Source organism: Mobula hypostoma, chromosome 7 (genome assembly GCF_963921235.1).
Source record: "Mobula hypostoma chromosome 7, sMobHyp1.1, whole genome shotgun sequence".
NCBI lineage: Eukaryota > Metazoa > Chordata > Chondrichthyes > Myliobatiformes > Myliobatidae > Mobula > Mobula hypostoma.
In genome coordinates, this window is record NC_086103.1 from 182214140 (window position 1) to 182502497 (window position 288358).

At 43.7% G+C, this 288358-nt stretch overlaps 4 protein-coding genes across 10 annotated transcripts in view; 2 read left to right on the forward strand and 2 right to left on the reverse strand.

Annotated features, from left to right (window-relative positions):
• Positions 1-18673: 18673 nt before the first annotated feature.
• Positions 18674-85536, forward strand: dgat2 (diacylglycerol O-acyltransferase 2). The gene is made up of 8 exons (XM_063054671.1): positions 18674-18825; positions 42342-42470; positions 44681-44788; positions 46314-46384; positions 56876-57080; positions 62597-62771; positions 78269-78471; positions 83456-85536. Exons 1-8 carry the CDS (start codon positions 18786-18788, stop codon positions 83608-83610), a joined length of 1086 nt encoding a protein of 361 aa, XP_062910741.1. The 5' UTR covers positions 18674-18785; the 3' UTR covers positions 83611-85536.
• Positions 85537-86676: 1140 nt separating this feature from the next.
• LOC134349795 (P2Y purinoceptor 3) lies at positions 86677-159467 on the reverse strand. 7 transcript variants are annotated; one of them, XM_063054672.1, is made up of 4 exons: positions 158998-159467; positions 127551-127604; positions 97386-97443; positions 86677-88580 (listed from the first exon to the last, which is right to left on the reverse strand). In XM_063054672.1, exon 4 carries the CDS (start codon positions 88473-88475, stop codon positions 87495-87497), a length of 981 nt encoding a protein of 326 aa, XP_062910742.1. In that variant the 5' UTR covers positions 88476-88580; positions 97386-97443; positions 127551-127604; positions 158998-159467; the 3' UTR covers positions 86677-87494. The 7 variants fall into 7 exon arrangements, 3 of the variants coding, with proteins under 3 accessions (XP_062910742.1, XP_062910744.1, XP_062910743.1); XR_010018773.1 differs by lacking the exon at positions 86677-88580 and adding an exon at positions 91555-91861; XR_010018771.1 differs by lacking the exon at positions 86677-88580 and adding an exon at positions 91555-92192.
• A 4830-nt stretch (positions 159468-164297) lies between these two features.
• LOC134349964 (BTB/POZ domain-containing protein KCTD14-like) lies at positions 164298-176571 on the forward strand. The gene is made up of 2 exons (XM_063054916.1): positions 164298-164421; positions 174938-176571. The coding sequence occupies exons 1-2, from the start codon at positions 164298-164300 to the stop codon at positions 175696-175698; spliced, it is 885 nt and encodes a 294-aa protein (XP_062910986.1). The 3' UTR covers positions 175699-176571.
• Positions 176572-187291: 10720 nt separating this feature from the next.
• rsf1a (remodeling and spacing factor 1a) overlaps positions 187292-288358 on the reverse strand; it is a 109021-nt gene continuing 7954 nt past the window's right edge. Inside the window, 15 exon segments of the mRNA XM_063054675.1 lie at positions 187292-188610; positions 192220-192405; positions 195078-195277; positions 197061-197268; positions 209555-209622; positions 212319-212404; positions 218787-218841; positions 230416-230495; positions 232442-232546; positions 239249-239434; positions 242375-243690; positions 246432-246586; positions 249591-249796; positions 257997-258089; positions 258463-258554. Coding sequence (XP_062910745.1) covers positions 188141-188610; positions 192220-192405; positions 195078-195277; positions 197061-197268; positions 209555-209622; positions 212319-212404; positions 218787-218841; positions 230416-230495; positions 232442-232546; positions 239249-239434; positions 242375-243690; positions 246432-246586; positions 249591-249796; positions 257997-258089; positions 258463-258554 — 3506 coding nt within the window. The 3' untranslated portion in view covers positions 187292-188140.

The following is a 288358-nucleotide window of genomic DNA, read 5'->3' on the forward strand; positions in this document are numbered from 1 at the left end:
TTATAGATCGGATTGAGTTACAGGAATAAGAGGAGGAGGGGAAGGTTCTGAGGGGCAGAATTAATCCACAAGGATCGATCAGAGTGTGGGCTTGTGTGAAGGAGATCATTTCCGATCAACGTGATTGGATTCTTCAAGGGAATGACAAAATGTGTCAATCATGTCTGTGCAAATAATATAGTCTACACATGTAGACTGTGAAATGTATTCTGCCTGGAGGTTGGCGACCAGTGGTGTTCTGCAGGAACCTGTTCCGGGACCCCAGCTCTTTGTGATTTTTAAAAATGACTTGGATGAGGGGGTTCCTTAAGGTTGTCATAGCCAGGGGGTGGTAGTGCTGATAAGCTCTAAACTAGCTATTAAATGCTCCTAATAGTGTGAGTCTCAAATAGCCTCTGACAATCATGTCCAGCTCCTAGCTTTCACGTAACACACGCAAAATGCTGGAGGAACTCAGCAGGCCAGACAGCATCAATGGAAAAGAGTACAGTCAATGTTTTGGGCCGAGACCCTCCAACAGGATATCTGCTGAAAGGTCTCGGCCCGAAACATCGACTGTTCTGTTTTCCATCGATGCTGCCTGGCCTGCTGAGTTCCTCCAGCATTTTGTGTGTGTTGCTTGGATTTCCAGCATCGACAGATTCCCTCTTGTTTGTGCCTGGCCTTCACGTGTAGCTTAGCTACTAAACGCAGCAGAACCATTTCTACCGAAAGGAGAAGGGGCAAATGTGCGTTACTGGCGCCTTAAAACCAGTCATTTCAGGCAGATGGGGCTCATCAGCCGTGGTCGGCAGCTCATCTAGGAGAAGGAAAACTCTGATGTCAAACCTCCGCTGCCTTGTAGCTATACCCACTCACGGGGAAGGCTTCAGGAGTAAACCCTGAGGGAAACACTGGAGCTGGATGGCTGACCGGAAGTGCACTGAGAGCGGTAAGCGTAAAGGAGTTGGGGGCTTACTTTTCTGGTTAACAACGGATGGTGTAATCCTGGTCATATTACGATCGAGGAACGTGTTTGTAGACTGGATATTGAACTTTTTGCTGTTGGACTCCGGCCATATTCCACTGAGATACAACACTGGGCATCATGGGAGGTCGTTCCTGCCTGTGGCCATCGAACTTTGCAGCTCCTCCCATGGAGGGTCAGACACCCTCAGCCAATAGGCTGGTCCTGGACTTATTTCCATCTGACATAGTTTGCATATTGTTTGTGGTTTTGGTATTGCTGTATTTGTGCTCTGTTCTTGGTTGGTGCGGCTGTAACAAAACCCAATTTCCCTCGGGATCAATAACATATATCTATCTATCTAAGGCAGTCGTGCATTGAATACAATGCTGACTGGCAACTCCTGCGACACTGCTGGTGTCAAACTCTTTCAGTGTCTGCTGTTCCTTTTGGATGTATCAGCTGCGTGGAGCAGGGGAGCCTGCGGTATGGGTGACAGCTTGCTCTCCATACCATACTGCCCCGGCTTGCATACTGTTTTGTGTATCACGTAGGCAGCTTGAATGCAATATCTATAGTCCGCCCCATCCAGCTGAGGGTCTCAATCTGGTGGTCCTGCTCTCACTGCAGGAGTAGTACAATCCCAAACTCTTTCATAAACTTCCATGTCCACTGTCATCCGCCAAGGTGCTATCCATGAGTTTCCTTATATGGCACTGTGTCCGATTTAAATGTCTCAGTACTGTTGATTTATTAAACTGTGTATGTTTATACAGCCAGCCTCCCCTCCATGGACTCTATCTACACTTATAAAAGCGCCCAATGGAATCAAAGGCCTCTTCCACCCAGACATTCTGTCCTCACACATCCCCTCAGGCTTAGTTACCTTTTAAGCCCATTAGCCGACTGGTGTAGGTGGTGGGGGTGGAGATAAATCTTTGCCAAAGGAGGTGTAAGACACTCCTTCCCTCCGCTGGCTCGCAGGTCACCCTTGGGCAAGGTGTAGCACCTGCTTGGCCCCCCGGATCAGGGTCACATGAAGCCACGGGAGCAGGTGGTGGAATGTCGTACGAACAGCTAGTGCATATCACAAGTCCTGGTTATGTGACCACTGACGCCAGGCAGACAATCTCTGAAGGGTATTGATAATGGCTGGGGCCACCCGTCTTGTAAAGACTCTGCCCAGAAGATGGCAATGGCAAACCACTTCTGTAGTAAAATTTGCCAAGAACAATCGTGGTCAGAATGACCATGTTTACCCACGTCAGGCGTACAGCACATAATGGTGATGAACAGCAGCTCACCAAAGTTCCATGTCCTGGGCCAGTCTTTCAAGTTGTCCCCAAATATAATGCATTTAAATACATAGGATTACAAAAGAAACCAATTGTATTGAAATACAATATAATTGAATTTCTGTGTGGTAGAGAGCACTTGATAAATGAAGGAAATGCTGAATTTCAGTTCAAGGTTAGTGAAAATAAAGAGGTAATTTTTTTTCCTATACAAGTTCACGGACCCCCAGTTAAAAATCTCTGGCCTAGTCCCATTAGCCTGCACGCCGATCATAGCCCTCCACGCCCTTCTCATCCATGTACCTATCCAAGTTTCTCTCAAATCGTGAAATCAAACCTGCATCCACCACTTTCACTGGCAGCTCATTCCACACCCTCAGCACCCTCTGAGTGAAGAAGTTCCCCCTCATGTTCCTCTTAAATAGTTCACCTTTTACACTTAACCCATGACCTCTAGTACCAGTCCCGTCTAACCTCAGTGGAAAAAGCGTGCTTGCATTTACCCTATCTATGCCACTCCCCTCATAATTTGTACACCTCTGTCAAATCTCTCCTCATTCTCCTATGCTTTAGGGAATGAAGAACTCACCTATTCAATCTCTGCCTATAACTCGGGTCCTCAAGTCCTGGCAACATCCTTGTAATTTTTCCCCGCACTCTATCAAACTGCATGCAACTGCACTCCTTTGAATGCCGAGGGACGATGGGTAGGCGTGTGGAGGGGAATTAAAATAAGCAGTATAGAGCTCTTAGTAATTTCACATCTGTCACTGAGATGACCTCTCATTCTCCTAGAAGGCCGAGTTTGTTTTGCATCTTTCCTCCAAGGATGTTTTACTTTATTCATAAAATAAACTCACTGAAAATGACCTGTTCCATATACACTGCTCCTTAGAGAGCAGACCAGATTGTGACAAAACATATGCACAGCCAGTGAGCTCAGTGGGCCAAGAGGCGGGCAATGCTTGACATTTCAGGACTAGACCTTTATCTGAGTGTGGAGGGGAGATACCTGGTATAAAGAGGTGGTCGTGGGCGGGGAGGGGGGGAAGGTAGTCTTCAAAAGGTGCATTCCATCATTAAGGAACCCCATCACTCAGGCCATGCCCCCTTTTCACTGCTACCATCAGTAGAGGAACTGGAGACTCTGTTTCAGGAACAGCTTCTTCCCCTCTGCCATCCAATTTCTAACAGGACAATGAACCCATGGACACTAGCACACTGTTTTGCTCAGATTTACAGCATCTGCAGATTTGCCCTTGTTTGTGATTTAATCACTACTTAGTTAATTTTACTATATATATACACTGTAATTTAGTTTTTATTATGCATTGCATTGTACCGCTGCTGTAAAACAACAAATTTCACAAGATATGCCAGTGATATTAAACCTGATTCTGATTAACTGACCTCAATTCCAAACTGATTCTGTGACTACAGACTCACTCTCGAGCGCTCCTCAACTCGTCACTCAGCAATCTCTGTCTGTCTCTCTCTATTAAGTTCTATTTGCACATTTTGTCTTCTTTAGCACATTGGCTGTTTTTTCAGTCGTTGTTTGTGTGTAGTTTTTCATTGATTTGATTGTATTTCCTTGTTCTACTGTGAATGTCGCGGTAAGAATGAATCTCAAGGTAATATTTGGTGACATACACACACTTTGAAAATAAACTTTGATCTTGGTAAGCATGAATATGTAAGGCCAAAGGTTCCTGCTTCCGTCCTCTATGACTCCATAATCTGAGTTTTAACTTTGATTAATAACGGTTTGTGAGGGACTTTATCAATGTTCAATCATGCTGATTTTCAATACCCATTTTGCTTGCTACTGCCTCCAATCATCATCATTGCGTGCCGTGTCATATTGACGTGGGCGATCGCAGTCTTCCCAGGACCTTGTTTGTTCTCGGGCTAATTTTTCTAAGGAAGTGGTTTGCCATTGCCTTCCTCTGGGCAGTGACTGTACTCCTCGTCAATACTCTTCAGAGATTGTTTGCCTGGCATCAGTGGTCGCATAGTCAGGACTTGTGATATGCACCAGCTGCTCATATGACCATCCAGCACCCGGTCACATGGCTTCACATGACCCTGATCAGGTTGGGGGGGGGGTGCTAAGCAGGTGCTACACCTTGACCAAGGGCTAGCAGAGGGAAGGAGCACCTTGCAGTTCCTTTGGCAGAGACGTATCACCATCCCCCCAACCATAAGACCATAAGATATAGGAGCAGAATTAGGCCCTTGGGCTCATACAGTCTGATCCACCATCTCATCATGGCTAATCCATTTCCGTCTCAGCCCCAATCTCCTGCCTCTTCCCTGTGTCCGTTCATGCCCTGACCAATCAATAATTTATCAACCCTACTGACTCCAATATACGTCATTTATTTTACAGATCGACAATAATTTTTCCTAATCATATTATTATTTTCTAATTCCACTTGTATCCTTTCATTAGAACGTAGAACAGTACAGGCCCTTCAGCCCACGATGTCTATGCTGACCATGATACCAATCAAAGCTAATCCCATCTGCCTGCATAAGGCTTCTATCCTTCCATTCCCTGTCTCTTCATGCATCTGCCTTAGTGCCCCTTAAATGCTACCACTGTCCAATGTCCCCGATGACTGTGAGAAGTGCATCCATCTGCACCATCTAGCAATCTGTATGAGGGTCTCAGTGTCTGGGGTATCTTGGATTGTGACTTCAGCATTCTTAAGTGAGAGGGTAAACAGCCAGAAGTCGTGGTCCATGTAGGTACCAATGACACGAGTGACAAGGTTCTGCATTGGGGCTTCAGGGTGGTAGATGCCAAGTTAAGGGACAGATCCTCCAGGTTTGTGATCTCAGGATTGCTACCCGTACTGCACGCTAGGAAAGTTATACAGTTTAATACACAGCTGAAGAGATGGTACAGGAAGGAAGGTGTAAGATCATTGGGCTCTCTTCCAGGGAAGGTGAGGCCTACACAGAAGGGACAGTTAGCACCCAGACTGCAGGCAGACTAGCGGGAGGATTTGTTAATGCTGCACGGTGGGGTTCAAACTAGAGCTGCAGGGAGGATGGGAACCCGAGTGCCAGAACCGTTAGTGGAGAGGTCGTGGAGGCTGATGTTGGTAGGACCTCAGTTGAAGCTAGGAATCAAAAGGTTAAGCCTGATGAGACTAGTGTTCCGAGCTGCCAATATTTCAATGCAAGAAGTATCGTAGGAAAGGAGGATAATAGTACTGAAGATGAAGTAGCTGGTTTAGAAACAGAGGTAACGTGTAGTGAGGAGAGGCTGTTGACAGGACAAAATTGCAGTCTACAGGATGAGTTCCAATGTAAATGATAGATAAAATTGAGAAATGTGAATACAGACCTGAAGGTGCTATATTTGAATGTGTGCAGTATAGAGAATAAGATAGATGAACATAGCATACTTATAGATAAGCAGGTAAGATGTTGTAGGCATCACTGAATCATGGCTGAAAGAAAATTTTAGCTGGGAAGTTAATGTCCAAGGATACACATTGTATCAAAAGAACTGGTGCAGGAAAGCAGAGGAGACGGTGCTGCTCTGTTGTTAAAAAATGAAATCAAATCATTAGAAAGAGGTGATAAAGGGTCGGAAGGTGTTGAATCATTGTGGATAGAGCTAAGGGACTGCAAGAGTAAAAATACCCTGATGAGAGTTATATACAGACCCCAAAGAGTAGTATTGATGAGGCCTACAAATTACAAAGGGAGATAGAAAGTGCGTGCCAAAAGTGCAATAGTTACAATAGTTACAATAGTCATGGGGGATTTCAGTATGCAGGTAGATTGGGAAAAGCAAGCTGGTGCTGGATTCCTGGAGGGGGAATTTCTAGAAGATCTATGAGATGGCTTTTTAAGAGCAGCTCGAGGTTAACTGGGTCAGCTATTCTGGACTGGGTGTTGTGCAATGAACCAGAATTGATTAGCAAACTTAAGGTAAATGAACCCTCAGGGGAAACTCATCATAATATGATCAAATTCACCCTGAAGTTTGAGAAGGAGAAGCTAAAGTAAGATGTATCCATATTATAGTGAAGTAAAGGAAATTACAGAAGCATCACAGAAGAGCTGGCCGGAATTGATTGGAAAAGAATGACAGCAGAACAGCAATGGCAGAAATTTCTGGAAGCAATTTGGAAGGAACAGGATATATACATCCCAAAGAGGAAGAAGTATTCTGAAGGAAAGCTGACACCACCGTACCTAACAAGAGAAACCAAAGCCTACATAAAAGTCAAAGAGAGGCATTTAATAGAGCAAAATTATTGGGAATTTAGAGGATTGGGAGGCTTTTAAAAACCAACAGAAGGCAACTAAAAAAGCCAATAAGAAGCCAAAAGTGGAATATGAAAGTAAGCTAGTCAATAATATTAACAAGAATACTAAAAATTTCTTCAGACATATAAAGTGTAATAGAGAGGCAAGAGTGGATATCAAACTGCTGAAATACGATGCTGGAGAGGTAGTAATGGGGGACGATAAAATGGCGGACAAAATGAGTAAGTATTTTGCAACAATCTTCAGTGTGGAAGACACTAGAAGTAATTCCAGATGTCAGGTATCATGAAGTGTGTGAATTTACCATAACTAGAGAAAATGTTATTGGGAAATTGAAAGGTCTGAAGGTAGATAAATCACCTGGACCAGATGCTGCACACCCCAGGGTTCTGAAAGAGATGGCTGAAGAGATTGTGGAGGCATTGGTAATGATCTCTCAAGAATCAATAGACTCTGGAATGGTTCTAGAAGACTGGAATATTGCAAGTGTCACTCCACTCTTCAAGAATGGAAAGAGGCAGAAGAAAGGAGATTATAGATCAGTTAGTCTGACCTCAGTGGTTGGGAAGATGTTGGAGTCGATTGCTAAGGACGTGGTTTTGTGGTACTTGGGAACACATGGTAAAATAGGCCACAGTCAGCATGGTTTCCTCAAGGGAAAATCTTGCCTGACAAACCTGTTGGGATTCTTTGAGGAAATAACAAGTAGGATAGACAAACAAGTATCGGTGGATGTTGTGTACTTGGATTTTCAGAAGGCCTTTGACAAGGTGTCATACATGAGGCTGCCATTTCTTTGCCCATTCTCTTAATCTGTCTAAGTCCTTCTGTAGCCTTTCTACTTCCTCAAAGCTTCCTACCCCTCCACCTATTGTCATATCGTCTGCACACTTAGCAACAAAGCCATCAATTCCAGCTTGCAAATCGTTGATATATAGAACATAAAAGGAATTGGTCCCAACACAGACCCCTGTGGAACACCACTGGTCACTGGCAGCCAAACAGAAAAGGCTCTCTTTATAACAAGAGGACATGAGTATATAACAAGAGGCATCCGTTAGTCTTGCGAGACCATGGATCTGCACCTGGAAAGTCTTCACTCTCCAGGGCGCAGGCCTGGGCAAGGTTGTATGGAAGACCAGCGGTTGCCCATGCTGCAAGTCTCCCCTCTCCATGACACCGATGTTGTCCAAGGGAAGGGCATTAGGACCCATACAGCTTGGCACCGGTGTCGTTGCAGAGCACTGTGTGATTAAGTGTCTTACTCAAGGACACAACACGTTCCCTTGGCTGGGACTCGAACTCACGACCTTCAGGTCACTAGTCCAATGCCTTAACCACTTGGCCACATGCCCACACTATAATAAGAGAACATGAGTTGAGAGTTAAAGGGCAAAAGTTTAGGGGTAACATGAGGGGGAATTTCTTTACTCAGAGAGTGGTAGCTGTGTGGAACGAGCTTCCAGCAGAAGTGGTTGAGGCAGGTTCGATGTTGTTATTTAAAGTTTAATTGGACAGATATATGGACAGGAAAGGAATGGAGGGTTATGGGCTGAGTGCAGGTTGGTGGGACTAGGTGAGAGTAAGAGTTCAGCATGGACTAGAAGGGCCAAGATGGCCTGTTTCCGTGCTGTAATTGTTATATGGTTATTCCCACTCTCTGCCTCCTCCCAATTAACCACCGCTTTATCCATGCTACAAACAAGAGAAAATATGCAGATGCTGGAAATCTGGAGGAACTCAGCATGCCAAGCAACATCTATGGAAAAAGGTACAGTCGTGTTTCAGGCCAAAACCCTTCGGCAAGAAGAATCTTTCCTGGAATACCATGAGCTCATCGCTCATAAAGCAGCCTTGTGTGTGGCACCTTGTCAAAGGGCCTCTGAAAATCTGAGTACACAATATCAATCAATTCTCCTTTGTCTATTCTGCTTGTTGTTTCTTCAAAGAATTTGTACGTTCTCTCCGTGAATACCTGGGTTTCCTCCCACAGTCCAAAGACATACCAAACGGTAGGTTATTTGGACATTGTATAATGTCCCGTGATTAGGCGCAAATTAGATCAGTGGTGGCACAGCCCAAAGGGCCGGAAGGGTCTATTCCACGCTATATCTCAATAAATAAATAAAGTTTATTAAATGCCCTAATGTATCTAATGCTACTATTGCCCTTGCATGGAATTCCATGCACCCACCAAACTTTGTGTAAAAAATAAACTACCTCTGCCATCTCCCCTATACTTCCCCCAAATCATCTTAAAACTTTGCCCCCTGGCATTAGCCATGTCTGCCCTGGGAAAATGTCTCTAGCTGTCCCCTCAATTCTATGCCTCTCATCATCTTACACACCACTATCAAGTCACCTCTAATCTCCCTTTTGTCCAAAGCCTACCTCACTCAACCTTTCCTCATAAGACATGCTCTCTAATCCAGGCAGCATCCTGGTAAATCTCCTCTAAACCCTCTCTAAAGCTTCCACATCCTTCCCATAATGAGGTGACCAGAAATGAACACAATATTCCAATTGTGGTCCGACCGGAATTTTATAGAGTCAGGATCATGGAGAAGCACAGCACAGAAACAGGCCCTTTGGCCCATCTAGCCATGACATTTAAACTGCCTACTCCCATCAACCCACACTGGGACCATAGCCCTCCAAACCCCTACCATCAACGTACCTATCCAAACTTCTCTTAAATGTTGATATCCAGCTCCCGTGCACCACTCATTCTGGGAGCTCATTCCATACTATCTAAGTGAAGTCGTTTCCCCTCATAATCCCCTTAAACTTCTCAACTTTCACCGTTAACCCATGACCTCTGGTTGTAGTCCCACCCAACCTCAGTGGAAAAAGGCTGCTTGCATTTACCCTATCTATACCCCTCATAATTTTGTAAATCTCTATCAAATCTCCTCTCAATCTCCTATGTTCTAAAGATAAAGTTCTAACCTATTCAATCTTTCCTTATAATTCAGGTCCTCCAGACCCAGCAACATCTTTGTAAATTTTCTCTGCGCTTTTTCAATCTTGTTTACATCCTTCTTGTAGGTAGGTGACCAAGAATGCACACAATACTCCAAATTTGGCCTCACCAACATCTTATACAACTTCAACATAACATCCCATCTTCTGTACTCAATTCATTGATTTATGAAGGCCAATGAACCAAAGCTTTCTTTATGGCCCTATCTAGCTGTGACACCACTTTCAATGAATTATGCACCTGTATTCCCAGATTCCTTTGTTCTGCCACACTCCTCAGTAACCTACTGTTCATGGTGTAAGACCTACTCTGGCTGGTCCTACCAAAGTGCAACACCTCATACGTGTCTGCATTAAATCCTATCTGCCATTTTTCAGCCCATTTTTCCGGCTGGTCCAGATCGCACTGCAAGCCACTGCACCCCCAATCTTGTATCATCGGCAACTTTGCTGATCCAATTAACCACGTTATTATCTCTATCATTCAAAGACCCAGCACCAATCCCTGTGGCACACCTCTAATCACAGGCCTCCAGTCAAAGGCAACCCTGTAGTACCACTCTCTGGCTTCTGCCACATAGCCAATGTCTAATCCAATTTTTACCTCATCCTGAATGCCAAGCAATTGAACCTCCTTGACCAGCCTCCCATGTGGGACCTTGTCAAATGCCTTGCTAAAGTCCATGTAGACCATATCCACTGCCTTGCCTTCATCTACTTTTCTGGTAACTACCTCGAAAAACTCTGTAAGGTTGATTAGACATGACCTACCACATATAAAGCCACGTTGACTATCCTTAATCAATCCATGTCTATCCAAATACTTATATATCCAGTCCCTTAGAATATCTTCCAATAAATTTCCCAAAACTAATAGCAGACTCAGCAGTCTATAATTTCCTGGTTTATGCTGAGAGCCGTTTTTAAACAGTGAAACAACATCGGCAATCCTCCAGTCCCCTGGTATTCTCCCGTCACTAAGTATGTTTTAAATATCTAGTGCCCTGACAATTTCTGCACTTGCCTCCTGGAGGGTCTGAGCGAATGCCTTGTCACACCCTGGGGATTTATCCACCCTGATTTGCCTCAGGGTAGCAAACACCTCCTCCTCTGTAATCTGTACAGGGACCATGAAGTTGATGCCACTTTGCCTCACTTCTATATATTCTGTATCTGTCTCCCAAGTAAATACAGGTGCAAAGAATCCATTTAAGATCTCCCCCATCTCTTTTGGCTCCACACATGGAGTACCATTCTGATCTTGCTGAGGACCAATCTTTATGCTCTTAACGTATCTGTAGAATCCCTTAGGATTCTGCATTGCCTTGTCTGCTGGAGCAACATCGTGCTGCTTTTTAACCTTCCTGATTTCTTTCTTAGAGCTGCAATATTACCTCATGGCTCATATACCATCAATAATACCTCATGGAATTCAGATACCCCACCACTGCCTGTACCTTCTCCCTGTGAGCATGTGAGTTTCCTCCGGGTGCTTTGGTTTCCCCCCACTATCCAAATAAGTACCAGTTGGTAGATTAATCAGTCATTGTAAATTGCCCTGTGATTGCTGGGCGGTTTGGCTCAAAGGGCCGGAGTAGCCTATTCTGTACTGTACCTCAATAGTCATAGTCATAGTCATACCTTATTGATCCCAGGGGAAACTGGTTCTCGTTACAGTTGCACCATAAATAATAAATAGTAATAACACCATAAATAGTTAAATAGTAATATGTAAATTATGCCAGTAAATTATGAAATAAGTCCAGGACCAGCCTATTGGCTCAGGGTGTCTGACCCTCCAAGGGAGGAGTTGTAAAGTTTGATGGCCACAGGCAGGAATGACTTCCTATGACGCTCTGTGCTGCATCTCGGTGGAATGAGTCTCTGGCTGAATGTACTCCTGTGCCCACCCAGTACATTATGTAGTGGATGAGAGACATTGTCCAAGATGGCATGCAACTTGGACAGCATCCTCTTTTCAGACACCACCATCAGAGAGTCCAGTTCCATCCCCACAATATCAGTGGCCTTACGAATGAATTTGTTGATTCTGTTGGTGTCTGCTACCCTCAGCCTGCTGCCCCAGCACACAACAGAAAACATGACAGATTGGCCACCACAGACTCGTAGAACATCCTCAGCATCGTCCGGCAGATGTTAAAGGACCTCAGTCTCCTCAGGAAATAGAGACGGCTCTGACCCTTCTTGTAGACAGCCTCAGTGTTCTTTGACCAGTCCAGTTTATTGTCAATTCGTATCCCCAGGTATTTGTAATCCTCCACCATGTCCACACTGACCCCCTGGATGGAAACAGGGGTCACCAGTACCTTAGCTCTCCTCAGGTCTACCACCAGCTCCTTAGTCTTTTTCACATTAAGCTGCAGATAATTCTGCTCACACCATGTGACAAAGTTTCCTACCGTAGCCCTGTACTCAGCCTCATCTCCCCTGCTGATGCATCCAACTATGGCAGAGTCATCCGAAAAATTCTGAAGATGACAAGACTCATTGAAGTCCAAGGTGTAAATGGAAGAGAAAGGGAGACAAGACAGTCCCCTGTGGAGCCCCAGTGCTGCTGACCAATCTGTCTGACACACAATGTTGCAAGCACACGTACTGTGGTCTGCCAGTCAGGTCATCAAGAATCCATGATACCAGAGAATCATCCGTGTGGTAGGTCATGTCTAATCAACCTTACAGAGTTTTTCAAGGCATCCACCCTTGTGTGTATGACAGTAAACTTGACTTGACATGACCCCTGCTCCCTTTATCTCCTCATTATTTACTTTGTGCACTCACTGTGGAAATCACAGCTTTTCATTTTTTACAACAATGTAAGAGATTCGGGGGATATCAGGCAAGTTCAAAGTAAATTTATTAACAAAGTACATAAATGTCACCATATACAACTCTGAGATTCACTTTCGTCTGGCCATACTCAATAAATCCAATAACCACAATAGGCTCAATGAAAGACCACACTGACAGGGTGGACAACTAGTGTGCAAATACAAAAAGAAAGAAAAAGATAATAATAATAAATATCAAGAACATGAGATGAAGAGTCCTTGAAAATGAGACCCTAGGTTGTGGGAACAGTTCAGTGATGGGGCAGTGGGGCGAGTGAAGTTATCTCCTCTGGTTCAAGAGCCTAATGGTTGAGGGGTAATAACTGTTCCTGAACCTGGTGCTGTGATTCATGAGGCTCCTGCACCTTCTTCCTAATGGCAGCAGTGAGAAGAGAGCATGAACTGGGAGATGGGGGTTCCCTGATGAAGGATACTGCTTTCCCGTGACAATGCTCGGTGTAGATGTTCTTAATGGTGAGGAGGGCTTTACCAGTGATGCACTGGGCATATCCACTGTTTGTGGGATTTTACGCCAAAGGTCATTGGTGTTTCCATAGTAGGCAGTGATGCAGCCAGTCAATATATTCTCCACGACACATCGATAGAAGTTTATTAAAGTTTTAGACGCCATGCTGAATCTTCATAAATTTCTAAGCAAGTAGAATTTGCTGGAATGTGCTGGAATTCTTTCTTTGTAATTGCACTTACATGCTGGGATGAGGACAGGTCCTCTGAAATGGTAACACCAATGAATTTAAAGGTTTGGCATAAAAGTTAATCTTACTTAATATAATGTACCACCGAGGTGTCATCACATAGGAAGCACCAATAGCGTTATACTGTTAGCTTTTTTTTGAATGCGTGTTGTAAATGTGCCACATTATTTATTACACACAAAATGCTGGAGGGACTCATTCTAAAGGCATCCGTTAGTCTCGTGAGACCATGGATTTGCGCCTTGGAAGGTTTCCAGGGCGCAGGCCTGGGCAAGGTTGTATGGAAGATCAGCAGTTGCCCGTGCTGCAAGTCTCCCCTCTCCACGACACCGATGTTGTCCAAGGGAAGGGCACCAGGACCCATCCAGCTTGGCACCAGTGTCATCGCAGAACAATGTGTGGTTAGTCATAGTCATAGTCATACTTTATTGATCCCGGGGGAAATTGGTTTTCGTTACAGTTGCACCATAAATAATTAAATAGTAATAAAACCATAAATAGTTAAATAGTAATATGTAAATTATGCCAGGAAATAAGTCCAGGACAAGCCTCAGGGTGTCTGACCCTCCAAGGGAGGAGTTGTAAAGTTTGATGGCCACAGGCAGGAATGACTTCCTATGACGCTCTGTGTTGCATCTCGGTGGAATGAGTCTCTGGTTGAATGTACTCCTTTGCCCAACCAGTACATTATGTAGTGGATGGGAGACATTGTCCAAGATGGCATGCAACTTGGACAGCATCCTCTTTTCAGACACCACCATGAGAGAGTCCAGTTCCATCCCCACAACATCACTAGCCGTACGAATGAGTTCAGTGCCTTGCTCAAGAACACAACACGCTGCCTCAGCTGAGGCTCGAACTAGCGACCTTCAGATCACTAGACCGACGCCTTAACCACTTGGCCACGCACTGGGACTCAGCGGGCCAGGCGATATCTATGGAGAGGAATAAACAGTCGATGTTTTGGGCTGGGATGCTTCATCAGGTCTCTGCTGGTTCCACATGTGTGTGTGAGATCGATAGATATTGATTGATTGATTCAGGATTTCCAGCATCTCGTGTTTATGAATATTACTAACATCCCAAGGAGGTGAAGGAGGACAAGCTTGAAGGTGACACATGAATCGAGGTGGGTGGGAAAGGTAAACGACTGGAGAGGAAGGAATCTAGTAGGAGAGGAGAGTGGACCGTGGGAGAAAGGGAAGAAGGAAGGCATCAGGGGAAGGTGATAGGCAGGTGAGGAGAAGAGGCAAGAGTCTAGAGTGAAGATTAGAAGAAGAGAGAAGGGGAAGGGAAAAAGAAAAGAAATACAGGGGGAGAAATCAGTGTTGATGCCAGCAGGTTGGAGGCTACTGAGACAGAGTATGAGGTGTTGTACCTCTGCCCTGAGATTGGCCTCAATGTGATTGAAGAGGCGGCCATGGACTGGCATGTTGGAACAGGAATGGGGATAAGAACTAAAATGTTGGCCACCAGTAAATTCCTCTTTTGGCAGATGAAGCAGAAGTGCGTGACAAAGCAGCCCCCCAATTTATGTCAGATCTCACCAACGTAGAGGAGGTTAATTCATAGTCAGTAATATCACTTTATGTGTTATGTGTGAGTTATATGTACTGCATTGTGCGCTTGGATCTGGAGCAATGTTGTTTCATTTGGTGGTATACATGTGTACAGTTGAATGACAATAAACTGAACTTGAACTTGAGCAAGCCAGCAAGCCTTCACAATAAAGAGTACTGCATGGATATCATAGAATCACAGAACACTATAGTACCGAAACAGGCATTTTGGCCGATCTAATCCATGCTGAACCATTAACCTGTCCAGTGCATTCCACCTGCACCTGTTGGTCATGTCAGATGGTTTTGGAAAAAAGTGGACCCTGGTTTTCCACACCTTGTAGCCTATTTTGAACAGGGCCACAAAAAGTGAATGAATCATGTCACTTTAACATCATGAACTGCAAACAGCAACATCAACGAACTGCACTTCGGCAGACAAGCGAGCTCTGCAACAGGTAGTCAAAAATGCCCAATGCATCACTGGCACCAGCTGACCCGCCAAACAGAAAGATGTTGGTAAAGGGCCAGCAACATCATAAAGGATCCCACAGACTTTGTCCCACTCCCATCGGGGAGGAGGCTACGTAGCATCCACACCAGGATCACCAGGTTTTAAAAACAGTTACTTCCCCCAAGCAAACACGAGGAATTCTGCAGATGCTGGAAATTCAAGCAACACACATCAAAGTTGCTGGTGAACGCAGCAGGCCAGGCAGCATCTCTAGGAAGAGGTACAGTCGACATTTCAGGTCGAGACCCTTCGTCAGGACTAACTGAAGGAAGAGCTAGTAAGAGATTTGAAAGTGGGAGAGGGAGGGGGAGAACCGAAATGATAGGAGAAGACAGGAGGGGGAGGGATGGAGCCAAGAGCTGGACAGGTGATTGGCAAAAGGGATATGAGAGGATCATGGGACAGGAGGCCCAGGGAGAAGGAAAAGGGGGAGGGGGGAAAACCAGAGGATGGGCAAGGGGTATAGTCCGAGGGACAGAGGGAGAAAAAGGAGAGAAAGAATGTGTGTATATAAATAAATAACAGATGGGGTACGAGGGGGAGGTGGGGCATTAACGGAAGTTAGAGAAGTCAATGTTCATGCCATCAGGTTGGAGGCTACCCAGACGGAATATAAGGTGTTGTTCCTCCAACCTGAGTGTGGTTTCATCTTTACAGTAGAGGAGGCCGTGGATAGACATGTCAGAATGGGAATGGGATGTGGAATTAAAATGTGTGGCCACTGGGAGATCCTGCTAAGCAGTAAGGCTGATCAACACCTCCACTCACTAACCCACCCCTCCACACCCCCAACCACCACTTTATCATTACCTGTCAGAGTCACCTGGTGTAGACACTCCTGTCCCCAGTGTTACTTTATGGACATACATTCAATGTATACAAGCTATCTTACGTATTTATATTTATTGTGTTTTTTTTATTATTGTGTTCATTCTTATTGTTTTCTTTTGTGCTGCATCAAATCCAGAACTAGAATTATTTTGTTCTCCTTTACACTTCTGTATTGGAAATTACACCTGGTACGGGAGCAATCGAGCATCAGACCAGAAGACCATAAGACCATAAGACCATAAGACAAAGGAGCAGAAGTAGGCCATTCGGTCCATCGAGTCTGCTCTGCCATTTTATCATGAGCTGATCCATTTTATCCTATTTAGTCCCACTGCCCCGCCTTCTCACCATAACCTTTGATGCCCTGGCTACTCAGACACCTATCAATCTCTGCCTTAAAGACACCCAGTGACTTGGCCTCCACTGCTGCCCGTGGCAACAAATTCCATAGATTCACCACCCTCTGACTAAAAAAATTTTTTCGCATTTCTGTTCTGAAAGGGCGCCCTTCAATCCTGAAGTCATGCCCTCTCGTACTAGACTCCCCCATCATGGGAAACAACTTTGCCACATCCACTCTGTCCATGCCTTTTAACATTCGAAATGTTTCTGGTCTCCCCTCATTCTTCTAAACTCCAAGGAATACAGTCCAAGAGCGGACAAACGTTCCTCATATGTTAACCCTCTCATTCCTGGAATCATTCTAGTGAATCTTCTCTGTACCCTCTCCAACGTCAGCACATCCTTTCTTAAATAAGGAGACCAAAACTGCCCACAGTACTCCAAGTGAGGTCTCACCAGCGCCTTATAGAGCCTCAACATCACATCCCTGCTCCTATACTCTATTCCTCTAGAAATGAATGCCAACATTGCATTCGCCTTCTTCACTACCGACTCAACCTGGAGGTTAACTTTAAGGGAATCCTGTACGAGGACTCCCAAGTCCTGTTGCATCTCAGAACTTTGAATTCTTTCCCCATTTAGATAATAGTCTGCCCGTTTATTTTTTCTGCCAAAGTACATAACCATACACTTTCCAACATTGTACTTCATTTGCCACTTCTCTGCCCATTCTTCTAATCTATCCAAGTCTCTCTGCAGACTCTCCATTTCCTCAGCACTACCGGCCCCTCCACCTATCTTCATATCGTCAGCAAACTTAGCCACAAAGCCCTCTATTCCATAATCCAAATCGTTGATGTACAATGTAAAAAGAAGCGGCCCCAACACTGATCCCTGTGGAACACCACTGGTAACCGGCAGCCAACCAGAATAGGATCCCTTTATTCCCACTCTCTGTTTCCTGCCAATCAGGCAACGCTCTATCCACGTATGTAACTTTCCTGTAATTCCATGGGCTCTTATCTTGTTAAGCAGCTTGTTAAGTGTGGCACCTTGTCAAAGGCCTTCTGAAAATCCAAATATACAACATCCATTACATCTCCCTTGTCTAGCCTACTGGTAATTTCCTCAAAAAATTTCCTACAAAGGGCTGTGAGAACAGCTGAGAGGATTACTGTATAGGGGTCTCCCCACCATCCATCAGGGACATTTATCAGGAGCGCCGCATATGCAGAGCCCCTTAGTACTATCAAGGATCCCAGCCATTCATCCAGCATAATAACAACGACTCTCACTTCTGCCCCCTGACACTCACGTATTTTTGCCTTCTGCTAGCGTCTGCTACAGTGAAACTGATGCAAAACGCTTATTAAACTCACCCCCCCCATACTACCTCTAGCGTCATTTTGTCATTTTCCAGCGGCCCGATATTATGTCTTTTACTCTTTATACAGGTGAAAAATATGTTTGGATTCTCTTTTGTATTATCGGCTAGCTTACCGCCACTATAAAGCCTCAGCAACATAACCTTGCCGTTATATTCTAGTACTCCTGAAATGAATGCTAACATTGTCTTTGTCTTCCTTACCACTGACTCAACCCGCAAGTTAACCTGAAGGGAACCCTGCACAAGGACGCCCAAGTCTTGAAACGTCGACTGTACTCTTTCCCATGGATGCTGCCTGGCCTGCTGAGTTCCTCCAGCATTTTGTGTGTGCGGCGCTTGGATTTCCAGCATCTGCAGTTTGTGATTGGATTACCTTCATATTTAATCTTTTCTACGGCTTTTTTAGTTGCATTCTGCTGGATTTTAAACCCTCTACCTTCCCACTAATGTTTGCTCTATTATTATATGCTTTTATTCTGCCTTTGATCTCCTTATTAGCCACAATTGCTCCAGCCGCTCTTTAGAATACTTTATTTGCGGGATGTGTCTTTCCCAGGAATTCCACCTTGCTATTTCACTCTGACCATCGGGCACCATCAACGCAACGAGCCACCTATTCCCACCTTGCCCACCCACGTGCTCTCCGCTCCGCAGTGACCAATAGCAGGGCGAGTAGGCGGGGCTTCAGGGTTGTGCCATTAGGACCTCGTAGGGGAAATGCAAAGTTGCGGCAGTTAGGGCAACTTTTTAACTGCACTAATCCTCCAAGACAGTCGCAAAAAAAAAAGCAGTCGCAGTTATTACACACTGAAAATAAAACAAGCTGAATGTGTAACATGCTTGGTATAAAGTTGAAAGCGTCACTGATTGAACTTGGCAGTGGGGTGACCCCCTGTCCTGCAAGCGAATGGAATTCCCGACTATTAAAGAACAGATTGAGTTCCCCCCCCCGCTCGCTCTTCTTCTTTCCCTGAACTGTTGTAAATTAGGGTACATAATTTGTAAGATTTAAATAAGGGAGCACCCTAACTGATCCTTGCTTAAATCCCGAGGACAGACGTACCAGAGGATATGCGGGCTCTTCTTGCTGCCCAGTCGGGTGTCCTGAGAGGTAAGGGGACGATTCGTACAATGGGCTTTATTCGCTGCTCTTCCCCCCTCATCTCTGCATCTCCCATTGCTAATTACTGCAATCTCCTGAGCGCATATACTTAATTAGTTTTGAGACTGTATTCGTATTTTTATAGATCGCGGCTGTGATTTATTTCTCCAGGAGAGTGCCGCGGTGTCCGTTGAGTTTTTCCACAGAGTGGGCTTTGTTACGGTGGAAACACTGTTGTCTGTTTTTGGGGATGTGATAGAGAGAGCGGGCGATTTGTTTTTTCAGTCGCCTCAAGCTGAAAGTGGTTGAGCTGTTCGCCCCTTCCCTTCTACCCCCCACCCCATAGTGGGGTGACATTTCCACCTAATTTGGGGCGGGGGGGGGTCTTTCCAGAGCAATTTGGGATTGCCTTGCCTCTCGTATGCCCACTTTCTTCGTAGGCGCCTCTGTCATCTCCGCGTTATCCAGGTCATTGGGTCCTAGGGGTTTACCGGCTGACAAGCCATTTAGCTACTTTTGCACTTTCATTCGCTAATGCGAATTTCTTTCATTCGAGGATTTCTTTGTCTTTCATGAAGGCAGACACAAAATAACTGTTTTAATTCGTTTAATTTCTCTCTCCCCCCCCCCCACACCCCGCCACCTGGCTCTACTATCACCTTCGAGCTGGTCCTCCTCTCTCCCCCCCCCCATCTTTTTATCCCGGTGTTTCCCCCCTTCCTTTCCCGTCCCGATGAAGGGCCTCAGCCCCAGACGTCAACTATTGATCATTTCCATGGATGCTGCCTGACCTGCTGAGGTCCCCCGGCATTTTGTGTCTGTTGCTCCGTTTGATTCGTTTCCTCGGTCCCTAATCCCTGTAATAATTACTTCTGGCTTGGTCTGTAAGAAACCTGCATTAATTTTTTTCTAATCCTTAACCCTCTTCCATATTTTTATAACATTAACACAAAAACCTTCAGCCCATTAAGATTGTACTGACTTTCTAAGAAATTCCAATCCCCCTTTAATTAAACCTAAACCTTATTCCCATTCTCCCAATTCCTCCCCCGCCCCAGATGCTACCACTAGCCTGCAATTGCTTACCTAAGCCCATCCCCCTACAGGGCATAGGCTGCCAACAGCAGCTCTCCAGAGTCCGCTGTCCCGGGCCATTCTTTCAAGCTGTCCCCAGGTGTAGGCCATCTTCTTGGTGCTGAAGATCCTTCCTCTCCCAGGGGCGAAGTTTGTTGCTGCCCCATACCCAACCCTCCTCCTCACAGCTTGGCTTGCCAGTGGTCACCCACACACTAGCGCAATTAACCTTCCAACCCAACGTTCAAACACTTTAACAATGGCTTTTTCCCTTCTGCCCTCAGATTTCCGAGCAGTCCGCTAGCCCACTATCTTCTTATTCCTCTTTTGCATAATTTATTTGGTTATTTCTCATTGCAACTCTTGTGGTGGGCACTAGGGTAGCGTAGAAGTTAGCCTGACGCTATTACAGAGTTCAGTTCCGATGTCGTCTGTAAGGAGTCTGTACATCCTACTCCTGGAATATGTGGGTTTCCTCCGGGTGCTCCGGTTTCCTCCCACAGTCCAAAGATGTACCAGCTAGTAGGTTAATTGGTCACTGTAAACTGCCCTGTGATGAGGCTCGGGTTAAGTCAGGGGTTGCTGGGTGGCTTGGCTCGGCAGTCCGGAAGGGCCTGTTCTACACTGTATCTCGATAAGTAACTAGTACAATTAAGTACTATATTACCGGGGATCCTGAAGACACACACTCAGTAACTCAGGAACTTTCTCTCTATCATCCGATTTCTGAATGGACATTGAAATCATGAACTACCTCACTACTTTATTAATTTGTGTTTTTGCAATAATTTAATTGAACTATTTGATCTACAGTTTGTAATTCAGTCTTTCCTATATTATCATGTATTACATTGTACTGCTGCCGCAAAGTTTACAAGTTTCACAACATATGCCGGTGATAGTAAACAGGAGGAATTCTGCAGATGTTGGAAATTCAAGCAACACACATCAAAGTTGCTGGTGAACGCAGCAGGCCAGGCAGCATCTCTAGGAAGAGGGACAGTCGACGTTTCGGGCCGAGACCTTTCGAGATCCAAGACAGTCCTGACGAAGGGTCTCGGCCCGAAGCGTCGACTGTACCTTTTCCTAGAGATGTTGCCTGGCCTGCTGCGTTCACCAGCAACTTTGATGTGTGTTGCTCTGGTGATAGTAAACCTGATTCTGATTAGGGGAAATGTCTTCACTCAGATGGTGCTGTGAGTGTGGAAAGAGCTGCCGGTGTATTTGGTGGACGTGGGTTCAACTTAAACGTTCAAAAGAAGTTTGGGTAGGTACATGGATGGGAGGGGTATGGAGGGTTCTGGTCTGGGTGCAGGTCAGTGGGACTAGACAGCATAATAGTTGGCATGGATTAGATGGGCTGAAAGGCCTGATTGGTTCTGTAGTGTTCGCTAACTCTATATTCATGTCTTCATCAGTTAGCCATCTACACTAATCCCATTTACTAGCTTATCATAGCCTTCTGTACCTTTGCTTGTATTGAATATTGTAAGAGTCTCTGTTCCCACCGCACCCATCAGGCAAGATTCCAACTACCCTCGGGGTGATGCAGACAAGTGTATGGTGTTGCACTTTACGAGGGCAAACCAGCAACTGGTAGGGCACCGAGGAGTACAGTAGAACAGAGAGATCTAGGACTACAAGTATATAATTCCTTGAAAGTGGTGTCATGGGTAGAGAGCTTTGCCAGATTGGCAGAGAAGTCCACTAGAGGTCATGGTGTAAGGGTGAAAGGTGAACTGTGAGGGTAATACGAGCTGGAGTTTATTCACTCAGAAATTTGGATAGGTACATGGATGGGATTATGGATCTTCAATGAATCCTTAGAGCAGACTGGTTTTAATGCAAACAATGCATTTCTCTGAATGTTTCTATCTTCGTATGATAAATATAGTGTACGTCTCGTACTGTACTGCTACTTAACAAATTTCGGCACATATGTCAGTGATCATAAACCTGATTCTGTCGTCTATACATAGAAACTTGTTCATTCTGTTCACTTTTTCTGCCTGTTGCTTGGTTTCAAGTTTAAGTTTATTGACATCTGACTGTACATGTATACAACCAAACAAAACAACACTCCTCTGGGCAATGGTGCACCCACAAGAACCTATATCACACACAGCACATAAACCAAAATATTACTTTAAATAAGCTAATAAAATATAATTCAAAATGTGTGTAGTACAGGTAAGCAGTAAAGTCCAAGTGATGAGATCTCGATGGTGGCAGGGTATTCACTAATCTCCCAGCCTGAGGGAAGAAGCTGTTGCCCAGTCTGGCAGTCCTAGTCCTGATGCTCCTGTACCTCCTTCCTGACAATGATTTGAGCCCTTCGTCTGCTACGCTTCCAGTAAATGTCACAAATAGGGGGTAGGGAGACCCCAGTGATCCCCTTGACGGTTTTTACAGTCCTCTGTACGTTCTTGTGATCCGATGCCTTGTAGCTTCCATCCCACGCTTTAATGCAGCCAGACAAGGCACTCTCAACGGTACTCCTGGAAAAAGTTGATATAACGGGGGGATGGGGAGCCTCGGACTGATTAGCACAGACTTCGAGTCAAAGGGCATGCACTGTACTGTTCTATGTTGTAATTTCCTCGTTTCAATGTTTGATCCTACTTGCAGAACTCTGAAAATGTCCCAGCACCCAGCCTTGTAACTTTCCATGACATTACAGCCTAACCCTTTGATCTGCTTTCTCAATGGCCACAGTTAGACTCATTTCCCTCTTCGAGGATCCCTCAACCAGGGATGAGGTCATCGGAGCTTCTGTTGGCATTCCTGTGGCTCTGGGTTTTTAACAGGATGGCGTTGCTAGTCCCAAGCCCAACCCCCTTCCTTTTGCGGCCAGGTTTTTCGGACTTGCTCTAATGCTTGTATAGATACTTAATTGTTTGCTGTGGCCAGTTGAGAGATAATCTTTAGCAGCATCGTATGTGGCACCTTGTCAAAGGCCTTCCCAAAAAATCCAAGTAAACAGCATCCACTGACTCTCCTTTGCCTACCCCACCTGTTATTTCCTCAAATAATTCCAAAACATTTGTCAGGCAAGATTTCCTGTTGAGGAAATCTCAGGTTGGATGAGGCTAGAAATAAAGGTCATGGGTTAAGGGTGAAAGGTAATATATTTAAGAGGAAGCCCTGAGGGTAACTTCACTCTGTTGTGCAACTGTGGAACGAGCTGCCAGTGGAAGAGAAGTTTTGTATAAGTACATGGAAGGGAAGAGTATAGAGGGCTGTGGTCCAGGTACAGGGTCAATGGAACTAGGCAGAGTAACAGTTCATCATGGTCTAGACAGCCTGTTTCTGTGCTGTAATTGTCAATGCTGACTTCGGCCTTTTTTTTTATCATGTGCCTTTCAAGTTACTCAGGAACCTTATCCTTAATAATGGATTCCAACATCTTCCCAACCACTGAATTCAGGTTAATTGGCCTACAATTTCCTTCCTTCTGTCTCTCTCCCTTCTTGAAGACTGGTGAGACATTTGCAATCTTCCAGTCCTCCAGAACCATTCCAGAAGCTAGGGATTCTTGAAAGATCATTACTAATGCCTGCACAGTCTCTTCCGAAATCTTTCAGAACCATGGGGTGTAGTCCATCTGGTCCAGGTGACTTGTCCACCTTCAGTCCTTTCAGCTTCTAAAGCACCACTTCCTTAGAAATAGCAATTATACTCACTTTTGGCCCCCCGCATGCTGGAATTTCTGGTATGCTGTTACCATCTTTCATGCTGAATACTGATGCAAACTGCCTGTTCAGTTTGTCGGCCATTTCTTTATCTTTCATTGCCACCTCTCCAGTGTCACTTTCCAGCATTTCGATATCCACTCTTTCCCCTCTTTTACTCTTTATGTATCTGAAAATGCTTGATAATATCTTTTATATTATTGTGGACAGCACAGTAACAGCGCAAATAATGTAAATCTTTACAGTGCCAGTTGAACGATTGGGGTTAATTTCCAGCTGCTTTCTGTAAGCAGTTTGTACATTCTCCCTGGGGGGTGAGCTTCCTTTTCTCCCATATTCCAAAGATATACGGGTCAGTAAGGGTCGGAGAGTTGTGGGCACGCCATGTTAACATCGGAGCCATGATGACAATTGTGAGCTGTTCCCAGCAGGTGCTCGGATCGCGATGGTCATTGACAAAAGCAATGCATTTCACTATACGTTTGATTGCTTTATTTCAGTTGTACAATCTTTACGGACCTTTAATCTTGATTGTCTAGCTAGCCATCATATTACCTCTTCTCTCCTTGTTGCTTTTCTTAAGTTGCCTTCTGTTGTTTTTATAAAATTCCCAATCCTCTAGCTTCTCACCAGTTATTGCTAGGTCAGCAGGGTTCATGAAGGCAGTCGACTCCCAGCTAAAGGCCTATTATGAATGTTACTGAAAACTGACCTTGTCAGTGATGCCCAGAGTTGCTTAAGTCACTGATTTCTGCAACTCTTCAATGACTAATTGATATCCAAATACTAAAGGTTACTCTGTGTTAGGCAACTAATGTCCCCTGGCAGCTTTGAACAGAGCTCACTTTCAAAGTGCTAATGTCCAATTTAGAAACTTGCTATTGGACGACTCCAGTCCAGTCAATCTATGTATATAAGCTATCCTGTGTATTTATATTTACTCTTTGTTTATTCTTGTGTTCTTTGTTATTGATAGTGTGGGTTTTTTTGCTGCATTGGATCAAAAGTAACAATTATTTCATTCTCCTTTACACTTGTGTACCGAATATGACATTAACCAACCTTGAAACTTGAATATCCATTGCCCTAATATTCAGGTTGCTGTTTTAGATGATACTTCAAGGACTCGTAGAGCTCTAAACATATCTCTATACCCAAGTAGCGTAGCACAATGCTTTACAACGCCAGTGATCTTGGTTCAACTCCGCCGCTGTCTGTAAGGAGATTCTGTTTTTCCTGAGATCACATGGGTTTCCTCTGGGTGTTCCAGTTTTCTCGCACGTTCCAAAGACATGCGGGTTAGTGAGTTATGGGTGTGCTACTTTGGCAATGGAAGTGTGGTGACACTTGTGGGCCGCCCCCGGCACAAACTGTGTTGATCGTTAATGCAAAATTTCACATTTCACTGTTTTGAAGAGCATTTGACAAATAAAAGTAATCCTCAACTTTACAACCGCCCATTTTAACAACATTTCATCACTTACCAATGTTTGGTGGGTTGGGGGAGGAAGGTTAGGAGTTTGGTTCTGCAGTGGGACAAGCAGTGTGAGGGACTGGTGTGGGAGATGAGATAATTGACCGTATTTTGTGCCCAGTGCCCATCAAATCCAGGCTGTGACCATTGACACAAACAACGCATTTCACCGTATGTTTTGATGTATATGCCCTCGATCAGAAAATACTACAATTAGTGGTGGATACGGCCCAGTCCATCACAGGTAAAACCCTCCCCACCCTGTGAGCGCATCTGCATGAAAAGTTGTCAATCATCACCCACATCGTCCTCTCCTCTCACAGCTGCCATCAGGAAGAAGGTACAGAAGCATCAGGATTCATTCACACCATCAGGTTCAGGAACATTTATTACCCGTCAACCATCAGCCTCTTGAACCAGAGGGGATACCTTCACTCACCCCATTACTGAAATGTTCCCACAACCTATGGACTCACTCTCAAGGACACTTCATCTCATGTTCTCAAGTTATTGCTTATTTATTATTATTATTTCTTATTCACACAGTTTGTTTTTTGCACACTGGTTGAATGCCTAGTTGGTGCGGTCTTCCCTTGATTTTATTATGGATTTACTAAATATGCCTGCAAGAAAATAAATCTCAGGGTTATATCTGGTCATACTTGTATGTACTTTGATTTTGCTCTTCCTCCTTTGAAGAAGACCAAGGCTGGATCTCCTATTTCAACATGTCAGTGCATGACCACCTCTACTGTCACTATGAGGCCAAACTCTGGTTGGAGGGGCAACACCTCGTACTCCATCTGTGTATCCTCCAACCTGATGGTTTGAGCATTGATTTCTCTAACTTCCCGTAATTTCTCATCCCTTCCCTTCTCTTTTTTTTCCCCATTCACTATTCTGGTTCCCCTCTCAGCCTTTCTCTTCTCCTCGCCTTTCCATCACCTTCCTCTTGTGCCTCTCCTCCTTCCCTTTCTCCACTGTCCTCTCCTATCAGCTTCCTCCTTCAGCCCTCTACCTCTTCCACCTGTCAGCTCCCAGCCTCTTGCTCAATTTTCTCTCCCACCTGCTCACCTTTCTCCTCGCCTGGTTTCACCTATCACCTGCCAGCTTGGACCCCTTAACAAACAACATCCCTAAAGAAGTGCTGTGGGGTGGGGGGGGGAGAGGAGGTTGGGGAGACAGCCTGCAACGTTCACCACACATTCCTACACCAACATAGGATGCCCACAGTTCAGCGGAACAGCATAAGCAACAGCAACTGAATGAGTATTTTGCATCAGTTTTCACTGTGGAAGACACTAGCAGAATGCCAGAAAGTCAAGCATGTCGGGGCAGAAGTAAGTGTACGTGCTATTACCAGGGAGAAGCTGAAATATCTGAAGATGGATAACTCACCTGGACCAGATGGACTATACTCCAGGCTTCTGAAGGAGGTAGCTGAAGAGCTTATGGAGGCGTTAGTAGTAATCTTTCACGAATCACTAGATTCTGGAGTGTTTCCAAAGGATTGGATTGGCCTCTCTGTACCAGATGGTGATTCAACCTGTCAGAATGCTCTCCATGGTGGAAATTTGTTAGTCTTTGACATCCCATATCTCAAACTGCTAATGAAATATGATGAGGCCTCCGTCGGTCAGGGTCGACCACAGATCTTGCATCCTAGTTGTCTAGATATGCAAGCCAGAGCAGTACAATACGGAGAGCAAGCTGTTGCTCATGTAGCAAGCTCCCCTTCTCCATGCATCTTATGAGCCCAAAGGAACAGCAGAAACTGATACAGTTTGGCACCAGCAACATCTCAGGAGTTGCCAGTCAGTGTTGAACTCAACATAGGTCTGTCTTAGGGACTTCAGCTCTGGATTTTTACCCTGGGATTCACTCTCGAAGCCTTCCCCATGAGTGGGTATAGCCGCAAGGCAATGGAGATTTGAGATCAGAGTTTTCCTTCTAGATGAGCTGACAATCCCCATGTGCCCAAAGTGACTGGTTTTAAGGTGCCAGTGGTACACCTTTGCCCCGCTGGGTTCTGCCGAGCTTGGTAGCTAAGCCGCACATGAAGGCCAGGAGCTGGACTTGGTTGTCAGAGGCTATTTGAAATGTAATCTCTGGTTGTTTTCATACCTTTCTAGTGATGCCTCCTCTTATTCTTTCACCATGAGTGTTATCACTAAATTACGAGAGGCTTGGATAGGGTAGGCAGTCATTTTCGCAGAGTGCCACGAGCAAATGCTAGAAGGCAAGGCATACATTTAATGTGGTGGGGAGGAGGGGGGTGGTGTTTAATGGTGATGTGCACGGCAAGTTTTTTTTTTGCGCAGTTGTTGAGGGCGACGGACAAACTGGTGCAGTGCTGAACTGGCTCCATGGCCGTAACTCTGCGCTTCGTGTTCTGTGTGTCACTTGTATATTTCATTATTTGCATGATTTGTTCTTTTTTTGCACATTGGATGTTTTGATGGTTTTTGTGTAGGGTTTTAAGCGGATTCTATTGTTTTTGTAGCTGCCTCAAAGAAGATGAATTTCAAGGTTGTATATGCTATACAATGCTGTTGAAAAGTCTTGGATTGAAAAGAGATGACATGAGATCGGAAGGAGTAGAGTCTCTGGGGTTGAGTTAAGAAATGGCAAGGGTAAAAGGACCCTAATGGCAGTTGTATAGCAGCCGGGATGTAGATTACAAATTACAGCAGGAGATAGAAGGGCAATGTCATGATAATCGGTGGGGATTTTAACATCAAAGTGGATTGGGAAAAACCAGGTCAGCACTGGACCTTGAGAGAGAATTTGTAGAATGTCTAAGGGATGGCTTTTTAGAACAGCTTGTTGTTGAGCCCACTAGGGGATCAGTTGTGCTGGACTGGGTGTTGTGCAATGATCCAGAGGTGATGAGAGATCTTAAGGTTAAGGAACCCTTAGGAACAGTGATCATAATATGATCAAGCTCATATTGAAATCTGAAAGGGAAAAAAAATAAAACCAATGTGTTGGTATTTCAGTGGAATAGAGGAGATGACAATGGCATGAGAGGGGAACTGGCTGAAGGTGACTGGAAAGGGACATTTGCAGGAAAGACAAGCAGAGCAGCAATAGCTGGAGTTTCTGTGAAAAATGAGGAAAGTGCAAAACAGATATATTCCAAATAAGAGATTTTCAAATGGAAGAAGGATGCTGCCATGGCTGACAAGTGAAGTCAGAGTAAAAGCAAAAGAGCGGGCATACAAGGAAGCCAAAGCTAGTGGGAAGACAGGATTGGGGAAGCTTTTAAAAACTTGCAGAAGCAAACTAAGAAGGTCATTGGGAAGGAAAAGATGAATTATGAAAGGAAGCTAGTGACTAATATCAAAGAAGATACTAAAAGCTTTTTTAAGTATATAAGGGGAAAAAGAGAGTTGAGGGTAGATATAGGACCAATAGAAAATAATGCTAAAGATATTGGAATGAGAGATGGCAGAGGAACTGAATGTGTATTTCACAAAGGTCTTCACAGTGGAAGACGTCTGCAGTATACCGGACATTCAAGAGTTTCAAGGAAGTGAAATTTGTGTAGTGAAAATTATGACTGAAAAGGTGCTCAGGAAGCTTAATGGTCTGAGGGTGGATAAATCTCCTGGTCCTGATGGAATACACCCGTGGGTTCTGAAGGAAGTAGCTGGAGAGATTGTGGAGGCATTAATGATGATCTTTCAAGAATCTATAGATTCTGGCATTGTACCAGATGACTGGAAAATTGCAAATGTTACTCTGCTATTTAAGAAGGGTGGGAGGCAGCAGAAATGAAGCTATAGACTTGTTAGCCTGACATCAGTGGTTGGGAAGTTGTTGGAATCGATTGTTGGGGCTGAGATTATGGAGTACCTGGAGGCACATGACAAGACAGGCTAAAACCAGCATAGTTTCCTGAAAGGAAATCCCTGCTTGACTAACCTACTGCAATTCTTTGAAGAAATTACAAACAAGGTAGACAAAGGAGATGCAGTAGACGTGGCGTACTTGAATTTTCAGAAGGCCTTTGACAAGGTGCCGCACATGAGGCTGCTTAGCAAGATAAGAGCCCATGGACTTGCAGGGAAGTTACTAGCATGGGTGGAGCATTGGCTGGTTGGCAGAAAACAGAGAGTGGAAATAAAGGGATCCTACTCTGGCTAGCTGCCGGTTACTAGTGGAGTTCCACAGGGGTCGGTGTTGGGACCGCTGCATTTTACGATGTATGTCAATGATTTGGACTACGGTATTAATGGATTTGTGGCTAAATTTGCTGATGATACAAAGATAGGTGGAGGAGCAGGTAGTGTTGAGGAAATAGAGAACCTGCAGAGAGACTTAGATAGTTTAGGGGAATGGGCAAAGAAGTGACAAATGAAATACAATGTGGGAAAGTGTGTGGTCATGCACTTTGGCAGAAGAAATAAATGGGCAGACTATTATTTAGATGGGGAGAGAATTCAAAAATGCAGAGATGCAAAGGGACTTGGGAGTCCTTGTGCAAGATACCCTAAAGGTTAACCTCCCAGGTTGAGTCAGTTGTGAAGAAGGTGAATGCAATGTTGGCATTCATTTCTAGAGGTATAGAATATAAGAGCAGGGATGTGATGTGAGGCTGTATAAGGCACTTGTGAGACCACACTTGGAGTATTGTGTGCAGTTTTGGGCTCATTATTTTGGAAAGGATATACTGACATTGTAGAGGGTTCAGAGAAGATTCACGAGAATGATTCCAGGAATGAAAGGGTTACTGTATGAGGAACATCTGGCAGCTCTTGGGCTGTATTCCCTGGAGTTCAGGAGAATGAGGGGGGATCCCATAGAAACATTCCAAATGCTTAAAGGCCTGAACAGATTAGATATGGCAAAGTCGTTTCCCATGGTAGGGGAGTCTAGGACAAGAGCGCATGATTTCAGGATTGAAGGACACCCATTTATAACAGAGATGCAGAGAAATTACTTTAGTCAGAGGTGGTAAATCTGTGGAATTTGTTGCCACGAGTGGCTGTGGAGGCCAAGTCATTGGGTGCAGTTAGGGCAGAGATAGATATGTTCTTGATTAACCGGGGCATCAAAGGGTATGGGGGGAAGGCAAGGGAGTGGGGATGACTGGAAGAATTTGATCAGCCCATGATTGAATGGTGGAGCAGACTCAATGGGCCGAATGGCCTACTTCTCCTATATCTTATGGTCTTATAAATGTATAGCTTAGGCTTTTGAATAGTACTGTAATATTTTTATGCATAGCACCGTACTGCTGCAAAAAACAAATTTCATAACATATGTGAGTGATGATAAACCTGATTCTGATATGGGTCTCTATTGTGGACTGAGGGTGGGAAGGGGCAAGGAGAGGGGAGGGAATGAGAAGCACCAGAGAGACATTCTGTAACGAGCAATAAATCATTTATTTGGCGTCGAGTGATCTAGCCTGGTGATTCAGGGCTGGCTGTGTCTGCACCCGTGCCAACCCTTGCCCCTTGCACTCCTCTGCCAACTGTTGCCACCACTGCCACCACCACTACTACATATACATTCACAACAGGCTGAAGGAAATCAGCAGGTCAGCCAGCATCCATGGAAACGATCAGTCAACGTTTCGGGCTGGAACTCTTCATCAAGACTTTATGTCCCACCTGCAATAGAGCTTGTAGGTCCAGGATAGGACTGTATAGTTATCAAAGATCTCACTGTTAAAGGAGTAGACATTGTCATTGGACTTTGATGGACAACTGAAGAAGAAGACCCCTTCTCTCCTAAATTTCTTCCTCTTAGCTGCTCACCCCTACTGGAGCATAGGCTTCTGACAGTTCACTAGAGTCCTCTATCCTGGACTAGTTTTTCAAGTTGTCTCCAGGCGTAGTCTATCTTCGAAGATCTTTCTTCCCCCCCCCCCCCCCCCGGGATGAGGTCTTCGGAGCTTCTGTTGGTGTTTCTGTAGCTCTGGATTTTTATGTCAAGGGGTTACTACTAGCCCCATGCAGAGCAGCTGGGCTTGGGACTGTCCATGGTGGAGTTTTTCCTCCCACATAGCCCTCTATTTTCCTTTCATCCGTGTGCCAATCTGAGAGTTTCTTTAATGCCTGTAGCTCATGGCTCCATCACCACCCCCGGCAGCAGTTTCCATGCACCTATTGCTCTGTTTATATATTTTTGAAAAATTGCACCTGAATCCAGTCCGGTGTTCTGTGTTCTAACAAAGAAGACAGTGCATCACTATCAAGGCTCACAATATTGGGCCGATCTCCTGTAAGAACTACTTAACCCTTCCCTCCTATATAGCCCAGAGATTGAGTTTAACTTGGTGTCGTGCTCTGCGTGGACATTGTGAGATGAAGGAGCTAAACCCTGTGCTGTACTGTGTATAGAACTATCTAAACTACAGCCCAAAGCATCGAGCTTGAGGTGCAATAATATCCATTTGAGATGTTGGTTTAGGAACACGCCAAAGCATGAAAGCTCCTGCAGACCCCCTGACATCAGTTGGTTCTGGCAAAGATCTGCTATCTTGTAATCCGTGTCACTGTACCTGCTCCCTGTCCAATACAAGTTAATAATTCCACCACATATCAGATGTGGAAAGCAGGTTAAATAAATAGGTTTGAATTGGCCTGCAGTAAGCTCGTATCTCACTATCGAGATTTGGCGTTTCATGCAGGGGTTTGAGAGTTTCAGTTTTGAAGGCATCCGGAAAATTTCTAGTTTCTAGGAATATGATGATAATGGGTTAAATGAGGAGCAAAATTAGAAATTGGAGGTGCAAAGGGATTTGGGAATCCTTGTGCAGAATTCCCTAACTTGCGGGTTGAGTTGGTGGTGAGGAAGGCAATGTTAGCATTCATTTTGAGAGGACTAGAACGTAAAAGCAAGGGTACAATGCTCAGGCTTTATAAGGTACTGGTCAGACTGGACTTGGAGTACTGTGAGCAGTCTAGGGCTCCACATCTCCATATTGGGCAGACGTCATGTGAAGCCATGGGATCAGGTGGTGGATGGTCGTACGAGCAGCCGGTGCACATCACAAGTCCTGGTTGTGTGACCACTGACACCAGGCAGACGGTCTCTGGAGAGTGTTGGTAATGACTGGGGTCACCCGCCCAGAAGGCGGCAATGGCAAACACCCAAGTAGAAAAATTCGCCAAGAACATTCGTGGTCATGGGAATACAATCACCCACATCATACTACACGGCACATAATGATGACTATGATCTAAGAAAGGATGTGGGGGTGGGTGTCCAGAGGAGAGTCACGAGAATGATTCTGGGATCATTTCTAACGTAGAGATACAGCACAGTAACAGGGCCTTCTGGTCCAACAAGCCCGTGGCACTGAGTTATACCCTAGTGACCAATTAACTTACTAACCAGTGCGTCTTTAGGAGGGGACCAGAGCACTGAGAGGAAACTCCTGTGGTCATGGGGAGAACAGGGGAAGAAATTCCTGATAGACAGTTGCAGGAATCGAACCCTGATCAGTTATACAACAGTGCGGTCTGCTACAGTACCGTCGCCCCATGAGTGGGAGGGGTTAATGTCACAGTCTGGGGGCAGAAGCTGTTTCCCATCCTAGCAGACCTTGTCCTGATGCTATGGTACCTCTCCTGATGGTAGGAGAGTGAAAGAGATTGTGGGACAGATGGGAGGGATCATTGATAGCCCTGCTCCTGATAAATATCTCGGATGGGTGGAAGAGAGACACTGATGATCTTCTCAGCAGTCCTCGCAATCCTTTGCAGGGATTTGTGGTCAGGCGCCTTGCAGTTCCTGAACTAGATGGTGATGCAGCTGGTGCTCCTGTTTAATAAAAAAAATAAGTTGGTTAGAGTGGGGGATCTCTCACAGCTTGGTACGGAATCTGCTCTGCCGGTCCCCACAAGGAACTGCAGAGGGTTGTGGACGCAGCTCAGCACATCACAAACCAGCCTCCTGGCAGAAACAGCCCAGTCTCTCACGGAAGCCCCTCTCCCTCCATGGAGTATTTGTATAGTTCCTTCTGCCTTTGTACATGAACACCCCTCCCACCTCAGCCATTCTTTATCTCCACAGACAACTCCCCCCCTCCCCCACCCCAAATATCGGACAGAAGATTTATTATCCCCCTCAAACCAGTTCTCCTGTTTTTTCCTGGTAAACTGTGATGCCCTGACTAATCAAGGACCTATCGACCTCCACATTAAACCCCAAAGAAGTGCAGCTTGCAAAGTTCAAAGTACATTATACAACCTTGAGATTTGTCTGCTTATAGGCAGTGACAAAACAAACCCAAATGAATCCTTTTTTTAAAATCAAACACCCAACGTGCAGAGTAAAGAAAAAAACTAATTGTGCAAACAATAAAAGTAAGCAAATAGCATTCAGAGCGAAAATGAATCCTGGGGCACGAAGCCCGGAGCAGGCCCGCAGCCTGGGGCACGAAGCCCGGAGCAGGCCCGCAGCCTCTTGTGACCCTTTATCTTCCACATTTCATTTTTATCTTTGATCAAGCATTTAGTCAACTTCTGACTTAAAAGTTGGGAAATTCATAGAAAAATACTTGTATATATCCTTGGAAAGATTGTTTGTGCTTTAGGCACTCCACTCCATCTTGTACACCAGTACTTAATGATTAAAGATTAGTCATAGTCATACTTTATTGATCCTGGGAGAAATTGGTTTTCGTTACAGTTGCACCATAAATAAATATTAATAGAACCATAAATAGTTAAATAGTAATATGTAAATTATGCCAGGAAATAAGTCCAGGACCAGCCTATTGGCTCAGGGTGTCTGACCCTCCAAGGGAGGAGTTGTAAAGTTTGATGGCCACAGGCAGGAATGATTTCCTATGACGCTCTGTGTTGCATCTCGGTGGAATGAGTCTCTGGCTGAATGTACTCCTGTGCCCAACCAGTACATTATGTAGTGGATGGGAGACATTGTCCAAGATGGCATGCAACTTGGACAGCATCCTCTTTTCAGACACCACCGTCAGAGAGTCCAGTTCCCTCCCCACAACATCACTGGCCTTACGAATGAGTTTGTTGATTCTGTTGGTGTCTGCTACCCTCAGCCTGTTGTCCCAGCACACAACAGCAAACATGATAGTACTGGCCACCACAGACTCATAGAACATCCTCAGCATCATCCGGCAGATGTTAAAGGACCTCAGTCTCCTCAGGAAATAGAGACAGCTCTGACCCTTCTTGTAGACAGCCTCAGTGTTCTTTGACCAGTCCAGTTTATTGTCAATTCGTATCGCCAGGTATTTGTAATCCTCCACCATGTCCACACTGACCCCCTGGATGGAAACAGGGGTCACCGGTACCTTAGCTCTCCTCAGGTCTACCACCAGCTCCTTAGTCTTTTTCACATTAAGCTGCAGATAATTCTGCTTACACCATGTGACAAAGTTTCCTACCGTAGCCCTGTACTCAGCCTCATCTCCCTTGCTGATGCATCCAACTTTATTTGTCAAGTGTACATCAAAACTGTGGCCGTGGTCAAGTGGTCAGCGACTTGGGCCGGCTCCCCCACTGGACTTAGTCTTGTGAGGAGGGCGTGAGGACACCTAGCAGGACGAGAAAAAACAAGAACTAACAGAGGGCAGATGAGCTCCTTGTGAGCCAATGGCCATCTTCCGTGGAAGAGATTAAAGCCTCACCACGTATCTATGAATCGTATGCTATGCACCTAGTTAGAAGAGACATGATGAACTTGGGCGCTGCACCGTGTGCCTGGACCTGCCCAAGGAAGGGCCGAGCTCTGAGAAGCGGCCGCGGCTGGAGGTCGACATGGCCTCGGGCTTGAGTTCGGCGGGGTCGGCGGTGGGAAGTGCCAAGGCGGCCAGCGAGAACAAACTGGAGGAGAGGCTGAGCGGTGCTGCTGCAAGATCGAAGAAGATGGAGGTGCATAGCCGCCAACCCCGGATTCGGGACGGCGCCCACTGACTGACTGACTGACATCAACCCATCAGTGAAATGCGTGGTTTGCATCAGTGACCAACACAGGGATTTGCAGGGAGAAGGCTGCAAGTCCACTAGGCACGTCCACAGGTCACCAACACTAACCTTTACATCTTCGGAATGCGGGAGGAAACCGGGGGAAAGCCGAGCAGGTCATGGAGTGAATGGACAAACTCCTTACAGACAGCACCAGGAATCAGAATCGGGTTTAATATCACTGGCACATGTTGTGAAATTTGTTATGTGGCAGCAGTACGGTCCAACACATTGTAAATTGCAGTAAGCATATTTAAAAAGTCGTAGAGCAAAAAATAGTAGTGGGGTAGTGTTCATGTGTTCAATGTCCATCAGGAGTGGGATGGCAGAGGGGAAGCTGTTCCTGAATCGTTGAGTGTGTGCCTTCAGGTTCCTATACGTGCTTCCTGCTGACAGCAAAGAGCAGGGGGCATGCCCTGGGTGATGGGGGTCCTTCATGATGGACGATGACTGGTTTGAGTCATCGCTCTCTGAGGGTACCTGGATGCTGGGAAGGTTAGTGGCCATGATCGAGCTGACTGTTTCATAACTTTCTGCAGCTTTGTTTGATCCCGTGCACTCTCTCCCCACCTCCCGCCCCCCCCCCATACAAGATGGAGAATTCAGCCAGTTAGAACTTTCGACGGTATATCTGCAGAAGTCGAGCCCTGGTTGATGATCTCTGCTGTAGTACAATTGCGCTAACCGCTGTGTTACTGTGCTACTCACAATGCTACCATACTGTCCACAATACATTTAAAATACTGTAGGTTACCATCAGAAATTTAAAAAGCAGTGTTAACAGAGCAAAATAGCAAGGTTGTGCTCATGGGCTGTTCAGAAACTTGGTGGAGGGGAAGAAGAAGGGAGATGCGAGGGAGTCAAACAAACTAAGAGGCGGGTGGAGACAGTTTCTCTCCTGATAATTCCCATTTTCACTGAAGAGTCTTCCTGTTCTTCATTTCTAAGCTTCAGCAGTTGTTCCTCAAAGTTCAAAATGAATTAATGATCAAAGTGCGTATATGTCACCATATACAACCCTGAGATTCATTCTCTTGCAGGCATTCACAGGAAAAATAAAGAAATACAATAGATTTAGTGAGATACGTTAAAAACTGACAAACAACCAATGTGAAAAAGAAGACAAATCATGCAATAAAAAAAAGTAAGTAATACTGAGAATGAGTTGCGGAGTCCGTGAAAGTGAGTGTGTGGGTCGTGGAATCAGCTCAGTGTTGAGTTGAGTGAAGTTGCCCGTGCTGATGGTTGTTGGGTAACTACTGTTGTGTAGCAATTAGCATGATGCTGTTACAGTGTGGGTCTTTGGAGTTCGGAGTTCAAATCCGGCGTCCTCTGTAGGAAAGCTTGTACTTTCTTCCCATGGACATGTGGGCTGCCTCAGGTGCTCTAATCCAAAAATGTACCTGTTAGTAGGTTAATTCATCGTTGTAAATTGACCTCTGATCAGGCGAGGGTTAAATCGGTGGATTGCTGAGTGGCTGAACGAATCGGTTCTGCATTGTTGCTCTAAATAAAGTAACTGTTCCTGAACCTGGTGGTGTTGGACCTGAGGCTTCTCTTCCTCATGCCCAATGGCAGTATTGACCAGAGAGCATGATGTGGCCCTACATGCATGTGTAAGAGGGACAATGTTTTGAGACTGAGAGGCTCTAGCTGTTCTTTCTACAAGAAAAAAACATCTGTGGTACATGAGCACTATTTTTCTAATTGACAATAAACTGGACTGGTCAAAGAACACTGAGGCTGTCTACAAGAAGGGTCAGAGCAGTCTCTATTTCCTGAGGAGACTGAGGTCCTTTAACACCTGCCGGATGATGCTGAGGATGTTCTACGAGTCTGTGGTGGCCAGTGCTATCATGTTTGCTGTTGTGTGCTGGGGCAGCAGGCTGAGGGTAGCAGACACCAACAGAATCAACAAACTCATTCGTAAGGCCAGTGATGTTGTGGGGATGGAACTGGACTCTCTGATGGTGGTGTCTGAAAAGAGGATGCTGTCCAAGTTGCATGCCATCTTGGACAATGTCTCCCATCCACTACATAATGTACTGGTTGGGCACAGGAGTACATTCAGCCAGAGACTCATTCCACCGAGATGCAACACAAAGCGTCATAGGAAGTCATTCCTGCCTGTGGCCATCAAACTTTACAACTCCTCCCTTGGAGGGTCAGACATCCTGAGCCAATATGCTGGTCCTGGACTTATTTCCTGGCATAATTTACATATTACTATTCAACTATTTATGGTTTTATTAATATTTATTTATGGTGCAACTGTAACGAAAACCAATTTTCCCCCCGGGATCAATAAAGTATGACTATGACTAATGCTAGTTATAAGGTCCTGTGGTTGGGGTTGACCGTGAGTGTTGCATCCCAGCTGTTTGTGATACACAAGCCTGGGCAGGACGATATGGAGAGCAAGCTGCTGCCCATGTAACAGGCCTCCCCTCTCCACGCAGCTGATGAATCCAAAGGAACGGCAGAGACTGATACAGTTTGGCATCAGTTGCCAGTCAGCACTGAACTCAATGTCGGACTGCCTGAGGAATTCCAGCTCTGGATTTTTTTTTTCTCTGGGTTTACTCCGAAAGCCTTCCCAATAAGTGGGCATAGCTGCAAGGCAGCAGAAATTTCAGATCAGAATTTTCCTTCTGTCTGAGCCCCATCTACCGAAAGCAGCTGGTTTTAAGGCACCAGTAACACGCCTTTGCCCCTTCTGTCAGTAGAAAAGGTTCGCTGGCTTAGTAGCTAAGCCTAAAATGAAAGCCAGTAGCTGGACTTGGTTGTCAGAGGCTATTTGAAGTGCTTGCTACCAGGAGCATTTAACATGTAGTGGGAGCTTCCTTGGATTTATTCCATGCGATGCCTGATGCAATAATAATTGTTGACATGACTCTGGCTATTTCGTTCTGTGGGTTCCTCGGCTGTATTATTGATTTTTATGTTAAAGTTGACTATCCAAAAATATCTGCCTTCATTTTGAACACTGGGGTACATTTTAATTACTCACCTGTGCTCATAAACAAAAATTCATTCCTCGATATTATTAAATTATGAGGACACGCAGTCCTCTTTTATTGTCATTTAGTAATGCATGCATTAAGAAATGATACAATATTCCTCTGGTGTGATATCACAGAAACACAAGACCAACCAAGACTGTAAAACTAACAACAACCACATAATTATAATATACAGTTACAACAGTGCAACAATACCATAACTTGATGAAGAACGGGCCATGGGCACAGTTTTAAAAAAAAAAGTTCAAAGTCTCTCAAAAGTCCCACATCTCGCGCAGACAGGAGAAGGAAGAAAACTCTCCCTGCCATGCCCGACCACAGTCTGACTCTGAGTCGTCCGAAAACTTTGAGCCTCCGACTTTACATTATTTGAGACAGTGTAAAGTATTTTGTGCATTTATCATGAACACGAGATTCTGGACATGCTGGAAATCCAGAGTGACTCTCCTGCTCTGTAGAGAAGATCCTTTTGCCACGAGTTACTCTGTCAAGTTATTTCCTGTCAGTCACCCTATGTTCAGATACTCCTGCACCTAGCGCCACTTCACGTACAATCAGGCCGCGGTAATAAGCTTATCTACACTCAGTGCCACTTTATTGAGTACAAGAGTGGAACCCAGTATGATCTGCTGCTGTAGCCCATCCACTTCAAGGTTCGATGTGTGGTCTGTTCAGAGATGCTCTTCTGCACACCACTGTTGTAATACATGGTAACCCGAGTTACTGTCACCTTCCTGTCAGCTTGAACCAGTCTGGCCATCCTCCCCTGACCTCTCTCATTAACAAGGCGATTTTGCCCTCAGGACTGCACTTCACTAGATTTGTTTTCGTTTGTTTTTCACACCATTCTCTAAATTTTAGAAACTGTTGGACACAAAAATCCCAAGAGATCTGCAGTTTGAGGTACTCAAACTACTCCTGTCTGGTACCAACAATCACTCCACGATCAAAATCACTTGGATCACACTCTTTTCCCCATTCTGATGTTTGGTCTGAATGAAAACTGACCCTCACGATCATGTCTGCGTACCTTTTGTGTTGAGTTGCTGCCACATGATTGGCTGATTTGCATTAATATCACTAATTTTTATAGATGCCCCGTAGAAAGCATTCTTCTAGGGTGCATCACAACCTGGTATGGAAGTTGTCCTGTCCAAGACCGGAAGAAGCTGTAGAAGATCGTGAACACGGAGCAGCACATCACACAAACCAATCTTCCGTCTGTGGACTCACTTTACACCGCACGCTGTCGAAGCAGTGCTGCCAGGATAATCAAGGACACGACCCACCCAGCCAACAGACTTTTCGTCCCTCTTCCCTCCGGGAGAAGGTTCAGGAGCTTGAAGACTCGTACGGCCAGATTTGGGAACAGCTTCTTTCCAACTGTGATAAGACTGCTGAACAGATCCTGACCCCAATCTGGGCCGTACCCCCAAATATCCGGACCTGCTTCTCGGTTTTTTTGCACTACCTCACTTACCATTTTTTCTATTTTCTATTTATGATTTATAATTTAAATTTTTAATATTTACTAATTTTTACTATTTTTAATATCTTTAATATTTGTAATCCAGGGCATGTGAAGCGCAGAATCAAATATCGCTGTGATGATTGTATGTTCTAGTACCAATTGTTTTGGTCACAATAAAGGTGTACCTAATGAAGTGGCCACTTGGTGAATATACAGTCACACTCAACAGTTGTACATTGTGTTTTATAGATTGCTTTTGTTCTTGTGTTTTTATAATTATTGTTTTCTATGTTGCATTGGGTCTGGAGTAACAATTATTTCATTCTCCTTTACACTCATTTACTGAAGAATGACAATGGGCATTCTTGAATCCTGAAAATATTGGAGGAACTCAGCAGGTCGGACAGCATCTATGGAGGGGAATAAACAGTTAATGTTTAGGGTGGAGATCCTTCATCAGGATTGGAAAGGAAGGGGACAGAAGCCAGAGTAAGATGGTGGGGGGGGGTGGAGAATCATGAGATGAAGTCAGGAGGGTGGGGGAAAAGGGAGAAATTATCACAGAGCAACATACACACAAAATGCAGGAGGAACTCGGCACCTATGGAGGAGAATAAAAAGTTGGCATTTTGGGCCAAGATTCTTCATCGTGACTGAAAAGGAATGGGAGAGAAGCCAGGCTCCGCTTCTCACTGCTACTGCCAGGCAGGAGGTACAGAATCCTGAAGGCCCAATCTACCATGTTCAGGAATGGTAACTTGTCGGGTTCTTGAAGCAAGCTGCACAACCCTAACCCACCGAGATGTAGCACTGAGCGTCATAGGAAGTCATTCCTGCCTGTGGCCATCAAACTTTACAACTCCTCCCTTGGAGGGTCAGACACCCTGAGCCAATAGGCTGGTCCTGGACTTATTTCCTGGCATAATTTACATATTACTATTTAACTATTTATGGTTCTATTAATATTTATTTATGGTGCAGTCTTATCACAGTCGGAAAGAAGCTGTTCCCAAATCTGGCTGTATGAGTCTTCAAGCTCCTGAACCTTCTCCCGGAGGGAAGAGGGACGAAAAGTGTGTTGGCTGGGTGGGTCGTGTCCTTGATTATCCTGGCAGCACTGCTCCGACAGCGTGCGGTGTAAAGTGAGTCCAAGGACGGAAGATTGGTTTGTGTGATGTGCTGCGCCGTGTTCACGATCTTCAGCAGCTTCTTCCGGTCTTGGACAGGACAACTTCCATACCAGGTTGTGATGCACCCTAGAAGAATGCTTTCTACAGAGTATCTATAAAAATTGGTGAGGGTTTTAGGGGACAGGCCAAATTTCTTTAGCTCTCTCAGGAAGTAAAGGCGCTGTAAAGATTCAGCCATGATATTGAATGATACAACAAACTTGCTGGTTGAGTATTGTACTGTTACCTCTTTTATCTTGTATCTTTGTGTACCCGTCATCTGGGGTAGTTACTGTAGACTACGCTCAGTGGCCACTTTATTAAGTATTGCTACTTGGTAATGCAAATGTCTAATCAGCCAATCCATGTGGTAGCAACGCAATGCACAAAAGCATGTAGACATGGTCAAGAGGTTTAATTGTTCAGACCAAAATTCAGAATGGGGAAGAAATGTGATCTAAGTGACTTTAACTATGGAATGATTGTTCGTGCCAGACAGGGTGGTTTGAGTATCTCAGAAACTGCTGATCTCCTGGGGTTTTCACACGCAACAGTCTCTAGAGTTTATAGAAAATGGCAAGAGAAAACAAAAAAATACAACAGCGAGCAACAGTTCTGTGGGCAGAAGTGCCTTGTTAGTGAGAGAGGTCAGTGGAGAATGGTCAGACTGGTTCAAGCTGACAGGAAGGTGACAGTAACTGAAATAACCGCACGTTATAACGTGTGCGAAGAGCATCTGAGTGCACAACGCGTCACACACCCTGATGGGCTACAGCCGCAGAAGACCACAAACATACCCGGTCATGAGAAAATCTGCAGATGCTGGAAATCCAAGCAACACACACAAGATGCTGGAGGCCAGGCCAGGCAGCATCAATGGAAAAGAAACTCTGTATTAGGATAAATATGATTTGGAAAAAAACTTGTATCTTGATTTCAAAGTGAATTTATTAAACGTGTATGTTACTGTATGCACACACAAGAGAGCGACACCTTGTATACCATCTGCATAGTGTTCAACGTGACAGCACAAACATCGATTTCTCTAACTTCTAGTTGTTTCTCCCCCTCCCCCTCCTTTGCTACTTCAGTTCCCCATTCTGGCTCCCCTCTTACCACTTATCCTCACCTGGCCATCACCATGTAGACCATAAGACTTGCAGATAGGAACAGAATTAAGCCTTTCAGCCTGTTGAGATTTCTCCGCCATTTATCAACCTTCTCGACCCCGTTCTCCTGCCTTTCCCCCCACATCCCCCTCCAGTGGCCATTCTCTTTCACATTCTCCCATGGTGCACTCTCCTCTCCTGTCGGATTCCTCCTCCTCCAGCCTCCACCTATCATTTCCCAACTTCTTACTTCATCCCCTCTTCCCCCCCACGCTCTGACCTTCCCCCTCACCTGGTTTCGCCTATCACCTGCCAGCTTCCCTCCCCACCTTCCCACCTCTCACCTTGTTCTGTGCGATTGTACGCTCCCGTGCGATCTTCCCAATGGCAACAAGGAGAAGAGAACTTGGCTTGGATGGTGGGGTCCTCCAGCATTTTGTGTGTGTTGTTCAGCAGTTATCTCTGCTGATCATCATTTAAGAAGATCTGTGAAAGGTGAAAAGAGGAAAAAGAAAGAATGGATTTAATACATTTTTTTTTATTCCCCCCAGGAACTGGAGAGAGCATTCTCTCGGCATTGAGTAGCCTGCCGTCTCTTCCTTGGATTGCCAGCTTCAAAATTAAACGATTCTTGCAAATGATCTCTGTCTGTCAATGGGTTGTAACGTTTCTAATTCTGGGTAGGTAATTTGTGTATAGTTAAACATTGAACTATTAGTGAAGAACAGTACAACATGGCATCAGGCTCTGCGGCCACTATGACCACACCAAGCACGGTGACATCCGCTTGTATATGGTCCATATTCCTCCATTCCCAGCCTGTTCCTGTGTCCATCGTTCGGCCATTTGGTCCGTCGACTTTGCCCCAGCATTCTATCATGGCCAATTTATTTATTTAGCCATGCAGAGGAGGCTCTTCCAACCCTTTGGGCCATGCTGACCTAGCACCCCCCATGATCCCAAGTAACCCTAACCTAATCACAAAGCAATTTACTATGACCAATTAACCTACCCATTACATCTTTGAACTGTGGGAGGAAACCGGAGCACCCAGAGAAAACCCATCCATTCCACAGGGAGGACGTACAGAGACTCCCTGCAGAACCATGGTGGAATTGAACTGCGAGCTCCACAACGCCTGAGTTGTAATAGCATTGTGCTAACCATCGTGCTACTGTGGCAAGCAGTTCATTCATTTTCCCTCTCAACCCCATTCTCCTGCCTTCTCCCTATAACCTTTGACATCCTGACTAATATACCCATTAAATACCCATTTTAAATATACCCATTGTCTGAGCCTCCACAGCTGTCTGTGGCAATGAATTCTCTCACTTATTGGACTTGTAAAGGCCAAAGTGCTAAAGCTCGCTTTTTGACCCTATCTATACTGTGTGTTGAGAATCTGGCCGGTTTACGGAACATTATCATTAATAAAAACGCTGGAGATGGGAGCTAAATCAACAGGGTTCTTTACTAACTAAAACCGAACTGAACACACACATATACAGATCAATACGCGCCTAATAGCGCATGCTCAATAACGTTACTGCGACATAAAATAGTCCCATATTATACAGTAGACTATATGGTCCACTGTGGTTTCAAATGTCTGTCTCGACAGTGAAGTATATGCCTCCATGATGGCGATAAAAACGTGAAGAAAAAGTATGATTTCATATCGGGCTGTTCCTCACCCCCACTTTAAGCTTTGCTCCCTTTCTGTTGCAGGGGGTTGCCGGTGCAGTAATCATGTCTTGTATTTTCTTCACGAACTGCTGGCCAATTGATCAAAACAGGCTTGTTTATCTAAACCCCTCTCATTCTCCTACACTGCAGGGAATGAAGTCTTCACCTATTCAAACTCTCCCAGGAATTCGGGTCCTCAAGTCCTAGCAACATCCTTGTAAATTGTCTCTACACTCACTCTTTCAATCTTATTGATATATTTCCTATCGGTGGGTGAGCAGAAACGCATACAGTACTCAGAATCACTGGAATATGTCATGAAATGTGTTGTTTTGTGGCAGCAGTACATTGCAATACATAATATTTTAAAAACTACACAAATTATAATAAGAAATATGTATAAAAATTAAATTAATACGTAAAAGTGGAGTAGTGTACATGGGTTCATTTGGAAATCTGATGACCAATGTTTTGTACAGTTTCAACATAACACCCCAACTACTGTACTCGGTACTCTGATTTGTGAAGGGTAATGTGTCCAAAGCTGTCCTAAGTTACAACCCTATCTACCAAGTTTATACTGCAATTTCAAATGTCCATCGTGACAGTGAAGTACATGTCCCATCATAGTAACAGAACCATGAAAGGTTTTTGTTTCTTTTAGATTTCCTGTCCCCTTGCACGATGGAGTCAGTGGCCGTCGGTGACATTCTGTGGGCTGCGGATGAAAGCAGCTTCCACTGTCCAGGCCATGCTCTCTTCTCACTGCTGCCATCTGGAAGGTGGTCCAGGAGCTTCATGACTCTCACCACCAGGTTCAGAAACAAGTTATCATCCCTCAACCATCAGGCTCTTGAACCAGAGGGGATAACTTCCCTCAACTTAACTTGCCCCATCATTGAAATGTTCCCACAACCTATGGACTCACTCTCAAGAACTCTTCATCGCGTGTTCTCAATTTATTGCTTTATTCATTTATAATTATTATTTCTTTTTGTATTTGCACAGTTTGTTTTCTGCACTCCGGTTGAACACCCAAGCTGGTGTGGTCTTTCATTGATCCGCTATGGTTATTACTCTATAGATTTATTGAGTACGCTCACAAGAAGATGAATCTTAGGGTTGTATATAGTGACATATGTAATTGTGATAAATTTATTTTGATTTTGACCCCCGTTTGACCTTTGCTTCGCTTCTGTTGCAGGAATCACCTGCACCATAATCTTGTCGTACATCTTCTTCACAAATTGTTGGCCAATTGCGGCTCTGTATTTGTCCTGGCTGATCATCGACTGGGAGACACCCAAGCAAGGTGAGAGGTCAGAGGACAATGGATGGGTCAAGGTGCTGTGGGCACCTTCTGGGTGGAATTGGTTTGTCTTGTCTTATGGCTGGGCAGATGGGGCTCGTCAGCCGTGGTTGGCAGCTCATCTAGGCGAAGGAAAACTTTGATGTCAAACCTCTGCTGCCTTGTGGCTATACTCACTCATGGGGAAGGCTTCAGGAGTAAACCCCGAGGGAAAAATCCAGAACTGGGGTCCCTAAGGCAGTCCCACGTTGAGTTTGATCCTGACTAGCAACTCCTGCGACGCTGCAGGTGCCCAAGTGTATCAGTCTCTCCTGTTCCTTTGGATTTTATCAGCTGCATGGAGAGATGGAGCCTGCTGCATGGGCAACAGCTTGCTCTCCGTATCGTACTGCCCTGGCTTGCGTATACATAGACAGCTGGGACGCCACATCCATGACAAACAGACACCTCATGTGTCATATGGTCTTATTGTCAAAGTGCTGTGCAGAAAAAATCTTAGACACATTTATCTAGCTAGGATGTCCGAGACTCTTGCACAATGACAATGAGGTTCACTCCCCCATGAGCTCAGTGCTTTTTCCACTTGCTGCTGGGGAGTATTCTGGAGTTGTGTGAACTTCGTAGATATAAATTCAAGCAAGAACTAGTCTTCAGTTCCTAATGTAAATTGCAAGCAGTTAACTGAAGTTACAGTACTGTGTAAAAGTCTTGGGCACCTAGCTAAGTATAACCATTAACCAAGGGCTCCATGGACCCCAGGCAGGGAACCCCTGCCGTAGACCATAAGACATAGGAGCAGAATTAGGCCATTCGGCCCATCTTTCCATCAACCCTCTTAACCCCATTCTCCTGCCTTCTTCCCGTAACCTTTGCCCTTACTAATCTATCAACCTCTGTTTTAAATATACTTTATGACTTGGCCTCCACAGCTGTCTGTGGTAATGAGTTACACAGGTTCACCACTCACTGGCCAGAGAAATTCCTCCTCATCTCTGTTCTAAATGGATATCCTTGTATTCTGAGTTGGTGCCTGCTGCTCCTAGGCTCTCCCACTATAGGAAATACCCTCTCCATATCCAGCGAGATTTTCCCCTTCAGTCTTCTAAACAATGAATACAGGCACAGAGCCGTCAACTGCTCCTTGTATGTTACTCCAGCAGACTCGCAGGTGAAGGGTCACCCCATCTGGAAAGACTGTTTGGGGCCCTGAATTCCCATTCCCATTCGATATGTCCATCCATGGCCTCCTCCACTGTCGGGATAAGGCCACACTTGGGTTGGAGGAACAACATCTTGTATTCTGTTTAGGGGTGTGTGTGTGTGTGTGTGTGTGTGTGTGTGTGTGTGTCTATCTTTGATAGACACGTGAATGATTGGAAGAACAAGGATATGTGTGAGGGAAGGGCTGGATTGATCTGAAGTAGGTTAAGATGTTGGCATAACATTTGTGGCTGAAGGGCCTATATCATTCTGTTAGTTACTGGATGCCATCCAAGATTGCATGGAAAGTGACCCATTCTCGTTACAGGAGGCCGCCGATCTGCATGGGTGCGGAACTGGGCCGTGTGGCGATACTTCAAAGACTATTTCCCCATCAGAGTGAGTAGATCGAAAGAAGGGATTGCCAGTGTGTTTTTGTTACCATCAAAGTGTGTTGATGAGAGACTTGACAAAGGGGGCATAGTAGCATAGTGAAGGTGTTGGATTTGGAAATCGGAGAGCTGCAATGTGTACAGTTCTTCGCTTTTCACCAACACCACCTAATCTGCATTGCGCGTCTTTCCTCCCTGCAGTTTACAACACTTGTTTTCCCCTGCATTAATAAGATCAAAATGCACAATTAGGCCATTCAGCCTGTCCAGTCTTACCATCCCATCATGGCTGATTTTATTATCCCTTTCCACCCCATTCAGAATCAGGTTCATTATCACCGGCATGCGTCGTGAAATTTGCTAACTTAGCAGCAGCAGTTCAATGCAATGCATAATATAGAAGAGAAAAATAAAATAATAATAAATAAATCTATTACAGTATATGTATATTGAATAGAATAAAATCGTGCAAAAAACCAGAAATAATATTATTAAAAAGTGAGGTAGTATTCACGGGTTCAATGTCCATTTAGAGATCTGATGGCAGAGGGGAAGAAGCTGTTCCTGAATCACTGAGTGTGTGCCTTCAAGCTTCTGTACCTCCTCCCTGATGGTAACAGTGAGAAAAGGGCATGCCCTGGGTGCTGGAGGTCCTTAATAATGGACGCTGCCTTTCTGAGACACTGCTCCCTGAAGGTGTCCTGGGTACTTTGTAGGCTAGTAGCCAAGGTGGAGCTGACTAAATTTACAACCCTCTGCAGCTTCTTCCAGTCCTGTGCAAAATAAAACAAGATAATAATAAATTAATAAATAAATATCGAGAACGTGAGAGGTAGAGTCCTTGAAAGTGAGCCTGTAGGTGGTCGAATCAATTCAGCATCGTGGTGAGTGAAGTTATCCACACTGGTTCAGGAGCTTGATGGTTGATGGGAATTAACTGTTTGTGAACCTGCTGGGATGGGTTGTGAGGTTCCTGCTGGCAGCAGCGAGTAGGGAGCATAGCCTGGGTGCTGGGGGTCCTTGATGGTTGATGCTGCTTTCCTGTGGCAGCACTGATGGAGTTATCTCTTGCCTAAAGCTAATTGCCATTGTAAATGAGGTCTTTATCAGGAGAATGCACATTGCTAACTGGGCTGGTGGGAGCCAAATGATCTCTGATTGCATCTGGTGGATTTTGCTTCCATTTCTGTTGAGTAATCACTGTGCAACATCCTTCCATGTGTTTGCACTGCTGACCTGCCTGAGTGCCCGGGTGTACGTGAAACCGAGCTGTACGAATCCATGCAATCATGGGTATCTGTTATCTGGGTGTTTTACAATGTTTGCTCAGTAATTTAAGCTGATAGCGCACAAGAAAACTGTCACATTTTCACGTACCTGACCAGAGTCCCAGTTACCTGGCGTGCCAAAGTCAAACTGATGGAAGTACTGGCATTTCAGATAGAGTCTTCATTTAGTTTAAAGCTTGTAGCCGGGGAGGGGTTGTTGGGGGTGGGGGGGGGGGAGCTCCCGACTACCTATTTAAATGCTCTCAAAGAGCTTCTGACAACCAAGCCCAGCTCCTGGTCTAATGTGTAGCTTAACTACTAAACCCAGCAGAACCATGTTTACTGACAGGAGAAGGGGCAAGGGCTGGCTATTGGTGCCTCAAAACCAGTCACTTTTGGCAGAAGGGGCTCTTCATTCATGGTTGGCAGTTGATCTAGAGCGGGAGTCCACCTACCCCTCGGTTAATGGTAGGGAAGTATGGCATTTAAAAAAAAAAAGGGTTGAGAGCCCCTATGTTAGAGTAAAACTGGTGTTGTGAAGCGTGCGTAGCCCACTGAATCAATGGTGTTGAGCTCGTTCACCAGAGCTGCTGTATATGCAGTGCTGTTAGACAGAGGGTACAGCAGCATCAGTGTATCTATGTAAGCTTCTGTTGAATGTTGCATTCAAGTCTGCATCCACTAGTTCCACACTCGAAACACCATCCGAGCTAAGAGATTTCCCTTAAATATTTCACCTTTCACCCTTAACCCATGACCTGCAGTTCCAGTCTCACCCAACCTCTGGGGGAATAAAAAAAAACCTGTTTGTATTAACCATATGTATACCCTTCATAATTTTGCATAGTCATAGTCATACTTTATTGATCCCAGGGGAAATTGGTTTTCGTTACAGTTGCACCATAAATAGTTAAATAGTAATATGTAAATTATGACAGGAAATAAGTCCAGGACCAGCCTATTGGCTCAGGGTGCCTGACCCTCCAAGGGAGGAGTTGTAAAGTTTGATGGCCACAGGCAGGAATGACTTCCTATGACGCTCTGTGCTGCATCTCGGTGGAATGAGTCTCTGGCTGAATGTACTCCTGTGCCCAACCAGTCCATTACGTAGTGGATGGGAGACATTGTCCAAGACGGCACGCAACTTGGACAGCATCCTCTTTTCAGACACCACTGTCACAGAGTCCAGTTCCATCCCCACAACATCACTGGCCTTACAAATGAGTTTGTTGATTCTGTTGGTGTCTGCTACCCTCAGCCTGCTGCCCCAGCACACAACAGCAAACATGATCGCACTGGCCACCACAGACTCGTAGAACATCCTCAGCATCGTCCAACAGATGTTAAAGATGTTAAAGGATTCCATCGAATCTCCCCTCATTCTTCTCCAGTCCAGGGAATGAAGTCCGAACGCATTCAATCTTTCCCTGTAACTCAAGTGCTCAAGTTCCAGCAACACGTTGGTAAATTTTCCTCTGTCCTTTCAATCTTGTATCTTTCCTGTCGGTAGGTGACCAGAACTGCAGACAATACTCCAAATTTGGCCTCACCAATGTCTTGTACTCAGTACTTTGATTTTTGAAAGCCAGTGTGCCAAAATCTCTCTTTCTGGGCCCATGTATCAGTGACACTACTTTCAAGGAATCATGCAAAGAATATTTCTGAACATGTCCACAATATCCTGAAAAGGGAGGGTGAGCAGTCAGAAGTCGTGGTGCATATTGGTACCAATGACATAGGTAGAAAAAGGGAGGAGGTCCTGAAAACAGAGTACATGGAGTTATGAAGGAAGCTGAGAAGCAGGACCTCAAGGGTAGTAATCTCAGGATTGCTGCCTGTGCCATGCGACAGTGAGGATAGGAATAAAATGAGGTGGCAGATAAATGTGTAGATGAAGAATTGGAGCAGGCTGCAGGGATTCTGATTTCTGGATCATTGGGACCTCTTGTGGGGCAGGTGTGACCTGTACAAAAGGGACAGGTTGCACTTGAATCCGAGGGGGACCAAGATCCTTGCGGGCAGGTTTGCTAGAGCTGTTGGGAGTGGTTTAAACCAATATGGCAGGGGCATGGGAACCAGTATAATAGAGCTGAGGATGAGCCAACAGGTTTACAAGTTGATGGGTGTAACATGACTGTAAGGAAGGACAAGCCAATGATTGGTTCCAAATTCAAGCAGAGAGAGCAAAGAGCTAAATTGTACCGCAGAGGCAAAATTCAAAAGGTTGAAGAATGCAGGACTGAGGGTGCTGTGTTTAAATGCCTGTAGCATTCGGAATAAGGTGGGCAAACTCGAGGCGCAATTGAAGGTTGGTCAGTATGATGTGGGTGCCACTGAGTGGTGTCTGAAAGAAGACCATAAGATGGGGACTTGACATCAATGGATATACTTTGTATTGAAAGGACAGGCAGGATGGCATAGGCAGTTGTGTGGTTGCATTGGTAAGAGATGGAATTACATCTTTAGAAAGGGGTGACATAGGGTCAGAGAACGTTGAATCTTTGTGGGTGGAGTTAAGAAGCTGCAAGGATTTTTAAAAAAATATGGGCATCATATATAGGCCTCCAAATAGTAGCCAAGATGCGGGGTTGAGGCTGCAAAGGGAGCTGGGAAAGGTATGTAGTAAGGGTAATGACACAACTGTAATGTGGAACTTCAATATGCAAGGGAATTGGGAAAGTCATGTTGTTGTCCGATCGCAAGAGAGGGGATTTGTTGAATGCCTCAAGATGGCTTTTTAGAGCAGTTTGTGCTTGAGCCTACGGGGGGAAAGGCTATCTTGGATTGGGTGTTGTGTAATAACCCAGATCTTATTAGGGAGCTTAATGTAAAGGAACCTTAAAAATGGTTCATGCTACAATTTGAGAGGGAGAGGCATAACTCACAGATATTGCGATGGAATAAAGGGAATTACAGAGGCATGAGAGAGGAGCTTGCCCAGGTGGATTGGAGGAGGATACTGGCGGGGATGATGGCAGAGCAGATTTGGCTGAAGTTTCTGGGAATAGTTCACAAGGCGCAGAATAGATGTGTCCCACAGAAAAAAGTTCTAAAAATGGCTGGGCTAGGCACCGTGGCTGACAATGGGAGTTGAGGATTGCATAAAAGTCAAGGAAAGGGCATAAAAGGTAGCAAGAGTGAGTGGGAAGTTGGATTGGGAAGCTTTTAAAATTCAACAAAAGGCAACTAAAAAAGCTAAAGAAGGGAAAAGATGAAATGGGAGGGCAGTCTTGCCAATAATATAAAGTAGAATAGTAAAAGTTTTTTTTCCCCAGTTATATAAAGAATAAAAGGGAGGTGAGAGCTGATATTGAACCACTGAAAAATGATGCTTTTGAGGTAGTAATGGGGGACAAAGAAATGACAGATAAACTTGATGGGTACTTCACTGTGGAAGACACTAGCAGTGTGCCAGAGGTCTGTGAGTGTCAGGGAGCAGGAGTTGCTGTTACAAAGGGGAAAAATTGCTAGGCAAACTGAAAGGTCTTAAGGTGGATAAGTCACCTGGACCAGATGGACTACGTCCCAGAGTCCCGAGAGAGGTGACTGAAGAGATAACGGATGCATTGTTCATGATCTTTCAAGAATCACTTGATTCTGCCATGGTCCCAGAGGACTGGAAGATTGTAAATGTCACTGCACTCTTTAAAAAGATAGGAATGCTCTTTAAAAAGAAAGGAAATTATAGGCCAGTTATCCTAACCTCAGTGGTGGGGAAAATGTTGGAGTCCATTATTAAGAACGAGGTTCTGGAGTACCTGGAGACTAATGACAAAGTAAGTCAAAGTCTGAAAAGGGAGATCTGGCCTGACAAATCATAAGAATTCTTTGAGGAAGTAACAAGCAGGGTGGGCAAAGGAGAGGCAGTGGATGCCATTTAATTGGAATTTCAGAAGGCCTTTGACAAAGTGCCTCGTATAGTGCTGCTTAAGATAAAATCCTATGGTGTTGCAGGAAAGATACTGGCATGGATGGAGGAATGGCTGATGGGCAGAAGGTAGCAAGTGGGATAGATTATGAGAGGGATAGATGGTATAGTCATGGGGCATTTGTTTCCTAGGGTTGAAATGTCTAATACCAGAAGGTGAGAGGGGATAGCATCAAAGGCGATGTGAGGGGCAAGTTTCTTACTCAGTGGTGAATACATTGTTTGGAGGCAAATACAATACAGGCTTTTAAGAGACGTTTGGATAGGCACGTGGATGTGAGGCAGATGAAGGGATATGGACATTGTGGTATGTAGGGGGGATGACTGGTTGGGTGTTTCTGATTTCGTTTTTAGCTGATTTGGCACAACGCTGTGGGGTGAATGGCCTGTCCCTCTTCTATGTTTATCCTTTCCAATCATTTTGAAAATGTTCAGAATTTTGCAATTATAAAGTTAAACTCTGCTTCTTGTATATATTTTTTGGCAGTTTAAGCTGTTTATTCTTGTCTGTTCTTTGTGCAAGATTGCAATTTTATCCAGGATTACAAAACTGCTGAGCAAGTTCATTTTCAAAGTTCAAAGTAAATTTAATATCAAAGTACATGTCTATCACCTTCTACAACCCCGAGATTCGCTTTCTAGCAGGAATGCACAGTAAATGCAAAGAAACACAATAGAATTAATTTTAAAAAACTATACACAAAGACTGACAAGCAAGTAATGTGCAAAAGACAAACTGTGCAAATACAAAAAAGAAAATAATAAATATCGAGGACAAGGATTGTATAGTCCTTGAAACTGAGTTCACAGAGTCGTAGAATCAGTGTTGGGACGAGTGAAGTTATCCATAGTGGTTCAAAAGCCTGATGGATGAGGGGTGACGACTACTCCTGAACCTGGTGGTGTGGGTCCTGGGGCTCCTGAACCACCTTCCTGACGGCACCAGCAAGAACAGAGCATGACCTGGATGGCGGGGGTCCCTGATGATGGATGCTGCTTTCTTGTGGCAGTGCTCGTTTGTAGATGTGTTCAATGACGGGGCAGACTTTTCCTGAGATGAACTGGGGTACATCCACTTTTTTTTTGTAGACTTTTCCAAGTTGAAAGTAAATTTAATTATCAGAGATTCTCTCTCCTTCTCAGCAAATCTATAGAATGGTAACTACAACAGGATCAATGAAGGGTTAAATAAAGAATAGACAACGACAAACTGTGCAAATGCAAGTATAAATAAATAGCAATAAATAATGAAATCATGAAATAACAAGATAGTCCTTAAAGTTAAGATCATTGGTAATGGGGAAAATGTCAAACATGAGTGTAGTTATCCTCTTTTGTTCAAGAGCCTGATGGTTGAGGGGTAGTAACGGTTCTTGAACCTGGTGGTGCGAGTCCTGAGCCTCCTGTGCCTTCTATCTGCTGGCAGCAGTGAGAAAAGAGCATGGCCTGAGTGGTGAAGATCTCTGATGTTCCTATGACAGCAGATCATGTAGATGTGCTCAGTGGTTGGGACGGCTTTACCCGTGATGGACTGGGCTGAATCAGCCAGCTTTTGTAGGATTTTCCAAGCAAGGGCTCTTCCTCTCGTGGGTATTGGTGCTTTCATACTGGGCCATAATGCTGTCAGCATACTCCCCACTGTGCATCTACAGAAGATTCAGAGTTTTAGATGACATGCAATTTTATCAATGATTTGGAAAATTTTCAGAGAATTTTGCAATTATAAAGTTCTGCTTTTTTTTTTGGCCATTTAAACTTTTTTCTTATCTGCTCTTTGTCCAAGGTTACAGATTTTGTCTGGGGGAATTACAAATTTGTTGAACAAGTTCATTTTCAGACAATTGAACTGCAAATAGTTACTGTACTGTCTGTGTAAACATTGCTCATTTACAGTGGGGAGGAACAGGTCAGGAGTGTCTGAGCAGTGGATGCAGGTGTTGGGGAGGTGGTTCTTTGCGGAGGGCTGATGCAGTGAGTTGTGGTGGTATCAATTGGCAGGGGAAGCAACACTGATTTTAACATGCGTCGTGATCCCGCCACTGGTCCTCTTCTCCGCCTGTGTAACTTTGCAAAAGTTTTCTTTCTCCCTGACCTGCGTTCTGTGGGGTGGCATGGTAGCATAGCAGTTAGTTTAAATGCTTTACAGTGCCAATGATCAGGGTTCGATTCCCACCCCTGTCCGTAAGGAGTTTGCATGTTCTCCACATGTCCACGTGCAATTCTTCTGGGCACTCATTTCCCTCCCACGTTCCAAAGACAAACGGGTTATGGTTAGTGAGATGTGGACACTGGAAGTGTGGTGACCCTCAGCATAATCCTCACTGATTTGATTTGATGCAAACAATACATTTCAGTATGTTTCGATGTTTCACTGTACACGTGACAAATAAAACAAATCTCTCCTTTAAGAAGATATCGTCCATTAGAAAACCCCCACCATATTCTTGCAGGTCCCATTGGGCAGAAGGGATAGAAACCTAAAGCCCCACACTGCCAGGTTCAGACACAGCTACCTCCCTTCAACCTTTTGCTTTTTTGAACCAACTGACACAACCCTAATCTTTACAATTTAGCAACATGATGACCACTTTGCACTAAAATGGACGTGTTTTTTTTTCTTTTGCTCTAATTGTGTTCTTTCTTGAAAAACATTGTGCGTCATTAGTGTGCAAACTTAAAGCACACGGTATTGGGGGTAAGGTATTGATGTGGATAGAGAATTGGTTAGCAGACAGGAAGCAAAGAGTGGGAATAAACGGGACCTTTTCAGAATGGCAGGCAGTGACTAATGGGGTACCGCAAGGCTCAGTGCTGGGACCCCAGTTGTTTACAATATATATTAATGACTTGGATGAGGGAATTAAATGTAGCATCTCCAAGTTTGCGGATGACACAAAGCTGAGCGGCAGTGTTAGCTATGAGGAGGATGCTAAGAGGATGCAGGGTGACTTGGATAGGTTGGGTGAGTGGGCAAATTCATGGCAGATGCAATTTAATGTGGATAAATGTGAAGTTATCCACATTGGTGGCAAAAATAGGAAAACAGATTATTATCTGAATGGTGGCCGATTAGGAAAAGAGGAGGTGCAACGAGACCTGGGTGTCATTATACACCAGTCATTGAAAGTGGGCATGCAGGTACAGCAGGCGGTGAAAAAGGCGAATGGTATGCTGGCATTTATAGCGAGAGGATTCGAGTACAGGAGCAGGGAGGTACTACTGCAGTTGTACAAGGCCTTGGTGAGACCACACCTGGAGTATTGTGTGCAGTTTTGGTCTAATCTGAGGAAAGACATCCTTGCCATAGAGGGAGTACAAAGAAGGTTCACCAGATTGATTCCTGGGATGGCAGGACTTTCATATGAAGAAAGACTGGATGAACTAGGCTTGTACTCATTGGAATTTAGAAAATTGAGGGGGGATCTGATTGAAACGTATAAAATCCTAAAGGGATTGGACAGGCTAGATGCAGGAAGATTGTTCCCGATGTTGGGGAAGTCCAGAATGAGGGGTCACAGTTTGAGGATAAAGGGGAAGCCTTTTAGGACTGAGATTAGGAAAAACTTCTTCACACAGAGAGTGGTGAATCTGTGGAATTCTCTGCCACAGGAAACAGTTGAGGCCGGTTCATTGGCTATATTTAAGAGGGAGTTAGATATGGCCCTTGTGGCTACGGGGATCAGGGGGTATGGAGGGAAGGCTGGTACAGGGTTCTGAGTTGGATGATCAGCCATGATCATAATAAATGGCGGTGCAGGCTCGAAGGGCCGAATGGCCTACTCCTGCACCTATTTTCTATGTTTCTGTGTTATGTTTCTATTTATAGAACGTATGCCATTGCAGCACAGTACAGATTCTTCAGCCCACGATGTTGTGCCAAGTTTTTAACCTACTCTGTGATCAGTCTAACTCTTCACTCTTGTGTAAGCCTCCATTTTTCTATTATCCATCTGTCCAAGAGACTCTTAAATGCCCCTAATAATGTGTATGCCTCCCACCAGCACCCTGGGAAGAGTGTTCTATTTACCTGCCTTACCTCTGCCATCTCCAATTCACTTAATAGTATGGCGTCTTGTAGTAGCCATTTCTGCCCTGGAAAAATGTCTCTGGCCATCCAATCAGTCTATACCTTTTGTCATCTTGTGCACTTCTATCAGATCTTCCTTTGCCCTAGCTCGCTCAACTAGACCAAGGACTTGATTATTGACTTCAGGAAAAGGAAACCAGAGGTCCATGAGCCAGTTCTCATTGCAGGATCAGAGGTGGAGAGGGTTAGCAACTTTAAATTCCTTGGTGTTATTGTTTTGGAGGACCTGTCTTGGACCCAGCAATTATGAAGAAAGCAGGATAGTGCCTCTACTTCCTTCAGAGTTTGTGGAGATTCTGTACGATGTCTAAAACTTTGACAAACCTCTGTAGTTGTGCAGTGGAGGGTGTATTGACTGGCCACATCACAGCCTGGTATGCAAACACCAATACCCTTGAATGGAAAATTCTACAATTTTCGTGTATATGGCCCAGTCCATCACAGGTAAAGCCCTCCCAACCACTGAGCACATCCACATGAAACACTATCATAGGAAAGCTGCATCCGTCATCAGGCACCTGGGATGTGCTCTCCTCTCGCTGCTGCCATCAGGAAGAAGGTACAGGAGCCTCAGGACTCGCAGCACAAGTTCAGGAACAGTTATTACCCCTCAACCATCAGCCTCTTGAACAAATGGGGATAACTTCTCTCAACTTCACTTGCCCATCATTAAAATGTTCCCACAACCAATGAGCTTTTTTACAAGGACTCTTCATCTCATGTTCTCAATATTTATTGTTTATTTATATTACTGTTTCTTTTACATTTGCAGTGTTTGTTGTCTTCTGCATTCTGATTGAAAGCCCTAGTTTAGTGGTTGTTCATTGATTCTGTTATAGTTACTATTCTATAGATTTGTTGAATATGCCCACAAGAAAATTAAGCTGTTGTACATGGTGACATATATGTACTTTGATAATAAAATTTACTTTGTGTTCTCGTAAGGCAAAATGTTTGCTATTATATGTTAGTTATCTGATTCCATGTGCCTCGATGCTGCTGAAAGTAGGCTGTTCATTGACCCTCCATCAGGACTGATGTAGGGTCCCGATCCAAAACGTCAACCATCCCTCCACCTCCTGATGCTGCTGGACCCACACAATTCGTCATGCAACCTGTTTGTTCACTCCAGAGTCTACCGCCTCCAAACTCCGGGGAAGGTTGGGGATCAGACTATGTGCCTATGTGAACTTTATTTGTTTTTCTCCATTACAGTTGGTGAAGACGCACAACCTTGCCCCCAGTCGGAACTACATCTTCGGCTATCACCCACATGGCATCTTCTGCTTTGGAGCCTTTTGCAACTTTGGAACAGAAGCCACTGGATTTTCCAGAAAGTTCCCTGGAATCCGACCTTCTCTCGCCACGCTGGCTGGAAACTTCAGGATGCCAATTCTGCGGGATTACCTAATGAGTGGTGGTGAGTGGCCGGCGGTGTTGACCTTCCTGACGTGACCGCGATCCTCCAGAGCTAACCCTGGCCCTGATGACATGGAACAGCTGAGGCTGGATTAGAACAGAGGGATCTGGTAGTAGAGATCCATAATTCCTTGAAAGTGGCATCACAGGTAGATAAGGTCTTAAAGAGAGCTTTTGACATACTGGCCTCCATAAATCCAAGTATCAAGTACAGGGCTTGGGATGTTGTGTTGAAGTTGTATAAGACATTGAAGCCTAATTGGGATTATTGTAAATGAGAGATTCTTCAGATGTCAGAAACGCAGAGCAACACGCGCGCGCGCACGCACACGCACGATGCTGGAGGGGCTCAGCAGGGCAGGAAACATCCACGGAAATGAATAAACAGTCGAGCCAAAATCCTTCATCTGGATTGGAAAGGAAAAGGGAAGATGAGAGAATAAAAAAAAAAGTGGTGGGGAGGGTAGGAGGATAGCTAAAAGGTGATGGGTAAAGCCAGGTAGGTAGGAAAGTGAAGGGGCTGGAGAGGAAGGAATCTGATAGGAGAGTGGACCACAGCAGAAAGGGAAGGAGGAGGGGACACAGGGACAAGTGAGAAGAGGTAAGGAATCAGAGTGGGGAATAGAAGAAGAGGGAATATTGTGTGCATTTCTGGTCACCTACCTACAGGAAAGATATCAGTAGGATTGAAAGACTACAGAGAATTTACAAGGATGGTGCCAGGTCTTGAGGACCTGAGTTATAGGGAAAGGTTAGGGCTTTATTCCTCAGAGTGTAGGTGAGCGAGGGGAGATTTGATAGATTTATACAAAATTGAGGTGTATATATAGGGTAAGTGCTGACGTTGCAGAGGGTACAGAGAAGATTCACTAGAATGATTCCGGGAATGAGAGAGTTAACATATGAGGAACGTTTGTCCGCTCTTGGACTTTACTCCTTGGAGTTTAGAAGAATGAGGGGAGACCTCATAGAAAGATTTCGAATGTTGAAAGGCATGGACAGAGTGGATGTGGCAAAGTTGTTTCCCATGATGGGGGAGTCTAGTATGAGAGGGCATGACTAAAGGATTGAAGGGCGCCCATTCAGAACAGAGATGTGAATAAATTTTTTTAGCCAGAGGGTGGTGAATCTATGGAATTTGTTGCCACGGGCGACAGTGGAGGCCAAGTCATTGGGTGTATTTAAGGCAGAGATTGATAGGTATCTGAGTAGCCAGGGCATCAAAGGTTATGGTGAGAAGGTGGGGGAGTGGGACTAAATGGGAGAATGGATCAGCTCATGATAAAATGGCGGAGCAGACTCAATGGGCCGAATGGCCTACTTCTACTCCTTTGTCTTATGGTCTTAAGTGCAAGCTGGCTTTTTCCACTGAGGTTGGGTGAGACCAGAACTAGAGATCATAGGTTAAGGGTGAAAGGTGAAATATTGAAGGGGACCGTGAGGACAGTGGTGAGAGTGTGAAATGAGCTGCCAGTGGAAGTGGTGGACGTGGGTTTGATTGGAACATTTAAGGAAGTTTGGATGCATGAGTGGGAAGAATATCTAGGGCTATGGTCCGGGTATGTGTCAATGGGATAAGGCATAATAACAGTCTGGCACGGACTAGATGGGCCAAAGGGCTTGTTTCTGTGCTGCAGTACTCTGACTCGGAGTGGATCAGAAATCTAATCTAACCAGAGAGATCCCTCCCAGTACCAGAGATGCTGGCTTGAATGTGTTTGTACTTTGCTCTGTACACCACGTTGAGTGTAATGTCCACCTTTATCAGGCAAGAAATAAGATCTATTTTTTAAGAAAACTGAAGAGTGCCACATAGAATCCAATCATAGATTCTTCAGAAGTATCTCTTAACTGATACCAAAACTATTGATGTTTATTCTTCTTATCTAACAAAACATGTCTCCCCATGAGTATTTATTGTATTCAAGTACATTTCATGTGTTGAAATCAACCCGGTGACTCCCTGTTATAATCCTGTAGGATTTAAAATCATGTCTTCACTGATTTGGCAGCTGTGTGTGAAACTAAATGGTCAAAGAAGCTATGGAAAATCTCTGCAACGTGCTGACATGGGTAGCCAGGGTGGCGGAGAGGACAATGGACACACTCAACGTCACCGGTCTGGGCACTGGGGCGTCATGAGGGAGCGGAACGGTCGTGTAGCACTATTAAAGCACCAGTGACCCGGGTTCAATTCCCGTCACTGCCTGTAAGGAGTTTGTACGTTCTCCCTGTGGCTTTCCTCCGGGTGCTGTACTCCAGTTCCCCCTCACATTCAAAAGATGTCAAACTTTGTCCAAAATTGCGAGTGTAGTGGGCAGTGAGGGAAAACCATCAGAGCTTGTAGAGAGATCTGCGTCAGCTGGAAAACTGGGCTGAAAATGGCAGATGGAATTTAATGCAGACAAGTGCGAGGTGTTGTACTTCGGTGGGATACACCAGTCTTACACAGTGAACGGTAGGGCACTGAGGAGTGCGGTGGAACAAAGGGATCTGGGAATACAGATCCATAAATTCATCGAAAGTGGCGGCACAGGTAGATGGAGTCAAAAAAAAACTTTTGGCACATTGGCCTTCATAAATCAAAATACTGAATACAGGAGGTAGGACGTTGTGTTGAAGTTGTGTAAGATATTGGTAAGGCCTAATTTGGAGTATTGCATGACCATACACTTTCCAACACTATATCTGCCACTTTGCGTAGCCTCCCAATCTGTCTCAAGTCCTTCTGCAGACTCCCTGCTTCCTCAGTGCTACCTGCCCCTCCACCTATCTTTGTATCACCCACAAATGTGGCCACAAAGCCTGTCTGTGACCCCACTTTGAAGGGGGGGGGTGCTTTTTGGAAAATCCTGAAGCAGGATAGAGAGATGAGAAGGAATTTTGGAGATTGAGATCACAAGACAAAGGAGCAGAAGTAGGCCATTCGGCCCATCGAGTCTGCTCCACCATGAGCTAAATTATTCTCCCATCTAGTTCCAATTTCCAGCTTTTCCCCATATCCCTTGATACCCTGACTAATTAGATACCCATCGATCTCCTCCTTAAATACCCTCAATGATCAGGCCTCCACAGCTGTAGATGGCAGTGAATTCCATAAATCCACGACCCTCTAGCTAAAAATATTTCTCCTCATCTCTGTTTTAAATGGGTACGCTCTAATTCTAAGACTGTGGCCTCTTGTCCTGGACTCACCCACTAAGGGAAACAGCCTTTCCACATCTACTCTATCCAACCCTTTCAAAATTCGAAATGTTTCTATGAGATCCCCTCTCATTCTTCTATACTCTAATGAATACAGTCCAAGAGCCGACAAACGCTCCTCATATATTAGCCCCTGCATTCCAGGAATCATCCTCAAAACTTCTCTGAACTCTCTCCAACATCAGTACATCCCTTCTAAGATAGAGGGCCCAAAACTGCATGCAGTATTCCAAATGAGGTCTCACCAGTGCCCCATAGAGCCTCATCAACACCTCCTTACTCTTGTATGCTATTCCTCTTGAAATGAATGCCAACATAGCATTTGCTTTTCTTACTGCCAATTCAACCTGGTGGTTAACCTTTAGGGCAGGTGTCCCCAACCTTTTTTGCACTGCGGACTGGTTTAATATTGTCAATATTCTTGCGGACCGGCTGACCTGTGGGGGGGGGGGGTAGGGTTGCCAACGGACAAGAGCAGCAGTCAAATATGTTGTGTTTACCCAGAGAAAGACTACAATGACCATGAAGCCTTGCGCGGGCACCAGTGCGCATGCGTGACCTGCACGTGCGTGTACCTGCCGATTTTTTTTCTGCAAGTCGTTTTCGGTGATTCTGTTCGGGGGGGGGGGGTATTAATCATGACCGGAATATAGGTGATAAGCGGCTAATACACACAATTTCGTTTCTAAAAGGGTTTATCTAACGAATTTAATATTAAACACACAGCGCATATTTTCCTCGCATGAATACAGTGATAAGTCAATTATCAGTGGAGCTTGAAGTAAGTGTTGAACGAACTTCCAGTAAAAGTGGTAGAAGCAGGTTCGATATTATCATTTAAAGAAAAATTGGATAGGTATATGGACAGGAAAGGAATGGAGGGTTATGGGCTGAGTGCAGGTCGGTGAGACTAGGTGAGAGTAGCGTTCAGCACGGACTAGAAGGGCTGAGATGGCCTGTTTCCGTGCTGTAATTGATATATGGTTATATAAGTCACTTATAAGTCAATAGCATCATAACAATTTAAGTAACGTTTGGATATTAAACACACAGCACATATTTTCCCCATATGAACAAATAAAATCATTGCAACGCACCAATATCGCTGAATCAGTGGGAGCCCTGGGCTTGTTTCCCTGCAACAAGACGGTCCCATCAAGGGGTGATGGGAGACAGCGATACTCGAAGGGAGTTCCTTATGTCTAGTCCATTCCGCAATTTAGTTTTCGTTGCATTCATTGCAGAGATGTGTTGGAAATGGAAGCAACGTTTTCGGTGCTTTTGTGGCTATCTCAGGATATTTAGCCTTGACTTTGATCCAGAATGCCGGCAGAGATGTTATGTCAAACATACTTTTCAGCCCGCTGTCATTTGCAAGTTCAAGGAGTTGATCTGCTTCTGGCGCTGACATGGATGATGCGCGGGTAATGACCTCACATGCGTTCAAGCTCAACAGTGGGCGTGACAGGGAATGAGGAAACGTGCAGCTGACTCTTATCACCAAATCATATTGTGTCCTTGCGGCCTGATACCGGTCCGCGGCCCGGTGGCTGGGGACCGCTGCTTTAGGGTATCCTGCACGAGGACCCCCAAGTCCCTTTGCACTTCCGATTTTTGAATTTTCTCCCCATCTAAATAATAATCTGCCCGATTATTTCTTCTTCCAAAAGATCCAGGAAGCACTAGGCTCTCGCTCACCTTGAACTATTAGAGGTGCGAGGGAGGACCGGAGTCTGGGAACATATTCTAGCTTGGAATCTGAATCAGGTTTATTATCACTGGCATGTGTTGTGAAATTGGCTGTCTTGTGTCAGTACAGTGCAATACATAAAATTACTGTAAGAATATATTAAAAAATAACTCACCATTGTGCTTTGCGGTATTTATATTCGTGGCTCATGGACTGCTCAGCAACCTGGATGGCAGGGCAAGGGACTAATTGGGAATTAAGTTCTACAGCACAGAAGCAGGCCTTTCAGCCCATCTAGTCCATGCTGGACTGTTTTCCATCTAGTCTCATGAACCAGCAGCTGCACCATGACCTTCCACATCCCTCCCATCCATGTACTTGTGCAAACTTCACTTAAATGTTGAAACCAGTTGTGCATTCACCACTCCCACCGGCAGCTCATTCCACACTCTCACCACCTCGTGTGAAGAAACTCCCCCTCAAGTTCCCCTTAAATAGTTCCCCTCTCAGCAACCTATGATGGTGGGATGGTGCTGTGAAGACGAGCTGTCGCCTTCAGGTATTCAAGGTAAAGATGAATGGTCGGGAGGAGTAACAGTTTTTTTTACTCCGCCACTCCTCAGGCATCTTCCCCGTGACCAGGGATGCTATCGACTATCTGCTGTCGAAGAGCGGCACTGGAAACGCAGTGATCATCGTCATCGGGGGAGCAGCGGAGTCCCTTGAGTGTAGACAAGGCAGCCACGTTGTCACCCTCAAGAACCGCAAGGGGTTTGTGAAGATCGCTTTGCAGAACGGGTAAGGAGGAGTGGGGTAGTAGCTGGAGTGTATTCTGCCTGGAGATCGGTGAACAGCCGTGTTCCACAGGGATCTGTTCTGGGACCCCTGCTCTCTGTGACTTTTATAAATGACTTGGATGAGGAAGTGGAAAGGTGAGTTAGTAAGCTAGGCAATTGACAACAAAGATTGTTGGAGTTGTGGATGGCGTAGAAGTTTGTTGTAGGTTTAAACAAGCTACTTTTTGTGACTATTATATGTGCTTGCTGTCTTGTACTGTGTATGACTGTTGGTATTATGTTTTGCACCTTGGCCCTAGTTTAACATAGTCATACTTCATTGATCCCGAGGGAAATTGGGTTTCGTTACAGTTGCGCCAACTGTATAGAGTATAGATAAAGCAGTATAAAAACCATAAATAATTAAATAGTAATATGTAAATTATGCCAGGAAATAAGTCCAGGACCAGCCTATTGGCTCAGGGTGTCTGACCCTCCAAGGGAGGAGTTGTAAAGTTTGATGGCCACAGGCAGGAATGACTTCCTATGACGCTCTGTGCTGCATCTCGGTGGAATGAGTCTCTGGCTGAATGTACTCCTGTGCCCAACCAGTACATTATGTAGTGGATGGGAGACATTGTCCAAGATGGCATGCAACTTGGACAGCATCCTCTTTTCAGACACCACCGTCAGAGAGTCCAGTTCCATCTCCACAACATCACTGGCCTTACGAATGAGTTTGTTGATGCTGTTGGTGTCTGCTGCCCTCAGCCTGCTGCCCCAGCACACAGCAGCAAACATGATCACACTGGCCACCGCAGATTCGTAGAACATCCTCAGCATCGTCGTTTCTTTTTTCCTTTGGCTGTATTCATGGCTATTTATGTGTGGTTGAATGACAATTAAACTGAACTTGAACGAGACATTGACAGGATGCAAAGCTAGGCTAATAAATGGCAGATAGTGTTCAATCCAGAAAAGATATTACTTTAGAAGGCTGAATTTGAATGCAGTTTACAGGGTTAACAGCAGGGTTCTTAACAGTGTGAAGGAACAGAGAGATCAGAGGCCACATCTATGGATCCCTCAGTGTTGCTGCACTTGTTGGTTAAGAAGGTGCATGGTGTGTTTGCCTTCATCAGTCAGGGGACTGAGTTCAAGGGTCATGAGGTTAATGTAGTTCTATAAGACCACTCTTGAAGTATTGTGTTCAGGTCACCTCATTATACTGTACCTCCACGACCTGGATCAACACGTTGATGTCGTGTGGATGCTTGCGAGCTTCAAAGACTCCATCAGGCAATACCAACTCAGGGCCACCCATGTTGGTATGGCTGTGGACAGGATGCTAGACGAAGATCGATCCCCGGCTCCCAAACGGACAGACTCGCGTCTGCCCCTCCCAGGCCATGCCATATGAAACAACAACACTTTACCTCATTACAGGAAAGATGCGGAAGCTTTGGAGAATGTGCAGATGAGATTTATCAGGATGTTGCCTGGATTAGAGATCATGTCTTATGAGGATAGGTTGAGTGAGCTAGGGCTTTTCTCTTTGGAGCGAAGGAGGATAAGAGATGACTTGATAGAGGTGTACAAGATAAGGGGCATTGGTGAGAGTGGACAGCCAGGTACTTTTCCCCAGGTGGAAATGGCTAATATGAGAAGGTATAATTTAAGGTTATCAGTGGAAAGAAAGTGGGGGGATATCAGAAGGAGTTTTTTTTTTACATGGAGTGATGGTGTTTGAAACGTACTACCAGGTTTGGTATATTATACCTGGAGTATTGTGTGCAGTTTTGGTCCCCTAATCTGAGGAAAGATATCTTTGCCATAGAGGGAGTACAAAGAAGGTTCACCAGATTGATTCCTGGGATGGCAGGTCTTTCATATGAAGAAAGACTGGATGAACTGGGCTTGTACTCGTTGGAATTTAGAAGATTGAGGGGGGATCTGATTGAAACGTATAAGATCCTAAAGGGATTGGACAGGCTAGATGCGGGAAGATTGTTCCCGATGTTGGGGAGGTCTAGAACGAGGGGTCACAGTTTGAGGATAGAGGGGAAGCCTTTTAGGACCGAGGTTAGGAAAAACTTCTTCACACAGAGAGTGGTGAATCTGTGGAATTCTCTGCCACAGCAAACTGTTGAGGCCAGTTCATTAGCTATGTTTAAAAGGAAGTTAGATATGGCCCTTGTGGCTACAGGGGTCAGGGGGTATGGAGGGAAGGCTGGGTTCTGAGTTGGATGATCAGCCATGATCATAATAAATAGCGGTGCAGGCTCGAAGGGCCGAATGGCCTACTCCTGCACCTATTTTCTATGTTTCTATGTTTCTATATGCACATTAATGACATTTAAGAGGCTTCCAGTTCGGCAAGTGGATGAAAGAAAAATGGAGGACTGTGTGCAAAGTAACAAATAGATTGATTTTGGGGTAGGTTACAAGATTGGAACAACCTCGAGGGCCAAATTACCTGTACTGTGCTCAAATGCTTAATGTTCTATGTGCTCACAGCAGTCCCCATTCACCATAACTTGGGCCCTGTCTGTGCTCAGCCATCAGACACACTGCCAAGAGAAAACCTTGAAATTACTGTGCAACACACATCAAAGTTGCTGGTGAGCGCAGCAGGCCAGGCAGCATCTCTGGGAAGAGGTACAGTTGACGTTTCGGGCCGAGACCCTTCGTCAGGACTAACTGAAGGAACAGCTAGTCAGAGATTTGAAAGTGGGAGGGGGAGGGGGAGGGGGAGATCCAAAATGATAGGAGAAGACAGGAGGGGGAGGGATGGAGCCAAGAGCTGGACAGGTGATTGGCAAAAGGGATATGAGAGGATCTTGGGACAGGAGGCCCAGGGAGAAGGAAAGGGGGGAGGGGGGGAAAAAAACCCAGAGGATGGGCAAGGGGTGTAGTCAGAGGGACAGAGGGAGGAAAAAGGAGAGAGAGAGAAAGAATGTGTGTGTATATAAATAAATAACGGATGGGGTACGAGGGGGAGGTGGGGCATTAGCGGAAGTTAGAGAAGTCAATGTTCATGCCATCAGGTTGGAGGCTACCCAGACGGAATATAAGGTGTTGTTCCTCCAACCTGAGTGTGGCTTCATCTTTACAGTAGAGGAGGCCGTGGATAGACATGTCAGAATGGGAATGAGATGTGGAATTAAAATGTGTGGCCACTGGGAGATCCTGCTCTTTTTTCTCCCTCTGTCCCTCTCACTATACCCCTTGCCCATCCTCTGGGTTTCCCCCTCCCCCCTTTCCTTCTCCCTGGACCTCCTGTCCCATGATCCTCTCATATCCCTTTTGCCAATCACCCGTCCAGCTCTTGGCTCCATCCCTCCCCCTCCTGTCTTCTCCTATCATTTTTGATCTCCCTCTCCCCCTCCCACTTTCAAATCTCTTACTAACTCTTCCTTTAGTTAGTCCTGACGAAGGGTCTCGGCCCAAAACGTCGACTGTTCCTCTTCCTAGTGATGCTGCCTGGCCTGCTGCGTTCACCATCAACTTTGATGTGTGTTGCTTGAATTTCCAGCATCTGCAGAATTTCTCGTGTTTGCGTTTTTAAAATTACTGTGCTATTTTTTTTTGGCCTCTGTGCCCTACATCTTAAACTGTAAGACATAGGAACAGAATTAGGCCAATCGGCCTGTCAAGTCTGCTCTGCCATTCCGTCATGGCTGATTTATTTCCCCCCTCAACCCCATTCTCCTGCTTTCTCCTCCCCCCCCCCAGGTAACCTTTGATGCCCTGACTAATCAAGATCTTATCAATCTCCACTTTAAATATACCCAGTGACTTGGCCTCTCCAGCTGTCTGTGGCGATGAATTCCACAGATTTGCTACCCTTTGGCTAAAGAATTCCTCCTCTTCTCTGTTCGAAAGGGACATCCTTCGATTCTGAGACCCTGCCCTCTGGTCCTAGACTCTCCTGCTATAGGAAGCTCTGTATCCACTCTGTGCTTTCAATACCATATTTTTGTTTTCTTGAAATGCCCCTGTCATCTTCAGCCCATCAATCTCCTCCAATCCCAGGCCCTTGACCATCTCCCAATTCCCACTGCTGCTCACTGGCAGCCAGGACCGTGGACAACTCCAAATTTTGAACTCTACATGAACCACCCCCTCATCTCTCCATTTTCCTTTAAAACGCTCCTTGAAGCATTGCTTTGACAAGACTTTAGTCAGTTGTCCTAATATTTTCCAATGCGACTGTGTATGAGAAGGGGGTATGGCACCCAGGACATGCCCTCGTCTCCTGGCTACCATCAAGGAGCCTGAAGACACTCGCACTCAAATGTTTTAGGAACAGCTTCTATCCACCTGCCATCAGATTTCTGAATAGTCAATCAACCTGTGGACACTTCCTCGATATTTTCTTTCTTCTCTCTCTCGTTTTGCACAGGGGAGTGGAGAGCGAGTTTGTAAATGTGGCGTGAGCAAAGGATGTTGGGAATGGCGAGGGTGGAGTGCCGCAGGGGGGGCGTGAGGCAGGTGGCAGAGGAGGAGTGTCATGGGCTGGGGGAGGTGTGGAGTGGGTGCAGACGCACCCAGCCCTGAGACACCAGGCAAGGTTACTTGAGTCCAAACAATGGATTTATTCATCATTGCAGAATGTCTGCCTGGTGCCTCCAGCTCCCTCTCCCTCATCCTCTCCCTGCCCTCCTCCCACTCTCAGTGCACAATAGAGACTCGTATCGGAATCCGGTTTATCATCACTCACTTGTGTCATGAATTTTTTGTTTGCAGCGGCAGTACAGTGCAATTGATAAAATTATTACAGTGCTGTGAAAGTGTCCTGGACTCTTTAGCCGTATGTGGCTAAGAAGTTTGTACACTACTGCATTTATTTTATTATTCTTACTGTAATATGTGCTTCCTTGAGGTTGTTATAATTAGGGGTGAAAGTGGGGATAAACTCTCACTATCTATCAAAAGCTCCCAATGGCGTGCATCTCAAAAAGCCTCTGACAACCAAGTCCAGCTCTTGGCCTTCATGTGTGTGGATTGGCTACCAAGCCCAGCGGAACCGTTTCTACCGACAGGAGAAGGGGCAAAGGTGACTGGTCACTTTGGGCATTTGGAGCTCATCAGCTCATCTTGGAGAGGGAAAACTCCGCTATCTTGCACCTGTATCCACTCATGGGGAAGGCTTCAGGAATAAACCCTGAGGGAAAAATCCGGAGCTGGAGTCCCTAAGGCAGTCCTACGTTGAGTTCAACGCTGACTGGCAACTCTGCCGTTCCTTTGGATTCATCAGCTGCGTGGAGAAGGGGAGCTTGCTGTCCGTATTGTACTGCCCTGGCTGGCATATCATGCAGACAGCTAGGATGTAAATTCCATGGTCAATGCTAACCTACTGTAATTTATAGGTTTTTAAAATTATGCACTGGAATGTACTGCTGCCGCAAAACAACAAATTTCATGACGTATGTTAGTGATACTAAACCCAATTCTGATCCTGACGATACAGAAAATCTCTTGTGGCTTTTCAGAAATCAAACCATTTTATTCCCAGTATGTGAAACATCCCAGAACCGGCTGTGGTTTGGTGCCAAGCATAAAACACAGGACAACACCAGAACAGACAACACAATAACAACCAACAATTTACAAGACAATCGTGCAAACAGTCACGAACAATCCACAAAGAACAGAACGATCACATGGACAAACGTCAATAATGGTAGTTTGCCTCCCTGGTGCCAGGGTCCAGGATATTTCTGATCGTGTTCAAGATATCCTGAAGTGGGAGGGTGAGCAGCCAGAGGTCGTGGTACATATAGGTACCAATGACATAGGTAGGAAAAGGGAAGAGGTCCTGAAAGGAGAATATAGGGAGCTAGGAAGGGAGTTGAGAAAAAGGACCGCAAAGGTAGTAATCTCGGGATTACTGCCTGTGCCACGCGACAGTGAGAGTAGGAATGCGATGAGGTGGAGGATAAATGCGTGGCTGAGGGATTAGAAACATAGAAACATAGAAAATAGGTGCAGGAGTAGGCCATTCGGCCCTTCGAGCCTGCACCGCCATTTATTATGATCATGGCTGATCATCCAACTCAGAACCCCGCCCCAGCCTTCCCTCCATACCCCCTGACCCCCGTAGCCACAAGGGCCATATCTAACTCCCTCTTAAACATAGCCAATGAACTGGCCTCAACAGTTTCCTGTGGCAGAGAATTCCACAGATTCACCACTCTCTGTGTGAAGAAGTTTTTCCTAATCTCGGTCCTTTCTTTTTTTTTTTTTTTAAATCTTTTTATTGAGTAAGTATACAAAAAAGGTAAGCCATATAAACATTAATACAATGTTAAAGTATAATAAAATTCCAAAAGATAACAATACCAAAAAGAAAATACTACAAACAATGTAATTTAAGCATAAGAAACCAAGATAACATAATAGTATACTAGATTTTATATATATCAATGGAAAAAAAGAAAAAAAAAACCCCAAAAAAAAACCCACCGTGCAACTAACTAAAAGCAAAGCAAAGCAATGGGCTAACTTGAAACCAAACAGAGTTAAACTTAAAATCACGTCCTCAATCCCGACCTCCATTAAAACAGTGAAGAGAAAACAAGAAGGGTAAATATTACATTAAATGAAAATATCGAATAAAAGGTCCCCAAATCTGTTCAAATTTAAATGAAGAATCATAAAGGTTACTTCTAATTTTCTCCAGATTCAAACATAAAATCGTCTGAGAAAACCAAAAAAAGGTAGTTGGAGCATTAAGCTCTTTCCAATGTTGTAAAATACATCTTTTCGCCATTAAAGTAAGAAATGCAATCATTCTACGGGCTGAAGGGGAAAGATTACTAGAAATTTTAGGTAGTCCAAAGATAGCAGTAATAGGGTGAGGAGAGATATCTATATTTAATACCTTAGAAATAATATTGAAAATATCTCTCCAAAAAGTTTCCAAAGTAGGGCAAGACCAAAACATATGAGTTAAAGAGGCTATCTGCCCCGAACATCTATCACAGAAAGGATTAATATGCGAGTAAAAACGCGCTAACTTATCTTTGGACATATGTGCTCTATGAACCACTTTAAATTGAATTAGGGAATGTTTAGCACAAATAGAGGAAGTATTAACTAATTGTAAAATCTGCCCCCAATCATCCACAGAAATGGTAAGCCCCAATTCCTGTTCCCAATCTACCCTAATCTTATCAAATGGAGCTTTCCTAAGTTTCATAATAATATTATAAATCATAGCCGATGCACCTTTCTGACATGGATTAAGGTTAATTATCGAATCTAAAATATATATAGGAGGAAGCATTGGAAAGGAAGTAAGTATAGTACTTAGGAAATTTCTAACTTGTAAATATCTAAAAAAATGTATTCTTGATAAGTTATATTTGTTAGATAATTGTTCAAAAGACATAAGGGAACCATCTAAAAATAAATCCAAAAACCGTAAAATACCCTTAGTCTTCCAAGTTTGAAAAGCGCGATCCGTAAAAGAGGGAGGAAAAAATATGTTACCTAAAATAGGAATCGCTAACCCGAATTGATTAAGATCAAAAAATTTTCTGAATTGAAACCAAATGCGCAAAGCATATTTAACTATCGGGTTAGAGACCTGCTTAAGACGTTTCGAATCAAAAGGAAGAGAGGAACCTAAAATAGAACCAAGTGTATAACCCTGAACAGATTGTAATTCCAATGCTACCCATTTAGGAATAAATAGTATGTCCCGATCAAGTAACCAAAATTTCATATGTCGAATATTAATAGCCCAATAATAAAATCTAAAGTTAGGTAATGCTAAACCTCCATCTCTCTTAGCTTTCTGTAAATGTATTTTACCCAGTCTCGGATTCTTGTTCTGCCAAATAAATGAAGAAATTTTAGAGTCAACTTTATCAAAAAAAGATTTAGGAACGAAAATTGGTAATGCCTGAAACACATATAAAAATTTTGGCAAAAAAAACATCTTAACTGCATTAATACGACCAATCAAAGTTAAATATAAGGGAAACCATTTAGATGAAAGTTGAGTAATATGGTCTATTAATGGTAAAAAGTTAGTCTTAAATAAATCTTTATGTTTACAAGTAATTTTAATCCCAAGATATGAAAAGTAATTATTAATCAATTTAAATGGAAATTTATAATATAAGGGAAGATGTTTATTAATCGGAAAAAGTTCACTCTTACTAAGATTTAATTTATAACCTGAGAAAAGACCAAATTGTGCTAATAACTCTAAAACAGCAGGAATGGATCTCTCAGGATTAGAAATATATAAAAGTAAATCATCAGCATAGAGTGATAATTTATGGGACTTTAATCCCCGAGTTATCCCAGTAATATTTAAAGATTCTCGAATAGCAATTGCAAGAGGTTCTAATGCAATATCAAATAATAGGGGACTAAGAGGACAGCCTTGTCGAGTACCACGAAAGAGAGGAAAAAAAGGTGAGTTTAAGGAGTTAGTACGAACCGAGGCTACAGGGGAATAATATAACAGTTTAATCCAGGATATAAATTTCAAGCTAAAATTAAACATTTCAAGCACCTTAAATAAATAAGGCCATTCTACTCTATCAAAAGCTTTCTCGGCATCTAAAGAAATAACACACTCAGGAACATTTTGTGAGGGAGTATAAACGATATTTAACAATGTACGAATATTATAAAAAGAGTAACGACCTTTAATAAAACCCGTTTGGTCTTCCGAAATAATAGAAGGAAGTACTTTTTCTAGTCTATTTGCTAATAACTTAGAAAAAACTTTAGAATCAACATTTAATAAAGATATTGGTCTATAAGATGCACATTGAGCAGGGTCTTTATCCTTCTTTAGTATTAAAGAAATTGATGCTCTATTAAAAGATTCCGGAAGTTTACCAAGTTTCAAAGAAGCCTCAAAAACCTTATAGAGCCAAGGAATCAATAAAGAAGCAAAACATTTATAAAATTCAACGGTAAACCCATCAGGGCCAGGAGCTTTCCCCAGATTCATAGAAAAAATAACATTCTTAATCTCATCCATTGTAATGGAAGTATCTAATAAAGAAGACATATCCTGTGAAATCAGAGGGAAGTCTAACTTATCTAAAAAATCATTCATATATTTAGAATCTCGAGGAGACTCTGATTGGTATAAAGAAGAATAAAAATCACAAAAGGTTTGATTAATCCCCACATGATCCAATATCAATCGATCATTTTGGTTATAAATCTGATTGATTTGAGATTTAACATAATTAGATTTCAATTGATTAGCCAGCAGCTTGCCAATTTTATCACTGTGAACATAAAAATCACTTCTTGTTTTCTTTAATTGGTTTACAATCGAGGACGAGAGTAGTAAACTGTGTTCCATTTGAAGTTCAGTTCTTTGTTTGTATAGCTCCTCAGAAGGAGCCATAACATATTTCTTATCAATTTCTTTAATCTTGTCCACAATTACCATCTCCTCCTGCTTCTGTTTCTTCCTCAAAGCAACGGAATACGAAATAATCTGACCCCGAATATAGGCTTTAAAAGTGTCCCAAAGAATGTTAACCGAAATATCTTCTGTATGGTTAATTGTAAAAAAAAGCTCAATCTGTTCATTCATAAAATTAACAAAGTCCGAGTCCTGAAGCAACAGCGAATTAAAACGCCATTGTCTATTGTTTGGTATATTGGCCATAATTTTAATAGAAAGCTTAAGTGGAGCATGATCCGAAATGGTTATAGAATCATAATCACATTTAATCACTGAAGAAATGAGACGAGAATCAATGAAAAAATAATCAATTCTTGAATAGGAATGATGAACATGTGAAAAGAAGGAAAAATCTTTTTCCTGAGGATGCAGAAAACGCCAAATGTCCGTCGACCCAGAATCAGAAAGGAAAAAATTAATCAAATTTGCAGATTTATTAGGTAAAGTCCGTAAAGGAGCCGAACGGTCCAAAGCTGGAGATAAACAGGTATTAAGATCTCCGCCCCAAATCAATGAAAACTCGTTCAAATTCGGAAACTGATCAAACAATGATTTATAAAATTCCGGACAATCCATATTAGGAGCATAAACATTAACCAAAACTACTTTTTTATTAAATAATAAACCACTAACCAATAAAAATCTACCATTCGGATCAGAGATAATATCCTGTTGTATAAAAGTAACTGAGGAGTCTATAAAGATAGAGACGCCTCGAATCTTAGCATTGGAGTTCGAATGAAATTGTTGTCCCTTCCAAAATTTGAAAAAACGTAGTCTGTCCCCCCTCCGTACATGGGTCTCTTGTAAAAATAAAATTTGTGCTTTAAGTCTCCGGAACACTTTAAAAACTTTTTTCCTTTTAATAGGATGATTAAGACCATTAGTATTCCAGGAGACAAAATTAATAATAGACTCCATAAATCCTAAAGTCAACCCATAACAAGGAGGATTGACAATAGGCGCGACCCACAGACCCGGAGAGGAAACAGAACATACAAAAGATACCGGGGAAAAGGACGTAACCAATACTTCAATAATGTATATAGCCCAAAGAGAAACAAACTAAAACGTGAAGCCCCTCCCACCGCCCCCCACCCCAGGACCCCAAGGCGAAATCTAAAGCAGACCCGCCAGAAAGAAGCAAGCGCTAAAACTACCCCCATGACTTCCGGTATACGCTCCCTAAAAAAAAGGTATAAATATGAAAAGGATCAGCTAATTGTAAAACAGTAAAAAATAAGTAAAAAAAAGTTAGCTCAATTAAAATACACACAGAACAGAACAAAAGCCGGAAAGTATATATTAAAAAAAACCACAATAAACCTCAAACTCATGAATAGACACAGCAACAAAAAAAATAGGATTATTAACATAAAATGATTATAAAAAGCAAAACAGAATAAAATTTAAAAAAAACTACAAAATTTAAGGCCGCACAGGAAATACGTAAGATGACAAAAGGGAAGTAACCACCCAGAATCCCCTGGGAAAAGAAAGAAATGACGCAGTTAAAAAGAAAGTTTAGCAGCCATATTAAGAAATCGAAAGTAAACTTTTCTGCCCAAATAGGGCACAGAAAAGTTAAAACCAACCAATTCACAGCCTCCGATCAACGGAGAAAATTAAAAAAAGGCAATTAAGATGTTGAAGATGAAAGTTGATCCAGATAACTCTGGGCATCCGATGGAGAATCAAAAAAACGAAGAGCTCCATCTAACATGCGAATCCTTAGACGTGCAGGGTACAGCAGCGCTGGTCTTAAATCCATCTTATAGAATTCCGACATCACGGATCTGTAACGGACCCGTTGGTCCCAGATTGGTTTACTGAAATCTTCCACGAATCGGAACTTAAGATCCGAAAAATCAATGAAACCTTTAGATCGAGCGAATCGAAACAGTCTCTCCTTATCTTGAAAGTAATGAAAACGTAAGATAACATGCCTAGGTCTATCTGACCTAGACGAGTATGATGGGATTCTGTGAACACGATCCAGTAGCGGTGGTTGGTCAGGAAATACAGTAGGGAATGCATCTTTTAAAAGTTGGGAGAAATATTTCATAGGGTTGTTAGCTTCCACGGCTTCCCTGACGCCAATCATTCGTAAATTCTGCCGTCGCATTCTAGATTCCAAGTCAGAGTTTTTAAAAGTCAAAAAGTCAAGTTTCTTCTTCATTACATTAATTGTTTCTTCGACTTTCCCCATCTTAAGCTCACTTTGTTGCGCGGATTTTTGAAGACCAGATATAGCCGACTGATGTTCCGCAATACATGTTTGCATCTTATCAATTAAATCGGCAATTTTCTGGAACTTAGTTGAGATTTCCATATGAATCAGGTCTTTAACAAAGCCCATAATTTCTGTACGAATCATCTCCCTAACAGAGGTTGAAATTTCCCTCTGAATTAACTCCGATATAGCTTCCAAAGTCACCGGTGATTCAGTCGGAGGGAGATCCGTAGCTTTCGGTTTAACCGGAGGTTTACCATCCTTGCCGTCTTTCCCGTTCTTAGACATAGCAGATCTAAGTTCCATCCAATTGTCAGAGAATTCAGTTTAATTCAAAGTATTGTAAAAATTGATGCCTTAATAGTTAATTAAAGTATAGCTGACCATAGAGAGAAAAAACTCAGAGGTAATGGAGCGAGTCAAGAACGCGACTTCACTCCATGAGCGCTACCGGAAGTCTCCCTAATCTCGGTCCTAAATGGCTTCCCCTCTATCCTCAAACTGTGACCCCTCGTTCTGGACTTCCCCAACATCGGGAACAATCTTCCTGCATCTAGCCTGTCCAATCCCTTTAGGATCTTATACGTTTCAATCAGATCCCCCCGTCAATCTTCTAAATTCCAACGAGTACAAGCCCAGTTCATCCAGTCTTTCTTCATATGAAAGTCCTGCCATCCCAGGAATCAATCTGGTGAACCTTCTTTGTACTCCCTCTATGGCAAAGATGTCTTTCCTAGATTGGAGCAGGAGGCAGGGATTCAAGTTTTTGGATCATTGGGACCTCTTTTGGTGCAGGCGTGACCTGTACAAAAAGGACGGGTTACACTTGAATCCCGGGGGAACCAATATCCTGGCAGGGAGATTAGCGAGGGCTACTGAGGTGACTTTAAACTAGAATGGTTGGGGGGTGGGAATCAAATTAAAGAGGCTAGGCGAGAGGAGGTTAGTTCACAACAGGGGGATGGGAACCAGTGCAGAGAGACAGAGGGGTGTAAAGTGAGGGTAGAAGCAAAAAGTAGTAAGGAGAAAAGTAAAAGTGGCAGGCCGACAAATCCAGGGCAAGCATTAAAAAGGGCCACTTTTCAACATAATTGTATAAGGGCTAAGAGAGTTGTAAAAGAGCGCCTGAAGGCTTTGTGTGTCAATGCAAGGAGCATTTGTAACAAGGTGGATAAATTGAAAGTGCAGATTGTTATTAATGATTATGATATAGTTTGGATCACAGAGACATGGCTCCAGGGTGACCAAGGATGGGAGCTCAACGTTCAGGGATATTCAATATTCAGGAGGGATAGACATGAAGGAAGGGGAGGTGGGGTGGCGTTGCTGGTTAAAGATGAGATTAACGCAATAGACGTTAAGGTATGAGACGTGAATTAGCTAAGATAGACTGGCAAATGACACTTAAAGGATTGACGGTGGATATGCAATGGCAAGCATTTAAGGATTGCATGGATGAACTACAACAATTGTTCATCCCAGTTTGGCAAAAGAATAAATCAAGGAAGGTAGTGCACCCGTGGCTGACAAGAGAAATTAGGGATAGTATCAATTCCAAAGAAGAAGCATACAAATTAGCCAGAAAAAGTGGCTCACCTGAGGACTGGGAGAAATTCAGAGTTCAGCAGAGGAGGACAAAGGGCTTAATTAGGAAGGGGAAAAAAGATTATGAGAGAAAACTGGCGGGGAACATAAAAACTGACTGTAAAAGCTTTTATAGATATGTAAAAAGGAAAAGACTGGTAAAGACAAATGTAGGTCCCCTACAGACAGAAACAGGTGAATTGATTATGGGGAGCAAGGACATGGCAGACCAATTGAATAATTACTTTGGTTCTGTCTTCACTAAGGAGGACATAAATAATCTTCCAGAAATAGTAGGGGACAGAGGGTCCAGTGAGATGGAGGAACTGAGCGAAATACATGTTAGTAGGGAAGTGGTGTTGGGTAAATTGAAGGGATTAAAGGCAGATAAATCCCCAGGGCCAGATGGTCTGCATCCCAGAGTGCTTAAGGAAGTAGCCCAAGAAATAGTGGATGCATTATGATAATTTTTCAAAACTCGTTAGATTCTGGACTAGTTCCTGAGGATTGGAGGGTGGCTAATGTAACCCCACTTTTTAAAAAAGGAGGGAGAGAGAAACCGGGGAATTATAGACCAGTTAGCCTAACGTCGGTGGTAGGGAAACTGCTGGAGTCAGTTATCAAAGATGTGATAACAGCACATTTGGAAAGCGGTGAAATCATCGGACAAAGTCAGCATGGATTTGTGAAAGGAAAATCATGTCTGACGAATCTCATAGAATTTTTTGAGGATGTAACTAGTAGAGTGGATAGGGGAGAACCAGTGGATGTGGTATATTTGGATTTTCAAAAGGCTTTTGACAAGGTCCCACACAGGAGATTAGTGTGCAAACTTAAAGCACACGGTATTGGGGGTAAGGTATTGATGTGGATAGAGAATTGGTTAGCAGACAGGAAGCAAAGAGTGGGAATAAACGGGACCTTTTCAGAATGGCAGGCGGTGACTAGTGGGGTACCGCAAGGCTCAGTGATGGGGCCCCAGTTGTTTACAATATATATTAATGACTTGGATGAGGGAATTAAATGCAGCATCTCCAAGTTTGCGGATGACACAAAGCTGAGCGGCAGTGTTAGCTGTGAGGAGGATGCTAAGAGGATGCAGGGTGACTTGGATAGGTTGGGTGAGTGGGCAAATTCATGGTAGATGCAATTTAATGTGGATAAATGTGAAGTTATCCACATTGGTGGCAAAAATAGGAAAACAGATTATTATCTGAATGGTGGCTGATTAGGAAAAGGGGAGGTGCAACGAGACCTGGGTGTCATTATACACCAGTCATTGAAAGTGGGCATGCAGGTACAGCAGGCGGTGAAAAAGGCGAATGGTATGCTGGCACTTATAGCGAGAGGATTCGAGTACAGGAGCAGGGAGGTACTACTGCAGTTGTACAAGGCCTTGGTGAGACCACACCTGGAGTATTGTGTGCAGTTTTGGTCCCCTAATCTGAGGAAAGACATCCTTGCCATAGAGGGAGTACAAAGAAGGTTCACCAGATTGATTCCTGGGATGGCAGGACTTTCATATAAAGAAAGACTGGATGAACTAGGCTTGTACTCGTTGGAATTTAGAAGATTGACGGGGGGATCTGATTGAAACGTATAAAATCCTAAAGGGATTGGACAGGCTAGATGCAGGAAGATTGTTCCCGATGTTGGGGAAGTCCAGAACGAGGGGTCACAGTTTGCAGATAAAGGGGAAGCCTTTTAGGACTGAGATTAGGAAAAACTTCTTCACACAGAGAGTGGTGAATCTGTGGAATTCTCTGCCATAGGAAACAGTTGAGGCCAGTTCATTGGCTATGTTTAAGAGGGAGTTGATCTGGCCCTTGTGGCTACGGGGATCAGGGGGTATGGAGGGAAGGCTGGTGCAGGGTTCTGAGTTGGATGATCAGCCAGGATCATAATGGCAGTGCAGGCTCGAAGGGCCGAATGGCCTACTCCTGCACCTATTTTCTATGTTTCTATAATCAAACTGAAATGTAAACATATGAACAGACTCAATAATTGTGCACAGAACGAGGAGAACAGGAAATGGATGTTGTGCAGGGACAGTCAGGGTATTACACTTGAGGGAGTTTTGTTGAAGCTGGACAGCTACAGAAAAGAAGCTTCAGAAATGACGTGCAGTCCAGGTGATGATGAACTTGCAGCATCTCCCTGATGGTAATTTGTTGTGTTAAATGTTCTATGTGGATCCAAGCAGAATGAAATTCAGTCCTACTGACTTTTCTACGTTTATCTCCTTCGACAGAGCTGACCTTGTGCCTGTTTATGCTTTTGGTGAGAACGAGGTTTACCAACAGGTCCTCTTTAAGGAAGGCAGCTGGCTGCGGGCCGTTCAGAGAAAGTTCCAGAAGCTGATTGGGTTTGCCCCCTGTATTATCCAAGGTCGGGGATTTTTCTCAAGCCGTTCCTGGGGTCTGGTTCCTTACGCAAAACCCATCAACACAGTTGGTAAGTTCTGATCCCAGAGGGGTTTCCTGTAATATTGAAATACTGCGAGTGAAACACAATAACGGAATGCAAAATAAAGTGTAACAGCTATAGGGAAAGTAGAGTGCAGGTAGTTATTAAGGTGCAAGGCTCTAACAAGAGTGATTGTGAGGTCAAGAGTCCAATTTATCCTACTAGGGAATTATTCAATAGTCTTGTAACAGTGAGATAGCAGCTGTCCTTAAGCCTGGTGGGATGTACCTTCAGTCCTTTATATCTTTTTTTCTTTCAGAAGTTTTGTTTTATTTGACCAGTTCAGTGTTCTTGATTTTTATTTTAAATACGGGAAGTCTTGTCCTCTGGGAATAGTGACACTGACTTCCCATAGATCACAAAATCCTAGGGTATGACTCAGGCTTTGTGTCCAATGCACACCCTATATAAACATACAACCATTATCTTGTACTAAATAATGAGGAGGGATTTCTTTAGCCAGAGAGTGGTGAATCTGTGCAATTCATTGCCACAGCCAGCTGCAGAAGCCAAGTCATTGAGTGTATTTAAAGCAGAGGTTAATAGATTCTTGATTGGTCAGGGCATGAAGGGATACAAGAGAAGGCAGGAGATTGGGGCTGAGAAGGTAAATGGATCAACCATGATGAAATGGCAGAGCAGACTCGATGGGCCAAATGGCCTAATTCTGCTCCCGTATCTTGTGGTCTAAAAGCATTAATGGGTATTAAATAAAACTTACTTAAAAGCTATAAAGAAGCTAGGGTTGAGGTCCTAAGGTTGAGGTTCTGAACTGGAAGAAGGCCAAATTTGAAGAAATGAGAAAGGATCTAAAAGGCATGGATTGGGACAGGTTGTTCTCTGACAAGGGTACAATTGCTAAGTGGGAGGCCTTCAAAGGAGAAATTTTGAGAGTGCAGAGCTTGTATGTTCTTGTCAGGATTAAAGGCAAAGTGAGTAGGAATAAGGAACCTTGGTTCTCAAGGGATATTGCAACTCTGATAAAGAAGAAGAGAGTTGTATGACATGTATAGGAAACAGGGAGTAACTAAGGTGCTTGAGGAGTACAAAAAGTGTAAGAAAATACTTAAAGAAATCAGGAGGGCTAAAAGAAGACATGAGGTTGCCTTGGCAGTCAAAGTGAAGGATAATCTAAAGAGCTTTTACAGGTATATTAAGAGTAAAAGGATTGTAAGGGATAAAATTGGTCCTCTTGAAGATCAGAGTGGTCGCCTATGTGGGGAACCAAAAGAAATGGGGGAGATCTTAAATGGAACACACATCAAAGTTGCTGGTGAACGCAGCAGGCCAGGCAGCATCTATAGGAAGAGGTGCAGTCGACGTTTCAGGCCGAGACCCTTCGTCAGGACTAACTGAGGGAAGAGTGAGAAAGGGATTTGAAAGTTGGAGGGGGAGGGGGAGATCCAAAATGATAGGAGAAGACAGGAGGGGGAGGGATGGAGCCAAGAGCTGGACAGGTGATTGGCAAAAGGGGATACGAGAGGATCATGGGACAGGAGGTCCGGGAAGAAAGACGGGGGGGGGTGACCCAGAGGATGGGCAAGAGGTATATTCAGAGGGACAGAGGGAGAAAAAGGAGAGTGAGAGAAAGAATGTGTGCATAAAAATAAGTAACAGATGGGGTACGAGGGGGAGGTGGGGCCTAGCGGAAGTTAGAGAAGTCGATGTTCATGCCATCAGGTTGGAGGCTACCCAGACGGAATATAAGGTGTTGTTCCTCCAACCTGAGTGTGGCTTCATCTTTACAGTAGAGGAGGCCGTGGATAGACATGTCAGAATGGGAATGGGATGTGGAATTAAAATGTGTGGCCGCTGGGAGATCCTGCTTTCTCTGGCGGACAGAGCGTAGATGTTCAGCAAAGCGGTCTCCCAGTCTGCGTCGGGTCTCGCCAATATATAAAAGGCCACATCGGGAGCACCGGACGCAGTATATCACCCCACTAGGAATAGGGTTCCCCTGGTCCTCACCTACCACCCCACCAGCCTCCGGGTCCAACATATTATTCTCCGTAACTTCCGCCACCTCCAGCGGGATCCCACCACTAAGCACATCTTTCCCTCTCCCCCTCTCTCTGCATTCCGCAGGGATCGCTCCCGACACAACTCCCTTGTCCATTCGTCCCCCCCCATCCCTCCCCACTGATCTCCCTCCTGGCACTTATCCATGTAAGCGGAACAAGTGCTATACATGCCCTTACACTTCCTCCCTTACCACCATTCAGGGCCCCAAACAGTCCTTCCAGGTGAGGCATCACTTCACCTGTGAGTCGACTGGGGTGATATACTGAGTCCGGTGCTCCCGATGTGGCCTCCCGAAGGGTCTCGGCCTGAAACGTCGACTGCACCTCTTCCTACAGATGCTGCCTGGCCTGCTGCGTTCACCAGCAACTTTGATGTGTGTTGCTTGAATTTCTAGCATCTGCAGAATTCCTGTTGTTTGAGATCTTAAATGAGTTTTTTGCATCTATATTTACTAAGGAAACTGGCATGAAGTCTATGGAGTTAGAGGAAACAAGTAGTGAGATCATGGAAACTGTACAGATTGAAAAGGAGGATGTGCTTGCTGTCTTGAGGAAAATTAAAGTGGATAAATCCCCGGGACCTGACAGGGTGTTCCCTCGGACCTTGAAGGAGACTAGTGTTGAAATTGCAGGGGCCCTGGCAGATATATTTAAAATGTCGGTGTCTACGGGTGAGGTGCCGGAGGATTGGAGAGTGGCTCATGTTGTTCCATTGTTTAAAAAAGGATTGAAAAGTAATCCGGGAAATTATACGCCGGTAAGTTTGATGTCGGTAGTGGGTAAGTTATTGGAGGGAGTACTAAGAGACAGAATCTACAAGCATTTGGATAGACAGGGACTTATTAGGGAGAGTCAACATGGCTTTGTGCGTGGTAGGTCATGTTTGACCAATCTATTGGAGTTTTTCGAGGAGCTTACCAGGAAAGTGGATGAAGGGAAGGCAGTGGATGTTGTCTGCATGGACTTCAGTAAGGCCTTTGACAAGGTCCTGCATGGGAGGTTAGTTAGGAAAATTCAGTCGCTAGGTATACATGGAGAGGTGGTAAATTGGATTAGACATTGGCTCAATGGAAGAAGCCAGAGAGTAGTGGTAGAGAATTGCTTCTCAGGATGGAGGCCTGTGACTAGTGGTGTGCCACAGGGATCAGTGCTGGGTCCATTGTTATTTGTCATCTATATCAATGATCTGGATGGTAATGTGGTAAATTGGATCAGCAAATTTGCTGATGATACAAAGATTGGAGGTGTAGTGGACAGTGAGGAAGGTTTTCAGAGCCTGCAGAGGGACTTGGACCAGCTGGAAAAATGGGCTGAAAAATGGCAGATGGAGTTTAATACAGAGAAGTGTGAGATATTGCACTTTGGAAGGACAAACCAAGGTAGAACATATAGGGTAAATGGTAAGGCACTGAGGAGTGCAGTAGAACAGAGGGATCTGGGAATACAGATACAAAATTCCCTAAAAATGGCGTCACAGGTAGATAGGGTTGTAAAGAGAGTTTTTGGTACATCGGCCTTTATTAATCAAAGTATTGAGTATAAGAGCCAGAATGTTATGATGAGGTTGTATAAGGCATTGGTGAGGCCGAATCTGGAGTATTGTGTTCAGTTTTGGTCACCAAATTACAGGAAGGATATTAATAAGGTTGAAAGAGTGCAGAGAAGGTTTACAAGGATGTTGCCGGGACTTGAGAAACTCAGTTACAGAAAAAGGTTGAATAGGTTAGGACTCTATTCCCTGGAGTGTAGAAGAATGAGGGGAGATTTGATAGAGGTATATAAAATTATGATGGGTATAGATAGAGTGAATGCAAGCAGGCTTTTTCCACTGAGGGAAGGGGAGAAAAAAAAGAGGACATGGGTTAAGGATGAGGGGGGGAAAAGTTTAAAAGGGAACATGGGCTTCTTCACACAGAGAGTGGTGGGAGTATGGAATGAGCTGCCAGACAAGGTGGTAAATGCAGGTTCTTTTAAGAATAAATTGGACAGATGCATGGATGGGAGGTGTATGGAGGGATATGGTCCGTGTGCAGGTCAGTGGGACGAGGCAGAAAATAGTTTGGCACAGCCAAGAAGGGCCAAAAGGCCTGTTTCTGTGCTGTAATGTTTCTATGGTTTCTTAAATGTTACAGGAAATAACAATATGTTGGGATCTGAGCAGTGATCCATTCTGAAATCCCAAGATACCAGAGAGACATTGCTGGTAGATATGAAGTAGTCTCTTTATTTGACAAAATGAGGCCCCCCAAGCATGTTGAGACCCTTTCAGAGGAAGAGGCCTGCTCAACCTGAGATTACTTGACATTTTGTATGCCAAAGATCAAAGGGCAGTTCTATATTTACAGTGTTTCCTCTGAATTACGTACAACTTCACCTCCACCTCCTCCTATTGTGCTATTACAATACTATTGAATGGACCTCTCGTATGAGAAGATGGATTTTTAACCCCGCAGTCATGCACCTTGCACTTTATTGTCTGCCTGTACTGTACTTTCTCTGCAACTGTGCCACTTTAATCTGCATTCTGGTATTGCTGTTGCTTGTACCATTTCAATGCATTGATGTGACAAATGGCATGCAAAACAAGGTTTTCTTGCCATTCGCTATACCCTGGCACAGTAGCGTGGAGGTTAGCACAACGCTTTACCGTACTAGTGACGCAGGTTCAGTTCCTGCTGCTGCCTGTAAGGAGTTGTAAGTGTTCCATGTGACTGCTTGGGTTTCCCCAGGGTGCTCTGGTTTCTTCCCAGTGTCAAAAGGGTCAGTAGGTTAATTGGTCATTGTAAATTGTCCTGTGATTAGGCGAGGGTTAAATCGGTGGGTTGCTGGGGTGGTGTGGCTTGAAAGTCTGGAAAGGCCTGTTCTGCGCTGTATGTCAGTGAACAAATAAATTAACGTGACTGATTTTAATGCTATTTCTTTAACCACTACATCACCTGCTTTTCTTGCAGTCGGAGAGCCAATTTCGGTGCCAAAGATCGAGAACCCTAGTCCTGAGGAGATTGATCACTACCACGAGATTTACCAGCATTCCCTCGTCAAGTTGTTCAACAAATACAAAATTAAGTTTGGCCTCTGCGAATCAGACTACCTAGAAGTGATTTAAAGAAATGCCTTATTTTAATAACCCACATTCCGTCGGCAATTTGACAGGAACCACCCCCGCCAACCCTGAACAGAGTTGAATTTTTGTAGCTCTCTTCACCACTGTACTACTGACTACCAAGAGCCACCGATCAGTATTTTGTCTAATTGTAAAGGAAAATTACTTTTGTGAAGAAATGCTTTGAATTTTCCAAATCAAAGATTTTAACAGAATGTTTTGTCTTTTCATTGCACTCTGGCCACCTAATTAGGTACAGGAGTGGAACCCAGTGTGGTTTTCTGCTGAATCCACCCTCTTCAAGGTTCAATGTGTTGTGCATTCAGATTTGCTCTTTTGCACGCTACTGCTGTAACACCTGGTTATTTGAGTTACTGTCACCTTCCTGTCAGATTGAACCAGTCTGGCCATCCTCCTCTGACCTCAAGGTGACAGAACTGCCACTCACTGTATGTTTTTTTGCACCATTCTCCGTAAACTCTAAAGACTCTGCAGAAAAATCCCAGAAGATCAGCAGTTTCTGAATACACAAACCATTCTATCTGACCTGAAAATGATTGTTGGTGCCAAAGCCATTTAGATCACATTTCTTCCAATTCTGATGTTTGGTCTGAACAACTGAACCTCTTGACTAGATCGGCATTGAGTTGCTGCCTCATGATTGGCTGATTAGATTAGATATTTGCATTAACAAGCCGTTGTACAAGTGTACCCAATTAAGTGGCCACTGAGTGTATGTAGTCTTGTGATTATGTTTCCTTAAAACTAGACAGTCCATTGAATTACTTAATCAAATTGTTAATCAGTGGGACTGTTTTCAATGTTTAAAATGCACATAACAATGCAATTCTCTTGTCCACCAACTCTCTTAACAGGAGAGAAAAAAGGCCAAAGCTGAACTGAATTATTTTTTCTTTGCACCTTAATTTTTTAATTTAGACTGTGCCCTCATTAATCTATTTGTAGGAGGCTAACTAGGTGTTTTCGAGGTAGCACAGAGAGGAGGGAAATATATTCATAAATGCATTCTGTCCTTGTATTTCAGTGTGATAGACACTTGTACAATTAAATAGTTGACAGCAAACATCAATGCAGGTAAAGGAAGTAAATATTTATTTTTTATTTAATTAGCAATACAGCACTGTACCAGAGCCCTTTGCCCAGTTGCACCCTTGTGACCAATTAACCAACTAACCTGCAAGTTTTTGGGATGTGGGAGGAAAGCAGGGCACCCGGAGGAATTCCCATGCGGTCACAGGGAGAACGTCTAAAAACACCTTCCAGTCAGCACTGGAGATTGAACCCGGGCCGCTGGCGGTGTTAGCATTGCGCTAACCGCTACACTACTACCGTGTTTCTCTTTCCCCCCCCCCCCCCCGCCAATTGTAAACACCTACAGGTAAGTAGGTTAATTGGACAAATGGGTGTAATTGGGTGGTGCGGACTTGTTGGCCTTTACTGTATCTCAAAATAAAATCAGTACAATTCTTCTCTGGAGGAGGATTAATCAGCAGCTCTAGTTTGGAAGGACAGACATCTGTGCTGTCACAAGGGAGCAAGTAGATGTCTTGATCATGGTTTAAAAGTGGGTACAGGTTGCTATATCCGTCCTCCCTGCACTTTATTGAGTCCTGATGATTGGACGTTCAACTTCGAGGTTTGGGACCTAATGGTAGATGTCGACCCTAAAACAAAAATACACCTCTTCCTCTTGCTCCCTCCTTGTCTTTGGTGTACTTTATCAGAACTTGTTTACATCCAGCCAACTGAAGAAAAGCCATACTGTATACATCTAAGTATTCTATTTTTGAAATGAAATGTTAATGTGTTTCCAATGTTTCGAGCAAGTGACATTCCATGGTTCATTCTGCTGATGTTTTCTTGCTATCTTTCCCACCGCAGTGCACACTTTTGTACAGACTGTGGAGATGAATAAAATCTACTTTTTTTTATTTAAAAAAAAGCACTCGTGTCATGTGGTTAAATTGCAGAGCGGGTGGGGGGGGGAGGACGTATGCAGTAAATGGACAGAACTAGTTCAAGTTTAATTCTCGTTCAGCAATGTTCATGTATATAGCTAAATGAAACTTTTCTTATTTATTTGCTAAGATACAGCACAGAACTGGCCCTTCAAGCCATGCTGCCCAGCTTCAACCATAACCTAATCACAGGACACACCACTAGGGAGCACCACAGTACCACCACTGAACCATCTTGTCTTGAGGAACCAGGAGAAACTGGTTTCTCCCCAGGTTATAAAAAGTGTTCGTTCCAGAGAACTGTTCATAAATGCCTGGATTAGAGAGCATGTCTTATGGGGACAGGCTGAGTGAGCTGAAACTTTTCTCCAGAAAGGAGGAGGATAAGCGGTGACTTGACAGAAGTGTCAAAGGCATAGATCGAGTGGACAGCCAGAGACACTTTTCCAGGGCAGAAGAAGGCATAATCTTAGTATTTTGAGGAAAGCAAAGGTGGAGGGGTGGGGTATATCAGAGATAGCTGTTTCTTTTATACACAGAATGTTGGGTGCATGGAACACTGTCAGGAGTGGAGGTTGAGGCAGATACAGCAAGAATATTTAAGGTGACTGGAGGAAAGTATAGGGGGGATATCAGGTAGGTTTTTCCCCAGAGTGGTGGTAAATGGAGCACCCTGCCAAGAATGCTGGTCAAGGTAGATACACTAGGGACATTTAAGAGAGTCTTAGTTAGGCAGATGGGTGTAAGGAAAATGGAGGGCTGTGTGGGAGGGAAGGGTTAGGTTGAGGTTGTGGGCCAAAGGGCCTGCGCTGCTGTTATGTTCTATGATGTTATGAAAAGATGACAGTGTGGACAGCAGGAGACTGATCCCAGCGGAGTAGAAGATTGAGAACTACAGGTCATGAGGGGGGAAGTGAACTGAGAGTGATGGGAGCACAAGTGCAACTGGAATCTGGAAGGCGCTGTCTTCAGGTGTGGTGGAGGCAGGACCCATTAGAGTCGTAGTCTCTCAGCACAAAGACAGGCCTTTTGGGCCATCTAGACCATGCGCACCAAGATCCATTTGCCCAAGTTTGGCCTACCATCTGTCAATCTGCATACCTGTCTAAATCTCTTAAAGTTGCCTGTAACTTTCCAGTGGGAATTGGTGAGGAAGGATCCTGGAGTAAGGATCTATTGCCCACAACGGGCTGAGTGGCCGTTTCTGCTGCTGTACCCATTCTATGACTCTGAGTACAATGGAAATGGGGCGGGGGGGGAGGAGAAGAGGATCGGTTGGGCTACGACGAGGTCAGGCCGCACTTGGAGTATCGTGGGCAGTTTTGGGCCCCTTTCCTATGAAAGGATGTGCTGGCATTGAGATGCTTCAGAGGAGGTTCACGAGAATGGCTCTGGGAAGGAAAGGGTTAATGCATGAGAAGAATTTGGCTCTGGGCCTGTTACTCAGAAAACTGAGGAGAGGGGATCTTATTTAACCTATTCAAAGGCAACTACAACAAAGTGGACAGTGGAGAGGATATTTCCTATAGTGGGGGAGTCTAGGGCCAGAGGGCACAGCCTCAGGATAGAAGGAATAAATCAGCCATGGTGGAATGACGGAACAGACTCGATGGGCTGATTGGCCTAATTCTGCTCCTATGTCTTATGGTTTTCTGAAGGCGTTATCCCGCAGCCCATTCAGTTTTCTTCTCATTTTCACTCCTGGACTGGACTGGACAACCTATATACGAGAGCAGACCACACTGGTTGGATGAACAAAGGTGCACCTTGTTCAGGCTTCCCTGCAGAGGTGTTGGTCTGTGGTCACTTGGTTGACCTTGCTAGAACCTCCCTGGTCTTGATGCACAATGACTACTGAACGTCCATCCACCCTCAACAGCAATGTCCAAGCATTGGCCGGACCGGCCATCATGGCGTTCCCTCCTTATCAACCTTCTGAGTGGCGCTGACCATCTGTTTCAGCCTCCTCATCCCTAGCTGGAGGTTCTTGTGCGTGAAGTAGAACAGGATGGGGTCCAGCACGCTGTTCATGCTGGCCAGGGGCCTGGTGGACTTGTAGGCCCGGGCAAAGCGCTGAAGTGTCTCGCAGGGCACGGAATGCTGCGCACGCACAATCAGGTACATTGTCTTTGTTAGGTGGAAAGGTACAAAGCTGATTACGAACACCGTAGCCACGATGACCACCATCCTCAGCGCCCTGAGCCTTCTCTGCTGGTTGGCAAGTCCCAGGAGCTGGTCGGGCCTGCTGAGGACCATCACCATGGCGCAGTAGCAAGCCAGCAGCCCGATGAAGGGGATGGCGAAGCCCACCACCGTCAGGGTGATTCCATAGGGGAAGTAATGGCGGGAGAACTCAGGGCTGCTCAGGTCATAACAGACTGTACGGTTCCTCTGTATGCCAGTCGTGGCAAATCTCCAGGTGGGAGCGCACTCTGCCAGAACTAGGACCCAAACCAAGCCACAGACTGTCCAGGCAAACCTGGGACCCCGCTTCTTGTGCCACAGGCTCAATGGGTAGCAGATGCCAATATAGCGCTGGAGGCTGATGCAGGTGAGAAAGAGGATGCTCCCGTGGAGGTTAGCGTAGAACAGGAACCGCACGGCCTTGCACGCTATCTCACCAAAGGGCCAGTAGTCCATGTGGATGTAGTTGTAGATCAGGAGAGGGAGGGAGCACACGTATAAGATGTCAGCCATGGCGAGGTTGAGCATGTAGATGGTGTTCTTGGTCAGGACCTTGCCAGAGAGCCAAATATGGACCACCACTGTCAAGTTCAACATTATCCCAAGGATCAGCACCACTGTGTAAGTGACGGGGAGAAGGATGTTCTTGAACTTCTCCTGGAAGGTGCAGCCACTGTTACCTGGGACCGAGGTAGAATTCTCCATGTCTCAAACACGTTAAAACCAGGTCACATCTCGAGGAAGTCTCCCACCAGCTCAGATCGACTCATGTCCCTCCCGATCCAGAGGCGAGGCCCTCACCAGGTGGACCTAGGGTGCAATGATAGGGTTAGCTTCTTGATTGAGGTCCCCTCATGACAGGAAGGATGTGGAAGCTTTAGAGAGGGTGTAGGGGAGATTTACCAGGACACTGCCTGGATTTGAGAGCATTTCTTATGAGGAGAGGTTGAGCAAGCTGGGGCTTTTCTCTTCGAAACAAAGGAGGAAGAGAGGTAACTTGATAGAGGTGTAGAAGATGATAAGAGGCATAGAAAGCAGAGGGTGCAGAGGAAGATTTGCCAGGATGCTGATAGCTCTACATTAATCCCAAACACAAGATGCTGGAATTCCAGAGCAACACACACAAAATGCTGGAGGAGCTCAGCAGGGCAGGTAGTATCTATGGAGGGGAATAAACAGTCGATATTTCAAGCTGAGATTCTTCATCAGGACCTAAACCAATCCTGTTTTACCCTTCCCTCAATTCTCATTAGCAACCAAGAGATCCCACCACTTGCCTTCACACACAGGGCAATTTACATGGGCCAACTAACCCACTGACTCACATGAACTGGAAGGTCAAATTTGAAGGAAGAATACAGGGTTAATGACAGGATTCTTAGCAGTGTGGAGGAACAGAAGGATCTTAGGGTCCATCCCTCAAAGTTGCTGTGCAAGCTGACAGGATTGTTAAGAAGGCACATGATGTGTTGACCTTCATCTGACTGAATGGTGCCAGAACAACCTCTCACTCAATGTCAACAAAACCACAACCACAGGGCTGATTACTGACTACAGGAGGAGGAAACTGGAGGTCCGTGAGCTAGTCATCGGCAGCTGATCAGAGGTGGAGAGGGTCAGCAACTTGAAATTCCTTGGTATTATCATTTCAGAGGATCCAGCACATTACAAAAACGGCAAGGCAGTGCCTCTACTTTCTTAGAAGTTTGAGAAGCATTGGCTTGTCACCTAAAACTTTAACAAACTTCTATAGATGTGCGGTGGAGAGTATGTGGACTGGGTACTTCACTGCCTGGTATGGAAACACCAATGCCCATGAATGGAAAAGCCTGCAAAAAGCAGTGCATCATGAGTAAAGTCCTCCCCACCATTGAGCACATCTCCAGGGAGCACTGTCACAGGAAAGCAGTATCCATCATCAACAACCCCACCACCTAGGCCGTACACTCTTCTCACTGCTGCCATCAGGAAGAAGATACAAGAGCCTCAGGACTCTCAAACACCAGGTTCAGAGATGGTTATTACCCCTCAACCATCAGGCTCTTGACTCAAAGGGGATAGCTCCACTCAACTTTATTTGCCCCATCATTGAAATGTTCCCACAACCACTTTCAAGGACTCTTCATCTCATATTCTCAATATTTATTGCTTATTTATTTATTATTATTATTTCTTTCTTTTTATATTCGCACAGGTTGTTGTCTGTTGCACTTTAGTTGTTCCTCTGACTTTGCTGGGTGCAGTCTTGCAATTTATTCTGTCGTGTTTCTTTGAACTTTCTGTGAATGTCCGCAAGAAAAAGAATCTCAGGGTTGTATATGGTGACATGTATGTACGTTGATAATAAATTTACTTCGAACTTTGAACATTGAGTATACTTGTATCATATTGTAAGTTAGGTTGTCCGACTTCGAAATCAACAATTTAGTAGTGGAAAAATGCAGTTACTGGTCTGGAACCTGGAGAAGCAGGAAGCAGTCTTAGTAACAATTATTATCACAGAATAAACATCATCATCATTATTATTTGTCACATCATATGAACCGGGCGATTGTGGTCTTTCCATGACCATGATTGTTCTTGGTAAGTTTTTCTACAGAAGTGATTTGCCATTTCCTTCTTCTGGGCAGTGTCTTTACAAGACGGGTGACCCCAGCCATTGTCAATACTCTTCAGAGATTGTCTGCCTGGCGTCAGTGGTTGCAGAACCGAGACTTGTGATTTCCACCAGCTGCTCGTACGACCATCCACCACCTGCTCCCATGGTTTCACATGACCCTGATCGGGGGGCTAAACAGGTCATAGTCATACTTTATTGATCCCGGGGGAAATTGGTTTTCGTTACAGTTGCACCATAAATAATTAAATAGTAATAAAACCATAAATAGTTAACTAGTAATATGTAAATTATGCCAGTAAATTATGAAATAAGTCCAGGACCAGCCTATTGGCTCAGGGTGTCTGACCCTCCAAGGGAGGAGTTGTAAAGTTTGATGGCCACAGGCAGGAATGACTTCCTATGACGCTCTGTGTTGCATCTTGGTGGAATGAGTCTCTGACTGAATGTACTCCTGTGCCCAACCAGTACATTATGTAGTGGATGGGAGACATTGACCAAGGTGCTACACTTTGCCCAAGGGTGACCTGCAAATAGTGGAGGGAAGGAGTGTCTTACACCTCCTTTGGTAGAGACGTATCTCCACCCCACCACCCATATGAGAGGGTTAGATAGAGTAATTTCAAGTAGGCTCTTTCCATGGAGATTGGGTGGCACTAGAACTAGAGGTCATGGATTAAGAGAGAAAAGTGAAATGTTTAAGGAGAACATGAGCTCTTCACTCAGAGGATGGTGAGAGTGTGAAACGAGCTGTTGGGGGAGTGGTGGGTAAGCGGTGGAGAGTATGTGGACTGGGTACTTCACTGCCTGGTATGGAAACACCAATGCCCATGAATGGAAAAGCCTGCAAAAAGCAGTGCATCATGAGTAAAGTCCTCCCCACCATTGAGCACATCTCCAGGGAGCACTGTCACAGGAAAGCAGTATCCATCATCAACAACCCCACCACCTAGGCCGTACACTCTTCTCACTGCTGCCATCAGGAAGAAGATACAAGAGCCTCAGGACTCTCAAACACCAGGTTCAGAGATGGTTATTACCCCTCAACCATCAGGCTCTTGACTCAAAGGGGATAGCTCCACTCAACTTTATTTGCCCCATCATTGAAATGTTCCCACAACCACTTTCAAGGACTCTTCATCTCATATTCTCAATATTTATTGCTTATTTATTTATTATTATTATTTCTTTCTTTTTATATTCGCACAGGTTGTTGTCTGTTGCACTTTAGTTGTTCCTCTGACTTTGCTGGGTGCAGTCTTGCAATTTATTCTGTCGTGTTTCTTTGAACTTTCTGTGAATGTCCGCAAGAAAAAGAATCTCAGGGTTGTATATGGTGACATGTATGTACGTTGATAATAAATTTACTTCGAACTTTGAACATTGAGTATACTTGTATCATATTGTAAGTTAGGTTGTCCGACTTCGAAATCAACAATTTAGTAGTGGAAAAATGCAGTTACTGGTCTGGAACCTGGAGAAGCAGGAAGCAGTCTTAGTAACAATTATTATCACAGAATAAACATCATCATCATTATTATTTGTCACATCATATGAACCGGGCGATTGTGGTCTTTCCATGACCATGATTGTTCTTGGTAAGTTTTTCTACAGAAGTGATTTGCCATTTCCTTCTTCTGGGCAGTGTCTTTACAAGACGGGTGACCCCAGCCATTGTCAATACTCTTCAGAGATTGTCTGCCTGGCGTCAGTGGTTGCAGAACCGAGACTTGTGATTTCCACCAGCTGCTCGTACGACCATCCACCACCTGCTCCCATGGTTTCACATGACCCTGATCGGGGGGCTAAACAGGTCATAGTCATACTTTATTGATCCCGGGGGAAATTGGTTTTCGTTACAGTTGCACCATAAATAATTAAATAGTAATAAAACCATAAATAGTTAACTAGTAATATGTAAATTATGCCAGTAAATTATGAAATAAGTCCAGGACCAGCCTATTGGCTCAGGGTGTCTGACCCTCCAAGGGAGGAGTTGTAAAGTTTGATGGCCACAGGCAGGAATGACTTCCTATGACGCTCTGTGTTGCATCTTGGTGGAATGAGTCTCTGACTGAATGTACTCCTGTGCCCAACCAGTACATTATGTAGTGGATGGGAGACATTGACCAAGGTGCTACACTTTGCCCAAGGGTGACCTGCAAATAGTGGAGGGAAGGAGTGTCTTACACCTCCTTTGGTAGAGACGTATCTCCACCCCACCACCCATATGAGAGGGTTAGATAGAGTAATTTCAAGTAGGCTCTTTCCATGGAGATTGGGTGGCACTAGAACTAGAGGTCATGGATTAAGAGAGAAAAGTGAAATGTTTAAGGAGAACATGAGCTCTTCACTCAGAGGATGGTGAGAGTGTGAAACGAGCTGTTGGGGGAGTGGTGGGTAAGGGATTGATTTGAATATTTAAAAGAAATTTAGATAGGTCATGGATGGGAGGGGTATATGGAGGGGTCTGGTCTGGGTGAAAGTTGATGGGACTAGGCAAATTATTGGTTTGGCACAGACTAGATGGACCAAAGGGCCTGTTTCTCGAACATAGCTAGAACATAGAAATCTACAGCACATTTCTGGCCCTTCGGCCCACAATGTTGTGCCGACCATATAATCAACTCTAGAAACTGCCCAGAATTTCCCTACCACATAGCCCTATTTTTTTCTAAGCTCCATGTATGTATCTAAGGGTCTCTTAAAAGACCCTATTGTACCTGTCTATACAACCATCACTGGCAATGCATTCCACACACAGACCACTCACTGTGTAAAAAAAACTTACCTCCGACATTACCCCTGTACCTACTTCCAAGCACCTTAAAACTATGCTCCTTGGGTTAGCTATTTCAGCCCTGGGAAAAAGCCTCTGAGGAAAGACATCTTTGCCATAGAGGGAGTACAAAGAAGGTTCACCAGATTGATTCCTGGGATGGCAGGACTTTCATATGAAGAAAGACTGGATGAATTGGGCTTGTACTCGTTGGAATTTAGAAGATTGAGGGGGGATCTGATTGAAATGTATAAAATCCTAAAGGGATTGGACAGGCTAGATGCAGGAAGATTGTTCCCGATGTTGGGGAAGTCCAGAACGAGGGGTCACAGTTTGAGGATAGAGGGGAAGCCTTTTAGGACCGAGATTAGGAAAAACTTCTTCACACAGAGAGTGGTGAATCTGTGGAATTCTCTGCCACAGGAAACTGTTGAGGCCAGTTCATTGGCTATATTTAAGAGGGAGTTAGATATGGCCCTTGTGGCTACGGGGATCAGGGGGTATGGAGGGAAGGCTGGGGCGGGGTTCTGATCATAATAAATGGCGGTGCAGGCTCGAAGGGCCGAATGGCCTACTCCTGCACCTATTTTCTATGTTTCTATGTTTCTAACCACACGATCAATGCCCCTTATCATCTTATACACCTCTATCAGGTCACCTCTCATCCTCCATTGCTCCAAGGATAAAAGGCCAAGTTTACTCAACCTATTCTCATAAGGCACAATCTCCAATCCAAGCAACATCCTTGTAAATCTCCTCTGCACTCTCTCTATAGTATCCACATCCTTCCTGTAGTGAGGTGACCAGAAATGAATACAGTACTCCAAGTGGGGTATAACTAAAGTTCTAAAACCATAAGATATAGGAGCAGAAGTAGGCCATTCGGCCCATTGAGTCTGCTCGTCATTCAATCATGGGCTGATCCAATTCTTCCAGTCATCCCCACTCCCCTGCCTTCTCCCCATACCCTTTGATGCCCTGGTTAATCAAGAACCTATCCATTTCTGCCTTAAATGCACCCAATGACTTGGCCTCCACAGCTGCTCGTGGCAACAAATTCCACAGATTTACCACCCTCTGACTAAAGTAATTTCTCCACATCTCTGTTCTAAATGAACGCCCTTCAATCCTGAAATCGTGCGCTTTTGTCCTAGACTCCCCTACCATGGGAAATAACTTTGCCATATCTAATCTGTTCAGGCCTTTAAGCATTTGGAATGTTTCTATGGGATCCCCCCCTCATTCTCCTGAACTCCAGGGAATACAGCCCAAGAGCTGCCAGACGTTCCCCATACAGTAACCCTCTCATTTCTGGAATCATTCTCATGAATATTCTCTGAACCCTCTCCAATGTCAGTATATCCTTTCTAAAATAAGGAGCCCAAAACTGCACACAATACTCCAAGTGTGGTCTCACGAGTGCCTTATAGAGCCTCAACATCACAACCCTGCTCTTATATTCTATACCTCTAGAAATGAATCCCAATATTGTATTCACCTTCTTTACCACCAACTCAACCTGGAGGTTAACCTTTAGAATATCCTGCACAAGGATCCTAAGTCCCTTTACATCTCTGCATTTTGAATTCTCTCCCCATCTAAAAAATAATCTGCTGGTTTATTTATTCCACCAAAGTGTGTGACCATACACTTTCCAACATTGTATTTCATTTGCCACTTCTTTGCCCATTCCCTGAAACTATCTAAGTCTCTTTGCATGCTCTCTGTTTCTTCAACACTACCCGCTCCTCCACCTGTCTTTGCATCCTTGTTTTGTAGAGCTGTAACATTACCTCTCGACTCTTGAGCACAATCCCACAGTTAACGAAGGCCAACACACCATACGCCTTCTTTAACAACACTGTCAACCAGCACGGCAGCTTTGAGTGTCCTACGGAATGGACCCCAAGATCTCCCTGATACTCCACACTGCCAAGAGGCTTACCATTTATATTATATTCTGTCTTCCAAGTTGACCTATCAAAATGAACCACTTCACACTTGTCTGGGTTGAACTCCATCTGCCCCTTCTCAGCTGAGTTCTGCATCCTCACCCCCAAACGCTGTAATGTTCTATGACTCCATAACAAAACAATCAGATTCTCATAAAAGTCCCCCTCGGAGAGAGAACGTGCCATCCTTACTCATTCTGGGCTCTATATGATTCTTCAATAGCCGATCAATCCTCTTGATTGTCCAGGAAGGAAAGAAATAGACTGATAGAGTCCCACAGCACGGGAAAAGACCCTTCTACCCATCTAGTCCATACCAACCAAGATTCCCACCTCACGGTAATGTTATGTGTTTGTTCCAGAGCACAGTGCGCTGTGTCCGGAGGGTAAGGAACAAAAGGCCTGGTTTCCAAATTTCTTTTAAATGTTGAAATCGAACCTGTATCCACCACTTCCACAAGAAGCTCGTTTCACACTCTCACCACCCTCAGAGTGAAGAAGCTCCCCCTAGCGTTCCTCTTAAATGTTTCACAGTCTCACAGTACAGAAACAGGCCCATCATCCCAACAAGTCCATGCTGACCAAGATTCCTATCCAAGCCAGATCCATTTGCCAGCGTTTGACCCACATCTCTCCAAACATGTCCTGAACATGTCCTGTGTTTAGACATAATATCTCCAAAGTGTCTTTTAAACATTGTTACTGTATCTGCCTCAACAACGTCCTCTAGCAGTTATCCCAAATACAGACCACCCTCTGGGTGAACATGTTGTTTCTCAGGTCCCTATTAAATCTCTCCCTCCTCACCCTAAATCTATGCTCTCTAGTACTTGATTCCCCAGCCCTGTGACCATTCACCCTATTTATGCTCCTCATACAGTACTGTGCAAAAGTCTTAGGTTGATTGATAAGTTTGTGGCCTAAGGTAGAAGGAGTCAATTTTAGAAAACCTAGCACATTTATTTTTAAAATCATCTCCTTCTACCTTAGGCCACAAACTTATCAATCACTCCTGATGTGTTATTAACTTCAAACTTTCTGCATAATCACTCAAAGAGTTAACCTGCATGTGCATGTAACGAGAGCTGTATAACACATCTCTTTCTACCTTAGGCCACGAACTTATCAATCACTCCTGCTGTGGACACTTTCTGGAGGTCCAAGGTCCGTATGCTCTACGACCGCTGGACTAAGTGTGTAAATGTAGAAGGGGACTATGTTGAAAAATAAATGTGCTAGGTTTTTTAAAATTGACTGCTTCTACCTCAGGCCATGAACTTATCAATCACCCCTCGTGTGTGTGTGTGTGTGTGTGTGTGTGTGTGTGTGTGTGTGTGTGTGTGTGTGTGTGTATGTATATATATATATACACACACACACACACACACACACACATATAGCTAAGGTACTAAGACTTCTGCACAGTTCTGTAGTAACTTTATGTATTGCACTGTATTGTTGCTAAAAAAAAACTCACAAATTTCATGACATATGTGAGTGATGATAGATCTGATTCTGATGTGGGTCTCTATTGTGGGTGGAGAGTGGGAAGGGGCAGGGAGAGGGAATTGTGGCTGGGAAAAGGGGAAGAGAGAGGGGAGGGGGCGGGAAGCATCAGAGAGACGTTCTATAATGATCAATAAACCAATTGTTTGGGTCTATTGGGCCATGAACTGCCCCCGGTGCTCCTTCTGCCACCTGTCCAACACCCCTCCCACAGCACTCCACCCTCGCCATTCCCAAAATCTTTTTCTTCTGCCAGAATTGCAAACTCGCTTTCCGCTCCATGTTGACAAGTACAGTGCTGTGCTAAAGTACTGTCAATGTGTCTAAGACTTTTGCACATTACTGTAATTCTATACATTTCCGTAGGATCACTCATCATTCTCCTACCAATACCCTCTACAAGTTTATGCCCCTTCACTAAATCGCCCTTCGAACAGTACAGTAATGTACCAGTTAGCGCCACGTTTTACAGCATTAGCGAACACCAATCGGGGTTCAGCTCCCTGCGTGTGTGTCTTCCGGGTGCTCCAGTTTCCTATCGCATTCTAAAGACATATACATTGGGGTTACCGAGTTGTGGGCATGCACCGTTGACAATGCAAGCATGGCAACACTTGTGGGCTGCCCCCAGCACAGCCTCAGACTGTGTTGGTTGTTGATGCAAACAATGCATTTCATTGTATAGTTCAATGTACGTGTGTCAAATAAAGCTAATCCTTAATCTAACCCCGTGCTTGATCTTGGCCAAAGAGACTTCTCACCTGTTGAAGGATCACCATCGCTCCTTAAATCCCGGCAGCGGCCATCCAGCACGTAAACCTGATAAAAAGCAGAAAAAAGCAAGTAAAGGGTCAGCGGATGGTCTCACCCTCCTTTTCAGGTGCACATATTACTCATAATATCAATTAATTGTCAATATTAGGCCATAGCCCTTCACACAGACAAAGCAGTCCCTACTATCGAGCACATCTACAAGGAGCGCTGCCATAAGAAAGTAGCATCCCTCATCAAGGACCCCCAAAATCCAGGCCATGCTCCCTTCCTGCTACTACCATCAGTCAGAAGGTACAGGAACATTAGGTGCCACACCACCAGGTTCAGGAACAGTTATCACCCTACAGCCATCAGGCTCCTGAACCAGTGTGGATAACTCCACTCATCTCAACTCTGAACTGATTCCACAACCTATGGACTCACTTTCAAGGACTTTACAACTCGTGTTCTCAGTGTTACTAATTTACTCCGGGTATTCTGGTTTTCTCCCACATCCCAAAGACATACAGCATAGGTTGGGGCTAGTAAGTGGTGGGCACACTATGTTGGCGCCGGAACTCAAATTGCAACAACTTGAATTGTGGAGGTGTTGATGCAAAACAACCTGTTTCACTGTGATTCAATGTTTTAAATTAATGTGAGAATGTGAGAAATAAAACTAATCTTTAGATTTCACTCCTCAGCCTCCTCTGTCTAAAGAACCCCAGCGAAGCCAATCTCTAAGTATGAGAGATTGTACAGATGCTGAAAATCCAGAGCAGCACACACAAAATGCCGGAGAAACTCGGCAGATCAGGCAGCATCTATGAAAAGGAATAAAGAATTGACGTTTCAGGCCAAGACCCTTTTTCAGATTTGGATCTGGTGCTCCCGGTGTGGCCTCCTGTATGTCTGTGCGACCAATATTCCCCTTAAGGCATGCATGTTTGCAAGTGCACACATGTCTTTTGCTAGAAGTTCACAAAGGAATTTAAACTGCGCACGAAAGGTTGTCGCCCTCTACCTCATTGACACGTTAAGTATATTTCATGATCGTACACGATCACATTTCCTTTTCCGGTTTCTGATGTGGTCAGTGTTGACAACGTGGAGTTTATAATGACTTGTTTGCAGATTTTAGAACTGGCTTAATTATAATGTTTTAATTGAATAAATTATTGATTCACTATGTCAAATTCCAAAGAAGCAAAGGGTGTGAAGCGTAAAAGAACTGCTAGTTCATTTAAAGCAGAATGGCTTAATGAAACAGTAGAAACTGCTACACTAGAAGCTCATGAGGTCAGGAATGTGCAGCTACAAGAAATATTTATGCACAATACAGAAACTGGTGTTATCTGTGTGTATTGTCATGATGCAAAAGTTGCTGGAGAATTTTCAGGTGGAAAGAAGAGGAGTGATATTTGGAAACTTGACTTTTTAAAGCGTCATTTAGCAAGCAAATCACATATGGATGGTGTGCAAGAGCTCTGGCGAGAAAATCCTTTATTACCTGCTACAGGCCTGCTACATATGTTCATATGTTTTGTGAAAGTGCAGATGAACAAGAGTGAAAACAATCAAACCCAGAGGAGATCACAGTTCTTGTTGTGAGTGCTTTGCTAGCTGTTAAAATGAATACTTCTATACATAAAATTCAGTGCTGACATGTCACTGTGCAAAAAACTGAACAGCAAAAGATTTTTGCACACACTGGTCATTACAAGTTAGAGAGAACATTATGTGCGACATGACGTAGATTGGGAGATTGCTTCATTGAGCACATTCACTCCGTCTGCCACAAAAAAAAATTGAGATCACAAAACCATAACACATAGGAGCAGTATTTGGCCATTTGGCCCACCAAATCTTCTCCATCATTTCATCATGGTTGATACAATTTTCCTCTCAGCTCTAATCTGCTGCCTTCTCCCAGTATACCTTCAAGCCCTGACCAATCAAGAATCTATGAACCTCTACCTTAAATATACATAAAGACTTGGCTTTGCTACAGCCACGTGCAGCAAAGAATTCCACAGATTCACTCTCTCTGGCTAAAAAAATTCCTCATCTCTGTTCTTAAAGGACACCCCTCTATTCTGAGGCTGTGTTCTCTTGTCTTAGACTCTGTCACCATGGGAAACATCCCCTTCACATCCACTCTATCAAAGCCTTTCATCATTCAATAGGTTTCAATAAGGTCACCCCTCATTCTTCTGAATTCTAGTGAGTAGAGGCCAGGAGACATCAAACACTCTTCATATGACAAGCTATTCAATCCTGGAATTATTTTCGTGAACATCCTTTGAATTCTCTCCAGTTTCAGCACATCCTTTCTAAGATATTATTTCTCTAGCATTGTTTTCCAGTGGTTTGATATCCCTTTTATACTTTATGTATTTGAAGAAACTTTTGGTACCCTCCTCAACATATTGGGTAGCTTACTTTTGTATTCCATCTTTACCTTCTTAATGACTTTTTTAGATGTCTTCTGTTGGATTTTAAAAGCTTTCCAATGCTCTAACTTCCCACTAATCTTTGCTCTATTATATGCCCTCTCTGTGGCTTTCATATTGGCTTTGACTTCTCTTGTTCTCCACAGTTGTGTCATCTTGCCTTTAGAATACTTTTTCCTCTTTATATATCCTGTGCCCTCCAAATTGCTTCCAGAAATTCCAGCAATTGCTGTTCTGCTGTCATCCCTGCCAGTGCTCTTTTGGAATCAATTCTGGCCAACTCCTCTCTCACGCCTCTGTAATTCCCTTTACTCCACTGTAATGCTGATACATCTGAATTTAGCTTCTCCTTCTCAAATTTCAGGGTGAATTCGACCATATCATGATCACTTTCTCCTAAGGGTTCTTTTACCTTAAGTTCTTAAATCAATTCCGGTTCTTTGCACAACACCCAATCCAGAATAGCTGATCCCCTGGTGGGGTCAGCCCCAAGCTGCTCTAAAAAGCCATCTCGTAGGCAGTCTAGAAATTTCCCCTACTGGTATCCAGCACCAACCTGATTTTCCCAATCTTCCCCCATGACTATAGTAACATTGTCTTTTAGGCATGCATTTTCTCTCTCTAATTTTCTAACTTGTATGCCATATCTTTACTACTGTTTGGGGGTTTGAATACAACTCTCATCAGGGTATTTTTTTTTTTGCAGTTCCTTAGCTCTATCCACAATGATCAATACCTTCTGACCCTATGTCACCTCTTTCTAATGACTTAATTTCATTTTTTACCAACAGAGCAACACTGGCCCCTCTGACATCCTGACTGTCTCCTCATCTTCAGCACCATTATCTGCCTTTCCTCCAACTCTTCTTGCATTGAAACATACGCAGCTCTGGACACTAGTCACACCATGGTCAGCCTTTTGAATGTTGACTTTGTCTGAGGTCTTGTCAATATCTGCCTCCACAACCTCTCCACGATCTGTTCTGGCATTCTGGTTCCCGTCCCCCTGCAACTCTAGTTTAAACCCCACCGTGCAGCATTGACAAACCTTCCCGCTTGGATATTAGTCTCTCTCCAGTTCAGGTGCAAACCGTCCCTTCTGTACAGGTCCCACCTTCCCTGGAAGAGAGCCCAATGATCCAAAAACCTTATGCCCTCCCTCCTTAGCTACGTATTAAACTACTACTTCTAGCTTCACTAGCACATGGCACAGGTAGCAATCCTGAGATCACAACTCTGGAGGTCCTGACCTTTAACTTAGTACCATACTCCCTGAACTCCCTATGCAGAACCTCACCACTCATCCTACCCATGTCCTACAAGGACCACAACTTCAGTCTGTTCATCCTCCCACTTAAGAAGAGTGGGATTTCATTCTCCCATCCAATCCCATTCCATCCCAATGCTCTCTTCTAGTCAAGTCAAGTCAAGTCAAGTTTATTGTCATTTCGACCATAAGCTGCTGGTACGGTACACAGTAAAAACGAAACAATGTTCCTCCAGGACCCTGGTGCTACAGGAAACAACACAAAACTACACTAGACTATGTGAGACAGCACGAGGCTACACTAGACTACATAAAACAACATAAAAACTGCACTAGATTACAGACCTGCACAGGACTACATAAAGTGCACAAAACAGTGCAGGGCAGTACAATAATTAATAAACAAAATAATAGGCACAGTAGAGGACAAATTACAATATAATAATAAATGATGTAGATGTCAGTCCAGACTCTGAGTATTGAGGAATCTGATAGCTTGGGGGAAGAAACTGTTTCACAGTCTGATCGTGAGAGCCCGAATGCTTCGGTACCTTTTGCCAGATGGCAGGAGGGAGAAGAGTTTGTGTGAGGGGTGCGTGAGGTCCTTCACAATGCTGTTAGCTTTGCAGGTGCAGCGTGTGGTGTAAATGTCTGTAATAGCGGGAAGAGAGACCCCAATGATCTTCTCAGCTGACCTCTACTGCTAGGATGAGGAAATACTCAGGTTGGAGGAGCAACATCTTATATTCCATCTGGGTAGCCTCCAACCTGATGGCATGAACATTGACTTCTCTAACTTCCAGTAATTACTCCCCTTCCTCTCCTTCACTATTCCTCATCCTTGTTTCCCTCTCACACCTTCTCTTCTTACCTGCCCATCATCTCCCTCTGGTTCTGCTCCTTCCCTTTCTTCCATGGTCTGCTATCAGATTCCCCTTTCTCCAGCCCTTTTTCACCACTCAACTTCCCAGATCTTTACCCTCTCCCAGTTTCACCTATCACCTACCACCTTGTGCTCCTTCCTCCTCACCCCCCAACTTGTAATTCTGATTTCTCTTCTTCCTTTCCGGTCCTGACGAAGGGTCTCAGCCTGAAATGTCGACTGTTTACTCTTTTCCACTGATGCTGCCTGACCTGCTGAGTTTTGTGTGTGTGTGTGTTGCTCAGGATGGGAAGTGCCTGTGTGAGTGGAGTTGATCTTGGAACTTTTTCAATAACTTCAACAGTTTATTTAACCTGAATCCCATTAATTGTGTATAAGTGCGTTTGATCTTCGTGAATCTAACAGCATAAGATTGACGACTCACTTTTCAAACTCTCTATGTTTTTATCTTCTTTCAAACCGTATAAACAGAGTAGCAATAACTTGGATATATACAGAGTGTAGATACTCATAAAGTATCCATTGATCTCATCAGCAATATTATTCAACAAGGCGCCACAGCAGAGTTAGCATTACCTCACTGCTTCAGAGGGCTAGGTTCCAACCATTGGGCAATGGGCCAAATGGCCTGTTATTGTTATTGATGTCTGTTATTGACATCTCTCCAAAGTCTGACCAATTCCCAGCTCGGGAGGATTTAGAGCAAGTGCTTTCCTCCTCTCATTGGAGGCACAGGAACCTGCACACTCAACATTTCAGGAACAGCTTCTTCCCCTCCACCATCAGATTTCTGAATGGACCATGAACCCATGAGCTATCTTTTTTGTTCTCTTTTTGCACTATTTGTTTAATTTTTTAAAATATATTTATTATTGTATTTATAATTTTTATTATTATGAATTGCAACGTACTGCTGCTGCCAAACAACAAATTTCACGACATTTGTCAGTGACAGGATGCTCAAGTTGGTGCAGACTTTCATTGATTCTATTATGGTTCTTATTCTATTATGGATTTATTGAGAAATCCAAAAGAAAATGAATCTCAGGGTTGTATATGATGACATATGTGTACTTTGATAATAAATTTACTTTGAACTTTTGATCTTAAACCTGATTCTGAAAGGTAGCTTTAAATTAAGATTTAGATTCAGATTTATTTATCCCGTGTACATGGAAATGTACAGCGAAATGTGTCGTTTGCAACCAACACAACGTAAGGATGTGTTAGGGGAAGCTGCAAGTGTCACCACATATGCTGGCACCAACACAGCGTGCTCAGAATGTTCTTCGGAACAATACAGAACACAACGAGCAACAAGGCAACTACAGAGAACCAAATGCCTTTCCTCTCTCCCTGCTGCACGTCCACCTGCACCTTCTTCTGCCTCCAGCAACCTGCGGGCTCACAGACACTGAGCCCTGATTTTCCCAGTGGACTCAGAGATTTACAAACCCAAGTGCTGCATATTTAATATTTCAGTAATATTTGAGTAACCTTGTAAATATATTGTTTGATTAAACTTTATTGTTTGTTTAAATAATTCAATGTGAGTTACATGTATAAATAGTTGAATTGCATACGTCATCACACTACCATGTGACCCATGTGATACATGAGCACCTCGGTTTAAGTCAAAAACTCAGTGAAGGCTCCCATCTCTCATCTCTCTGGCTTTCCTTTGAATTGGCTTAATGCTTTAAAGTTACAAAAGGGTGCAGCCATCGGTGTCAGTGTGTCAGTCAGTCAGTCCTCTCCGATGCAACATAAATCAAGATGTGTCAAAGTGCTTCCCAGCCAAAACGCGCTGCAGATCGGGCAGAAATCCACACAGAGGGAAGCAGTATCAGGTCGTGGGGCGCCATCGTAGTGTCACGGTTAGCAGAAGAAGATGGCCTGTCCTGGGCTTAGAGGTCTGTTATACGTACATCAGGGAGGGAAGAACAGTGCTCGGTTCTCTGCAGTTCCCTCGTTGCTTGTTGTGTTCTGAAGAACCGGGGTGATGCCAGAGGCAGATACATTAGGGACATTTAAGAGACTCTTAGACAGGCAACGTGGATGAAAGAAAAATGGAGGGCTATATGGGAGGGAAAGGTTAGATCGATCTTAGAGTAGGTTAAAAGGTCAGCACAACATCATTGGCTGGTGGGCCTGCCCTGTGCCCTACAGTTCTATGTTCTATAGATGTATGGAGAAGATCATTCTGATTGATGGCATCACAGCCTGGTGAGGAGGCTTCAATGCCCTGGATCACGAGAGCTACAGAGGGTTGTAGACTCACGCCAAGGACATCATCAAGAACTGATGCCTCAAGAAGTCTGCGTCCATCTTTAAGGACCAACACGCCTTCTTCTCCTTACTACCATCAGGGAGGCGGCAAAGGAGCCTGAAAGCACACACTCAGCGATTCAGCAACAGTTCACGGTAGCGTAGTGGTCAGCACAACACTTTACAGTGCAGGCGTCCAGGGTTCAATTCCCGCCACTGCCTAGAGGGAGCTTGTATGTTCTCTCCGTAACCACATGTGTTTCCTCTGGGTGCTCTGGTTTCCTCTCACAGTCCATAGATGTACTGGTTGGTAGGTTAATTGGTCATTGTAAATTGTCCCGTGATTAAATCGGGGGATTGCTGGGCAGCATGGCTCGAAGGGTTGGAAGTGCTTTATCTCAATAAATGAATCAAGTATCTGCCCTTCAATGGTCAGATTATTGAATGGTCCATGAACACTACCTCCCTATTCCTTTTGTACTGTTCATTTATTGTGTAGTTTGCAGTAATTTTATACCTCTGCTTTGTAGTGCTGCCACAAATCATCAAATTTCACGACAAATAAGGTGGTAATAAAGCAACACACATCAAAGTTGCTGGTGAACGCAGCAGGCCAGGCAGCATCTCTAGGAAGAGGTACAGTCGATGTTGTGGGCCGAGACTTTTCGTCAGCCCGAAATGTCGACTGTACCTCTTCTTAGAGATGCTGCCTGGCCTGCTGCATTCACCAGCAACTTTGATGTGTGTTGCTTGAATTTCCAGCATCTGCAGAACTCCTCGTGTTTAGGTAGTAATAAAGGTGGGTCAGGTTCTGATTCAAAGTTAGCGTGAGTGATTTAGAGAGGATCTGTTCGAAACATTACTGCCACTTCCCATATCCCACTTAAATGTCTTACTGATTTGCCTGACTCCTGCAGGATCAATCATTAGTAAACCATTCTGGGGGCATCTGGATGGGCTGTGGGAATCGGTGCTCAGTAGGAGTTAAGCCCTGGAGCAACAAGAGAGAAGAGAATTGGCAGGCAGATCACCTCCTTACAAGATGCACACTATTTGGATTACACACATATTTTTCATACTGTCAGCACAGTTGAACCTTTCACAAATGGTCACGATCCAGCTTGTTTGAAAACTTATCCTTGACTGCCAAGAACTTTTTGAAATAAATTCTTTAATATCCAAAGCACCCTTTACAAAATGTACATTACTCAACCAAGCGTGTTTGGGAGATTTTGACGTTGTGGAGACTTTGTGACTCCTGTCACCTTGAAGTCATCGAGTTATCAGTGATGACACAGCTCCCCCGCAGTCCATAAGATCATGAGATAAAGGAGCAGAATTTGGCCCTTTGGCCCATTAAGTCTGCTCTGCCATCCCTTCATGGCTAATTTCAACATTCAAAGTAAAGTTACTATCAAAGTCACCGCATACAACCCTGGGATTCATTTTCTTGCCAGCATTTGCAGTAAGTGCAAAGAACACAAGAATTAACGACAAACTGCAAACAAACAACCAATGTGCAAAAGACAACAAATTGCACAAATACAAAAATAAAATTAATAAATAAATGGAAAATATCAATGGAAACATCAGTTGTAGAATCTTTTGCAAGTGAGTCCTTAGGTTGTGAAATCAGTTCAGTGTTGAGGTGAATGAAGTTATCCACACTGATTCAGGAACCTGATGGTTGAAGGGTAATAACTGTTCCTGATCTTGGTGCTGCCCTCTCTACCCCATTTATCTGCCTTCCCCCTATAACCTTTGACACCCTCACTAATCAAGAACCTATGAACCGTCTCTTTAAATATACCCAATGATTTACACTCCACAGCCGACTGTGGCAATGAATTCCACAGATTCACTAACCTCTGGCTAAAGAAATTGATTTCTTTATTTCATTGAGACTTCAACACTAACCCTTTCATGGGAGTGTTTGCAAAGGTACCATTATTATGTGCTAGTCCGATTGGGCGGCAGTGACTTCAATCATCAATACTGGTTGTTGTGTTCACGATAATGTTGCAGTTGCTCATAGACTCATAGAGCACTACTGTGGCAACTTCTTCCTTGAAAAAGGCACACTTGACAACTTCATGACCAAAGGAACAACTCTATCTCGAACGTCAAACTGTTATGAACATATAGAGGCTTTCTCAACCCGTACGGTATGGTAGGAACACTTTATACAAAGCACACTGGAAGTAAAAAGAATGGAAGTGAAACCACCCCCCCCCCATTATCCCAATTAGTATTAACTTACTTTTAATAATGCTCACAACACTCCTCCCCCTTTAAAATCCAACATTCCCCAAATGTAAAAAAACTAGGAAATATGTGGTATTATTAACTTGCGTACCTGAAAACTTATACTAGTATCTCAGCAACAGTTTATCAGTACAAAACATCTGGAAAACATGACAGATTCAATATTCAATCTAACAACAACAAAAAAAAACTGTTCCGTCAAAGATTCAGTCTGTCAGGAGGTTTACGGGTGCGCGGTGATCTGCGCACTACCCCCAGTGACCCAGCTGGTGATGGTGTTTTGGGTGGGTCTGGTGCTGGGGGCATGAGAGGGGTCTGTGTGTCTGTGTGAGAGAATGTCCGTCCTTTTCAGGGGTTCCTGCCAGCGTCTCGCCCTCTGGCAAAGTCACTGGTGGACATGCTTCCACTGTGGTCTGTCTCACAAATGGAAACTCCATGGAACTGTCTGCCTCTGAGCCGGTATCATGACGCAGGCGCACATGGTCCTGATGTCTACGGAAACCACACCAATCAGTCAGCTTAACAACATAGGAGACGAGACCACTCTGCTTAAGAATAACCCCAGGCAGCCATTGCTAATTGCTTCTCACATAGACATTGTCATCCAGTTTTAACTGCCTCTCTCGCACATGTTGATCATGTCCCTCCTTCTGCTTTTCCTGCTTTCTCTCCACTTTTGCCTTCATGTCCAGGCGCAGCAGGTCCAATCTTGACTTGGGCCTGTGTCCCATCAGCATCTCTGCTGGAGTGCAGGCAGTCGTAGTCTGTGGCGTGAGGTGGTATTTAAACAGGAAATATGAAAGCCGAATGCTAAGAGAGTCCTCTATCATCCGCTTCAGGCCTGAGCGAACAGCCCACTCAGCCAAACCATTGGAGGCTGGGTGGAAAGGGGCCATCCGAATGTGATGAATGCCATTCTGCTGCGTGAATTCACTGAACAGCTCACTGGTGAATGTCAGGCCATTATCAGTGATCAGACTGTCAGGCAACCCCTGGACTGCAAACACTTGCCTGAGTTTGAGCTTTGACAGTTTAATAGGAAGTAGGTTGGACCCCCATGTCCTCCTGATAGGTCTCCACACTAATGACCGATACAGTAGCCCCTGAATCAATCTCAAACTTAATGTCCTTTCCCCTGTGGCGTAATATGGTTCAGGTGGTTCCTCATCTGTTTCCACTCCAAACATGTTGTAGGCACACGCTGCCTCTCCATCTGCTTCCTCTAGATGGTGTGTGGCTGCCTGAGCCTGTAGAGCTTTCCCCTGCCCGGGCTTAATTTTACCCTTTGAACTTCTGCACTTTTTAGCTAAATGCCCCTTTTTGCTACAAGCATGGCAGACAGTGTCTTTGAATTTACAATCATTTGCATAGTGCGTCCCTCCACACCGGAAACATTCCACCCGCTTTGTCCGTTTACCAGTCTCCCTCCTGACTTGGTGCACTGCCACCAACTGCGATCCCCATGTCCTTTCTGGATATCTTTGACATTAGTAGCAGCCATCTCCATGCCTTGGGCAATCTCTAAGGCTTTTTTGAAAGTCAACGGTGGGGTTTCCCCTAACAGGCGGCGTTGTATGCCGTCATTATTAATGCCGCACACCAATCTATCACGGAGCATGTCTTCCAACACCGCTCCAAAATCACAATGCTCCAACAGCTGCCAAAGCTCGGCCACAAAATTGGCCACAGACGGACCTGGCTTCCTGAAACGGCTGTGAAACTTACACTGTTGGACTATCACAGAAGGTTTCCTCTCAGCTTCCCCTTAAATACTTCACCTTTCACCCTTAACCCATGACCCCTAGTTCTAATCTCGCCCAGCCTCAGTAGGAAAAGCCTGCTTGTATTTAACTTACCTATATCCTCATGATTTTGTATACCTCTATTAAATCTCCTCTCATTCTCCTATACTCCAGGGAATAATGTCCTAACCTATTCAACCTCTCCCTATAACTCTGTGCTTTTTCAATCTATTGATATCTTTTCTGTCGATAGGTTACCAGATCTGCACACAGTACTCCGAATTAGGCCTCACTAGCATCTTATAGAACTTTAATATGACATCACAAGTCCTGTACTCAACCCACATGGTTGTGGTAAAAATGTACAAACTCCCTACAGGTAACAGTGGAAAGGAACCATGGTCACTGGTGCTGTAATAACATCACATAGAAACATAGAAAATAGGTGCAGGAGTAGGCCATTTGGCCCTTTGAGCCTGCACCGCCATTCAGTATGATCATAGCTGATCATCCAACTCAGAACCCTGTACCTGCCTTCTCTCCATACCCCCTGATCCCTTTAGCCACAAGGGCCATATCTAACTCCCTCTTAAATATAGCCAATGAACTGGCCTCAACTGTTTCCTGTGGCAGAGAATTCCACAGATTCACCACTCTCTGTGTGAAGAAGTTTTTCCTAATCTCGGTCCTAAAAGGCTTCCCCTTTATCCTCAAACTGTGACCCCTCGTTCTGGACTTCCCCAACATCGGGAACAATCTTCCTACATCAGGCCTGTCCAATCTCTTTAGAATTTTATACGTTTCAATAAGATCCCCCTTCAATCTTCTAAATTCCAGAGAGTATAAGCCTAGTCAATCCAGTCTTTCATCATATGAAAGTCCTGCCATCCCAGAAATCAATCTGGTGAACCTTCTTTGTACTCCCTCTATGGCAAGAATGTCCTTCCTCAGATTAGGGGTCCAAAACTGCACACAATACTCCAGGTGTGGTCTCACCAAGGCCTTGTACAACTGCAGTAGTACCTCCCTGCTCCTGTACTCGAATCCTCTTGCTATGAATGCCAGCATACCATTCGCCTTTTTCACCGCCTGCTATACCTGCATGCCCACTTTCAATGACTGGTGTATAATGACACCCAGGTCTCATTGCACCTCCCCTTTTCCTAATCAGCCACCATTCAGATAATAATCTGTTTTCCTGTTACACTGATAGCTACAATGGTTTGTCAGCTTAGACTCCACAGAATTGGAGAGGAGGAAAGTCAACCCATCTTCAGACCCAAGGGGCTGCCTGTATAGACCACAGTAACACATACAAAATGCTGGAGGATCTCAGCAGCTCGGGCAGCATCTATGGATATGAGTAAACAGTCGACTTCCCAGGCCAAGACTCTTCATTGGGTTGCGGTGGTAGGGGAGGACAAGAGGATGGGAAGAACATGGGCCAGTGGTGGAGGAAGGGATCTGTATAGATCTGGAGTCTTGTAGACCAGCAAATCATGTTTTTGGAATGATGTCAGTGAACAGATGAAAAGGTTTATTTCCGTTCAACGTCAGCCCTTTATCACAGTTTGTTTACATAGAACATCGATCATTACAGCACAGAATTGGCCCCGATGTTGTGTTGACCTTTTAACCTACCCTAAGATCAATCTAACACCTTCCCCCCACATAACCCTCATTTTTTTTGTTCATCTATGTGCTTACCTAACAGTTTCTTACATCTCTCTAATGTATCTCCTCTACCACCACCCCGGCAGTACATTCCATGCACTCCCCACTTTCTGTGTAAAAAACTGACCTCTGATATCCTCCCTACACTCTCCTACAATCACCTTAAAGTTAGGTCCCCTCATATTAGTCAATTCCACCCTGGGGAAAATGTCACTAGCTGTCCACTCAATCTACTGTATGTCCCTTGTCATCTTGTACTCCTGCATCAAGTCACTTCTCATCCTCCTTCGCTCCAAAGAGAAAAACCCTCACTTGCTCAGTCTCTCCGCATAAGTTGTGTTCTCTAGTCCAGGCAACAATCTGGATTCAAGTTAGTCAGCCCCTACAGATCAGTGCCCAGATCAACAGACTATGCCCCAGGATACTTATCCAGTATTGATATTGGGATTGGTTTATTATCGTCACTGGTACTGAGATACAGTGAAAACCTTGTCTTGCAGACCGTGCATACAGATCAGATCATTACACAGTGCAGTGAGGGAGAACAAAGTAAAACAATAATAGAATGCAGAATAAAATGTAACAGTTACAGAGAAAGTGCAGCGCGGGTAAACAATAAGGTGTAAGATCATATTGAGGTAGATTGTGAGGCAAATAGTCCATTTTATCGTACGAGGGATCTATTCAGTAGCCTGATAACAGTGGGGTCGGCTGTCCCTGAGCCTGGTGGTACATGCTTTCAGGCTTTTGTATCTTCCGCCCGATGGGAGGGGCAAAGAGAGACTGTCCAAGGTGAGAGGGCTCTTTGATTACGCTAGCTGCTTTACCGAGGCAGCAGGAAGTGTCGACAGAGACCATGGAGGCGAAGCTGGTTTCTGTGATGTGTCCACAACTCTCTGCAGTCACAGGCAGAGCATTTGCCATGATGCATCCAGACAGCAACACACATAAAAGTTGCTGGTGAACGCAGCAGGCCAGGCAGGACGTCCTGACGAAGGGTCTCGGCCTGAAACGTCGACTGCACCTCTTCCTAGAGATGCTGCCTGGCCTGCTGCGTTCACCAGCAACTTTTATGTGTGTTGCTTGAATTTCCGGCATCTGCAGATTTCCTGTTGTTTGCATCCAGACAGGATGCCTTCTGTGGTGTACTCATAAAAATTCTTATAATGGTAAGATAAAACACCTGGCATATTGTGTTCATTCTGGCCATCTCACTATAGAAAGGACATGGAGAAGGTGCAGAGGAGATTTACCAGGTTCACCAGGATCCAGATCTCACCTGGATGGGAGAGCGCATCACTTGAGGAAAGAGTGAGTGAGTGAGCTCGGGCTCTTCTCTTTGAAGCTAAGGAGGGCAAGGTAACTTGACAGAGTGTACAAAATGATAAGAAACATAGATAGAGTGGATTGCCAGAGAGTTCCCCCCCCCCCAGGCTAATACAAAGGGACATAATTTTAAAGTGATTGGAGGAAAGTATGGGGGGGGGGGATGTCAGAGGTAAGTTTTTTTACACAGCAAGTAATGGGTGCATGGAACACACTGCCAGATGGCAGAGGCAGATACAATAAGGTTGTTTAAAATACTGTTAGATAGGCACATGTATGATAGAAAAATAGACGGCTTGTGGTAAACCATATATATATGTTGTAACTGGGTTACCTGTCTGGACGTGCCCCTCTGCTGACTGCTCCTGTGGCTCCTCCCACAGATCCCTGAATAAAGGCGATTGTGCCATTGCTCCTCCCTCAGTCCAGGGCAGATACTCAGTGTGAACAAGGACCCATTTTACTGTTAATAAAAGCCTTTCAGTATTTACCCTACTTCCAGTCTTTTGGAGTAATTGATAGTGCATCACTCCTATTAGTAGGGAAATGTCAGCTTTATCTTAGAGTAGTTTATAAAGTCAGCACAGCATTGTGGGTCGAAGGGCCCGTACTGTGCAATGTCCTATGTTCTAAAATAGTGACTTAATCACTTTGCTAATGAAACCTTATGAATTGCCCTTCCTTCATTGCCACTGGGTCAAATCTATAACTATAAACGTTAAGTGAAGTACCTTGGCAGATCAGATGTAAAGAGGCGGTATGCTTTTAATGGCAAGAACTTAATAGTGTTGATGAGCAGAGTGTCCAAGTTGACAGCTCCCTGAAAGCGGCCACACAGATTGAGAGGGTGGTTAAGGCATATGGCATGCTTGCCTTTAATAGTCAAAGCACTGAGTTCAAAAGCCAGGAAGTTATGTTGCAACTTTATAAAACTCTAGTTAGCAGACATCCCACCTCTCCCGGAACTTCCCGGAGTCTCCAGCATATTAATAGTGGCTCCCTGATGCCCGCAAATTATATACAATATCACGGAAATCAATTTTTTGAGAGTGAGCGAGAGAGTGCGAGATCGACCACGAGAGAGAGCGTGCGAGCGAGAAAGCGAGAGGGAAAGCAAGTGAGGGCGAAGGCGAGAGAGGGAGAGCGAGAGAGCACCATGGCAGAGTGTTCCAAAAAAAATAAAACGTATGTCACCCCAGACTACACTAAAGTGTACCCCTGCCTAATAGGGGTCAAAATAATGACAGTGTTGCTCACTGCACTGTTTGTGACAGTGACTTTTCTATTGCCCATGGTGGGTTAAGACTGTAAAAGACGTGTTGAGGTGAGTTTAACAGGTGTCATTCGTTCATTAGCATAGCTAACGTTATTTAAACTAGCTGGCCAGCTGCTAAGGAGCTAGTCTATTGCAGACATCCCACCTCGCCCGGAAGTCTCCCGCAAATTGATGGTGCTACCTCCCTGAAATGAGTTTTTGCAGGGTGGGGTGTCTGAGTTAGGCTGCAGCTGGAGTATTCCATACAGTTCTGTTCACCCCATTACAGGAAGGAAGTTGAGGCTTTAGAGGGGTTGTGGGTTTACCAAGATGTTGTCTAGGTTAGAGGACATGTGCTGTAATGAGAGGCTGGACAAACTTTGGTTGTTTTCGCTGGAGCCGCTGAGGCAGAGAGGAGATCAGAAAGAGGTTATGAGAGGAATTAACAGAGTAAACAGACAGCATCTTTTTCCCAGGGTTGAAATGTCTACATGCATTTAAGGTGAGAGGGGGTCACTTCAAGGGAGATATGAGAGGCAAGATTTTTTTTTTACAGAGAGAGTGGAGGGTGCCTGGAATAAGCTGCCTGGGGTGGCAGTAGAGGCAGACACGTTAAAAGTTTTTAAGAGACAGTTAGATAGGCACATGACTCTGAGGAAAATGGAAGGATACGAACATGATATAGGCAGAAGGGATTAGTTGAGCTAGCCATTTAATTGAATCAGCACAGCGTTATGGAATGAAGGGCCTGCTCCTGTGCTATGTTCTATGTTCTGAGGACTGCAGAGGTTCAAGGAGGGGCTTCTCAAAGGGAAGTTAAGGATGGGCTAATTAACACTGTCCTTGCCCAAATCCCAAGGAATTAGAATCAGGTTTAATATCACCGGCATATGTCCATAACATATAGGACCAGAATTGCGCTATTTGACCCATCAAGTCTGCTCAATCATTTCATCATGGGTCATCCCAATTTCCCTCTCAGCCCCAAACTCCTGCCTCCTCCGTATATCCCTTCATGCCCCAACTAATCAAGAATCTATCAACCTCTGCCTTAAATATACATAAAGACTTGGCCTCCACAGCTGCCTGTGGCAAAGAATTCCACAGATTCACCACTCTCTGGCTAAGGAAATTCCTCCTCGTCTCCATTCTAAAAAAGACGTCCCTCTATTCTGAGGCTGTGTCCTCTGGTCTTAGACTTTCCCACCATAGAAACATCCTCTCCACATCCACTCTATCAAGACCTTTCACCATTCGATAAGTTTCAATTAGGTCACCCCTCATTCTTCTGAATGCCAGTGAATACAGGCCCAGAGTCATCAAACGCTCTTCATACGACAAGCAATTCAATCCTGGAAATTTGTTGTCTTTACAGTAGCAGTATATTGCAACAAATATTAAGAGAAAAAACAGTGAACTACATGAAGTATAAATCTCTATTAAGTAGTTAAATTAGATAATCAGTGCAAAAATAGAAACAAAAAAGTATTGATGTAGTGTTCATGTGTTTGTTGTCTATTCAGAGGTCGGATGGCAGAGGGGAAGAAGCTGTTCCTGAATCACTGCGTGTGTGCCTTCAGGCTTCTGTGCCTCCTTCCTGAGGTTAACAGTGAGAAAAGGTAATGGGGTCCTTAGTAATGGGTGCCACCTTTTTGAGGTATCACTCTTTGAAGATGTCCTGGATACTCTGGAAGCTTGTGCAAATGATGTAGCTAAGTTTACAAATTCCTGTGGTTCCTTTCAATCCTGCGCAGTAGCCCACCACACCTCCCCCCAGAACGGACAGCGACGAGGCCACTTAGAATGCTTTCCGTGGTAGAGTTAATGAAAGGGGAGACTGAAAGATGACAAATTTCATGTAGGAATATTCAAATAGGAAAATTAATCACACAAGTATTTGCAATGATAAATATTCAGTTTGATTGATGGGTATTAAATTCGTTTTGGAGACAGTGGAGAGGAATGTTGGATTGTGTAAAGTCTAATATCCTTCTGTGGTAAAAGAATGAAGATTAAACCTCCATCTAATCTATCCTGTATTCAATCATAATCAATTTTTTAATTAATCAGTTGCTCTACTAAGAGATAGCACCTTAATGCATTAAAAGTTCAGGAAGTTATTAAACATAGGAGCAGAATTAGGCCATTCAGCCCATCAAGTCTGCTCCACCATTCCATCATGGCTGATCCCAGATCCCACTCAACCCCATACACCAGCCTTCTCGCCGTATCCATCGATGCCCTGACCAATCAGGAAACTGTCAACTTCCGCCTTAAATATACCCACAGACTTAGGCTCCACTGCAGTCTGTGGCAGAGCATTCCACAGATTTGCTATTCTCTAGCTAAAAAAATTCCACCTTACCTCTGTTCTAAATTTCAGTTGAGAACCTCTGTACTCAATTTTGAGGCTGTGCCCTCTAGTTCTGGATACCCCCACTATAGGAAACATCCTCTCCACATCCACCCTATCTAGTCCCTTCAACTTCCAGTAGATTTCAATGAGATCCCCATGCATTCTTCCAAATTCCAGTGAGTACAGGCCCAAAGCTGCCAAGCGCTGCTTATATGTTAACCTCTCATTCCCAGAATCATCCTCATGAACCTCCTCTGGACTCTCTCCAATGACAATACATCCTTTCTGAGATACGGGGCCCAAAACTATTGACAATACTCCAAGTGCGGCCTGACTAGTGTCTGATAAAGCCTCCGTATTATCTCCTTGCTTTTATATTCTACTCCCCTTGAAATAAATGCCAAAATAGCATTTGCCTTCTTTACCACAGACTCAATGTGTAAATTAATCTTCTGGGAGTCTTACACAAGGATTCCTAAGTCCATCTGCACCTCTGATGTTTGAACCTTCTCCCCATTTTGATAATAGTCCACACTGTTGTTCCTTTTACCAAAATTCATTATCGTACATTTCCCAGCACTATATTCCATCTGCCACTTTTTTGCCCATTCTCTTAATTTGTCTAAGTCCTGCTACAATCACATTGCTTCCTCAGCACTACCTACCCTTCCACCTATCTTTGTATCATCTGCAAACTTTGCCACAAAGCCATCAATTCCATTATCTAAACCATTGACAAACAATATGAAAAGTAGCGGTCCCAATACTGACCCCTGAGGAACACCACTAGTCACTGGCAGCCAAACAGAAAAGGCCCCCTTTATTCCCACTTGCTGCCTGTCAACAATTTCTCTATCCATGCCAGTATATTTCCTGTAACGCCATAGGATTTTATATTGTTAAGCAGCCTCATGTGTGGCATCTTATCAAATGCCTTCTGAAAATCCAAATAAATGACATCCACTGCCTCTCCTTTGTCTATCCTTCTTGTTACTTTCTCGAAGAACTCAGATTTGTCAGCCAAGATTTCCCTTTACAGAAACTATGCTGACTTTGACTTATTTTATCATTAGTCTCCAAGTACCCAAAACCTCATCCTTAATAATAGACTACAACACTTTTCCAGCCAATGAGGTTAAGCTAATTGGCCTATAATTTCCTTTCTTCTGCCTCCCTCACTTCTTAAAAAGTGGAGTAACAATGGCAATTTTCCAGTCTTCCAGAACCATTCCAGAATCAATTGATTCTTGAGAGATCATTACTATTGCCTCCACAATCTCTTCAGCCACCTCTTTCAGAACACTGGGTTGTAGTCCATCTGGTCCAGGTGACTTATCCACCTTCAGACCTTTCAGCTTCCAGAGCACCTTCTCATTAGGAAAAGCAACTACACTCACTTCAGCCCCCTGACACTCTCGAATTTCACGCACATTGCTCATGCCTTCCACAGTTAAGACTGATGCAAAAGGTTTATTAAATTTAAACATGATCTAGTGCTTTCCTGGTGTATACGACGAATAAACTCTTTTCAGGTTTCTAGCCGGGTGCAGGTATCGACTATAACCAGTGTTTCAAGAACAAACTCTGCCATTCCCTGATGAAGATGTAATCAATATCTGTCCCTGGCTGGAAGCCTGAGACTGTTTATTCAACCTGCCATTTCCTTAGCCCCATTACTAACTCTCCAGCATAATTTTCCAGCAGTCAGATATTCACTTACCTTCTCTTTTACTCCTTATGTATCTGAGAAAACCTTTGTATCCTCTTTAATATTATTGGCTAGATTTCCTCCATGGTTCATCTTTTCTCCCCTTACAGCTTCTTCAGCTGCCTTCTTTTCATTTTTAAAAGCTTCCCAATCCTCTAACTTCCCACTAATTTTTGCTATATTATATAAGACCATAAGATATAGGAGCAGAATTAGGCCATTTGGCCTATCGAGTCTGCTCCATCATTTCATCATGGGTGATCCCAAGCTCCCTCTCAGCCCCAATCTCCTACCTTCTCCCCATATCCCTTCATGCCCCAACTAATCAAGAATCTATCAACCTCTGCCTGAAATATAAATGAAGTCTTGGCCTCCACAGCTGCCTGTGGCAAAGAATTCCACAGATTCACCACTCTCTGGATAAAGAAATTCCCCCTCGTCTCCGTTCTAAAAAAATACCCTCGATTCTGAGGCTGTGTCCTCTAGTCTTAGACCCTCCCACCATAGAAACATCCCCTCCACATCAACTCTATCAAGGCCTTCCACCATTCAATAGGTTTTAATGAGGTCACCCCTCATTCTTCTGAATTCTAGTGAATACCGGCCCAGAGCCATCAAACTCACTTCATATGACAAGCAATTCAATCCTGGAATTATTTTTGTGTAACTCCTCTGAACCCTCTCCAGTTTCAATGCATCCTTTCTAAGATCGTATTATGCTTTGTATTCTTTGTATATAGGGAGCTAGGACGGGAGTTGAGAAAAAGGACCGCAAAGGTAGTAATCTCGGGATTACTGCCTGTGCCACGCGACAGTGAGAGTAGGAATGCGATGAGGTGGAGGATAAATGCGTGGTTGAGGGATCGAAGCAGGGGGCAGGGATTCAAGTTTTTGGATCATTGGGAACTCTTTTGGCGCAGGTGTGACCTGTACAAAAAGGACGGGTTACACTTGAATCCTAGGGGAACCAATACCCTGGCAGGGAGATTAGCGGGGGCTACTGAGGTGACTTTAAACTAGAACGGTTGGGGGGTGGGAATCAAATTAAAGAGGCTAGGCGTGAGGAGGTTAGTTCACAACAGGGGGATGGGAACCAGTGCAGAGAGACAGAGGGGTGTAAACTGAGGGTAGAAGCAAAAAGTAGTAAGGAGAAAAGTAAAAGTGGCAGGCCGACAAATCCAGGGCAAGCATTAAAAAGGGCCATTTTTCAGCATAATTGTATAAGGGCTAAAAGAGTTGTAAAAGAGCGCCTGAAGGCTTTGTGTGTCAATGCAAGGAGCATTTGTAATAAGGTGGATGAATTGAAAATGCAGATTGTTATTAATGATTATGATATAGTTGGGATCACAGAGACATGGCTCCAGGGTGACCAGGGATGGGAGCTCAACGTTCAGGGATATTCAATATTCAGGAGGGATAGACATGAAGGAAGGGGAGGTGGGGTGGCGTTGCTGGTTAAAGGAGAGATTAACACAATAGAAAGGAAGGACATTAGCTGGGAGGACGTGGAATCGATATGGGTAGAGCTGCGTAACACTAAGGGGCAGAAGACGCTGGTGGGAGTTGTGTACAGGCCACCTAACAGTAGTAGTGAGGTCGGAGATGGTATTAAACAGGAAATTAGAAATGTGTGCAATAAAGGAACAGCAGTTATAATGGGTGACTTCAATCTACATGTAGATTGGGTGAACCAAATTGGTAAAGGTGCTGAGGAAGAGGATTTCTTGGAATGTATACAGGATGGTTTTTTGAACCAACATGTCGAGGAACCAACTAGAGAGCAGGCTATTCTGGACTGGGTTTTGAGCAATGAGGAAGGGTTAATTAGCGATCTTGTCGTGAGAGGCCCCTTGGGTAAGAGTGACCATAATATGGTGGAATTCTTCATTAAGATGAAGAGTGACATAGTTAATTCAGAAACAAAGGATCTGAACTTAAAGAGGGGTAACTTTGAAGGTATGAGACGTGAATTAGCTAAGATAGACTGGCAAATGACACTTAAAGGATTGACGGTGGATATGCAATGGCAAGCATTTAAAGGTTGCATGGATGAACTACAACAATTGTTCATCCCAGTTTGGCAAAAGAATAAATCAAGGAAGGTAGTGCACCCGTGGCTGACAAGAGAAATTAGGGATAGTATCAATTCCAACTGCTGGAGTCAGTTATCAAGGATGTGATAACAGCACATTTGGAAAGCGGTGAAATGATCGGACAAAGTCAGCATGGATTTGTGAAAGGAAAATCATGTCTGACGAATCTCATAGAATTTTTTGAGGATGTAACTAGTAGAGTGGATAGGGGAGAACCAGTGGATGTGGTATATTTGGATTTTCAAAAGGCTTTTGACAAGGTCCCACACAGGAGATTAGTGTGCAAACTTAAAGCACACGGTATTGGGGGTAAGGTATTGGTGTGGGTGGAGAATTGGTTAGCAGACAGGAAGCAAAGAGTGGGAATAAACGGGACCTTTTCAGAATGGCAGGCAGTGACTAGTGGGGTACCGCAAGGCTCAGTGCTGGGACCCCAGTTGTTCACAATATATATTAATGACTTGGATGAGGGAATTAAATGCAGCATCTCCAAGTTTGCGGATGACACGAAGCTGGGTGGCAGTGTTAGCAGTGAGGAGGATGCTAAGAGGATGCAGGGTGACTTGGATAGGTTGGGTGAGTGGGCAAATTCATGGCAGATGCAATTTAATGTGGATAAATGTGAAGTTATCCACTTTGGTGGCAAAAATAGGAAAACAGATTATTATCTGAATGGTGGCCGATTAGGAAAAGGGGAGGTGCAACGAGACCTGGGTGTCATTATACACCAGTCATTGAAAGTGGGCATGCAGGTACAGCAGGCGGTGAAAAAGGCGAATGGTATGCTGGCATTTATAGCGAGAGGATTCGAGTACAGGAGCAGGGAGGTACTACTGCAGTTGTACAAGGCCTTGGTGAGACCACACCTGGAGTATTGTGTGCAGTTTTGGTCCCCTAATCTGAGGAAAGTACATCCTTGCCATAGAGGGAGTACAAAGAAGGTTCACCAGATTGATTCCTAGGATGGCAGGACTTTCATATGAAGAAAGACTGGATGAACTGGGCTTGTACTCGTTGGAATTTAGAAGATTGAGGGGGGATCTGATTGAAACGTATAAGACCTAAAGGGATTGGACAGGCTAGATGCAGGAAGATTGTTCCCGATGTACGAGGGGCCACAGTTTGAGGATAGAGGGGAAGCCTTTTAGGACCGAGATTAGGAAAAACTTCTTCACACAGAGAGTGGTGAATCTGTGGAATTCTCTGCCACAGGAAACAGTTGAGGCCAGTTCATTGGCTATATTTAAGAGGGAGTTAGATATGGCCCTTGTGGCTACGGGGGTCAGGGGGTATGGAGGGAAGGCTAGGGCGGGGTTCTGAGTTGGAGGATCAGCCATGATCATAATAAATGGCGGAGCTCGAAGGGCCGAATGGCCTACTCCTGCACCTATTTTCTATGTTTCTATGTTTCTATCTGCAATCTTTCAACAAAGCTATCAATTCCATCATCCAAATCATTGACATGTAATGTAAAAAGAATCAGTCCCAACACAGACCCTGTGGAACACCACTAGTCACCTGCAGCCCCTGAAAAGGCTCCCTTTATTCCCAGTCCTGTCAATCAGCCACTACTTAATCCATGCTAGAATCTTTCCTGTAATACCAGTCAATAGCAGACCTCTAATATGCCCTCTCTTTTCCTGTTATACTGTCTTTGACTTCCCTTATCAGCCACAGTTGCCTCATCCAGGCTTTCCGAATTTCCCCAGAAACTCCAACCACTGCTGTTCTACCAACACAACACAATACCCATTTCAGAATTGCCATTCCCCTAGTGGCCTCAACCACAAGCTGCTCTAAAAAAGGCATATTGTAGGCATTCTACAAATTTCCTCTCTTTGGATCCAGCGCCTACGTTATTCTCCCAGTCTACTGCAGAACTGTATAGAAATCCCCCGCGACTATCGTAACATTGGCCTTTTGACAAGCCTTTTCTAGGTCCTGTTATAATTTGTAGCCACATCCTGGCTACTGTTCAGAGTAGCCAGTAGTTGTTAGTGTAAAAAGATCCTGATAGGTATATAACTCCCATCAGGGTCTTTTTACACTTGCCATTCCTTAGCTCTATCCACAATGATTCATCACCTTCGGATCCTATGTCACCTCTTTCTAAGGATTTAATTTATTTTTTACCTTATTCTCTATACTGTGTCCATTCAAATATAACACCTTCAGTTTTTATTCATCACCCTTTTCAATTTTGCTCCCGTTATGCTTCAACACATCCCGCTGACTGCAATTTAACCTGTTAACTGCCTGTCCTTCCCCACAGTCTCACTACAAACTGCCTGTGGGGTAAAAGAACTACCCCATCCTCAGCCCGATCACTCTGGTTCCCGTTCCCCTGATAATTCAGTTTAAACCCTTTCCAACTGCTCTAGCCAACCTGCCCTCAAGGATATTGGATCCCCTCAGGTTCAGGTGTAACCCATCCTTTTTGTGCAGGTCATACCTTCCCCAGAAGAGATCCCAGTGATCCAGAAATCTGAAACCCTGCCCCCTGCACCAGTTCCTCAGTCATGCATTCATAGAAACATAGAAACATAGAAAATAGGTGCAGGAGTAGGCCATTCGGCCCTTCGAGCCTGCACTGCCATTCAGCACGATCATGACCGATCATCCAACTCAGAACGCTGTACCTGCCTTCTCTCCATATCCCCTGATCTCTTTAGCCACAAGGGCCATATCTAACTTCCTCTTAAATATAACCAATGAACTGGCCTCAGCTGTTTCCTGTGGCAGAGAATTCCACAGATTCACCACTCTCTGTGTGAAGAAGTTTTTCCTCATCTCGGTCCTAAAAGGCTTCCCCTCTATCCTCAAACTGTGACCCCTCGTTCTGGACTTCCCCAACATCGGGAACAATCTTCCTGCATCTAGCCTGTCCAATCCCTTTAGAATTTTATACGTTTCAATCAGATCCCCCCTCAATCTTCTAAATTCCAGAGAGTATAAGCCTAGTCGATCCAGTCTTTCATCATATGAAAGTCCTGCCATCCCAGGAATCAATCTGGTGAACCTTCTTTGTACTCCCTCTATGGCAAAGATGTCTTTCCTCAGATTAGGGGACCAAAATTGCACACAGTACTCCAAATCATTCTATTCTTACCCTCACTGGCACTTGGCACAGGCAGCAATCGAGAGAGTATTATCCTGGAGGTTCTGCTTTTCAGCATTCTATCTCACTCCCTATATTCTCTCTTCAGAACATCCTCTCCTTTCCTACCTGTGTCATTGGTACCAAAATGTACCCTGGCATCTGGCTGCTCATACTCCCCCTTTAAAATGCCGTGGGCCTGATCTGAGACACCCCTGACGTTGGCACCTGGGAGGCAAGTGCAAGAGGAAAGGGTTAGATTGCTCTTAAAGTAGGTTAAAGTGTCAGCATGACATTGTGCGCTGAAGGGCCTGTAATGTGCTGTAGTGTTGTACATTTTTGATAAACAGAGTGTTGAATACGTTTATGTGCTCAGTGAGGAACGTCCAGCTCAACCCCCTCACTACTCATAAATTAATCTCCCCCCCACGCACAAACTAGGGGCAACTAACAGCACCTGTAGATTTGCCAATAAGGGGTTTTATTGGTTTATTGATCAGTCATGTGAGTCAATAAGCTGGTAAATATTATCAATGAGTCTCTCCGTTTAAGGCCGAGCTTCTAACTATGTGGTTGCTTAGATCTACAATTGACTTGCTCACATTCCCACAGTCACGGCTCTCTCTTAAAAATAAAGCAGAGTCCAATTCTCCCTTTTCACATTCTCTCTATTTATAGCAACTTTAAAAAAAATATTTTAGTCTGCAATCATGAAGGTGAAGTCTGCCTGGGAGCTGTTCAAGTGAAGCTGGAGTCAAGTTAGAATAAGAAAGGGAAGTTGAATTGCCTGTCCTTCCTTCTACAACCTTCCTTTCCAGTCCTGATGAAGGGTCTCAACCCGAAACATTGACTGTTTATTCCTCTCCTGACCTGCTGAGTTCCTCCGGCATTTCAATAGAATATAGAACATAGAATAGTACAGCACAGTACAGGCCCTTCGGCCCACAATGTTGTGCCGACCCTCAAACCCTGCCTCCCATATAAGCCCCCACCTTAAATTCCTCCATATACCCGTCTAGTAGTCTCTTAAACTTCACTAGTGTATCTGCCTCCACCACTGACTCAGGCAGTGCATTCCACGCACCAACCACTCTCTGAGTAAAAAACATTTTGAGTGTGTTGCTGTGGATTTCCAGAACCTGCAGAACCCCCTGTGTTTCCAACAAGCACTCAGATCTCTTCCACACGGGAAACTGCAAGATCCCTGTGTCTGGACCCTCAACCCTCACCCATCAGGTCTTGAACAAGAGAGGATAATTGAACTGATTCCACAACCTATGAACTCACTTTCAAGGGCTCTACAAATTATGCTCTCAAACTTTATTATTTAGCTACTATTACTATTACTATTACATAAGTCCTGACGAAGGGTCTCGGCCTGAAACATCAACTGTACCTCTTCCTAGAGATGCTGCCTGGCCTGCTGCGTTCACCAGCAACTTTGATGTGTGTTACTATTACTATTTTGTGGGTTTTTTTGTAGTTGCACAACGTGGTGTCTTCTGCACATCAGTTGTTTGCCCACATTGTTGGTACAGTTTTTCACTGATACTATTGTGTTTCTTTGTATTTACTGTGAATGCCTGCAAGAAAATAAATCTCAGGATTTTATATGGTGGCATTTGATAATAAATTTAATTACTTTGATAATTTTACTTCGAACTTTGATGGGTTAAATGTAGCTGCTTCATTTATCAGGAATCACAGAGTGAGAAACTTGTCAACAATTTGGATAATGGAATTGATGGCTTTGTGGCCAAATTTGGAGATATTACAGAGAGAGGTGAGGGGCAGGTGGTGTTGGGGAAGCAGGGAGTCTGCAGAAGGACTGAGACGGGTTAGGAAAATGGGCAAAGAAGTGGCAGATGGAATACACTGTTAGGAAGTGTCTGGTCATGCACTTTGGTAGAAGGAATAAAGGCGTAGACTGTTTTCTAAACAGCGAGAAAATTCTAAAATCAGAGGTGCAAAGGGACTTGGGAGTCCTTGTGCAGGATTTCCTAAAGGTTAACTTACAGATTGAGTTGGTGGTGAAGAAGGCAAATGCAATGTTAGCATGTATTTCGAGAGGACTAGAATATAAAAGCAAGAGCGTGATGCCAAGGCTTTATAAGGCATTGGTCAGACCACACTTGGAGTATTGTGAGCAGTTTTGGGCCTCTTATCTACGAAAGGATGTGCTGGCATTGGAGAGGGTCCAGAGGAGGTTCACGAGAATGATTCCGGGAAGGAAAAGGTTAACATCTGAGGAGTGTTTGATGGCTCTGGGCTTATACCCACTGGAGTTCAGAAGAATGAGAGGGGATTTCATTGAAACCCATGAATATGAAAAGGCCCAGATAGAGTAGATGTGGAGAGGATGTTTCTTATAGCGAGGGAATCCAGAACCAGAGGGCACAGCTTCAGAATAGTAGGATGCCTGCGTAGAACAGAGATGAGGAGGGATTTCTTTAACCAGAGAGTCGTGACTCTGTGGAATTCATTATCACCGATGGCTGTGGAAACCAGGTCATTGGATACATTTAAAGCAGAGGTCGATAGATTCCTGATTAGTCAGAGTGGCAAAGGTTGTGGGGAGAAGGCAAGTGAAAGGAGTTAAGTGGGGTAATAAATCTGCCACGATGGAATGTTGGAGAAGGCTTAATGGGCCGAATGGCCTAATTCTGCTCCTATGTCTTATGGTCTTGCATAGGCCTCCATTTTACTATTATCCATGTGCACATCCAAGAATTTCTTAAATGCCCCTATTGTATCTGTTTCTAACATCACTCTTGACAGGCTGTTCCACACACACCACTCCCTTTGTAAAAAACTTTATTTCTGACATTCCCCTATACTTTCCTCCAATCACCCTAAAATTATGCCCTCTTGTATTAGGCTTTTCTGCCCCAGGGCAACTTCTCTGGCAGTCCACTTGATCTATGCCTCATCATCTATCAAGTCACCTCTCATCCTCTTTTGCTGCAAAGGGGAAAACCTGAACTCACTCAATTCATCTTCCTTCAATGCTTCCTCAATGTACTTATTCTGATTCTGATTCTAACCCTTTGAAAAAGCTTTTCATTTACCCTGCCTCCTTCAGTTTCAATCAGACACACACTCAGTAGCCACTATATTAGGTACACCTGTACACCTACTCGTTAATGCAAATATCTGATCAGCCAATCATGTGACAGCAACTCAACGCATAAAAGCATGCAGACACGGTCAAGAGGTTCAGTTGTTGTTCAGACCAAACATCAGAATGGGGGAAGAAATGTGATCTAAGTGACTTTAACCGTGGAATGATTATTGGTGGCAGATGGGGTGGTTTGAGTATCTCAGAGACTGCTGGTCTATGGGATTTTCACACAAAACAGTCCCTGAAGCTTACAAAGAATGGTACGAAAGACAAAAAAACATTGAGTGAGCAGCAGTTCTGTGGGCGAAAACACCTTGTCAAAAAGAGCGGTCAGAGGAGAATGGCCGGACTGGTTCAAGCCGACAGGAAGGAGATGGTAACTCAACTAAGCAGGCATTACAGCAGTGGTGTGCAAAAAAGCATCCTGGAATGCACAGCACATCAAACCATAAAATGGATGGACTATAGCAGCAGAAGACCACACCGGATTCCAAGAATAAAGTTACCACTGAGTTGCTGGCTGGTGGCGCAATGGCATCAGCACCGGACTCTGGAGCGAAGGTTCCCGAGTTCGAATCCAAGTCGGGCCACCCCCAGAGCACGCTTTCTATCCGTGCCGGGTTGAGCGTCAAGCTAGGCACTCGGCCTCATAGAAAAAAAAGGGTCAAGTCAGGAACTTTCATATCGTGACCCGGTTAATCCAGAAGGAGACCAATCCTGACACCACATGCCAGACAAGAATGGCTGACTGTCTGGTGCGACATGCTAAAAAAAAACACACTGAGTGCACTTCCCCTTTCTAGCAGCACACATTCCAGCAGCTCAAAACATCTTCCCCTCCTTTCACACATGGTTCTTTTTTGTCGTTGGCTTCTTAAAATATCTTCGTATGTCAAGATGTCCTGTATCGATGGGCAAGAGCAATAGTCACAGTCCCTAATTTGTAATGGTATGGGAAAAACAAGTCTGGATCATGGGAATAGATTGCCGAGTTGCTGGGGTGACAATGCAAAGTGTGACCACTTCCTGTGTTTCATTGTTTGCTACAGTATTTAACCTATTTATACTGGCTGAGTATTATAGGAATACTACAGAAGCACAATGATTAGTGCAGCCCTATTACAGCTCAGGGAGTCGGAACTCCCAGTTCAGTTCCAGCGTCCCCTGTAAGCAAACTTGTACATCCTTACTGTGTGCATGTGGGTTTCCTCTGGGTCGATGAACTCGCAGCACAGTTACAGATTAGTAGGGATAATGTTGGAGGCATCACCAAATCATGGCTGAAAGTAGATCATCATCTCCTGTGGTGGGACAGTCTGAAACCAGAGGACACAGCCTCAGAACAGAGGGGCATCCTCTTAGAACAGAGATGAGATGGAATTTCTTTAGCCAGTGAGGGGTGAATCTGTGGAATTCTTTGCCACAGGCAGCTGTGGAGACCAAGACTTTATGTATATTTAAGCAGAGGTTGATAGTTTCTTGATTGCTCAGGGCACGAAGGGATATGGGGAGAAGGCAGGAGATTGGAGCTGAGGGGAAAATTGGATCAGGCATGATGAAATGGTGGAGCAGACTCGATGGGCCAAATGGCCTAATTCTGCTCCTATATCTTATGGTTTTCTGATGGATGAAGAGATTGTAACATCAATTCTGTAGAACCAGCTACACTCAACAACATATCATTCCTGCTTCTCCCCCCCCCCACCCTACTTACCCATCTAGAACTGAGAATATGGATTTCTTTGGAATATTCTGAGCAATTCTCTAAAGAATTTAAGGAATCCTCTATGTATCTAAGGAAGAATGTGGCCCTGGGAATAATGAGAATCCTGTGCAGTGGCCCTTCGATTCCACACAGTGACGCAACCAATCTGAATGCTCTCCACGATATATCTTTAGAAATTTCTTAGAGTATTTGGTGACGTTTCAAATCTCCTCAAACTACCAGCCTCAGAAAGCTGGCACCCACCATTAAGGACTCCTGTCACTTAGGACATGCTCTTTTCTCATTGCTACCACCAAGGAGGAGGGAGAGGAGCTCAACTCGACATTTAGGAACAGCTTCTTCTCCTCTGTTATCAAATTTCTGATTGGGCAATGAACCCATGAACACTATTTCACTATTCTTTTTGTTCTACTTAATTAAATTTTATATATATATATATATATACATACATACATACAAAAATTTGGCATTTATAGTTGGGACAAGGTTTCTAGAGTAATTAATGGTGGTGGATGGTTGTATGAGCAGCTGGTGCATATCACAAGTCCTGGTTATGCGACCGCTGACGCCAGGCAGACAATCTCCAAAAAGTATTGATAATGGCTGGGGTCACCCGTCTTGTAAAGACACTGCCCTGCAGATGGAAAGAGCAAGCCACTTCCTTAGAACAATTTGTCAAGAACGATAATGGTCATGGACAGACCCTGATCGACCACATCATATGACACGGCACATAACGAACAAATGGACAAGTTTTTATATCAGGTATTGCAAAGTACAGCTGCTGCAAAACAGCAAATTTCACAATATTTTCCAGTGATATTAAACCTGATTCTGATTCTGAAACATGCCTTGATGGAGAAATTAACTTCTTAAACCACCCCAGGTTCCAATGAATGCAGCACTGAGACCTAAAAATAAAGTTAAACAAATACTTACTTCTATTTCAGTCTTTTGTCTTGGGATTAGATCCTCTCCTTAAAGTCCGAAGTGCTAAATCAGGAACCAATTGGTAAACAAACACTTTTAATAGTTGCAGAGTCTTGAAGGACAGAACCTGACACCCATTCCTGACTTATTTACTGCCTCAGAAAAGGATTCCAGGCAGGAATCACCTGCCTGGGTTTTGTCGCTGGATATTGATCATTGCCTCCAAACTGAGTAATGCTTATTAAAAAATCTGGATCAAAAAAAATCGCCTGGGGAGTAGTGGATCTGTGTGGAATTATTACCAAGCATCTCTCTATCAATTACAGACCGGAGAGTTCAGTGATTGAGAGTATGAGTGACATTTATTCAAAGTTCAAAGTTCAAAGTAGATTTACCATCAAAGTACATATATGTCACCGAATACAAGCCTGAGATTCATTTTCTGTTCACTCCTAAAAATAGAACCACTCCTCCCCGCAGTGAGTAACTACTCAAATCAAATATACTTTCTATGTGTGTAGTTGCTTAGAAAAATCTGGAGTTGGGACAAGGTTTCTGGAGTAATTAATGTAATTATATCCTGGGGATTAATTGAGCAAATCCATGCAAGAAAATGTAGGCATTGAGAGTCAAAAATGGAAGTTCAGAGTCAAGTTGTGTGGGTGGGAGCAACATGGTTATTGGATTAACAATCCAGGGAGCTGAACAAACGATTCCAGTTCAACCAATGATCAAAGTGAAAAGTTCAAAGTAAAGTTGTTATCACAGTACATATGTCACCATATACAACCATGAGATTCATTTTCTTGCAGGCATTCACAGTAAATACAAGAAACTCAATAGACTCAATATACGACCATACACCAACACAGACAAACATCTTAGAATATAGAAAATAGAATAGTACAGCACAGTACAGGCCCTTCGGCCCACATTGTTGTGCCGACCCTCAAACCCTGACTCTCATATAACGCCCCCCACCTTAAATTCCTCCATATACCTGTCTAGTAGTCTCTTAAACTTCACTAGTGTATCTGCCTCCACCACTGACTCAGGCAGTGCATTCCTCGCACCAACCACTCTCTGAGTAAAAAACCTTCCTCTAATATCCCCCTTGAACTTCCCACCCCTTACCTTAAAGCCACGTCCCCCTGTATCTTACGTGCAAACAAACTGCAAATACACAAAGAAAAATAATATTAATAAATAAGCAATGAATATTGAGAACATGAGATGAAGAGAACTTGAAAGTGAGTCCATTGGTTGTGGGAACATTTCAGTGATGGAGCAAGTGAAGTTGAGTAAAGTTATCTCTTTTGATTCAAGAGCCTGATGGTTGAAAGGTAATGTTGTGGGAATGGACTGAGCATAGATTTTCTCGTTTTGTTTCTACTACGGGGGGAGGGGTGTCCCTGTAGAGAACAGCGTTCTCAAGTTTTCCGTGGGAATGTTGTCCATAGAGTCACAGAGTTACACAACACAGAAGCAGGGACCTTCGGCTCATCTGGCCCATGTTGACCACATCATCCCATCCTCCCAGCTGGTGGGTGGAAGGGTCAGAAATGGGTTGGCTTTGCTGCTGCTGTTGTTGCTCTGCTGAACACTGAGGACATGTTATGTTGGTGTAGGAATATATGGCAATCTTGTGTGCTGACCCTAGTACATTCTTGGGTTGGTGTTTCATGCAAACAACTGTATTTCACTGCATGTTTTGGCTTGTCATATAAAGAGTGTTTGATAGCTCTGGGCCTATATTCACTGGAATTCAGAAGAATAGAGTGGATGTGAAGAGGATGTTTCCTATGGTGGGAGAGTCCAAGACCAGAAGATACAGCCTCAGAAAAGAGCGACATCCTTTTAGAATGAATTTGTTTAGTCACAGTGTGGTGAATCTGTGAGCTGTGGAGGCCAAGACTTTATGTATATTTAAGGCAGAGTTTGATAGATAGATTCTTGGTTAGTCAGGGCATGAAGGGATATGGGGGGGGTGCGGGTATGGGGGGTGGAGGCAGGAGATTAGGGCTGAGAGAAAAATGGATCAGCCACGGTGAAATTGCAGAGCAGATTCGATGGGCCAGTTTGCCTGATTCTGCTCCAAAATCTCATGTTTCAACGTACAATACATATGATCTATAAATCTGAATCCGAAATCAGCTACTCCCAGTTTCCGGCGTTTGGCCCATAATCTTCCAAGCAATTCCCCTCCACGTACTTGTCCAAATGCCTCTTAAATGTTGCAGGTGGGTGGTACGGTAGCATGGTGGTTAGCACAACACTGTACAGAGCAGGTGGACAGGTTCAATTCCTGTCGCTGTCTGTGAGGAGTTTGTATGTTCTGCCGTGACTGCGCGGGTTTCCTCCGGGTGCTTCAGTTTCTTCCCACAGTCCAGAGACCTACCATTTAGTAGGCTAATTGTTCAATGTAAATTGTCCCGTGGTTAGGCTAGCATTAAATCGGGGATTGGTGGGTGTGCAGCTTGTAGGGCCAGAAAGGCCTATTCCACACTGTATCTCAATAAATAAATAAATAACCTCCCAAATTCTATACTCAGTGTAAGGCTAGCGTACCAAAAGCCTTCTTTACTGCCCTGTCGACTTGTGACATTACTTTCAGAGATCACTTTATTCATAACCTAGGTCCCTCTGCTCTACAACACTCTTCAGGCCTTGATCATTCACAGAGGAAGTCCTACCCTCATTTGTTTTCTAAAAACTATTTATCCAAATTAAACTGCATTTGCCATCCCTTGGCCCAGTCACCCATCTGATTTAAATCCCTCTGTAAATTCACACAACCATTTATTTTGGCCACATCTACAAACTTGCTAATGATGTAGTGTACTTAGATTTCCAAAAAGCTTTTGACAAGGTGCCAAATAAAAGGTTGAATGAAAGAAAGATTGGATTTATTCGTCACATGTACATCGAAACATAGCGAAATGTGTTGTTGATGCCAATGACCAACACAGTCCGAGGACGTGCTGGGATCAGCCCAGAGGTTGTCACCATGCTTCCATCGCCAACATAGCATGTCCACAACTTACCAACCCTAACCCATATGTCATTGGAATGTGGGAGGAAACTGGAGCACCCGCAGGAAACCCATGCATTCACAGGGGCAGCATACAAACTCTAACAGGCAGCGGTGGAAAAATTAAAAGCCCATGGTATCAGAGAAAGTTGGAATGACTGTCTGGTAGAAAATAGAGAGTTGGAATACATTATTCATTTTCAGACAGGCAGGAGGTATCTAATAGAGCATCCTAGAGAACAGTTCTTGGCCCAAAATTACATTAATGACCTGAAGGAAGGGAACCAGGCTTCAGGTTTCTAAATTTGCCAATGACTAAAAAAAATACCTCCTATACCTTATAAAATACCCTCTGCGTGTATGTTCATGATCTTCTGCTGTTGTAGTCCATCCACTTCAAGGTTCAATGTGATGTGCATTCAGAGATGTTTTTCTGTTGTAACGTGTGGTTATTTGAGTTACTGTCAGCTTGAACCAGTCTGGCCATTCTCTTCTTACCTCTCTCATTAACAAGATGTTTTCGTCTACAGAACTACCACTCACTGGATCCTTTTTCTTGCTTTTCGCACCATTCTCTGTAAACTCTACAGTAGGGATTCCCAACCTTTTTTATGCCATGGACCGATACCATTAAGCGAGGGGTCCATGCACCCCGGCTTGGGAACCCCTGCCCTAGAGACTGTTGTGTGTGATAATCTGAGGAGATCTGCAGTTTCTGAGATACTTAAACCACCCTGTCTGGCACCAACAGTCATTCCATGGCCAGAGTCGCTTAGCTCACATTTCTTCGCCATTCTGATGTTTGGTCTGAACAGCAACTGAGCCTCTTGACCATGCCTGCATGCTTTTATGCACTGCGTTGCTGCCACGTGATTGGCTGATTAGATATTTGCATTAGTAAGCTGGTGTACAGGTAGACCTAATAAAGTACCACGGAGTGTAGGTGGAAGGACATGTTGTGTTGAAGTTGGTGTGATTCTTGGGACATAGATTGAGTGAACGAGCAAAATACTTCAGGAAGGGTAAGACAAAGGAACACATACCAGTCCTCAAAGAGGGATCAGGAGTGGAGAGAGTGAGCAGTTTCAAGTTCCTGGGTGTCAATATCTCTGAGGATCTAACCTGGACACAACATATTGATGCAGATATAAAGAAGGCAAGACAGCGGCTGTATTTCGTTAGGAGTTTGAGCAGATTTGGTATGCACCTTGGAGAGCATTCTAACTGGCTGCATCACCATCTGGGAATGGGGGTGGGGGGAAGTGGTCGGTGGCTTTTGCACAGGATTGAAGTAAGCTGCACAGAGTTAGTCAGCTCCATCAGGGGCACTAGCCCCCATAGTATCCGGGACATCTTCAAGGAATGGTGCCTCAGAAAAGTGATGTCTATCATCAAAGATCCTTTCCACCCAGGACATGCCCTCTACTCATTGTTACCATCAGGAAGGAGGTGCAGAAGCCTGAAGGCTCACACTCAGTGATTCAGGAACAGCTTCTTCCCCTTGCCATCTGATTCCTAAATGGACATTGAACCCATGAACACTGCCTCAATACTTCTTTTAATTTCTTATTTTTTGCACTACTTACTTAAACTATTTAATACATATATACTTACTGTAATTCAGTTTTTTCTCTATTATTATGTATTAGATTGTACTACTGCTACAAATGCAACAATTTTCACAACATATGCCAGTGATTCTGATTCTGAATACTGGCAAAAGGAGCTTATTTTGGGGAAGTGTGAGGCTATGCACCTGGATAAGGTTATTGCCTAAAGTGGGGGGTGGGGGAGGAGTGAGTGAATTAGGGACTTGGTCGGAAACGTTTGGTTATTCCCCTCCACAGATTCTGCCAGGGATCCACGGAGGCCGAAGGGCCTGTTTCCCCACAGTAAGACTCCATGATATTTCAGTGTTGCTCTAATCCCCTCAGAAGGACTCACAAATTGACTGAGCAAGCAGTTGAGAGGCATTGTGGCTCAGGTCCAATAAGAAAGATGTTGTCAAGCTCTTGAGAAATGACGCAGACATTTTCAATGTTTAATTGATATCAGCAGTGTCTGGGAACTCACCCGAGAAATTCCTGGATGGATTGCTTCATTCCTTCCTGTGGTTCTTAGACTTGGAACTCTGCCTTGGGCTCTGGAGTCGGAGTTATGTGCGGGCAGGGAGAACGAGTTCTAATAAACCCCTGGGTTCGCGATTCGGTGACACCAGAGATGGAGGCCTAAGTGTTTGGGTTCCCGCCACCGGCAAATCCGGATTTCACGGTCTGGAGTTTGGTGATCGGTGTGTTCTGAGATCGATGCCAAGAGTCAGGATCTGAGGGCAAATCAGAAGTCTGGAAGTCCAGAAGTTGAGGCGCACTGCCGCTCTTCACAAGTCCACTGGGGATGTTGAAGCCAGGTGTCTGCAGGCTGACATGACACAGTCCAAGTCTGTGTCTGCTGGAAGCCCGTCATGGGGGTTAAAGGACTAGATATGTGAATAGGCAGGAGGGCAGAACGGGGCTTGTTTTGGCTCTTGTTCTTGGTTGCATGTGGTGCTCTGTGTTGTTCTGTCAAGATTTATGGGGATGCTGTGCTGGTGTCCCACAAGAAAGCAGGATCTATTATCAGGGGCACCCCTCATCCAGGCCATCCTCCCTTCTCAACACTACCATCAGAAAGGAGGTACAGGAGCCTTAGGACCAACAATAACCAGGTTCAGGATTAGTTATTACCCCTCAACCATCAGGCTCCTGAACCACCGTGGATAACTTCACTCACCTCAACACTGAACTGGTTCCACAACCTACAGACTCACTTTCAAGATCTCTACAACTCGTGCGCTCAGTGATTTTTTTTTAATTCCATAGCTTCTGTTCTTTTGCCAGTTGGTGGTTTGTCAGTCTTTACTGAAACATTTCTGTTTTCCTAACAATTTTGTTTTACCAGTCAGGGTTGTTAGCCCTGGGCTGAACTCTCAAACCTGGAGGACCAGTAGACCACTCTTAGTTTGGCCTCTACCCTTTAACCTGTTTGTCATGGTAACCCTAACAAGAGCCAAAGTATAAAGTCCTGACTCCAGCCAACATAGTTCTCTGGGTCATTAAAGCATTGCAATCCTCCAAACCATGACAAGATTATGTATATATTTTCATAACTTCTATTTTATTTCTTTACTTTTCTGTAAATACCTGCAAGAAATGAATCTTTAGATAGTATATGGTGACTTGGACATACACCCAGTATTAGGTACACCTGCTCCTTAATGCAAATATCTAATCAGCCAATCACGTGGCAACAACTCAATGCATAAAAGCATGCAGACATGGTCAAAAGTTTTAGTTGTTGTTTAGACAAAACATCAGATTGGGGAAGAAATGTGATCTAAGTGACTTTGACTGTGGAATGAATATTGGCACCAGACTGGAACGGTTTGAGTATCTCAGAAAATGCTGATCTCCTGGGATTTTCACGCACAACAGTCTCTAGAGAATGGTGTGAAAAACATCCAGTGAGTGGCAGATCTGTGGGTGAAAATGTCTTGTTAATGAGAGAGGTCAGAGGAGAAAGGACAGACTGGTTCAAGCTGACCGGAAGGCAACAGTAACATAAATAACTACACATTACAACAGTGGTGTGCAGAAGTATGTCTCTGAATGGATAACACATTGAACCTTGAAGAGGATGGGCTACCACAGCAGAAGACCACAAGCATACACTCAGTGGTAACATTATTAGTGACAGAAGATACATAATGATGTGGCCACTGACAGATAATAAACTTACTTTGATGTTAGCTTTGACTTTGAAACTTCTGAGAGTGATAGTTTTGAAATAAAGGGGAAGCTGATGGGATAGTCATGAGGAGAACTGTCTTCACTCAGAATAGTAAGGAATCTTTCTAATCCTCTTTACTCCAGTGAGGGCTCTTTACTGAGGGCTGTGGAGGTTCAAATACTGAACTGATCCATAACAGAGATCAACAGATTTCTCATAATTAGGGGAATCAAGGGAACAGGACAAGAAAAAAGCACCAGGAGATCAGACCAGACATGATCTTGATGAAGTTGCGCCAGTGTCCATACTTTCTTGGAAGGTTAAAGAGATTCAGCTTGTCACTGGACATTCTGACAAATGGCTACAGATGTATAGTTGTCAGTTTTCTTACGGGTTGCATCACAGTCTGCTGCAGCAATTCGAATACACAGGAACACAAGAAACTACCGACAACTGTGGTATCTGCCAAATACTTCAGAGGCACATCCCTCCCATTCATCGGTGGTGCCTACAGGAGCCACTACCCTCAGAAGTTGCTTCTGTCATCAGAGATCCCAACCATCTGGGCCATGCCATCTCCTCACAAACAAGAAAAAATCTGCAGATGCTTGAACTCCGAGCAACACACAGAAAATGTTGGAGGAACTCAGCAGGCCAGGCAGCATCAATGGAAAAGAGTACAGTTGATGTTTCTGGCCGAGACCTTTCACTAGGTAGCATGCCCACAACTTACTAAGTTTGACAGGGGCATAGAAAGGGTAAATGCAAGCAGGCTTTTTCCTCTGAGGTCTACAACCAGAGGTCATGGGTTAGGGGTGAAAGGTGAAATGTTTAAGGGGTAATGAGGCAGAAGTTCTTCACTCCAAGGGTGATGATAGTGTGGAACAAGCTGCCAGCAGAAATGGTGCATGTGGGTTCGATTTCAGCATTTAAGAGAAATTTGGATAAGAGGGTCATGGAGGGCTATGGTCCGGGTGCAGGTCAATGGGACTAGGCGAATTAATAGTTCAGCATGGAGTAAGTAGGCCGAAAGGTCAGTTTCTGTGCTGTAGACCTCGATACCTCCCCACCACTGACAGCATCTGCAGCCGGTGCCGTCTCAAACAGGTGGCATATGTCATTCCTGTCATGCCATCTTCAAGCTGCTACTATCAGAAGAGTACAGAAGGCTGAAGTCCCACAACATTAGGTTCAGGAACAGCTACTTTATTGCAAACATCAATTTAACCAACCTGCACAATCCTAACTCCACCTCAGCAATAGAACACTACAGACTACCTCCCGCTCTACACTACCAAATCATCTTTATGTGCTGTGTCACATGACATAGGCAATCACAGTGACCATGATTGTTCTTGACAAACTTTTCTACAGAAGTGGTTTGCCATCTTCTGGGTGGTGTCTTTACAAGATGGTGACACCAGCCATTATCACTACTCTTCAGAGATTGTCTGCCTGGCGTTAGTGGTCGCATGGACTTGTGATACGCACCAGCTGCTCATACAACCATCCACCACCTGCTCCCATGGCTTCATATGACCCTGACTGGGGGGGGGGCTAAGCAGGTGTTACACCTTGCCCGAGGGTGACCTGTAGGCTAGCAGAGGGAAGGAGCGACTTACACCTCCTTTGGCAGAGCCTTACACTTCTATCTCCACCACGCCACCAAGCACTACCCTGAACTTGCTCTTAATTGAGTTTTTCTTTCCGCACAATATCTTGTTATGCCAGAATAAGATGTAAGCAAGGTTGAAAAAGTGCAGAGAAAATTTACAAGGATGTTGTCGGGTCTGGAGGACCTGAGTTATAAGGAAAGATTGAATGGGTTAGGAATGTATTCTTTAGAAGTTTGAGAGGAGATTTGATAGAGATATACAAAATTATGAGGGGTATTATACAAACAGGTTTTTTCCACTGAGGTTGGGCGGGACTGCAACCAGAGATCATGGGTTAAGGGTGAAAGGTGAGAAGTTTAAGGAGCACATGAAGGGAAATTTCTTCACTTTGAGGGTCACAAGAGTGTAAAATGAGCTACCAGAACAAGTGGTGCATACAAGTTTGATTTCAACATTTAAGAGATGTTTGGATAGGTAAGTGGATAGTAGGGATCTAGAAGGCTATGGTCCTGGTGCAGATCGATGGGAGGAGGCAGCTTAACTGGTTTTGGCGTGGACTAGATGGGCTGAAGGGCCTGTTTCTGTGCTGTACTACTCTATGACTCTCTGTACAGGAGATCGCTCCCGAAGAGCCAGATACAGGAGATGCCCCCACAGGCTCACAGGTGAAGTGTCACCTTACTTTTGGGGCCCTGCATGGAGGTGAGGGAGGAGGTGAATAGGCAGATGTAGCACTTCTTCCACTTGCAGGGGTAAGTTGGTCCAAGTTGGCAACAACTTCTCAAATTCCAACACTCATGCGCCCTGGGTTTGTGTCTCAGTCCACTGCTGGCTCATGACTGCACTGCCAGATTCAGCTCAAACTGCAACATCAGGTTCGCTGATAATACCACAGTGCCTACAGCAAGCAGGGAGAGGGGTTTGTCAAATGGTGTGAGAACAACAGCCTGAGTCTCAATGTGGACAAGACAAAAGAGATGATTGTGGACTTCAGGAAGGCACAGGTCAACCACTCTCCACTGCACATCAATGGGTTTGCTGAAGAGAGGGTGAGTGCACAAAGTTCCCTGGTGTGCATATAATGGACAATCTAACCTGGACCCACAACACCTCCTCGTTTGTCAAGAAGGCACAGCAATGTCTACACTTTCTGGGGAGACTGAGGCATGCAAGGCTCCCCTCACCTATTCTATCAACGTTCTAGAGGAGCACCATCAAGAGTGTCTTGTTTGGCTGCATCGTTGTGTGGTATGGAAGCTACAAGGCATCGGACCGCATGGCCTTGCAGAGGATCATCAGGGTCTCCCCCACCATTTGTGACATTTACTGGGAGTGTTGCAGATGAATGGATTGAAACATTGTTGAGGATTCCTACCACCCATCCCACGATCTATTTGACCCGGTCCAGCAGCATCAGGACTAGGACTGCCAGGCTGGGTAACAGCTTCTTCCCTCAGGCTGTGAGACTAATGAATACCCTGTCACCACCGAGGTCTCATCACTAGGACAGCGAGCTGGTAACTCTTACCTGTGCTGTGCTTTAATCCGTGCATTTTGGATTATATTCATTAAGTTATAGTGTAAGATGTTGGTTTATATGTTGTGGGTGATATATGTTGTATGGGTGCACCGTGGCCCAGAGGAACATTACTTCGTTTGGTTGTATATATAGGACAATAAATTTGAACTAGAAGTGCTGAGATGGAGATCAGTGGGAAGGGTAAATGGGCAAGGAAATCGCAGAGGGAGCGAGTGTCATTATGGCAAGATACTCGGTTTTGTTTGATTTTAAGGCACCAGCTCACTGTCCAATGCTAGTCTCTCTCCTTACTTGCCCACAGCCTCCAACACTGACCCAGAGAGAGTGTATTGTATCTGTCAAGGGTTCAGTGCAACTGAATCACAACCTCCACTCATAGAACATTGAACATTGAACATAGACCAGGACAGCACAGAAACAGGCCCTTTGGCCAACAATGTGGTGCTGAACCAATTAAATTAGTAATCAAATGGCCAATTAAACTAATCTCCTCTGGCCACACAATTTGCATATCTCTCCAATTTCCTCACATTCATGTGCCTATCTACATATCTCTTAGAAGTCCCTAATGTATCTGCCTCTACCACCCCAGGCAGCACATTCCAGGCACCTACCGCTCTGTGTAAAAACATTGCCCCTCCCTTCTCCTTTGAAGTTATCCCCTCTCACCTTAAATGCATGCCCTCGGGTATTTGACATTTCAACGAGTAAAAGATACTGTCTGTCTGCTCTATCTGTGCCTCTCATCACGTATAATCCTCGATCAGATCTGCCCTCAGCCTCCAGTGCTCGAGAGAAAACAACCGTGCTTTGTCCAACCTCTCGTTATAGCACATGCCCTCTAATCCAGGAAGCATCCTTGTAAACATCTTCTGCACCCTCTCCAAAGCCTCAACATCTTTGAGGTGACCAGAACTGGAAGCATACTCCAAGCAACCCTCACAACACGCTGGAGGAACTCAGCAGGTCGGGCAGCATTCGTGGAAACAACCAGTCAACGTTTCGGGCCGGACAAAGGGTTCCGGCCCAAAAAGTTGGCTGATTGTTTCCACGGATGCTGCCCGACCTGCTGAGTTCCTCCAGCGTGTTGTGAGTGTCACTTTTACCCCAGCATCTGCAGAGTATTTTGTGTTAAGCATACTCCAGATGTGGCTTAACTAGAGCTTTATAAAAATCCTCAAAGCTGGCCCCTTTCAAGAATTATAAACCACATGTCTGTAAAAGCTAATCACCCACAGATGTTCCTTCTCTTCATCCTGGGTAAAGGCAGAATAATTTGTTGTACTGTGTGAGATTTAGAGGACTCTCATGTTGATTACAAAACAGACATCGGGACGCTTGGGATTGCATACAAACGGGGAAACGGGGATATAATGCCAGAACAGGAACCAGAGTGGGCATTGATAACAATTAACTTTATATGTCACATGTACATCAAAACAACAAAACATACAGGAAATGTAACTGTCTCAGCCCAAAACGTTGACTGTTTATTTATTTCCATAGGCGCTCCCTGCCCTGCAGAGTTTCCCCAGCATTTTATTTGCGTTAGTCTGTACTTCCAGTCCAGATGAAGGGTCTCCACCTGAAACATTACCTGTTCATTCATTTCCATAGATGCTGCCTGACCTGCTGAGTTCCTCCAGCACTGTGTGTGATACAGGTGAAGTGTGTCATTTTCACCAAATCAAATCAGTGCTGTGCAGGCCGCAAGTGTCGCCACACTTCTGGTGCCAACTTAGCATGTCCACCACTCACTAACCCCAATCAAACATGTGTGGCAGGAAACTTTCAGTCACGGGAAGAATGCAGAAACCCCCTAGTGAGCAGCAGATTTGAAACCGGGTGTCAGGAGCTGCAATAACGTTACGTTAACTGCTACACTACTCTGCTATCCGTAAAGATTCGCCACGCTCCGAGTGAAGTAATTTCTTCCCATTTCTATCCTAAATAGAAATCAGAGGCAGAGAGGGTCAGTAACTTCAAATTTCAGGATGTCACTATCTCAGAGAACTGGTCCTGGACTCATCGTGTAAGTGTAATTGCGAAGAGAGCACGACAGCACCTCTACTTCCTTGGGAGTCTGTGGAGATTCGGCATGACATCAAAATCTTGGCAAACTTCTATAGAAGTGTGGTGGAAGGTGTGCTGACTGGCTGCATGATAGCCTGGTATGGGAACATAAATGCCTTTGAGAGGAAAATCCTACAAAAGGTAGTGGATTCGACCCAGTACATCACGGGTAAAGCACTGATAACATCTACATGAAACGTTGCCGTAGAAAAGCATCATCAAAAATCCTTACCATCCAGGATATGCTATTTTCTCACTGCTGCCATCAGGTAGAAGGGTACAAGTGCCTCAGGGCTCACACCACCAGGTTCAAAGTTCAAGACCAGTTACTACCCCTTAACCGTCAGGCTCTTAATCAAAAGGGGATAACTACACTCATTATATTTCTGGTTTTCCCATAACCAATGGTCTCACTTTAAGGACTCTTTGTCTTGTTATTTCATGCTCTCATTTTTTAGTTACATTTGCATTTGCACACTTTGTTGTACATTGGTCCTGTTCAGAGTTCCTGTTCTATAGGTTTGCTATCTATGTCCACAGGAAAACAAATCTCAGGGTTGTATGTGATGACATGTATTCTCTGATCATAAGTTTTACTTTGAACTTAAACTTTTGAGCCTGCTCTCTAACTTGAGTCAGGGTCTCTTTTAGTTAGGGACCCCCTAACCTCTCAATCAAACCCTCTAAGTTTTTTAAATTCATCGTTGTTGTTGTTGTTATGTACTGTGTTGTATGACATGGGTGATCATGGTCTTTCCACGACTGTGATTGTTCTTGGCAAATTTACTACAAAAGTGGTTTGCCATTGCCTTCTTCTGGGCAGTGACTTTACAAGATGGGTGACCACAGTCATTATCAATACTCTTCAGAGATTGTCCTCCCGGTGTCAGTGGTCGCATAACCAGGACGTGTGATCTGCACCAGCTGCTCATACGACCATCCACCACCTGCTCCCATGGCTTCACATGACCCTGATCGGCGGGGGGTGGGGGGGGGCAGGCGTAGGTTCTACACTTTGCTCAAGGATAACCTGCAGGCTAGTGGAGGGAAGGAGTGCCTTAAACCTCTTTTGGTAGAGACGTATCTCCACCCAGCCACCCATATTTCTTTGGATTGGACTGTTATTTTCTTTGCAGTTTAACAATTAATGCCTGCGTGTACTTTATATAATTACCAACCTACTGTTCAGTATATTCCCCAGTAGTCACAATATATATATGTAATTGTTCAGTGTGTCTCCTAGTGGATACAGTTCTCCCTCTTTCTGGAAATTGCTTGGTATTATATTATTTGATTATCTGACTAATTACTTCTTATCTACAAATTTGAATGGAATGTCTCTTATCGATGAGGTATGAGAGGAGCTGAACGTGCTTCCCCACAATCTTTTAGTCATTCTGTTCTTTGTTTAACCACTAGGCTTGTGCTACTCTACGTTTCCAATTCTCTTCATTCTATTACTGCTTAATAAGACAATCGTGAAGCAATGGGTTTTGTGCCTCTTTTGTGGCTTCTGAGAAAACCTTGGATCAAACACAAGAATCCAGCAAAATCCTAGGGAAGTATGTGGTTGCAATTGGAAAGTGTGCAGAGGAAATTCACTGAGATATTGGACGACCTCAGTAACAGAAAGAGTTTGGACAGGCTGAGCTTGTGTCCTGCAGAACGGTGGAGGCTGAGGGGAGACTTGATAAGAGGCAATAAGATTAAATAGGGGTGGGATGTCAGCATAACACTCCACAGTGCCAGCTATAAGATTGGGGTTCAATTTCCACCACTGTCTGTAAGGAGTCTGTATGTTCCCACCGCCACCTCCCCCCCCCCCATGCATGGGTTTCCTCCGGGTGCTGCAGTTTCCTGCTACATTCCATGGACGTCCCGGTGAGTAAGGGTTAGTAAGGGCATGCTATATTGGCAACGGGATTAGGTGACACTCGCAGGCTGCTCCCAACACATCCTTGGACCATGTTAGTTGTTGATGCAAACAATGTACTTCACTGTATGTTTCAATGTACATGTGATGAATAAATCCAAACCAAAATCTCAATCCTCCCTCTCCTCTCTGCCTCTTTTCCTGATTACCTTACAAGCAGCCCCTGGCTCCCATCTACCTGCTAGAGTCCTGAGGAAGGGTCTTGACCCCAAACACCAACTTTCCTCTACAGATGCTGCCTGACCTGCTGAGTCCTTCCAGTGATTTGTGTCTTTGGAGATTTGGTAAGTCACCAAAAACTTCAGCAAATGTCTTTAGATGTACGGTGGAGAGCATACTGCCTGGCGTGGGGACTCTGAAACACAGAATCACAAGAGGCTGCACAGGGTCATCCAACTCCAACATGGCCACATCCCTCCCCCTCGATCGAGGACGTCTTCAAAAAGTGATGCCTCGAGAAGGCAGCATTCATCATTAACGACTCTCACCATCAGGACATGCCCTCTTCTCGTTACCACCACCAGGAAGAGGTACAGGAGTCTGAACACCCACACTCAATGTTTTAGGAACAGCTTCTTCCACTCTGATATCAGATTTCTGAATGGAAAATGAACCCATGAACAGTATCTTAGTTTTTGAACTCTACGGCACTCCCCACCATTGTGCCACAAGAAAGCAGCATCTACCATCATGGACCTGCACCATCCAGGCCACGATCTCTTCTCTATTACCATTGGGCAAGAGGCACAAGAGCCTTCGGTCTCACACCAGCAGCTTCAGGAACAGATATTACTCAACAACCATCGGGTTTCTAAACCAGCGCGAGGATAACTTCACTCATCACACCTCTGAATTGATTCCACAACCCATAGACTCGCATTCAGAGTACATATATGTCACCACATACAACACTAAGATTCTTTTTCCTTTGTGCATACTCAGCAAATCTATAGAATAGCAACTGTAACAGGATCAATGAAAGATCAAGCAGACCATAGAAGATAACAAACTGAGCAAATGCAGATATAAATAAATAGCAACAAGTAATGAGAGACATAAATAATAAGATAAAAAATCCTTAAAGTGAGACCATTGGTTGTGGGAACATCTCAATAGATGGGTGTAGTTATCCTTTTTTGTCCAAGAGCCTGATAGTTGAGAGTTAATAACTGTTCTTGAACCTACTGGTGCATCCTGAGGCTTTTGTACCTTCTACCTGATGGCAGCAGTGAGAAAAGAGCATGGCCTGGGTGGTGAGGACCCTGGATGATGGATGCGGCTTTCCTACAAGTGTTTCATGTAGAGGTTCTTGATGATTGGGAGGGTTTTACCCGTGATGTTCCGGGCTGAATCCACTACCTTTTGTAGGATTTTCTACTCAAAGGCATTAGTGTTCCCACAGCAGGCTGTGATGCCACCACACCTATAGAAGGACAGTGAAGAGATTCTGTAGATGCCCGACATCTTGAGCAACACCCACAAAGTGGTGGAGGAACTCACCAAACATGCTGCTGTCTGTCAGTACATCCTCTTTGTGACTGTGTGGGTTTTCTCTTCTGCCACCATAGCCCATCCACACGTGCATTCAAAGATTCTCTTCTGCAAACCTCTGCTGCAACACATGGTTACTGAGCTACTGTTGCCTTCCTGATGGCTTGCACTGGACTCCTGCCCTCTCTCATTAACAAGGCATTTTTGCGCACAGAACTACCATTCACTGGGTGTTTTTTTTATTTGCACCATTCTCTGTGAAACCTAGACACTGCTGCACCAGAAAATCCCAGGAATCTCGAACCGAGGCCATACATCAGGACTGGAAAGAAAGAGGGCTGAAGATTTCCTCCCACATCTTGTGAGCGTTGCTGAGGAAATTTGACCTGCTAAATGGCTAGACGCATGCTGGGAGCCACGTTAAACACAGGAAGCCATTGGCACATATTGGCCATGAATCGCAGTGAGACCGTGCTATGCTTTGACATTCAGATGGCATCCTGAAGGACCCTCACAACTTAGAACTTGCCCTCTTCTCAATACTACAACCAGAAAGAAGGTATAGGAGCCTGAAGACACACACTTAATGTTTTAGGAACAGCTTCTTCCTCCCCTCCACCATCAGATTTCTGAATGGACAATGAACCCATGTACGTCACCTCACTACTCCGCTCTCTTTTTGCACTTTTTAAAATATTTCATGTTGTAATTTATAGTATTTTATACTGTATTGCACTGTTCTACTGTCACAAAACAAAACCCACAACATACATCAGTGATAATAAACCTGATTTTGATGCTATTTCTGATGTTCTGCAATGCAAACCATCAGGGATACAAGAAGGTTGACAAGGCATTGCAAATGTGCATTTTGTACCTCTTTGGGAAGTAAATCAGATGCCTCGCTTCTATGAGTCCCTCCGAGTGGTTTTTGTGGTTCGATTGCAGTTGGTCATTCGCAGTGAGCTTTCATTTTCTGGGAAATACGAAGTAGGGAGCTTCAGTTCCCCGTAACCTGTGGCACAGATGTTTAACCACAGGTTTCCATGTTGGAGGTGCAGGTAGTGGGGCAGAGATGAACACTAGGTCAAGTAAGTTATTTAGGCTGCTCCGTGGAGATGTGAGGTTTTCTTAGTCAGACAGTCATCTTCTTCTTCAGTCAGTTTCGAGATGGTTAGAACTGTCTTGGAGCTTGGAGTTTAATCTAGGCAAGAGTGAGATGTTGCATTTTGGGAGGTCAAATGTAAGGGGAAAGTATACAGTTAATGGCAGGACTCTTACCAGAGCTGTTGTTCAGAGAGACACACACCAAATACTGGAGGAACTCAGCAAGTCAGGCAGCATCTATGGAGGGGAATAAGCAGTCGGTGTTTTGGACCGAGACCCTTCATCAGGACACTTCAGAATCTCTTGTGTTTATGGTGAACAGAGATCTTGGGGTCCAAGTCCATAGCTCCCTAAAGTAGATAGACTGGTAAAGGCAGCTAATATAGGGGGGCATAATTTTAGGTGATTGGAAGTGAGGGGTGATGTCAGAGATAAGTTCTTTTACACAGAGAGTAGTGGCTTCATGGAATGACCTGCCAGGGGTGCTGATAGAGCCAAGTACATTAGGAACATTAAAGAGACTCTCAGATAGACACATGAATGACAGAAAAATGGAGGGCTATGTAGGAGGGAAGGGTTAGATTGATCTTAGAGAATGTTATAAAGTCAATGCAAAGGGTATGTGTTATGTCTGGTAATTTCAAAACATTAAAGTAATTCAATCGAAGTCACAGGAGTCCGAAATGTGAGTCTAACTTTGTGTTTACTTTAAGCGAGGCGCATGCACTTATCACGTGGTAGCGTCATAATGATTGCAATTCACGTATTTATACATATAACCTATAATGAAGTACTTAAACAAACAAAAACACTGAATCAAGCAATATATTTACAATATTACTGAAATATTGCATGAACCGTTCTATGTTTAAGGCATATGGCACGCCTGCCTTCATGGGCAGCGGTGCTGAGATATGTAGCAGCTATATAAGCCTTTGGCTCGCTGTCCACGGTTCGGTTCCCACTGCTGTCTGTAAGGAGTTTGTATGTTCTCACCGTGACTGCGAGGGTTTCCCTCCACATCCCAAAGACGTACAGTTACTGTCAGTGAGTCGTGGGTATGTACTGTTGCCACTCGCAGGCTGCCCCCAGCACAATCTTCACTGCTTTGATTTGATGCAAATAACGCATGTTTTGATGTACATGTGACAAATCAAACTAATCTTTACTCTATCCAATGCTGAGGCTGAGGGGAGATTTGACAGAAGTTTACAAAATTATGAGAGACTTAGATCGGGTAGACAGTATCTATTTTCCAGTATGGAGAGGCCAGATTTAGTGGGGGAAGTTTGGGACAACTTTTTTTGTCAACAGAGAGAGTGGGGGAAGGGGGTGCTGGGAATGAGGTGCCAGGGGTTGTGGTGGAAACACGTGGACACCAGGTGAAATTTCCAGTGCACAATTAACCTACCAAGCTGCACACCTTTGGGTTGTGGAAAGGACCCAGAGCACCTGGGGGAAACCCACACGGTCACCAGTCATGGGGAAGAATGTGCAAACTGCACACAGTCAGCACCAGAGGTCAGGATAGAACCAGGTCGTGCTACTGTGCTAGCCTTTACCAAACCTGTGTAATGTCTCACCCTCATCAGAAAGGACAAATGAAGCACTGCCTTTAATTTTCAGAATGGAAAATCATCTAGTGTACCACTTCCACTGAGTTATCATATACTACATTGAGATTCATTTCCTTGCGGGCATTCACAGCAAAAGAAGAATATAGTTGAGTTTTGAGAAAAACTATATATAAACAAAGACTGACAAACAACCAATGAGCAAAAGAAGACAAACTCTTCAAATACAGTGGCCACTTCTTTAGGTTCACCCGTATATCTGTCCGTTAATACATGTATCTAATCAGTCAATCATGTGGCAGCAACTCAACGCATGAAAGCATGCAGACATGGTCATGAGGTTCAGTTGTCATTCAGACCAAACATCAGAATGGGGAAGAAATGTGATCTAAGTGACTTTAGCAGTGGAATGATTGTTGGTGCCAGAAAAGGTGGTTTGAGTATCTCAGGAACTGCTGATCTTCTGGGATTTTCACACACAACAGTCTCCAGAGTTTACAGAGAATGGTGTGAAAAAAGCAAAAAAAAACATCCACTGAGTGGCAGTTCTGTGCACAAACACACCTTGTTAATGAGAGAGAGGGTCAGAGGAGAATGGCCATACTGGTTCAAGCTGACAGGAAGGTGACAGTAACTCAAATAACCACGTGTTACAATAGTGGTGTGCAGAAGAGCATATGTCAAACCATGAAGTGGACGGGCAACAGCAGCAGAAGACCAAAACATACATTCAGTGGCCACTTTATTAGATGCAGAAGGTACATAATAAAGTAGCCACAGAGCTTAAGTATAATACTAAGAAGGTGAGTTGTAAAGAGTCCTTGTAAGTGAGTCTGTAGAATCAGTTCAGACCAGTAGTGAGTGAAGCTATCCATGCTAGTTCAGGAGCCTGGTGGTTATAAGTTAACACATGTTCCAGAGTCTGGTGGTGTAGGGACCTAAGGCTCCTGTTCCTCCTTCCTGGTGGTAATAGACAACAGACAATAGGTGCAGGAGTAGGCCATTCGGCCCTTCAAGCCAGCACTGCCATTCACTGTGATCATGGCTCATCATCCACAATCAGTATCCAGTTCCTGCCTTATCCCCATAACCTTTGTCTATCTTTAAGAGCTCTATCCGTCTCCTTCTTGAAAACATCCGGAGACTTGGCCTCCACTGCCTTCCGGGGCAAAGCATTCCACATATCCACCACTCTCTGGGTGAAAAAGTTTTTCCTCAACTCCGTTTTAAATGGCCTACCCCTTATTCTTAAACTGTGGCCTCTGGTTCTGGACTCATCTATCAGCGGGAACATGCTTCCTGCCTCCAGCATGTCCAATCCCTTAATAATCTTATATCTTGCAATAAGATTCCCTCTCATCCTTCTAAATTCCAGTGTATACAAGCCCAGTCGCTCCAATCTTTCAACATATGACAGTCCCGCCATCCCGGGAATTAACCTTGTGAACCTACACTGCACTCCCTCAATAGCAAGAATGTCCTTCCTCAAATTTGGAGACCAAAACTGTACACAGTACTCCAGGTGTGGTCTCACCAGGGCCCTGTACAGCTGCAGAAGGACCTCTTTGCTCTTATACTCAATTCCCCTTGTTATGAAGGCCAGCATGCCATTAGCTTTCTTCACTGCCTGCTGTACTTGCATGCTTGTTTTCAGTGACTGATGTACAAGAACACCTCGATCTCGTTGTACTTCCCCTTTTCCTAACTTGACTCCATTTAGATAATAATCTGCCTTCCTGTTGTTACCACCAAAGTGGATAAACTCACATTTATCCACATTAAACTGCATCTGCCCACTCACCCAGCCTGTCCAAGTCACCCTGCATTCTCATAACATCCTCCTCACATTTCACACTGCCACCCAGCTTTGGTAGCAGTGAGAAGAGAGCACAGTCTGGGTAATGGGGAATCTCGATGATGGATACAGCTTTTTTGTAGCATCATCCAATAGTAGGGATGCTTTGCCTGTGCTAGTAATACTGTATTCACTGTATATATGTGAATGTTAGTGGTATTTTTAAGTACTGTATGACACGTGTACATAGAACATAGAACATTACAATACACTAAGGCTCTTCAGCCCATAACGTTGTGCTGACTTTTTAACCTACTTGAAGATCAATCTAACCCTTCCCCTCCCACATAGCCCAATATGATTTTGTAATACGAATTTGCTCTAACTGTTATAGGCCATCGTAAATAAAGGTTTTTTTTTAATACTGGCATCTTCAGTTCTGCTATTTGCTTTAACAGGCATTTAAATTAACTGGAAATATGAGCTTGACCACAAAAGCTATCAGGACCAGCTGTCCCAATCAAAGAATTCTCTTCCCACTAATCCAGCCTTCCACAACCTGCTCTGGGGACCATTGAAGCTTTTATGAAGAACAGCCAGGGGTCAACAGTGTGGACAAGAACATTAAAACATGGAGTTAAAGAGCTACGAAGATGAAAGATCTTGTAGTCTTATAGCTTAGGAACAGGTCTTTTGACCCATCTGTTGAGTTAACCATTTGATTACTAATTTAATTGGTTCAGCACAACATTGTGGGTCAAAAGGTCTGCTCCTGTGCTGTACTGTCCTATATGCTATGTTCTAAGTCCTACATTCTAAGGTCTAAGTTCTACATTCTACATTTTAAGTTCTATGTTCTACTTTTGACTTTCCACATTTGATGTTCCATATTTCATATTGCAATGTTCAAAGTTCAAAGTAAATTTATTATCGAAGTACATACCTGTACATGTCACTGTATACAACACCAAAGTTCACTTTCTTGTGGGCATTCACAGAAAATACAAGAAACACAACAGGATCAGTGAAAAACTGCACCCAACAAGACGTATGCCAACCAATGTGCAAAAAAACAAACTGTGGAAATTCAAAAAGAAAGAGAAAAGAAGTCATAATAACAATAATAATAAATAAGCAATAAATATTGAGAACATGAGATGAAGAGTCCTTGAAAGTGAGTACTGATTATGGATGATCAGCCATGATCACAGTGAATGGTGGTGCTGGCTCGAAGGGCTGAATGGTCTACTCCTGCACCTATTGTCTATTGTCTATAGGTTGTGGAATCTGTTCAGAGTTGACGTGAGTAAAGTTATCCACACTGGTTCAGGAGCCTGATGATTGAAGGGGAATAACTGTTACTGAACCTGGCGGTGTGAGATCTAAGGGTCCTGTAGCTCCTTCCCGATGGCACCAGTGAGGAGAGGGCATAGCCTGGATAATGGGAGTCCTTGATGATGGAATCCGCTTTCCTGCGACAGCACTCAGTAGAGATGTGCTCAATAGTGCAGAGGGTTTTACCCGTGATTAACTTACTTCATGTTTCATGTTCTGTGTACTAAGTTCCACATTCCACATTTCTCAACATCCTTGAAGCGATTGTAGCTTATTGTCAAACACACCAACACCCTTTACTTCACAAACTCTAAACCTCAGTCAGGCACATTCTCCCCTTGACAAAACATTCTGCCAGCACTCAAAGATTTACTGGAAACTTTTTCTCCAGTAACCTGCCCATTGCCAATGTTAGACAGGAGAACTTTACGCCAGTCAGTCGGTGCTCTGTTCTCTCTCTAACTCAACAGAACCATTTTCCAGCACTTTGGCATTGTGCCTGGTAACAGAAACGATTGACTAATGAGCATCAGAAGATTTGCTGTTTTCTTCCTTAGTTCCTTTAACAGCATGGAAAACATTCCAGAATTATTTTATATATCCTTATAAATTAGAGCAGAGAACATCAAATTGTATAATACTGGACAGGACATGATATCGTGACGAACTTGATGCCAATTTCTACTGAACGCCCTCCTCCTGTGTATCATTCATGCCCAATTGATGTGTCTATCTAACAGCCTCTTAAACAGCCTGCTTCTCTATTGCCCCTGGTAACCCATTCCAGGCACCTGAACCTCTTTGTTGCCCCCCCTTACGTCACTGTTAAACATTTCCATTCTATCCCTGGTCTCTGGGTGCAAGGCAGTGGCTCTACTAACTGTCCCGTTGTTCTCTGCATCTGTTCCATTCAAACTTGACAAATTATAGGGTAGCATCAGGCCCTTCAGCCCAATGTTTCTATGCTGATCAAGATGTACGTCTAAACTCTTCCCCATCTGGACCATAACTGATTAATAACATATACATCAAAACATAGAGAGACGGGGTGGAGGGACGTCTCTAGCAAAGGAGATGTAGGGTGCCCTTTCCCTCCACTCACCTGCAGGGCACCCTTGGGCAAGGTGTAGCACCTGCCCCCCCACCCCGATCAAGGTCACATGAAGCCACGGGAGCAGGTGGTGGATGGTCGTATGAGCAGCTGGTACATATCACAAGTCCTGGTTATATGTGACTACTGATGTCAGGCAGACAATCTCTGGAGAGTATTGACAATGCCTTGTAAAGACACTGCCCAGCAGAAGACAACGGCAAACCACTTCTGTAGAAAAATTTACCGAGACCAAGCATGGTCACGGAAAGACCACGATCGCCCATGTCATGCAAGCCAGTACGTAATGATCGAACGAACATCAAAACACAGAGATATGTGTCATTTGTGCTAACAACCAACACAACCTAAGGGTGTGCTGGGCAGCCCGCAAGTGTTACCACACCAACACAGCATGTCCACATTGCTCAGCAGAACAATACAGAACATAACAAGCAACATCAAAACAACAACAGCACAACAAGGATGTACTGATGTTGGAGAGAGTTCAAAGAATAATTACGAGGATGATTCCTGGAATGCAGGGGCTAACATATGAGGAGTGTTTGTCGGCTCTTGGACTGTATTCATTAGAGTATAGAAGAATGAGAGGGGATCTCGTAGAAACATTTCGAATGTTGAAAGGGTTGGACAGAGTAGATGTGGAAAGGTTGTTTCCCTTGGTGGGTGAGTCCAGGACAAGAGGCCATAGTCTTAGAATTAGAGGGCACCCAGTTAAAACAGAGATGAGGAGAAATTTTTTTAGCCAGAAGGTCGTGGATTTGTGGAATTCTTTGCCACATACAGCTGTGGAGGGCCAATTATTGAGGGTGTTTAAGAAGGAGATTGACAGGTATCTAATTAGTCAGGGTATCAAGGGATATGGGGAAAAAGCTGGAAATTGGATCTAGATGGGAGAATAGTTTAGCTCATGGGGAAGCTGCGGAGCAGACGCGATGGGACGAATGGCCTACTTCTGCTCCTTCGTCTTGTGATCTTGTGTCTTGTGAACAAGCCCCTTGTTTCTCTCTTTATCTATCTATCTCTACCTCCAGCTCCATTACAGACCCCGAGGCCCCCAGTCTCCAGGCTTCAGCCATTGGGCTACAGCCGAGTTGAACACAGTCGTTGGTACTGTAATAGCATTATGATGCTGCTTGCCAAGCTCCCATGCCACCTCAGGTATCGCTTGATCAGGTATCTACCTGAGGTAGATCTACCTGCTTCTCCTATTCCTGGCCCAACCTCTACTTCATTTGGAGCTTAAGGAGATTTGGTATGTCACGGAAGACTCTTACACATTGCTTCAAATGGACAGCGGAGAGCATTCTAACTGGCTGCGTCACTGCCTGGTATGCAGGGGCCAAAGTCCAGGGTCGCAAGAAGCTGTGCTGGCTTGTAGGCTCAGCCAGTTCCATCACAGGCAAAACTCTCCCCACCAAGGACATCTTCAAAAGGCAAGGTGGTGTCCTTCACTAAGGACTGTCTTCTCAATACACCAGTCAGGGTGAAGACCCTCACTCACTGATGCAGAAACTGCTCTGTGTCCTCTGCCATCTTATTTCTGAATGGTCCATGAGCAAAAGATATTCTGCAGGTGGGGGAAATCCAGAGCAACACACAAAATGCTGGAGGAACTCAACAGGTCAGGCAGCAGTCTTTCAGCATGCTCCCTCATCAGACACCCTAACTAGGCGCCAGCATAGCGTCGCAGTTAGCGTGACGCTATTACAGCTTGGGACGTAGGAGTTCGGGGTTCAATTCCTACGTCTGTAAGGAGTCTGTACATCCTCCCCATCAAATGTGTTAGTGTTCCCCGGCTCCTCCAGTTTCCTCCGGCAGTCTAAAGACGTACCGAGTCATCTCCAGACCGCGATCCCTGCAACAGCTCTAAACAATTCAGAGCAGATTCAAAACCCGGACTCCTCCGCCATCAATGCAGGTTCCAATGATCTTGATCACTTCAAAGTACCGATTGCGCAACCTCCAGCCTTGACCTCCATGCCAGGTCTTCACGCGCTGCCGCTGGAACCTGTCTCCCCTTTCCCCACCGCCGCTCCGCAATCCTCTCTCCCTCAGGTGCCACCGCCAGCTCTTACGTCCTCAGAGACTCCATCTTCCTCTCACCTCACCATCCCTGAACAAACACCCCAAACCTCCTTTCCCCTCAGACACTACCAAACCCCTCCCCCCCCCGATCCCAGCTCTCATCCATGCCGGGTCTTCACCACTCCCTCTGAGGCAGAAGGTTCTGTCCCCCTGCGCCCACACCTCAGCAATCCCCCGCCCGCTATGATGCTGAGCTTTTCTTCTGCTGGCTCCGTCTCCGTGCCTACCTCTTTGGCAAAGACTCTCCACTCCCTTCTCCCGTCTTCACCCTCCTCCTCTTCCTGGACACCCTGCCCTGGCCCTTTGCCTGCTCTGGATCTTTTAAATGATTTCAAGTTCCCTGGCCCCATCATGTTATTTATACTATGGATGTCCGGTTCCTATACACCTCCATCCTCCACCAGGAAGGCCTCAAAGCTCTCCGTTTCTTTCTGGACACCAGACCCAACCAGTTCCCCTCCACCACCACTCTTCTCCACCCAGCGAAACTTCTCTTCACCCTTAATAATTTCTCCTATGGCTCTCCCACTTCCTTCAAACAAAAGGTGTAGCCATGGGCACTCGCATGGGTCGCAGCTATGCCTGCTTTTTTGTCGGCTATGCGGAACAGTCTATGTTCCAAGCCTTTTTTCCTACACTATCATTGATGAATGCATTGTTGCTGCTTCCTGCAGCCACACAGAGCTCATTGACTTCATCAACTTTGCCTCCAACTTCCACCCTGCCCTGAAATTTACCTGGTCCATTTCCAACACCTCCCTCCCCTTTCTTGATCTCCCTGTCTCTATCTCTGGAGACAGCTTATCCACTGATGTCTATTATAAACCCATGGACTCTCACAGCTACCTGGACTATACTTCATCCCACCCTGTTACCTGTAAAAGTATCCCTTTCTCTCAATTCCTTCATCACTGCCACATTTGCTCTCAGGATAAGGCTTTTCATTCCAAAACGAAGGAGATATGCTCCTTTTTCAAAGAAAGGAGATTCCCTTCTGGGCACCATCAATGCTGCCCTCAACTGCATCTCTTCCATTTCATGCACGTCTGTTTTCACTCCATCCTCCCGCCACCCCACCAGGGATAGGATTCCTCCTGTCCTCATCTACCACCGCACCAGGGATAGGATTCCTCCTGTCCTCATCTACCACCGCACCAGGGATAGGATTCCTCCTGTCCTCATCTACCACCGCACCAGGGATAGGATTCCTCCTGTCCTCATCTGCCACCGCACCAGGGATAGGATTCCTCCTGTCCTCATCTGCCACCGCACAAGGGATAGGATTCCTCCTGTCCTCATCTACCACCGCACCAGGGATAGGATTCCTCCTGTCCTCATCTACCACCGCACCAGCCTCCGTGTCCAGCACATAATTCTCTGCAACTTCTGCCATCTCCAATGGGATCCCACCACCAAGCACATCTTTCCTCCTCCCCCACTCAACTTCCTGCATTCTGCAGGGATCTCTCCCTACACAACTCCCTAGTCCATTCGTCCCTCCCTGCTGATCTCCCTCCTAGCACTTATCCTTGCAAGCGGAACAAGTGCTTCACCTGTCCCTACACCTCCTCCCTCACGACCATTCAGGCCCCAAACAGTCCTTACAGGTGAAGCAACACTTCACCTGTGGGTCTGTTGGGGTCATCTACTGTGTTTGGTGTGGCCTCCTGTGTATCAGTGAGACTGCTTCACCAAGCACCTACACTCTGTCCACCAGAAAAAGCGGGATCTCCCGGTGGCCACCCATTTTAATTCCACTTCCCATTCCCATTCCGATATGTCCATCCATGGCTTCCTCTACTATCGCAATGAGACCACACTCAGGTTGGAGAAACAATATCTTATATTCCATCGGGGTAGCCTCCAACTTGGTGGCATGAACATCAATTTCTTGAACTTCTGGTAATGCCCCCCCCTTCACCATTCCCCATCCCCTTTTCCCTCTCACCTTAACTCCTTGCCTGCCCATTGCCTCCCTCTGGTGACCCTCCCCACCTTTTCTTTCTCCATGGTCTTCTATCCTCTCCTATTAGATTCCCCCCTTTTCCAGCCCTGTATCTCTTTCACCCATCAACTTCCCAGCTCTTTACTTCACCCCTCCCTCCCTTCCAGTTTCATATATCACCTTGTGTTTCTCCCTCCCCCCCCCCCCAACTCTACTAATCTTTTTTTCTCCAGTCCTGCTGAAGGGTCTTAACCCAAAACATCGACTATTCTCTTTTCCATAAATGCTTCCTGGCCTGCTGAGTTCCTCCAGCATTTTGTACATGTTGCTCAAATTTCAAGCATCTGCAGATTTTCTCTTGTTTGTGATTGGATTATCAAGTAGGTTAATTGGTTATTGTAAATTCTGCTGTGATTAGGTTAGGGTTAAATTGAGTTTGTCGGGGGTTGCTGGGGTTTGCAGCTAACTAAATAGAATAAATAAATAATGTTTCTTTGCACTTTTGATATAATTTATAGTATTTCTATGTCTTTGCCGTGTAATGCTGCTGCAAAACCACAAGTTTCACATCATCTAAATCAGCGTTAGTAAATCTGATTCTGAGTTCTTTTTTGTCTTAAAGGCTCTGCAATTGGGATGCAAACACATCTACAGATGCAACACACATCAAAGTTGCTGGTGAACGCAGCCGGCCAGGCAGCATCTCTAGGAAGAGGTACAGTCGACGTTTCAGGCCGAGACCCTTCGTCAGGACTAACTGAGGGAAGAGCTAGTAAGAGATTTGAGGCTAACTCTTCCTTCAGTTAGTCCTGACGAAGGGTCTCGGCCTGAAACGTCAACTGTACCTCTTCCTAGAGATGCTGCCTGACCTGCTGCGTTCACCAGCCACTTTGATGTGTGTTGCTTGAATTTCCAGCATCCACAGAATTCCTGTTGCTTGCATTTTTACATCTACAGATGACTTTTTTTTTCCATGTCACACCAGTCAGCCATTCTTGACTGGCACGTAGTGTCAGGATTGGTCTCCTTTCAGATTAACCGGGTCACGATATGAATGTTCCCGACTCAACCCCTTTTTTTAATGAGGCCGAGTGGCTAACTCGACGTTCAACCCAGCACGGATGAAAAGTGTGCTCGGGGGGGCGGCCCGACTTGGATTTGAACTCGGGAGCCTTCGCCCCGGAGTCCAGCGCTGATGCCATTGCGCCACCAGCCGGCCTACAGATGACTAACTGCAATAGAATCATGGTCATAGAACACAGAAGCAGACTGTTCAGCCCATCTAGTTTATAGAAACATAGAAAACATACAGCACAATACAGGCCCTTTGCCCCACAATGCTGTGCCGAACATGTACTTACTTTAAAAATTACCTAGGGTTACCCATAGCCCTCTGTTTTTCTAAGCTCCATGTACCTATCCAAGAGTTTCTTAAAAGACCCTATCGTATCCACCTCCACCACAGTCACCGGCAGCCCATTCCACGCTCTCACCACTCTCTGTGTGACTTACCCCTGACTTCTCCTCTGTACCTACTTCCAAGCACCTTAAAACTGTGTCCTCTGGTGCTAGCCATTTCAGCCCTGGGAAAAAGTCTCTGACTATCCACATGATCAATGCCCCTCATCATCTTATGCATCTCTATGCTGAACTATTTCTCTGCCTAACCACATTGTTCTGCACCCAGACCACAGCCCTCCATTGCCCACTTATTGAAATTTCTCTGCCATTGTTCGTGATCTCGTTTGCCATTCCGCAACTCGCAATTTGCAGTTCCGTTCACCAACTCATTTTTGTTAATGTGACCTTTAAAATTTAACTTGCCAATAATTAGAACAGTACAGTTCAGTCCACAATGTGGTGCTGACCATTTAATTTAGTCCACCATCAATGTAACCCTCCCCTCCTACATAATCCTCCATTTTTCTATCACTCATGTGCCCATTTAAGAGTCTCCCACATGTCTAATGTACAGTATCAACACCCCTGGCAGCACATTCCATACACTCAACACATTTCGTGCAGACAATCTACCTCTGAAATCTTTCCTAAACATTCCTCCAATCAGGGGCTCCACGGCAGTGTAGCAAAGAGCATGACACTGTTACAGCACGGGGTGCCGGTGTTCAGAGTTCAATTCCAGCATCCTCTGTAAGGAGTTGTACGTCCTTCCAGTGAGTGTGTGTGTTCACCTTAAAATTATGCCTCCTCGTGATAGCCTTTCCCACCATAGTACAAAGTCTCATGCTGTCCACTCTCTCTATGCTTCTTATCATCTTGTACACTCTATCAAGTCACCTCATCCTCCTTTCCTCCAAAAGGAAAAGCTCCAGCTCATTTGGGATGTCCTCATAAGACATGCTCTGTGATCCAGCATCCCAGTAAGTCTTGTCTGCACCCTCTGCAAAGCTTGCACGTCACTCCCAGAATGAAGCGACCAGAGCTGAACACAACATTCTATGTGTGGTGTAACCAGGGTTTTATTCAGCTGCAACATTACCTAGCAGCTCTTGCACTCAATCCCCTGAATTCTGTAAGCCTTAATGGGATCTCTCAACTCTACAGCTGATAAGACATAGACCACTACAGCACAGCCCAGGCCCTTCAGCCCCTGAAGATGTGCCAAACTTTTAACCTGCTCCAAGGGCAATCCATTGCCATGGACAATCTGAAGCCTGGCTGTGAGAGGAGGAGGGTTGTACATGGGGCTGGCAACCTCATCCTGTAAAAACCCAGAGCTACAGACACACCAACAGAAGCTCCAAAGCACTCATCCCTGGGAGAGGAGAGATACCAATAAAGACTGGCCCAGGACAGAGGACTCAGGCCATTGACAGCAGCTCATCAATGTCCCAGAAGGGTCTTTCCATAAGATCAATCTATCTTTTCCCTCCAAAGTAACTCCCCATTTTTCCATCATCCATGTGTTTAAGAGACTTTTAAATGTCCCGAATGTCTCTGTATAATTCTTTTGCAAACTTTTTTTTTGCTGTTCTCAGTTCTATTATAATTGCCACAACTTCTTGGAGTTTCAGCCTGACACCAGAGACAGCAGACAGATGCCAGAATCCCAAGCAACAAACACTTTGCTGGAGGGGCTCAGCCCTGTTGCAGAATTTCAACCTGAAATGTCAGCAATTCTTGTCCCACCACAGATGCTGCACCACCCACCAAGTTCCTCCAGCAGTTTGTCTGTTGCTGCACTGTTCTAGAGATCTGTCCACTTTTCCCCCTTAAACTCTGTCTCAAGCTTTCTCTCCCCCAGCTGCCTAACTCCTTTAAGCTCGAGTTATCCTTGGTTACCAAGGGCACAGACCTTAAGTTCAAGTTCAAGTTTATTTTTCAATCAACCTTGCTCATCATCTCATATTCTCGATATTTATTGCTTATTTATTATTATTATTATTGGTGGTAGACCTGAGGAGAGCTAAGGTACCGGTGACCCCTGTTTCCATCCAGGGGGTCAGTGTGGACATGGTGGAGGATTACAAATACCTGGGGATACGAATTGACAATAAACTGGACTGGTCAAAGAACACTGAGGCTGTCTACAAGAAGGGTCAGAGCCATCTCTATTTCCTGAGGAGACTGAGGTCCTTTAACATCTGCCGGACGAAGCTGAGGATGTTCTACGAGTCTGTGGTGGCCAGTGCGATCATGTTTGCTGTTGTGTGCTGGGGCAGCAGGCTGAGGGTAGCAGACACCAACAGAATCAACAAACTCATTCGTAAGGCCAGTGATGTTGTGGGGATGGAACTGGACTCTCTGATGGTGGTGTCTGAAAAGAGGATGCTGTCCAAGTTGCATGCCATCTTGGAACAACGTCTCCCATCCACTACATAACGTACTGGTTGGGCACAGGAGTACATTCAGCCAGAGACTCATTCCACCGAGACGCAACACTGAGCGTCATAGGAAGTCATTCCTGCCTGTGGCCATCAAACTTTACAACTCCTCCCTTGGAGGGTCAGACACCCTGAGCCAATAGGCTGGTCCTGGACTTATTTCCTGGCATAATTTACATATTACTATTTAATTATTTATGGTTTTATTACTATATTATTTATGGTGCAACTGTAACAAAAATCAATTTCCCCCGGGATCAATAAAGTATGGCTATGACTATGACTATTATTATTATTATTATTATTATTATTATCAGCATCATTCGTTCGTTATCTGCCGTGTCATATGATGTGAGAGATCATGGTCTTTCCATGACCATGATTGTTCTTGGTAATTTTTTCTACAGAAGTGGTTTGACGTTGCCTTCTTCTGGGCAGTGTCTTTAGAAGACGGGTGACCCCAGCCGTTATCAATACTCTTCAGAGATTGTCTGCCTGGCGTCAGCGGTCACATAACCAGGACTTGTGATATGCACCAGCCGCTCGTACGACCACCCACCACCTGCTCCCACGGCTTCGCGTGATGCTGATTTGGGTGGGGTGGGGTGGAGTGGGGTGGGGGTGCTAAGCAGGTGCTACACCCTGCCCAAGTGTGACCTACAGACTAGCAGAGGGAACGAGCGCCTTGCATCTTCTTCGGTAGAGTCGTAATTATTACCTCTCCCATTGCTTCGCATTTTCTGTGAATGTCCGCAAGAAAGCGGTCCCTTGGTTATATATGCACTTTGATACTAAATTTACTGCGAACGTTCATGGCGAATGCAACCGGCCGGTGGTGTAGTCGCACCTGCCCCGGACTTCGGGGCGAGCCGTCGCAGGTTTGAACCCGGCCGGCTCCTTGCGCGCTTTTCCAACCATGCTGAGTACAGCGTCGAGCTGGCAACTCGACCTCGTAAAGCAGAAAAACGTTAAAGGAGGGGATATCCACGGGGCGCGGAGACCACTTCATTCAACACTGCCAAAAGAAGCAGCTTTGCTCCCGGGATAAGGTGCAAAACACGGTACCAATAGCCGCACACAGTACATATAGCTATAACAGCAGAGAGAAAAAAAAACATATAGTCACTAAAAATTATATAGCCCATGTCCCTGAGTGGCCTGCTTTAAAAAAAATCATTGTCGCGTCGATCTGCGTAAAGAAAGTTACCTGCTCGCTTCGCAAGGGAGTAAGACGCTGTGAAGCTTGTCCTCTACGATACTGCTTTTAAAACCGGAAATAATTTATGACTTGTTTTGTTCCGAAAGATCCGTACCATTGCTGACAGATCACTTCACTTTTTTTGGGTGTTCTGGCTGGCTTTCAGTTCTCCCTAATTAACTCATTTGTCTAGATTAGACTGCAGTTTCTATTAGGCATTCCACTGTGCTCACCAAATCCATTGCAAGCCCCTCAAACGCGGTCTTGCTAAAAGTGAAACATCCTTGAAGCACTGATTCTAGTCATCTCAAGACCTGGCTTCGCGTTCTTCTCAACTGCCCTGTTCGCGGAAAAAAATGCCTCGGTCGAGCCTTCCGTTTTATTTTCCAGTCCAGACTCAGTTCCCTTATTCCCGTAAACTTTACAAAGCAGGGGAACGAGGGCTTGACTAAAGGGAAGGTCGGTTCCGCCTGACAGGACGTGGGGTCCCTCAGGGACTGGCCTCCCACACCCCCCGACTCTCTGCTGCGCAGGATGACGCAGAGCCCAGTTTGCTGATGGCACACATTTGGGAGGGACTGCCAATTGTCTCCTCAGGCGGTCACAGCGGGATGCAAATGGTGCTGAGTCTCAATTAAATGGAGCTCAGACAAATCAGTGGAATAAAAGCACAGAAACAGGCCATTCTGCCCACCCGTTCTGCTTTGCCTATCTATACTAATCCCAAGCCAGTATTGCCTCCATACTTTGTCTACCTAAGTGCCTATCCAACTTGCTTTTAAAAGTAGGGTTTAAATTTTATTTAGATTCCAACTGGCCGCATTGCACAATCACACCCACCAGACCAATAAACCCTACTGATATGTACGCCTTTCGGCTGTGGGAAGACACCGGAGCACCCAGGGAAAACCCAGGCGGTCACGGGGAGAGCATGCAAACTCGTCACAGCCGCCGGCGGAAAATGAATCCGGGTCGCTGGTGCTGCAGTAGCATTACGTGAACCGCTGCGGGTCGTTCGGCTCAACTCGCCCTTGCGAAAGATCTGCAGGGTCTGGTAGACCCGCTCCGCTATTGAGCACATCATCCAAAAGGCAGAATCTACCGGGAACCTGCTGTCTTCTCGTCACTACTATCAGGGGCTGGAGCTGGAAGGCCCACACTCAACATATTTTGGAACAGCTTCTTCCCCTCTGCCATCAGATTTCTGAATTATCTACAGACTCACTCACACGATGATATACATTATTTACTTTAGTAATTTATAACATACTTTACGTCTTGCGCCGGGCTGCTGCAGCAAAACAACTGATTTCACGCCAGTGGTAATAAATCTGAATCGGAAACTGAACGTGTCTCTTTTTGCCTGTGTTTGGCCCGTATCCACCTAAACCTTTCCAGTGTATGAGAAAAAACATTTGACAAGAAACAGGAGTTTAGCCTGCAAGAATCGCAATTACCCTTAGTCCTGTAGGTTCTTTAACATCTCCTGTCAGATCCACCTTATGTACAGACACTCCTGTGCTTAGCGTCACTTTATGTGCATACAATCAATTTTGTGTATATAAGCTATCTCATGTATTTATTGTTTTTTATTATTATGTTCTTTATCTTTTGTGGGGGGGTTTTTGTGCTGCATCGGATCCAGAGTAACAATTATTTTGTTCTCCTTTACACTTCGTGTGCTGTAAATGACATTAAACAATCATGAATCTTGGAAAAACCCAGGAGAAATGAAGGACTGTAATGGCCAACTCCCCATGGAGCGGAGATTGAAAGGAGAACAATATGGCGAAGTTTATCAACTCTATGTGGGTCTAATACAATAAAAGTGAACTTGTGATCTCTCAGTCTACCTCGTCGTGGCCCTTACACCTTAATTGTCTACTTGCACTGCACTTTCTCAGTACGATCACCAGTAGGTCACAGGTAAATAGGGTCATAAACAGATCTTTTGGCACGTTGGCCTTCATAAACTACACAGCACAAATACAATCTCTGTAAATTTGCCGGTGACACAACTGTTGTTGGCAGGATCTCAGATGGGGATAAGGAGGGAGCTAGATCGGCTAGTTGAGTGGTGTGACAACAGCAAGCTTGCACTGAACATCAGGAAGACAGGAATTTAATGTGGACTTCAGGAGGGGGAGCTCGAGGGAAAACACACCAGTCCAGAAGACTATGAGACATAGGAACAAAATTAGGCCTTTCAGCTCAGCTCCACCATTTCGTCGTGGCTGATCCCAATGTCATTCAACCCCATACATCTGCCCTCTCACCATAATCCTTGATGCACCAACCAGTCATGAACCTATCAAGTTCCGCTTTAAATATACCCACGGACTTGACCTCCACCGCAGTCTGTGGCAGAACATTCCACAGATTCACCACTCTTTGGCTAAATTATTTCCTTTTACCTCTGTTCTAAAAGCTCACACCTCAATTTTAAGGCTATGCCCTCTAGTTCTGGATACCCCCACCAGAGGAAATTCTGCTAGTTCCCTCTGCCTGTGACTCTGCTAGCTCCACATCCACCTTATCTAGTCCTTTCAACATTCAGTAGGTTTCAATGAGACCCCCGTGCATTCTTCTAAATTCCAGTGAGTACAGGCCCAAAGCTGCCAAATGCTTCACTTATGTTAACCCCTTCATTCCCAGAATCATCCTTATGAACCTCCTCTGGATTCTCTCCAATTACAACACATCCTTTCTGAGATATTGGGCCCAAAACTGTTGACAATACTCCAAGTGTGGCCCGACTAGTTTCTTACAAAGCTTCAGCATTATCTCCCTGTTTTTATATTCTACTCCCCTTCAAATAAATGCCAACATTGCATTTGCCTTCTTTACCACAGACTCAACCTGTAAATTAACCTTCTGGGAGTCTTGCACGAGGACTCCTCTGCACCTCTGATGTTCGAACCTTCTCCCCATTTAGATAATAGACTGCGTTATTGTTCCTTTTACCAAAATGCATTATCATACATTTCCCAACACTATATTCCATCTGTCACTTTTTTGCCCATTCTCCTAATTTGTCTAAGTCCTGTTGCAATCACATTGCTTCCTCAGCACTACCAACCCCTCCACCTATCTTTGTATCATCCGCAAACTTTGTCACAAAGCCATCAATTCCATTATCTAAATCATTGACAAACCATGTGAAAAGTAGCGGTCCCAATACTGACTCCTGAGGAGCAACACTAGTCACTGGCAGCCAACCAGAAAAGGCCCCTTTTATTCCCACTCACTGCCTCCTGCCTGTCAGCCTTTCCTCTATCCATGCCAGTATATTTCCTGTAACATCATTGGATTTAATCTTGCTAAGCAGCCTCATGTGAGGCACCTTATTTAATGCCTTCTGAAAACCTAAGTAAATGACATCCACTACCTTTCCTTTGTCCGCCATGCGTGTTACTTCCTCGAAGAACAGATTTGTCAGGCAAGATTTCCCTTTACAGAAAGCAGGCTGACTTTGAATTATTTTATCATTATACTGCAATTACCCCTCTCAAATTGCAGTATGCATTCAACCATATTATAATCACTGCCTCCTAAAGGTTTCTTTACATTAAGATGACTAATAAAATCTGGTTTACTACACAACACCCAATCTAAAATACCTTTTGCCAAGTAAGCTTGAATACAAGCTGCTCTAAAAAGCCATCTCGTAAACATTCAACAAATTTCCCCTCATGATCTGACATTGACCTGATTTCCTCAATCCCCTTGCATATTGAAGTCCCCCAATACAATTGTGACATTAGCTTTATTACATGCCTTTTCCAGCTCCCTTTGCAATCTCAACCCCACATCTTGGCTACTGTTTGGAGGTCTATATATGATTCCCCTAATGGTTTATTTACTCTTGCAGTTTCTTAACCCCATCCACAAAGATTCAACATTCTCTGACCCTGCATCACCTCTCTGTAAAGATGTAATTCCGTTTTTTACCAATGTAGCCACACCACAGCCTATGCCTTCCTGCCTGTCCTTTCAATACAAAGTATATCCTTTGATGTCAAGTTCCCAACTTGTTCCTTTCCCCACACAGATGCTGCCTGGCCTGCTGAATTCCTCCAATGTTTTGTGTGTGTTGCCAGAGATTTCCATCATCTGCAGAATCCCTTGTATCACCATTTAATCAGAATTGCCTACCTGCATGTATCTCTGCTTTGGGTGGATCCAACTCCCAAGGAAGACCCCACCTGCTGGTGGCTTCCCAGTACTGCACCTGGGATGATAACAATCACCAGAGTGAGAGAAATGTGGCACCAAGAGATCTGCATTGGAGCAGACTCTGTCCTTTCTATGGTTCTGATGCAGAGGAGATTTACCATGATGCTGCCTGGATTAGACAGCATGTTTTATGAGGATAGGTCAAGTGAGCTTTTCCCTTTGGAGTGAAGGAGGATAAGAGGTGACATGATAGAGGTGTACAAGATGATTAGAGGCATGGATATACTTGATACCCAACTTCTTTTTTTTCCCCAAAGTGGAAATGGCTATTAAGAGGGGGCATAACTTTGAAATGATTGGAGGAAAGTAGAGAGAAGTGTCAAAGATAGGATTATTTTTGTTCATTCGAATGAACAATCATTAAACATCTTTGCTTCATCTGCCACAAATGGGAGGATTTTTCAGTGCCCACCCATTTGACTTCCCATCCCCATTCCAACGGTCTATCACCTCCTCCACTGCCACGATGAAGTCACATTCACCTCATATTCCATCTGGCTAGCCTCCAACATAATGGCACGATCATCAATTTCTTGAACGTCCAGTAATTTTTTCCCCTCCCCTTTCTCTCTTTTACCATTCCCTATTCTGGCTCCCCTCTTACCCCTTCACTTCTCATCTGCCCATCACTTCCCCCTGGTTTCTCTCCTCCTTCCCTTTCTCCCAGAGTCCACTGTCCTCTCCAATCAGATTCCCTTTTCTTCAGCCCTTGACCTTCTCCACCTCTCACCTTCTAGCTTCTCAAGTCACATCCCTCTGCTATCCACCATCTTCCCCTGACCTGGTCTCACCTATCACCAGTCAGCTTGTACTCCTTCCCCAGGCCCCCTACCCACTCACCTGCCTATCCTGCCTTCTGCTTCCTTCCTTTCCAGTGCTGATGAACGGACTCAGCCTGAAACATTCATTGTTTATTCCTTTCCATAGCTGCTGCCTGACCTACTGATTTCCTCTATCGTTTTGTGTATGTTGCTCTGGATTTCTAGCATCTGCAGAATCTCTTGTGTTTTGAATGAACAAGCGGCAGGTAACGCCTTCATTTGCATCTGGCGTTGGTCCAAGAACAGGATCCCATGTCAACAGCAGCTCTCTGCTGCTCTAACCGTCTGAAGGGCATTGCGCAGGAGACAAGTGTAGATGAGCTCTCGAGGTCGGAGAACACCGGCGAGGAGGAGTACGACATGTCCCTCACGGAAGGTAAGCAACAAATATTTAAGTCAGTGTTTAGGAGACGTCAGCAGGTTGAGGTACTCCTTTGGTTGGGGTCAACCATAGATGTTGCATACAGTCACCATGATCCACATGCAGGTACGCAAACCATGGCAGGACGTTATGGAGAGCAAGCTGTTGCCCATGTAACAGGCTCACCCTCTCTACCAAGCTGATGAATGCAAAAGAACATCAGAAACCAATACAGTTTGGCAAGGCGACATCTCAGAATTTGCCAGTCGGCGTTGACCTCAACGTAGACTGCCTTAGGAACTCCAGCTCCGGAATTTTCCTCAGGGTTTATTCCTGAAGCCTTCCCCATGAATGGATGAGCGGGTATAGCTGCAAGGCAGCAGAGGTTTTCATTCTCCTAGATGAGCTGCCAACCATGACTGACTAGCCTCATCTCCCTGAAGGAACTGGTTTTAAGGCACCAGTAACCCTTGCCCCTTCTCATAGAACATAGAATAGTACATCACATTACAGGCCCTTCGGCCCACAATGTTGTGCCGACCCTCAAACCCTACCTCCCATACAACCCCCACCTTAAATTCCTCCATATACCTGTCTAGTAGTCTCTTAAATTTCACTTGTGTATCTGCCTCCACCACTGACTCAGGCAGTGCATTCCACGCACCAAACACTCTCTGAGTAAAAAACCTTCCTCTAATATCCCCCTTGAACTTCCCACCCCTTACCTTAAAGCCATGTCCTCTTGTATTGAGCAATGGTGCCCTGGAGAAGAGGCGCTGGCTATCCACTTTATCTATTCCTCTTTTTATCTTGTACACCTCTATCATGTCTCCTCTCATCCTCCTTCTCTCCAAAGAGTAAAGCCCTAGCTCCCTTAATCTCTGATAATAATGCATACTCTCTAAACCAGGCAGCATCCTGGTAAATCTCCTCTGTACCCTTTCCAATGCTTCCACATCCTTCCTATAGTGAGGTGGCCAGAACTGGACACAGTACTCCAAGTGTGGCCTAACCAGGGTTTTATAGAGCTGCATCATTACATTGCGACTCTTAAACTCTATCCCTCGACTTATGAAAGCTAACACCCTATAAGCTTTCTTAAATACCCTATCTACCTGTGAAGCAACTTTCAGGGATCTGTGGACATGTACCCCCAGATCCATCTGCTCCTCCACACTACCAAGTATCCTGCCATTTACTTTGTTTCTGCCTTGGAGTTTGTCCTTCTAAAGTGTACCACCTCACACTTCTCCGGGTTGAACTCCATCTGCCACTTCTCAGCCCACTTCTGCAACCTATCAATTTCTCTCTGCAATCTTTGACAATCCTCTACACTATCTACAACACCACCAACCTTTGTGTCGTCTGCAAACTTGCCGGCCCACCCTTCTACCCCCACATCCAGGTTGTTAATAAAAATCAAGAAAAGCAAAGGTCCCAGAACAGATCCTTGTGGGACACCACTAGTCACAATCTTCCAATCTGAATGTACTCCCTCCACCATGACCCTCTGCCTTCTGCAGGCAAACCAATTCTGAATCCACCTGGCCAAACTTCCCTGGATCCCATGCCTTCTGACTTTCTGAATAAGCCTACCGTGTGGAACCTTGTCAAATGCCCTATTAAAATCCATATAGATCACATCCATTGCACTACCCTCATCTATATACCTGGTCACCTCCTCAAAGAACTCTATCAGGCTTGTTAGACACGATCTGCCCTTCACAAAGCCATGCTAACTGTCCCTGATCAGACCATGATTCTCTAATTGCCCATAGATCCGATCTCTAAGAATCTTTTCCAACAGCTTTCCCACCACAGACTTAAGGCTCACTGGTCTATAATTACCCGGACTATCCCTACTACCTTTTTTTGAACAAGGGGACAACATTCACCTCCCTCCAATCCTCCAGTACCATTCCTGTGGACAATGAGGACATAAAGATCCTAGCCAGAGGCTCAGCAATCTCTTCTCTCGCTTCGTGGAGCAGCCTGGGGAATATTCCGTCAGGCCCCAGGGACTTATCTGTCCTAATGTATTTTAACAACTCCAACACCTCCTCTCCCTTAATATCAACATGCTCCAGAACATCAACCTCACTCATATTGTCCTCACCATCATCAAATTCCCTGTCATTGGTGAATACCGAAGAGAAGTATTCATTGAGTACCTCACTTACTTCCACAGCCTCCAGGCACATCTTCCTACCTTTATCTCTAATCGGTCCTACCTTCACTCCTGTCATCCTTTTGTTCTTCACATAATTGAAGAATGCCTTGGGGTTTTCCTTTACCCTACTCGTCAAGGCCTTCTCATGCCCCCTTCTTCCTCTTCTCAGCCCCTTCTTAAGCTCCTTTCTTGCTTCCCTATATTCCTCAATAGATCCATTTGATCCTTGCTTCCTAAACCTCATGTATGCTGCCTTCTTCCACCTGACTAGATTTTCCATCTCACTTGTCACCCATGGTTCCTTCACCCTACCATTCTTTATCTTCCTCACTGGGACAAATTTATCCCTAACATCCTGCAAGAGATCCCTAAACATCGACCACATGTCCATAGTATATTTCCATACAAAAACATCATCACAATTCTCCTGTCAGTTGGACTTGGTTGTTTGAGACACACGCCATTGGGAGCATTTGATAGGGAGTGGGAGGCTATGTGGGAGGAAGGGTGACTTACTTACTTGTCTATTACACCAGTGGCATTTAGAGCAGAAATCAATGTCCCCATCTCTGCCTGGTGTAGAAGGATACTTCCATGCTGTTTCCAAAATAATCTTGTTTTACATAGAAACATAGAAAATAGGTGCAGGAGTAGGCCATTCGGCCCTTCGAGCCTGAACCGCCATTCAGTATGATCATGGCTGATCATCCATCTCAGAACCCTGCACCAGCCTTCCTTCCATACCCACTGATCCCTTTAGCCACAAGGGCCATATCTAACTCACTCTTAAATATAGCCAATGAACTGGCCTCAACTGTTACCTGTGGCAGAGAATTCCACAGATTCACCACTCTCTGTGTGAAGAAGTTTTTCCTCATCTCGGTCCTAAAAGGCTTCCCTTTTATCCTCAAACTCTGACCCCTCGTTCTGGACTTCCCCAACATCGGGAACAATCTTCCTGCATCTAGCCTGTCCAATCCCTTTAGGATTTTATACGTTTCAATAAGATCCCACCTCAATATTCTAAATTCCAACGAGTATAAGCCTAGTTCATCCAGCCTTTCATCATATGAAAGTCCTGCCATCCCAGGAATCAATCTGGTGAACCTTCTTTGTACTCCCTCTATGGCAAGGATGTCTTTCCTCAGATTAGGGAACCAAAACTGCACACAATACTCCAGGTGCGGTCTCACAAAGGCCTTGTACAACTTCAGTAGTACCTCCCTGCTCCTGTACTCGAATCCTTTTGCTATAAATGCCAGCATACCATTCACCTTTTTCACCGCCTGCTGTACCTGCATACCCATTTTCAATGACTGGTGCACAATGACACCCAGGTCTCGTTGCACCTCCCCTTTTCCTAATCGGCCACCATTCAGATAATAATCTGTTTTCCTGTTCTTGTCACCAAAGTGGATAACTTCACATTTATCCACATTAAATTGCATCTGCCATGAACTTGCCCACTCACCTAACCTATCTAAGTCACCCTGCATCCTCTTAGCATCTTCCTCACAGCTAACACTGCCGCCCAGCTTCGTGTAATCCGCAAACTTGGAGATGCTGCGTTTAATTCCCTCATCCAAGTCATTAATATGTATTGTAAACAACTGGGGTCCGAGCACTGAGCCTTGCGGTACCCCACTAGTCACTGCCTGCCTTCTGAAAAGGTCCCGTTTATTCCCACTCTTTGCTTCCTGTCTGCTAACCAATTCTCTATCCACATCAATACCTTACCCCCAATACCGTGTGCTTTAAGTTTGCACCCTAATCTCCTGTGTGGTACCTTGTCAAAAGCCTTTTGAAAATCCAAATATACCACATCCACTGGTTCTCCCCTATCCACTCTACTAGTTACATCCTCAAAAAATTCTATGAGATTCGTCAGACATGATTTTCCTTTCACAAATCCATGCTGACTTTGTCCGATGATTTCACTGCTTTCCAAATGTGCTGTTATCACATCTTTGATAACTGACTCTAACAGTTTCCCCACCACCGATGTTAGGCTAACCTGTCTATAATTCCCGAGTTTCTCTCTCCCTCCTTTTTTAAAAAGTGGGGTTACATTAGTCACCCTCCAATCCTCAGGAACTAGTCCAGTAATCAACTAATCTAAAGAGAATTTACCATTTAGGGTTGTTAGCCCTGAGCTGATCCCCTGATCTTGGAAGATCACTCTTAAACTGGCCTCTAGTCTTTGACCTGTTTGGCATGGGTGACCCTATCCAAAGCAAAAGCATAAAGCCCTGACTCCAGCCAGAATATCTCTCTGGGTCATTGAGGCATGCAAACCTCCAAACCACAATAAGATAGTGGTCCTCTTGGAGGAGACTGATGTTAGAGAAGGTTAAAAGGTCAGCACAATGTTTCTATGTTCTATGACTTAGACAGATTGGGAGAATAGGCAAAGTAGCAGATAGAATGCAGGGAAGTGTATGGCTATGCACTTTGGTAGAAGGAATAAAGGCATAGACTATTTTCCAAAATGGGGAGAGAATTTGGAAATCAGAGGTGCAAAAGCACTTGGGAGCCCTCATACACCATTCCATAAAAGTTAACTTGCAGATTGAGTCAGTGGTAAGAAAGGCAAATGCAACGGTTAGCATTCACTTTGAGAGGACTAGAATATAAAAGCAAGGATGTGATGCTAAGGCTTTGTAAAGCATTGGTCAGACTACATTTGGAGTACTGTGAGCAGTTTTGGCCCCTAATCTAATAAAAGATGTGCAGGCGTTGGAGAAGATCCAGAGGAGGTTCTCAAGGATGACTCTGGGAATTAAAGATTTTTTACACGGACTGAAAACTGCTTAGCACTTTAATAATTCATTATATAAAAGAAAATTCCAGCTGCATGGTAGTGAAGGCTAAGTGGGTGGGAGCATTTCAGTTCCTGCATGGCTGCACACCCATGCAGCTTAGAGGGCACAGTGGAGAAGATGTTTCCTAATGTGGGAATGTCGAAACAAAAGGCACAGCTCAGATTAGGACATCCCTTTAGAACAGAGGTGAGGAGGAATTTCTTTAGCCACAGGGTGGTGAATGTGTAGAATTCATTGCCACAGATGGCTATGGAGACCAAATCATTGAGAGTTTAGAAGGATGTGGACCAAGTGATGGCAACATACATCTTGGTCTGCAGACATGTATGGGCTGAAGGACCTTTCTCCATGCTGCATGACTCTGTGTTGACTACATCTCCAGCATGCTGATTTGCATACAACTGGATGTACCTGCAATACTAGCAGCAATTGGATCCAGAGTACGTTGTGGCACTGTACAACCAGACAGAGGGTAGAAGAGAGGGCTACCTTAGCTGCAAAGGGAGAGGCACAAGCAGAGACCATTGGCTCTCCCGACAGAGGAGGCACAAGAGAGTGCAGATGCTGGAATCTAGAGCAGCCACAGTACCACAGCGGTTAGTGAGACGATATTATAGCTCAGGACAACAGAGTTCGGAGTTCAATTCCGGACTCATCTGTGAGGAATCTGTACATCCTCCCTGTGGGATATGTGGGTTTTCGTCATGTGATATGGTTTTCTCCCAGGGTCCAAACACGTACCAATAGTACGTTAATTGGTCATTGTAAATTGTCCCATGATTAGGCGAGGGTTAGATTGGTGGGTTGCTGGGTGGTACAGCTCATTGAGCTGAAAGGGTCTGTTCTGCACTGTACCTCTAGTTAAAAATTAAAAAAATAAAAACACACAATCTGTTGGAGGAAATCAGCAGGTCAGCTGCATCTGTGGCAGGAAATGGATATGTTTGTATCTTGCGGTGGATTGTGAGGACTGCCGAGAGAATCACCGGGGTCTTTCTCCCCCATCCCTCATCCACAACATATACCAGAAGCTCTGCATTTACAGAGCTTTCAGCATTGTCAAGGACCCCTCTCATCCGACCCACAATCTCTTTGACCTCCTACCGTCAAGACAGAAAGTACCGCAGTACAAGAACAAGCACTGTTAGTCTGGATAACAATTTCTTTCCCCAGCTGTGAGATGTCCAAACACCCTGCTACTATGCAGTACACATTACTTATGACATTACATGTAGTGTAATACTTTTCGTAGAACAAGATAGAACATTAGAGCACAGTACAAGCCTTTCAGCCCACAACGTTGTGCTGACCTTTATTCCTACTACAAGTCAATTTCACAATTTTCTCCCACATAGCCCTACATTTTTATTTCATAAATGTGCCTATCTAAGAGTCTCTTAAATGTCCCTAATGTCTACCACCCCCGGCAGCATGATTCACACATCTACCGGTCTCTATGTTAAAAACCTACCCCTGGCATCCCACCTATACTTTCCTTCAAACATCTCAAAGTTCTGCAGCCTTGATTTAGCCATTTACATCCTGGATAAAGTTCTTAGGCTGTCCACTTCATCCATGCCTCTTATTATCTTGTATACCTCTAACAAGTCACCTCTCACCCTCCTTCATTCCAAAGAGAAAAGCCCTAGCTCACTGAATGTCCTCAGAAAGCATACTTTCTAATCCAAGCAGCATCCTGGTAGATCTTCTCTGCACTGTCTAAAGCCTCCACATCCTTTTTATGAGGCGACCGGAACTGAACACAATACTCCCTGTGTGGTCTAACCGGAGTTTTATAGAGCTACATTACCTCACGGCTCTTGAACTCAATCTCCAATTAATGGTGGCCAATATACCATACACATTCTTAACCACCCTGTCAATTTGCACTGCAACTTTGATGGATCTGTGGACATGAACCCCAAGTGGACTCCTCTTTTCCTCCATGCTGTTAAGTATCCTGCCATTAGCCCTGTATTCTGTAGTCAAGTTTGATCTTCCCGTGTGAATCTCTTCACTTTTCCAGATTTGATGATGAGAGGTGTTGATCATGTAGATAGAGGCTTTTTCCCAGGGCTGAAATGGCTAGCACAGTTTTAAGCTGCTTGGAAGTAGGTGCAGAGGAGATGTCAGGGGTAAATCTTTTGTATGCAGAGAGTGGCGAGTTCGTGGAATGGGCTGCCGGTGATGGTGATGGAGGCGGATACGATAGAGACTCTTAGGTAGGTACATGGAGCTTAGAAAAATAGAGGGCTATGGGTAATCCAAGGTAATTTCTAAAGTAAGTACATGTTCGGCACAGCATTGTGGGCCGGAGGATCTGTATTGTGCTGTAGATTTTCTATGTTTTCTGTGAACTCCATCTGCCACAGCTCAGCCTAGTTCCACATTCTATTAATGTCCCATTGTAACCTATGACAATGTTCTACATTATCCACAACACCACCAACTTCATGCCATAAGCAAACCTAATAATCCACTCTTCCTCTTCCTCATTCAAGTCATTTATACATTTAACTATATACATTATAAATATATGTCATATATGCATGTCATGGTCCGGTCCGTGAAATCCGCATTCCGGTTCACAGTCCGGTTCATCGATCCTTATTCTGAGTTTTCCTGTTTTCCCTTGTTCCATTGGGTGCCTTAATTGAGGCACCTGATTCTCGTCTTGGGCTGACACGTAAGTATCTCCGCAAACCAAGGATTCCCTGCTGGACCGTTCCCTTCCCCTCCCCATCTGAATCCCTGACAGTTTCCTTGGCAGTCATCCCGGCCCTGCGTCCAAGAAAGGGTCCCGGCCCTGTTCCCAAGAGCCTAATCAAGCTGAGTCCCAGAACCAAACCAAACCTAGTCCAAGAGCCTCACCCTGCTCTGGAGTCCCCTCACCTAGCCCAGTGCTGGAGATCCCTCGCCCTATGCTGGAGTTCCCTCATCCTGTCCAAGCCACGTCCAAAAACCTTGTCCCGTCCAAGTCAAGGCTTTCTGTTCGCATCCTGTCCATGTGCCTCGTCCTGTGAAGGAGTTCCAAATCCAGTCCTGTAGCCACATCTTGTCCTTGCATAGATCCAGGGTCCGAGCCCGAGTCAAGACCCAGGTTCCAGGTCCCCATCCAGTCTCTAGCTCGGAGTCCTAGCCCAGGCTTCTAGTTCCAAGTTCCTTGTCCTGGTCCCGCTCTCCTAGTCTTAGTCGTAACCCAGGCCCGGTGCCCTTGTCTTGTCCAGGGCCTGTGTCCATGTCCAGCGTCGTTTCTTCCTGACTCCCCTTGCTTTCTTGATAAACCTTGTCCTGTTCCTAGTACTTCAGTGTCTGTGTCTTGCATTTGGGTCTGCTCCCAACGTCCCCTTATGACAATGCACTTTATGTCAACTTATACATCTACAGAATAATTTTTATTATCTGTTAATATGATTGTGTTTTTATTATTTTATATGCTGCTTGTGACATGTCTACTATATTTTGCACCTTGGTCTGAGAGGAATGTTGTTTTGTGTACAAATGAATGACAATAAAGTTCAACCTAAACTTGAACTTGAAGAGACTGCAGATGTTGGAATCTGGAGGAACACGCAGTATGCTGGAGGAACTCAACTGGTCAGGAAGCCTCTGTGGAGGGCAATGGACAGTCTATCTTTGTATCTTCTGCCCAGTGGGAAGAGGGGGTAGAGAAGATAGAACAGTTAGTATTTTGCCATGTTTCAGGAAATCACTTAACCACTGAACAGACAAGGCTAATGAATGAGACAGCAACCCACACTGATCCATTGTCACGTAATCCATCTTGATCTTCCAATGTACTGAGTGAGGCCCACACCTTCAGGGGTGATCCTGGATGGGCTGTTGAAGCTGCGATACCATTTGATCTCCATTGGTGGGTGGAAAAGATCGCTGGTGTTTAGGGACCAATATTCGTCCAAGTTCAAGTTTATTGTCTTCTGACTGCACAAAATATACAACCAAACAAATCAAAACGTGTATCACACACAGCACATAAAACAAAATCTTATGCTCTAATTAAATTAAAATATATAATTCAAAATGCATGTAATAATGTGCAACACAGGTAAACAATAAACAGCTCGCTGTCCTGGTGACAAGATCTCGATGGTGGCAGGGTATTCATTAGACTCACAGCCTGAGGGAAGAAGCTGTTACTCAGTCTGGCTGTCCTAGTCCTGATGCTCCTGTACCTCCTTCCACCAACAATGTGATGAGATTGTATGCTCATCATTTTACTGCCTGTGAGATTATTCTTTGCATAACAGCACAGGGTCCTTTCCCCATCGTAGGGCAGTCCAAAGCTATGGGGCATAGGTATAGGGTGAGTGGGGAAAGACTGAAAAGGGACCTGTCGCCACTCCTGCCCGGGTGTTCCATTCTCCCACTACTCTCTGTGTAATAAGCCTATATCTGACATCCCCCCACCCCAAATTTTCCTCCAACCACCTTAAAATTATGTCCTCTGGTACTAGCCATTTCTGCCATGGGAAAAAAAGCACCAGTGTGGCAACAAAGGCTAGGTGCATGGGAGCATTCAGTTGCTGTGCAGCTTAGAGGGAACAGTGCTTATCTTACGCACATCTATCAAGTCTAAAATACTAACATACATTCCAATCATAATCATAGCATCATAATTCAATGATTCCTTCCCCACTCTCACAGATGCTGCCAACCCACTGAGTTCCTTCTCCTGTCGGTCATTCGCTGGCCTCCAAATGTGGTTCTATGTATAAACTGTACCGTGGAAAGCATTCTGACTGGTTGCATCACCACCTGATAATGGAGGGACAGCACAGGATCAGAAAAAGCTGCAGGAAGTTCTAAACTCAGCCAGCTCCATCATCAGCACTAGCCTCCCGCCATTGAGGACATCTTCAAAAGGCGATCATGCAGAAAGGCGGCATCCATTGTTAAGCTCCCCTGTCACCCAGGACATGCCCTCTTCTCATTGCTACCATCAGAGGGAAGTACAGGAACCTGAAGACGCAACACAATCAACGTTTCAGGAACAGTTTCATCCCCTCTGCCATCAGATTTCTGAATGGACATTGAACCCATAAACACTACATTTTTCTCCTTTTTTTGCTGTCTTTTTGCACTTATTATACACACACATGGCGTGGAAAGGGGAGACTTGCTGCATGGGCAACTGCCGGTCTTCCATAAAACCTTGCCCAGGCCTGCGCCCTGGATACCTTCCAGGCACAGATCCACTGTCTCACGAGACTAACAGATGCCTACCATTATACACACACACACTCACATTCATAATGAAGACGTACAGAAACTTCTTACAGAGGATGCCAGGATTGAACTCCAAACTCCAATGCCTTGACCTGTAATAGCATCGGACTAACCACTATGTTACTGTGGCGTATATTTCTTACTGTAATTTATTTTATGTATTGCACTGTACTGTTGCCACAAAACAACAAATTTCCTTACATATATTGCTTTCTCTGGAGCAGCGGAGGCTTAGAGGACCACCAATAGCAGTTTATACATTTATGACAGGCGTTGATAGAGATTTGGTTCTAATTGAAACTTGAACCCATTTTTAATGAAGGTAACCAAACTGCGCTCTTTCCTCCTCCATACCTCCCCCACCCCCGTCGTTTACTGCAGGTTTTCAGAGTTATCAATCTGAACGTTGGAGGGCAGATCTACACCACGACACTGAGCACTCTGACGAGATTCCCCGGGTCCAAGCTGGCCGAGATGTTCCGTGGACGTGCCAGGTTGCCCCTCGACCCCAAAGGCAGATACTTCATCGACAGGAATGGCACCTACTTCAAGTACATCCTGGAATTCTTGCGGACTCGAAAGCCACCAAGCTGCTTTGCTCAGGGCATCTACCAAGAGGCGCTCTTCTACGGCATCGAGCCCTTGGTGAAGTCCCTTGAGGAACACCCCGAAATGTACGGCGAGCAGGTTGGAAGGCAGAACTTTTTGGCACGGGTACCGAATTACAGGGAAAATATAGAGCTCATTATCCACCTGGCCAGGGCCGACGCTGTGGCCGCCCGACAATCCATAGTCATGGTTTGTATCGTCAAAAACGAGAAGGATGACGCAGAATGCCTTCAGGCTGTGAGTAACCTCAGTTCCAATGAGGAGCCTATTGTGAAATTCGGACCCTGGGACCCCTCCCCAACTGTTTCCGACATGCTGCGTTGCATCGAGATGGACCTAGAGAAACGAGGTTATAAGGTTTCCTCTCAACCCCATGTGATGGCAAAAGGGCCACTTTCCAAGCCCTGTAACAAGTTTTACCATTTGATTTTCAGTTGGTGGTAAGACATGAAAGTGGATATTTACAACAGGAACCTTTCCACAGAGCTGGTCTGTCCTTGTGTTCATGCCTCACACAAGCCTCTTCAATTGTCTCCAGCTCTCCAAGAAAGCTCTAGCAAGAAAGTCAAAATACAAAGCCTTTGGCACATATACAGTGCTTATAGAAAGTATCCCCCTCTTTTCATGTTTTATTGTCTCACAACATTGACACAGTGGATTTACTTTGGCTTTTTCCTGAATCTGGTCAACAGAAAAAGACTCTTTCATGTCAAAGCACAAACAGATCTCTACAAAGTGATTTAAATTAATTACAAATATAAAACACAAAATAATTGATTGCATAAGTATTCACCACCCTTTAATATGACACACCAAATCATTGCTGGTGCAGCTAATTGGTTTTAAGAAGTCATATCATTAGTTAAATGGAGATCTGTTTTTGGAGACCTGTGTGCAGTCAAGGTGTTTCAATTGATTGCTGTAAAAATACATCTGTATCTCGAGGGTCCATCTGCTGGTGAGTCAGCATCCTGGCAAAAACTACACCATGAAGACAAAAGAACATTCCAAGCAACTTTGCGAAAAGGATATTGAAAAGCATAAGTCAGGAGATGGGGGTAAGAAAATTTCCAAGTCACTGAATATCTCTTGGAGTACAGTTAAGTCAAACATCAACAAATGGGAAGAATATGGCACAGCTGTAAATCTGTCTAGAACTGTTGCCTGGGTGCTTTGCCAGCCACAGCTTTATGGGAGAGTGACAAAGAGAAAGCCACTGTTGGAAAAAAAACTGACACGAAATCTCTGTTAGAGTTTGCCAGAAGGCACGTGGGGAGACTCTGAAGTCAGCTGGAAGAAGGTTCTATGGTCTGATGAAATCAAATTTGAGTTTTTTGGCCATCAGACTAAACATCATCAAAAACATACCATCCCTACTATGAAACATCATGCTGTGGAGATGCTTCACTGCGGCAGGCCCTGGAAGGCTTGTGAAGGTAGAGGGTAAAATGAATGCAGCAAAATACAGAGAAATTCTGGAGGAAAACCTGTTGCAGTCTGCAAGAGAACTGCGACTTGGGAGAAGATTTGATTTCCAGCAAGACAATGACCCCAAGCATAAAGCCAAAGCTACATAGGAATGGCTTAAAAACAACAAAATTAATGTCCTGGAGTGGCCAAGTCAGAGACCAGATCTCAATCTAATTGAGAAATCGTGGCTGTTCACTCACAATCCCCATGCAGTATGATAGAGCTTGAGCAGTTTTGTAATGAGAAATGGGGGAAAATTGCAATGTCTAGATGTGCAAACTGATAGAGACCGAGTCACACAGACTGTAATTGCTTCCAAAGGTCCAGCTACTAAATAGTGACTTGAAGGGGTGAGTAATTATGCAATCATCTAATAATTGTAATAAATTTAGACCAATCTGTAGAAATTTGTTTTCCCTTTGACACAACAGGTTTCTGTTGATCAGTGTCAAAAAAGCCAAATTAAATCCATTGTGATTCAATGTTGTAAAACAATAAACCATGAAAACTTCGGGGGGGGGGTGGTGAATGACTTTTATGGGCACTGTGTATATAGCTAGGGTGCCTAAGACTTTTGCACAGTACTGTAGTAATATGTGAGTGATGATAAACCTGATTCTAATATGGGTCTGTATTAGTCATAGAAAAGTATAACACAGAAACAGACCCTTCAGCTCACCTGTCTTTTTCAAAACCATTTAAACTGCCTATTCTTGTTGACCCCCATAGCCCTCCATACCCCTACCATCTTTGTACCTATCTAAACTTCTCTTAAGCATTGAAATCAAAGCTCACATGCATCACGTGTGTGGAAGCTCATTCCACACTTTCACAGCCCTCAGAGTGGAAATGTTTCCCTCATCTTTCCCTTAAACTTTTCAACTTTCACCCTTAACCCATGACTTCTGGTTGAAGTCCCACCCAACCTCAACTGGAAAAAGCCTGCTTGCATTTACCCTATCTGTACCCCTCATAATTTCTCCTCTCAATCTTCTATGTTCTAAGGAATGAAGTCCTAACCTATTCAATCTTTCCTTATAACCCAAGTCCTCCAGGCAGCCATCTACTACCACTCTCTGGCTTCTCCCTCAAAGCCAACATCTAATTCAATTTACCACCTCATCCTGTAAGCAGAGTAATTGAACCTTGTCGACCAACCTCCCATGCAGGACCTTTTCAAATACCTTGCTAAAGTCCATGTATTGTGGGTGGAGAGTGGGAGGGGACTCATGGTTGGAAAAGGGGGAAAGGAGAAGGGAGGGAGTGAGAAGCACTAGAGAGAAATTCTGTAATGATCAATAAACCAATTGTTTGGATTCAAATTATCTTGCCTGGTCTCTCAGGCTAGGTATGTTTGCACCCACATCAGCCCGTCCCCAGCATTCCTTCTCTGCCACTTGTCTCATACCCCTCTGTGGTGCTCCACCTTTGCCACCTCCACAGCATTTGCTCCCGCCAGATTTACAAACTCAATCTCTGCTCCATGTTGAGAAATACAGGACTGTGCAAAAGTCTTAGCACCCTAGCTATATATATAAGACTTCTGCACAGTACTGTAAATTTATTATCAAAGTTACCAAAAGCTACCTTGAGATTCATTTCCTTTTAGGCACTTACAGGAAAATAAAGAAGTATAATAGAATTTATGAAAAACAATATAAATAAAGACGGCCTTACAGCCAACATGCAAGAGAAGAGAAACAATGCAAATAAAAAAATACTGAGAATGTAAAAAGTGCCTGAAAATGAATCAGTAGGTAGTAGAATTAGCTCAGAGTTGGGGTGAGTGACTTTATCTACACTGGTTTAGGAGTCTGATGGTTAAAAGGGTGGTGTGGGACCTACGGCTCTTGAACCTCCTACCTAATGGTAGAAGCAAGAAGAGAGCATAGCCTGGATAGTGGGAGTCCTTCTTCCTCATGTTCTTACCACCCTTAATTGCTTCCATTTAAGTACTGATACAGTATGACATGGGAGCAGAGTAAGCCTATTCAGCCCATCGAGTCTGCAACTCCCATTCCACCATGGTTGATTTATACTCCTTTTCAACCCATTCTCCTGCCTTCTTCCCATACCCTCTGACACCCTTACTGATCAAGAACTTATCGATACTTTTAAAATACCCATTAACTTGGTCTCCACAGAGTCACCACCTTATGGCTAAAGAAATTCCTCCTTATCTCTTTCCTAAAGGGACATCTTTCTATTACGAGGCAGTGCCCTCTGGTCATAGACTCTCTCACTATTTTAAACATCCTCTCCATGTCCTAATAAAGCTTTTCAATATTCAGTGGGTTTCTGAAATTCCCGAGATATTGAAAAATGCTCCACAATGGAATATGGAATAAAACAGAAACGTGCATGACCAAGCTCCAGCTTCCTGTCAAGATTGCGCCCAGCGGCGTTCTCCATTGTGGTCATGGCTCAGACTTAGTTTCTTTTTAGGTTCATAGAGATGGTTTTGGTGACAGAGAAGGGGGTTAGGGTCATTTTAGGGCTTGGAATTAGGGATGTGGGAGAGTTAGAGGTCAGGGAGTCATCGGCGAGTTCCAAGATCGGAGTTTTGTGCGGGCAGGAGGCACAAAGGCTGTTGATCCTCTCGGGATGCGAGTCGGTAAGACTGGAGTTGGAGGCTTCTGGGTTCCGTCATTAGAGTCCTGGCATACGTGCTGAAGATCAAAACCCTAGGGTCGATTGCAAGTCAAGGCCCGATGGTCTGTGAGTCCATTGAGGAAGTCGAAGGCCAATCTTTGTGAGGTTGGAGGAGTGTAAGTGTGAATGGGTGAATGAATGAGAGAATGGGGCTTGTTTAGCTTTTCATAAACATGAGAAAGTCTTCAGCTGCTGGAAATCCAGAGCAACACACACAAAATGCTGGAGGAACTCAAAAGCTCAGGTAGCATCAACGGAAGTGAATAAACAGCCGACCTTTCAGGACTGAAAATGGAGGGAGAAGATGCCATTATTGTTGTATGTGTTATTTTATGAACATGGTGGGCATGCTATGTTGGCATCAGTGTGTGTGGCGACATTTGCAGTCTGCTCACAGTACATGCTCAAGTTCTGTTGCTAGTGACATAAACAGCGCATGTCCCTTTCTGTTTCGATGTACATGTGATGAATCCATGATTCTGAATCTTAAGTTATCATTCAAAAGCAGGTTGGGCAGTTACCATTACAATAATGGACCATAAGATCTGTAGTGGGAATTTCATGACATACTGGGATGAAGACGTAGGGTTGTAAAGAACGTTGACCTTCATAAATCAAAATACTGAGTACGGGTGTGGGGATATTATATTGAAGTGCAAGACATTGGTGAAGTCTCATCTGGAGTATTGTGTGGAGTTCAGGTCACCTACCTACAGGAAAATTATCAATAAGACCGAGAGTACAGAAAAAGTTTACAAGGATGTTGCCAGGACTTGAAGACCTGAGTCTGGAGCCTCAGTTAGACTCTGCAAAACGTGTCATAGCATACTTTCTGCTATATAAATGAAAATCATTGCTGGTCTTAGTTATGAACACATGGCAAAGCTGCCTGGTCCAAGCAGATCATCTTGGCACCTTCAGAGGAGAGGGAGAGAACAGCATCAACTTTTCTTGATCCATGAAATATTACTGTCATCAGCAAGGACATTGAGTGTCATGGTAATATAATGATTCACATAACACTGTTACAGCTCCGGGCATTCCAGATATCAATTCCACCACAATCTTCAAGGAGTCTGTATGTTGTCCCTGTGAACTGTGTGGGCTTCCTCTGGGTGCTCCAATTTACTCCAACAGTCCAAAGATGTACTGGTTAGTAGATTAATTGATTGTTGTAAAATATCCTGTGATTAGGCTAGAGTTAAGCAGGTGGGTTGCTGGACGACGTGGCTTATTGGGCCAGAAGGGTCTGTTCCAGGTTGTATCTCAAAATAAACAAACAAATTTAATAGCTGAATGTTCCATGAGCCAAGTGTCTTCCCAGACCACTTGGGAGTGGTGGAACAGTGTCAGAGAAACCAGACACTTATATTTAATAGGAGTAGACAATAAGATGATTGATCTTATCCGAGCAGAACTTCCTCGCAGAAGCCCCCCATTTTACATTACCTTGGAGTTGGAACCATCCAGCACACACCCATTCCCCTCCCCATCTACATTATCTCCATTTGTCCACATTTAGACCATATTTTTTGTTAGCAATACAGTGCAGAATAGGCCCTTCCAACCCTTCAAGCCACACCACTCCAGCAACCCCAATTAACCTTCACTTAGTCACGGGACAATTTACAATTACCACTTAACCTACCCAGTATGTCTCTGGACTGTGGAAGGAAACTGCAGCACTAGGGAACACACATTCCATGGGGAGGACGTACAGAGTGCTTACATAACTGCACCAGAATTCAGCTGCAGAACACCAAGCTGTAAGTGTCATGCTAATTGCTTCACTACCATCATACCCGTTTATGCCTTGTTGATTTACTCAGTGGCCACTTTATTAGGTGGCAGCAACTTAATACATAAAAGCATGCAGACATGGTCAACAGGTTCAGTTGCTGTCCCGGCCAAACATCAGAATGGGTAAGAAATGTGCTCTAAGTGACTTTGACTGTGGAATGGTTGTTGGTGCCAGACAGGGTGGTTGAGTATCTCAAACTGTTGATCTCCTGAGATTTTCATGCACAACAGTCTCTGGAGTTCACAGAGAATGGTGCAAAAAGCAGAAACATCCTGTGCGGGGCAGTTCTGAGGATGAAAATGCCTCGTTAATGGGAGGTCAGAAAAGAATGACCAGACTGGTTCAAGTTGACAGTAACTCAAGCAACCACACAGCACAACAGTGGTGCGCAGAAGAGCATCTCTGAACACACAACACGTCGAACCTCGAAGTATTTGGGCTACTGCAGCAGAAAACCACAAATATCCTTGGTGGCCACTTCATTAGGTACAGGGTCACCGAGTGTAAGTCCTTATTTTAATGTCTCTTAAATGTAGTATTTGTATCTGATTCCACCATCATCTCTTGGAGGACTCTGTGTAAAAGAAAATTTATCCCTCAAATCCCTCCTCTCACCTTATACTATTCCAGCTTGTTTGTTTAGCAATATGGTACTGAACAGGCTCTTCCAGCCCAACAGCCTAACGGTTTAACCCTAGCCTAATCACAGTATAATTTACAATGATCAATGAACCTATTAACTGGTACGTCTTTGGACTGTGGGAGAAAACCTGAGCATCCAGAGGAAATCCATGTGGTCACGGGTAGAATGTACAATTTCCTTACAGACGGCCGGCAGGTTGCTGGCTCTGTAAAGTGTTATGCTAACCGCATAGGGGGTTTTTGTTCCCCCTACCACGGGAAAAGACTCTGACCATCTACCCTACTCCTCTTATAAACTCACCCCAGCTTCCTTTTCGCCAAAGGATTAAACTCAGCCACAGTAACGTAGTGGTTAGCGCAATGCTATTACAGCTTATGGTATTGGAGTTTGGAGTTCAATTCTAGCACCGTCTGTAAGAAGTTTGTATGTATTCTTTGTGACCATGTGGGTTTCCTCTGGGTGCTCCAGTTTCCTTCTACATTCCAAAGATGGGCAGGTTGGTAGGTTGTTAGTTGGAATCGTAAATGGTCCTGTGATTACGCTAGGGTTAAATAAGTGGGTTTCTGGGCAGCACAGCTCATTGGGCTGGAAGGGCCTGTTCTACACTGTATCATAAATAAAATAAATGCATTGAAAACCGAAACCTAACAAATATAAGAAAACAATGGTTAACTTTCTCCTGGAGCCAGTATCACCAATTCATTAGAATGGGAACTTTATTTGCTTGCACTAGGTGGGTTGCTGGGTGGCGGGGGCTCGTTTAGCTGGAAGGTCTGTTGTGATAACTAACTAAATAAATAAAATTCTCTATCACTTTCATCCTTCAATCCAGATAACCTGATGACTCTCCACTGAACTCCCTCCTGCACAATCATGTCCTTCCTGTGACTAAAATCTATTAAATATAATCAACAACTGAGCTTGCAGAGTTCTCTGAGGGAAATTTCAAGGATAAACCGGTTTGAAAAAAAACTTCTTCGCCCACTTAGTCCTGAACGACCGGCCCTTTATTACAAGACAGTGACCCTTGGTTCCAGGTTAACCAGTCAGGGAAACATCAACCCTGACTTCACCTTTCAAGCCTCACAAAAATGTTTGGTTCAGCGAAGAGTGCACTCGCACTCTTGAACATTCCAACAATCAATCCGATATGCACCCTTGTTGTCCAAATACAAGACATGTGGTAAGGATGGAAGCCATCTTGCTCCGAAGGAAACCTGTGAATCCAATGAGTTAGAACACAGAACAGTACAGCCTCTTCAGCGTCTGTCCCTATCAATCTCCCTCTTAAATAGACCCAATGGTTGTCTCATTCCTGTAATGAGGTGACCAGAAATTAATACACTTAGATTATTGTACTCAATTCTGGTCGTCTCATTATAGGAAGGATGTGGAAGCTTTAGAGAGGGTGCAGAGGAGATTTACCAGGATGCAGTCTGGATCAGAGAGCGTGTCTTGTGAGGATAGGCTGAGCAAGCTAGGGCTTTTCTGTTTGGAGCAGAAGATGAGAGGTGACTTGATAGAGATGTACAAAATGGTAAAAGGCAAAGATGAGAGTGGACAGTCAGAAACTTTTTCCCAGGGCGGGAATGGCTTATACAAGAAAGCATAATTTTAAGGAGATTGGAGCAAGATACAGGGGGCTGTCAAGAGGAAAGAATTTTTTTATATACTGAGGATGGCAGCCCATGAAATGTGCAGCCAGTGATGGTGGTAGAGGCAGATGCATTTAGGGCATTTTACAGACTCTTAGATAGGAACATGGATGATTTTCAAAAATGGAGGGCTCTGTGGGAGGGAAGGGTTAGATTGATCTCAGAGTAGGTTAAAATATCAGCACAATATTGTGGTCCGAAGGGCCTGTACTGTGCTGTAAATATTCTATGTTAATGACATAGTCTACCAATTTACTGAATGGTGTACCTGGCTGGCATACTGCTGCTCTTATTTCTTAGCTCTTAAGCAAGTCAAAAGAGAATAATCTGAATCAACTAGAGGGGCCAAATGGCTTTAGTGTAGTTGTGGTGCTTGGTAGCACAATAGCACAGCAGTTAGCACTATGCTATTTCAACTTGACACATCAGAGGTCAGAGTTCAATTCCCATCACATCCATTTGTAAGGAGTTTGTATGTTCCTCCGGGCACTCTTGCTTTCTCCCACAGTCCAAAGGCGTACCAGCTAGTAGGTTAATTGGTCATTGTAAATTGTCCTGTGGTTAGGCTGGGGTTACATAAGTGGGTTCCTGGGTGGCGCAGTTTGTCCGGCCTAAAGGGCCTGTTCTGGCTGGTAGCATGGGTGGGTGGGTGTGTAGGTAGGTAATAACTAAATACATGTATAAATACATAGACCTGCTGAAAGTGCTCATATTGTTAAGTCCACAACACTTTTATCTCACGCCCAGATCCTGTGTTGGGGAGAATGTGTTGTAATATCAGGCTTCCAATGTTTCAGGTCCAATGAGCATGAATTATCCATAAACCTACAGCTCAAAAGCAAGTGGGATAGGCAGACAAATAACATGCAAATTTTGGCAGTCTGTCATTGAAATTCAATTTGGACTTTTTTTCTCTCAAAAGCAGGTTTAATCATTTCATCGAGTGCAAAGATGGATTGAAGAAGCCTAATTCATTGCCATAAGCTGGCCAGTGGAGTAGTGGCATCCGCACTGGACTTTGAGACAAGTAGTCCCAGGTTCAAACCCGGCCAGCTCCTTGCACGCTTTCCATCTGTGCTGGGCGAGTGTCAAGCTAGCACTATGGCCTTGTAAAAAAACAGAGAAACGCTAAAGAAGTGACACTAGCTGACTGACGCACCACAAGGCGTGGAAAGGAACAACAATGATTCATTACCATGGACAGCTGTGGAGGCCAAGTTATTGGGTATATTGAAAGTGGAGGTTGATAGATTCTTGATTAGTCAGGGCGTCAAAGGTTACAGGGAGAAGGCAGCAGAATGGGGTTGAGAGGGATAATAAATCAGGCATGATGGAATGCCGGATCAGACTGGATGGGTCAATTGGTCTAATTTTGCTCCTGTTTTACAGGACCATCGATTTACTATTATTTTACAGTAGAAAGTCATAAGTCAACAAGTATTATTAGCATTCATCATGGTCCTTTCAGTACACAGGTCAGGCCAAAATTTTCTCAAAGAGCTCAGGTACAGAGACAGAGAAGTTCTCTTTGAGGAGACTGGTGCTGTGATGGTTTCTATTGGATTTTGATGCTGACAATATATCATATTAAATCATTAATATATAGTCTTACGTTCACACAAGGAACAGATATAAATACTAGAGAGTCTGTAGATGCTGGAAATCCGGAGTAAAACACAGACAGCTGGAGGAACTCAACAGGTCATGCAGCATCTATTCAGGGAAACATTTCGACTGGAAAAGCGAAAAAGCCAGAATAAGAATATGGTAGGAGGGCAAGAAGTACAAACTGGCAGGTGATAGGTGAAACGAGGTGTGGGGAACAGTGGATGGGTGGGGAGAGGGGGGTTTGAAGTAAGAAGCTGGGAGGTGATAGGTGGTAGAGGTAAAGGGCTGAAGAAGGAATCCGATGGGAGACGAGAAGGCCAGATATTACACAAGAGAAAGCACAACCAGAAAGAAACCTACATGCTTTATCCACATAAAGGTGTATGATGTCATCCACAGTTGAATATTCCATTGACACTCACCTTTGATGTTGAGACAGTGGGAAGAACAAGATCATGTGAAGCTTTGGTACGAGGTAGAGAGAAGTCATAGTCATAGAGCACGAAAACACGCTCTTCAGCCTATCTAGTCCATGCCAAAATGTTATTGTACCTATTCTCTCAACCAACACATTACATGAACAATAACCCTCCAGACCTCTCCTCCCCATGTACTTAATCAAATTTCTCTTAAATGTTAAAATCAACTTGCATTCACTACTTCCACTAGCATCTCATTCCACACTCTCACCACCCTCTTAGTGAAGAAGTTTCCCTTCAGGTTCCCCTTAAACATTTCAACTTTCACCTTTAACCCATGATCTCTAGCTCAAGTCTCAGACAACCTCAGTAGAAAAAGCCTGCTTGCATTTGCCCTAGCTACACTCATAATTTTGTATACCTCTATCAAATATCCCCTCATTCTTCTACACTCCAGCAAATAAAGTCCTAGCCTATTCATCCTTTCCCTATAACACAAGTCCTCAAGTCCCAGCAACATCCTTGTAAATTTTCCCAGCTCCTGTGCTCAATACATTGATTCATGAAGTCCAACGAGCCAAAAACTCTCCTTTCGACCCTATCTACCTGTGACACCAATTTCAAGGAATTATGGATCTACATTCCCAAATCCTTCACTGTTCTACTGTACTCCTCAGTGCCCTACCATTCACTGTGTCAGTCCTACACTGATTTGTCCTCCCAAAGTGCAACATCTCACACTTGTCTGCATTAATGTCCACCTGCCATTTTTCCGGATGGGACGGATCCCACTAAAAGCTTTGATAGTCTTCCTTCCAGTCCACTACGCTCCCAATCTACACCTCACACTTACCTGGATTAATATCCATTTGCCATTGTGTTATATCCCACAACTTTGATAGCTTTCCTCGCTCTCCACTACACCCAGTGGTCCCCCACCACTGGGCCGCGAGGAAACGATATGAGTCAGCTGCACCTTTCCTTATTCCCTGTCACGCCCACTGTTGACTACCACCACCCCCCCCCACCCCCATCGGCCGGTCCACAAGAATATTGTCAATATTAAACTGGTCCGTGATGCAAAAAACGTTGGGGACCCCTGCACTACAACACCAATCTTGGTGTCATCCGCAAATTTGCTGATCCAATTTACCATCAATGCCCCTAGTATTTACAGTTATCCCTCTCATGTGTCCAATGATCTTGGTAAATCCCTACCATCAGGAAGCAGGTAATGTAGCATCAGGAAAAGAACTGTTAAGATAGGAAACAGCGTCTTCCCCCAGCCTGTAAGACTACTAAACTCCCTGCCACCAGCCAGGTATCATTACATTTGAAGCACCAGTAGTGATATGTTTACTTTTTAACTTGTGTCACAAATGCACCCAATAATTTGTTAACTTAATAGTGATATTACTTTGTGTGTGAGTTATATGTACTGTCTTATGCACCTTGGTCTGGAGGTACGTTGTTTTGTTTGGCAGTATACATGTGTATGGTTCAACAATAATAAACTGAACATGAACGTGAACACATTACCATCCAGATTGTTGACACAGACGACAACCTGTTGAATTAAAACTTCCTTTGATAATTTGTTCAACATGTGGGCAGACTTCTGCAGTCCAGTGGATTTTCCCCCACAGACCCCCACCTCTATTCCTTGGCAAGTACCACTGCATCTGGTGGGTTCAACTGAGTTTTCGAGAGAGGTCTGAGATCCAGAACTAAAAATACACCATTGCTAACACATAAAGTTCATACAGAGGCACCAAGGAAGAAACAGTCTTGAAGATATATATGTATATATATGTATATAAAAAGAAATTAAATCTAAAAAGCAACGATTTGAGCATATCAGGGGTTTTACAACACAGTGACAGCCAATTATATGGTCATTACACCAGGACACAGTGTCATTGCAATTAACGGCAGTGCCGACGAGCACAGAAGAGATCTAGCAAACACCACAGTAGATTTGAGGTTTTGTTTTATAAAATGTCCACTGCCTACTAGGTACTCACTGCACATGCGACTACTGGTGCTCTTTTAGCTAATCTGTAGCTTAAATCTGGTGTTCAAATCCAAGTACGTGACGGACTAAGTGGTATCAGGACGCTACACAACATACTTAAAAAGTCTTTCTTTTATGTATAGATATATATATATTTTCTTCTTAAAAAAGACAAAGACATTAAGAGGGTCAAAACAATATTTCTGGAATGAGGAAAAATTTCCTTCCACAGCCACCCCCTTCCCAACCCACCCCACCCACTTCAGGGAAAAGTTTGAGCAGGGATAGTTGTCAAAGTTTTTTCTGCTTAAAAAGAATCTCACACAGTGAAGTAATGGACAACTGAAATAATACAGGACTGAAAAAAAATGCAACTAAGGCAAAAAAAAATTTAAAGGAACCTTCCGTGTTAATTACCTCAAAATTGGTCACTTCATGAGAGTGGGGGGAATAAGCCAAAATAACAGAATAAGATGAAATGGATGCAAGAGAATTCTGCTCTCTGGTGTAGTGAGGCTGTGGGGGTAGGGGGGGGGAGAATACAACCCAAAAATAGACACAAGAACTGGCCTGATGTACAGCTACTTATGGAATAAATTATTTAAACTAGTGTAAAAAGAGTTTTTATACTTGTTCATTATTACAAACATATTCTACAAGGTCAGTTACTCCCAAGAGGTCATCTTCATCCTCCTCCCCTCCTTCAGCTGTTCCCTCTCCCGAGGGCATGCCTGACTCCCCATCACACGCGCCATTCAGTGCTGGGCTGGGAGTAGCAGTAGTGTCCTTGGCCATTTGGTTCTTCTCACCGGTTCTGCTGATCAGGGTCTGTCCATTGGAGGGGGGCAGTTCCTCCAGGCTACAGTCCAAGGAGCTGGCGTCCTTCTCGGCCTCCTGCAGCTCCTCGTCCTCCTCCTCCTCGTCACTCATCAGCCGGTATGCAGGCTTCTTGCTGCAATCCCGACAGGGTCTGGAGGACAGCCTGCTCACCAGCGCAGGCTGGTCTTCATCCTCCTCATCCTCGATCCGGTTCGGGCGCTTCCGCTGAGGCCGCTCATCATCCTCTTCCTCAGAACTTTTGCTCCCAGAGCTCTCTGGAAATACAAAGATTAATTTCAATTTGGAGATATAAGAGATGGTAGGTGCTGAATTTGGAGCAACATACTAAATACTGGAGGAGCTCAGTGCATCAGGCAGCATCTGTGGAGAGAAACAGATAGTCAGTGTTTTGGGTCAACACCCTTAATCTGGGTTGTCCACATCTGTCAATGAAGATGAAGGATCTCAACCCGAAATGCCAACTGCCTATTTCATTCCACGGATATTGAATTCTCCTAGGATACTGTCTGTTGAATCATTTGTCTCTCTTCTCTGGAAAATGAGGAATGTTTCCACCCGCCAAGTTAAGACGCAGGTTAGAAGGAAACCACCAACTCAGGGTGAAATGTAGACAGGGAAAGAAAACTCAAACTCAAATGATTGCAGATCTTGGAAATCTGAAACCATTGTTTTCTGATGAAGAATCCTGCTTCTCTCTCTCTTTCTGGGTTTATTCAGGACAGAGACTGACCAATTCTTGATTGGATTTCTACATGGAGTGCTGCCACAAGAAAGCAGCGTCCATCATCAAAACCCCCCGCCATCCAGGCCATAAGTTCTTTTCTCTACTACCATCAAGAAGGAGGTACAAGAGTCTTAGGTCCCACACAAACAGATTATAGAAACATAGAAAACCTGTGGCACAATACAGCAATGCTGTGCCGAACATGTCCTTACCTCAGAACTACCTAGGCTTACCCATAGTCCTACATTTTTCTAAGCTCCATGTATCCATCGAGGAGTCTCTTAAAAGACCCTATCGTTTCCGCCTCCACCACCGCCGCCGGCAGCCTGTTCCATGCACTCACCACTCTCTGCGTAAAAAACCTACCCCTGGCATCTCCTCTGTATCTAGTTCCAAGCACCTTAAAACTATGCCCTCTTGTGCTAGCCATTTCAGCCCCGGGAAAAAGCCTCTGACTATCCACACGATCAATGCCTCTCATTATCTTGTACACATCTGTCAGGTAACCTCTCATCCTCTGTTGCTCCAAGGAGAAAAGGCTGCGCTCACTCAACCTATTCTCATAAGGCATGCTCCCCAATCCAGGCAACATCCTTATAAATCTCCTCTGCACCCTTTCTATGGCTTCCACATCCTTCCTGTAGTGAGGCGACCAGAATTGAGCACAGTACTCCAAGTGGGGTCTGACCAGGGTCCTATATTGCTGCAACATTACCTCTCGGCTTTAAACTCAATCCCACAATTGATGAAGGCCGATGCACTGTATGCCTTCTTGAACACACGAGTCAACCTGCATAGCACCTTTGAGTGTCCTATGGACTCGGACCCCAAGATCCCTCTGATTCTCCACACCGTCAAGAGTCTTACCATTAATGCTATATTCTGCCGTCATATTTGACCTACCAAAACGAACCAACTCATACTTATCTGGGTTGAAATCCATCTGCCTCTTCTCAGCCCAGTTTTGCATTCTATCAATGTCCCACTGTAACCTCTGACAGCCCTCCACACCATCCACAGCACCTCCAACCTTTGTGTCATCAGCAAATTTACTAACCCAGCCCTCCACTTCCTCATCCAGATCATTTATAAAAATCACAAACAGTAGGGTTCCCAGAACAGATCCCTGAGGCACACCACTGGTGACTAGCCTCCATGCAGAATATGACCCGTCTACAACCACTCTTTGCCTTTTGTGGGCAAGCCAGTTCTGGATCCACAAAGCAATGTCTCCTTGGATCCCATGCCTCCTTACTTTCTCAATAAGCCTCGCATGGGGTACTTTATCAAATGCCTTGCTAAAATCCAAATATACTACACCTACGGCTTTACCTTCATCAATGTATTTAGTCACACCCTCAAAAAATTCAATCAGGCTCATAATGCGCGGCCTGCCTTTTGACAAAGCCATGCTGACTATTCCTAATCATATTATGCCTCTCCAAATGCTCATAAATCCTCCCTCTCAGGATTTTCTCCATCAATTTACCAACCACTGAAGTAAGACTCAGTGGTCTATAATTTCCTGGGCTACCCCTACTCCCTTTCTTGAATAAGGGAACAACATCTGCAACCCTCCAGTCCTCTGGAACATCTCCCATCCTCATTGATGATGCAAAGATCACTGCCAGATGCTCAGTAATCTCCTCCCTCGCTTCCCACAGTAGCCTGGGGTATATCCCATCCGGTCCTGATGACTTACCCAACTTGATGCTTTCCAAAAGCTCCAGCAATCCTCTTTAGTATCTACATGCTCAAGCTTTTCAGTCTGCTGCAAGTCATCCCTACAATCTCCAAGATCATTTTCCGTAGTGACTGAAGCAAAGTATTCATTAAGTACCTCTGCCATCTCCTCCAGTTCCATACACACTTTTCCACTGTCACACTTGATTGGTCCTCTTCTCTCACGTCTTATCCTTTTGCTCTTCACATACTTGTAGAATGCCTTGGCGTTTTCCTTAATCCTGTCCGCCAAGACCTTCTCATGGCCCCTTCTGGCTCTCCTAATTTCATTCTTAAGTTCCTTCCTGCTAGCCTTATAATCTTCTAGATCTCTATCATTACCTAGTTGTTTGAACCTTTCGTAAGCTCTTCTTTTCTTCTTGACTAGATTTACAACAGCCTTTGTACACCACGGTTCCTGTACCCTTCCATCCTTTCCGTCTCATTGGAACATATCTACGCAGAACTCCACGCAAATATCCCCTGAACATTTGCCACATTTTTTCCGTACGTTTCCCTGAGAACATCTGTTTCCAATTTATGCTTCTAAGTTCCTGCCTGATGGCCTCATATTTCTCCTTACTCCAGTTAAACGTTTCATTAACTTGTCTGTTCCTATCCCTCTCCAATGCTATGGTAAAGGAGATAGAATTGCGATCACTATCTCCAAAATACTCTCCCACTGAGAGACCCAACACCTGACCAGGTTCATTTCCGAATACCAGATCAAGTACAGCCTCTCCTCTTGTAGGCTTATCTACACATTGTGTCAAGAAGCTTTCCTGAACACACCTAACAAACTCCACCCCATCTAAACCCCTCACTCTAGGGAGATGACAATCAATACCTGGGAAATTAAAATTCAGGAACAGTTGTTACCCTTCAACCACCGTGACATTGAACTGATTCCACAACCTACAGACTCTCTTTCAAGAACTCTACAACTCCTGTCCTCAGTATTATTATTACGATTATCAATTGCACAATTTGCCTTCTCTTACATATTGATTGTCGGTCTTTGCTTATATACAGTTTTTCATAAATGCTATTGTATTTCTTCATTTTCCTGTAAATGCCTGAAGAAAATGAATCTCAAGGTAGCGTATCGGTAATAAAGAATAATTTTACAAATAATAGCTTTGAAAAAAGAATTACTTTGACTTTGTAAGGGGTTTGTTACAAGAATTCTTCTGGCCAACAGAGTTTCAGGAAGAATGTGGGAAAATAGTGCTTAAAAGCAAAGTCCATATGTGTGCATACACATACTTGTGCATATAACAATCCACGCAACTTTGAAGCACAATTTTGACTGCTTACAGTTAATTTTCTCCAATATCATTTCTACTGCAGATGTTCCAGCTATGATTAATGCAGTTCTACATAAATGAGTTTCAAGATCCATCTTGTATCAACTTACCATCACTCATGGTGATGTACAGTCTACGCTTGTGCCCTCTAAGTCTTTCCTTTCGACTCACACTACTTTTCATGGACCTCTCTGACTCAGAATCTTCTCTGTAATTGACCTTTTTGGACTGGTTCCGTTTCGACCGCCTCCTCCTCATGTCCAGCACATCACTGTAACAACTGGAACCATCACTCTCTGCAGAATGAGAGGGGTACTTCAGTAAACCCAAAACAGTAAACAAAACCACGAGAAATCTAGTCATCACACAAATAACTCTCAAACTAATGTTCTTTGAAAGAAACTATATGGTAGCTGTCTGTTTTCTATAATTTTGACATAAATTTACACCTTAGAGGTGACCGGGCTCTCCCTCCCCACTATTTGTGATATTTACCAGGAGCGTTGTGTATGAAGGGCCTGAAGCATTGTCGAGGATCCCTACCACCATCTCACAAGCCCTTTGACCCACTATTGTCAGGAAGGAGGTACAAAAGTATCAGGACTGGGTCTGCCAGTCTGGGTAACAGCTTCTTTCCTCAGGCCATGAGACTAATAAATACTCGGCCACCACTGAGGTCTTGTCATTAGGACAGCAAGCTGTTTACTGTATACACTTTGAATTCTATTTTATTAACTTATTGGTGGTAATATTTTGTTTTATATGTTGTGTGTGATATCTGTTGCGTGAGTGCTCTTTAGTCCGGAGGAATGTTGTTTCATTTGGTTGTATGTATATACAGTTAGATGACAATATACTTGAATGTGAACTTGAACTTACTGATGTTACAAGCGTGATTGATATCAAAACTCTTATCATTGGGCAAGAGCTGTAGATCCCACACCACAGGAACAGTTATTACAGGTTAGAAATTTTTTAAATACTGTTTCTCCTAACTTTCCAAATTTATATTCCATGGATATTTTGGAAAAAATTTAATTTAAATCCTTTTCAGAAAGGTATTATAGCAATTATTTATAATACCATTATGAATATATGTCCTGATGTATCTAATAAAATTAAGACTGATTGGGAAAGAGAACTTAAGATCACTGTACCCATTGAAAAATGGGAAAAAATTCTTCAATTAGTTAATTCATCCTCTATATGTGCTAAACATGTGTTGATACAGTTTAAAGTAGTGCACCGGGCTCATATGTCCAAAGATAAACTATCTCGTTAGGACTCATATACAAATCCTATATGTGATAGACCTCATTCTGAGATAGCTTCTTTAACTCATATGTTTTGGTCATGTCCTTTGTTGAAAAAATATTATTATCTCAACTGTTTTGAATATTGACTTACAACCTCACCCAATTACTGCTATTTTCGGGTTACCAATGATAGAATCAAGTCATTTAACCTCTTCAGCTCGTCAGATGATTGCATTTCTTACATTAATAGCTAGAAGATCCATTTTGCTGAATTGGAAAGAGATTAATCCTCCTACCACATTTCATTGGTTCTCTCAAACTATGCTGTGTTTAAATTTGGAAAAAACTAGAAATGTTGTTTATGATCCCTCTACTAAATTCGAAAAGACTTGGGGGCCATTTATTCAACATTTTCATATGACATAATTTGACCTTTTTCAAACTTACTTTATTTCTTTGTAATATTGGTTGAGAGGAACAGAGCCGTTGACACTAAGGTTTCCTTTTTTTTATGATGTTACATAACAGCCCATGTCTTTTTTTTAAGTTTATTTGATTAATACTGTTTAGATTAGTTTTTTGGGGCGGGGGGTTACAGTTTTATTTTTTTTTCCTTTTTCATGTTTTTTTTAGATATTTTTCATTGTTTTATATTGTTCATCTGTATCCTATATGATTGGGAGTTTTATCATTTAAGTGTCAACTGGCTTTACAATTAACTATGCCAATTATAACAATGTATTCCCAATAACTTTGTACCATTACTATCCTATGTGTATTATTATGAAACTAATAAAAATATTGAAAAAGAAAGAAAGGAACAGTTATTACCCTACAACCATCAGGCTTCTGAACCGACATGGATAACTTCACTCACCTCAACTGTGAAATGATTCTACAACCTACAGACTCACTTTTAAGGACTCTACAAGTCACGTTCTCAGTATATATTTTTTATTTATACATAATTTGTCTTCTTTTACACATTGATATTTTGTCAGCCTTGGTTTATGTACAGTTTTTCGTAAATTCTATTGTATTTCTTTTCCTGTAAATCCCTGCAAGAAAATGAATCTCAAGATAGTATATGGTAACAAATACGTACTTTGACAATAATTTTATTTTTTGAACTTAAACTGTAATCATGGTGACCAATCCAAAAATCACACTACTGGTCACATCTTGCCAAGTAAAGCATTGTATGTAGACCATAAGATATAAGAGCATAATTAGGCCATTCAGCCCATCAAGTCTGCACCGCATTCAATCACGGCTCGTTTATTCCCCCTCTCAACGGCATTCTCTTGCCTTCTCCCTGTAACCTTTGATGCCTGACTAATCAAGAACCAAGAACCTATCGCCCTCTGCTTTAAATATACCAAATGACTTGGCCTCCACAGCCATCTGTGGCAACAAATTCCACAGATACACCACCCTCTGGGTAAAGAAATTCCTTCTCATCTTTCTTCTAAAGGGACTTCCTTCTATACAGTAGGACATTGTAAGAAAAAATGGCTCCGTCTTGTTCACAACTGAAAATTAAAAAATAATTAATTGGCTGTAAAGTGTTTTGAGTTGTCCTAATGTCATGGAGGATGGTATACAAATGCAGCTCTTTTGTTTTAGTCTGACATTACTTGCTGCCTTTAGGTAAGAGGTAAACTGAAAGGGATGGGGGAAGGAGAGATGAAATCAATGGAATAGCTTTTCACCTTCTTGTTCATCTTCATCCTCATCTTCGTCCTCATCTGAATACCGTTTAACTGCTCTTCCTCTTAACCTTCGACTCCTCCTCATTGGTTCTGTGTATTTCTGATGTCTTCCTCGGCGGGGGGAGTCAAAACCATCTTCGTCATTGGAGGCAAGCTCTGCCTCGCTATCTCGGTCAGAGATTTCAAACTCTTCTTCGCTACTGCATGCAGAAATATTTAAAGGTAAGGTCACTCTCTGTGCCCTAGGTTAAAGACCCATCACAGATTAAAATAAACTCTATCAAAATTAAGTAATTAAATTCCTACAGTGGATTCTAGTTAATTGGCTCACACTGGAGCAGTACACTTTGGCCCAAGTAAGCGGCTTCCCCAATTAGCCAAAGTTTCATGGAAATACTTAAAAAGGTATAAAAGTGACAAATGACCCTTTAACTCAGTAATAAATTATGTACTTCAATGAAATACAGAGTAAATTAGAACACTACCAATACTTCTATAGCACTATAAAACTGTGTATTAGATCTTAGTAATTATCAACGGAGGAATCCATCCAGTTTGAGCTTTTGACTGTAAGTGAACAAAATCAGTGCAGTCACCTACTGCAGATTATGGACTATCTTCACTGCCTTCCTGCATGAAGTAATGTTGTAACCAACAATAAACTTCCTGCCACAAAGTGATCAAAAATCACTGCTTTACAACTCGGCGCTTTTCAACCCAAATGGATAACATAATACAAGCACACACAACTGATGCTATTTAAAAACTGCTCACTCTAACAACGGTGTAGTTTCTAACAGCAACATAAGTGCACATGACTGACACTACTTAGAAACCGTTTGGCAGGTCTCCTGTCCCAATTAAGCAGTATAGTGTTTCATAGGAGGAGGAGGTTAGGAGAATCAATGGCACTTAACGGCGATTCCTTTGCTTGCATCTTTGGAAACAGCTCTATTTCCATCTTTAATATCTCTATTTTTCCCTTTCAGGGTTCTTTTGAAGACCCTGACCTGGAGTTACAGGCTGACTACGGTTCTTTGCGGGAATAGGACCCGCTTTCAGGGTTTCACAACTGGCTGTTATTCGACACACCAACAGCACGGGCTAAGAGCTTCACTCACCTTCGGAGGTCCAAAATTTCTCTGGAGACGGAGTGGGGGGGGGGAGAGATCAGAGGTCGGTGTCCGGGCGGGAGATCGGTGTGTTGTGGGAGATGGAAAATCTAAGGCTGTGTGCCCAGAGACCCCAGCTCTTTGGGCACAAAGCTCAGAAACGACGCAAAGGACTTTTAACATCGTAAACGAGCAAGTTGCTTGTTATGTCTCCCCTCTCGCCGTGGAACGGAGACACCTCTTTCTCCCTTATTAAGGAGAGAGAGCGTCTGTGGTATGTCAAATACCATGAACGAGTAGTCTTTGGAGTACTGCAAGCCTGTGTCTTTGCTGTTGCTTTGCTCACGCCTGAGTGCTCGGAGGCAGGTGCCGATGCTTTTTTTTGCCAGTGGGGGGAGAGGGGATCGTTGCTTGCGGCCGCTTACCTGCGGAAGGGAGGGGAGCTGGGGGGGTACTTTGGGGTTCTAACATTTAACTGTCAGTCATTCTTTGGGGGCACTCCTCTGTTTTTCATGGATGGGTGTGAAGAAAAAGCATTTCAGGATGTATATTGTATACATTTCTCTGACATTAAATGTACCTTTGAACCTTTGAAATAAAAAAAGAAAATCCAACTATTTTCTCAATTAGTTTTTATGCAAGAGTTGTCCCAAATAAGCAGCTGCCGCGACTAACTGATGCCCAATTAACTGTGATCACTTTAATAGACCAATCTATTTAATGCAGCTGAGGATACTCAATCTCTGGACTTTCTCGCAGAGTAGAAACATCAAATACTACAGAAAGTGATGAAAAGGACTTCAAAAATTTACCTCAACTTCCAGAGGTAGCATTTTAACCAAACCTAGGAGGGGATGCTTTAATATTTCACCTTTCACTTATTCTGAACTCCTCTTCACTCTCTTCATCTTCAGGTGTACTGTCACTGTCAAGGTCATTCAGTCTTCGCCTTTTCTTGCGTCTACAAGCAGCTTCTCGCGATGGTCGCTTATTTTCCTTCGACTCTGCAAGTATAGTGGAGATATCCTTCCCATGGGATTGTCCAGTGATGTTTGCCATGTCCTTTCCTCTTCCAGCACCTGAAGAAAAAAGCATTTTAATAAAATCAAACCTCTAGGACTGTATATCTAACTCCTGCAGATGTTACCACTATGGTAGGGCATATCTCAAATAATAACGAGTCAGAGGAAGGAGACAGAGAACGCAGTGACATGGTGTATTGACAATAACCTTTTCCTCAATGTCAGCAAAACAAAAGAGCTGGTCATTGACTTCAGGAAAGGCACATGCTCCTGTCTACATCAATGGTGTTGAGGGTGAGATGGTTGAGAGCTTCAAGTCCAACCACAACGATGTCACGGCCAAGAAAGCACACCAAAGTCTCTACTTCCTCAGAGGGCTAAAGAAATCTGTCATGTTTCTGTCAACTCTTACCAATTCTTATTAATGTATCATAGAAAGCATTGTCAAGATGCATAATGGCTTAGTATGGTAACTGCTCTGCATGTGACCATAAGAAACTGCAGAGAATTGTGAACACAGCTCAGCACTTCACAGTAACTAGCTTCCCCTCCATGGACTCTGTCTGCACTTCTTGCTGTCTCTGCAAAGTAGGTAGCGAACAAAATGACTTCTCTAATGCCCCACCTCCCCCTCATACCCCATCTGTTATTTATTTATATACACACATTCCTTCTCTCTCTCTCCTTCTTCTCCCTCTGTCCCTCTGACTATACCCCTTGCCCATCCTCTGGGTCCCCCCCCTCCCCCTTTTCTTTCTCCCTGGGCCTCCTGTCCCATGATCCTCTCATATCCCTTTTGTCAATCACCTGTCCAGCTCTTGGCTCCATCCCTCCCCTTCCTGTCTTCTCCTATCATTTTGGATCTCTCCCTCCTCACCCCACTGTCAAATCTCTTACTAGTTCTTCCTTCAGTTAGTCCTGACGAAGGGTCTCGGCCCGAAACATCAATTGTACCTCTTCCTAGAGATGCTGCCTGGCCTGCTGCGTTCACCAGCAACTTTGATGTGTGTTGTTTGAATTTCCAGCATCTGCAGAATTCCTCGTGTTCGCATAATCAAAGACCCAAGCTACCTTGGATATTATCACTTCTACCTCTCAGGCAGGACGTCCAAAAGCCAGAAAGCATATTCCAACAGGGTCAAGAGCAGCTTTTGTTATCAGACTCTTGAATGGACCTCTTGTACCATAAGATGGACTCTTGGCTTCACAACCTACCTGGCCACCCCATTACAGGAAGGATGTGAAGTATTTGGAAAGGGTACAACAGTGGTTTCCCAAATTGCTGCCAAGATTAGAGGTTGGACAAATTTGGGTCTGGAGTGTCAGGTGCTGATAGGAGACCTGACCGAAGTTTATACTACTATGAGGGGCATAAATAGAATAAAGCAGATGTGTGGGACAAACTCTCTTTGGCACAGAGAGTAGTGGGTGTCTGGAACAGACAACCAGTGCTGGTGGTGGAAAAGATATAACAGTGACACTAATGAGCTTTTCAGAAAGACACATGACTACGGAGGGAATACATGAGAAAAGAGATGTGAATGTGGAGAGAGAGACGTGAATGTGGAGGGAGAGGGGGAGGGGGAGAGGAAGACACGTGAATGTGGGGGGAGAGGGGGAGGGGGAGCGGGATGGGGAGGGAGAGGGAGAGGGACACAAATACACAGGGAATGGACAGAGTGGACGAAGAGATTTTGTTTAAATTGGCATTGAGTTTGGAACAGACATTGTGGACCAAAGAACCTTTTACTGTGCTGTATGGATATATGATTGAGCATAAGACATAAGAGCAAAATTAGGACATTCAGCCCATCGAGTCTGCTCGGCCATTCCATCATGGCTGAATTATTAGCCCTCTCAATGCCATTCTCCTGCCTCCCCATAATCTTTGACACCCTGATTAATATCATGCCTCTGAATGAAAGTTTCCAGGAGACTCAAGTAACTGAAAATGCTGGAATCTTGAGCACTAAACAATTTGCTGGAAGATCTCAGTGGCTCACACAGCATCTGTGAGAGGAAAGGAACTGAGTAGAAAGAAGGTGAATGATAGATCAAGTTGAAGTTTACCATCATCTAACTGTACATATATACAAACAAACATTATTTGGTTGTATATATCTACAGTTAATTGACAACAGATGGGAGGTAGAGAGGAAAAAGGGAAAGAAATGGATAAAAGGTGGTGGGGTGGGGAGTGGGAAGGTTCCTGCAGGGAAGTAAGCAGGAACACAAAGTGCTACCTGTACTGAATTCAGGTAAGTAAAGGTGAGAATGGGAACCACTAGGGGGAGGGGGCTAGGAAATGACATTTTAAACCAGATTGAGGGTTGGGGGTGGTAGGAACCTGTATATGAAATTTATGGGTGGAGCCAGGAGAAAGTAAGGGAAGACAATGGTGAAGGGAGGCTGGGAAACTAATTTATTTTTGAGATACAGCGCAGAACAAGTCCTTCCAGCCCAATGAGTCACATGACCAGCAAACCTCCTATTTAACCCTAGCCTAACCACAGGACAGTTTACAATGACCAATTATCCTACTAACTGATATGTCTTTAGACTGTGCAAGGTAACTGGAGCACCCGGAGGAAACTCACATGTACGTGGTAAGGTATGTACAAATTTGTTTACGGAGGACACATACCAATCCTCATAGAGGGATCAGAAGTGGAGAGAGTGAGCAGCTTCAAGTACCTGGGTGTCAAGATCTCTGAGGATCTAACCTGGTCCCAACATATTGATGTAGTCATAAAGAAGGCAAGACTTTATTAGGAGCTTGAAGACATTTGACATGTCAACAAATTCTCTCAAAAACGTCTATAGTTGTACCGTGGAGAGCATTCTGACAGGCTGCATCACTGTCTGGTATGGGGTGGCGGGGGGCTACTGCACAGGACTGCAAGAAGCTGCAAAGAATTGTAAATCTAGTCAGCTCCATCTTGGGTACTGGCCCACAAAGTACCCAAGACATCTTCAGGGAGCAGTGTCTCAGAAAGGCAGCGTCCATTATTAAGGACCTCCAGCACCCAGGGCATGCCCTTTTCTCACTGTTACCATCAGGAGGTACAGAAGCCTGAAGACACACACTCAGCGATTCAGGAACAGCTTCTTCCCCTCTGTCATCCGATTCCAAAATGGCTACTGAACCCTTCAACACTACCTCACATTTTTCTTTCTTTCTTTTTAAATCTTTTTATTAAATAAGTATACAAAAAGGTAAGCCATATAGACACTAATACACTGTTAGAATATAATAAAATTACAGAAGATATTAATACAAAAAAAAACTACAAACAATGTAATTTAAACATAACATACCAAGGTAACATAATTAGTATACTAATTTTATATATATATCAATAGAGAAAAGGAACCCCCCCCCAAAAAAACCCACCGTGCAACTAACTAAAAGCAAAGCAAAGCAATGGGCTAACTTGAAACCAAACAGAGTTAAACTTAAAGTCACGTCCTCAATCCCGACCTCCATTAAAAACAGTAAAAAAAAACAAGAAGGGTATATATTACATTAAATGAAAATATTGAATAAAAGATCTCCAAGTCTGTTCAAATTTAAATGAGGAGTCATAAAGATTGCACTTTTTTAATATACAGTATTTCTGTTTTTTGCACGTTTTTAAAATCTATTCAATATTTCTTTTAAATTTTATTTATTTTTTTCTCTTCTATATTATGTATTGCGCTGAACTACTGCTGCTAAGTTTACAAATTTCATGTCACATGTCAGTGATAATAAACCTGATTCTGATGTCAGAAATGAACTCCAAAGTCTGACACCCTGAGCTATATAAAAATAGAAAATTAAATTAAATACAAAGTGCAAAAAGAGAGAGAAAAATACTGAGATAGTGTTCATGGATTCATTGTCAATTCAAAAATCGGCTGGCAGAGGGGAAGAAGCTGTTCCTGAATCATTGAATGTGTGTCTTCAGCTTCTTGTACGGTAGTAATGTGAAGAGGGCACGTCCTGGGTGATAGGGGTCCTAAATGATCGATGCTACCCTTTTCAGGCATCACCCTTTAAAGGTGTCCTGGATGCTGAGGAGGCTAGTGCCAATGATGGAGCTGGCTGAGTTAACAACTTACTGCAGCCTTTTCCGATCCTGTGCCGTGGCCCCTCCGTACCAATTGGTGATGTAACCAGGTAGAATGCTTTTCAAGATGCACCTATGGAAATTTACTTATGTTTTTAGTGATATACCAATTCCCCTCAAAGTCCTAATGAAATATAGCTCTGTTATGCCTTCTTTGTAATTTCATCAAGATAAATCTTCAGAGATATTAACATCCAGGAACTTGGAACTTCTCAACCTTTCCACTTCTGATCCATCGATGAGGATTTATGTGTTTCCTCTTCCTAGAGTCCAAATCAATTCTTTAGTCTTACTGATGTTGAGTGCAAGGTTGTTGCTGTGACATCAATCAACCACTTCATTTATCTCGTCCTGTACACCTCCTCGTCATCATCTGTAATTCTGCCATCAATAGTTGTGTCATTGGCAAATTTATCAATGGCGATTTGAGTTGTGCCTAGCCACACAATCCTGGGTATAGAGAGAGTCAAGCAGTCAGCTAAGCACACATCCTTGAGGTGCGTCTGTGTTGACTGTCAGCGAGGAGGAGATATAATTTCCGAACTGCAAAGAATATGGTCTCCCAGTGAAGATGATTAATTTGCAAAGGGAGGTACAGATGCCCAGGTTTTGGAGCTTGTTGAGTAGAACTGAGGGCATGATTGTGTTGAACGCTGAGCTGTAATCAATAAATAGCAGCCTAACGTAGGTGATCCAAGGCAGAGTGAAGAGCCAGTGAGATTGCATCTGCTGTAGACCTGTTGTGGCGATAGGCAAATTGCAGTGGGTCCTGGTCCTTGCTAGGCATGAGCTGATTTTTGCCATGACCAATCTCACAAAGCACTTCATTCACAGTAGATGTGAATGACACTGGGTAACAGCTATTGAGCCATTGGGCACAGGATTGATCGTCACTCTTTTAAAGCAGGTGGGACCTGCAACAGCATCAATGAGAGACTGAAGATGACCTTGAACATGACACAGGTTTTCAGAGCCTACTAGGTAAACCATCAGGGCCTGACATCTCGCAACAGTTCACTCCCTTGAAAGATGTTCTGTAGTTGGCACCTGAGACAGAGATTACAGCGTGTCAGCAGATGCTGCAAGGATTCACACAGGCATAGATTTATTCTCCCTTTCACAGTGTGCACAAAAGACATTGAGTTAGTCTGAGAATGAAGCAACAAAGCCATTCATAATGTTAAGTTTTGCTTTGTAAGAAGTAATGGCCTGCAATTCCTGCATCCTGCCAGAGCTGACTTGAATCGATTTCTACCTCTAACCTAAATCAGAATTGTTTTCTAGCACTTAAAATAGCCTTCTGTAGGTCGTACCTCGATCTCCGGTATAGTTCTGGATCTCCGGTCTTGAATGCCACAAACCTAGCCCTCAGCAGACTACAAATCTCCTAGTTCATCCACACCTTTTGGTTTGGGTATGTCCGATATGTTCTTGAAGGCAAACATGCATCCACACAATTCTTGAAGTCGGTGACAACCGTGGCATACTCATTCAGACTCAAAAATGAATCCCTGAATATTGTCCAGTCCATCGACTCAAAGCAATCCTGTAAGCACTCCTCCACCTCCCCTGACCATACCCTCTGGTCCTCACTACTGATGCTGCAGTCTTTACTCTCTGTCTATACTCTGGGAGTACAAGTATGACCAGGTAATCAGACTTTCCAAAAGTGTTAGCATGGGAATGGCATGTAAGCATTCTTGATAGTGGTATAACAGTGGTCAATAGTTGGTTCCTCTGGTGTCATAGGAGATATGTTGGTAGTAGTTGTTCAGAGATTTCTAATTTCTTTAAGCAGGCCTGGTTGAAGTCTCCCGCAATGATATATAAGGCATCACAGAGCGCAGTTTTGTGTCTGTTGATTGTTTTGCTCAGCTTCTCCAGTGCCTGCTTGACATTAGCCTGAGGTGCAATGGACACCACCACCAGGATGACAGCGGGTAGCTCCCATGGCAGGTAAATGGACATCTGACTGCTTGATGTTCCAGGTTGGGTGAGCAAGACTGAGACAGAACTGCCATGTTTGCACAGCATGGTGAGTTGATCATAAGAGCATACCCGACTTCTCTGCCTTTAAGAGACTGAGCTGTCCTGTCTTTGCGGAAAATGCAATTTCCTGGCAGTAGAGAAGGCCATGGGGTGCCACAGTGGTGTACTGGTTAGTGCAATGCTATTATAGCTCAGGGCGTCAAGAGTTTCCTGCATCCTCTGTAAGACAATCCTTCCTGTGTTTCCACTGGCAGCTCCAATTTCTTCCCACAATCCAAAGACATACCAGTTAGTATATTAATTGGTGATTGTAAATTGTCCCATGATTAAGCAAGAGTTAAATTGGTTCGATGCTGGATGGTGCGGTTAGGAGGGCCAAAAGGGCCAATTCAGCACTGTATCTTTAAATAAAATAAAGGATGGACAGGTTAGTGTGGGAATAGAATGGGAAGTTGAAATAGCTTATAACTGGGAGTTTGGGGTGACCACTGTGCACTGAGCATAAAAGTTTTCTGTCAAACAATCGCCAAATTTGTGCTTGGTCTCACAGATGTTGGGAAGGCCATGTCAAAAGCACTAAATGGGGTCGGCTGGTGGCGCAATGACATCGGTGCTGGACCCAGGAGTGGAGGTTCCCGGGTTCGAAACCAGTCGGGTCCGCTCCCGAGTACGCTTTCCATCCTGCTGGGTTGAGTGTCGAGATCGCAACTCGACCTCGTAAAAATTTTTAAAAAGCGAAAAATACTGCAAAAATGTCTGTGCGCGGAGTGGCGTGCCAAACAGTCTCTCTCTCGCTCTGCGCCTTGTAAAAGCCATGAAAAAGATATCATCACGGATGGACGCACACACACACGCAGACGCACGCACGCAGGCAGGCAAATGCCAAAAAAAAAAGCAGCGCCAAATGAAGGAAAAAATACTTTTCTTTTTGTGTGGCTTTGGTGACTTTGAATATACTCACACAGAACCCTTCAAGAACAAGATTGAGGGGCGTCACGTGATAGCGTGGGATTGATCCAGCTCTCCCGTAAAAAATTAGCAAAGTACCGTTTAAACAAAACAAAGTTAATAAATACTTTCCGAAAACTATTTATAACTTTGCAAGACTATTTTACGATATGCCTCCTAAACCGCAACAGAAGAAGTCTGTTGTTGCGAAGTCGCCGCGAGATGGGAAGAAAAAAGGGCCTACTGCAGCGATGGAGCCTCGGACTCAGGTCAGATCTCTTTTGGAGGAGATGCGTTCTATCTCCGCCGGAGAACAGGGAGCAATGGCGGCGGTAGCGGTCTCTCGGAAGAAGGTGCCGGAAATGCGCATGCGCGAAGAAGAACGCATGCGCAAATCGATACAACTCAAACTACAAGAACCGACAGCCACTGCAACTGAAAGTGACTCAGAGTCAGAATCGGATACCGCAGAGAATACAGATGAAGAAGAGGAGGAAGAACTGGAAGGGATTGGAACTAAAGGAGATGATGGAGACATAAGAGAAGCTTTATTGCAATTAACGGCTGAAGTAAGAAAAGTAAGAGCAGAGCTTAGAGACATGAAGATGTGCTATAATAAAGCTATGAAAAGACAGGATAAAATGGATAAGAAGCTTCAGGAGATGGAAAGAACAATGGAGCATATTAATGATAGAGTGGAAAAAACAGAAAATGATTTGCTTGTCTGGAATGCGGAAAGAAATCAACTCTTGGAGAAAGTGGACATGTTGGAAAATTTTAGTAGACGTAATAATATTAAAATTGTTGGTCTTAAAGAAGGTATGGAGGGAGGAAATCCAATAAAATTTTTTCAAAAGTGGATCCCGCAAGTTTTGCAAATGAAAGAGGAGGGCCGATTAATTGAAATTGAGCGGGCACATAGAGCTCTAAGACCAAAACCACAAGATGACCAATATCCACAAGCAATTTTAATAAAATTCTTAAGATTTCAAGACAAGGAAAGGATTCTACAGGCAGCTGCCCAAGCTGCCAAGAATAGAAAAGGGCCATTGATGATTCAAGGGAACAAAATTTTTTTCTATCCTGACATAAATTATGAACTTTTGAAGAGAAGGAAGGAATTTAATCCAGTGCAAAAAATCCTATGGGATCACGGTTATCACTTTATATTGCATTACCCTGCAACCTTGAAGATTTTTTTGACTGGTAGAGAAAAAAGATTTTTTGATGATTACCGGAAAGCGGAGCAGTTTGTGCAAGACTCTCTGAATATTCACCAGGTACAAGAACAAAACCGGGGAGCGAGATGGATTGAAGTAGAAGACTGGGTCAAAGAATGGACTTGTTGGATTTTTGAAGGCGGATGAATATATAAATATATTACTAATTATATGAGGGAGGGGAAGTAAGGTTAAAATTTGAGGAATACTGGTTGGGAATAGTAACATTAACTTTTTTTATATATATATATAATTTTTTTTGTTGCGGGGGAGCTGGAAGAAGCACTGATCAATTGCTACGCTAATCATGTGTGCAAGCGTGGCTCTAGCCACGACCCGCAAAATGGAGTGGGGTAGTGTTGTGTATCCTTTCATTCACAACATTAGTGGGGGGGTATTTTGTTTTTTCTTTTTTTATATCTCATCTCTCTCTTTTTTTCTCTTTTTGCCTGGATGATTGGGGGGGAACGCATAGCAACATGGTGAAGTTCAAAGAGATTCCCCAAGGAACTATGAGAGTTGAGAAGTTAAGTAATGTTTTAGATTGGAGTAACTTTGTTAAAAATAATGACTAATTTATTGAATTTTTTGAGTTTTAATGTTAATGGGCTTAATGGACTAGTGAAAAGAAAAAGAATCTTAACACATATTAAGAAAATGAAGATAGCCTTTTTACAGGAAACACATTTAACAGAAACAGAATATCAGAAATTAAAGAGAGATTGGGTGGGTAGTGTTGTTGTAGCGGGGAGTAGCAATTTTTAAGTCAAAACAAGAATGGGAAACAGATCTGAATATTAATATTGATGAAACAAATTGGTCAAGACTGTGCCTTGACAGTATGACAAACACAATAAATGTTCGCCTTAGATTAGTATAACTTTTTACACCAATTATATATTACACCACAAAAAATAAATTACTTATAATTTAAGAGATAAATATGTAACATTTTTGAATATTTGGCGCCCTTATTTACAAAAGATAGGATGGCATATTTAAGTGCTCCGATAAAGATCTTGGTCCCTTGGGGAAAGTAACGAATAAGTATACCAATTTTATTTTGAATTCCATGGAGCATGTGGAAACCTTCCAATATCCAGGCGGCTCTCTTTTTTTTTCTTTTTTACTTTTTAGGTAGGACTTAATTGGGGGGGGAGGGTTAAGGGGAGGGGGGAGGGTAGATACTATCTTTTCATGTATTTTTGAAAACTCAATAAAAATTATATTTAAAAAAAAGAACAAGATTTACAGATTCACAATTACTTGAGTAATAGAACACAAAACATAAAAATCTACAGTACATTACAGGACCTTCGGCCCACAATGTTGTGCCGACCATGTAACCTACTCTAAAAACTGCCTAGAATCTCCCTACCACATAGCCCTCTATTTTTCTAAGCTCCATGTACCTATAAGTGTCTTTTAAAAGACCCTATTGTATCCGCCTCTACCACCGTCGCTGCCAGTGCATTCCACGTATCTACCACTCTCTGTGTGAAAACCTCACCTCTGACAACCCCCTTCTACCTAATTCCAAGCACCTTAGAACTATGCCCCTCATGTTGGCCATTTTAGCCCTGGGAGAAAGCCTCTGGTTATCTGCACAATCAATGCCGTTCATCATCTGGTACACTTCTATCAGGTCACTTCTCATCCTCTGCCACTCCAAGGAGAAAAGGCCCAGTTCACTCAACCTATTCTCATAAGGCATGCTCTCCAATCCAGGCAACATCCTTGTAAATCTCCTCTGCACTCTCTCTATAGTATCCACATCCTTCCTGTAGTGAGATGATCACAGTACTCCAAGTGGGGTTTAACTAAGGTCTGATATAGCTTTAACATGACCTCATGGCTTTGAACTCAATCCCATGGTCGATGAAGACCATCATACCATATGCCTTCTTAACAACACTGTCAACCTGTGCAGCGGCTTTGAGCATCCTATGGACACGGACCCCAAGATCTCGCTGGTCCTTCACACTGCCAAGTGTTTTACTATTATTATATTCTGTCTTCAAATTTGACCTACCAAAATGAACTACTTCACACTTATCTGAGTTGAACTCCATCTGCCACTTCTCTGCCCAGATCTGCATCCTATCAATATCCTACTGTAACCTCTGACAACCCTCCAGACTATCCACAACACCCCCAACTCTTGTGTCATCAGCAAACTTACTCACCCACCTTTCTACTTCCTCATCCAGGTAAATTATAAAAATCACTTAAGAGGAAGGATCCCAGAACAGATCCCTGTGGAACACCACTGGTCACTGTCCCCCATGCAGAATATGAACCATCCACAACCACCCTTTGCCTTCTGTGGGCAAGTCAATTCTGGATCCACAAAGCAAGGTCTCCTCAGATCCCATCCCTCCTTACTTTCTGAATGAGCCTGGCATGGGGAACTTTATCAAGTGCCTTACTGAAAGCCATATACACTACATCCACTGCTCTACATTCATCAATGTGTTTTGTTGTATCCTCAAAGAATTCAATCAGGCTGGTAAAGCATGACCTGCCCTTTACAAAGCCATACTGACTATCCCTTATCAGATTATGTCTCTCCAAATGCTCACAAATCCTGCCTTCAGGATTTTCTCAAACAACTTGCTCACCACTGAAGTAAGAATTATTTTTTTTCAGTTAGTTGTAAATACCTGAACCTTATCCTGAAACCATGACTACTAGTTCCAAACTGCCCAGTTAAACAAAGTTTCTCAGCATCTAGTCTGCCAAATTGCTTTCAGAATATTTTATGCTTCATGTCTTTCTTCTAAACTCTGGTGAACATGGACCCTTCTACTCAATATCTGCTCTTTAGGAAGTACTCTTTATGCCTGCAATCAATCTAATGCATCAACATTACAACACTTCAAAGGTATATGCAACACTCCTGCCCCCAGACATTTTCTTTCTCTCCCTTCCCATTGGGCAGAAGGTCCGAAAGCCTAAAAGCATGTATCACCAGGCTTGAGGACAGTTTCATTCTGCTGTTATGAGATATAGGATCAGAATTAGCCCATTCAGCCCATCAAGTCTGCTCCAGCTTTCCATCATGGCTGGTTTATTATCCCTCTCAACTACATTCTTCTTCCCTCCTCCTGTAACCTTTGACAGCCTTGCATTATTCAAGAACCTATCAACCTCTGCCTTAAGTACACTTGGCTTCCACAGCTGTCGGTGACAAAGAATTCCATAGATTCCCCACCCTCTGGCTAAAGAAATCCCTCCTCATCTCTGTTCTGAAGGAATGTCCTTCTATCCTGAGGCTGTGTCCTCTAGGCCTAGACTCCCATACTGTAGGAAACATCCTCCACGTCCACTTGAGCGATGCCTTTCAATGTTCGATAGGTTTCAATGATATTCCCCGCCTCCCCCTACCCCCCCCCCCGCCATCCACCCCTCATTTTAAACTCCAGCAAATACAGGCTCAGAACCATCACATGCTCCTCATATGTTTCAATCCTGGGATCATTCTAATGAGCCTCCTTTGGACACTCTCCAATGCCAGCAGATTCTTTCTTAGATAATGGCCCAAGACTGCTCACTTAAGACTACTGAACGATTTCCTAGTACAATAAGATGAACTCTTGACTTAGTGAACTCCTCACGGCCTTGCGCCTTACTGTCTGCCTGCACTGTACTTTCTCTGTGACTGTAACACATTAACACTTTAATGAACTCACTGCTGCAATGAAATAATCTGTGTGGATTTTCAAGATTTATAGATTAGCATTATTTGTCACATGTACATCGAAACATACAGTGAAACGTGTTGTTTGCATCAAATCAAATCAGCAACGATTGTGCTGGGCATCCTACAACTGTCTCCACCCTTCCAGCACCAGCATAGCACGCCCACAACTCACTACACCTAATGGCAAGCAAAATAAAGTAATTGACTATACATGAGACAACAATAAGCCAATTACCAATTCTTTTTATGTTTCTCCAAACCTCTTGCTGTAAATGCCAAAGTGGCATTTCCCTTCAAAATTGCCGGCAGAGTAACTTTAAATGGGGGTGGGGAGAATACTTTTTCTTAAAAAGAGTGAACTCAGTTCTGACCTTTGCCCTCTGCCTCCTGTATGTCTTCATGTATTGCTTCATCGATTGCATCATCAAACTCATCAAACCTGCATAAGAGAGATTCAGATTATTGCCTTAATGCCTTAAACTACTCATAAATTAACAGCTTCACACATCAATATTTCAGATTGAGAAAGCAAATGACCGCTAAACTGGAAAACCACAGACTATCAGACACCATGCACTCATTAAAAAAATCACTTTTAAAAAGTCCCCATAAAGTCAATGTTCCAGGTAATGTTCCAGCTATATAAGACCTTGGTCAGAGCTCACTTGGAGTACTGCGTTCAGTTCTAGCCACCTCACTACAGGAGGGATGTGGATACTATAGGGAGAGTGCAGAGGAGATTTACAAGAATGTTGCCTGGATTGGAGAGCAAGCCTTATGAGAATAGGTTGAGTAAACTTGGCCTTTTCTCCTTGGAGTGACGGAAGATGAGTGGTGACCTAGTAGAGGTGTATAAGATGATGAGAGGCATTAATCATGTGGATAGTCAGAGGATTTTTCCCAGGGCTGAAAAGGCTAACATGAGGGGCATAGCTCTAAGGTGCTTGGAAGTCGTTACAGAGAAGATGTCAGGGGCAAGTTTTTCCACACAGAGTGTGGTGGATGCATGGAATGCACTGCTAGCGGCGGCAGTGGAGGTGGAAACAGTAGGATCTTTTAAGAGACAGTTAGATAGGTACATGGAGCTTAGAAAAATAGAGGGCTATGCGGTAGGATAATTCTAGGCTGTTTATAGAGTAGGGTACATGGTCGGCACAACATTGTGGGTCGAAGGGCCTGTAATGCGCTGTAAATTTCTATGTTCTATGCTCTAAAGTCACACTTTAAGAGGAAAAGACTAGTTGATTTTCTGAGTTATTGGGAAAGGTTGAACAGGTTAGGACTTTATTCCCTGGAACGCAGGAGAATGAGGGGAGATTTGATAGGAAGTATACCAAATTATGAGGGGTATAGATAGGGTAAATATAAGCAGGCTTTTTCCACTAAGATCAGGTGAGACTAGAACTAGAGGTTATGGGTGAAAGATGAATTACTTAAGGGGAACCTGAGGGGAAATTTCTTCTGAGGATGGTGAGAGTGTGGAACGAGCTGCCAGTGGAAGTGGTGGATGAGGGACTGATTGCAACATTTAAGAGAAGATTGGATAAGTAACACACACAACAGTTAACATCTTGGGCTGAGACCCTTCATCAGGACTGGAAAGCTTGAACAGGTACATGGATGGGAGTGGTATGAAGGGCAATGGTCCATGTGCAGGTCAATGTGACTATGCGGAATGACAGTTCAGAATGGACTGGATGGGTCAAATGGCACATTTTTGTCTGTAGCACTCTATTATTCCAGACTAAACTGGTGATATGGTAGTCTTTGATTGTAAAAATGAATTGCTTGTCTAATCACCTTAACCAAATATTCTTAACTGCCTTAATTCACTAAAGGGAGCAAGCTTCTCAGTGCACTGTATTTAATGTATTGACTCAGGGGCCAGGCAGATCACTGCAATGGGAAAACTTCAGGCAGAGATCTTCCTATCACCACTTTCCACAGTGAAATATCCCACGGGGCTCACAGCAACATTATCTCTCAGTAACAAAAAACAAAAATGACGAAGGAAGTTGATGGTGGCTAAAGCCTGATTTATACTCCTGCGTACGGGCTATGCTGTAGGTCTTGTGTAGCCTTACACCGTAGCGAGCATGCATAGTTGTGTCTGCGTCGCTCTGCAATTCACCACCAAAACGCTAGTTGGCGGTGGGGTTTCTATGCCACTGTGTTGAGTTTCTTCGTGAGAGACGTGGGCGAGGAAATGCATTTCAAATATTCTCGGATGTTGGTTGGTAGGATTTGATGATTTGGTTCATCGTCTCCAACCATTTATTTCGCATCAGTGTACAGACATGGCGGAGGGAAGCAACTGGAAATGCGTAGGAGGAAATGCAATGCTACCAAGCGGACCAATCACAGTTGTTGCAGTCTGCATCGCTACGACGCGAGTTACTTTTTTGGGGAGGTGCACGTCACCCTACGGCGTAGGGTACACGATACCTACGGCGTACATTTGACGCAGAAGTATAAATTGGGCTTAAGAAGGCGTAACGTGTGTTGGCCATTATTAACCTGGATTAGAGAGCAGTCTTATGAGGATGAGTTGAGTGAACTGGGGCTTTCTTCTTTAGAGTGAATGAGGGTGAGAGGAGATGTCATAGACTTGATTGTGGATAGCCAGGAACCTTTCTCAGGGCAAAAACGGCTAACATTGGGGGGGGGGAGCGGGGAGCAGAATTCAAAGGTGATCGTAGGAAAGTATAGGGGATGTCAGAACTAAGTTGTTTTACATAGAAAATAGTGAGTGCATGGAATATCCTGCAAGGGGTATCCAAATACATTAGGGAGCTTTAAGAAACTCTTAGATGGGCACATGAATGATATAAAAATTGAGGGCTATGTAGGAGAGAAGAGCTAAATTAATCATATAATAAGTTAAAAGGTCAGTACAACATTGTGGGACAAAGGTCTGTAGAGTGCTGTACTACTCAATGTTCTATGAGTCCCCTTCCAAATGAATTCTCCAGAACTTTGACTTCAGTTAATTGACACAGGTTAGGGATCATTCATCTTTATTTACAATAACCATGGTACCCAGTAGAGTTCCCAATGGAGTAAGAGAGAGGTGGCCATATGCTCTTTCAAGCAACAGATGTTAAATACCATTTGCACAAGCAGAGAAAACCATACCTGTAATTGATGGATCTCCGTGTTCTCCCTGATCGCCTTTCCAAGGATTTGAAGTCTTTAATTTCTGGCTCTTCTGGTACTAAATCCTGAGAAGAGTAAAAGCATTAGGCAGAGGTGAGCCTGATGTCAGAAACCCAGGACATAACCAGCATAGAAATTCATTACACAGCTCATGAGATTTATAGTTCTTGTCAGTGTGGTACTGCTGCATCTTCCTCTATTGCACAGACATTAATCAGACACTTGTTTTTTGGAGCTTTCCTTCTTTCCTTTTTTTAATTTTTAAAATTTATTTAGAGATACAACGTGGAATAGCCCCTTCCGGCTGAATAGGCTGAACAGCCCAGTCATCCACCTATTTAACCCTAGCCTAATCACAGGACAATTTACTATGACCAATTAACCTACTAACCAGTACATTTTGGGAGGAAACCCACATACTCATGGGAAGGATGTACAAATATTTGCAGACAGCGTTGAAACTGAACTCTGATGCTTCGAGCTGTTACCACTATGCTACCATAGTGCCCTTCACCTCTCTCCCCAACCTGTTTCATCCCCACTCCATCAAGCAATCCAGATAATGGGCATCAACCCCTGCAAATGGGCGTACCCCTGTAAACCTGAAACCTGCCCAGACCACATGTAGAACAATAATACACAGGCCCTTCGACCCTAGATGTTGGACTGACCTTATAGATTAGGGATTCCCAAACTTTTTTATGGCATGGACCGCTACCATTAACCAAGGGGTTGGTGGACTCCCCTGTTTTAGAGTCATAGAGCACACAGCACAGAAACAGGCCTTTTTGCCCATCCAGTCTGTGCTAAACTGTTATTCTGCGTAGTCCCATTTAACCTGCTCTAAGATCAATCTAACTTTCCCCTCCCACATAGCCTCAATTTTCCTTTCATCCACGTGCCTATCTAAAAGTCTCTTAAAGGTCCCTAATGTATCTGCCCCAGCACTACTCCTGGCAGTGTGTTCCACACATTTACATCTCTGTAGTAAATAACCTACTTCTGACATCCCTCTTGTACTTTCCTCCAATCACTTTAAAGTTACGTCCTCTTGTATTAGCCATTTTTACCCTGAGAGAAAGGTCCTGGCTGTCCACAACAAAGGTCTTGGTGGTCACTCAGGGAATGAAGATAACTGGGGAAATTGGGTTGAGAATTTGCTGTTAGCTTTTGGAATGAGGATGAGGGAACAGTCTTGGAGACTGCTCCCTCATTCCTTTGTACCTAATTACCTTCAAATTATAGATGCACCTTTGAAAATGTGACCTTTGTCCAGAGCAGACATTTATCTTCCCAGATGTACACCACAGGGATGAGAATCAGAATCAGATTTATTATCACTGCCTAATATAATGTAAAAATTGTTGTTTTGCAGCAGCAGTACAATGCAATACATAAAAAATTGCTGTAAGTCACAATAAAAAATATGTACACAAAATAAATAAATCAGTGCAAAAAGAGAACAAGAAGTGAGGTGCTGACCATCAACCACCTATTTACACAAAAGATTCTTCTTTTTAATCTTTTTATTAGTTTTCAAGTTCATAAACATAATAACAATAGTGATACAAAGAGATTGGAATTATGTCATTGGTAATAAACATATACAAGAGAAACTAGAAATAGTACAAGTGTAATAGACTTCCAAACTCTCGATATAATTAATCATGAAGAAAAAAGATATAAAAAGAAAAGGATATCACAAAGAAAAAACCCCCAAAAATAAAAAAAGCTAAGAAAAAAGAACTAAATTACTAGACCCAAAAAAAACCAAACAGAACAAAACAAGGCTGAACCAATATATTAGATCGAATACATTCATTAATGTCGTCAACTCTGCTCCCTTATTCATATATTCTAAGTTAATAAAAAGGATTCAGAAAAGGTCAAACTACATCATATGAAAATGTTGAATAAAGGCTTCCAAGTCTCTTCAAATTTAACCGAAGGATCAAAAATGACACTTACTTTTTCTAAATTTAAACATGATATAGTTTGGGAAAACCACTGAAATGTAGTAGGGGGATTGGTCTCTTTCCAATTCAATAAAATGCATCTTCTGGCCATTAATGTAACAAATGTAATCATCCGACAGGCTGAAGAGGATAAAATCTATGATCTACCATTGGCAAACCAAAAATTGCCGTAATAGGATGGGGTTGTAAATCAAAACGCAAAACTGTTAAAATAATATCAAAAATATCTTTCCAAAATTTTTCCAAGAAAGGACAGGACCAGAACATATGAGTCAAAGAAGCCACCTCAGAGTGACATCTGTCACAAATAGGATTTACATGGGAGTAAAAACAAGCTAGATTATCTTTAGACATGTGGGCCCTATGCACTACCTTAAATTGTATCAATGTATGTTTAGCACATATACAGGAGGAGCTAACTAACTGAAAAATTTTCTCCCATTTCTCTACAGATAAGTGAAGTTGAAGTTCCCTTTCCCATTCATTTTTAATTTTATCAGATATACCTGGCTGTATTTTAATAATTATATCCTAAATAGTTGCTATTAATCCCTTCTGATAAGGATTTAAACTTAAGTTTTTTTCCGTGGTATCAGTTGAGTATGAAATTAGAAAGATAGGCAGCGTGGTATTTAAAAAGTTTCTTATTTGTAAGTATCTTTTTAAAAATGGGATCTGGGCAAGTTATATTTATTAGACAACAGGTTTTCAAAAATAAATCACAGAAACATGTTATACCCTTCATTTTCCATATCAAAAAGGCTTGATCCATAACAAAGGCTTGGGAAAAAAATTAGATATATTACGGCTTGATAATATAAATTTGTTCAAACCAAAAAAATTACAAAATTGGAACCATATTCATAATGTGTGTTTAATTATTGGATTAACCAATTGTTTATTCAATTTAGAAAACACAAAGGGAAGTGAAGTTCCTAAAATAGAAACCACTGAAAACACTTGTACAGAGTAACCTTCAAGGCTACACAAAAGATTCTGCAGATGAAACCAGAGCAACACATTCTCAGCAACCTCCCCCCACCACCACCCCTCCAATTCTATGCCTCACTCCCTGGTGCCAGGGTCAGAGACGTCTTGGATCAGGTCCACAGCATTCTAAAAAGGGCGGGGGGGTGAACAGGCAGAAATCATGGTACATATTGGTACCAATGATATAGGTGGGAAAAAGGAGGAGGTTCTGAAAACAGATTATTAGCAGGACTTCCAGGGTAGCAGTCTCTAGATTGCTGCCTGTGTGACATGCCAGTAAGGGTAAGAATAGGATGATTTGGCAAATGAATGCATGACTGAGAAGTTGGTGAAGGGAGCAGAGTTTCAGGTTTCTGGATAATTGTGATCTCTTCAGGGGAAGTATTGACCTATATAAAAAGGACAGATTACACCTGAACCCAACGGGGACAAATATCCTTGTGACATGTTTGCTAGAGCTGTTAGGGAGGATTTAAACTACTATGGCAGGGGATGGGAACCAGAATGATAAGGCTAAGGATGAGACAGTTGGTGTAAAAGTAGGTACAGTGTGTAATGTGACTGCGAGGAAGGGCAGGCAGATGAAAAGGTAAATTTGCAGTCAGTGGGATGTGTTGAAGTGTAACATTGGGGCAAAATCAAAAAGGGTGATGAATACAGGACTGAATGTGTTATATTTCAACGGTACACAGAATAAGGTAGATGATCTTGCAGCACAATTAGAAATTGGCAAGTATATCGTTGTGGGCATCACTGAGTCGAGGCTGAAAGATCACAGTTGGGAGATGAACATCTAAGGATACACATTGCATCAAAAGGACAGGCAGGTAGGTGGGGTGGCTCTTTTGATAAAAAATTAAATCAAATCCTTAAAAAGAGGCAAAATCGGATGAGAAGGTGTAAAATCCTTGTGAGCAGAGTTTAGAAACTACAAGGGTAAAAAGGCCTTATACCCAGGCCTCTGAACAATAGTCAGGATGTGGGATACAAATTGCAATGAGAAATAGAAAAGGCATGTAAAAAGGGCAATGTTACGATAGTGATGAAGGATTTCAATATGTAGGTAGATTAAGAAAATCAGGCTGGTGCTGGATCCCAAGAGAGGGAATTTAAAGGATGGCCTACTCCTGCACCTATTGTCTATTGTCTATAAATATACGAAGAGCATTTGATAGCTCTGGGCCTGTACTAGATGGAGTTTAGAAAAATGAGGAGGCATCTCTTTGAAACTTAATGAATATTGAAAGGTCTGGATTGAGTGGATAGGGACAGGATGTTTCCTATACTGGGTGAGACTAGGACCAGATGGCACTGCCTCAGAATAGAGAAACATTCATTTAGAACAGAGATGAGAAGAAATTTCTATAGTCAAGGGTAGTGAATCTGTGGAATTCCTGGCCACAGATGGCTGTGGAGGCCAAGTTATTGTGTATATTTAAAGTGGAGGTTCATAGGTTCTCAATTAGTCAGGGCTTCAAAGGTTACAGGGAGAAAGCAGGAGAATAGGATAGAGAGGGGTGATAAATCACCCATGATGGAATGGCAGAGCAGACTCGATGAGCTAATTGGCCTAGTTCTGCTCCTATGTCTTATGGTCTTATTTACAACAACCACTTAATTTCCCAACCCGTGTGAGGCAACTGGATCACCAAGGGACCCACTCTTTCACAGTGAGAACGTGCAAACTCCACACAGACAGGACCAGAAGTCAGAGTTGAACGTGGGTCTTTGGTACAGTAAGACGGTGGTTCCAACAGCTGTTTTAGTGTGGAGATTCTTTTGATTTAAAAGTACCTGTTTCTCTAGGAACTGCCAGTCTTTTTGATAGAGTAGCACTACACCTTTCACCTAACCATTTGGAACATGGGGAGAGAAATATACCAGTCAGCCTCAAGAAGAATGCCTTATCTCTGCATAGAGGCTAGGTCAGAATCCCACCAATCAACCCTCTCTTTCAAATAATATCTCACTATTTGTCCACCTTCAGCAGATTTTAAATATTTTCAGACAAAAAGATTTAAAATTGTGAAACTTCAGATTTGGAGTAGTGTGTGCAGTTCTGGTTATCACATTACAGGAAAGATGAGAAGCTTTGGAGAGGATGAAGTAGTAGTCTCCAGGTTAGATAATCTTGCAATGCCAGAAACTGAAGGTAGACATGAGAGTGTTGTTGAACTGCACGGTATCATAGCAGCTAGTGCAATGCTTTACAGCATCCAGCTGTAAGATCGGCTTTGATTACTGCCACTGTCTATAAGGAGTTTGTATACTTTCCCTGTGACTCAATGGGTTTCCTCAGAGTGCTCCAGTTTCCTCCCACATTAAAGACATAAAGTTTGAGTTAGTAAGTTGTAGGCATGCTTTGTTGGCGCCAGAAGTACGGTGACACTTGCAGGTTGCTTGGCGCAATCTTTGATTTTATGCAAAACGATGCATTTCACTGTATATTTTGATGTACATGTGACAAATAAAGTTAACCTCTTTGGGCGCCATAGTAGCATAGCGGTTAGCACAACAGCTTAGGCTGTCAGAATTCAATTATGACACCATCTTTAAGACTAAATCTTCCCTGTGAAAAGCATGTGTTTTCTCTTGGTGCTCTGGTTTCCACCCACAGTCTAAAGACATATTGGGTTGGTTGAGTGGTCATTGTAAATTGTCCCATGATTAGATAGGGATTGTTGGGGGTTGCTGGAATTGTGGGGCTCAAAGGGCTGGAAGGGCCTACTCCACACTGTATCTCTGAATTAAACAAAAGGAATAAATCAAATAGAGATTTATAAAATTATGAGAGCTAATAGATGGTATTTGACATTCTTCTCCTGATACAAATGTGAAATACTAGAGGGCACAGTATAGAAATGTCAAATACTAGAGGGCACAGGATAGAAATGTCAAATACTAGAGGGCACAGGGTAGAAATGTCAAATACTCGAGGATACAAGATACAAGTGTCAAATACTCGAGGACACGGGGTAGAAATGTCAAATACTCGAGGACACGGGGTAGAAATGTCAAATACTCGTGAACATGGGATAGAAATGTCAAATACTGGAGGACATGGGATAGAAATGTCAAATACTAAAGGACATGGGGCAGAAATGTCAAATACTCGAGGACACGGCTTTGAAATTAGAGGGAGGAATTTTAAAGATGATGTACAGGCTATTAAGGGTGGTGGTACTGAAATCCGATGTGACAGTGAAGTTTAAGAGGCATTTAGACAGACACATGAACATGCAGGAAATGGGGGGGTATCGCTCACGTGCAAGCAGATAGGATTAGTTCAATCTGGCATCATGGTCAGCACAGACATCGCAGGCAGAAGGGTCTGTTCCTGTGCTACGTTCTTTGATTCTGAAAGTAAATGCGATAAACACACAAGCCTTTTCCTAAATCCAAAGTCTTTCTTTCATTTTGAAAATAACCCCAGGTGTTAGCCTTTAATGTTCACACCTTCACATAATAAAAATGCACTTACTTTTGGGGTGATGATATTTTCAACATTTATTCCCACAAACGCCAACCTCTCTTTCCTGGAAGGTAAAGTGTATCAATATTACCATTCTTTTCAATCAGAAACCTGTTCAAGTCAATTAAGAAAACACTGAATTACTGAAGACAATACCAAGCTTAAAAGAATTTAAAAGGATGGCATATTTAGCATCTGTGAAGGTCTACAGTTTCACTGCAGTAACTGCCAACATTTTATTCTGAAGGCTCAGCGTTACTTGCTCACTTAGTGGCTCAAAATGATGGAGGAACTCAGCAAGTCAGACAGCATTTAAGGAAATTAATAGTTGATGTTTTGGGCCGAGTCTCAGTCCTGATGAAGGATCTTGGCCCGATTAAATGAAATTCCCGACTACTCTCCATCAGACAATATTGCCCATCTCCAGAGGCCATCAGCGGTATTGAACCCGACATAAGGACACTATTGCAACAAGGGGTTCTGCGGCTAACTCAGAGCCCTTGCAATATGCCGATATTACCCGTCCCCAAGCCAGGGAGACTGGAGTGGCAGCTCGTTCAGGATTTGTGGACTGTACTTCAGACAGTGCAGCCCATTTCATCTAGGCTTCCAGACTCGAATGTGATACTGGCCTCCATCCCTTCAGATTCCTGATGGTATAAGGTGATTGATTTGTGCTTTACCTGTTTCTCAATACCACTGCATGAGGACAGTCAGCATCTGTTTGCTTTTACATATAATGGACACCAATATACATGAACAAGATTACTGCAGGGCTATACAGAAAGCCCAGCTGTCTATGCAGCCGCTGTACGGGATGATCTAGCAAACTTACTATTGCCCGGAGGCAGCATAATTTTACAATATGAAGACGATTTATTGTTGGCCTCACAGATACTGACTGATTGTAGAGAAGACTCTGTGACATTGTTGAATCATTTGGCTGTCAAAGGACATAGCGCCACCCTGTCAAAATTACAACTCTGCCAGCCTACAGTAACATATCTGGAGTATGTACTGCACAAAGGAACCCACTGATTAGAGCTGGAGCGTGTGACTGCCATTGTGCAGGTTCCTAGACCTGTTACCAAGAAACAGATGATGACTTTCCTGGAAATGACAAATTACTGCAGACATTGGGTACCTAAATACTGAATCTATGACGCTGCCCTATGAGTCGCAGTAACCCAGGATGCATCTTTTTTTTTTAATTTAGTGCAATCGTGAACAATAGCCGGATCAGAAATGATGATCAAGTCAACTAGTTCCCAAAGAGAACTCTGATAGGCTAATCGGATAGTTTACTGCTGCTCAGCGATATCTGATACAATACAATGGACTGAGGACATGAAGCAGGCTTACGAGGCTCCCGTTTTGGGATTGCCTGACTACAGAAAGCTGTTCCAGCTATATGTGAATGAAAAGGAGGGTTTCACAAGTACAGTGTTAACCCTAGAACATGGTGGCTTATGAAGACCAGTGGCGTATTATTCAACCCTATTGCTCCAGTGGTTAGAGGAATACCAGAATGTTTAAGGGCGGTGGCACTGACATTAGTAATGGTCAAAAAGGCTGCACAGTTAATACTAGATCATGCCTGCACTGTAATGATACCTCAAGCTGTAATGTTGCTCCTCAACTGAGCTGCTACGTAACATTTCACCACCGCCCACCATACGGGATACGAGGTTATGTTACTTAACAAGTCGAGTTTAATTTCTAAAAGAGCACTCACACTCAACCCGGCTATGCTGGTCCCTATGACAGAGTCCTCAGAGCCCCATAACTGTGTAAAAGTAGTAGGGCCTGTTACATTACCACTGTATCCCTTGATAACCCAGATTTAATAGTCATTACGGACGGCTCCTCTTGCAAGCCTAATGACCACACCATACTGGCAGCCTATGCAATAGTGACTCCCTTTGATACTTTAGAGTTAGGAACCCTTCCCCAAGGGACATCTTCTCAGGTAGCTGATCTTTTTGATCTAACATGAGCCTGCATTTTAACCGAAGGTTACACAGTGAACATCTATACAGACTCTTGGTATGTCTTCGGGATGGTACATGATTTTGGGTCACTTTGGCAACATCATCATCATCAGGTACCACGCCCAGATTGAGCTTTGACTGCCACGGCCCACACACTCCTATTTCAGGTCAAGTGGATCAATTTATTGGTATTCATTTCCAGTTCTCTGGCTGCTGTCTCCATCATCATTTGTCTTTTCCTTCCTTTTGCTTTCTTCCCTTCAATCTTTCCCATAATTACCGTGCATTCTAACTCCTCTTTCCTAATCACATGTCCAATGAAGTTATGTTGCCTTTTCACGATCTCATACATTATTTCTCTTTTTGTGTTTGCTCTGTTCATGACATCCTCGTTAGATATTCGTTTCGCCCATGATATTCTTTGCATCCTCCTCAAAAACCACATCTCTGCTGCTTCAATTCGTTTCCTCATGTTACTAGATATTGTCCAACATTCTGAGCCATATAACATAACTGGATAAACGTAACATTTCAATACTCTGACACGGTTTGTCATGCCTAGTTTAGTGTTGGTCAGTATACTCTTCATTATCGTAAAGGTGTCTTTTGCCATCCCAATTCTTCTTTTGATGTCCATATTGCACCTGCCATCTGATGTCACCCAGCTTCCTAAGCAGCAAAAGTTCCGTACTTGTTTTATGTCTTGCCCTTTTATTTTCAGCCCGCAGATAGGATTCTCCTTCTTTCTGGACATCACCATACATTCTGTCTTTTTGCAATTGATAGATAGACCCATTTTTGCATTTTCTTCAACAACTATATCAGTTAAGTTTTGTAGTTCTTTCTCCACACTTGCAATTAACACAGTGTCATCTGCATATCTGAAATTATTGATGTTTTCACTGCCAACTTTGATTCCCAAGATGTCTCTTATTTTTTGTAATATTGTTTCATTGTACACATTAAACAAATCAGGGGAGAAAATACACCCTTGTCTAACGCGTCTCTTGACTTTCATAAACTGACTCACTTCTCCATCCACTCTTACAGCGGCAGTTTGTTCCCAGTACACATTTCTCATTAGGCAGAGGTCTTTCGAATCTAAATCTAGAGTTTCCTGTAATATTTCAAATAACTTATTGTGCTTCACTTTATCAAATGCTTTTGTGTAGTCGATAAAACAAACAAATCTTTTTGCACTTGAATAGCTCATTCTGACAGCATCCTTAACATCAATATCGTGTTTCTTGCACCTTTGTCTTTCACAAAACCACATTGTTCTTTACCTATTTCAGCTTGTATCTTACTTTTAGCTCGTCATCAAAATGCTTAGAAGTATCTCAGTGATATGACTCATTAAACTTATGGTCCTATGTAATTCACATTCTATTGCTCCAGGTTTCTTAGGAAGAGTGATAAATACCGATTTTTTCATCTCTTCTGGTATTATTCCAGTCTCATAAATGTTATTGATTAAGTCAGTAAGTTTTTCAATTACATAATCTTCAAGGGCAATAATTTGTTCTATTACTAATTCATCAGGACCTGCTGCCTTTCCTTTCTTCATCTTATTTATTGCATTACGAACTTCAGATTTTAAAATACTTAGACCTTCAATGTTCTTCTCAATTTCTGGTTTTTCGCCTCAATCGTCTTCAAACAATTCCTGAATATACTCAGTCCACCTGTTCATAATCTCATCTTTTTCCATGATAATGGTACTGTCCTTTGCTTTCAAACATCCACCTGAAGAACAGAGGAGCTTTTTACCAGTGATATTCTTGATTTGTTGATGTACCCTTTTTGGATCAGTAATAGGGATTCTTTCTACTTGCTCACATTCCTGGTTTAACCATTCTTCTTTGACTTTTTGACATAAGCTTTTAATTTTTTTTTATCTAAGGACTTATATTCCATAGGATTTGCTTTCTTCAGTCTCCTTTCTTCCAATAGATTTTTGATTTCATCTGTCATCCACTTATTCTTTGTGCTTTTTTCTTTTTTTGGAATCACTGACTTTGCTGATTCTACCAAAGCATCCTTTAGAGAGTTAAACTTCATTTCTACATGATTGCTATCATCTTCAATAGATTCTATTTCTAGACTTTGAAATCTATTCCTTACTTCAACTGTAAATTTTTGTCTTAAGTTAACAAATGAGGATATAGATAAGTTCTATGAAGAGCTTGAACAAGCAAAGAATGGATGCAAATCTCAAGATATTGTTATTGTCATGGGAGATCTAAATGCTAAAGTAGGACAAGGTGCTGATGGAAATACCGCAGGAAAATTTGGACTGGGGAAGAAATGAAAGAGGTGAGAAATGGGTAGAATGGTGCAAGATGAATAATCAGGTCATTATGAATACCTACTTTGGCAACGTAGAAGGTTCATTACGTCCACGGGTAAACCCATCCAGCATGCACATCTTATTAAATATCTGCTTCAAGCAGCTCAGCTGCCAAAACAAATTGCTATTATTAAGTGTGAAGCTCACAGTAATACCTTAGATCCCATAGCTAAAGGAAATGCTGCTGCTGATGTGGCTGCTAGAAAAGCTGCTAGTGCAGGAAAGGACATGCTAGTACATATGCAGGTACAATGTATCCCTGTAACCATGCCCCAAACCTGAAAGATTTAATTTCCACCAAAGACAGGACCCTGGAAAAGGAGACGGGAATATGGAAGAAAAAGTAGTGTTTCAGGGACTCTGATGGGGGTAATCGCCCTGCGTGTCCAGGAATCTCCTACAAGACCTTGTTTGACTAGTACATGGGAAAGGTCATCAAATACAACAACAATGGTTTGTACCAGGATTAACAGTAATTGCAGGACAGGTTGTGCGAAGCTGTGAAATTTGCCAAAGAAACAATTGGGGTAAGTCACCTGTGGAGGGACCATTTGCTAAAATACAAATACATTTTGTGCACATGCCTACCAGTGGGGGTTATAAATACCTATTAGTAATAGTGGACATGTTCTCCAAATGGGTAGAGGCGTTTTCCACTAGAAAAGATGATGCTCAAACTGTGGGTAAGATATTAATGAAGGAAATTATTCCCGGATTTGGGGTTCCATACTTTTAACGGTGACAGAGGGACACATTTTACAGGTAAATTAATTAATGAATTGGGGTCAGACGTTAGGATTTACTTGGGAATATCACCTTCCATATCAGCCCCATTCCTCAGTCTAGCAGAAACAATGAATGATTAAAAGGTACATTGGCTAAGGTATGTCAGGAAACTGGACTGAAATGACCAGAAGCTCTTCCCATAACATTATACCCTCTAAGAAATCAGGGGAGCCGGACAACTAAACTGACTCCCTTCGAAGTGTCGATGAGAAGGCCAATGCCAGCAAGGTCTCGGCCCCCTTTGACTAGTGCACAACCGTACTTGGTCTGGACCAATGAGAAAACCATAGAAATTGTTAAAGCCCTTGGCGAAGCAGTAAGTGCAAACCAAAGACAGGTTGCTGCATTACCTCAGCTGTGGGAAGAAAATACTCATTCCTTTAAACCTGGAGACGCTTAAGAAAGACTCTGTTTCTCCTCTGTGGAAAAGGCCCTATCAGATGATCCTAGTGATGAGGACAGGGGGAAGCCTGATTGGACACATGGAACCAGGTGCAAGTTATCTTCTCTTGAAGAAGGGAAGACGGAAAACTGAATTATGAAGAAATTACTTTTGTTGTGTGGACAAATGGGGTTTATTAAGCTGGGGAGAACCTATAATACTTACTTGGGCTTAGCTCATGAATATGCCACACGGACTAATATAATTAGCTGTTGGGTGTGCATAGGGATTCCTATGCATGAAGCAGGAGGTTTTCCCCTTATGGCCAATTCCCTTCAATGAGAAAGAGTGAGAATGCTTCAATAAAATAACTAGTTATAAAAATTATATTAAAAAAAAATAAAATAACCAGTTGTAAAATCTGTTACCAGCCAGACAAAGGGAAGGAATGGATACAGGAGGGAATAGATAATCAATAGAAGAACAAGGTTCCATGGATGTTAATCGCATCAGTATTTTTTAAGGGAAATTGCTTTGAAGGATGGTATTAACAAATCATATTGTGCCTAGATTGCATGTAGCTACTCAAACAGATGAAAAGTACTGGTGTCAGGAAAACAAGACAGGTCAGTTAATGGGAAGGAGAAGATGCTGTAGTTGAGAAAAGACTGATTTATGGCGGGGTAACCACAGCACCTCTGAAAGGTCCCCACGGTTATTAAATACTGGATATGTGGGGATCAAGCTTTCCCCTGGTTACCTCTCAAATGGACCCTGGATTTGTAGTACCAGCGGGACATCACTCTTATGAACTGATACTCTCTTTTTCTTGCCCACCCAGGGTGAAAGAAGGTGATTACAGATACAGAAAGGTTCTAGATGATTAAGTTTCCTATGTCTGGGGCAGGCAGAGCAGCTCAAGAAGTGACACGGATGGCTTAAGCCCTCGAAAAGTTAGCTAATGTCACTGCCTTAGCTCCAGAGGGTACGCAGTTGCAGATTAAAGAATAACTGCTGAAATAGTAGCTACCAGAACTGTGGCTTTGCGGAATTGTATGGCCCTAGGTTTCATGTTAACTGAGAGAGCAGGCACTTGTGTCATCATAGGACAGGAGTGCTGTACCCATATTCCTTATGAATCCAAATATATAACTAATCTGGCAGGCCACATTAAGGAGAAAATGGAAAAGATAAAGAAACTAGGAGAGGAATTTCATGATCATTATTCCTCAGGGTCTTGGTGGTCACTAGGTTATCCAATGTACTTGCACCTTGATGCCAAGCCCCCGACCCAAACCTGTGGGGATGTTTCCTAAAATGAAACCAGAATCAGTTAATCCTGAGTATGCTGAAGATGCTTGCTTAGACATGCGGCCTCTGCCCCAGATTATGAAGCCCGTATTTGGAAGATGAGGAGGTATAGGGTTGAACTACCAATCAAAAAGGAGGAGACTGTGGAGGAAAGGGGTTAAGCTTGAGATCTGGGGGTTAGCATAATCATGGGGAGAATGTGATTTTTAAAAAATGGATCTAACTTCCTTGTACTAACTAACAATAAACCATGTCTTCAATGAGAAACCGACTGTATAGGTGCAAATGTTGTGTAAATTGCAGAAGCAATGTCTGGATCTAGTGTGATTAGACTCACTGTATAAATTTGAATTGTAACCTTGTGTTGGTGGAGGCGTTGTGTGGAACGGCTCCCCGTGAATTCACAAATAAGGGTGGTAACTAGCTTTGAGGTCTTTGCCTACTTTGCTTTTTTTTAAAATACTTTTTCAAAATTTTCAAAAAAAAACAATATCAACAAAAACATACCAGCTCAGACATGTGTAAAAATGAAATAAGCAAAACAAAAGGACATAACATTAGAGAGATGCCTATTGTACAAAGTGCTCAAAAATACTAAACATTAAATCTCAAATGAGGGCCGTGAGAAATCAGCTGGGGGAAATTGCTCATCCGCCCCCGGCCTCATCCAGGTAGGCAAGAAATGGATCCCAGATAACCCAAAATTTTTTAATTAAATTGGTTCTCAAGAATCCAAGAACCTAAGTTTCTCCATCTGTATGACTGAGATCATATCAGCCATCCATTTCCGAAAGGAAGGGGGAGAGGGTGATTTCCATTCCCTCAAGATAAGTCTTTTGGCAACAGTCATCCCCAGCATCAGAAATTGTTGCATGGCTGCAGGGAAACAAATAGTAGGTTGCAAGCAGCCAAATATAGCGAGACCAGCTTCCAAAGGGAAGGATCTTTTATAGGCCTCTGAATGCCAGTCAAATATTTTGGACCAAAATCCAGTCAGTAATGGGCAAAACCAAAAGGTGTGTGACAACGTGGCCTACTTTGCTTTTTGATCAGTTCTAAATTCTCTAACAGGTATGCAAGACAAGATTTTCACTACATCTTAGTACATGTGACAGTAATAAACCAATTCTCCAATTATAATTGTGCACTGTTACTGCTTATAAAGGTATGCGACTTGTTTGAAAACGTGACCCTAACAATTCCACTTCTGGTTATCCCCACAGAATCCTACAAAGCTTTTGAAGTGGAAAATAACATTGGATATTCTCCATAAATGCCAGAGTCTGCAGATGTTGGAAATCCAGAGCAACACACAAAATGCTGGAAGAACTGAGGAGGTCAGGCAGCATCTATGGAAATGAATAAACAGTCAACGTTTTGGATAAGACCGTCATCAGGAGTGGAAAGGAACGGGGAAAAAGCCAGAATAAGAAGGTGGGAAAAAAAAAAGGAGTTCAGGTTGGCAGGTTGATGGAATGAAGGGATAGGTAAATAGGGGGAAAAACAGAGGACAATGATTAACTTATCAATCACCTTGTAAGCGCCTTGGCTTACTGCTTTGGACAGTCTGGACAAGTCAGAAAGAAGTTTCACTCTGCAACGGGTGACGTACTAGTCATTATTATCTAAAGACAGGCAAAGGCTCAAATAAAGAACTTTCTGATCTTGCAGAAGCAGCTCAAGGTATAGCTAAATATGGGAGGGATGAGGTAAAGGCTAGAACGTTCTGGAGAAAAGGGGAAGGGTCTGACTGAGGAACTGATGGGCTAGCTTTGGCTTAAAATAATTATAACTAACTAACCAATGATTATTTTACATCTAATTGTATCTTAGCATGTGATTGAAATAATTCTAATATTGTCTAAACTTGTAATCGTAAGATTTCCTGCTACCTGATCAATGTTATAAGTTGTGGAGAATTGAGTAATTCGGGGGCAGTGCCTGGACTGGTTCTTTTGGGAGATCAGTCTGTAACTTCCCCCACAGCATGCTATGAGTAGAGAATAAAGATTTGAAAAGAATTACGTGTGTCAGTGTATTTGTGGTACAATTGCTACTGCATGGGGTCCAATCGAGTACGACACAGGTGACAGGTGAAACACACCTATCTCAGGCTATTATAATGTCAGGAGATTAAAAATCCTACTCCTAAGCACAATAGCACAGATCTTCCACTCTATGCTAGGGCTTTCCCATATATCACCATGGACCTTCCAATTTCAGTGCTGGCCTACATAGTAAGCATGATCTTCTGCAGATTTTCCAGACCACCTTCTGGGAAACCTGAACCAAGTTAAACCTAGTGCAAACAAGGGGTGGGGGGGGGGGGGGTCCCTATTTCAATGAATTGAGGACGCAGGCTCCAGGAGAAGCTAATTAGTTGTGTTTCTCGTATTTTTTAGGTTTTGGTTTTCAATGTAGTGTGCTATACTTTAAGATTGGAAGAGAATATATTTTTAAACATTACTTTTACGTTAAATCATTGTGATTAGTGAGGAAGAGACTTCCTGTGAATAATAAACCAACGAGATGGAAAACAAGCAAATACTAGCTCCAGCTACAAACTCACCCATGCTCTTGACCCACCTATGGCCCTGACCCTAGCTCCAGGTGCACGTTGATTAAGGATAGTTCATTACTTGCCAGCACTAAACATTCAATACAACCCAACTCATGCAAACAGTATTCACCGGACATCACAGGAGAGCGGTGGTGGAGGAATGTGGTGTATTTACCAACATTCCCAAATATACACGGCAATCATGCAGATTTCAGGGATGGTAGGTCCTTTGATAGAAAGGACAGTGAAAATGATCCGAATGTTTGTGAATATCAGTGACGTAGAGTGCGGCAGAATAGAGGGATCTGAGAATTCAGATCCGTAATACCTTGAAAGTTGGCGTCTCAGGTAGAGGCATGAGGACAGACTGAAGCACACTGGCCTTCACAAACCAAAGTACTGAGTACAGGAGTTGGGATGTTATGTTCAAGCTGTATAAGACATTGGTGGGGGCAAATTTAGAGTATTGTATGCAGTTCTGGTCACCCACCTACAGGAAAGATATCAATAAATTGAAAAAGTACAGAAAAAATTTACAAGGATGTTGTCAGGATTTGAGGACCTGAGTATAGGAAAAGATTGAATAGATTAGAACTTTAACCCCTGCAGCATAGGAGAAAGAGAGGAGATTCGATAGAGGTATACAAAATTAAGAAGGGGTACAGATTGGGTAAATTCAAGAAAGCTTTTCCCACTGAGGGTGGATGAGACCAGAACTAGAGGTCATGGATTAAGGGTGAAAGGAGAAACATTTAAGGGGAAGCTGAGAGGGATCTCCTTCACTCAGAGGGTGGTGAGAGAATGGAATGAGCTGCTAGTGCACTGTAACACTTCAGAGAAGTTTGGATATTTGATGGATGGGAGGGGTATGGAGGACTATGGTCCAGGTGCAGACTGATGGGACAAAGCAGAATCAGAGTTCAGCATGGACAAGATGGGCTGAAGCGCCTGTTTCTGTGCTGTAGTGCTCCACAAACAACGATCCAACAGCTTCTGGGTTTGGGGCCTTGGGGGAGGGGGTCTTCATCACCCGTTAGGGGCTTTCTGAGAATACAACCGGCTCTGTGCTCATATAGTCTCTACAGTGAGCCATACAGGCAGCAGCCTGCCAGTAAGCAATTGCGACAGGGGTTACACTTGAGCGATCCAGGTGGTACAGACAGCTGCAACTGAACAGTTGCTCATTAATCTTCAGCAGGAAGGAAGAACAGGGGCAACAGGAAACTTTCAAGTAGAGTGAGACCACATTGACAGCAGATGACAGATAATTCAGATACAACTCATAATGTACAGTATGATCCAAACAGCAAAGAGCCATAACAGTTTCAAGAAAATGGCAGAGGATTGAACAAAATGAGGCAAGGTTGAGAAGCAACACAAAATGAAACTCAAAATACTGCATGACTGTGCACCCAATAGACTGCGCTTACTGTGCACCCAATAGACCGCACTCACGTGCACCCAACAGACCGCACTCACGTGCACCCAACAGACCGCACTCACGTGCACCCAACAGACCACACTCCCGTGCACCCAACAGACCGCACTTACCGTGCACCCAACAGACCGCACTTACCGTGCACCCAACAGACCGCACTTACCGTGCACCCAACAGACCGCACTCCCGTGCACCCAATAGACCGCACTTACCGTGCACCCAATAGACCGCATTTACCGTGCATCCAATAGACCGCACTTACCGTGCACCCAGTAGACCGCACTCCCGTGCACCCAACAGACCGCACTCCCGTGCACCCAACAGACCGCACTCCCGTGCACCCAACATACCGCACTCCCGTGCACCCAACAGACCGCACTCCCGTGCACCCAACATACCGCACTCCCGTGCACCCAACAGACCGCACTCCCGTGCACCCAACAGACCACACTTACCGTGCACCCAACAGACCGCACTCCCGTGCACCCAACAGACCGCACTTACCGTGCACCCAACAGACCGCACTTACCGTGCCCAACAGACCGCACTCCCGTGCACCCAACAGACCGCACTCCCGTGCACCCAACAGACCGCACTCCCGTGCACCCAACAGACCGCACTCCCGTGCACCCAACAGACCGCACTCCCGTGCACCCAACAGACTGCATTTACTGTGCACCCAATAGACTGTATTATTGTAAAACCAGAAGAATGTATTACTGTAGACCTAATTTTGACTTTAATCATGAGAAAAATCAAAGTCACCAATCAAATTTATGTCGCACAAGTGGCCTCCAGAGGCCAGATTTTCTTGCATTACCTTCTCTCAGCTCTTTCCCTCTTTTTAATCATCACATCGATATTCTGCAACTGCTCTTCTAGTTTCTCGCACAGAAATTTCTGTAGATGGACGGAACAGATAAAATAAAGATTAACTTTCAATTGCAATCATATATTCACTCAATAAGACACAATTGCCCATTAATATTAAGCTTGTATCAAGAGGATCGGCTTTATGTGGAAAGTTGTATAAACTATCCTGTGATGACTGCCATCCGACCACATCAACATCCCAGCGAGAATTCTTCAAACATTTCTTGCATTTCTATTCCATGCTTGTATCAACCTGCAGAACAGCTACTTCACTTTTGTTTATTTTATTTAGAAGTACCGCACGGTAACAGGCCGTTCTCAATGAACCCGTGCCACCCAATTACACACCCATGTGACTAATTAACCTAGTGAACGTAGGAGGAAACTGGAGCACCCAGAGAAAACCCACATGGTCACAGAGATAAAGTAAAAGCTCCTTACAGACTGTGGTGACAACTGAACCTGGGTCACTGGGACAATAATAGTGTTCTGCTAACCACCACGCTACTCTGCCACAAAAACGACAACACCCAAACAGGGACCATCTGAAACTATTCGGGAATAGCTACTTCCCCTCCACCATCAGATTTCTGAAAAATTAGTGAATACTGCCTCATTATTTCCTTTTTTGGCATTATTTTTAGTAATTTATAATTATTTTATATCTTTGCTGACCTACTGCCACAAAACAACAAATTTCATGTCATATCAGTGATAGTAAATCTGATTGATTAAAACTTCTCGCTAACTGTCTTTTAGGCACTTGAATCCTGCTAACCACAATAAGAGTGCTTGACTCTCAACACAGGGAATGGCTCAAAGCCCTGGTGAGCCATTCATCCTGAATACAAGCAATTTGTTGGGGTACCTAGGGAACAAGCAATAGATACAGCATTGGCAAAACACCTACATTCAAGGAACAAGTACAATGGGGATGTAAGAGAATGGATAGTTCTTGAGCTATCACACATGGTTAGTTTTTATTCCAGATGAAATAAAACCATAAGACATAGGAGCAGAATTAGGCTATTCTGCAACTCAAGTCTGCTCTGTTATTCCATAGTCATAGTCATACTTTTTTTGATGAGTTATTTTCCCTCTCAACCCCATTCTCCTGCCTTCTCCCCATAACCTTTGATGCCCTTACTAATCAAGATCCTACCAACCTCTGCATTAAATACAACAGATTCACCATTCTCTGTCTAAAAAAAATTCCTCATTTCTGTTCTAAAGGGACATCTTTCTATTCTGATGCTATGCTCTCTAGTCCTAGACTCTCCCACTAATGTCCACGCTATTTCCGCCTTTCAATATTCGGTAAATTTCAATGAGATCCCCCGCACCACCCCCCCCCCTTCTTCTAAGCTCCAGCGAGTACAGGCCCAAAGCCATCAGGTGCCCCTCAAACATTAACCCTCTCATTCCTGGGATAATCCTTGTAAATCTCCTCTGGACCCTCTCCAACGCCAGCATATCCTTTACTACATATGGTGTCCAAAACAGATGAAGAGTCTTGGCCTGAAACATTGACTGCTTATTCCATAGTTTCTGCCTGACTTGCTGAGTTCCTCAATACTCCAAATGGTCTGACCAATGCCTTATAAAGTCTAAGGATTATATGCTTGCTTTTATATTCTAGTCCTCTCTAAATGAATGCTAATATTGCATTTACGTTCTTACTACTGACTCAAATTCCAAAATAACCTTTAGGGAACGCTGCAGGTGGACTCCCAAGTCCCTTTGCACCTCTGATTTCTGAATTTTCTACACCTTTATTTCTTCAACCAAAGTGCATGTCCATGCTCTTCCCTTCACTTTATTGTATCTGCCACTTCTTTGCCCATTCTCCTAATTCATCCATGTCCTTTTGCAGACTCCCTGCTTCCTCCTTACTACTTCCAACTTCACCTATCTTTGCACCATCTAAAAATTTGGTCACAAAGCCATTAGTTTCGTCCAATGGAGGTACTCACGTGTTGGCAAGGAGGACAGAACCATTCGCCATCTGGGATCGTCATCAATGGCGGTCGTAGACATGCAGTGTGATAACCACTGTCACAGGAGTCACACAACAAAATCTTCGGAGAAAGAAAGATTTAGGCTATTAATCAGCATCAGTATGAATACTTCCGCTGGCTACTACAAGCAATTCACAATACCACAAAGCTTTATTTTACATGAAGGTTAACTTTATTTGTCACATGTACATCAAAACACACAGTGTAAACTGTTGTTTGCATCAAAACAAATCAGCGAGGACTATGCTGGGGGAGCAAAGTGTTGTCATGCTTAGGCCACCAACATCACATGCCTATAGCTTACTAGCCCCTACTAACCCACACATGTTTGGAATATGGGAGGAAACTGGAGTACCCGGAGGAAACCCACGCAGTCACGGAGAGAACGTACAAACTCCTTAAAGACAGCAGCAGGAATTGAAACCTGATCATATAGCTGGCGGAGTAAAGCACTGCGCTGAATAGTACGCTACTGTGGTGCTTCAAGGCAGCAAGCTCATGGTAACACCATCACCTGCAGGCTCCCCAGCAAGTTTCACAATCTGCGTGCAAGTACAGACTGGAATTGGAATTGTTTTATGATTGGCCATGTACTGCGATACAGTGAAAAGTTTGTCTTGCAAGCCGTTCACACAGATGAGACCATTACACAGTGTATTGAGATAAAACAAGAGAAAACGATAACAATGCAAAATAATGTGTAACAACAGAGAAACAACAATGCAACACACACAAAATACTGAAGGAACTCAGCAGGCTACGCATCATGCATGGAGATGAATAAACTGTCGACATTTTGGGCCGAGACCCTTCATCAGGACTGGAAAGGAAGGGAGAAGATACCAGAATTTTTAAAAAGTGGGTGGAGGGGAAGGAGGATTAACTAGAAGATGATAGGCTAAGCCAGGCGGGTGGAAAGGGTGAAGGGTTGGAGGAGGAGGAATCTGATAGGAGAGGAGAGTGAACCATGTGAGAAAGGGAAGAAGGAAGGGCACAAGGGGTAAGTGATAGGCAGGTGAGGAGAAGAAGTAACAGACCAGACTGGGGATTAGAAGAAGAGGGAAGGAGAGGGAGAAATGGATATTCATGATATCAAGTTGGAGGCTACCTAGATAGAAGGTAGCTCTTGTGTTTACAAGATACAACAGTGCATCCGTTAGCCTTGCGAGACCATGGATCTGCGCCTGGAAAGCCTTCACTCTCCAGGGCGCAGGGCTGGGCAAGGTTGTATGGAAGACCAGCAGTTGCCCAGGCTGCAAGTCTCCCCTCTCCACGACACCAATGTTGTCCAAGGGAAGGGCATTAGGACCCATACAGCTTGGCACCAGTGTCATTGCAGAGCAATGTGCGATTAAGTGCCTTGCTCAAGAACACAACATGCTCCCTCGGCTAATGCTCGAACTCAAGACCTTCAGATCGCTAGTCCAATGCCTTAACCACTTGGCCACGTGCCCTACAGACAGACAATAATATGCAAGATCTTAACAAGGTAGACTGTAACACCGAGGACTTTGTCCTGCTGATGGAGGCCTCCTGCTACTCCATTGTGTTCTCTTCCTCTCTAACTTCTCTGAGTAACTTAGTAAAAGATGGAGGAGGGCACATCTTACGGGTCATTCGAATACACAGAGCAATCACGTCATCTGACAGCCCGCCCTTCACAACTTGCTCCATCTTCATTCAATTTCTCTCCAGACAGCTGTATATCCCCTTTGTGGCAAAAACAGTGCAGCAGCTTCTCTAACGTGAAAATGTAGGCTGACAACTTCTCTCCTTCCTCCTGAAATGTGTGCCTACGCTTCATTCTAAGATCGGCTGCATTTCCAGCAGTGCCAAAAGCATCCTCCAGGCCTTGCAGTAATTAGCTGACACTAGACAACGGGGTGGCCCGTTGGGGCACCCTGTGAAAGAAGGGTAGTGCAGTCTGATGTGAACAGAATTAACATTAAATTTTGCTGAATGCTATTGGTATCGCTTTGCTTTGGAAGTTGAAGAAGAAAACCTCAGTTTATTAAAGAAGAACAACGTGTAGCAAGGCAAATATAGCTCCTCTTCATTTAACGAAGGACACTTTTGATGGCATCATTTCTGGTTGATCTGCCACCCTTGTGCCTCTCGTTGTCATTCTGGAGACATGCAGTCCTTTCATCCACTGTCTCTTCATCTCTGGCGGGAGGAGAAGATGGCAGCGCGACACAGTTCACAGCGGCCACTCCGGTGGTGATGTCTGTTATCTGTCAAGTAGAGTGCCGTGCACAATCCTGATTTGACGCAGACAGACGTGAGAGCACGGAGGAACATCTGGTGAAACTTCTGAAATGCCTGCTTCGCTGCTGCTGCTACTGTGTGATCCAGAATCTCCAGAGGGGAAGGCCCCAAGTCCTCAGCTTTGCCTATTGCTTGGCGGCCGGGGTCGGGGTCAAAGCCTCGGCAGATATGGTGCTCGGTGCTCGGTGTCGGAGGCTCAAAGTTTTCGGACGGACTCAGAGTCTGTCGCGGTCGGGTGCTTCCAATGGTGCTGCATCGGCAAGTTTGCGGCGCTTGGAGGTTCATGGCAGGGAGAGTTTCTCCCTTCTACCGTCTGCGTGAGATGATGGGCTATCGGGACTTTGAGACTTTTTTTACCGTGCCCACGGTCTGCTCTTTATCAAATTACAGTATTGCTTTACACTGTTGTAACTATATGTTATAATTATGTGGTTTTGTCAGTTTTAGTTTTGGTTTGTCCTTTGCTTCTTGTGATATCATTCTGGAGGCACAATATCATTTTTTAATGCATGCATTTCTAAATGACAATAAACGAGAACTGAGTGTCCTCATAATCCAATCTAATCTTCTGCTGTTTATTCTTTGTCTCTGATCTTGGAGACATGCATTTCTATGCTCCTTTGTCTTTTCCTCTCTCCTCCTCCTGTGCCTGTTTTTGGCAGTCTGGAGAAGTGCAGCCGTTTCATCCCCCCTCTCTTTATCTCTTCTGCTGTTTGTAATTTGTCTCTGATCCTGGAGACGTGCGTTTCTCAGCTCCTTTGTCTCTTTTCTCGTCTTTTTTGTCCTGACTCTTTGATCCTGGAGTCCTGCAGCCCTGGCCTCATCCGATTCTTATTCTCTCCCTCTCCTTGCCGCTTCCCGACGACGTTTGGTGTCATCTCTTGATCATAATGTCCCCCTTCTCTTTCCACGCAGCATAATTAGGCTGACCATATTTTTTTACCCTAATGCTGGATAGAAGATACGAAGCAGTAACACCAAAGGATGCTGATTATTCTTGATGATGTGGTTGGCACTCTCCTAAATGGACACGATATAGTCACCGCTGTCCTTTGACTGCAACAAGGGATTTGATGGGTGTCTCGAAGTACGTCGTTACAATAAGATTTAATTATCTCTTATTGATGGGTCTCAGTTTCATCTGTCCCACTCCTGCACATGCTGATGGTGATTAGCAGAATGAGACCACTCAAAATAGAGCTGCCCTGCCCTTTTGCTCTGGTTGGTGTCGCTGCTGTGAGTATCATAAGTCGCTTCTGAGGCTGGCTGTGCGCATGCGTCATGGTGTTGTGTCGCGGTTTCCATCATGGCTGACATCGGCTCTTGGGTGAAAGCAGGGCTGTTGATTTTGGCGAGTGAGCAATTTTTAACAAATATAACCCTGAACCTTGCCTGCATTCTGTAAGTTCGCGCATTTTAAGTCGATTTAGCCAAAAATAGTGCCGTCGTAATGTATCGTTTGCGCTAATTGGAGGTCACAAACAGACAAACAGAGCGTGAGAGTTTTAGTAGTATATAGATGGCTAACGGATTTTCTGCCTTTAGGAACCTCAGCTGCTGGGCCCTTTTTCATGTTATCTGAGCACAGCCATTCATCAGTAACTGAGATGTCTGCTTAGCCCAAGCCTCATAATCTTCTTCCCCATCAGGTGTGGGCTTGATCCCAGCCTACAATAACTTAGACTCTCCACAGCTATACTTCGGCATTTATCAACCAGTGATCTAATAACCAAAACAAGCTCAGAATTTAAATCAACCACTTAAGGACTTATTAGACTTTTCATATCAGACAACTCCTTCCCGTGACTCCGCAGAAATGAGAGTAACTTGTCTTTACAGTCTCCGCTCTCAGCTATGGGAAACTCGATTTCCAATTCAGCACAGTCGCCTACACCCACGCCTCTTCTCTAAAAGTATGAACGGCCCCTTGCTCCGCCTCTCCAGGTACTCCAAGCATAACACAGAGATCCACTCCCATCACGTCACTGTTAGTCTGAACTAAAATGACATCTTTGCCCATCATTTGTTCAAACAGCTGTTCCATGATCATAACTTTCCCCAAGACCGGCTGGTGGCGCAGTGCTATCAGCATCGGACTTCGGAGTGAAAGCTCCCGAGTTCAAATCTAAGTCGGGCCACACCCCCACCTGACCCCCGAGCACGCTTTCCATCCGTGCCACGTCGAGTGTCGAGCTAGCCACTCGGCCTCGTGAAAAAAAAACAAGGGTCAAGTCAGGAACATTCAAATCGTAACCCAGTTTATCCAAAAGGAGACCAATCCTGACACTACGCGCCAGACGAGAATGGCTGATTGGTGTGACACGCTAGGAAAGAACTTTCCCAAATACTGAAACCAAATTTAAAACTCTTATCAGCAATTTAGCTGGGGTGCAGATATCAACCCTGCTCTGAACACAAGCTTTAGTTACGAGGAATCTCTTTGAATCAAACCAATGCTTAATCTCTGCGGTGTCCATAATAGAACATAGAAATTTACAGCACATTACAGGCCCTTCAGCCCTCAATGTTGTGCCGACCATGTAGCCTACTCTAGAAACTGCCTAGAATTCCCTAGTGCATAACCCTCTTTTTCTAAGCTCCATGTGCCTATCAAGAGGCTCTTAAAAGACCCTATTGTATCCGCTCCAACCACTGCCGCCAGCAGTGCATTCTATGCACCCACCACTCTCTGTGTGAAAAACTTACTCTTGACATCCCTTCGGTACCTATTTCCAAGCACCTTAAAACTACACCCCCCAGTGTTAGCCATTTCAGCCCTGCAAATAAACCTCCAGCTATCCACACAATCAATGCCCCTCATCATCTTATACACCTCTATCAGGTCACCCCTCATCCTCCATCACTCCAAGGAGAAAAGGCCAAGTTCACTCAACCTCTTCTCATAAGGTATGCCCTCCAATCCAGGCAATATCCTTGTAAATCTCCTCTGCACCCTTTCTATAGTATCCACATCCTTCCTGTAGTGAGGTGACCAGAACTGAACAAGTGGGGTCTGACCAAGGTCTTATCTAACTGTAACATTACCCCACGGCTCTTGAACTCAATCCCATGGTTGACGAATACCAACACACCATACACCTTCTTTACCAAACAGTCAACCTGCGCAGCAGCTTTGAGTGTCCTATGGACTCGGACCCCAAGATCTCTCAGATCCTCCACACTGGCAAGAGTCTTACCATTTAAATTATATTCTGTCTTCAAATGGACCTATCAAAATGAACCACTTTACACTTATCTGGGTTGAAGACCATCTGCCACTTCTCAGCCCAATTCTGCATCCTAACGATGTCCCACTGCAGCCTCTGACAACCTTCCAGACTATCCAACAACACCCCCAACCTTTGTGTCATCAGCAAACTTACTAACCCACCCTTCTACTTCTTCATCCAGGTCTTTTATAATCACGTATCTTAATCACTTTCCTGGACAATAGTTTAACAAAGACTTAAATACACAATCAATTCTCAGAGCAATTACACAGTATTCAGCGAATCCAATCACGGATGATAGCCCCCAAAATGAAACCCCTTTTTTACTGAGCTTCTCTTGAAGTGCAGCTCATTAGTCCCTTGCTAACAGCCACTAGACTCAGCAGTGCGAAAACCATCTTCCGCAGACTCCGTACGTCTAGGGTCGATATAACTTGGATCCTACCAAACCCGGAAGGATGGGATGTCTCGCCCACCCGAACCCCGATCTCTGTGAATACTGTGTAACGTACTGCCCCTTTGCAATTGCCGGTTGCCAAGAAATAACAGACCATACACTGCACACAATTATAAAGAAAATATAATTACAAATGTCAGCTTTATTGAACAGTTAGTAGGAAAAAGAAAAGGAAGAAAATAAAAAGGGCCTATTACAGTTAACCAAGTCCAAATGTGCACTTAAGTTGGAGCTCATCTTGAAGTTGTCTTTAACTCATGAGCTGGACCCACAGTCTGCATGAAAACACACACATTCCGAATGTTGCTCAAAATCAACTTGAACCAATGTGCTCCCCCATGGGAATATTGGTCCTTCCTCCTTGAAGCCATTCATCTGCACCAAGCACCTGGTGCAACAGGGATGGCATCCTCAGCCATCTTCCCTCCTGTCTTCTCCCAGTTCCCGGTAAAAAGACTTCGACCTACACAAGTGTCCATCTCAAAAACATCTCCGCCCAGCATTCTCTAGAACCTTCTCCCAATTCCATCATCCTGATTGGCTGACACATTCCTAAGTTGAGCAACATAGGTCCTTATCTTTAGCTCATACCGAAACAGAACAGACTGCTCTTACAGAACTGCTAAAATGAAATACCTACAGCACAGCAGTACAAATCTTAACCAGGGTGCTATAGATGGAAGGCGCACCTTACAACCTCCTTTGATAGAGATGTAACTCCATCCCGTCATCCAATTAAAATACCAAAGCCAAAAGGAACACAAAAACACCAAGAAAATAACCCAGTGGCTCACAAGTGGGACCTACCAGTTCAGGGTGATTGGACAAGCCACATTTTTTACAGGGCTCATCGTCTTCTGCTGGCCTTTCTTCTTCTGCTTCATCAGATTCGTCATCGTCCTGGTCGCTGTCACTCTCTTCACTTGATTCGTCCTGTCTACGCCAGCCCTTTGATTTGGTCCATTTAGCCCTTCTGCTGGCTTTCGCCTTACGCTGTAAAGTTAATAGTAAATGTCAGTCATAGAGTGCTTCGGCCCACATAGTCCACGCTAATCTATTAATCTGCTTAGTCCCATCAACCTGCATCTGAACCATATCCTCCATACCCCTCCCATCCACGTACTTAAGCAAAGTTATCTTAAATGTTGAAAATGAACCCACATCCTCCACTTCCTCTGGCAGATCTTTTCACAATCTCACCACCCTCTGAGTGAAGTTCCCTTAACAGTTTACCTTTCACCCTTAACCCATGACCTCTAGTTCCACTTCTCTCCCTGGTAACCCACTCAGGCACCTACCACTCCCAGCATAGAAAAATTGCCCCTCATTCACCTTGAAACTTCCTCCCTCTAACCTAAAAAGCATGTTGCCTTGCTTTTGATGTTTCTGCACCCAAGAACCAAATTCTGACTGTCTATGCTATCTGTGCTTCTCATAATTTTAGAGGTTTCTATGTCTCCTCTATCTTCGATGCTTTACGAATGACGCAAGCTGGTCTTCGTATAGCTCAAATGCTCTAAACCATACAGCTTCCTGGCAAACCTTTTCTGCACCCTTTCCATAATCTCCACGTCCTTCCTGTAATGGGGTGGCCAGACTGCACACAGTACTCCAAATATTTGATGTGACATGGTAGAGTAGTGATTAGCGCGATGCAATAACAGCTCAGAGTAGAGTCCAATTCCAGTGCCGTCTGTAAGGAGCTTGTACGTTCTCCCCGTGACCGCGTCGGTTTCCTCCAGGTGCTCTGGTTTTCTCCCACAGTCCGAAGTTATACAGGTTATTGGGTTAATTAGTTACTGTAAATTGTCCTGTGATTAGGCTAGTGTTAAATAGGTGGGTTGCTGTGCGGTGCAGTTCATTGGGCTAGGAGGGCCTGTTTCTTGCTGTATCTCTAAATAAAATAAATAAATAAATAATGGCCTGACTATTAAAGTTTTATCTAGCTGCAGCATAACTTCCTTACTTTTATACTCATTACCCACCGCCCCCACCAATAAAGGCACACATTTCATACCACCTTATCTATTTGTGTAGCACTTTCAGTGAACTATGGACCTGGACCCTAAAGTCCCTGTGAATCTCAATACTGTTAAGGGGCCTACCATTAACTGTATGCCTTCTCCTTCCATTTGACCACTTTTGATAACAGCTCACACTTGCCTGGATTAAACTCTGTCTGCCCATATCTGTAACCGAACTATATCTTGTTGCAATACACATAAAATGCTGGACTCAGCAGGTCAAACAGCATCTATGAAAAAGAAGTCAGCATTTTGGGTCAAGACCCTTCATCAGTATTGGTATCATATCTTGTTGTATTCTTTAATAGTTCTTTACAGTGTCCACAATTCCAACAATTCTGGTGTCTTCTGCAAACTTGCCCTTAACTACATTTTCATGTAAGTTATTCTTATACTTCACAAAGCACAGAGGTCTCTGCATTGATCCCTACAGAACTACTAGTCATTCTTTTGGTTTTCCCAGACGATACTATGTTTAAATCTGGAGAAAATTAAAAGTAATCTTTATGATCCTACAGTTAAATTTGAACAGACTTGGAGATCTTTTATTCAACATTTTCATTTAATGTAACTTTTTTTTCTTTCTCTGGCCATATCTACATTCCCTTCTTGCTTTTTAACTGTTTTTAATGGAGGTCGGGTTTGAGGACGTGATTATTTTAAGTTGTTTAACTCTACTTGATACCTAGTTAGCCCATTGCTTTGCTTTGCTTTTTAGTTTAGTTGCACGGTGGGTTTTTTTTGGGTTTTTTTCCTTATTGACATGTTTGAAAATTAGTATACTACTATATTACCTGGTTATTTTATATCTAAACTGCACTGTTCGTTCTAACTTTTTTTGTGTATTAATATCTCTTGTAAAGTTATATTGCAACTGTGTATCAGTGCCTATATGGTTTACCTTTTGTGTACTAATTCAATAAAAAGATTTAAAAAGAAAGAGCTACTAGTTACAGTCCTCAGGCCAAAATAACAGCCTTTCACTCCTGCTCTCTGTCTTCTATGGACACTAGGATGATTTCAAGGATTGGGGGTGGGGTGGGTAGGAGAGACCAAATAGGGTGGCTTTGTTTTCCTTGAAGCAGGAGAGACTTAGTTTGGATGGGATAGAGGTACACAAAAATTATGAGGGATGTGGACAGGGCAGATATTAAGAAACATCCCTTTAGGAGAGATAACTAAAATTAAAGAACATAGGTAGAGGGTAAGAGGTAGGAGATTTACATGAACCAGGGGAGTGGCTATAATGTGGAACATGCTGCTTTACGGAGTGCTCTCGTGGCTCTTAAGAAGGATATAGAAGAGTAGAACATAGAACAGTGCAGGTACTTCAACTCACGATGTTGTGCCCCTTTAAACTATTCTATGATTAATCTAATCCTTCCTTCCCACATAGATCTCTATTTTTCTTTCATCCATGTGTCTATCTAAGTCTCTTAGATGTCCCCAATATATCTGCCTCTACCACCACCCCCAGCAGCACATTCCACGCACCAACCACTCTCCAGGTAAAATCTCACTTTTGACTTACTCCCAAGAATTTTGCCCCCTCGTATTAGACATTTTGGCCTTAAAAAAAAGACTTTGGCTATCCACTCTGTCTATGCCTCTGATAATCTCATACACCTCTATCAAGACAGCACTCATCCTCTATCACTCCAAAGAGAAAAGCCCTTGCGCGCTCAACCTATTTTCCTAAGACAAGAGTACCCGAATGGTCAAAAAGGAGATGGCTATGGACCTCGTACCCCTAAATAGGATTTGTATAGAAGGTACTTGATGGCCAGTAGAGACATTCAGTTGAACATTTTTGCCTCCTAGTCTGTTAGATCTATTAAGAAAGATTTACGTTCATTTCTCAACACAACAAAATAATGTAACTGGGATTTTTGAGAAGATACCATGGTACCTTTGTTCCTCTTGACACAGAGGAATCTTTGTCCAGTTTTCTCTGGTTCTCCTCCTTTCTTGGACTCAGGGATGCAGGCACTTCTTCCTTCTTGCTTGCTTTCTTCTCTTGATTCTCAGTCACTTTTATGGTGGGTTTGGATATTCGCTGCGACCTCCTCAGACATCTGGCCTCACCCTGTTCTGTCTCTGGCTTTTTCTCCTCTACTTGTTCTACTTTCTGTGGTGTTTCTTCTGCCACTGCTTTCTCTGGTGCCTGTTGTCTCATGGACGACCTTGTTCTTCTCAATGAAACTTTCTTGCATTCCTCCTGCCCACCTTTGATACAATCTGCCTGCTTTTTGTCAGGCAGCATCCTTTCGGAGAGATTGGTGTCCACGGAGCATTTTGAAGAATCCTCATCCTCACATTTAGATTTTGTTTCCTCAGTAGACTTCCCGAGTTCTAGGAGGCCAGGGTCCCCACCTTTCCTCTTTGTCATACAGTTCTGGTTAGCCTCAACTTTTATTACACTGCCATGATTCTCCGTGGCAATGCTTATTGGCGGCTCCGAGCCTTTTGTGCCTGGCCCATCAATCCCATTTTCTTCCTCCTTCACTGGGTGCATGGCTTCAGTCTCCTGTTTCCTCTTGGGTTCCTCAGTCTTCCCTGGAGCAGAAGCCTCTGTGATTCCCTCCCCAGTTTTGTGCTGGTTCACCTGAGGTCCAGTGGTCACCTCACCATTAACTAGTTGTTTTCCATCCTCCCCTATGGGTGCCTGCTTCACAGGCTCTCCCTCTACTTTCAACAGTTCTTTGACAGGGGTGACAGGCTTGCTTATGGGGCCCTTGTCATAATCCTCGGCAAGTTTGATTTCGCGCTTTTTCACAGGAAGTTTTGCCTGCTTGACATTCCTCAGAGCCCTTTCGAGCTCTTCTGAGGATTTCTCTTTGATGTCATCAACTGGCTCCACCTTAACGCTGACTTCTAGCCTTTCACACTCTACAGATGTCAACTTACCACTGTAAACCTTCCTTTCACCTGAGCTTTTCAGATTCATCAGTTCTGCTTTGCAGGGTTTGCTTTCCCCATCAGCACTCATTTTGTTAACACTGTTCTCTTTGGTTGGTTTAGCACCGTCAGCTTTTGCATTATTTTCTGACCCAGGTTCCTCGATCTTAACCATCTGCACTAGATTTCCCCCATTGTCGTCTTCCTGCTTTTTGACCAGCTGGACTTTCTTGTCTTCTACTGGAGAAGTAGATGCAAGGAATGATTTTCCAATTGATTCTGATTCTTTCTGTTGTTCTTCCAACACCTTGTCTAGTTTCATTTCTTCTGCGTAAAAAATGAAAATTATTTACAACATTAACAGAGAATAAAGTCTCCAGCTGTCAGACTCCGTGTAATATCTCTAATGTTGTATACATAAATCAACACAAAATGTTGGAGGAACTCAGCTGGTCAGGCAGCATTTACAGAGGGGAATAAAAAGGCCCATGACCCTTTCTCTAGATTGGAAAGGAAGGGGATAGAAGGCAGAATAAAAGGGTAGGAGTGGGGAAGAAGGAAGAACTTATCACAGAGCAACACGCACAAAGTGCTGGAGGAACTCAGTGTGTCAGGCAGCATCAACGGAAGAGAATTAAGAGTTGACATTTTGGGCCAAGACCCTTCATCACAACTGTTAAGGAATAAGGCAGAAGCCTGAATAAGAAGGTGGTTGTAAATGAAATACAATGTTGGAAAATGTATCGTCATGCATTTTGGTAGTAGAAATAAATGTGCAGACTATTTTCTAAATGGGGAGAAAATCCAAAAATCTGAGATACAAAGGGACTTGAGAGTCCTTGTGCAAAACACCCTAAAGGTTAATTTGCAGGTTGAGCCGGTGGTGAGGAAGGCAAATGAAATGTTAGCATTCATTTTAAGAGGTCTAGAATAGAAGAACAGGAATGTGATGCTGAGGCTTTATAAGGCACTGGTGAGGCCTCACCTTGAGTATTGTGAACAGTTTTGGCTTCAAAAGGGATCAGCCATGATTGAATGGCCGAGCAAACGCACTGAGCCAAATGGCCTAATTCTGTTCCTATGTCTTATGGTCTTATGGAAAGGAAAGGAAAGGAGTACAAGCTGGCAGGTCATAGGTGAGACCAGATGAGGGGGAAGGCAGGTGGCTGGTGGGTGGGGGAGGGTTGGGGGATGGAAATAAGAAGTTTAAAGATGATAGGTGGAAGAGGTGAAAGGCTGAAGGAGAAATCTGAAGGAGAGACAGTGGACCATGGGAGAACGGGAAGGAGGAGGGGCACCAGAAGGAGCTGACAGGCAGGTGAGAAGACAAGGGGTGGCAGGGGTACAAGAAAGAGGACTGGAAAAACAGAGAAGGGGGAGAAACTTCTGGAAGTTTGAGAAACCGATGTTCATGCCATCAGGTTGGAGGGCATCCAGAAAGAATATGAGGGGTTGCTGCTCCAACTTGAATGTGGTATCATCATGGCAGCGTAAGCCATGGACTGAATGTCAGAATGGTATTGGTAAGTGGAACTGAAACGGGTGGCCATCAGGAAATCCCAAATGGTGCTCAACAAAGTGGTCTCCCAATCCATGTAGGGTCTCACCAATGTAGGAGCAACGGACACAGTGGATGACCCCAACAGACTCACAGGTGAAGTGTAATTTGGGGTGGTGAGACAGGCAGGTGCAGCACTGCTTTTGAAATGCTACAGCCAGAGAGTTGCATTGGCCCCCTCCATTTATTGTCTCCAGCATCTGCACACAATGGCTGCAATGTGCACCCATCTAGGCTATGCTGACAGCGGCTGATGAACCCATAATTTCTATCATCAAGAAAGTCCAAGTCAGCACTGCATAGCACCATGGTAACATAGCTGTTAGCACGATGCTAATACAGCTCAGGGCATGGGAGCCTGGAGTTCAATTCCAGCGTCCTCTGTAAAAAAAAACGTGTATTGTGTGTGTGTGTGTGTGTGTGTGTGTGCGCGCGCGCGCACGCGCGCTTGTGTTTTCTCAGAGTGGTCCAGTTTCCTCCCACAGTCCAAAGGCATACTGATTAACAGGTTAATTTGTCATTGTAAATTGTCCTGTGATTAGTCTAGGGTTAAATAGGTGGGTTGCTGGGTGGTATGTCACAGTGGGCCAGAAGGGCCTGTTCCACACTGTATCTCTAAATAACATAAAATAAAAGATGTAAGTACCTGGGTTCGTTTTATACTGACCAGAACATGGCAGAGCTAAACAGATGAAAGAAGGCTAAGTTCAAACCCCCATTCTCCAACCATTCTTTCCAACCTAAGTGCTCCTCAGCTCAGTGCAACGAAGTTAAGCTACAACCAGCCACTGTGGAATGCAGAGAAATCCTACAAGCTAATTCTTCTACTTCAAAGAGGTCAGTCCACACTTGGAGTATTGTGAACAGGTTTGGGCCCCTTTTCTAAGAAAAGATATGCTGGCATTGGAGAGGGCCCAGAGGAGGCTCATGAGAATGAATGTGGGAACAAAATGATTTCTATATGAGGAGAGTTTGATGGGTCTGGGCCTGCATTCACTAGAGTTCAGAAAAATGAGGGGGAATCTCCTTGAAACCTATGAAATATTTAAAGGTCTAGATAGAGTAGATATGGAGAGGATGTTTCCTATAGTGTGTGAGACTAGTACCAAAGTGCACAGACTTAGAATAGGGGGATGTCCTTTTAGAACAGAGTTAAGAAGGAATTTCCTTAGCCAGAGGGTGATGTATATTTTGAATACATTGCCACAGACAGTTGAGAAGGCCAAGTTTTTGGGTATGTTTAAAGCGGAGGTTGAGAGGTTCATGTTTAGTAAGGGTGTCAAAGGTTGTGGGGAGAAGGCAGGAGAATGGAGTTGAAAAAGATAATAAATCAGGCACGATGGAATGGCACAGCAGACTTGATGGGCCAATAGCCTAATTCTGTTCTTATGTCTTATATTGAAAGTTTGTGCACATGGGTTTTAAGAAGGAAAGAATCTATCCAATTAGATATTGAAGAATCAATCTAAAAATGGTCACTAGAGGTCAACAGCTACAGAAGAAAAGGTACCTTCCAAGTGCTCTTCAAGTTCTTTCTTGCTCTCTTCGTCTTCTGGTGTAGGACTAGTACGAGAGGACCCACCTTCCTGGATGAATTTGCTCAGTAATGCTGGATCTATCTGGGCCTTCAGCAGCTGCAAGGTTTCAGCCAATTCGTTGCGGTCCCTGAGAGAGAGAAGTTTGTGGGTGTACGCCATGACCACCTTTCATGTACTCAGCAGTCTGATAGTCATTCAGATAAAGAAGCAAGGGGTGGGGTTAGTGGAGAGGAAAGATTAGCTACCTTTCCCGCTATTGATCTTTCTCATTTGGGAAATTTTCATACCAATTCCACCACAAAGTTAAAAGTGGGTCTAGTGTCAAATAACTGCATGTCCAACTCACTCAATTCCTCAAATGATTAAATAGCTTCTGCCCACAAGCATTAAGACTCGGCTAACTTTTGAGTTGTTGGTCATCAATGCCATTGCTGGATCTACATTCAGTGACAACTTCATCAGTAAATGCAAATATCTAATCAGCCAATCCTGTGGCAGCAACTCAAAGCATAAAAGCATGCAGACGTGGTCAAGTTCAGTTGTTGTTCAGACCAAACATCAGAATGGAGGAGAAATATGATCCAAGAAACTTTGACCAGGCAATAGTTTTTGGTGCCAGATGGCTGGCTTGGGTATTGCAAAAACTGCTGATCCTTTGGGAGTTTCACACACAGCAGTCTCTAGAGTTTACAGAGAATGGTGCAAGAAACAAAAGACATCCAGTGAGCGACAGTTCTGTGGGTGAAAATGCCTTGTTAATGAGACAAGTCAGAGGAGAATGGGCAGACTGGTTCAAGCTGTCAGGAAGGAGACAGTAACTCAAATAACCATGTGTTACAACAATGATGTGCAGAACAGCATCTCTGAATGCAAAACATGTTATTGAATTGTATGGGCTACAGCAACAGATCACATCGTGTACACTCCTGTGCCTAATAAAATGGCCAGTGAGTGTAGATCCAACTGATACCATACTGCTTTCACACTGCTACTAACTTCCAATCATCATAAATTGGAGCACATCCATAAGTCCTCTGCCCATGTGCTTCTTCACACCAAGCACCATTAAACCACAATTCTGTGTTAACATGAAGCCATGAGGGGATTTAAAAACAAAAGTGTGTTGGGATTAGACTATATAATTGGTATTTTCTTTGCATCTTCACTTTTATGCTTGATTGTATTTTATAAAACTATTTATATACATGTAAATGTTCAGTATGTTTCCCAGTGGTCACAGTATGTATATGCAATTGTTCAGCGTGTCCTCGAGTGGTTAGTTCTGTATTCTGAAAAGTTCTCTGGTATCGTGTTATTTGAACAGGAGCTATCTGATTGGTTAACTATTATCTACAAATTTGAATGGAATATTTCTTATCTATGGTATAGAAAGAGCTGAACACATAAGCTCACCATCTTTATTCTTTAGTTTTATTTTTTCCCTTCCCTCCTTCTTTGTTCTCAGACTCCTGATATTATCCAGTTTCAATTCTTTTTTTTTTACAAAGAAGACATGGCAGCAGCTATATTTCAGTAGGAGTTTGAAACTTGGTATGTCACCAAAACACCCACAATATACCGTACAGAGATTCTAAATGGCTGTATAACCATATGATATGGGGAGGTGCACAAGACTGAAATAAGCTGCAGAAAGTTGTAAACCCAGTCAGCTCCATCCTGGCACTAGCTTCCCCAAACCCCAGGACATCTTAAAGGCACAATGCTTCTACAAGACAGCATCCATCATTAAGGACCCCCATCACCCAGGGCATGCCTCTTCTTATTGCTACCAGCAGGGTGAAGGCACAGGAGCACAAAGGCAAGCACTCAATGATTCAGGAATAGCTTCTTTCCCCCTAACACTACCTCACTAATTTCTTTTCTCTTTTTGTACTACTTATTTAATCAACTTTAAAATATATACATAAGAACATACTGTGAGGTGCATGGGATGTTCAGGGAGGGGTAGCACCTCTGGTGAAGGAACTTGTCATGTCCATTCTGAGTCAGCTCACTCACTTTTGATTCCCACCAGACTTTCAGTTCTCAGCTATGGCTCCAAGTAGCTGTTTGCATGTGACTCAGCCACATACCCTGTTGAGTTGGGGACATGCCTGTCCCAGCATGCAAAGTCAGCTATGGCGGACTGGGCGGATTGATCTACAGTGAGATTCAATAGGCAGGAAGGTGGCACTGCAATGTTCCGTGGGAAGTGAAGGGCATGACAAGGCACAGAAGACATAGCAGTCACCCACGGAAACCAAGGAAGACCCCAGTTTCAGACGCTTGTTCATACCACTGGACTCAAGACTTCTGAGATCAAGAGACTGGGACTAGAGGAACTCAGCAGGTCGGGCAGCATCCGTGGAAAAGATCAGTTGACGTTTCGGGCCGGAACCCTTCATCAGGACGTCCTGACGAAGGGTTCCGGCCCGAAACGTCGACCGATCTTTTCCACGGATGCTGCCCGACCTGCTGAGTTCCTCCAGCGTGTTGTGAGTGTTGCTTTGACCCCAGCATCTGCAGATTATTTTGTGTTTAAGAGTGTGGAACTGCTCCAGTGCAAAGGTTTTTCTACTTTAAAAACTTCCTCGCACAGGTTTCCCGTCATTATCTGTCACAATGGACAACTACCACCATACTTCTTACATAGCTTACAGTTTTTATATATTGCAATGTACTGTTGCGCATAACAAATTTCACAACATATGCCAGTGATAGTAATGCTGATTCTGATTCTATTAGCACTCAATAAAACAATCGTGAAGTTACAAGTTCTAAGTTTTATGACTTCTGTAAGAATTGAACAGATGGGAATTGCTACAGCCGAAGCAATTCTCATCCTTGCTTTTAAATCCACTCATAGCTACTCCTTTCCCACCCAAATCCAGAAATACTTCCACACGTTCATTAAAACTACTGAGAACTCTGTCCACTTTTCATTGCCACCACAGAGAGTCCGGTCCTAAGCAACCTCACTCACTAAATCTCTCTGTATCTTTTCCTTTATGCTGGTGTTAACTTTGCTTAATAATTCCCCCTTTGTTCTCCAACAGCCTAAATTAACAACAAGAAACTTGAAAATTCACTCTCCCCACTCCACCCAACATTATCCCTTACGCCCAATGTACCTTACAATGAGCTTCCAAGAAGTGCCATCTTGATCATCTTGTTCCTCCGTGTACAGTCGAACATTTAGTTCCTGGTCGAGCTGATACCAGTACATTAGGCCGTCTTTATCACAGCCAATGGGATGAATGCGCATAGCATCAGGTTCCTCTTCATTCAGCACGTTCTTGAACTTTAAGTTGTCGTCAAACTGACATTCACAAAGGTACTGAAACAAAAGGACCTCTTAGTAACTCAACTCCAGCAAATTACAAGTTCTTGTTCTTAGCCAAACTGTGTACTGGAAGTTTAGAAGAATGAGGGGGAATCTCATTGCAACCTATTAAATATTGAAAGGTTTGGATCAAATGCATGTGGAGAAGATGTTTCTTATAGTGGGGGAGTCTAGGACCAGAGAGCATAGCCTCAGAATAGAAGGACGCCTGCTTGGAACAGGGAGGAGGAGGAATTTTTTTAGCCAGACAGTAGTAAATTTGTAGAGTCCATCGCCACAGAAGGCCATAGAAGCAAAGTCATTGAGTGGAGATTGATAGGTTTTTGATTAGTTAGGGTTCAAAGGTTATGGGGAGAAGGCAGGAGAATGGGGTGGAGAGGGATAATAAATCAGCCATGATAGAACGGAAGAGCAGCCTCATGGAGCCGAATGGCCAAATTCTGCTCCTATGTCTCATGGTCTAATATTAGGAAATGATTAAATCGAATAAACTGTAATGGTAGGCTGCCAGTACTCACTTCAACTCAAAGTATTACCATGCAGTATTAAAACATCAGCCACCCTGCAGTCTTCTGGAACTGCACTAGTGGCTAACGACAAAGCGAGTGTGTGTGTGTGTGTGTGTGTGTGTGTGTGTGTGTGTGTACGCGCGCACGCGCGTATTGAGGAGTTTGATGTGCTATATGCCTAAGTACATAGAAACATAGAAAACCTACAGCACAATACAGGCCCTTCAGACCATAAAGTTCTGCTGAACAAGTCCGTACCTTAGAAATTACTAGGCCCTCCATTCTTCTAAGCTCCATGTACCCATCCAAAAGTCTCTTAAAAGACCCTATCGCATCCACCTCCACCACCGCTGCTGGCAGCCCATTCCACACACTCACCAGTCTCTGAGTAAAAAACTTACCCCTGACATTTCCCCTTTACCTACTTCCCAGCACCTTAAACCTGTGTCCTCTTGTGGCAACCATTTCATAATGGGAAAATGCCTCTGACTATCCACACGATCAATGCCTCTCATCACCTTATACACATCTATCAGGTCACCTCTCATCCTCCGTCGCTCCAAAGAGAAAAGGCCAAGTTCACTCAACCTATTCTCATAAGGCATGCTCTCCAATCCAGGCAACATTCTTGTAAACCTCCTCTGCACCCTTTCTATAGTTTCCACATCCTTCCTGTAGTGAGGCGACCAGAACTCAGCACAGTACTCCAAGCAGGGTCTGACCAGGGTTCTATATAGCTGCAACATTACCTCTCGGCCCCTGCATGCATGCATGCATAAATAAATAAATCAATCAATCAATCCTAGTTGCCATCACACTGACTTGTTGGGCCAAGACACTATTTTGGAACTGGGGTCAAGGGAGGCCAGACCAATCAATGAAAGGAAGTTTACTTCTTTAATCTGTTATTCTTTAAAACAATTTCACACATTCATGGTCACCGTTTTCTTAGCACAATTAACATCTTAGATTATCTACTGTTGTGCTGTAAATTAAACTTGTATTCTCTGAACCACCAGCAACCAAATAATTTCACTGCTTTGATCTTAAGGGGAAGCAGAGATATTTCACAAACTCCACCCAGTAGGAGAAATGAATGTTGTTAAAAGCAGGGATGTGTGCAAGCTGTCTTCTACCTAGAGCTCCTAAAAGCTTAGTCCATTGCCAATGAACCACAAGCAATAGTTTTCCCTACCCGGTCAGCCCCAAATTGGCTGATTCAGGCAGATCTGTGACCAGAGTTCCGATATTTCTCAATACCCAACAGAAAGAGAAGTCATACAGTTTCCCTCTCGCTGCTATAAGACTCTAGAATGGTTCCCTAATATGAAAAGATGAATGCTTGACCCCACAATTTACTTCATTATCACCTTATCAACTGCCAGTACCAAACTTTCTGCTTAACCGTAACACTTCCTTCTAGAGTCAGTCATTGTTTTTCCTCATAGAGGCATAAAGCACCCTCGGTCCATCTAGTCTGTGCCAAACCGGTATTCTGCCAAGTCCCAATGATCCACGTTTACACCATAGCCCTCCATACTTCTCCTATCCATCTACTTATCCAAATTTCTCTTAAATCTGGAAATTGATACCACATCCACCACTTCTGCTGGCAACCCATGGAGTGAAGGTTCCACCTCATGTTCCCCTTAAATACTTCAAGCTTCACTCTAAACCTAAGACCTCTAATTCCAGTCTCAGCCAACCTCAGTGGAAAATGTCTGCTTGTAGTTTCCCCATAAGGGCCATAAGATACAGGAGCAGAGCTAGGCCATTTAGCCCATCAAGTCTGCTCTATCTATGGCCTTCATAATTTTGCGTACACACCCCTCATAATTCTGTACTATCTCAATGCATTACTGCAATGACATAATCTGTATGAATGGCATGCAAAACCAAGTTTTCCGATGTATCTCAGTACATGGGGCTCCACAGTAGCGTAGCAGTTAGCACAACACTATTACAGGTTGGGAAAATGGAGTTCGGAGCTCAATTCTGGTGCATCTGTAAGAAAGTTTCTATGTTTTTTCCCGTGACCACATGGGCTTCCTCGGGTGCTCTGGTTTCCTCCCACAGTTCAAAGACATATCGATTAGCAGGCTAATTGGTCATTGTAAATTGTCCTGTGATCAGGCTAGTGTTAAATAGGTGGGCTGCTGGTCAGCACAGCTCATTGGGCTGAAAGGGTCAGCTCCGCACTGTATCTCTAAATAAATACATAAATGTGTATAATAAACCGAATATAATACGATCTTGAATCCCCAACTGGCAATTTTATAGATGCTGGGGAAAAGGAGAATGTGGTGTAGAGGTTGTATGTGGTTTGCAGGGAATGAAGGAGAATTATTTTGGTCTCTGGTCAGATGAAAAGTACATCCATTTCAGGTGGATAGCAACAGCAAAGCTTCATCCTAATGCTCCTCAGTAAACAGAAACAGCATAAAGATTAACACTGGTACAAGGGGAAAAATCCACCATACAATCATGGCTGATTTGTTTTTCCTCTCAACCCCATTTTCCCTGTAACCTTTAATACCCATACTAATCAAAAACCTCTTAACCTCCACTTTAAATATACCCAATGACATGATGACCAACCCTTATAGGAACAAGTACACAGAAACCTGGAAGGATATCGAGGGTTAGGTAAAAAGAAAAAATGAAGCCTGTGAAAGAAGAGAACTAAAGACAGGGGAGCCTATCAAGTGTACAGGAAAAAAACGTCTTTAACATTTAAAACACATTTGAACGTAGAAGGATAGGAAAGGTTTAGGGGTATTTGGGCCAAATGCAAGCAAATAGGATTAGCTTTGGTGGGCATCTTGGTCAGCATGGATGAGCTGGGCAGAAGAGCCTGTTTCTATGCTGTATTACTCAATGACATGAAACGTATGCTATGGGGTGGGGGGCCTAGTGGAGGGCTAGCCAAACACGGTTGTGACCAACAAAGATCAAGCTCTGACAGGACATCTTGGAAGTACAGTGGTTAGCACGACGCTATTAAAGCTGTGGGCATCAGAGACTGAAATTCATTTCCAACGCTATCTTGTAAGTTCTCCCTGTGACCTCCAGGTACTCGAGTTTCCTCCCACTGTCCAAGGGCATGCTCGTTAGTAGGTTAATGGGTCATTGTAAATTGCTCAGTGATTAGGCTAGAGTTAAATAGGTGGACTGCTGGGCGATGCGGCTCAATGGGCATCTCTAAACAACAAAAATTCTCCCTGTGCAGGAAAGTTGTTTCTATTGGTAGGTGAGACTACAACTAGGGGACGTAACCTCAAGATTCAGGGGAGTAAATTTAGGATGGAGATGAGGAGGTACTGCTTTTCCCAGAGAGTTGTGAATCTGTGGAATTCTCTGCCCAATGAAGCAGTGGAAGCTACCTCAGTAAATACATTTACGACAACGTTGGATAGGTTTTTGCATAGTAGGGGAATTAATGGTTATGGGGAAAAGGCAGGAGTCCATGGCCAGATCAGCCATGATCTTATTGAATGGCAGAGCAGGCTCGACGGGCCAGGTGGCCTACTCCTGCTCCTATTTCTTATGTTCTTATATGACTGCATGGGTATCCTGCGGGTGCTCCAGTTTTCTCTCAGTCCAAAGATGTATCGATCAGTAGATAAGTTGATCATTGTAAATTGTCCAGTGATTAGGCTAAATAGGTGAGCTGCTGGGCGGTGAGGCTCGTTGGGCCATAGGGGCTAATTCTGTGCTGTATCTGCAAATAGATAAAAATAAAATACCTTCCCTCAGCACTAACAACCACCCAAAAATTCGCTGACCTAGGAAGAATGGGTAACTAAGCTTGTCATCAGAGGTCTTCAACAGGCTGTGACCAGTTTTGAAGAACAGAGATGAATTTCAGAAAAAGGGGAAGCAGAGTACATCACCACGGTACAATGTCCTTTCCATATGAAAGGGTAAAAATATTCCCCACTATTCATAGCAGAACTAAAAGTCTGCTTTTATATGGGCATTTCTGATTCATTATAACCAGAATGATCATCCATTTTTATTTTTCTTAGTACTTAAGAGAACGGCATTTTTCTCCCCACATTAAGTTCCATTCATAATTTTAATATTTTAACACCATTTTACAAACAGCACTTACTGAATTAGTGCAAAAGAGGTCAACAACAATATGGCAACAGAATGAACACTTATGTAAGCACATACAGAATGCTGGAGGAACTCAGAAGGTCAGACAACATCCATGGAAATGAATTAAACAGTCGTAGGCTTGAAACCTGATGAAAGGTCTCAACCCAAAGCTGTTTGTTCACTTCTGTAGATGCTGCATGTTCTGCTGAGTTCCAGCATCCACAGAATCGCTTGTGTTTACTTTGGTAAAAAAAATATCAGAGGATACCAAGACTGGACACTTGGAGCGCACAACTCTAGATCTCTAAGGGTAGTACGATAGGTAGTCATGGCAAGATTCATGATTCAAATTTAAAATGCAAAATTCAGAGTAAATTTTATTTTCGAAGTACATATACATCACCATATATAACCCTGAGATTCATTTTCCTGTGGGCATACTGAGCAAGTCCATAGAACAGACATAGAATAGGTGGGTAGAGTTAAGATGGCGCCAAGTGGCTGCCTCTTTGAGCTATTCTGTGAAAACAGCATAAAGTCCTCTCCTTAAAGACTCTTTTTTTCCCTTTTCAAGGTGGCTGGGATTATATTGAGGTCCAGATCTGCAACAGCACTCAAACTGTATTTTGTTTTACGGTGGATGAGTTCCCACTCTTGGAGCTCACCAGACGACCATTTTCCAACATTCTCCAGGCGTGGCTTGGAAGATGGTGCTTCCAGGATGCGGCACAGCACAGCCCTGGACCAAATTCCGAGCTGGTGCTGCCGACTGAGACATCGCGGGAGAAGGAACATCAGGATTTCACTGCGGCAGCTTTTCGGATGGAGGTCTCTGTAACTGAGCAATCGCACTCTCTCTCTCTTTCTCTCGATAGTGGGGAGAGGTTACTGCCGACTCTCGAGTCCGAAAATCTCTGACTAAAAAGTGATGCAGCACACTGTAATGTCGTAACAGCGACTTATCTTTCTTTTCGCTGTGAAATGGATGACACCTCCCTGTCTCTTATTAGTGAGACAGAGAGCGAGCCTGTGGCATGTCAGACTGTAAGGTAATCAATAGTTTTTGTTGACTGTAGCTATTGCTTGGTGGATGGTGAGTGCTGACGCTTTTTTTCTGAAACAGGTAAGGGGGAGGTTGATGTGTTGATGCTTGCTGCTGTTTGCACATGGGAGGAGGGAGAGAGGACTTTGGGGTTCTAACGTTTTTCTGTCATTCATTCTTTTGGGGCTTTGTTTTTCGTGGATGTCTGTAAAGACTAGGTATTTCAGGTTGTATACTGTATACATTCTCTTTTGAAAAGTCACGATAATATGATCAATGAAAGATCTACCAGAGTGCAGAAGACAACAAACTGTGCAAATGCAAATATAAATAATTAGCAATAAAAAATGAGAACATGAGATAATGAAATAAACAGTCCTAAAAGTGAGATAATTGGTTGTAGGAACATTTCAATAATGGGACAAATGAAGCTGAGTGAAGTTATCTCCTTTGGTTAAGAGCCCTATGGTTGTGGGGTAATAACTGTTCCTGAACCCGGTAGTGTGAGTCCTGAGGTTCTTGTACTTTCTACCTGATGGCAGCAGCAGGAAGAGAGCATGGCCTGGTGGTGTGGGTCCCTGACGATGGATGCTGCTTTCCTACGACAGCGTTTCACTTCCATGTGATCAATGGCCAGGAGAGCTTTACCTGGGATACATCTACTATTTTTTGCAAGGATTTTCTGTTCAAAGGCATTGGTATTTCCATACCAGGCTGTGATGCAGCCAGCAATATATTCTCTATTAAACATCTACCGAAGTTTGTCAAAGTTTTAGGTGTCTTGCCAAATCTCCACAAACTCCTAAGGAATCAGAAGCACTACCGTGCTTTCTTTGAAATTATAATATTATTACAATTAATTCTAATAGATATCTAATATGATACTTAATTACAATATTAATTATAAATATAATTTAATTATAAAATGGCAAATAGTTTCTTGCCAATACTAGCTGAAGAGTAGGGTGTAAGAGCTGGAAGGTTACGCTCCAATGTTTTGCTCTTACTGGGGTGACACGGTAGTGTAGCAGTTAGCACAATCACTTTACAATGCCAACAATCATCAATTGAGGTTCAACTTCCGCCATTGTATTTAAGGAGTTTGTAATTCTCTTCATGACCGCATGGGTTTCCTTCGAATGCTCCATTTTCCTCCCACATTCCAAAGACATACAGGTTAAGGTTAGTAAGTGCTGGAAACATGGTGACACTTGTGGGTTGCCCTAGCACATCCCTGACGCTAACAATACACTTCACCGTATGTTTTGATGTTCATTTGACAAATAAAGCTCATCTTAAATCTTAAATTGCATTAGTCACTAGTCTGACCAGAGCTGCAATACAGCCTCCTTTCCGGTCATGTTAGAGGGAACAGGTAATTAAAGAGGGAGCTTACCAGAATGTTATGAAGAGAGATTATATAAATTGAGGTTCTTTTACTTGGAAAAGAACTACTGAGCAGATTACTTAAGAACAGTTCAGTAAAGGCCCTTCAGCCCACAATATTGTGCCAAGCTCTTAACCTACTCCAAGGTCAATCTAAACTTGTCCCACATAACCCTTCACTTTTCCTTCATCCATGTACTTATGTAAGAACTTCTTGAATGCCTCTGACTCTAGCATCTCCCTTGGCAGGGCATTCCACACACCCACTACTCTCTGTTACAGAGGATGAATGCGAAGGCCAGAGAGGTCAACAAGTAGAAAGGGTGGGTGGAGGAAGGGACATATGGCAAAAATGAAGCTTGACAAAGCTCATTTGAGCAATTTTGCACCCCACACCCAAGTAAAGATATGCTGACCTGGAGAGGATCCAGAAAAGATTCAGAAAAATAATCCTAGGAATGAAAGGCTCTACGTATATTGCTTTAGGCCTGTACTCAGGGGGCTTCAGAAGGATGAGGGAGGGAAATCCCACTGAATCCCACGGAATCCGTAAAGCCTGGATAGAGTGAATATGGAGAGGATGTTTCCATTAATAGGAGAGTAGGCAAGACTGATATTGTCACTTAGCAAATCAAACATGGTCATAGGTGTAGACAATCAATAGTTTTTTGTGTACTCAGGATACTTATGCACTCGAAACAGACCTGACAACATTATTTTTTGGTGTCTGGCTCTCTGTCTGCAGAAGCTTTTAGACTATTTGTGTGAATTACTTTGTGACAAAAATGTTTGAGCATTCAGAGGCATCTCCCACTGTAGATATGTAATTCAAAGGAAGCACTGTCAACTCAAAATATTGAAGTGAGCAATGTCATTGTAACTATTGAAATTGTATTGAATCACCTGTTACTATCTTTGACCTTAAAAGGTATAATCTATTGAGAGTGTATCCAGAAGAATGCCTACTAGTTGTGATGAATAAAGACTTCCATATCACAGCTTCAGTGATTCTCTGGTGACTTTGTTCACAGTCGCAACCTACCTAAAATGGCTGAAAACGAATTCCAGCACCTTCATTCTTTACAGCTTTACAAACTGAACCTCAAGTTAATATCAGGAGAGGTTCATGCACACAAGCTTGCTGAGAAGTTACCTTCAAGAGACCAAGTTTGCACTCGGCATCCATTTCAGTGTATCCAATTTTTTCCATCTCCCAAGCCCAAGTATTGTTGTATTCCAGGCAGATCTATTTAAAAGCAAACCAACGTAAAGTGTTTTGCATACAGTTTTTATGATTTATAATATTTTAAAATTAAAACAGCAATGACCAATAATTTAAAGAACCTTCAGTCTATGATAAAGATTCAGTACTTAATCCATGCAAATGCAATAATGGGGTAAAATTCCAATTTATGCTGTAACTGATGTTTACACCTAGTCCCAAACTATTACTAACCAGTGATACACAGACATTGCACATTAGGGAACTTTGGTTTGTAACATGCATTATCAAAGAAGCTGTGTTTTGTTGTACTGGTCTATAGGCAATGAACTCCACAGAGTAATGCAAGACACCAAGCCACTTTTTTCTCAGGAGATCCAGTGTGAGAGTAGTTTACCCTGAGAAGGTACTTTTCCCATCGATCGAAGCTGACAGACTTCCCAATCTTCCTCATCAACTTCAAATGAAGATCAACCAATGGTTGAGGAACTATAAGGAAAAAGAACAAAATAAGTTAATGGTTGCTTCACTTCCGTAAAGAAATTCAGTTACAATTTTAACAAAAAAAAACTCTCTTGAAATCATATTTATTAAAAACACAAGAAATGCTGCTGGGGATAGCCAGCAAGTGTCGCCACGCTTCCGGTGCCAACATAGCATATCCACAACTTAACAAACTTAGCCTGTACATTCTTGGAATGTGGGAGGAAACCAGAACATATGGAGGAAATCCATATGGTCACAGGGAGATCATACAAACTCCTTACAGACAGTGGCAGGAATTGAACCCAGGTCGCTGATGCTGTAATAGCATTACACTAACTGCTACACTACCATGCCACCCCATCCTGAGCCTCAGAACCTGTTTTATTAATTTTCTTACAACTGATGTTAGGCTCATGGGCCTGCAATTACCTAACATACCCCTGCTGCCATTCTTGAATAGAAGGCACCACATTTCCTGCCTCCAGTCAACTCGAACATCTTCTATAGTCAGAAATTTGGAAATCCAGAAACCTCTTCCTTTGCTTCTCATGGTAGCTTGGGATCAGGACTCTCTTACCTTTCCTAGGTTGAGAATCAAGCCTAAGCTTCATACGATAAAGGGTTAAATGAATGGGAAGAACTGAACTACGACTCTTCCCCAAGTTACAAATCAATACTTATGAACGAGCGTTTTGGAGACTGGCGAGATGGATGGGGAGAGATAGATTTATCACGGGCTACGGGTCATGAGACATCTTCCTTCGGATGTGAATGGGCCATTTCTGTGTGCCTTCTCTCCTTCGCCTTCCTAAGCCACAACAATCGAGGCCAAGTGGAACCAAGCAGGGCTGGGAGTGCTGAGCAGAGTAACTCGCTCACTCACAAGTCAGTAAGGCCAGCTGCCGGCTGCTTTTCCCATGCCTGCTTGCTCAGCCAGCACAGACGTCTGTAATCCGTAATACCACAAGACATAGGAGCAGAGCCAGGCTATTCAGCCAGTCAAGTTGGCTCTGCATTCGACCATGGCTGATTTATTATCCCTCTCACCCTCATTCTTCTGTCTTCTCCCTGATGTCTTTGATACCCTTACTAATCAAGAACCTATTAACCTTTGCTGTCTATAGCAATGAATTTCACAGCTCATCTAGGAGAGGGGAAACTGATCTCAAAACTCTGGTATCTTACAATTGTATCCACTCATGGGAACGTTTCAGGAATAAACCCTGAGGAAAAATCTGGAGCTGGAGTCCCTAAGGGAGTCCTACATTGAGTTCAAGGCTAACTGGTAACTACTGTATGCCACTGGTGCCAAACTATATCAGTCTCTGCCATTCTTTTGCATTCATCACCCGTGTACAGAGGGGGAGTCTGCTCTGTAGGCAACAGCTTGCTCTCCAAGTCGTGCTGCCCTGCCCTGCACACTGGCTTGCATATACAGCTAAGACACAACATCCATGGTCGACCCCAACCAACATAGGCCTCTTTTGTCAATTCATTAAGAAGCTGGAAGTGGTGGAAGTGGATACCTCCAAATTAAATTGATGTAAGTAGCAGAAGGGAGAAAAAAATCAATAATTTTTTGCAGCACTCAGCAGTACATTAACAAATTATCAATGCTCTCTTGCACACCAGCCAATGAATAATTGAGAATATGGAATATGCCTTGTTGAGTTTACATATGGTTCTGTAAACAGGTTTGTCCATGGAATTATAAACTGCACAAGCAGCTCCTGATGAAGGTTCTTGGCCTGAAAGTTGACTCTTTATTCCTCTCAATAGATGCTGCCTGACCTGTTGAGATCTCCCTAGCACTTTGTGTGTGTTACTCTTGAGATTGTTAGAATATTTTGTCTTGAGGGGTTTGTGGGGGAACCAGAGGGTCAGGCAAATCATGAAGATCTCAAGATGGAAACACAGGAGATTACAGATGCTGAAAATTGGAGCAACAAACAATCTGCTGGAGGGATTCAGCAGGTCAAGTAGCACCTGCATGGTCTAGACACCAAAACCTCAGCAATTACTTCTCCTCCTTGATACAGATCTAAACCTATTCCACTATCATTTTCATTTCTTTTCTACCATTACCTTGTCCTATGAACTGAGAAATTGTGCAACTGTCCAAAATCATTCTAATTTCAAATTCAGTTTGTAGTCATATGCAAAATCCCAGAAAATAAACAACATTAAATTGAAAACTGAAGAATCCACAATGGGAAGAAACTGATCAGTCACAATGGCAACATGGGATAAAAAGTGAAGCTTGTGAAAAAGAACAAATGGACTTGAGACATGTAAAACAAGGAAATTCAAAGTCAAGACAATTTTACTTGAAATTATACTTTTGTAGTCACAGAGTCATTGAACAATACAGCACAGATACAGGCCCTCAAGCTCATGTTGATCATGGTAACCACTGATCTAGTCCCAATTTCCTGTTTTAAGCCCATATCCCTAAACCAGAAGACCCCAACCGTTTTTATGCCATGGACCCCTACCATTAACCAAGACGTCTGTCGACCCCAGGTTGTCAATCCCTGCTGCAACCCCTCTGTGTACCTATCCAAATACATTGACACCATTGTAACTCCCTCAACCACTTACTCTGGCAGTCGTCTTCTTATACTTACCACCCTTCGTGTGAAAAATATCCCCTCAAGACAACTCTCACTCTAAATCTATTCCCTCTTAGTTTTGGACTCCCCTACCCTAATGAAAAGACTGCACCGTCCACTATTTATGCCTCTCATAATTGTAAACATTCCTGTAAGGTTTTGCCCAAGCACCCCACCACTATTTTCCCACATTGCAAAGAAATCAAGACCTAGCTTGGCCAACCTCTCTATACAGCTCAGGCCCTCCAGCCCTGGCAACATCCTCAGACATCTTTTCTGCACTCTTTTCAGTTTAATCATATATTTCCTTTAATAGCATGACTACATCGTACTTAGCAATGATTAATAAAAATGAAACATATGCCCTAATTCCTATACTCAGTGCCCTGACTGAAAACCAGTGTGCTAAATGCCTTTTTCACAACCCTAAAAACCTTTAACATCATTTTCAATTCCTGTGCATCACTTTCCAAAATGAATCGTCTCACATTTATCTGAATTGAAATCCATTTGCCACTCTTTGGCCCACTTCCCTAACAAATCAAGACCCCCTTGTAATCTATGATAACCTCCTTCAATAACAACACTACCTTCTAATTTTGCATTACCCGCAATCTTACTGATCAAGCCTTGTGCATTTGCATCCAAATAACAAGTAATAAGGGTCCCAACACTGACCCCTGCAGCACACCACTAGGAACTGATCTTCATTATGCAAATAATTCTCTGCTTCCTACCTCCAAGGCAATTTTTAATCCACCCAACCAACTCTTCCTGGATTTCATGGCACCTAATCTTTCAAACCAGCCTACTATGTGGGATCTTGTCGAATGCCTTGCTAAAGCTCAAATAGACAATACATACTCTCATCATAATTTTGGTTACTTCCGAAAGGATTGTCAAGCACAACTTCCCATGCAGAAAGCCATACTGACTCCTCCTAATCTGACTCTTGTCTATCAAAATGCTGGTAGATTTTGCCTCTCAGATTCCCTGCAAAACTTCCCCAGATTTGCAATATTTATTCATACCATTTTATTTTTAAAAAGAACTAGAAGTTCAAACAAACATTGTCAAATGGTCCTTTCAAAGTGCATTTACATAAAGTGGAAAACTAAGACCCAAGATCTTCATATTTCTGAAGTATTTCAAAGAAACTTGTCCATGTGATGAACAAATTACAACATGAACATTTCACAAAGCAAAACCAATTTAAGTACAAAACCACAGGAGTTTATGGAAAAAGTTAAATCAAACTGCACAGAAAGAAAATGCATTATAATGGATGACTTATTATTACAAACAGATAAGCAACTCTATGAACGATAGAGTCTTTAAAAAGTACAACACATAAACAGGCCCTTCTAGTGCATGCCAAAACCATTTATCCCTCTGTACCCCTACTATATGGATTTCAGCAAGGCATTTGATAAGGTACCCCATGCAATGTTTATTGAGAAAGGAGGCATGGGATCCAAGGGAACATTGCTTTGTGGATCCAGAACTGGCTTGCCCACAGAAGGCAAAGAGTTGTAGACTGTCATATTCTGCATGGAGGTCGGTGACCAGTGGTGTGCCTCAGGGATCTGTTCTGGAACTACTTCTCTTTGTGATTTTTATAAATGACCTGGATCAGAAAGTAGAGGGATGAGTTCGTAAATTTGCTGATGACACAAAGGTTGGGGGTGTTGTGGATAGTGTGGAGGGTTGTCAGAGGTTGCAGTGGGACATTGATAGGATGCAAAACTGGGCTGAGAAGTGGCAGATTGAGTTCAACCCAGATAAGTGTGAAGCGGTTCATTTGGGTAGGTCAAATATGATGGCAGAATATAGTATTAATGGTAAGACTCTTGGCAGTATGGAGGATCAGAGGGATCTGGGGTCCGAGTCCATAGCACACTGAAAGCTGCTGTGCAGGTTGACTCTGTGGTTAAGGCAGCATACGGTGTATTGGCCTTCATCAGTCGTGGGATTGAGTTCAAGAGCCAAGAGGTAATGTTGCAGCTATATAGGACCCTGGTCAGACCCCACTTGGAGTACTGTGCTCAGTTCTGGTCACCTCACTACAGGAAGGATGTGGAAACCATAGAAAGGGTGCAGAAGAGATTTAAAAGGATGTTGCCTGGATTGGGGAGCATGCCTTATAAGAATAGGTTGAGTGAACTGGGCATTTTCTCCTTTGAGTGATGTAGGATGAGAGGTGACCTGATAGAGGTGTATAAGATGATGAGGAGCATTGATCATGTGGATAGTCAGAGGCTTTTTCCCAGGGCTAAAATAGCTAACAAGAGAGGACACAGTTTTAAGGTGCTTGGAAGCAAGTACAAAGGACATGTCAGGGGTAGGTACAGAAGAGATGCCAGGGCAGAGAGTGGTGAGTGGGTGGAATGGGCTGCTGGCGACGGTGGTGGAGGCAGATACAATAGGGTCTTTTAAGAGGCTCCTGGATAGGGACATAGAGGGCTATGGTTAATCCAAGGTAATTTCTAAAGTAAGTACATGTTCGGCACAGCATTGTGGGCCAAAGGGCCTGAACTGTGCTGAAGGTTTTCCATGTTTCTATGTTCTATCTATGTACCTATCCAAACTTTGCTTAAACGTTGAAATCAAACTCACATGGACTATTTGTGCTGGTGGCTTGTTCCACACTCTCACGTCAGTCTGAGTGAAGTTTTCCCTCATGTTCCTGTTAAACTTCTCATCCTTCACCCTTAACTCATGACCTCTGGTTGTAGACCTACCCATTTATCTTATTTAAACCCTCATAATTTTGTATACCTCTATCAAGATTGAGAAATCAATATTTTAAGGAATAAGGTTCTAACCTATTCAATCTTTACTTATAACACAGGTCCTCCAGACCCAGTAACATCCTTGTAAATTTTCCCTGTACTCTTTCAACCTTACTTACATCTTTCCTGTAGGTAGGTGAACAACACTACACCAAATTAGGCTCCAAATTAATACTCCAAATAAAACTTCAACATAACATCCAATCTCCTATACTCATTACTTTGATTTAGGAAGGCCAATTTGCCAAAAACTTTCCTTACAACCCTATCTACCTGTAACACCACTTTCAACGAATTATGAATCTGTATTCCCAGATCCCTTTGTTCTACCACTCTCCTCAGTGACCTACCGTTCACTGTGTAAGACCAGGGAAGAACAACTGGTCTCGACATGGTGCAGCCAAACTGAATTCTGGCACAAAGTGCAATTTTTGCATTTACAAAATACTTTACAATGACCTTAGCTTTTCACAAAGTGCTTAGGTTTAGGCATTAATATAGCAAACTGAGCACAAAGTGTCTATACGCTCAGTGACCTCCTGTACCTAATAAAGTGGTCACAGAGTACAGGTTTCCCCCACCATCCGAAGGTAGAGTGTTCCTATGAAACGGTTCGTAAGCCGGAATATCGTAAAGTGAAGAAGCAATTACCATTTATTTATATGGGAAAAATTTGTGAGCGTTTGAAGACCCAAAAAATAACCTACCAAATCATACCAAATAACACATAAAACCTAAAATAACAGTAACATGTACTAAAAGCAGGAATGATATGATAAATACACAACCTATATAAAGTAGAAATACTTTTTCACAATCATTGCCGCACTGTTCTCGGTAGCGATAATCTCGCAGAAGCGCTCTCGGCAGAAACACTCTCTCCAGTAACCTTTAAGCTATGAAGCTGCCAAATCATACCAAATAACACATAAAAATACACAGCCTATATAAAGTAGAAATAATGTATGTACAGTGTAGTATTACTTATCGGAATTGGGAAGACAGCGCCGAGCACACTGATGATGGTGTGTTAGGCTGAGTCGTTGGAGGTTGGGGTGGTGCAGTGGACCCTTGAAAATTCACTTTGTCCTTACTATGTTCACCACGATCGAAACGCTTAATTATGTCTAGTTTTACGCTAAGTGTAACACCCTTACGAGCTCTTTTAGGCTTTTCCGATACCTGAGAACTCATCTTGCTAACGGATGCTCACAGGCACGTGCTTAAACAATGCCGGCTAGAATGCAGTTCCGGGGGAGGAGCTTGGCTGCTCGGGGCACGCGCTGCCTTTTATCACACGCCGCTTTTATTGCGCGCTGCCTTTTTTCATAACAGTGAAAACACCTTCTATTAGCGAAAACAGGTAACTAATGTAGGTCTTTCGTAACAGCGAAGTTTCGTAAAGCGAACGTTCAAAAAGCAGGGGACACCTGTATACGTTTGTGGTCTTCGAAGCTGTAGCCCATCCGCTTCAAGGTTCAATGTGCTGTGCATTCAGAGATGCTCTTCTGCACACCAATGATATAAAGTGTGGTTATTTGAGTTACCATCACCTTCCTGTTAACTTGAACTAGTCTGGCCATTCTCTTCTGACTTCTCTCATTAACAAGGTGTTTTCACCCACAGATTCACTACTCACTGGATGTTTTTTGTTTTTTGCACCATTCTGTATAAACTCTAGAGACCATTTTGCATGAAAATCCCAGAAGGTCTGTGGTTTCTGAGATACTCAAGCCACCCTGTCTGGCACCAACAATCATTCCACAGTCAGTCACTTAGATCACATTTCCTCCTCATTCTGATGTTTGATTTGGACAACAAATGAACCTCTTGACCAGGTCTGCATGCTTTTATGCATCTGGTTGATGCCACATAATTGGTTGATTAGATATTTGCATTAATGAGCAGATATACCTAATAAATTGAGTACAAACAATCAGTGTAATAAAACAAGAAGCATCTTTATTTTTCGAAGTGTTGATCAGGTGCAGTGGGTTTACACATGCTCAAGTTAAAAAGGTATGGGTTCAAGTATCAAAATCTAAAATGTGACGGCAAAATTTTGATTCAAGAAAGTGATGGATTGTGGAAACTCACTGCACTCAAAATGACTGCCCCACTTCCAATATTGCAATATTAGAACATTTTTAGAGTACTTTGTAGCTTCAAAGTACTGTGTGTCATCCTTAAGACTGAATTCTTTTTTATGGAAATAAGGCTATTTTTGTTTTCTTTTATAAATAATGCCAAGAATTTGTTTTTAGCATCCATCCAAGGAAGTTCTAGTTTAATGTCTCACCAAATAGTTAGACACCGAGCATCCAGTTCCCCTTCAATATGGACTACAGGCACTCCTCAGGTTCTGAGCACCGGATGTGTACAGCGCACACATATGAAAAATTGTTCAGGAGACCAGAGTGATGGGTTTGTGCTGATGTCCATTTTTGTGAATCCTATCTGGACAGCTTTAAAACTGCCAATAGTATCTAAAATCTTGAGCTGAACTTTCTAATAGATAACATGATTATTTACACGCTTTTCCAGACAATCTATCCGACAGGGACAACCCCCCCCCCCCCCGCAGGCATCTTCTGTCCTATAGGAACTCAGTTCATGGCCGCATTTCGACCTGTGAACTACTTGGTTTACAAATAGTTCTCAGGAACTCTACTGTAAACCTGGGGTGAACCTGGACAGTATTGGTCTAGAAAGCTATACTTCAAAACGGGGAAATCAGAGTCTCAAACAAGACAGAATCTGCAGATGCTGAAAACCCAAGCAACACACACAAAATGCTGGAGGTACTCAGCAGGCCATGCAACATCCATGGAAAAAAGTACAGTCGGCATTTCAGGCCAAGACCCTTTGGCAGGACTCTGCTCAGCCCAAAACGCCGACTCTACTTTTCTCCACAGATGCTGCCTGGCCTGCTGAGTTCCTCCGGCTTTTTGTTGGAATCGGAGTCTGGAGCCTTACTTATGGCTGAGAACTGGAGACAAATAAGATTACATGATGCAAAAGACAACTTGCTTTATAGGTATATAAAAAAATCCTACAAAATCAAAAATGCTTCTACTTTCTGACGAGGCTGAAGAGAGTTGCACTATGCACATCTCTACTCACGTCATCCTACATACAGAGAGTAGACACTCACAACACACAGGAGGAACTCAGCAGGTCGGGCAGCATACGTGGAAAAGATCGGTCGACGTTTCGGGCCGGAACCCTTCGTCAGGACTGTAGGGGGATGGGGCAGAGGCCCTATAAAGAAGATGGGGGGAGGATGGGAAGGAGAAGGCCGGTAGGTTCCAGGTGAAAAACCAGTAAGGGGAAAGATAAAGGGGTGGGGGAAGGTGTGACGAGAATACACATAAAATTAAGATGTTTGCTGGCCTGGGTTAGCATCAGTGGCATCAGCAAGTGGTCTGCCACCTGTCCTCAGGGGAAGGAGAAATAAGGAACAATGGAGCAGCGTCTGGAGATGTGTAATGAAGGGACGGGGGAGAGAGAGCTGTCTGGAGCGGCTCCCCCTTTGAACCCTGAACTGTTTGAAGTGATGGACAGGCGATACCCCAGCAGGGGGATAAAAAGGGACAGGTTCGCTAAGGCAGAACACACACGACACCCGAGGTAACGAGACTCTGGAAGCGGTGCACCTCTCACGAGTCGGTGGGAAGTACCGGACCTTAAACGCACAGGGTGGAAAGGTATGATCAGCGGGAACCCGGTGTGTGTCCGCCCTCGCTTGGGTGCCGGGTTCACTGCAGAGGATCGACCACATCTGGAGGAGGGGTCACAGTCGGTGACCTCAGGTGACATCACAAAGGACCCGCCTGGAAGCTGCTTGTGAGCAATATCGCCGGTCTGTGAGTGGAAGCCGTGTCTGAATGATCAGTCGTTCCCGTTCTCTCTCTCCCTCCCCCCACGTTGTCTATCGCCATGGCAACGATTACTGCGAACTGAACTAAATTGGACTGAACTTTTGTGTCACTTTGAAATTTGGTCATTTACCCCTAGACAACGATAGAGCTTGATTGATGCTGTTATCTTAATTCTGTGAACGTGTGTTTATCATTGCTGAACTGTTGCATTTATTATCCTTTCGATTACTGTGTTGCTTGTTTCTTTAATAAAACTTTCTTAGTTCTAGTAATCCAGACTCCAACTGAGTGATCCATTTCTGCTGGTTTGGCAACCCAGTTACGGGGTACGTAACAAAGGGAAGCAGGGAGGTGATAGGCAGGAAAGGTGAAGAAAGAATAGGGGAAACACAATAGGTAGTAGAAGGAGACGGAACCAAGAGGGAGGTGGTAGGCAGCTGGGGGAAGGGGCAGAGTGACATAGGGATAGGGGAAGGGAGGGGGAGGGAATTACTGGAAGTTGGAGAATTCTATGTTCATACCAAGGGGCTGGAGACTACCTAGACGGTATATGAGGTGTTGCTCCTCCAACCTGAGTTTAGCCTCATCATGGCAGTACAAGAGGCCATGTATGGACATATCTGAATGGAAGTGGGAAGCAGAATTGAAGTGGGTGGCTACTGGGAGATCCTGTCTGTTTTGGCGGACGGAGCAGAGGTGCTCGACGAAGCAGTTCACCTCCTCTCTTGCCACCATTCAGGGCCCCAAACAGTACTTCCAAGTGAGGCAACACTTCACTTGTGAGTCTGTTGGGGTCATCTATTGCATCTGGTGCTTCCGGTGCGGCCTTCTCTACATCGGTGAAACCCGACACAGATTGGGGGGACTGCTTCGTCGAGCACCTCCGCTCTGTCCACCAAAACGGACAGAATCTCCCAGTAGCCACCCACTTCAACTCTGCTTCCCACTCCCATTCAGATATGTCCATACATGGCCTCCTCTACTGCCATGATGAGGCTAAATTCAGGTTAGAGGAGCAACACCTCATATACCGTCTAGGTAGTCTCCAGCTCCTTGGTATGAACATAGAATTCTCCAACTTCCGGTAATTCCCTCCCCCTCCCTTCCTCTATCCCTATGTCACTCTGCCCCCTCCCCCAGCTGCCTACCACCTCCCTCTTGGTTCCGCCTCCTTCTACTACCCATTGTGTTTTCCCCTTTTCTTTCTTCACCTTTCCTGCCTATCACCTCCCTGCTTCCCTTCCCCCACTCCTTTATCTTTCCCCTTACTGGTTTTTCACCTGGAACCTTCCAGCCCTCTCCTTCCCACCCTCCCCCCATCTTCTTTATAGGGCCTCTGCCCAATCCCCCTACAGTCCTGACGAAGGGTTCCGGCCGGAAACGTTGACCGATCTTTTCCATGGATGCTGCCCGACCTGCTGAGCTCCTCCAGCGTGTTGAGTGTTGCTTTGACCCCAGCATCTGCAGATTATTTTGTGTTTACGATACAGAGAGTAGAGTTTCCTAACATGCTGCATCACTGCATGGTGAAGAAACTGCACTGTGGCAGACAGGTAATCAAAACTGCCCAATGCATCACCAGTACCAACCTATCCACCATCAAGGACAAAGATGCTGAAAGGTGCTGGAAAAGGCCCAGTAACATCATGAAGGATCCCACCGACCCTGCTCATGAACTGCCCCAATTCCATCAGGGAGGAGGCTATATAGCATCCATGGCAGGACCACCAGACTCAAAAACAGTTACTTTCCCCAAGCAATAAGGCTGATTGACAGCTTCACCCACTAATACAAAACCACCACCGCTTTATCATTTCCTATCAGTCATCTTACGTACAGACACTCCTGTGCCTAGCATCACTTTATGGACATAAATCAATCTATGTATGTAAGTAATTTTATGTATTTATATTTATTGTGTTTTTATTATCGTGTTCTTTATCTTATTGTGCTTTATTTTGTGCTGCATTGGATCTGGAGTAACAATTATTTTGTTCTCCTTTATCGTTCTGTACTGGAAATGAATAATCTTGAAACTGAAGTTTTAAAATACCCTTGCTGACACAGTCCTATTTTACAGAATCCATGTTTTTCTCTGTAGGGAGGCAGATGTTACCTATCTTCCACAAGGAAGAGAAAACCTTTACATTATTCATGGTTGACAGCTTGCAACTGAACAGCCCAAAGACTGGAACAGGCTTCCTATCCGGTCCTTCACAGTTACAAATTCATTATGGATTTAAGGAGAAACCAACCTTAAAAATACTCATCTGCTTCTCTCACACATGAGAGAATTACCATTAACTAGAGTGCCAGTTATGCAATATATTCACAGCGCTCCTCTATAAATAACCACTTGTAGGATCAAAACAAAAACAAATTGGAAACTCAGTACTTTTTCTAGATTATGTCTAGAACGACGTTAACATTTCAGACTAAAGCTCCTTCATCAAAGCCCATAACCCTACATTTTTCCTACATCCATGTGCATACCTATGAGTCTTTTAAATATCCCTTTTGTATCAGCCACTAACACCAGCCCTGGAAACGCATTCTAGGCACTTATCACTTTTTGTGCGAGAAACTACCTCTGACATCTGCCCAAAACTTTCCTCCGCTCTCCTTAAACTGATACCTGCTGTTGGCCACTGCACAAAAAGCTGGTGGAACTCAGCAGGTCAGGCAGCATCTATGAAGGAATACAGGAGCAGACGTTTTTGGCTGTAATCCTTCATCAGGATCTTAGCCCCACTATAGCATGCAAGCCTTGTCACAACAGAAAGCTGCTCTCAAATTCTATTTTGTCCAGTATCATCTCCTTGGCATCCCTGATAACTTTACAAAGGCCGTATCTTGACTTCTTGCATAGATCACAGTCACCTGATTCGAAGATCACAGACCTAGACTTGAATAGAGGGTCAATCTCCTCATTCATCTATGGTTTCCGGATGGGGAACACCCTGATTGACCACCGCCCCCCCCCCACCAGTATTGAGCTCTCTGCCTTCTTAGTGACAAAGGCTAAACCAATGAAGTCATTCTCATCGGTTAGGGAACGTAGGGGCCAGCGTAATGTTTTATAGTGCCAATGATCTGGGTTAATTCCCTGCCACTGTAAGGAGTTTGCACATTCTCCCCAAAAATGCGTTGTTCTCCTCCAGGTGCTCCGGTTTCCTCCCATATTCCAAATGCATATGGTTACAGTTAGTAATTTGAGGGCATGCTACGTTGGCACTGAAAGTGTGGTGACACTACCAGGATGCACAACCCTTGCACTACTTTGCTGCAAAGTGATGCTTTTCTCTGTATGCTTCAATGTACTTGTGACAAATAATGCTAATCTCATTTAGGTTGGCTGCCGATTCCTTGAATATGGACAAATCTACAGACTCAAAATAGCTGTATAGAAGTTCAACTATTTCATCAGAACACAGTATGACTTCCACATACCTTTTATTCACCTGTTTCACTTCACAACCCAACAACCACCAAATATCACTATCCAACTGAGAAGGCAAGAATTTTACTGGCATTTTGAATTCCTAGCATTGAAGAATAATAAAATAGAATTGATGGCTTTGTGGCCAAGTTTGCAGACGATACAAAGATAGGTGAGGGGAAAGTAGTGTTGAGCAACCAGGGAGTCTGAAGGAAGACCTGGACAAATTAGGAGAATGGGCAAAGAAGTAGCAGATGGAATACCGTGTCAGGAAGTGTCTGGTCATGCACTTTGGTAGAAGGAATAATGGTGTCAAATAATTTCCAAATGGGAAGAAAATTCAAAAATCAGAGGTACAAAGGGACTTGAGAGTCCTTGTGCAGGATTCCCTAAAGGTCAACTTGCAGGTTGAGTTGGTGGTTAAGGAAGGAAAATGCAATATTACATTCATTTCGAGAGCACTAGAATATAAAAGCAAGGTTGTGATGCTGAGGCTTTATAAGGCATTAGTCAGACCATACTTGGTAGTATTTGTGAACAGTTTTGGGCCCTTAAATCTAAGAAAAGGTGTGCTGGCATTGAAGGCGGTCCGGAAAAGGCTCACAAAAATTATTCCGGGAATGAAAGGGTAATGTATGAGGAGCGTTTGATGGTTGTGGGCCAGTACTCAGCTGGAGTTTAGAAGAATGGGGGGAGGGGGTCTCATTGAAACTTATCGAATACTGAAAGGCTTAGATAGAGTTTATGTGCATGTCTAAGGCAAGAGGCACAGCCTCATAATAGAAGGACATCCATTTATTACAAAGATGAGAAGGAGTTTCTTTAGGCAGAAGGTGGTGAACCTGGGATTCACTGCCACAGACAGCTCTGCAGATCAAGATATTGAGTATATTTAAAGCAGAAGTTGACTGCACTCAACAGGGCAGACAACCAGTGTGCAAAAGACAAACTGTGCAGATACAAAAGGAAAAGAAAGAAATAAAAATAAATAATTAAGAAAGAAACATCGAGAATGTAAGATGAAGAGTCCTTCTCTAAATCCCCTCCAAAACCACCATTTTCTTCAAGTAAGGAGACCAGGGCAGCACACAGTACTCCGGCCTCACCAGTAAGTACCCTGTACAGTTGCAAAATAATATCCCTGCTCTTAAATTCAATCCCTCTGGTAAAGAAGGCCAACATTGCTTTTGTCTTCTTGATAACCTTTTGTACGTGCAAACCAACTGTTTCAGATTCGTGCACATGTACTCCAAAGTCCCTCTGCACAACCGAATGCTGCAATGGTTTTTATGGTCTGGGCTTCAAAGAATTAAGCAGTGGATGTAACGCTTATCAATCTTTTTAGCTAAAGGGTGGTGAATCAGTGGAATTCATTGCCACAGACAGTTGTGGAGACCAAGTCATTGGGGAATATTTATAGCGGAGTTTGACAGGTTCTTGATTAGTGAGAGCATCAAAGGATACAGGGAAAAGGCAACAGAATGGGGTTGAGAGGGGTAATACATCAGCCATGATGGAATGGTGGAGCAGACCTGATGGACCGAAAGGCCTAATTCTGTCATGTCTTATGATCTTATCAAGCAGTTGTACATAGAACCATACAGCATGGAAACAGACTAGTTGGTCCATCATGTCTATGCCAGCCAGTGTTAATCTGTATTAATCCCATCTTCCAGCACTTGGCCTGTAGCCTTCTATGCTCTGGTCACCAAAGAATTGGCAAATCCAGATTCTGAAGCCAAAAGGTGGAGTCTGCAAGTCCAGGCTCAAAGGCTAGAGGCTGAGGTGGTCTGAACTGGGATTGGAGATAGGTGTGTGTGTGTATAACCATATAACAATTACAGCACAGAAACAGGCCATGTCAGCCTTCTAGTCCGTGCCGAACTCTTACTCTCACCTAGTCCCACCAACCTGCACTCAGCCCATAACCCTCCATTCCTTTCTTGTCCATATATCTGTCCAATTTAACTTTAAATGACATCGGACCTGCCTCAACCACTTCTGCTGGAAGCTCGTTCCACACAGCTACCACTCTCTGAGTAAAAAAGTCCCCCCTCATGTTACCCCTAAACTTTTGCCCTTTAACTCTCAACTCATGTCCTCTTGTTTGAATCTCCCCCACTCTCAATGGAAAAAGTCTATCCATGTCAACTCTATCTATCCCCCTCATAATTTAAATACCTCTATCAAGTCCCCCCTCAACCTTCTACACTCCAAAGAATAAAGACCTAACTTGTTCAACCTTTCTCTGTAACTTAGGAGATGAAACCCAGGCAACATTCTAGTAAATCTCCCCTGTACTCTCTCAATTTTGTTGATATCTTTCCTATAATTCTATGTATAGAATCAGAATCAGGTTTATTATCACCAGCATGTGACGTGAAATTTGTTAACTTGCCAAGTTCAATGCAATACATAATACAGAAGAAAATAATAATAAATAAATACATCTTATTCAATATGCAGGTTTCCTCCACCATCCGAAGGTACTGTAGAGTGTTCCTATGAAACAGTTCGTACGCCGGAATGTCGTAAAGCGAAGAAGCAATTACCATTTATTTATATGGGAAAAATTTGTGAGCGTTCGCAGACCCAAAAATAACCTACCAAATCATGCCAAATAACACATAAAAAGTAAAATAACAGTAAAGTATAGTAAAAGCAGGAATGATATGATAAATACACAGCCTATATAAAGTAGAAATACTTCTCTACAACGATTGCCTGCACTGTTCTCCATAGCGAAAATCTCACGCAAGCGCTCTCAGCAGAAACACGGCGCAAGCGCCATCGGCAGAAAATCTCATGCAAGCGCTGTTGGCAGAAACACGGTGCAAGCGCTCTCCAGTAATCTTTAAGCTATGAAGCTGCCAAATCATACCAAATAACACATAAAAATACACAGCCTATATAAAGTAGAAATAATGTATGTACAGCGCAGTTTCACTTACCGGAATTGGGACAGTGCTGAGCATACTGATGATGGTGTGTTAGGCTGAGTCGGAGTTTGGGTGGTGCAGTGGCCCCCACCCTCCGGGCAGCGACCCGATACCGATCCGCGAAATATGCAGGAGTCCTGCGGTAGCCGGGACACACCCAGCACATCTTTAAGAAAAAAGCCAAAATAAACAAGCTAATTAATTAGGTGCCGCCCGGCACGTAAATGTTGGCCCAGATCAGAGGCAATTGCCGACCACATAGAGCAAGCGAAATCGGCGATCGCTTCTGATCTGGGCCGACATTTACATACCGGGCAGCACTTAATTAATTAGCTTGTTTATTTCGGCTTTTTTCTTAAAGGCGTGCTGGGAGCCTCCCAGCTACCGCAGCATTCTCCGCGAATCGGTATCTGTCCGCGGCCCAGGGTTTGAGGTGGTGGGACACTCAGGTTTCGATTGCTATCCTTTCCTCTTCCAATTGCATCAGCTCTTCATCTATCAGTTCTTGGTCATGGGATGCCAAACCTCTTCAACATCATCTTCGTCAACTTCCACAAGTCAAACTCACTTTGTCCTTACTTCGTTCACCTCGATCGAAACGCTTAATTTTAACGTTTAGTTTTACGCTAAGTGTAACACCCTTACGAGCTCTTTTAGGTTTTTCCGATACCTTAGAACTCATCTTGCAAACGGCTGCTGACAGGCAAGTGTTTACGCAGTGCCGGCTAGAATGCCGTTCCGAATCCGGGGGAGAGCAGCTGATTGGGGCGCGTGCTGCTTTTTTTCACGTGCTGCCTTTCTTTGTAACAGTGAAAATACCTTCTGTTAGCGAAAACAGGGGGACACCTGTACTTTATACAGACTAGATTAAAAGTCGTGCAAAAAACAGAAATACTATATACTTTAAAAAAGTGAGGTTGTGTCCAAGGGTTCAATGCCCATTTAGGAATCAGATGGCAGACGGGAAGAAGCTGTTCCTGAATCACTGAGTGTGTGCCTCCAGGCTTCTGTGCCTCCTACCTGATGGTAACAGTGACAAAAGGGTGCTGGAGGCCCTTAATAATGGACACTGCCTTTCTGAGACACCGCTCCCGGAAGATGTCCTGGGTACTTTGTAGGCTAGTACCCAAGATGGAGCTGACTAAATTTACAACCCTCTGCAGCTTCTTTTGGTCCCGTACAGTAGCCCTCACCCCCTTACCAGACAGTGATGCAGCCTGTCAGAATGCTCTCCATGGTACATCTATAGAAGTTTTTGAGTGTATTTGTTGACACACCAAATCTCTCCAAACTCCCAATAAAGTATAGCCACTGTCTTGCCTTCTTTACAACTGCATCGATATATTGGGACCAGGTTAGATTCTCAGAGATCTTGACACCCAGGAACTTGAAACTGCTGACTCTCTCCACTACTGATCCCTCTATGAGGATTGGTATGTGTTCCTTTGTCTTACACTTCCGGAAGTGCACAATCAGGTCTTTCATCTTACTGACGCTGAGTGCCAGGTTGTTGCTGTGGCACCACTCCACTAGGTGGCATACCTCACACCTGTACACCTTCTCTTCACCACCTGAGACTTTATCAACAATGGTTTTATCATCAGCAAAATTTATAGATGGTATTTGAGCTATGCCTAGCCACACAGTCATGGGTATATATAGAGTAGAGCAGTGGGCTAAGCACACACCCGAGGTGCACCAGTGTTGATCGTCAGCGAGGAGGAGATGTTATCACTAATCTGCACAGGTTGTGATCTTCCGGTTAGGAAGCCGAGGATCCAATTGCAAAGTGAGGTCAGAGGCCCAGGTTCTGCAACTTCTCAATCAGAATTGTGGGAATGATGGTATTAAATGCTGAGCTACAGTAGATGAACAGTATCCTGGCATAGGTGTTTGTGTTGTCCAGGTGGTCTAAAGCCATGTGGAGAGCCATTGAGATTGCATCTGCCGTTGACCTATTGTGGCAATAGGCAAATTGCAATGGGTCCAGGTCCTTGCTGAGGCAGGACCAATCACTCAAAGCATTTCATCACTGTAGATATGAGTACTACTGAGTAATAGTCATTAAGGCAGCTCACATTATTCTTCCTAGGCACTGGTATAATTGTTGCCTTTTTGAAGCAAGTGGGAACTTCCAAGTGTAGCAGTGAGAGGTTCTTGAATATTCCCACCAGTTGGTTGGCACAGGTTTTCAGACCCTTACCAGGTACTCCATCGCAACCTTCCGCCTTGCTCCTATATCATAAGACATAGGAGCAAAATTAGGCCATTTGGCCCATCGAGTCTGCTCTGCCATTCCATCATGGCTGATCAGTTCCAATCTCCTGCATCATGTCATTCCTAAACTCACATAGTAAGGAAAGTAAATTTAGGATACAGTAATTGAAAATAAGACAGCTTGATTTCCATCACTAATTTTATCAAAGAATTCACAGATGAATTGTATATTCAGTGGCCACTTCATTTGATACACCTGCTGGTTAATGCAAATATCTAATCAGCCAATCATGTGATAGCAATTCAATGCATAAAAGCATGCAGACATGGTGACGAGGTTCATTTGTTGTTCAGATCAAACATCAGAATGAGGGAAGAAATGTGATCTGAATGACTTTAACTGTGGAATGATTGTGGTTTCAGTATCTCAGAAACTGCTGATCTTCATGCACAACAGTTTCTGGAGTTCACAAAGAATGGTATGACAATCAAAAAAAATCATCCAGTGAGTGGCAGTTCTGCGGGTGAAAATGCCTTGTTAATGAGAGAAGTCAGAGGAGAATGGCCAGACTGGTTCAAGATGACAGGAAGGTAACAGTAACTCAAATAATCATGCTTTACAATACTGGTGTGCAGAAAAGCATCTCTTAATACATAACATGTTGAACCATGAAGTGGATTGGCTACAGCAGCAGAAGACCACAAACATACTTTCTGTACCTAATGATGTGGCCACTGAATGTATTTATGCACATTTTATCCACATCCCTACTTTAACCTTGAGGTAAGTTCATATTTTATATAACTCTTTATTCTTATAATTGTTGAATGTTGTTACATATCATGCCAACACACCACAGCAAGTTCTTAATACATGGAAATATATATAGCAAATAATGTTGATTATTAATCCTTAATCCTAAATCCTATGCATTTCATGACTTACTAGTTCAATACTATGCTACCATGCTCTCCCAAAATTACTGAAGAAAATTCAAGGAATCGTGGGTAAATTGGCTAATCAGATCCAAAACTGGCTTGGTAGTAGTAGAAGGATGATTTTCTGACTGGAAGACTTTGACTAGTGGTGTGTACTGAAGGGAGCTTTGCTGTCTATAGCTAGAGCAGGATATAGACCAGATGGAAAATTGTGGAGCATTGCAAAATGAAGTTAATTGTGAAAAGTTCAAGGTGATATATTTTGCAAGCCAAATAAGGGTGGATATATACAGCAAATAGTAGGATACAAAGAAAAGCTGATGAACAGAGACACCTAGGGGCCAAGTATACAAGTTCCTTGAAAGTGGCAACATAGGTCAGTAAGATGCTGAAGGCAGTATTTGACATGCTTGCTTTGGGAGTCTGGGGCACAGAATATAAGAGTTAGGATGCTGTGTGTTGAAACTTTACAAAACACTGGCTATACCGCATGTGAAGTACTGCCTGCAGTTCGAGTCACTGCACTATAGAAAGGATGCAATTGCACTAAAAAGAGGCGTAGGGGATTAGTTATGGGGAATGATGGGATACGTTGGGCTAGTTTTCCCAAAAGCAAAGGAGTCTGAGGTGTGACCTGATAAAAGTATACTGTATAAGATTGACAGGCATACAGAGTATGTCAGTGAGGTTCTATAATCAGAATGAAATTTATTATCACTGACTTGTAGATGGTGACATTTGTTGCCTTGCGGTAGCAGTACATTTTGAAGACAAAAATTACACTTAAATCAAAACACACTGCAAAAAAAGATACTGTGTTAATGTATTCATGGACCTTCAGAAATCTGATTGCAGGATAGAAGAAACTGTTCCTGAATCATTGAGTGTGAGTCTTCAAGTTTCTGTACATCCTCCCTGGTGTTACTAATAAAAAGAGGGCACATCCCAGGTGGTGGTGGTCCTTAATGATGGACGCTGCCTTCCTGAGACTACCTTTTGAAGATGTCCTCAATGTTGTGCCATGGAGTCTGGCTGAGTCTACAACCCTCTTGAGAGGGTTGGAGCCTCCACCACAAATCTGTAGAAATTTGCAAGGGATTTTGGTGGCATAACCAATCTCCTTTAACTCCTAATGAAGCAGAGCAGCTGCTGTGCCTTCTTTGTGACTACATAAATATATTTTGCCCAGGAGAGAGATCTGTAATTTCCCTGTACTACCGTCTGTACTACCTGCCATTTCTGCGATATCCTGAAGAATTCAGCAAACTGGACAACCGAGAATCAGTTACAGATACAGCAGCCATTGCTGGAGTGGATTTGGGCCTGGATCAAAGTGGTGGGGCCCAGGTACGATAAAGAAAAACAAATCGATGTTTGGCTAATTTAATAGCAAAGTCAGATTAAAAAGATCGAGATATTAAGGCCAAGGGCGAAGGACAAAGCTCACTACACTGTAAGGTTTACTTGCCTCAGCGCTGAACTGACTCGACTGCTGGCTCCGTGGCTATGGACTCACTTTCAGGGACACTGCGGTTTATGTTCTATGTGTTAGTTATTTACTTTTATTGTTTGCACAACTTGTTCTCTTTTTTTCCACACATTGCGTTGTTGTGTGGGTTTTTCTTAACAGGTTCTATTGTGTTTCTTTGTTTTGTGCCTACAGCAAGATGAATCTCAAGGCTGTATACAGAAGAGAGAATTTAGAGAACTGGGCAGAAAGCTGAAAAACATGACCTCCAGGATAGTAATTTCTGAATTGCTACCTCTGCCATATGCTAGTGAGGGTAATAACAGGATGATTTGCCAGATGAATGCGTGGCTTAGAAGCTGGAGCAGTGGGTAGGGCTTCAGGTTCTTGGATCATTGGGATCTCTTCTGGGGAAGGTATGACCTGTACAAAAGGGACAGGTTTCACCTGAACGAACCCGAGGGGTCCAATATTCTCGAGGGCAGGTTTGTTAGAGTTGTTGGGGAGGGTTTAAACTAATTTGGCAGGAGGGGGTGGGAAATGAAATGAAGAGACTCAAGAAAGGATGGATGGTTAAAAAAAACAAAGATAAGTGTGCAGTCAGACTGTCTGGGAGGTTAGGCAGAAGATAGGACAAAATTGCAACCAGCAGGGTAACTATCAGTGCATTAGGGATGCAAAAACAAGGAGAGTAGCAAATATAGTAGTGTTATATCTCAATGCATGGAGTATAAGAAATAAGGTGGATGATCTTATGGCACTATTACAGATTGTCAGGTATGATATTTTGGCCATCACTGAATCATGGCTGAAGGATGGTTGTAGTTGGGAGCTGAATGTCCAAGGTTACACATTGTACTGGACAGATAAGAAGATAGGCAGAATGGGTGGCGTGGCTCTGCTGGTTAAAAAAAATGGCATCAAATCAGCAGAAAGATGTGACATAGGATTGGAAGATGCTGAATCTTTGTGGGTTAGGTTGAAATTGCAAGGGTAAAAGGACCCTGATGGCAATTATATATAGGCCTCCCAACAGTAGCTGGGATCTAGACCACAGATTACAATAGGAAATAGAAAAGGCGTGTCAAAAGAGTAATGTCATGATAGTCGTGGGAGATTTTAACATGAAGGTCAATTGAGAAAGTCAGGTTGGTAATGGATCTCAAGAGAGTGAGTTTGTTGAATGCCTATGAGATGGCTTTCTAGAGTATTTTGTTACTGAGCTTTGAGGGGATCAGCTATACTGGATTGGATGTTATGTAATGAACTGGAGGAGATTAGGGAGCTTAAGGTAAAAGAACCCTTGGGAGGCAGTGATCACAATATAATTCAGTCCAACTTGAAATTTGATAGGGAGAAAGTAAAGTCTGACATAGCAGTAATTCAGTGGAGTAAAGGAAATTACAGTGGTACAAGAGAGGAGTTGGCCAAAGTAAACTGGAAAGAGATGCTGGCAAGGATGACAGCAGAGCAGCAATGGCATGAGTTTTTGGGAAAACTGAGGAAGGTGCAGGACAGATGCATTCCAAAAATGAAGGAATACTCAAAAGGCAAAATAGTATAACCGTGGCTGACGAGTAGTCAAAGTTAATGTAAAAACAAAAGACAAAGCAAATTCACCACTCTCTGGCTAAAGAAATTCCCCCTCATCTGTTCTAAAAGGACACTTCTCTATTCTGAGGCTGTGTCCTCCAGTTTTAGACTCTCCCACCATAGGAAACATCCTCTCCAAATCCCTCTATCAAGGCCTTTCACCATTCGATAAGTTTCAATGCGGTCACCCCTCATTCTTCTGAATTCTAGTGAATACAAGCCCAGAGCCATCAAACACTCTTCATATGACAAGCCATTCACTCCTGGAATCATTTTTGTGAACCTCCTTTGAACCCTCTCCAGTTTCAGCACATCCTTTCTAAGATGAGGGGCCCAAACCTACTCAAAATATTCCGAGTGAGGCCTCACCAGTGCTTTATAAAGTTTCAACATTACATCCTTGCTTTTTATGTTCTAATCCTTTTGAAATCAATGTTAACATTGTATTTGCCAATTTAATTGGTTTGGCACAACACTGTGGGCCACAGAGCCTGTTCCTCTGCTGTACTCCTGATTCTATGTTCTCCTGATTATGTACCCAATACAAAAACAGAGTCCAAAGCCTTTGTTGTCCTAGAGGCAAATATGTTTACCAGTGAACCAAGCTGACAGACTTTTTTTTATAGTCATACAGTACATGACAGAATTATGAAAATGGTGTTAATGCCTTGGAAACCAAATAACACAAAGAGATTTGCCGCAAAAGAGGTGCACTGCTGGTTGTCGCACCCTCTAGTGGCTTTTTATAGGATCAAAACATTGGCTTTACGGAGCTCTTTATATGGCTCCACTTTAAACAATGACCCATTCTTCCAAATTAAACTAGCAGTAGCCTGTTTGAAGCACTTCATGTTCATCCCAATATTTGCCTTGTGCTTAGACAATGTTAGCCATCATCTTTGCTATCTCATTCATCATATATTAGGTAAGAATATGATGAGGCTATTTCTCAACTCTGAACCATATATATTCTGATAAGTTAATGTGGCCGAAAACATTGTTGAAGTTCCTACCACCCATCCCACAATCACTTTGACCCACTACCATCAGGAAGGAGATACAGGAGCATTAGGACTAGGATTGCCAAGACTGGGTAACAACTTCTTCCCTCAGGCTGAGACTAATGAATACCCTGCCATCACCAAGATCACGAACTGTTTACTGCACCATTCACTGTTTACCCTGTGCTGTGCACTACGTGCATTTTGAATTACATTTAATGAACGTATTTGTGGTAATATTTTTAAGTGCTGTGTGTAATGTTCCTCTGGACCACATAACATGCATTGTTTCATTTGGTTGTATATATGTACAGTCAGATGACAAACTTGAACTTGTGTTTCCTGGAGAATCCCAAAAAAGACAAAACTACTCTAGAGTAAAATTCATATTTTAAACACAATAATATAAACAAAAGGTCATGCATAAAGTCAGATCATGGAGTAATGCAGCTTGGATATAAGCCCTTCGGCCCAACCAGTCTCTGCCAATTATAGGGTCCACCTAGCTAGTCCCAGTTTCCTGTGTTAGACCTATATCCCTCCAAGCCCACCTCTAGATGAACCTATCCAAGTGTTTCTTAAATAATACTACTATATCTGCCTCAACCACTTATTGTAGTTAGTACCATACTCACCACCCTCTGTGTGGAAGAAGTCCCTCAGGTCCCTTTTAAATATTTCCCTTCTCATCCTAAACCTACACATAGTTTACGACATCCTCTATCCCACAGAAAAGACTGTTATCTATAACTTTCATAATTTTAAACATTTCCATAGTCACCCCTCAATTCTCCTGCATCTGAGGAAAAAGACCTAGCCTAACTAACTTCACCCTATAACTCTAGACCCCTAACCCTGGTAACATCCTCATAAACCCTTTCTGTAAACTTTCCAATTTCCAAAGAAGGTACATTTTGAAAGGAAGATAGATCTCAAAATCTTCAATGTCATTTCATTGATCCTATAGAAACTCTTAACTTTGACAATAGAGAAGGTTGAGAGGAAGTTTACGAGAATGATCCCAGGAATGAACGGGTTAACGCATGATGAGCAGTTGAAGCTTTGGACCTATAGTTGCTGGAGTTCAGAACAGGGGTTCCCAACGTAGGGTCCATGGATTCATTGCTTAATGGTATTGGTCCAAGGCATAAAAATAGGTTGGGAGCTCCTAGTTCAGAAGAATGAGGAGATTTAATTTAAACCTATTGAATATTGAAAGGCCTAGAGAGAATGGATGTGGAGAGAATGTTTCCTATAGTGATCTGGAACCATAGGGCAGTCTCAGAATAGAAGGATGGCACTTGAGAACAGATGAGAAAGAATTCCTTTAGCCAGAGGGTTGTGAATCTGTGGAGGCCAAGTCATTGGGTATATTTAAAGCAGAGGTTGATGAGTTCTTGATTAGTCAGGGTGTCAAAGATTACGGGAAGCAGGCAGAGAATGGGGTTGAGAGGGACAATAAATCAGCCGAGATGGAATGCAGAGCAGACTTGACAGGCTAAATGGTCTAATTTGCTTCTATGCCTTATGGCCTAACATCTGTAGTAATTTAAAGACCCAAACTCTTCTACAGGTGAAACCTGACCTGAAGGAATTTCACATCATTAAGCAAAGTCCTTTGCAGTAAACAAAAGTGGCTTAGCTGAAACCCATGTTCTGACAGAATAAGAACATTAATCACTGCCTCTGGGAAATCTGAGTGATGTTAGAGTTGTTTGGGAGGAAAAGGGCTGGTTAGAGGTGTTTCGTAAATTAAAGCAGTTGTTACAACTACCAAGCACATGCCAGCACTTTTCTCAAGCATCATTCATCCTGCACTCTACAGATGAACAATTCATCAGGTCCACACTTCACCATAAACAGAGCAACACAAACAAAATGCTAGAGGAACTCGGCAGGTCAGGCAGCATCACCATTGTTAACTTGGCTTAGATAAAATTGAATCTTAATGGGAACATTGGTCATCAGGTTAAGACAGGGAGGAATAAAAAGATAATCAATATAACATTGGTTTGGAAATCAGCCAAACCCGTCCCATTTGAGAAATGTCACTCAGAGTAAATAGAACCAAAACAGAGTTATTACGCTAGATTTAGATAAAAGGGAAGTCACAACCAGATGATGCATGAAGGTTCCAAACAATTTGCTTCAATTTTGATTTGACGCTTCCATAGAGCATTGACAAGAGTTTAATTAATTATTTGCTTGCATCATACACTGGGGTGCTCTCTTCAGTTACCGGATGAGGTAACTGTAGCCTTTGGCCAGGAGCAAATGTCATCAAGTAATGCCCAACCTTCATGGTGTTTCCATCCTTAGCCACTACACTCTCCAGTTGGCGAGTCAGCAGTGGTGGCCAAATCACTGCCCATCTGCTAACGACTTCCAGCTCAACGCCTCTTGCTTGCTCCATATCCAGCAAGAGGATCTTTCTGCTTCCTTCCCCATCCTGCAAGCTGGTTGGTTCTTGCTCTGTTCATCAAGATCTCAGCACAAACAGCAACCTCCATGCTGACCTTGCCTGGAACCCTCTACTGCCGATCTCCACAAGGAATAGCCACGCCTGCCATCCTTTGTCCCTGCACTCCTGAACTAAGGACTGTTACTTCAGGGCCTTCCCCTCGTGAGCCTACTCACATCCTTCCTCCTGTGGTACTGTGAGCTCCACCAGGATGATTTTCTTGCCTTCAGTGGACCACAGTACGATGCCTGGTCAAAGTGTGATTTGCACAACCTCCGGGAACTATAGCTTCCTCCCCATATCGACCCTCATCTCCCATGATTTGGCAGACCGCTGCAGATCGGATTTAGGCCTCTTTGATATGACTGGTGTGGCCCTCTCTTTGATGAAAATGACTGCCCTGTTTGCCTCTCTGCCAGTTGGTCTCTTTCAACACCTGCTCCAGTGCATCAGCAAAGGGCAGCAAGACTTTATCATGGCACCACCTATACCGTCCTTGTGTTAAAGCTGTTTTGCATCCTGACAGTATGTGTGCCATTGAACCCCGCTGACCACAAAGCTTGCAATTAGGGTCCTCTCTCAGCCTCCATGTGTCAGCTGTAATGGTGTAGAGAGAGTGTCCTAACCAATTTTGTCAATCTTCAGCCACTCTTCAGTCTGCTTTAGTGTCAGTGATGTTGGCGCTGTCCGCCATAGCAACATTAAACCACTTTCAAAGACACTTTAGATTACATTAGATTCAACTTTGTTATTGTGCCAAGTACAGATCCAAAGCCAATAAAATGCAGTTAGCATCTAACCAGAAATGCAAAAAATAGTGTTATTTACAAAATAACTGCGAATAAAAAGTAAGTGCTACAGTACACAAATCTAAAATTATCGAGACAGTAGAATATGGATGCAATACTGCTTAGCACTGTGATGTGAGGTTCAGCAGGGTCACAGCCTCAGGGAAGAAGCTCTTCCTATGCCTGCTGGTGCGGGAGCAGAGGCTCCTGTAGTGCCTACTGGATGGGAGGAGAGCAAAAAGTCCATTGTTAGGGTGAGATGCATCCTTGATAATGCTTTTCGCTCTGCCCAAGCAGCGTTTACTGGGTTGTCCTCTATGGATGGAATGATTTCTCCCTGTACTTGAAGACTGAACTTGCTAGTAGCCTTGCTCTTTTTGATCACCATTCATCTGGACTTCCTGGCCTTGAAGGTTATTCTAGCCCAGGTAGCTACGTTGTCCAAGGTTTCCAATACCCATCTTGCTTGGACTGGGTTACAGTGATTACTGTAATCTCATCCATGAACCCCCGTATTGCAGGTTGTCGGATGCCGAGCTCCAACACTGGGCTTTGGGTTGCGCCTGCTGCTGCTGATACAAGGAAGTTCATACCCATGACAAACAAGATGGGGGAGATGGTAACACCAGGTTGCAACCCCTTTTTGGAGGTTTTGCCATCCAGTGATAAAATAGGCTGAAGTGAAGTGTAGCTTGAATCCTCCTAGGTAGCTGGTGATCATGTCTCACCTTACTGGTGGGACATGATAGTGGCCCAGGCCAACCTGGATGAGGATGTGTGGAATTGATCTGTAGGTGTTGGCTAGGTTTAACCAGACGACTGTTAAGTTGCGTTTCTTCCGCCTGACCTCGCAGATCAATTGGCTGATTATTGAGGTGTGGTCAAGGCACCCAGAAAAACCCAGGATGCCACCTTTCTGGATGGATGTGTTGATATAGTGTTTCTCCATTAAGTAGGGGGTCAGCCTTCTCGCAAGCACTGAGAAGAATATCTTGCACTCCACACTAGGGAGGGAGATTGTCCTAAACTGGGTGATTGTGGAAGAATCTTGTTCCTTGGAAACAATGCATCCTTCAGCCATTTTCCAGCTTGGAGGAATACAGCGTTTGGTCCAAATCTTTCTCATTATTTTACACAACCTCCTGAGGAATTTTGGGCATTTCTTGTATACCTTGTAGGGTATACCACATGGTCCTGGGGCAGCAGATAACTTTGCTCTCTTGATGTTATCCTGGACTTCCTGTCATGTGGGCTCTGCCATGTTCAGCTCAGTAGCTGGGATTCTTGGTTGGGGGACTTTTGGATTAAATTCTAGTCCCTGATTCCTACAGGGATCACTGTGGTGATTCCTGCAGAAATTTTTCTACCTCCTGCTTTGAGCTGATTTAGGTGCCAAATTTTTGCTGGCTGAAAAGAGCCCCAGTGAATCTGAATGGGTTTTTAACAAACTGTGTTCTCCTTCTCTCTTCTTCACTTTCACAGCTGTTCCACCTACTGAGCTTGCGCGGTTATTCCTGCAATTTGCTGGTTATATCTTTAACTCCTTCTTTTTCGTCAATTGAACTTTTTTTGAATTGTTTGTTCACGGTCTTTATTTCACTTCTACGTGGCAAATCTCCCTTTTCCTCCTGTTTGATTGCCATGATGGTTCAAGGTCCCTTTTCTTCTTCCTTGGGCCGAATCACTCTTTAGCAAAGTTGAACACATTAGATACGAGGGAGTCGATTTTCCTGCACACAGATCCTGCCAATGTAGCTTTGAAGATGCAATCCTGGTCATCATCAAACTGCTTCCAAGATGCACTGTCCGATGACCTAGGCCATCTGATCCTCTTTCCTTGATGAATGGATTAGGGTGCCATGGGGCACTCACGTGGTCCCTTTTTTGACATGGAGGGGGTGCAGGGCAACTTAGCTGCAGGGAGATCTTCAGCTCTGTTGGGTGCTTCCTAGCTGGCATTCTCCATCTCACCAGATGTTGAGTCCATGTGTTGCATTTGAGTTGCCTTCGTTCCACAGCTGGACCTGCCTTAGTACATCTTGAGGCCTTTGATTTTGCAGATTTGCCTCCCCAGTCATTGTTGTTTGCTTGAACCTTCTCATTATTATACTTCCAGTCCTGGCCATTGCCATTATGTCCATCCTATTGATTCTCTCATCTGCAACCCCACCCCAGGAGACTCTGGGGGTATTGCATAATTAATACAGCGAAATGCTGGCAGAACTCAGCAGGTTAGGCAGCATATATAGAAAGAAATAGGGTCAACATGCCAAGGCCCTTCCTGGACTATTAGGGTGTTCAATTCAACATAAAGTCAACATAGAATAAAGCACAGCACAGAAACAGACCCTTTGATCCACAATGTTGTGCCAAACCAATTAAATGAATACTCAAATGGTCAACTTAACTAATCTCTTCTGCCTACACAATCTCTTCTATTTCCCTCGCATTCATGTGTCTATCCAAACATCCCTTAAAAGTTCCTACGTATCCGTCTCTACCAAAATACCAGGCAATATATGCCAGACATTCACTCCACTCTCTGTAATTAAGTAATTGGTAATCTTGCCCCTCACGTGTCCTTTGAAATTACCCACTCACCTTAAATGCATGCCCCCCTCATATTTCAACCCTGGGAAAAAGATACTGCCCGTCTACTCTATCTGAACAGTTGCATGAATTCTACTCAAAACTAGCATCACTGAAGCATATTTTTCTTTTATTTTTATGAAAAAATGCATCAATAAGAGGTAGAGTGAATGTATGCACTGGCAAATGAATTCTCTGTCATAAAAATTAAACATGATCACTTAGAAACAAAAGTACAGTAGGAATAAGGTATACTTGATATGAAACAATTTTTTTTGAGGGTCAGAAACATAACCAAGGTATTTTCTAATATTATAGCCCTTTCCCATGCAGTAGCTCTTCAATCATGCCTTCATAAAGCAACGAACCAAAAGCACATATTGATTTAGTGATTCATGTCTTCTTTAAGTCTTTCTTCAGCTGATCTACATGGACTCTATTTGAAGGCACATTTGTTTGATTTTCCCCATGACCATTGCTGTCCGAGTTTTGTGAACATTTAAGAGAACTCTTCATTTCTTAGAATTTGCCCCCTTGCATCCCTCCAATCCCAATGATGACTCCCTGTTCTTGAATTGTCTATATTATCATTACTCCTCTCACTTTCCAAAATGTTTTTAAAAATTTACTACCACCAACCTTTTTTGTTATGTCTTGTTATCGCCCTACTTGTCTCTGTCACAACTATCAGTCCACACTCTAGGGAAGCACCATGTGGCATTTGGCTACGATAGATCAGTATCACAAATGGAAGTTGTAATTATGTAAAAATATTGGATTCTAAAGTGATTATATAAGACCATAAGACACAGGCACAGACTAAGTCTATTTGGCCTACTGAATCTGCTCTCCTATTTCATCATGGCTGATTTATTACCCCTCTCAATCCCATACCCTTTTAACGCTTTTACTAATCAAGAACCTATCAACCTCACCTTTATTTAATGACTTGGCCTCCATGGTTGTGGGCAATAAATTCCAGATTCACCTCCCCCTATATTCTAAAAGGACATCCTTTTATTCTGAGGCAGTGCCCTCTGGTCCTAGGCTCCCCCACTATAGCAAACATCCCCACATCCACTCTATCT

Bases quoted from the DNA above. Each gene is read 5' to 3' on its own strand.
- LOC134349964 (XM_063054916.1), top strand. From the start codon at position 164,298: ATGTCAACAGCAGCTCTCTGCTGCTCTAACCGTCTGAAGGGCATTGCG. The intron at 164,422-174,937 runs GTAAGCAACAAA...AGATTTGGTTCT, and splicing joins CGACATGTCCCTCACGGAAG to AATTGAAACTTGAACCCATT.
- LOC134349795 (XM_063054674.1), bottom strand. From the start codon at position 88,475: ATGGAGAATTCTACCTCGGTCCCAGGTAACAGTGGCTGCACCTTCCAG.
- dgat2 (XM_063054671.1), top strand. From the start codon at position 18,786: ATGCGGGCTCTTCTTGCTGCCCAGTCGGGTGTCCTGAGAG. The intron at 18,826-42,341 runs GTAAGGGGACGA...TATTCCCCCCAG, and splicing joins CCAGTCGGGTGTCCTGAGAG to GAACTGGAGAGAGCATTCTC. The intron at 42,471-44,680 runs GTAGGTAATTTG...CTTCTGTTGCAG, and splicing joins TGTAACGTTTCTAATTCTGG to GAATCACCTGCACCATAATC.